Source organism: Bolinopsis microptera, chromosome 3 (assembly GCF_026151205.1).
Source record: "Bolinopsis microptera isolate Bmic1 chromosome 3, MBARI_Bmic_1.0, whole genome shotgun sequence".
NCBI lineage: Eukaryota > Metazoa > Ctenophora > Tentaculata > Lobata > Bolinopsidae > Bolinopsis > Bolinopsis microptera.
The window spans coordinates 3,233,576-3,459,457 of record NC_087074.1 but is presented as its reverse complement, the minus strand read 5'-3'; the positions used below and the strand labels follow the sequence as shown (position 1 = coordinate 3,459,457).

The 225,882-nt window shown below is 38.6% G+C and overlaps 24 protein-coding genes across 26 annotated transcripts; 10 read left to right on the top strand and 14 right to left on the bottom strand.

The window, feature by feature from the left end:
• The first annotated feature begins 5,965 nt into the window (after window positions 1–5,965).
• On the top strand, window positions 5,966–9,771 carry LOC134813116 (uncharacterized). Its single transcript, XM_063820802.1, has 8 exons — window positions 5,966–6,132; window positions 6,355–6,494; window positions 6,669–6,792; window positions 6,938–7,099; window positions 7,199–7,340; window positions 7,528–7,725; window positions 8,794–9,036; window positions 9,217–9,771. The coding sequence occupies exons 1-8, from the start codon at window positions 6,055–6,057 to the stop codon at window positions 9,555–9,557; spliced, it is 1,428 nt and encodes a 475-aa protein (XP_063676872.1). The 5' UTR covers window positions 5,966–6,054; the 3' UTR covers window positions 9,558–9,771.
• Window positions 9,772–15,969: 6,198 nt separating this feature from the next.
• Window positions 15,970–17,728, top strand: LOC134812529 (uncharacterized). The gene is made up of 5 exons (XM_063820002.1): window positions 15,970–16,323; window positions 16,495–16,615; window positions 16,828–16,989; window positions 17,201–17,366; window positions 17,484–17,728. The coding sequence occupies exons 1-5, from the start codon at window positions 16,082–16,084 to the stop codon at window positions 17,726–17,728; spliced, it is 936 nt and encodes a 311-aa protein (XP_063676072.1). The 5' UTR covers window positions 15,970–16,081.
• Window positions 17,729–25,253: 7,525 nt separating this feature from the next.
• On the top strand, window positions 25,254–81,690 carry LOC134813526 (putative histone-lysine N-methyltransferase PRDM6). The gene is made up of 11 exons (XM_063821344.1): window positions 25,254–25,374; window positions 31,015–31,185; window positions 31,533–31,615; window positions 45,420–45,565; window positions 46,027–46,127; window positions 65,263–65,455; window positions 66,099–66,317; window positions 67,538–67,659; window positions 73,997–74,095; window positions 74,833–74,918; window positions 80,831–81,690. Exons 1-11 carry the CDS (start codon window positions 25,266–25,268, stop codon window positions 81,041–81,043), a joined length of 1,542 nt encoding a protein of 513 aa, XP_063677414.1. The 5' UTR covers window positions 25,254–25,265; the 3' UTR covers window positions 81,044–81,690.
• Window positions 32,080–32,700, bottom strand: LOC134813534 (calerythrin-like). The gene has a single exon (XM_063821351.1). It carries the CDS (start codon window positions 32,698–32,700, stop codon window positions 32,080–32,082), a length of 621 nt encoding a protein of 206 aa, XP_063677421.1.
• LOC134813531 (calerythrin-like) lies at window positions 33,110–33,730 on the bottom strand. Its single transcript, XM_063821349.1, has one exon. The coding sequence runs from the start codon at window positions 33,728–33,730 to the stop codon at window positions 33,110–33,112; it is 621 nt and encodes a 206-aa protein (XP_063677419.1).
• On the bottom strand, window positions 34,140–34,760 carry LOC134813528 (calerythrin-like). The gene has a single exon (XM_063821346.1). The coding sequence runs from the start codon at window positions 34,758–34,760 to the stop codon at window positions 34,140–34,142; it is 621 nt and encodes a 206-aa protein (XP_063677416.1).
• Window positions 34,838–35,841, bottom strand: LOC134813530 (calerythrin-like). The gene has a single exon (XM_063821348.1). The coding sequence runs from the start codon at window positions 35,788–35,790 to the stop codon at window positions 35,170–35,172; it is 621 nt and encodes a 206-aa protein (XP_063677418.1). The 5' UTR covers window positions 35,791–35,841; the 3' UTR covers window positions 34,838–35,169.
• On the bottom strand, window positions 41,372–41,992 carry LOC134813533 (calerythrin-like). The gene has a single exon (XM_063821350.1). The coding sequence runs from the start codon at window positions 41,990–41,992 to the stop codon at window positions 41,372–41,374; it is 621 nt and encodes a 206-aa protein (XP_063677420.1).
• Window positions 42,070–43,073, bottom strand: LOC134813529 (calerythrin-like). The gene has a single exon (XM_063821347.1). It carries the CDS (start codon window positions 43,020–43,022, stop codon window positions 42,402–42,404), a length of 621 nt encoding a protein of 206 aa, XP_063677417.1. The 5' UTR covers window positions 43,023–43,073; the 3' UTR covers window positions 42,070–42,401.
• On the bottom strand, window positions 43,219–44,074 carry LOC134813535 (calerythrin-like). Its single transcript, XM_063821352.1, has one exon. The coding sequence runs from the start codon at window positions 44,050–44,052 to the stop codon at window positions 43,432–43,434; it is 621 nt and encodes a 206-aa protein (XP_063677422.1). The 5' UTR covers window positions 44,053–44,074; the 3' UTR covers window positions 43,219–43,431.
• Window positions 46,266–57,264, bottom strand: LOC134813527 (galanin receptor 2b-like). The gene is made up of 4 exons (XM_063821345.1): window positions 57,118–57,264; window positions 48,799–48,961; window positions 48,412–48,656; window positions 46,266–47,553 (listed from the first exon to the last, which is right to left on the bottom strand). The coding sequence occupies exons 1-4, from the start codon at window positions 57,178–57,180 to the stop codon at window positions 46,900–46,902; spliced, it is 1,125 nt and encodes a 374-aa protein (XP_063677415.1). The 5' UTR covers window positions 57,181–57,264; the 3' UTR covers window positions 46,266–46,899.
• A 13,101-nt stretch (window positions 81,691–94,791) lies between the features above and the next one.
• On the top strand, window positions 94,792–139,288 carry LOC134812158 (N-alpha-acetyltransferase 40-like). Its single transcript, XM_063819397.1, has 6 exons — window positions 94,792–94,795; window positions 137,463–137,609; window positions 137,786–137,903; window positions 138,068–138,234; window positions 138,499–138,653; window positions 138,788–139,288. Exons 2-6 carry the CDS (start codon window positions 137,472–137,474, stop codon window positions 138,897–138,899), a joined length of 690 nt encoding a protein of 229 aa, XP_063675467.1. The 5' UTR covers window positions 94,792–94,795; window positions 137,463–137,471; the 3' UTR covers window positions 138,900–139,288.
• LOC134812402 (F-box/WD repeat-containing protein 9-like) lies at window positions 94,986–98,731 on the top strand. Its single transcript, XM_063819801.1, has 2 exons — window positions 94,986–97,059; window positions 98,684–98,731. Exon 1 carries the CDS (start codon window positions 95,015–95,017, stop codon window positions 96,347–96,349), a length of 1,335 nt encoding a protein of 444 aa, XP_063675871.1. The 5' UTR covers window positions 94,986–95,014; the 3' UTR covers window positions 96,350–97,059; window positions 98,684–98,731.
• LOC134813114 (estradiol 17-beta-dehydrogenase 11-like) lies at window positions 104,081–105,085 on the top strand. The gene has a single exon (XM_063820800.1). It carries the CDS (start codon window positions 104,144–104,146, stop codon window positions 105,038–105,040), a length of 897 nt encoding a protein of 298 aa, XP_063676870.1. The 5' UTR covers window positions 104,081–104,143; the 3' UTR covers window positions 105,041–105,085.
• Window positions 109,721–114,747, top strand: LOC134812527 (non-POU domain-containing octamer-binding protein-like). The gene is made up of 9 exons (XM_063820001.1): window positions 109,721–109,885; window positions 110,044–110,201; window positions 110,374–110,619; window positions 110,777–110,940; window positions 111,059–111,156; window positions 111,318–111,416; window positions 111,556–111,663; window positions 112,072–112,425; window positions 114,562–114,747. Exons 1-9 carry the CDS (start codon window positions 109,721–109,723, stop codon window positions 114,646–114,648), a joined length of 1,479 nt encoding a protein of 492 aa, XP_063676071.1. The 3' UTR covers window positions 114,649–114,747.
• On the top strand, window positions 119,089–137,305 carry LOC134812159 (uncharacterized). Its single transcript, XM_063819398.1, has 4 exons — window positions 119,089–119,113; window positions 136,364–136,481; window positions 136,759–136,895; window positions 137,024–137,305. Exons 2-4 carry the CDS (start codon window positions 136,416–136,418, stop codon window positions 137,124–137,126), a joined length of 306 nt encoding a protein of 101 aa, XP_063675468.1. The 5' UTR covers window positions 119,089–119,113; window positions 136,364–136,415; the 3' UTR covers window positions 137,127–137,305.
• LOC134812154 (RNA-splicing ligase RtcB homolog) lies at window positions 127,635–136,218 on the top strand. 2 transcript variants are annotated; one of them, XM_063819394.1, is made up of 17 exons: window positions 127,638–127,727; window positions 127,982–128,060; window positions 128,387–128,554; window positions 128,734–128,853; window positions 129,018–129,200; window positions 129,466–129,630; window positions 129,805–129,920; window positions 130,075–130,221; window positions 130,487–130,601; window positions 132,281–132,488; window positions 133,068–133,157; window positions 133,277–133,529; window positions 133,627–133,735; window positions 134,455–134,585; window positions 134,741–134,888; window positions 135,005–135,739; window positions 135,862–136,218. In XM_063819394.1, the coding sequence occupies exons 1-16, from the start codon at window positions 127,722–127,724 to the stop codon at window positions 135,136–135,138; spliced, it is 2,172 nt and encodes a 723-aa protein (XP_063675464.1). In that variant the 5' UTR covers window positions 127,638–127,721; the 3' UTR covers window positions 135,139–135,739; window positions 135,862–136,218. The 2 variants fall into 2 exon arrangements, with proteins under 2 accessions (XP_063675465.1, XP_063675464.1); XM_063819395.1 differs by lacking the exons at window positions 133,068–133,157; window positions 133,277–133,529; window positions 133,627–133,735; ... (2 more) ...; window positions 135,005–135,739; window positions 135,862–136,218 and having other exon boundaries at window positions 127,635–127,727; window positions 129,466–129,626; window positions 129,801–129,920; window positions 132,281–132,698.
• A 305-nt stretch (window positions 139,289–139,593) lies between the features above and the next one.
• LOC134812155 (dynein axonemal assembly factor 3-like) lies at window positions 139,594–146,195 on the bottom strand. The gene is made up of 7 exons (XM_063819396.1): window positions 146,030–146,195; window positions 145,720–145,836; window positions 145,432–145,526; window positions 141,748–141,889; window positions 141,480–141,630; window positions 140,558–140,733; window positions 139,594–140,299 (listed from the first exon to the last, which is right to left on the bottom strand). Exons 1-7 carry the CDS (start codon window positions 146,177–146,179, stop codon window positions 139,685–139,687), a joined length of 1,446 nt encoding a protein of 481 aa, XP_063675466.1. The 5' UTR covers window positions 146,180–146,195; the 3' UTR covers window positions 139,594–139,684.
• A 138-nt stretch (window positions 146,196–146,333) lies between these two features.
• On the bottom strand, window positions 146,334–150,518 carry LOC134813351 (uncharacterized). Its single transcript, XM_063821053.1, has 8 exons — window positions 150,405–150,518; window positions 150,148–150,262; window positions 149,812–149,927; window positions 149,414–149,537; window positions 148,999–149,242; window positions 148,670–148,832; window positions 148,301–148,406; window positions 146,334–146,934 (listed from the first exon to the last, which is right to left on the bottom strand). Exons 1-8 carry the CDS (start codon window positions 150,507–150,509, stop codon window positions 146,747–146,749), a joined length of 1,161 nt encoding a protein of 386 aa, XP_063677123.1. The 5' UTR covers window positions 150,510–150,518; the 3' UTR covers window positions 146,334–146,746.
• A 5,651-nt stretch (window positions 150,519–156,169) lies between these two features.
• On the bottom strand, window positions 156,170–179,091 carry LOC134812526 (carboxypeptidase D-like). Its single transcript, XM_063820000.1, has 11 exons — window positions 179,015–179,091; window positions 177,750–178,755; window positions 173,266–173,440; window positions 171,335–171,432; window positions 170,504–170,729; window positions 169,824–170,270; window positions 169,354–169,682; window positions 169,003–169,061; window positions 168,418–168,898; window positions 166,948–167,431; window positions 156,170–157,007 (listed from the first exon to the last, which is right to left on the bottom strand). Exons 1-11 carry the CDS (start codon window positions 179,039–179,041, stop codon window positions 156,344–156,346), a joined length of 3,996 nt encoding a protein of 1,331 aa, XP_063676070.1. The 5' UTR covers window positions 179,042–179,091; the 3' UTR covers window positions 156,170–156,343.
• On the bottom strand, window positions 162,995–163,948 carry LOC134812340 (serine/threonine-protein kinase pim-3-like). The gene has a single exon (XM_063819729.1). The coding sequence runs from the start codon at window positions 163,946–163,948 to the stop codon at window positions 162,995–162,997; it is 954 nt and encodes a 317-aa protein (XP_063675799.1).
• Window positions 179,092–180,758: 1,667 nt separating the features above from the next.
• On the top strand, window positions 180,759–204,777 carry LOC134813425 (constitutive coactivator of PPAR-gamma-like protein 1 homolog). Of its 2 annotated transcripts, none has more exons than XM_063821199.1 (21): window positions 180,759–181,011; window positions 181,313–181,461; window positions 181,764–181,952; window positions 182,310–182,470; window positions 182,918–183,084; window positions 183,338–183,474; window positions 183,922–184,035; window positions 189,175–189,356; window positions 189,476–189,864; window positions 199,803–199,974; window positions 200,184–200,431; window positions 200,676–200,785; window positions 201,114–201,249; window positions 201,500–201,697; window positions 201,851–202,054; window positions 202,355–202,501; window positions 202,638–202,773; window positions 203,166–203,269; window positions 203,508–203,726; window positions 203,945–204,008; window positions 204,201–204,777. In XM_063821199.1, the coding sequence occupies exons 1-20, from the start codon at window positions 180,939–180,941 to the stop codon at window positions 204,004–204,006; spliced, it is 3,297 nt and encodes a 1,098-aa protein (XP_063677269.1). In that variant the 5' UTR covers window positions 180,759–180,938; the 3' UTR covers window positions 204,007–204,008; window positions 204,201–204,777. The 2 variants fall into 2 exon arrangements, with proteins under 2 accessions (XP_063677269.1, XP_063677268.1); XM_063821198.1 differs by having other exon boundaries at window positions 180,770–181,011; window positions 203,127–203,269.
• Window positions 183,651–188,582, bottom strand: LOC134813426 (monoacylglycerol lipase-like). Its single transcript, XM_063821201.1, has 7 exons — window positions 188,473–188,582; window positions 187,888–188,019; window positions 187,624–187,704; window positions 186,709–186,843; window positions 185,236–185,404; window positions 184,796–184,950; window positions 183,651–184,641 (listed from the first exon to the last, which is right to left on the bottom strand). Exons 1-7 carry the CDS (start codon window positions 188,545–188,547, stop codon window positions 184,576–184,578), a joined length of 813 nt encoding a protein of 270 aa, XP_063677271.1. The 5' UTR covers window positions 188,548–188,582; the 3' UTR covers window positions 183,651–184,575.
• Window positions 204,778–207,508: 2,731 nt separating the features above from the next.
• Window positions 207,509–217,226, bottom strand: LOC134812592 (serine palmitoyltransferase 2-like). The gene is made up of 11 exons (XM_063820079.1): window positions 216,871–217,226; window positions 216,579–216,733; window positions 216,263–216,411; window positions 211,145–211,269; window positions 210,549–210,642; window positions 209,744–209,907; window positions 209,382–209,543; window positions 209,077–209,240; window positions 208,824–208,922; window positions 208,193–208,322; window positions 207,509–207,998 (listed from the first exon to the last, which is right to left on the bottom strand). The coding sequence occupies exons 1-11, from the start codon at window positions 217,144–217,146 to the stop codon at window positions 207,927–207,929; spliced, it is 1,590 nt and encodes a 529-aa protein (XP_063676149.1). The 5' UTR covers window positions 217,147–217,226; the 3' UTR covers window positions 207,509–207,926.
• Window positions 217,227–225,882: the final 8,656 nt, after the last annotated feature.

Genomic DNA, 225,882 nt, shown 5'->3' with positions numbered 1-225,882 from the left:
TATACTAATAAGCTAATATAGTAATCGGCTACACACATATCTACGCATATATATTTATATAGGGACACACACACAAAAATTAATGGAAATAATTACCGAAATTTATTATTCACGGACCTTAAGGGGAGATACACCAAAACCGTTTTTGCTCCGAACATCGATTTTATTTTATATTATTTTTAAATAGACAAAAAGAATAAGATTGTACACCTTCAAAAATTTTTAAAAATATTCCCTCATCGAGAAAAAATATATTTTTCTTTTTCGAAAATTTTTAAAATTTGGAGAAGTCTGTCACTGTAATACCGATAGTTCGGCCATTTAAAAAGTTTTTTGGCTGATTTTTTTACTGAACATTACTTACACTCCGTACTAGAAGCTATTGAAAGAATTATATAATTGAAGAATAAATGACCAAGTTACAGACCGAACAAGGTGAAAAAAGAAAAATTGGGATTTTTGCCTACCACCAAAGTTGTACATTTTACCACTCGCCCAGGTCATCAGATATCGCTTTAAAAATTCTTGTGAGTGTAGTTGATGATCATGGAAAGCTTTTTGGAACCGGATTTTTCTCAATTTTGAGTTTTAAGCTATGAAATGTAGCCTAAACGACTTAGTAAAATTCATCGTAAAAAAGGGCCAAACATGGCAGATTTAAGGCTTAAAATGTCTATAACTCAAAAAGTATCAGTTTTTTTGAAATAATTTTTACAGGATCGTTATCAGCTTGGTAAGACAGATCTTTTAGTACCAAATTTATAATAGTTCAAGACACAAAATTTTTAAAAAAATGTGTACAATTTGTACAACCCTTGTGTTCGAGCTGGAAAATTATTTAAGACAATTTGTCTTCTAAAATCACCTATTTGGTACTAAAAGATTCGTCTTCTCAAGCTGATTACGATTCTGTAAAAATTATTTCAAAAAAAACTGATACTTTTTGAGTTATAGGCATTTTAAGCCTTAAATCTGCCATGTTTGGCCCTTTTTTACGATGAATTTTACTAAGTCGTTTAAGGCCACATTTCATACCTTAAAACTCAAAACTGAGCAAAATCCTGTTCCAAAAAGTTTGATATGATCATCAGCTACACTCACAAGAATTTTTGAAGCGATATCTGATGACCTGGGCGAGTGGTAAAATGTACACTTTGGTGGTAGGCAAAAATCCCAATTTTTCTTTTTTCTACTTGTTCGGTCTGTAACTTGGTCATTTATTGTTTAATTATATAATATTTTAAAGGGTTGTCTTGTACGGAGTGTAAGTAATGTTCAGTAAAAAAAAAACAGCCAAAAAACTTTTAAAATGGCTGAACTATCGGTATTACAGTGACAGACTTCTCCAAATTTTAAAAATTTTCGAAAAAGAAAAATATTTTTTTTCTCGATGAGGGAATATTTTTAGAAAATTTTGAAGGTGTGCAATCTTATTCTTTTTGTCTATTGAACCGTAATATAAAATAAAATCGATGTTCGGAGCAAAAACGTTTTTGGTGTATCTCCCCTTAATGCTACAGACATTATATTCACGGACATAATTATTCACGCTAAGGTATTCAGCGTGAAAATAATGTCCCTGATATAATTATGACCGATAAGGTAATGCTCATCAAAAATACAAATTTGAAATTCCCAGAAATTACCTTCGTTGTTTGAGCACAAAAAGAATCTGATCTCGAAACCATGATTTGAATTTGGTCGAAAGTTGGTTCATATCCAGTATCCACTCCGCAAGATTCCTCATGCAGTTTCCCTTGAAGTTGGAAGCTGGCAAGAAGAGTGGAGGAAACACAATGATCCCAAAAGTACGTTAAAGATTACAATAAGTGTGCCTGAGACTGTGTCCTGTAACAATACCAGTAAACTGTGTTAAATCAGAGAGAAGAGCTTTTAAATGAGAAGAGGATGAAGACAGTATGAGACTCTGCAATGATCTCCCTCACTGTGTTAAATCAGAGAGAAGAGCTTTTAAAAGAGAAGAGGATGAAGACAGTGAGACTCTCCCTCATTGTGTCAGAGAGAAGAGCTTTTAAATGAGAAGAGGATGAAGACAGTGAGACTCTCCCTCACTGTGTTCGATCAGAGAGAAGAGCTTTTAAATGAGAAGAGGATGAAGACAGTGAGACTCTCCCTCACTGAGTTAAATCAGAGAGAAGAGCTTTTAAATGAGAAGAGGATAAAGACAGTGAGACTCTCCCTCACTGAGTTAAATCAGAGAGAAGAGCTTTTAAATGAGAAGAGGATGAAGACAGTGAGACTCTCCCTCACTGTGTTCGATCAGAGAGAAGAGCTTTTAAATGAGAAGAGGATGAAGACAGACAGACTGCCCCTCACTGAGTTCGATCAGAGAGAAGAGCTTTTAAATGAGAAGCGGACGAAGACAGAGAGACTGCCCCTCACTGTGTCATACCACCAGCCAGCACGAGTTATGGCCCATTTCTATACCCAACTGAACCAGTGAGAAGGTAAGAGGTGATATAATTATCACCTTCTCGAAATGAGACATATAGAGATTATCAAAAAAATGTGGACAGAAAAAAATGTTTAAAATTTTCAGATCAGAAAAAAGAGCAATTTTCTCATTCCGAAAATCTCAATTACTTACAATGCCTAATTAATTACATCTATAAATATGATCATGTTTACTGTCAAAAATGGTGTCTCCCATGATAATGCCGCGTTGCCAGGGATCCAGGGATCTGGCTGACTGTAAACTGGCAGAAGAAATTCATATAATATACTGAAGTACTTACACACTGACACGAATTATGTCGGATAAATTTAAGCGCGCTCATTCTACCAGGGTTACAGTCCTGCTTCATACTCCCATAATTATCGAGTTTTCATTGTCTTACTAATACTTTCTTCGAAATCTCATCGAAACAATCTGTTTTCGGACTTCGGGTTGAGTTTCGTCAGAGGTTTTAAATAGGTCACGATTCTGGCTTTAATAAAAATCGCTGTGTTTGATAAATATTAATTAATCTAAGCTTTGTTAATTTGTGTGTGAAGATGCCCTTGCAGTTGCCGTGTGCACTGGGCAGTACCTAATACCTATCACCTAACCTAAAGTGCATATTGTGGTCCTTAATTTCGTCTTTTGTACTTTAAGAGTTTAAGGTTAAAAGCTATTAGGACTGAAAGACTTTTTTAAGTATAAAAATGAAATTTTTAATGGCGCCACACTAAACTGCAAATATATTTACATGCATGGTACCAGTAGTTTCCTTTTCTCATCGCCTGGTCCCCTTGAGCTCATTTTTATAAAGATAAGACGTGATTGTGTGTATTATTATTGTAGGACAGTGATCGCTCCACAGATGCGAAGATTCGTGTTTTTTCCGACTCCGTCTTAAATCTTAATCAGCATTATTACAGTCTTTTTCATTTTTGAGTTCTCTTCTTAAAAACTCGACGGTTCAAGAAGTTGCAAACCATTAGATATCAATTAATTAGATATTAATCTAATACTGCAATGGCACCGAATAGGGAAGGCTTTGGTTTACGGTTCGGCCTTACTCTTACTCTTAGGAATGGAATACAGATTTAAAGATTTTCGTGTTGACTCTTGTGGTCTTGTACACCGTCTTACCGAGTGGTGAGTTATTTACAAAATAATCCAAATTATTACTGTCCGTGATAATCATAGCCTAATATTTCAAGACATGTTCTCCATGCTGCAGTTGTCATAGAAGATGAATTGAAGAGTTAGAGGGTTTACAAGTTTACAGAGCATGATAACGTCATATTAATGTCTTAATATTGACATTATCATTTTAGCAAAGAGAATAATTTAATGGCAGCCATTAGCACCATCCACAGTGATGTAATTTTTATTGGTGCTGCTGGTAAGTAATGAATAATCATGCCATATGCGCTATGGAGTCATGGGGGTCCATTGGCGGCAATGGATCAATCAGTTTTCATTGGTAATCTTATTGGTGGTATCGACGCAGAGTATATTCATCATCTCCGCTCAAAGGTGCTAGTAAAACTCATCAACAATGCCAGGTTACCTATGAATGGTGTGATCGGACGATTGTTTATTAGCTCCATGTTATTGTGTCAAGGTTTCTTTGCGGTTCTTCTCGACTTGATAACTGACCACAAACAAAACAGTTTATTACGTATAATTGATTAAAAATTTATAATTTATTTTCCTGTTAGTACAGTTTTGTCGGAATCATCCTCAAATTATTAGTTTGTGCCTGCAACTACTTGATGATATGATAGTGGCTCACCGGACTACTGTTAGTACAGAATGGTACGAGGAACTGTAGGAGAAAAACCATGGTTTAACCGCTGGGAACTTAAACTGATAAATGTTTCGAACTTTCGAACATTGATTCGTGAATATAGGGCTTCTAAACACGTGGGCACGAAAGTTACAAATAAGGTCTCCGATATACTTTGAACTTTTGTATCTTTTGACAAATGAACTGTCATCTCTTAATCAAACCCCGTAAATGATATGAACTTTCTGATACCTATAATACTGATCTTCATTTCATTCAAATCTGATGAAATTTGAGATTATTGTTTAAAATTCCTGAACACGATTTTCTTAAGAAATCACTTACTGGTACATTTGGGCGTTCATTTTATTACAGAATACATAAAAATAGCCGCACAATCTTATCTTTTTTGTCGTGTGCCTTTGCAAATGGCAAATATTTAGGCACACTTGTCACCTTTACAGATAGCAATTTTCCGTGCTCGATTGTATGGGTTCACCGCTCATATCTCCATTATTTTGTTTTGAAAATTTGAAGTGAGCCCGAATTTGATAGCATTGTCAAAATGATCACTCCAGGCAATGATTCGATTTTCAGTAAATGATAGTAATTTCAGAGAATGTTAATTTCTGGCTCAAAAATAAGTGTCACTAACACCAAGTTGGAGCAGATCAAACTGATTTTTCATTGTTAAATTGCCATTGTACCTTATCATTAATAACTTTCCGTTACCATTAGAAACGCTATTTAGCCATGATTTTCAGTTCAGCAATTGCGTTACTAGAGCTTTTTATTGTGTTCTTAGTATTTCTCGTTCTAATAATATAAGAAAAAACGATAATTGCAATTTCAAGGCAAGGTTTTAATCTGTTTCAGATTTAGACACATTGCGAGCCAAATTTTGAATTTTCACAGTTTCCAATAAATTTCCAGTCAGTTTCCTTTGATTAATGACGGATATCTCATAAACCTAGCTCGTAGTGACGGCTGTCAGACAACTTGGCACATGGAGATTTAATTACATAGACAATTAGCAAGCAGACCATTCAGTGGATCACATCACTAATTATCAAATAATAATTAATCGTCACTGATTGAGTGACATGATTTGATCATCGGACATCGTGGGACCCCGGATCCCAGAGGGCCAAGTTGTCGGTCATAATGTCCTATACTAATTCAGAATTCACGTTGGAAATACCGTTCAGAACTCATATTTAGTTTTATCTGCGCCTCTCAGTTTAATTTTGGTCCACTACCAGGCCTACTCAACGAGTACTCATCAAATACTTACTGCGAAAATCGGCATTTATCTCTTCGTACCAGGCAAAGTGATGTACCTGTTAAAAGGTCAAGGTCCAATAAAATTATTAGACATATTTCACGTACCATTATATTTATTGGTCACGCGTAGGTACTTAAGCTTTGTCGGCATATTTGATATCTCATATTGTGCCAAGTTATGTTTGAAACTGGAACTTTCATATCTTTTCATTGATTTTCAAGTTACATCTTTCGGCGCCACGAAAGTCAGGTGCCTGGATCCGAATTCAATACAATGCGATAGAATTTTCACGGACGACTTGACTAAGATATTAGCGTTATTATCGAAAACATAGTCGCAGGGCATACAAGCATGGTGAGGGCATGATACTGATTATAGTGTCGTGGGATCTGAGTATAAGCGGCATATAGTGAATAGTAATGTTGTAAGTTGCACCAAATTAGCATCAATTATACATAAATACGAAGTGTTAAACTTTACACCTAATTATCATAGTTCGAACATGGGCCCCACAGACTTTCCTTGACGACCATGCGAGGAGAACAGTTCGATCTGCAATCTAAAAAGCTATTATACAACCTTCTTTTCCTGAGTAGTCTTATCAATCAGGTAATGTAATCTCTTGGGTAGTCTTATCTTTAATTCTTATATCATGGTTGCATATTATAATATTCTTTGATAATTTATAAATTATCATAGAATATTATAATATGCGACCATAATATAAGAATTAAATATGTGGCCTCTTGGACAAGTTTTCTGATACAGATCTATTTTTCAAATGATAAACCAGAATCACACGAATTTGAAAAATAAATCAAAATTACCCAGGGAACGTGTTTGGGACAAGTGGAGGCTGTTTTTCAAACTTTGTCTACTTCTGACAGTAAGCTATCTGGCGGTTTTACGTGCAGAGATGGGACTTGTCAAATAAAAATGAAAGTTATATTCAGGAAGCCTAATGTGAATTCGTGAGTCGGATCAAATTCAAATTTTAATCCTAAGAATAACCAAAATATAATCTTCCACCTCAATTTCGTAGTTTTGTTGCTTTATTGAATGCTGTTGCTGCAGACCATTCATTTTAATTTGAAGGAATGAATGTGTTATTGTAATTTCCGGGATATTGATTTGTATTATTTCAGATATAAAACCGACAAATTCGATCTGCAAGGTGCTCAAACGCTGCCTCAGACAGGAGCAGGAGCTCTAAATGATAGTCCTGGAACTGAGTTTGATAACCCAATCAACGTTACTGCTCCATCTCAAGTAAAATAATTTAATTAATGTATAGATAGTATACTCTAAGGAAATAGCAAATAACAACTAAAGAACGCAAAATAGAGGGCAATAAATTCTTAATCATAGCAAAATATAACCTATACTACTTGAAATAAATGCAAGTTCGTTGCAGGACAAAGTAACGCAGTTTAGTGTCGAGATACAACTTGATGACTACTCAAACTCCCGTAGAATAAACATGGCAACACTGGAGCTAACAGAAAATGTAACAACTGGTGTTATCTACAACAGAACATTAATGGAGGGTTCTGTAAATCTAACACTTAGTTTCAAGGTAAACTCTATTTCCACTGTTTTAAACTACCTCAAAGTTATCATTTCGACCTCGATCTAAATGACACGCAGAATTTTTAATTTTCCTGCTCCTTTCCAGGTGATATGTGAAGAGAACTATTACTTTGACTGCAGTGTATTCTGTGTAGAACAAGATGATAACTTGGGACACTTCACTTGTGATCCTGTCACTGGAGATCCAGTTTGTCTGGAGGGTTGGACCGGGGACGACTGTCTTACAAGTAATTAGTGGGGAAAACATAACTAGGGGGCCACATGCATTATAGGCATTATTAGGCCTGTATAATATAACTCACTCCTGCAATCTGCGACATAATGATAAAACTTCAAGACTGATACTTATAATTATGACAGGTTTTTGGTTCAGTTATTAATCACTCTGACGAGGTTTCAGTTCTAAACTCCCAGGAACATGCACGGCTAATCCTGATATCACGGGAGGGAAAGTCACCAGTACTCCGCAAGCAATCTACCAAGAGAACGATACGATTGAGATTGAGTGTGATGAGGATTACCAGCTAAATCCTCATCTACAAAGTAATGTGCTGACTTGCGAGGCAGACGGAAATTGGAGCTTCGTCGACTTTGCAAAGATATGCACCAAAAGTAGGTAAACTTTGAGCGGATAACAAGAGTTAAAACATATTGGCGAGTAACAGCCAAACGTTAAACATGTTTTTAACGGCTGAGAATAAGACCACACTCAGCCTGCTCCAGTGTTTTATTATTTTAGATTAAACCAAGCCCATTGTTAAAACTTTTTAGTTTTAAACGTCCTTTTACTAGTTTACCTTTTTAACATAAGGTTAGAGAATTCAAAGTCGGCAGACTCAGCACTCAGCAGGACAGTATCTCATGACCATGTGGACAATTGTTCTTAGTGATTGTTTTGCCTTCTCCGTTCCTAGATCAATGGATTTTGTGCCATCCTCAATCTTCCCATATCTAACGTAACATTATAATGACATTTCACCTAGCAACGTCATAATGAACAGATTGAACACCCATTCTCCAATCACACTGGCTGCTCTCAAGGTCACACAGAAGATTACCATAAGATTTAGGAGGGTTATCTGGATACCGCGTGTCCCTGTGTCTGATACTGTGAATTAAGGGCCCTTATTTCCTATCAGTTTCCTGAGTATACTTAATTTGAAGGGGTAATCAGATTAAGGAATGAATAAGTGGCAGAAAATATCAAGATCTAGTGGAGATCTTGGAGACTTACGTTCAATGATCAATATTTTGTTTGTGAGTTGATATTCTCAAATCTTCCTACTTATTTAAAACAATGAATGTGTATTATTAATATTTGGTAACGGACATTCGGGTGGATTTTAATAGATTAACAGTACTGAGGATAAAGGTGGGAAGGGGTCCTGCAGAATGCTTAAGTATATTCTTAAATTATATGTCGCCACGCAACTAACGACAAAAATTTGAAGTGTTAATTAAAATGTTAGCGATACTTCAGTACCGATAAGTGTGTGGGTGATGTCAATAATTTCATTTTAATCGCTGACGTCATCTACAATCTACATACTCATAATTTATCAGAGAGAAGAATTAGGACATAAAGGTTCTATTTTCACCCCCCCCCCCACTCTTCAGTCTCAGTACTTATAAAACTGAGCACTTAACACTTCTTTATGAAACTATTATAACACCCCTCAGGTGGGTGTGGAGGGTGCAGCCGACTAAGAGAACCAAAACACGGCAAACTAACCTACCTCTCCGTGAACCACTGCCTGAACGCTAACATCAACTCAACTGTCAGTGTTGCCTGTTACCCTCACTACACATCTCTGGTGAGGTATCAGGGACTAAAGTGTGGTCAGGACAAGGAATGGGTTAACTCAGCTGGTCAGCGTGTCGAGAAGAAGGGGGGTAAACTCCTCATCGACTGCATCCCCACAGGTGACATGTTACTCGTAGAGAGGTTCTCCTGTGATATTTTAAGTTATCTTGTTGAAACAATGTTCCGAAACATATTCAGCTAAATTACCAATATTGATCAGTGCTTGCTCCTTGGATGTTTCATGTTGACAATTATAATTGTAGTTGCATAATAGGTTGGTTTTACAAAATATATCGCAGGCGATTCTGACATCAACGTGAGTGAGGATGCGCTGAAAAAAAGATTAGCCAGAAGCACAATGATAATCGCCGCTATGACCTTGTTTAGTTTCTTCGGCATCATCTTCCTCTACTGTTTTCTGTATCGGAAGCGAGAAGAGAAGAGGAAAGTGTCTCCAAGAAGGAAGAGTTATGTGCCAGAGGATGCGATAAGACAAATGAGAACACTTACATCTACTGCAATTGGAAATGTACAGAGTACACAAAATTTCCCTGTCGTTAAGAATAACAACGGACTGATACCAACAGCTGCTTATGTCAATCACGGATTTACAGGCAATGGATTTGATTACGAATTTTAACCAATACTCTTATGAATTCCAGACTCCTAAACATCCAGACTTTTTTACATCAGATAGGATAGATTATTAAATTTATTCATTGTCATGCTTAGAATATTTTGACCAAAGATTTAGATTTAGATCATCCGACAATTAACAATAGCTTGATAAAATAGGTAATGATTCACTATGTTGAATTTTAATTAGTAAAATTAACATTTTACTTTTATTTCTCAAAATGGTGTGCCCTTACTTTTTCACTTGAGCAGAATCAAAAAGTAACACTTATGTTACAATTTAAATTAAAAAAACAGAACATGATAGTAACTATGGGTAACTATGGGTAACTATGGGTAACTATGGGTAACTATGGGTAACTATGGGTAATGACCCATTACTCTGATTGATCCACCACTGCACATTGGGATCAATAAAAGAAATTAAAATGAAGCTGCGATTATAAAATCAGATACAAAGTATGGAACTAAAAGCTGAACACGAAGAAACGGAGCCGAGTCCAAATTGAAGCCATCATGTTTCTTAAATGAATAATTTTATAATTGTTTATATATTCGACCACATTCGACTTCAGAAATGGATCTGATTTGTGGTTCATTGGTTTTAATACAACCATTTGTTTTTAACCTTCATATTAATAAACACCAGTATTTGTTTTGTGTCATGTGTAGTACGTGATTGGTGACATTCTAGGGCACTTAAAAAAGGAAACAGTGAAGTCCACAAATTTTGCATGCCGCACAATAGATTAAAGTGGAGCCGCAGCAAAGTCTGGTGGACTAGAAAGCTGAGTCTGACTGCCTCGGTAAACCTTTGGTGCCGCATTACCCCACTCACTTTCAATCCTTCCTTTATCGTTATGTTGACTGTACTTCTGTCGGCTAATTACAGTGTAGCCAGCTACCCATTCATTAAGTTGAATTCCAGAATATGAATGAGTTATTAATCATATTCTGAATATTTACCCAAAAAATTGGTATATCTGATGGCAGCATGAATCAGCAATAAAGAGGGTGAAATGTTTTTTATCGCATACTCTAAATTACGCATAACCACGTACCAGTCTGGTAAACTGGGTTATTTCTTATCTGAACTACATAAAAGTTTATATTCTCTCATTTTGTCCGGAACTAGTCTTCTAATTTCTAACTGGCTTATCCAAATCCACCACACTATTGCATCAACAGCACTAAATCATGATATCATAATCTCATTATTTGCCACACACACACAGACACAAAAAGTTAGGCACATTTTAATGGATGAATATTGGCTTCAGCCACTGATTCACTTACAAATTTCAGAAAAAATAGTTCCAATTTCCTGATTTGAACCGCCTCACTGATTTGGTTAATTTCGTTAAGCCTTAGTTACTCGTCGACTACAGCTATCTTGGAACTATCATTTCATTACCACGCTGACCCTTGACTTGAACTACGACACCAACATAAAACTTCATCGAGTTTTTTCAGTAGGGAGCTTTGTTGCTATCTTGAAATTAAGTTTTAACTGCCCTTTCTGATGGCCTACTACGTGGGAGCAAGAACTAAAACTGATTAAAACGGCAAAAATGCACTTTTTTCGAGTCGGTATTTAAATTTAAAGAGAAAAGTCTCGTGAACCAAGTTCAAAATATTACATCTCTCCACAATTCGAGTGTCTATTTTTACATCCATTATATGCTTTGAATTTTGATGAACTAAAGATCTTATTTGTGTTGTTTGTTTGCGAAGATGAGGGTAAGAGTGAGATATTAGCACTAGCTCAGATCTCGACATAACAGTTTTTAGCAGAAAACTTTGCTTGCCAATCTGACGCTGCTTAACACCCAGCATATCTTATTGACGATACAGAAACTTTTCCTCCCTTGTTTTCCTAATTAGGATCCCTTTTGGATATTAATTTCCAAGTAATTACAAATTGAAATGGCGTGCTTTAGAATTTTAGGAAATTTCATTACACAGTTTTACCATTCCCAATAAACATATCAGCTGTTACCAATATAAGAATTTGAATGAGACGTAGTTCTCACAAATTCTGAATGGGAACCGGGTGTTCCAGTTCCATGGTCTTATGGTCCAGCTGATATAAACACAACCAACCCAACCCATGTGCTATCGTGGTGCTATCGTGGTGCTATCGTGGTGCAGTCCACCGGCGCGTGGGTGCTTTCACCTAAGCTCTGAAACCAGGTGCCAGTACACTGGTCAGCGTTATTTCTGACAGCACTCAGGTCTCAACCCAGGCGTAAGTTTGAAGTACCGGGACCCCAGGTGACCAGATAACATTAATCAAATAATGAAGTTTGCCGGTCAATTGTCCCACTAGACACAGTACATGGTTATAAACTGATACGCCCCACCTGTTCTGTTTTGATGACGTTATCTTGAACTAGGCCCTTCGAATCTTAAGTTTCAGGGAAAAATGTTTTTTCATAATCTCCGTTTCAGTATGATTGTAGTGTTAAAAGATGCTTAACCCTGCCGCTGAGTTTTAAGACTTCTTGACGCTTTTGATCAATGACGTTATGATGCAGAAACGAGAGTCGAGAGTTCGATCCTTCAAGTTTTTCTATATATTCCTCATTCAATGTCTCATTTCTCAGGTAAAATAGATTCTACAATCCAAGACGGTAAATCAGAACATTCGCCGACGTTTTGTAATGCTTAAAGCAGCAAAGATCATTATATTTTTCTAATCTAATGGGTGATTGTGGAGAAAGTTCTAATCATAATTCCAACTAGATTGCAGGATTAGGCCAGGTAGAGGTCGTCTTCCAGACACTTTCAACCCCAGACAGTAAACTATCTGATGGATCTACTTGCAAGGACAGTCTCTGTGACATCAAAATAAAAGTTGAATTCCTAGAACCTGATTTGCACCGGTGAGTCTGTCTAGATTTTTTTAAATAATTTGATTAAGTTCCATATTTAGAAAAGCCATTTAACAAATTTTTTACTGGATTCTGTTACTGTATTAAACTTAAAAGCGATAGGATTCTGTAGATATTGAGTTTTATCGTTTCAGTTATAAAACAGACAATATCAAACTACAAGGTGATTTAACATTGGATCAAACTGGAGCTGGAGCTTTAAATGATAAACCTGGAACTGAGTTCAATAACCCAGTCAGCATTTCTGCTCCCTCCCAGGTTCCATAATTTTAGAAATTGATTTTCTCAGGACCATAAGACTATTGAGTGCAAACTAGGAAAAACATTAAGTTTGTAGTATAATATAACCTAAGCTACTTTAAATACACGTAAGTTTGTTTCAGAAAAAGTTGGTGCAGTTCAGTGTAAAAGTTGAAGTTGACGACTACTCACACAACCGTAAAATAAACATGGCAACACTGGAGCTAACAGAAGATGTCACAACTGGTGTTATCTACGACAAAACCTTGACAGATGGTTCTCTGACCATGACTTTGAGCTTTAAGGTGAGCGACTAAAATGTCCATCAACATATCAAGATTCCTTGAAAACTCACAGTTACATTTAAACTTCTTCCGGCCGTATCATCAATAAATTCGGCTTAGATGCATGAACATCATATACGGGGCATTGAAGTCTAAGGAGGCTATGGGCATTTTAACAATAACTTGACATTTAACAGGTGATATGTGAAGAGAACTATTACTTTGACTGCAGTGTATTCTGTGTAGAACAAGATGATAACTTGGGACACTTCACTTGTGATCCTGTCACTGGAGATCCAGTTTGTCTGGGGGGTTGGACCGGGGACGACTGTCTTACAAGTAAGTGTACGCAAAGTATAAATGTTCTAATTCTTCATCCTGGTAACACATGTCATACTGAAGAAAAAAAAAAACACTTTTTCTTACCTGATTTGGGACCTACAAAAGTTAGATAATGCATAACCGCAGGAACCTGCACGTCTGATCTGGACATGACGGGGGGAACAGTCACCAGTTCTCCGCAAGCAATCTACTCAGTGGGGGAGACGATTACAATAGAGTGTGATCCAGAGTATAAGCTCAACTCTCAACTGCAGAGCAACGTGTTAACTTGTGAGGGTACAGGACAATGGAGCTACCAGGATTTTACTAACGTCTGTACCAAAAGTAAGTGGCACTTGGACAACAGTTACTAATATTCAGATGATTACAAAACAGTTACTATATTCTTAGAGGAATGGTATTCGACGATCAGAGCAGTTTAAAATCAAGGATCTCGTGTTAATCTAACCTTGAACGTTATAGCTTTTCAAATGATTAAAGATCATTCGTTGATATCCAAATGGAATGATAATTGATAAAAGGATTCAACTTTCCAGAAGTAACATGTACGTCGGGACTAGTGATAACGGACGGTAGAGTGACCAGTACGCCACAAGTAACATATTACGAGGGAGACACCGTCACTGTCGAGTGTGACCCGGAGTATGAGCTGAACACGGAGGTGCTGGGTAACTCGCTGACATGTGGGGGTGACGGGGGGTGGAGTTTCAATAACTTCTCTAACATTTGCACTGAGATTAAGAGTAAGATCAAATACCTGACTCAATTTGCTATGTAAGATCTTATATTTAATTAAGGTGCTAGATTATGCGTTGTGTTCAAAGATTGCTTATGTTGCAAATGCTACATTTGAAACTTTAACTGGCCAAAGCTTAAGATTACAATTTATAATTTCAGGATGTCCAACAGTAAACTCCCTCCACCTCCTGTCCAGCAGCACAGAAGACAGTTCCCCTGGTGAAACCGTCAGACTGTCATGTGACTCAGGATTCAGTCTTTGGCAGGATGCCAGTTCTATTGGGGCGGGTTATCTGAATATCACTTGTCAGGAGGATGGGACCTGGGGCTGCAACCTTCCCACCTGCCGTAAGTTTTAGAATGCACCTTTAAACGTACACTGCTAATCTGATTTTAAGATACATATGCTAGTATGTCAGAAACATGATACTACTTTATATGTTAGCTTCTGACTTCTCTTGCTGATAGGCCATAAGTTTACACTGAGAGAATAGTTGAAGCAGCTCAGTTATCACTACACTAGAAACTGCTGTTAACAATCACACAAACCCTCGTTAAACCCCTCTAACAACAGGTGAAGATGCGTGTAAGAGCTGTGCTAAGTTAAAAGAACCAACACACGGATCACTAACATACAGCTCCCTGAACGCGTGTGCGGAGCCAGGTAACGGTTCAGCACCTACCCCGCACTGTGCCCCTCACTACGTACCTCTGGTTAGGTACCAGGGTCTGGAGTGTGATGAGGATGGGGTTTGGAGGGACTATTCTGGAGAGGCTGTTCGGGAGGGGGCCAGACGTTTCATAGATTGCATTGCAACGGGTAATTACCGGAAATTTAGAAATTATCAGACAAATATTTCTTTTCAAAAAGTAGTTGTGGAGAATTTTTTGGAGTTAAGGCTGCTTATGAAAATTCGGTTCAAATTTTCTATTATATTATAAGTATCCGTATATATGCGAACTAATATATACCCTTACTCTTAGGAGAAAATGAAACAGAAATAATTGAAGATAATCTGGAACGAAGACTCGGGAACAGTGCACTATTTGTGGCTGGGATAACACTTCTGGCATTCTTCACATTTATTACTGTCTACTGTTTTGCACACAAGAGACAGAAGGAGAAAATGAAGATTTCACCAAGTTCTAAAGAGAAACTTTATGGAAATGAGAAAAGAAGTACGACACAAAGTACAGGTATAGGACATGTAGATACTGAGTCCGATGTATCAGCGGTTAAAAATGATGGTTATTTCAATCAGGGGTTTGTGCACGACGAATTTGATTATGATTTTTAGATAATAATGTATTTAATTTGATACATCAATATTATAGCAAATGGAATTGATATAGGAGCAATAGATTTAGAAATAGCTATGAAGAACAGTAAATTGTATTTTCTTTAACTTATTATTGATATTATTTTGTAGACGTATTTGTATTCTTAGTAAGAATCTTATCCTATGTTAATTTATCATATTGTGATCGTGTAGATTTAGATAAATCATTTTTAGTCCTTTGACAGATGTTTTAGAAAACGTGACCATAATCTATAATACTAAAAGTGAACAATAGAATGAAAGTTATTTGTCTTATCGAGAATAGTATTTGAGTTATTCAGTTGTCTCACGAATAAAGTAATAGTATGGCATCATTAACTTATTACCTGTGTATAACTGTGTACCGATCTCCCTGAACAAATATCACTCCGGTAATATTCAGTTGAGGCCTACCCGTGTGGGGAGTAATCCAGGCCACCTCGAGAAACCCAGAGACACTTAATAACACCTAAATCTAATTTCGGGCGCTAAAAATACTATCGGAATGACCGGGAATCACGTCTCGCTCTTTAAGCTTAGCATTCATCTTTGTCTGAGCCGTTGGACTGTTCTACTTTCGTGACGAAGGATATGTCCTGTGGAGGAGTACTTTGCTTTTTTTAGTTTTGTGAGTCCATGAGAGGTCAGTTTGGATCTGTTACCGCGTACTCTTGGTCTAAATCGACTACTCTTCAGCCTATCTAAAGCTCAATGGAAATTCGTCAGCTTAGATGTTACCCCCGTTTAACCTCACTAAGCCAACTTCAACTCTATCTCTTAATAATAATGGCTATTTTCTCTGCGGCCAGAGGCCACACCCTCGTTACAGTGAAGTTAAATAAGTACACCAACGAAGACAACTCTAAAGCTCAAGACGACCAACTTTGCAACCCGGACGCGACCCCTTGTGACATGGAATTTGAGTTCAAACTTATCAAACCAATCAGTTTTACGTAAGCTAAGAAATTATTAATACAATTTACAAAAACTCAAAACTGTAGATATGGTTCAGCATGTAATAGCTACTGGGTTTAACGTGCTCTCACAACATTTTTAACTTCGTTGCCCAATCCAATTTTATTAAATGTGACTTATTTTGGTAAACGAAATACTGTATATCACAGCTTTGAGACGCCCCCAGTAAACGAGGACAACATAATTTTCACGGATACGATAACAATACAAGACGGTTCAACCATACCCAATCCTTTTCCTGGAACAGAGGTGGAACAAACGGTTACAAAGGTTAGTAAAACTGACTATAGCTATACAACTAAAGAACGTGGAGGTTATATCATTGAAAGAGTATTATTTTTGTGCATTTTATGATCTAAGGATCTAGTTGATAAGAAATTTACAATCTAATTTCTGAAAAGTAAAGGAAATTGTTGCAATTTTATTTTGCATCCAAATTCGAATGGTCTTAACTTTAAAGTCCAACTTTTGAATTCCGGTAGGGAATAAGCGAGCTACTACTCTTACTAGACGTTTGGCACAGGAGGACGAACGGAGACAGAGTAATGATGGCCCGGTTAATGTACAAGCGGACATTCGACACATGGGGTCCAGTAACTATTACTCTCACTGATGAGCACTCCTCTATTAACTTAACCACTTCTGTACGTACAAATCATGATCTTCAAAATTATCTAAGTTCCCTATAGAATATGTTGATGTCATAACATGTAAAGCATTCTGAAGATTACCATCACTAAAGATAGGTAAGCACAATACGGTCGTGCAAAGAAACAAATAAAGAAAAATAAAGTTTCATAAACCATTATCTATCATCTTCATTCTTCAACAGTGGTCTCAAAATAACATTTCCAGATTGAGTGTGCACCTGAATACTACAGAAAACCTCTAACACCTGACAATATGGACGAGGAAGTTTCAAACTGTTTCCACTGTGCGGAGACGGACAAGTACACATGTAACCAGGAGGACGGGAGCAAGGAGTGTAAACCTGGCTGGACAGGTGCGGAGTGCGATACAGGTATTTTTACAATTAAATGTTCAGTAAATGAGTCAAAATGTGGTAAAGCCTAACCAGGGGTAGTTGATGTTAAGCTGTGGATGAATTCATAATTTGAAATATTTTTACCCTTCCTAGAGGCTTCTCCAGAAAGTTGCCCCTCTGTCCAAGAAGCCAACTCCACGATAGTTCCGTCGACCTACAAAACAGACTCTTTGGAAGTGGGGTACACTCTCACTTTTAGTTGTCAGGGTCCCTACCTTTCCTATCTCTCCACATCTCCCCTCATGACCTGTTTAGATACTGGAAATTGGAACTCGACTGTCCCCTCTTGTATTCCAATAGTTGACAATATCGACAAGAAAATAGACCGTAAGTTTTGAGTACAGTTAGATAAAAGGTATAGAAACAAATCTACCGCAAAGGTCTGTAAGATTTATGGTATTTAACTGGTATTTAATGGGTTACCATTTAAATATTTTTAGGTCTAAGAAACATTGGACTATTTGTACTGGCCGGAGTCTTGGTAACGTTCAGTTCGGCGGTACTCACCATGAACTACATTGCGAGTTATTTCATCAGCTCTGAGTTTCATAGTCCAAGTTACGGAATATCATCAGAACACAAATCACAGTTTGTTGAGGAAGTGGGATTTGAGCCTGATTACACAGACAAGCCACATCTTGCTGGACAGTCAGGTCCCGGACAGGAAGCAAGCAGCCAGCAAATTAGAGTTAACCTTAAGCTCAACTCACAACTTGGAGTAGAGGACGTTGATTTTTAGAGTTTAGAGTATAGTAAAATAAGAAAGTTACGATAATTTCGTAAAGTTGCTGGCAATCCATTATTTGGGTGTTTTGATATCCCTTGATTGTGGTTGTCGATCACGTGTAATAAAAAGGTGTTTTTAGGTTATTTCAATCCTTAATTTTGTTTTAGTATAGTGAGTTATACTTATAGTGACTAGCTTCAAAGTAGTAAAATTTGTAAAGAACAGCCACCGTTTTGATAATGTATAATTATAATTTAATAATGTATATTTTTTGTAACATTTTATATTTCTTGTTCAGTTTTTACTTTTTACTTTTGGCACATATATCTTGGGCTACAGTAATACTAATAGAATAGTACTACATTACATTTTACATCCATTTAACTGCCACTACCAGCAGTATGCACTTCCACTTCACAGCTGTGCAGAGTCAAAATACATTCTTATCACAATTTTTCATAACTCTTATGAAATTTTCACCGCCCTTCCGCACTCAAATCTACAGGAATGAATGATACGAAGGCCATTAATTTCTTTAAAAATTTTGAGCCGGTCCCAGATTTTGGCTTTGTGTCACCAGGCTCGGTAAGTGTAACAATCCATAACGATACTGGAAACTTCTGGGGTTTACAAGCTATCATTATGCATCATTAATTATAACTTTATTTGCTCTTTGTTGGCAAAATAACTAGTTTATAAACATAGGTATGGTGATAAAGTAACATTATATTCTAATCGAGGTAATAATACAGGAAATTTAGAAACCCATGCTAATTTTGTATCGCATTGAATTTATACTGAAGTAATTGTTATATACCTCGATTACGACAAAGCGTTCGATAAGGTGGACCACAACATACTACTTGCAAAAGCAAAACGTTACGGAATTCATGGAAACATGCTACAGTGGTTAAGTGAATTCCTAACAAACCGCCTCCAGACAGTGGAAGTTGAAGGAACTAAGTCATCCTTCCAGCTGGTGATAAGTGGAGTGCCACATAGTACAGTGTTGGGACCGATTCTTTTCATTCTCTACATCGATGACCAATTGGACGCACTGCTTACCTCTCTTGGAAAGTTATTTACTGATGACACCAAACTCACCGGCAAGATATTGGACCTGGCCACCAAAGCATCGCTACAAGAAGACCTCTTCAATGTTATTGCTTGGGCTTGAAGAAACAATATGCAGCTCAATGAAGCTAAATTTGAGATCCTCAACTATACGCTCAATAATTTGCTTCTGCTACGAAATCTGCCATTTACAAATGATCTGCTCAGTTACAGTCTTACAACAGGTCAAATGATTGAGCCTGCAGCAGAAACTGTCAGGGACTTGGTGGTGATTTTATCAAACGACTGCTCTTGGACTCCCCACGTCCATAAAATGATCCAATCAGCAAGCACTATGTCATCCAGGGTTCTAAGCGTCTTCAAGGCCAGATCACCATTTTTAATGCTTACCCTCTTCACAGAGTCTATAGAAAACGTTCAACGACAATATACCCGACGCATTAACGGATGCAGTGGTTTAGACTACTGGGAACGTCTCACGAAACTCAATATCATATCATTGCAGAGGCGTCGAGAAAGCTACATCTTGATCCACACATAGAAAATTCTCAATGGCATGGCCCCAAATGATATTGGCATGCTGTTCAAAAACAACCCATGACATGGAATAAAAGCCACTGTACCGGCACTGAACAACAAATCACAACGCTCTGTGGCAACTCACTATGAAAACTCGTTTGGAGTGAAAGCGGCACAGCTGTGGAATCTTCTTCCCAAAGAAATAAATTCCATCTCTACTTTGGACCCGTTAAAATCATCACTGGCTAAATTCCTTAAAGAATTCCCCGACACGCCTCCGACTAAAGGATACACCGCTACTAACAACAACTCACTCTTGAAATGGTACTTACAAAAAGACCCCAGTGGAGTAATAGGAGGACGTACTCGATACTGTTGTCGGGCTTGTCCTGAAGCGATCCCAGCCAAACCTACTCAAAGAACTCAAAGTAAGTAATGTTAGGGCAGGAAAAGTGAATTTCGTCACATTTCGGTAACAAAGCAAAATTGTATTAGCTAATTTTTCAAAACAACATATTTTATGGCTAAGATCGGTAGAAGAACCATCAAATAATGAGTTAAAAGGTTTTTAGGACACCTCACAGTAAAAAAGAGGTATCGTATTCTGAGTGTGACGAAGTTTACGAAATATTGCTTTAAAACCGTTCGATCCCTGCCCTTTAACCAATGTTGTATTATAATTGTTAGATTGACCTAATCTACTATATTTTAGACCAAAGAATGCTAATTGGGTAGCTATGGTTAACCTGTTAACACAGTCACAAAAATGTGAAATTTCTTACATTATAGTGCCTGACAACAATAAATTTTATTTGGGAGAGTCGTGGTTTTGGGATCCTGAGAGAGTCTCGAGATTGGATAGTGCTGTCAGACATTGAGGGACAGCTTAAGTTTCCCAGTGAGATTGTGGAAACACGGCTGAGACCGGACCTTGTGATATTCTCAAGGTCGGCAAAGACGGTTATTTGGTGGGAACTAACGGTACCATCTGAAGAGCGGGTCGCTGAATCACATGAGTACAAACTCGACCGGTACAGCAGTCTTCAGACTAAGATTCAAACAAAAGGATGGTGCTGTTATAATGCTGCGGTTGAAGTTGGAGCAAGGGTGTGGTTGCTCAGAGTTTGGAGAGAGCTGAGCTGCGAGGAGAATTGCTTTTAAAGGAAGAGAGCTGAAGAAACAAGTACGGGATAGTGGGAAAGAAGCAGCTCACTGTTCCAGATGGATCTACTTGTTATCAACTTATCAAGGAAGAAGGAGTGGGAGTTCAGGAAGGTTGGAGCTTGAGAGTTCACTTAACATCTAGAGGTACCATAAACGTTATCTCGTCGGATCAGATGGTGGTCCAAGGGTGGACTGCTGGGGCGCCTGACAGGAAACTTTATTGCGATTAAAGCCCCGAAACGGTGGCAGGTTTGTAACTGATGATTCTGATATATTTTCCTGTGAGTTTGCTGCTGTATTTCAACTCGCTAAACTGAGACATCGCTGCATCTTGGGTGAATATGCGTACATCTTCATACTAAACCCAGGTGTGGCATGTGTCAGTGAATACGGGCGAGCGGATGTAATAGCGAAGGTGGTGTGGTAATGCCTACAAGACACAGTCAGGTTGTTGTCCGCTCGCTGACTGTAAGGGAGAAGGTATATCCGTGTTTCGCTGCTACTGATGCAGTCCTTGATCTGGCAATCAAGGCTTCCCTGTTTTTCGTCTAACTATGTACCGTTGGGCTTGTGGAACCCGTAGGGGGGACATACATAGGTTGGAATGGTTTTGTGCACCACGAAGAGTGAGGGAAGGAGGGTTTAAGAGAGAGAAATAGAGAGTTGTTAGGGTGGTTAGGATCAGTAGGTGGAGTGTATGGTTGGAACCTTCTGTTTTGTTGTATAGCATTTTATTCACTCCGCAGTTTATTAACTGTGTTTCAACTCTGGGAGTATGGGTCACGTGGCTAATGTTCAGAGCTTTTGAACATGCTAGATTAATAGATGCTAAAATTAAGCCACTATCGTCGAAAACGCTATTTAAAAAATTTACCAATGTCCTCAAACTTCAATGAACGTGTCCATTGCGCCTAATGTGAAATATGGGCGTGGCCCCCACAGGGTTGGGACTAGCGACACAACATGTGCCGTTCGGTGATTTGAGTTACCAATGACCTATTTAACCCGATTCAGTATAAAAAACTCTGTACAGTGAAGTGCAGCCTCAACCCCTACCTGCTACTAGAGTATATGAACTTCATCTATGATCTCTCGATAACTCTTGAGCTTGCAAATCTGCAACTGCAAAGTAAGTACCTTATTACTCAACCTTAGCGAATACATGACGAATTTTCTCAGAATATCAAGTGCCCGTTTTTGTTATTATTTCATTGAAAATTTATTTTGAATATGATTTTTATACATTTACTAAGATCTTTGTAAAAGGTCCCGTGGGCGTGATGCTCCCTACTAAACACCGCACTATAAATTTTAAAACTCATGTTCGGCCTTACGAGATCTATGTAACATCTTAATGCAAAATGGAACACTTTATTGTTAATTTTTCCGATTAAAGTACAAAACAGGCGTTAGATCGCACATGACTTTTCCAGTTTTCCGAAGAAACTTCATTCTCATCATTTTGTTCAGTAAATCTTCACATTTTAAATATAAGTAGTAGTAGTAGTAGTAGTAGTAGTAAACCCGCGATGGGGTGGCATGTGCCTCAATAAAAATATTACAATCATTTATTATTATATCAATTTATCGTTAAATATAAGGGTACTATTTGTAGTTCTTATAAACTTAATAAGTACCTCGGCCTTCAAATATAATGGCTTACCTACTGCTGTTTAACTTTAAGACCCTAGCTAGACGGTACGTAACGCATCTCGTAAAACCTTATATTTTACCATTTCCTCACTATACATGAGGTTGCTCTACCACTTTGACTCATGTCCCTTAAGCGCTTTTAAATACCGTTCACCGTACCTTGACTACAGCATTGTTAACAAGGTTTGGCCGGTAGAGGGTCCGCACTAGTAGTCCCATTACCTTAGCATTGCTGTACAACTACTACATCTCATAAGTGTTTAGGTCAGTAACTTTACTGAATAAAGTTTGTTGTCTCCATTTATTTAGAATATCGAAACTGGAAAAGTTGTTAATTGCCTGCTGTGTAAACAAATCTGGTGCTGTTACAGTAACTAGCTGCCTCCAGATCGGATAAACCTGTGCCTGAGAAAGTAAAGACTTTAGCACCTCTATAGCGAAGCTACAGACTATAACTCTATAAGAAGGTACTCCCGTCTCCCTACTAAACATTTGGCCGCTAAATTTCAAGCTTTTTACGTTATTCTATTTCAATTTCCAGCATTTAGCGACCAACTTATAGACTTGAATCAAGATACAAGTCTGTAATAAAATCATTAGCTTACTCGGTGCATTTGAGTGAATGCCGCGTTTCCTTAGGCAATCTCATGATCTATCTACTTTGACTAGTGGATTCTAGCCGACCTTTGAAGAGTTGAAGAAGAATCTTTTATTGTGATGCCTATAACATAACAATAAGAGTCAGTAAACAGATACGTACATAGCAGCACCTCCCACGCCGCCTGATAAGTACCCTGGGAGTATGGTTGTCGTAATCTGCCTATCGGACGTTTTTCCAATAACCATTAAAGCTTTAAAGGACATGTTATGTTGATACTTGGTAAGTCATTCGCCTAATATTATGTCGTGATATAGAAGCACCTCCCAAGGCCCGCCGCTGACTGTCAACTATATCTTTATAGGTATTGGCGGTTTATCATAATTAAGTTTACATTGTTTACAGCTGGCTCTAAACATAATATTTTGCATTTCATTTTTACCTAAATGTATTAAATTTGCTGTTATATGCAAAAGTAACCTCTCTATAATTGTATCATGGTATTGGAACTGCAATTTCGAATTTCCGAACTAAAATTTGAAACAGGTTTTCATCAGCAAATGCTATAACAGTCACAATAGTGGCTGTGCAAAACACATTAAAATAATGAAGTTTACTCTATAGACAAGTGGTGGGTATAAAGACTCTATGGAGTCTTAAAGAATGTGCATGTCACCTCCCTACCAATAGTAACGTTCTTGGTTCATAATAATAACAATAAAACTACGTTGTAGGGTCCACTTACCAACATCGATACGGCAGATTCAGCACAAATATTCAACCTTCGTAAGTGTTGATTCACAGTTACAGTAGCACGTACATCGCCGGCAGCGTTCTTGACCACGAATACAAAGAATCAATTTGCGAGTTTTATTAGAGATGGGAACAACAGAAAGCGAAGTTACAGGGCAGAGTAAGAGCGAGGGGGTTGATGACGCAACACATGGCACACGCTCGATTTACTCGACCATTGATCTCTCCAGCGTGTATCACGTGGTTACACGAGCGCGCGTGATTCCAGATCACGTGATCTTCAAAACACATGTTTGTAAGCGCAGCGCATTTATCATTGATTTCTTTCTCTAAGGCAGGTAGCGTTGTGTTGAATTGCCGCTCTCCGTTTATACCTCGTCCCACACGGAGACACAGCATATTTGCGGCTGATGCCTCATTATAATACCCCTCCAAAGAACTAATACATTATGAAGAACTGGTTGTCTCAATTGTAAGGCCGATCATCTGTTACAATTTGGTTTACCCTTAGAAAGTTACAGGCAGCAATTTGCATTCATCCATTGCGGCTATTATGTCCTCTCAGTCTTCATCGAGATTAAAAAGCCGCAAGTAAAATCCGCCGATCGTCTGGCCACCCACATCACACATAATGAATTTGCTCGACCGTACCAGTAATCAACCACTGTTAGACTTAACTTGGGCGGCGCTACCGCCACAATTCAGTATCAGAATTTGCTAGAAGCGATTATCACGTGCTGACGTTGATATTGATAAACACCTTGCAGTTTTTACCTAAGCCTTTAAACTACACTACACAAGCTTTTCCATTTGTAAGTTTGTAAATCGCGTTTGCCGACAGTTCGACAAAGGATTTACTTCTTAATTTCCTGTGACAGGGCTGGAATCATGGTCTAACCATGGTCGAAAATGAGCACGCTCTTGGTTAAGCTCCAGTTAATTCGTTCCACTTCTCGCCAAGTTTCTACTGCACACTGTGGGCGTGAGATCCGTCCAACTCAGCTCTAACACGTGAAATCGTCTAATTTTGATCGAGTGTCGTTAGTATTAGTTTCTCTTGTGGTCGAGAGTTTTATGCTGAACTTTGTTTTACAGAGAGAGAAATAGACGTGGCGTCCACAAGATCGTCAAGATTTATTCGTGTTTTACGTATAACTTGCGGTGTTGAGCACGTACTGTAACAGCAGTTTCTATGGCACCCATTATCAGAGAACGTCTACGATTTTATCGAAATCTAATTTTAGTTCTATTTTGTATGCCTTTGTTTACGTTTTGAAAACTGTTAAAGCAGGTGTCTAGCGAGTGATTTTGTTGTGATCTAAATGTGAGCCTTATTTTTATAACCAGGACCACAAACCTGACACCACTTTCAATCAGCAGATAAACCATGGAGTCCGGGAGGAAAGTTGAGGAAATCCTCAAGCTACTAATGTATGGCTTCTCGCCTGTACCTGTGCAGTCAACCTCTTCCAACGAGGGAAACTCTTCACCTTCTCGTGAGTAATTTCAACCATACTTCTTGTTATTTTCCAGATTTCATTACCCAATGTAAACTAGGGGCATCCGGGCAATCGCTGCATGCTAAACAAGCAGTTTCACTACTGCAAAAGTCAGTCCATTCAAGTTATATGGTTTGTTTTATGAGGCTGCATAGTAATCGATTCTAATTTCTCCGCAGCACATGCGGTACCTTGGCGAGGCAACTTCTTTGAGTCCATGTAAATTTATGAATCCGCAAATTTATGAGTCCGCAAATTTATGAGTCCGCAAGACAAAGTAACGTCCGAAATTATGTGGTCCGAACTTGTTCTTAGCTAACCAGCTACACTTTAACTCATAACTTCGATATAGGAACGTATGTGCAGTACCGTTTGGAAGAATATTAATTGTCCATTGTAAAAGTATATTTACCTTTTCTCCCTATCAGTGGTCAAGTAACAATTCATTGAGTTATACAAACCCTCAAACTTGTCCTCAATTTCTTATTTTTACTTATCACTCGAATTTACCTGAATAGTTTAAACATAAGTTGGGAACCAAATCTAGTCATATTGCCAACTCCACCCACGGATTCCTCCACGGATTCCTCCACGAAACCTCCAGCCCAATGCAGCTCGCCCATCATCTCGATTCAAGTATTCGTAAACCATGAAATAAAATTTCTGTCATCATTTCAAGGCAGTTGGCAATATGTATTTTTTACTTAATTGACCAATGATTTCATGAATTGTGTTTTTGTAAATACAGACGATTTGTACAGATGATTAAGAATATATTAGCCTCTGATAGAGCAGGGTGGAAAAAGCTATTATTATTTATGTATCCTACCTTTTTTTAGGCCACTTATCAAATCTTTAAGGTGTTCATTTATGTTCCATGTCTGATTTGAAAAAAAAAAGGTATTATAATAGTTATTCTTTCAAGTTTCAACCGTCTTATTTACCGATGTTTTGATCCTCTAATCATAGTCTTCGCCATTAAGTTCCCACGACGCATTCCTAACTCCAGCCATGGCCATTTCGACCTGGCTCAATGAACATAGTGTTATAGGTAGTGCATGTTAATGTACCGTTATAAACAACTATGTTAAACCTATGTTCTCATTGTCTGATTGAATTTTACTACAGTTGCACGTGAAACGTCAATATAAACTTAAAAAGTCGCTTATTTTCAATATTTACTCTCTCAGAGCTGATTAGCTGGATCAGCACAATTTATATGGGTCTGTGGTGGTTCTGATCTTTTAGAAAATGGGAATAATTAATAAACCTGTTTTTTCTGTTTATAGACATGGGATGCTTTGGATTTTAATTATTAATTAAAATTTATATAATGAACAGAAATTGTATAAAACATGAATGCTAACGTAGATAAATCTGAAATATTTAGGAAACATATTGTATATAATATTTGTAGAGTTCAAAATATCCCGTCTTAGCTTATTCACTTATCATGATTTGAATTTAAGAGCCGGTATTAACTATAACGGATTTGAACTGTTTGGTAGGTATTGAAAAACAATAAAATGTAAGCTATTAAAGTATTCCTTACAATTTAAATTCTAAATGTAAAGTTTTTCACCAAAGTTTGCCAACCTTTATATGAGAAAGACCATAAACCAGGGATTCCTTCGGGAGCATGTAAGATTATATCTAAAGTTTGTTCGCCAATGGGGTGTGTCTGGGTGTCAAAGATCTTCAAGATGGGTGCTTCTTGTGATGAACTCTAGAAGAATGGGATGGTAATACTCGGTCTGGCCGTCTGGAAGCCCATAGAATTCCAGTTCAGAAACCGAGTAAGGAGGTGCGGCTACTGATGAGAAGCCTCCTTAAAGTTTATTTGGGTTAGAAACGACATCTGGGTCCCTACCCTCGCACAAGATTATTTTCAATTTTCTTGTTGTGTTCCACAACAACAAAAAACGCGTTACGTAAGGCTTGTGAATCAGTACTGCTCTACGGATCAGAAACCTGGACACTGACAAAGGCTCAAGAGAAAAGTTTGGACGGGACATACACAAAGATGTTGCGTATGGTGCTGGGTATCTCATGGAAGGACAAGGTCAGCAATATAACTTTGTATGGTAGCCTCCCAAGGCTGTCAAACAAGTTACGAAGCAGGAGATTAAAAATGGCGGGACACTGCATCCGACATCCTGAGCTACTTGCCAGTGATTTAGTCTTATGGGAACCTACGCACGGTAGAGCACAGCAAGGCCGACCAAGACAAAGCTACTTGTCTATGTTACTGAAGGAAGTTGGGACAAACTCTAAAGAGGAACTGCGAACCCTGATGCGGGACAGGGATATATGGAGGGGGTTTTCTGGCGTAGATCGGACTTAGCTCCGACATAGTAGTAGTAGTGATGAAGATAATGCAATGTCTTAGAAAGTAAGATATCTGCTTTATTTTTGTAAGCTCAAGCTCCTGAGATTTATTGTTAGTAAATCTCAGCAGCTATCTCTAAACTCACAGAGCACGTATCATGGCTCCCTCGTGACTCTCTAATAACAAAGGCCTCTGATGATTTTACAGTTCTTCTCGCCCGACAATCACACGATTGACAAAGAGAAAGCACTTACAAAATAAATATGCATTTATTAAAATCCATATTGAACATTGATTTACTGCAAAGAACTTGAGAAGCTTTTTGCTTTTTTGCTATTTTACGGTCCAAAGCGGGGAGGTGTGATTTACTGTACGACATAAAGCTAAAGTGACAGCAATCTGTTACAGCAATGTGCTCGGTGTCGGGGTGTGTGCTTTCTCAATATCGCTCCGAATAAAGTTGAAGAAACAATATTCATTGTAAAACAAATTGCTCGACGGTCACGGCTCTAGTCTTTATTAGGATTTGCCGGATCGGGCTGATCAAAGGAAACTTCATTTTGTCTTCATTTTACTACGTTTGAATAAAATCTGCCAGTGTCGGCGCAAAACAAAACATTTCAGTCCCTTCTCCTCGTGATTAGCAAATAATCACAGACGTCGCTAGAAAAGTAGGCAAGTTGGCGCCATAAATGCAGAGGCAGCGGACGAATATCAATTTAACTATAGTAACGTCACTGTTGTTGAAATAGTAAAGACTTAAACGGAACCGAAAACTATACTTAAACTTTTTTAGCCTAATCCCGTAAAAGCAGATATCAGTATGGTAAGATTTGAACTGTAAAGCCGAACTTATTTTTCTAAATTTCGCAATGTATGTATGTAGTAGCACATTTTGCATTGATGTTTCGCAGAATTGGAGTATTCGATTGAGTATGCAGCGCATATCAGCTGAGTATCCCATCTAGTTATAATAGTGCTCATAACTTCATCTTTCTCATCAGTGAACAATTAAATGAGCATTAAGTCAGATCTTCCCACAAGATTGTTAAACTTTAGTGGGATCCCGGCAGGAGGGTAAAACCTACAGATCACTGATCATATGAGCTCTGATAGATTGAGCGTAACTACACTTGGCTTGTGACACGTGGTGTGACTTTTCTCACGGTTTTCAAGTTGTCAACTGACAGGCTTAATAAAACTTGGGGGTTCAATCAACTTTTTATCTTAGGATATCTATAAGATTGTTTATTCGCAAGCTAATATATAGGGATCTCAGTGGTTGAGCATGGCTGAACATGTGCGGGTTGAGGTGAAAGAGTTAAGCTTCGCTCGCTAGTATGGTAGCTGATTCATTTCCCCTAAATTCATGAAGAGCTTGTGAAATAGCACCGTTATTAGAGCTTTAATCTTTGAAAGTCACTGTATCTGACCTGAAAAGTCGGTATTGAACACTACGATTACAAAACCACATTTAAAATTGATTAGCTGGTGGATTTATGCAATCAAGCAAATGAATCTTGACCAGAGTTCCAGCATTTCACGGCAGATTTTACCGGCACTAGGTACAAATGTGCTTTCTATGATTCTCACCGTCCAATGAAACACAAAAGCTCGCCCACGTGACTCTGCCCACGTGACTGTCCTGATCACGTGATCATTGCACCGGGCAGTGGTTGACAAAGCACGTGCCGGCTCTCAACTGCGCTGAAACTGTAATGCAATCAACGCTCAGTCTAATGACTACTCAGTAAATCGCACGGGGGTGTCAAGAATCGTGGGCTGCTTCACCACAAATTTAATTTTAATCTCGAGATTATGAAACCTGAGGGGAAACAAAGACTGAGCGGCTATTGTCAGTAAAATATACTGATGTCCGATCACGAGACTGTGCTTGGGAGGATGATTATAATATAGCTCGGTCCTATTTCACGGTCAGACCTAACGTGAGAGCTCGTGATATTGAATTATTGGAAAGTTCGAACCGTTATCTAATCGTAATAATTATTTCTTGAAGCTGCGGATCAATCTAAGTATTACTATCAGCTCATGTCGACACTGATTAACCTTTTGTGAAATATTAAGTTTGTCACGAGGGTAGAAGCATGAGGTTACAGTCATATCGTGATTATTCATGTTATCAAAGGAGCTCGCAGCTGATTGGAGGACGGAGATCTGCGGAGAATAATTGTGAAATGCTAGAACGATCATCACCTTTAACAACGGGTACGGTGTGAAAGATTCTAACTGGAGTGGAAAATGTATCTCTTTTTATTCTTACTTTTATTAACTTGCAGCCACTCCTTAATTGAAACCAAACTCTGAGATAGTATAGGTTATTAGGAACGATTTTGTAACTTAAAACAAGGCTAACAGACCGTACTTAGGCTGTCGTCTGATCCAACCTTTTTGTTTATCCAATATTCACCCATGATATCTTCCTAAATACATGAAGGTAGCCTATCTCTAGAATTTAAATAATATCTCATATAATATTCCATAATAATTTACTTATAATTTTATATCTGACTAGCTAGAAGAGTCTCATTATATTTACGTCTCTATTTTACAAGAAATTTTAGAGCAGTAGTAAATATAAAGTATATTTCGTCTCTTCGTACTTTAACTCCTTTGTCCACCGCCTCTGAGAAAACAGTGGTCCAGGATGGCAAGCTCTGTCATTCGCGTAGCACATGTAGCTTTACGGGGCATACAAGCTGGTACGAGGCTGCACTTGTGTTACGATTCTCTGACATGAGAGTGCCAAATAGCTAGGACGGCTTTTAGCGTGCCTCTCCTGCACTGGTGGAGCACATCTCTTTCTTTGTTGGGCTCGATTGTAGAGCAGTAAATTTACCCAAACAAAAGCCTCTGCCACTGGGCTTTACAAGTAATCGACAAATTAACAGAGTCCTATGAATTTTCTTGAAGCCCAGCCCTATTATATGATTCGCTTCCCTTTCAGTAATCTGGCCATGTGATTTCTATAATGGGATCCTCGTCTGATTATGTTCGTGTATATAACGCCAGGAGTGCTTTCTAATTTGCATGTCTAGAACTTACAAAAAGCACTCTACGATAAAATGAATGAGCGCTATTGCCCGGTTGTGGTTGGTGAGTGGGGATTGATAGTGCGATTTGCATATATAGCAGACATAGCTACCTTATAAAGTTAATGCTGGATTGTGCCTTTGAATCCTTAATTTTGTGACGTCATGATTACCACATTTAGCAGTGTTATCACATTGTTACTGTCTGAGTCTGTATTGAAAAGAATACAGCAATGTTTAAAATGTAAAAACATACAGGTGGTCAGGAATTCCAACTGAAACGAAAAGATGAAGAAGAGAGCACGATAAAGAAGATGATGAGGAAGGTATCCAACGACAGGATAAAGTTTCCCGACGAAGTGGAGCCATGTCTCTCTAAGATTCCAAATTCCGGTATTGGTGTCCGCTGTAAAACCGCCATTAACGATGGTATGTTTGAGAATTTTCTGTAAATATTCTGTTGCTTTTTCTTCACTATATGACATTTCCTCCTAGATAAAAACGATCAATATTTCGTAGATGGTCAGCTGTCTGTATGTAATGGGGTAGATTTTATTTTTTAAAGAGCCAAAATACTATGAAGTGCTTAGTATTACTGTGTTACAAGTTAAACTTAAAAAGCATTTAAGCATTTACAACGGCCACAGATCCTATATCCGACAAGATATGATCTAAAATTCATATTGCAAGATTGTTTTCAGCTTTCTAAGAGAATGTATGCAGCCTCCCTGGCTCCCTGTTAGTAGTAGAGGTAAATTTATAGATGTAAATTCCAGGAATGTGGGTAGGACCTTACGAGGGCAAGGTGATAAGTCTGGAGGACATAAAGAAGATTAAAGATACCAGCCTCGTCTGGGAGGTATGTACTATTTTAAAGATGTATAGTGTATACTATTGTATATTGTATATCTTTATTGTCATTTAATATTGATGTTTCAGCTTGGATATTGATTATTAGCTCAAAAATGGATCAAACCCATTATTTATTAATTATGAGGCCACTTGTATTTCCCTGCAGAGAATATTTGGTTGACCGCGGAGAGTATAATTTTAACTCAGAAATGATAAACTCAAACTTTGTGAATAGGGAGAGACGATGTTAATAAACTTCAGCATTGGGATAAAATAATCTACATCTTTAATGCGCATAATCAGAAACTAATCAGATCATTAATAAAAACAGATACAATCATGATATGCAGGAGATTAAAATAAAAAATGCAATGGAAATTGCAGCGAAAATGAGATTTAAGGGATTCAAAGTGTGCACTATGTTAATTTAAGTTTCCATTTACAGATTCAGTCTGAAAGTTATTTCTTTGCTTAGTATTTGTAAGCGTAGACACCATCCCACTGGGGATCGTATGGCTCCATCCAGAACTTTCTGAAGAGATGGACCAGCTCAGGTCGCTCCAGCTTTCCGGTCCCGTCGGTATCACCCTTCTCGAAGAAGGTGTAGGCAGCCTCCTGGGGTACATCAAAGGCTTTCATCATTGTTTTGAGCTCTTCAACATTGACAGTACCATCACCATTATCATCCAGGACATCGTAGTAAGAGTTGGAGAGGAGGGCAATCAAAGATCCTTCTCCACGTCGTTCCCTTTCTCTCTCGGCTTCAGCGAAGACTCTGTTAGCTTCAACCCAGTCCTCTCGTGCGAGACCGGTGTCTCGGTTTACTCCTTTGTGGAAGAAGAAGGTGTCGCAGGCAGCTCTCATCTTCTCAATCTGTTCGTCAGAAGCGTTGACCAGCTGTCTCATTCTGTCGGGCCAGTACATAATCTCGTCCATGCTCATCTTGCCGTCAGTGTCGAGATCGAAAGTGTCGAACCTCTTGTACAGACGTTCCAACATCTTGGGGTGGAGGTCCTCGACGTTGTACTTCCAGGTGTTTCCGACACTTCTCAGGTATCTGTAGCTTTCGTTGTTGGTCTCGTCCAGAGGCATATTTGATATAGTTTCCTTGAGCTAAACTGGAGATAAATGTTGGTCAGCACGATTACAAAGTACTAAAGTATTCTGAAATATCGGATATATCATAATTTACGAGGGAGTATAATTTATGGTAGAACATTTTTCATTGAAAACGAGAATTCGAATTAGTAGTAATGGGAAAGCAATAACGCACGCAATGTTGATGTGAAACACTTCAAGATCTAGATAAAATAGTCATGATAATTGTAATTAGAAACTGTACTGATCATTAAACTGAAAACTCGAAATTGCGGAAGGAAGGCAGGAAACTGAAATTGCGATAGAAAATTGCAGCGAAAATGAGATTTAAGGGATTCAAAGTGTGCATGATGTTTAATTTAAGTTTCCATTTAAAGATTTAGTCTGAAAGTTATTTCTTTGCTTAGTATTTGTAAGCGTAGACACCATCCCACTGGGGATCGTATGGCTCCATCCAGAACTTTCTGAAGAGATGGACCAGCTCAGGTCGCTCCAGCTTTCCGGTCCCGTCGGTATCACCCTTCTCGAAGAAGGTGTAGGCAGCCTCCTGGGGTACATCAAAGGCTTTCATCATTGTTTTGAGCTCTTCAACATTGACAGTACCATCACCATTATCATCCAGGACATCGTAGTAAGAGTTGGAGAGGAGGGCAATCAAAGATCCTTCTCCACGTCGTTCCCTTTCTCTCTCGGCTTCAGCGAAGACTCTGTTAGCTTCAACCCAGTCCTCTCGTGCGAGACCGGTGTCTCGGTTTACTCCTTTGTGGAAGAAGAAGGTGTCGCAGGCAGCTCTCATCTTCTCAATCTGTTCGTCAGAAGCGTTGACCAGCTGTCTCATTCTGTCGGGCCAGTACATAATCTCGTCCATGCTCATCTTGCCGTCAGTGTCGAGATCGAAAGTGTCGAACCTCTTGTACAGACGTTCCAACATCTTGGGGTGGAGGTCCTCGACGTTGTACTTCCAGGTGTTTCCGACACTTCTCAGGTATCTGTAGCTTTCGTTGTTGGTCTCGTCCAGAGGCATATTTGATATAGTTTCCTTGAGCTAAACTGGAGATAAATGTTGGTCAGCACGATTACAAAGTACTAAAGTATTCTGAAATATCGGATATATCATAATTTACGAGGGAGTATAATTTATGGTAGAACATTTTTCATTGAAAACGAGAATTCGAATTAGTAGTAATGGGAAAGCAATAACGCACGCAATGTTGATGTGAAACACTTCAAGATCTAGATAAAATAGTCATGATAATTGTAATTAGAAACTGTACTGATCATTAAACTGAAAACTCGAAATTGCGGAAGGAAGGCAGGAAACTGAAATTGCGATAGAAAATTGCAGCGAAAATGAGATTTAAGGGATTCAAAGTGTGCATGATGTTTAATTTAAGTTTCCATTTAAAGATTTAGTCTGAAAGTTATTTCTTTGCTTAGTATTTGTAAGCGTAGACACCATCCCACTGGGGATCGTATGGCTCCATCCAGAACTTTCTGAAGAGATGGACCAGCTCAGGTCGCTCCAGCTTTCCGGTCCCGTCGGTATCACCCTTCTCGAAGAAGGTGTAGGCAGCCTCCTGGGGTACATCAAAGGCTTTCATCATTGTTTTGAGCTCTTCAACATTGACAGTACCATCACCATTATCATCCAGGACATCGTAGTAAGAGTTGGAGAGGAGGGCAATCAAAGATCCTTCTCCACGTCGTTCCCTTTCTCTCTCGGCTTCAGCGAAGACTCTGTTAGCTTCAACCCAGTCCTCTCGTGCGAGACCGGTGTCTCGGTTTACTCCTTTGTGGAAGAAGAAGGTGTCGCAGGCAGCTCTCATCTTCTCAATCTGTTCGTCAGAAGCGTTGACCAGCTGTCTCATTCTGTCGGGCCAGTACATAATCTCGTCCATGCTCATCTTGCCGTCAGTGTCGAGATCGAAAGTGTCGAACCTCTTGTACAGACGTTCCAACATCTTGGGGTGGAGGTCCTCGACGTTGTACTTCCAGGTGTTTCCGACACTTCTCAGGTATCTGTAGCTTTCGTTGTTGGTCTCGTCCAGAGGCATATTTGATATAGTTTCCTTGAGCTAAACTGGAGATAAATGTTGGTCAGCACGATTACAAAGTACTAAAGTATTCTGAAATATCGGATATATCATAATTTACGAGGGAGTATAATTTATGGTAGAACATTTTTCATTGAAAACGAGAATTCGAATTAGTAGTAATGGGAAAGCAATAACGCACGCAATGTTGATGTGAAACACTTCAAGATCTAGATAAAATAGTCATGATAATTGTAATTAGAAACTGTACTGATCATTAAACTGAAAACTCGAAATTGCGGAAGGAAGGCAGGAAACTGAAATTGCGATAGAAAATTGCAGCGAAAATGAGATTTAAGGGATTCAAAGTGTGCATGATGTTTAATTTAAGTTTCCATTTAAAGATTTAGTCTGAAAGTTATTTCTTTGCTTAGTATTTGTAAGCGTAGACACCATCCCACTGGGGATCGTATGGCTCCATCCAGAACTTTCTGAAGAGATGGACCAGCTCAGGTCGCTCCAGCTTTCCGGTCCCGTCGGTATCACCCTTCTCGAAGAAGGTGTAGGCAGCCTCCTGGGGTACATCAAAGGCTTTCATCATTGTTTTGAGCTCTTCAACATTGACAGTACCATCACCATTATCATCCAGGACATCGTAGTAAGAGTTGGAGAGGAGGGCAATCAAAGATCCTTCTCCACGTCGTTCCCTTTCTCTCTCGGCTTCAGCGAAGACTCTGTTAGCTTCAACCCAGTCCTCTCGTGCGAGACCGGTGTCTCGGTTTACTCCTTTGTGGAAGAAGAAGGTGTCGCAGGCAGCTCTCATCTTCTCAATCTGTTCGTCAGAAGCGTTGACCAGCTGTCTCATTCTGTCGGGCCAGTACATAATCTCGTCCATGCTCATCTTGCCGTCAGTGTCGAGATCGAAAGTGTCGAACCTCTTGTACAGACGTTCCAACATCTTGGGGTGGAGGTCCTCGACGTTGTACTTCCAGGTGTTTCCGACACTTCTCAGGTATCTGTAGCTTTCGTTGTTGGTCTCGTCCAGAGGCATATTTGATATAGTTTCCTTGAGCTAAACTGGAGATAAATGTTGGTCAGCACGATTACAAAGTACTAAAGTATTCTGAAATATCGGATATATCATAATTTACGAGGGAGTATAATTTATGGTAGAACATTTTTCATTGAAAACGAGAATTCGAATTAGTAGTAATGGGAAAGCAATAACGCACGCAATGTTGATGTGAAACACTTCAAGATCTAGATAAAATAGTCATGATAATTGTAATTAGAAACTGTACTGATCATTAAACTGAAAACTCGAAATTGCGGAAGGAAGGCAGGAAACTGAAATTGCGATAGAAAATTGCAGCGAAAATGAGATTTAAGGGATTCAAAGTGTGCATGATGTTTATAATGTCGAGTTTTTCTTAGTTGTGAATATCTATGTAGCCCACGGGATGGCGTCGAGTCGCGTCCTTGTCCGCGTCCCTCAAGGTTGGGTGACAAGCTCATTTTAGCTAATTGAAGTCATATATCTCCTGTGTTGGAAGAGCAACCTCCGTTCTCTCGTACTCTTTAAGTCGCAGCTCTCTTATCGTAGAAGAAGTCGGCAGTTATCTCCACTTCGGAAGTCTGTCGGTCAATGCTGTCTCTGTGATCACACTTACAGCTATTGGTGGTCGGTTTCTTCAGGGTTGATTCAGTCTGTATCGTTGTCTTAGATTTTTTGATATGAAAGGAGATAGATAAAGATTGATAATTTAGGAAATTGGTAATTTAAAGAATCGATGGAGGACTAGCAGAATGATGCATCGTGTTATAATTTATAATGATTATGCTATGAAGAAGACTGAATCAAGAATTGAGAAGTAGGTCAGTGCGGTTTATCAAGTTAGCGATTCTGCTTTTGTGTGACACTACTCTCCAATCTGATCTGTAGTTCGCTCGATCTCGGTTACGCCGGACAAGCTCATTTGGCTACTCCTATGAAGTAGAGTTGGCTCAACTTCAGTCTTCTCTGCTCGCACTGTTCACATTTCGACGTCCTTTCTTTGTAAGGTCACACTCTATGTGGTCCGTCCGGCAATATCCATGTATTGGCAGTCAGATAAGTAATTGATCACGGTTAGTTCATTTAAAATTTATTGAAGGTTAATTCTGTACTTAGTGATTGTAGGTACCTCCAACTGTGTGTATGTCCTTAGCTAAATGAGAGATGAATGTGGTCTAGCTATTACGATCACTTCAAGATGAAGCGGATATATGATATACGAAAGGATTAATATGTTAGAACATTTTGAACGAATCAATTAGTATAAATGGAAGAATTAGGGCAATTAAAGTTTATCCTTCTAGTTAGTTAGCGATGACTGTTTAGCTTCACCATATCTTGAGAGCTGCTGTATCTTGTGGAAGGAAGTCGTGACAGCTCTTCGATTGCATCTGTGTCAAAGGAATTGACAGTTTAGTCTTCAATTGCATAATCTCATTATCTTGCCATAAGTTTAGTTGAAAGTTCAACTTCTTGTATTTAACGTTCCAACTCTGGTGGGGTCTCGGTTGCTCCATTTCGACTTCTAAGTGCCTTGTTCGGTGTCCGTTTCCGTCGTGATATGAACTTCCTCAAAGTTGGGCTATGTTGGGACGATTCAAAGTTCTCATTTCGGATTAACATTACGGAGTATAATTTGAACATTTTATCGAGACGAATTCGAATTGTAGATGGGCAACAAAGACGCATTCGATGTAACTTCAGCTTTCTATTCGTATTGAATTGTTGCTTAACATTAACTAAACCTGGAAGCGGAGAGTTGACATTGGATAGAAAATTCCAGCAAGTTTATTCAATTGTATGATGTAAGGTTTACTAGAAATTTCTGAAGTATTCTTTGCTAGTATTGAAACTGCCATTCTGGTCAGTTGGCATCAAGATTTGAACTGTGCAGTACATCTGGTTTCGCGTCGATCATTACTCAGAGTGTGCGACCTGGGTAATGGCTGATCTTGTTTGTCGTTCAAAATTTGCAAGTCATGAGCTTAAGGAGTAAAGTTGGAGAGTTAAAGACTTCCATTCGACTTCTTATATTCGAATTGTAGTATAATCTTTGACATTTTGTTGAACACCATTGGGATAGTAATGGTCGAGCAAGCTATTCTAACGCAAGCAGTTGGTAACCTTAGTCTGATAGCAGTACTGATAATCTTTCTCAGAATGTAGATTAAGCGAACCTGCGTCAATCTGGAGGTGGCTGGACTGTACATTTGCGATCCTACTCGGCTGAGAATATTGAGAAATGAATTAAAGGATCAAGTTGGTGCGTTAATTATTTCATTTAGATTCGAAAGTTATTTTTGCTTATATTTGTAAGTACATCTTCTAACCGGATGGTTGTAGCTTCGAATAAGACGCTGTGATGGACACTCAGTCGAAAATGTCGTCGTCGATACTCTGAGAATACTGTAGCAGCATGCGGGGTAACATAAACTTCATGCAATTGAATAATTGGTTCAAATGTGACCTCACTTTATATCCATAACATTTAGTGAGTTGTTTGAGTTGGTAATAAACGATCCTACTGATCGTTCTCCACTTTTGCCGTCGGTTCGCCAAAGCTTCGTTACTTAACCCTTAGTCCTGCTCTGGGAATTAGGTTTCCTTTGTTGAGTAAAGTTACGACTACTCATCTTCCTATCGTCAGAAGGTTGACAGGGTACATTCTGTCGTTCCATACAAATCTCGTCCATCTCTTGCTCAGGTCGAGAATGCAAAGTCTCTGTGTCGTTAACTCCTTGTGGAGTAGATTGGTATTCAGTTTTCGAACTGCTCAACTAACTTTCGTTTGTCGGCCAGAGGCAATTGTATATTTCCTTAGCAAATGAGATAATTTGAACGATTCAAATCTAAGTTGAATTGATATTTATTCCATTTACGAGGGATTAGTTTGTGTTGATCTTTTTGCATTGATAATTGTAGAATCAAATTGTAGCATTACAATAATTCTGAAGAATAATCGTTATGTAAACTTCATTGATAACAATGAATGTAGTAATTAGAAAGACGCAATTGATTGAAACTTCAAATCGAAATAGTGAAATGAATAAATCATGAATTCGAAATGAGAATTGGGGAAGAGGACTGAATGCTAATATTCATTAGATTTAGGGTTAAAGTTTCTGTTTATTTAATCCTTTAAGATACGAGATTCTTGTGTATCTTTGGCACAACTTGGGAGATGGCCCATCGCACTTTCGAGTCCCTCGGTCACCACTTCCGACGTCGTACACCTTCTGATGGGTCATCATGGTTCACTTTGGCTCTCATTTAGTCTATCACATTATCATCAGCATCTATATTCAAGGAATCTAGTGTCACGGCTTCTGGAGCATCAGATCCTCCACTTTCAGCTTTTCACTCGTCTTGCTACTCCGTGTTACTGTCTCGTCAACCGGGGTTATTTGTGGAAGAAGAAGGTGTCGCAGGCAGCTTCATCTTCTCAATCTGTTCTCAGAAGTGACGTGTCATTTTGGCCAGTCAATTCGTCCATTCATTGCGCAGTAATCAAGTTGAACTCTTGAAGTCAATCGGAGGGCCCATTTATGTCAACGTTCACATCTGTGAGTATCTGAGTTTGTATTTGTCCGAGGCATATTAAGTATCTTAGCTAATTGTGGAATGTGAGGCAGATTAAATATATTCTGAAAATGAGATAATGTCAATTACAGAAGTATTTATGGAAAATATGTAAAATAATTCAATAGTATGGAAAATTATGACAATTTATTGAAAACTAATTGATAAAATGTATGAATGAATTACGACTTGATCTTAAACGAAACGAATCAGAAAGAGGTAATAATTCGATAAATGACCTAAATGAATTTAAGATTCGAAGGCAGGTTAATAAAGTTTCTTTAAATTTAGTAAATATTTTGATTAGTATCAAGGTGACACTATAGGGTTCATAAGTTTAGACTAAGTATTGCTAGTAGTTCCTGCTTCCGGTCTCGTTACCTTCTCGCACAGGAGCTCTGGAGTAACAGGCTTCACACTAGTTTCCTCCCAGTCGGTCATCACCTTTCTAGAGTGTAGAGAGTTGGGGTCGCAAGCTCAATCTTTCAGTCTTCCCTTTCTTTCGTCCAACTTTACTCAGCTCCTTCTGCGAGACGGTGCTTATCCTTTTGAGAGGTCGTCGCGCTTCATCTTCGAATCGTTCAGCGTTGACCATGTCTTGGTCGAGGCCCTATCGTGCTGTCATTTTCCGCATTTGGAGAAGTAATTTGGAGTTCCAACATTGGGTTGTGAGTGCTTTACTCAGTGTTCGTCAGTTCGTGGGCATATTGTCTCGTCGAGCATTTGCATAGTTCTGAGATAAATGGGAAATTTGTCAGACTTCAAAATGTATTGAAACGGTATTCATATTTCGTGATAATTTAGGTAGAACTTTTTCTTGGGAATTCGAATATATATAGTTCTGAAAATGAGAAATTTGTTGAAATTACAAATATATATTCTGAATATGAATTGTAATTAGAAGGATATAATTTATGTAACCGAAATTTGAGGAAGCAGAGATTTGAATTGATATGAATGCAGAAAGAGTTTAATGTTCAAAAATTTCAGATTAATTTAAATTCATTAATTTAATTGAAGTGTTATCTTTGAATGATGATAGCAGAACTCCATGGAAGTAGGCTCACGATTTGAGATGGACATCGGTGCTCCGCTTTCGTCGTAGGTATCCCTCTGGAAGTCAGCTCCTGTACAAAGGTTTCACATTTTTTAGTCTCAATTGACAGTACCATCACCATTATCATCCAGGACATCGTAGTAAGAGTTGGAGAGGAGGGCAATCAAAGATCCTTCTCCACGTCGTTCCCTTTCTCTCTCGGCTTCAGCGAAGACTCTGTTAGCTTCAACCCAGTCCTCTCGTGCGAGACCGGTGTCTCGGTTTACTCCTTTGTGGAAGAAGAAGGTGTCGCAGGCAGCTCTCATCTTCTCAATCTGTTCGTCAGAAGCGTTGACCAGCTGTCTCATTCTGTCGGGCCAGTACATAATCTCGTCCATGCTCATCTTGCCGTCAGTGTCGAGATCGAAAGTGTCGAACCTCTTGTACAGACGTTCCAACATCTTGGGGTGGAGGTCCTCGACGTTGTACTTCCAGGTGTTTCCGACACTTCTCAGGTATCTGTAGCTTTCGTTGTTGGTCTCGTCCAGAGGCATATTTGATATAGTTTCCTTGAGCTAAACTGGAGATAAATGTTGGTCAGCACGATTACAAAGTACTAAAGTATTCTGAAATATCGGATATATCATAATTTACGAGGGAGTATAATTTATGGTAGAACATTTTTCATTGAAAACGAGAATTCGAATTAGTAGTAATGGGAAAGCAATAACGCACGCAATGTTGATGTGAAACACTTCAAGATCTAGATAAAATAGTCATGATAATTGTAATTAGAAACTGTACTGATCATTAAACTGAAAACTCGAAATTGCGGAAGGAAGGCAGGAAACTGAAATTGCGATAGAAAATTGCAGCGAAAATGAGATTTAAGGGATTCAAAGTGTGCATGATGTTTAATTTAAGTTTCCATTTAAAGATTTAGTCTGAAAGTTATTTCTTTGCTTAGTATTTGTAAGCGTAGACACCATCCCACTGGGGATCGTATGGCTCCATCCAGAACTTTCTGAAGAGATGGACCAGCTCAGGTCGCTCCAGCTTTCCGGTCCCGTCGGTATCACCCTTCTCGAAGAAGGTGTAGGCAGCCTCCTGGGGTACATCAAAGGCTTTCATCATTGTTTTGAGCTCTTCAACATTGACAGTACCATCACCATTATCATCCAGGACATCGTAGTAAGAGTTGGAGAGGAGGGCAATCAAAGATCCTTCTCCACGTCGTTCCCTTTCTCTCTCGGCTTCAGCGAAGACTCTGTTAGCTTCAACCCAGTCCTCTCGTGCGAGACCGGTGTCTCGGTTTACTCCTTTGTGGAAGAAGAAGGTGTCGCAGGCAGCTCTCATCTTCTCAATCTGTTCGTCAGAAGCGTTGACCAGCTGTCTCATTCTGTCGGGCCAGTACATAATCTCGTCCATGCTCATCTTGCCGTCAGTGTCGAGATCGAAAGTGTCGAACCTCTTGTACAGACGTTCCAACATCTTGGGGTGGAGGTCCTCGACGTTGTACTTCCAGGTGTTTCCGACACTTCTCAGGTATCTGTAGCTTTCGTTGTTGGTCTCGTCCAGAGGCATATTTGATATAGTTTCCTTGAGCTAAACTGGAGATAAATGTTGGTCAGCACGATTACAAAGTACTAAAGTATTCTGAAATATCGGATATATCATAATTTACGAGGGAGTATAATTTATGGTAGAACATTTTTCATTGAAAACGAGAATTCGAATTAGTAGTAATGGGAAAGCAATAACGCACGCAATGTTGATGTGAAACACTTCAAGATCTAGATAAAATAGTCATGATAATTGTAATTAGAAACTGTACTGATCATTAAACTGAAAACTCGAAATTGCGGAAGGAAGGCAGGAAACTGAAATTGCGATAGAAAATTGCAGCGAAAATGAGATTTAAGGGATTCAAAGTGTGCATGATGTTTAATTTAAGTTTCCATTTAAAGATTTAGTCTGAAAGTTATTTCTTTGCTTAGTATTTGTAAGCGTAGACACCATCCCACTGGGGATCGTATGGCTCCATCCAGAACTTTCTGAAGAGATGGACCAGCTCAGGTCGCTCCAGCTTTCCGGTCCCGTCGGTATCACCCTTCTCGAAGAAGGTGTAGGCAGCCTCCTGGGGTACATCAAAGGCTTTCATCATTGTTTTGAGCTCTTCAACATTGACAGTACCATCACCATTATCATCCAGGACATCGTAGTAAGAGTTGGAGAGGAGGGCAATCAAAGATCCTTCTCCACGTCGTTCCCTTTCTCTCTCGGCTTCAGCGAAGACTCTGTTAGCTTCAACCCAGTCCTCTCGTGCGAGACCGGTGTCTCGGTTTACTCCTTTGTGGAAGAAGAAGGTGTCGCAGGCAGCTCTCATCTTCTCAATCTGTTCGTCAGAAGCGTTGACCAGCTGTCTCATTCTGTCGGGCCAGTACATAATCTCGTCCATGCTCATCTTGCCGTCAGTGTCGAGATCGAAAGTGTCGAACCTCTTGTACAGACGTTCCAACATCTTGGGGTGGAGGTCCTCGACGTTGTACTTCCAGGTGTTTCCGACACTTCTCAGGTATCTGTAGCTTTCGTTGTTGGTCTCGTCCAGAGGCATATTTGATATAGTTTCCTTGAGCTAAACTGGAGATAAATGTTGGTCAGCACGATTACAAAGTACTAAAGTATTCTGAAATATCGGATATATCATAATTTACGAGGGAGTATAATTTATGGTAGAACATTTTTCATTGAAAACGAGAATTCGAATTAGTAGTAATGGGAAAGCAATAACGCACGCAATGTTGATGTGAAACACTTCAAGATCTAGATAAAATAGTCATGATAATTGTAATTAGAAACTGTACTGATCATTAAACTGAAAACTCGAAATTGCGGAAGGAAGGCAGGAAACTGAAATTGCGATAGAAAATTGCAGCGAAAATGAGATTTAAGGGATTCAAAGTGTGCATGATGTTTAATTTAAGTTTCCATTTAAAGATTTAGTCTGAAAGTTATTTCTTTGCTTAGTATTTGTAAGCGTAGACACCATCCCACTGGGGATCGTATGGCTCCATCCAGAACTTTCTGAAGAGATGGACCAGCTCAGGTCGCTCCAGCTTTCCGGTCCCGTCGGTATCACCCTTCTCGAAGAAGGTGTAGGCAGCCTCCTGGGGTACATCAAAGGCTTTCATCATTGTTTTGAGCTCTTCAACATTGACAGTACCATCACCATTATCATCCAGGACATCGTAGTAAGAGTTGGAGAGGAGGGCAATCAAAGATCCTTCTCCACGTCGTTCCCTTTCTCTCTCGGCTTCAGCGAAGACTCTGTTAGCTTCAACCCAGTCCTCTCGTGCGAGACCGGTGTCTCGGTTTACTCCTTTGTGGAAGAAGAAGGTGTCGCAGGCAGCTCTCATCTTCTCAATCTGTTCGTCAGAAGCGTTGACCAGCTGTCTCATTCTGTCGGGCCAGTACATAATCTCGTCCATGCTCATCTTGCCGTCAGTGTCGAGATCGAAAGTGTCGAACCTCTTGTACAGACGTTCCAACATCTTGGGGTGGAGGTCCTCGACGTTGTACTTCCAGGTGTTTCCGACACTTCTCAGGTATCTGTAGCTTTCGTTGTTGGTCTCGTCCAGAGGCATATTTGATATAGTTTCCTTGAGCCAAACTATAGAAGGAAGAGATTAATTGCAAAATATTTATTTTAGTTATTCAAAAGTATCCTATAGTGAAAACTACAAGACAATGTTGAAAATAATGATTCGTTGAAATAAAATCTTTATTCAAAATGGAAAGATTTCAGAAAATAACTTAAAAAGCATTCAGCTCGATTGTTATTCAACAAACTGTAGAGGAAAAAGGTTTATGCTGAATGTCTGTTATCCTAGGCTTTTATACCCTTTCTTGATTAATTGCATCCTTATTGAATTATTGACACGATTAATATATTTCCTACTTACGATCTTCGTATATCAACATTTTTAATTGAGGTTTATTTTCCCCGGAATATCTTTATCAGTATCAGGGTTTAGTGATATCAAATTATAAGTAGATATCAATAATTCGTGACAGGAAGATATTTAATAAGAAGTGTAATACAATTACACTTATTAATCATTAGTTTCGAATATCTATATATAAATAACGTAACTTTAATCGGTGTAATTGGAGCTAGATTGGTTTTTTCCCTATTGATTTGAAAATTCCCTATCAACTTTAAACGAAGAGAGTACGATCTTTCATATGCATTGAACGGGTATCGCAGACTTTTGAAGTTTCGGTTCATAATCATATGCTAAACTGCATCTTTAAGTCAATAGAACATCCAATTTATCCTGTGATAAGCCTTAAACAGTGCGATAGATTATAGGAGGGCTTTGTTATAATACCGTTAAACATCAGGTCACATGTTAACAAAGTCCTAATCTTCCAAATATGGAGTAGAGCTAATTCGTGGAACCCCATTTGTAGAATGTAGGGTACTCAACCATTTGTAGAATGTAGGGTACTCAACCATTTGTAGAATGTAGGGAACCCCATTTGTAGAATGTAGGGTACCCCATTTGTAGAATGTAGGGTACTCTTCAACTATTCACTGACCTTATCAGGACTCTGATAATTAATCGCTCCTCATGCTAAGTGCGCTGTGGATCTGAGATCTTTTTAACGTTTTTCTAAGAGCATTTTAGGCCATTCTCTGTAGCATACCTAGTTCAGAACGTTGCACAGCAACCCGGAACTGACTTAGTCGGCTTATGATAATGACAATCAAGTCAAGTACCACGTGGTATCAATCACACTAAAAATGTTGATATTTTTCAAACATTTTGGTGGTCGGGGGACCAGGGTTTACGGCAAATAAGGGGTTTACAGCTGTAGGATGTAATTAAATTGTTCGTTTACGGTCATCAATTTTGGAAGTGGTTCTTCAGATCCATTTTCAATGTTAAGATCACTTTATAGACATGAATTTACTTCCAGACATGTTTCACATACGTTTATATCTCAGGTGTACGACACGAACGGTGAGATATCACATTTTGTGGACGGCAACGATTCCTCCCTAGCCAACTGGATGAGGTACATTAGCTGTGCCCGGTCAGAAGAAGAACAAAACATGGCAGCTTTCCAACATCTCGGACACATCTATTTTAGGTAAGTTATACTGAGTCGCTCACTTTTTATACAGGCGATCTGCTTAAATTACATCATATTTTAAATTCACTATAGTTTATATTACTATTACACATTATTCTGTAATAGGATGGAAGTGCTTTAACCAGGTGTAGCCAGTCCACACCTAGCTCCACGAAAAGCTCGAATATTATGCAGCCTGTAGGACCCTCCTGCTCAATCTGATTAATTTGTTTGATACTGTAGCTGTGGATTTCAAATGGTGTTGATGAAATACCAAATCAGAGCGATTTCTCAAGGTGTGACCACTCGACGAAAGTGGTGCCTTGCTGGACACATTCCCTCACGTGTCTAGTATTATAGTGCCGTTAATAATTCCTGTGAAACTAATTTGATCCTAGGTATCACGAACGGCCCTACTTTAATGCTCTCGTATTTAATAGAGTAATGGGTTTGTGGACTAATGTTTGTATATCCTTCAGAGCATGCAAGACTATCGAGCCGGGAGAGGAGTTACTAGTGTGGTATGGGGACGAGTATAAGTTGTATCTGGGCTTACCCCTTCTCATTGACCAGAGTAAAGGTACGTCAACCATTATTATTTTTTCGCAAGTTATTTTGAGTTGTGCTGAATAGAGTTTGATGTTCTGAATTGTACTTCAAATTAAACAATAATTTGAATTTGTATACACAGTAATAAATAAAAGTAAGTTTTTTTTTCGAATGAAATGAACAAATTTTTATAACATAAATACACCTTTACAGCCATGAATATTATACAAATAATTTATTTTATAAACATTGAATAAACATTGAACAAATTTAAACATTGAATAAACAAAACCAGGGAATTGAAACATTCCTTAACAAATATTATCAAATTTATTTCATCTCGCTTGTAGATGTTTCACGATGGACACAGTGTTGACTACAGGGCCGCCCATGTGGTCTAACCGAAGGTTGAAACATCTCGTCATTGCTGTGCCAATTTTTACCAAATCGCGAGCTTTTGATAATAAACACTCCGTTATACATACCACAGATATTGATTATTGATACACTTAATAACGACGAATTTACACAATAAAAACAGAAATAGGGTCACTACTGGTGCTTACTGATCCTAGGTTCCAGAGTTTCCAAACGTTAAGCACAAGTTTAGAATAAACTTGTCTCGTAATAAAATTGTTCTACATCATAACCAATACTATTGGCAATAGTATAAGCAGAATCTCTAAAGTTTACCACTGATTTAGTTTAGTCCTGTCGCTTACTACAGAAAGCGAATTCTGTTTGATACTAATTTATCACCCCTCAAATGTGGGCACGGCACGAAATTATTGAAATTTCATAGTTCAAGGAAAAGATTTCCTTGGGTCCTCCACCTGCATTTGATTTTGCTCCTCGTTATCCAGCTGAATCCTAGAACGAGGAATCTTATTCGGATTGTGATGATTCTCATGAAGGGCCGAGCTGACGTAGGCGGAGATGTGATTTTTGGCGGTTCCGAAGCCACTGATGAGAAACAGTTTCATCTGATTCATCGTGATAAGATAAATGATGGGGTTGAGACAGGCGTTGAGGGCCACGCAGTGGACCTCCTGGAAGTTGCTGAAGAAGTAAAACCTGTCCCAGTTCATGAGGTTTTCATCCACCAGCATGACAATAGCAGTGAGGCTTGGCGGCAGATTGAAAACCACGTACACCACGGTGATGGCGATGATGGTGACGGTGGCTTTTCTCTTGTGTTTCCCCCGGACGGTGTTGTTGCGAGAGGTGAGTGCGGCGGGGGATTTGACCGTCATGAACATGGCCCGTGTGGAGATGATGCAGGAGATCATGACGGGGAAGATGGGGAGGAGTATAGGGATCACCACCAGGAGCACGTGGAGGAGGTGAGAGATGGTCAGGCTGGGTGTCACGTCGAATATGTACCACGTGCATCTCACGTGGTACACCTCGTAGGAGTAAACCACGTGCGCCATGTAGGGAATTGCAGCTTGCACCATCTGGGGGATATTTTCTATTACATATTGAGCTTAATATAATTGGCATAATATGAATTTTGATCGAATACGATCACTTATTTTTTAGAGAGCTGTATCGATTTATGATCTTGACAGATTTAAATTTCTGAGAAAACTCTGCCGATCTGTGACTTCCGGTTGGAAGAAATGAGAAAAAGCGTCATTTGGTGTTGAGATTGAAAGATGCTCGAGGTTGAGTGCATATTTTAAATGTTTTGGTACAAGTATTACGTAACATTACATTATATTAACTTATAACAACAGTATTGCTTCAACAATTTGCTGTATGAAAGGGTGGTTCTATATGCATCCTTGACGTAAAAACCTTTTAGTCAGTAGTCTCAAAGTTAACAGTTTTGCTAAAGTCATTAAATTCTCGTCGTGTTTAAAAGCCCATTGTGTTTCGGCTATATAATAACCATTGCATTTACTTGAAAATATATCATAAATGCAAACTTAAGCCCAAATAAAAATGCAGAAATATCTTGACAAGCTGTCTCAGAGTACTCCCTCTATTTCTAAGATAAATGTCTACCAGTACCAAGCTCAAAGTTCATAATAATCTTAAAGTTCATAAAACACCATAAATTAGTATTTAACTGAAAAATATTACGCGAAAATGCTTCGACCGAGCAGAATGCCATTGCACCAATTGCATATTATTGAATTTAAAATGAATGAAAAATCAAAACTCTGAAATGTTGCGGATGAATATTATATAGTGAAGCTTTGAGATTTATGAAGTCGCTTCTACATGTCGCATCTGCGAGCAGTTGAATAAATTCGCTGTATAAAAAAACAAAATGAAGTGACTACAAGGAAAAAAGAGTAACAACGTACCTGTATAACACAGTAGACGACTATAGAGAGCAGTACAGCTCGTTTGTTCATCTTCTTGAAGGGCATGGTGAGGAAGGCAGTCCGGGTCAGACTCAGGATCATCACTAGGAAGATACTGAGCCGACTGGTGATGTTCCACAGGAAGCCGTGTATGTTGCAGAAGACAGAGTTGGAGTAGAGGAGAGGTTTCCGTTGTGAGAGACTGGAGGCGGCTATTGGCAGCATCATGATACTCGTTAGTAGGTCTGGGTGGGTAAATGTTTCTTAAGGTGGATTAAAAGTCATATAATTGATAGGATCCTCAAAAATTAAAACCTTTCTGATCTCGGTTATTTTGTTAAAAATGTGCATAAAAATGATAAATATGATTCGAATGTCATCACCTACCAACTGTGGCAATGTAGGTGTAGAGGATCTGAGTGATCCTGAACAGCTTTCCTTTACACTTCAGAAAGTAGACCAGGGACACCGCGTTCCCTAAACACCCGATCAGGAAGCAGAACATCGCCATCACCCCGAATATCGCGTCAAACACCGCAGGAACCATTGCCTGAAAAAATTGTGTTTTAGATTTGCACTGAACATGCTAAGAAAGGGAATTTGTGTGGTTAAATTATCGTATTAGATTGCGCTGAACATGTGACAGTTAATGAAAGTGCTAACAACTAAATTTGTTTTCTGTGTAATTTAAATGAAACTTTAATATGTTCAATCTGTGATTTAATGATTATTGAGATGATCATTAAATCACGACATATTTTTAATGTTTAGCGATTGCTCAAACATCACCTTCAATATTAATTTTATATTCTTTTCCTTGTTTGTATTCTTTTGAAAAATCGCCCATTACTTTAGAATACATTTAGAATCGTTAGCTGGGCTACTGATAATATATTGTCATGTTGCAATATTTTCAACGCCATCGTCACCAATTCACGACGTCGTAAGTTAAATAATTTTTATTTATAAGAATTGTGACTTTTAAGTCTATTTCACATTATGAAGAAGTGATTCTGAATTTTAATGGATTAATACGTACAATTATTTAGTGAGATTTTGAGATCGACTAGAAATTGTTCCTGGCTTGCTTCTTTATGAAGCAAAGCCAGAAACAGAATAAGGAGGTGCAGCTACTGATGAGAAGCCTCCTTAAAGTTTATTTGGGTTGGAAACGACATCTTGGTCCCTACCTTCGCACAAGATTATTCTCAATTTTCTTTTTGTGTTCCACAACTAATTTGTCATATTTTCTATAATATGTGAACCAAGATTTATTTTGTTTCTAACTTGTCTGCTTTTTATAGATACTACTGATATAAAACATTTATGTCTGGCACTATATTAATCTGGCATAAAACTACATTTTGCTGGAGTGATTTAAACTTCCTTATTAAGGTTAAATAGTAATACCGGTATATAATCTGAATTTAACAGCGCATCGTTCAATAATCGTAAATTTAAAGTAGCGGATGTAAATAAGAGCAATTACTTTATATACCGACTTTCCCATATAATATTAATTATTAAATGTCTGCTCTGTACATATTAGGATAGTGAATTGTGTTAGGTAATAGGATTGCATGATTATGATTAAGATGATATTGAACAGGACACAGGTGTCTTGATCGTGACCTTTCTAGGACCATTAGGGTCAGTTCATTCAACCATGCATTTAAGTGAACGCTGTGCAAAATATACTGGAATTTTACCATTGGTTGACAACTAGGCGAGGTAGCCGTCCATTGGTTGTAAGTCATGTGACCTAGGTCACATGACCATAGCAGGTGGACTAGGCCTCATTTAACCTCGGTCAGCTCGAGCACTAAACATTAGTGTGACGTCAGAATAGTTATTAAGATCGGCACGGCAGGTAATATAAATACAGATGTTTCGTGACGTAAAAGTTAGTTTTTAGTTTTATTTTAAACCACTTCTCCTAAACTGTTGTTTTCCGTTGTTCCCAAAAATACAAGAGAAGAACCCTGTTAACATTGGCGACGAGGATTACGACCGACGTTGGGACATCTCGCTGCTGAAGGCTACAACAATTACGCCTTACTGCAGAATAAATGATGGAGAAAAGGTAACAACGGACAACTGAGATCCTGGTTCCAGATAAAAGGCCTTGCTAGGAGGTAACCCAGATAAAGTCCTTGCTGGGAGGTAACCCAGATAAAGTCCTTGCTGGGAGGTAACCCAGATAAAGCCCTTGCTGGGAGGTAACCCAGATTTAGTCTTTACTGGGAGGTAACCCAGATATCAAGTCCTTGCTGGGAGGTAACCCAGATCTGATGTTTCCCCAAGATCCTGTAAACTTAAAATGGAACTCAATCCATGGTATCTATAATGGCGTCAACCTACGATAGGAACATAGTGACAGAGGGGTGTGGAGAACGGATAAGCTGACTACAAACGGTTGATTACTCGGACAATCTAGTCCTACTTTAATCTACTGGATACAAACATAAGAGTTGAGATGAAAAGAGGTATATTTTTTAACCTTTTAATTTTTAAAGCCTATTTGAGAAGAAATAATAAAAATTTTTATCAAAATCAACACGAGAGCAGAAAATTTTGGAGATTTCAAAAAATTGTCAATCTTAATTTTTGCTACGAAATCATGAATAGATTCATCTAAAATTTTAACAAAATTTTATGATAAGTTTACGAGTTTCATAATGTTCAACATTTTAATGAAACAATCTACTTAGTAAGTGAACAAAAACTAAGGTTATCACTTGAACATTTTTCGTATAACATGGCCCAGCCTCAAATTTTTGTCATTTTTTCAAGTATTATTATGCTATTTCAAGTTAATGATATGTTGATGCTTGACTTGGAGCTAAGTTAAAGTTAAAGTCATATAAACTAGAAACTAGAGTTGTTTAGCATTTTGAACTAGGCGTGTGATCGTTTGTTCCAGTGAGATTCCAGTATGACACAGTAGGTTTAAGTGAAATACACAGTAGGTGTCTGGTGTAAGTGAAATGAACAGTGAAATGCACGGTAAATTTGAGTGAAATGCACAGTGAATTTAAGTGAAGTACACAGTAAGTGTATGTGAAATGTGCAGTAAAAATATCGATAGGTGTTTCTCGAGTGACCGCATGCTGTGACGGTCTGATAGTGAGTGATAAGGTCCAACAATTGAGTTGGCTTGTTACAGCTTTAAAAAATTTATGAATAATACTAATATAGCCAGCTGTTAGTGTAAATCCCGAAAACGAATGGGTTCGAATTACTTGCGGGTCCTGCTATTTATGATAACAACTTGCTATTGACTTGTAGCCTACTATAAGAGTATAAGTTTACCTATAATATTGGCCTTGTAAACATGACGGCTAGAACTGCTTCACATGGTAACATCCATGGAAATTTGATATAACTCTGGAAACTATTGAAACATTAACCTGACAATATTTTGTGCAATGATGATTGTATGACATTAAATGACAAATAAGGATCGACCAATTGACTGACTCCCTCGACGAGAGGGCACTGACTTTCTTTTTGCACAAAGACCGAACCGACGACTTTAACTTTGAGTTATTTTATGGAGAGTTAGTAAGTTCTGCCGTTCATGGAATAGCGATATCGTATAATATATCATAATAGACAGAAAATTATTCAGTTGAGTAAGCCTTAGTTACTGATGCTAGTATTTCAGTAAGAGCATTGAAGTATTAAATCGTACCATTCAAAGTAAGGAATTGCACTTACACGCTGGTGAATTTGAATGCATTTTAGGTCGTAGCAGTAGTTCTCTTTTGAGAGTAATGTGATAATGTATGCGTCATAAATTAGACTGACGTTGATACGGTTAGATTTTAATGGAGGTTGACCTATTAGCAATGTTGAAATTGCTTTGTTTGAAGTTTATAGTTTATGTACAGATCATGATCATGAATATTTGCTTTGTCCTTGGTTGCGAAGCTAACAGCCAAGACAAGCGGAACTTGGCGCTTTTGTTGTGAGAATTGTGTAACGGCGTGTGGTTGTTAAGTTGACAACCGAGAATATGCTTGCAAGCTATTGTGGAGAGTTTTTTTTTGTTGCCGTCGAATGCCAAGTTTTGAGAACTTAAACTACTGACCGTGTAATAAATGCCAAATGTGAGTGAGAGATGTTTTGTGAGAAAGTGTAAGAATAAGTATAAGTGAATTTCGGGCAAGTATTTTCCGAGTGGCACGGGACATTTTAATGCAATTTAATTTATGTCTGAATAAATTAGTCTGCCCATCTAGAAAGTAGAAACAGAAATCTTGTCTCAGTTTGTTTGGTGAATCTTAGGGGTAAGACAGAATTTTGTCCATTATGTATTAGGACTAGCCGACTATGGTAAACTGCCAGTTGTATTTTATACAAAGTTGCAAAGTTATGATCATTATAACTGATCGCAGCTTGTGGTTGTTTAGTGATAAAGTGAACGACCTGAATTTAGGCTTAGGAGTTGCTGATGTTTTGTGTTGCAGTGTAATGCCAAGTTTTGAGAACTTCATACCTTTAAGTTTAGAGATTGAGAGTTTATTTTTAAATGTAACATCATAGAGTGTTGTAAGTTTTACCTCATGAACATGTGACTGTGCAAGTGAGTGTGAGTGTACCAGGATTAGAATACGTTATTGATATGATTCCGAGTTATCTATCAGAAATTAAGTTTTAAAAATTCATCAGAATATTTTCCTAATTCGAAATTAGGAATAGACGTGTATTAAACTCAATGTGAACGTAATTAAATGTAATATTAAGTTTAAGAGCAAGATATAACCAATTTTTTCCTCTAGTATCATTCAGAATATTTTGTTAACCTTTAACTAAGAATATATTTTTGGAAATGTGAAACTTATCGGTAGGTATTAACAGCAAGTTAGAGCAGAGCCGTTAAATCTGGAATTGCACTCGTAGGCCAAGGCCAAGGCTTCTGAGTAGTAAGGATTTATACAGTAGTGCATGCTCTACTTTACGACACGTTAGTCGTTAATACTGAACGTACAATTACAAAGAAGACATTATTATGTAATCGGTATAATTACCATTAAGCTTTTCAGGATTTTAATTATAATAATTCGTAATTATAATAATTTAATTATAATAAATCGTAAGCTTTAAAATTAAAATAAATATATAAAGATAGTAATAAACTTACAATTTAAAAAGTTCTTAATAAGAACTTGCAGAAGCCCGTTGGTGGCTCCAAGTCCCACTCTGAGCGGACACTTCTACGAATGTCTTGAATTACTTTATTAATCTCATGAGATGCTTTATTATCAAACAATACGTAATCAATCTTGTATGTTGAGTTTTAACTCAGTCTATACACATATCTGCGTTTATTGTGGGCTCTTTCTCCACTACCGCTCTATACATATCTGCTCTGTGGTATCTATTGTGCTCGTCTCTGAACACATATCCGCTTTATTGATGACAAGAATATCCCCAAAATTGGTAGTTATTGAAGACATCTTTGTCCCTCGCTGACATTTCTTCTTCTGTCCATTCTTGGCAGTTTCTTTTGGTTGTGTTCGTCCAGGAAAACACACGACTCATCTTTTCGAAACGGTAACGAGAGAACATGCTTTTCTCTTCTATTTCTGCCCGGGGGGCAATACTAGTACAACTTACCTTAATAAGGATAATTAAATTATAAATAATAATAATAATAAAGACTTTGTGATATACAATTGTTGCAGTTGTTTCTCTTATTTTTCTTCCCTTGCTCTGCAAGCCCTGATTCTTGAATAAACATTGTGTTTAGTATTTTGTATATTGTATTAATTGTGGTAAATTGTGGTTCAGATTTCGGTATTAGTAATTATAGGTGTTTGCTGAGTTACTGTATTATACACTCTGTTGCCAGCTCTTGTGTGTCCCATCTCTTGCCCTGCAAGCCCTGTTTCTTGTTTAATACGGCATATAATTATCGTGTATCGTATTGTAGAATGTAATAAACATTGGTAATAGAGTAAGATTATTGGAAATTCTTTTTGCTAGGTTTATAATATTTAATTGTATAATTTGCAATGGTTTCTCCCGCTTTTCTTCCCTTGCACAACAAGCCCTGTCTCTTATAAATACAACTCTTGGTAATACAACCTTGAAAGATTTGTAGATACACATAGTCTCTACACCTTTACCCTCTGGTCCCTAGGGTCAGCTGATCCCGGGCCAGAGGAAAACTACCGAATGCCAAGGTTTGACGCCTAGGCAGTAAAAATCTCTTATTAAGACCCTTTATAATACAAAGAATACGATATAAATGATGACTGTATTATAATTTTATAATAAGCACTTCTGACAGGTTCGGAGGCCTCAGACCTCTGTCGTTAAGCCTCTGACTTGCCCCCGACTGTCGTCGGCAACAGGCATTTGAAAATGTCTGATCGATATCAGAGTTCGTTTGATGTTTTTAAAAAAATTCTGAGTTGTCAGTGGAACTCGAATTTGAAAATTAGTTGACTCGAAACAGTGTGAGCATGTTTGACTTTGTCGATTGTCTTGCGTGGTTAAACTAGATGCAACGTTTAAAGTATGATTAGAAGGTGGCACAGGAGAACTTATATATTGTTATCAAAATATGGCATCGGCAAAAGCTGCCGATGAAAATAGCTAAAGCAGCCTGCCTAGATAGTGAGATAATGTCAGATTGTAAAATTTTACCAATTGAGCGTGCAGACAAAACGGTTGTGCTACAGACAGGTGTTTTAATCCATACCATGTTCGTTGAAACTGAGACACGGAGTAGTTATTTTCCGTGGTAAAAATTTTAGACAATCGAATTTCGATACGGTTTTGTATCAAATCCAGAAAATACGGAGTACACAGTTGAACTTGAAATTGAACCTACAATGCCGAACGTAAATTTTCCGCTTAAATCAGAAACGCACAAAACTTGATACGGCGCAGACTAGAAGACCCTAACAAAACCATAGCAGACACATCTACCAATTCAGACAGCGAATTAATCATTTTAGTAGATATATTATTGGTCAGATTACCCGTTTAGTGGTAGCTGTACCTAAAAGAAAAATTTCAAAATCAAGATTAATTTTAGATTTAATTTTATTGTTGAAATATGTGAAATTCTAATAGCAAATTTCGTTTAACGCTAAATAGCTTTAATCGTGAATGCAGTTATGATCAAAAGAAAACTAAGAAAATTAGAAAAAAGATTTTATATACAAAAATAATAAAAAATGTTAGCTAGACTGATATTATGTTAACTTACTCTCAGAATTAGTTCTTTGATTTAAATGATTGTTAATGTTTTGAGGAGGGAGGAGAATGATGGACAATTCATGGACAAAAAGAGACTGAGAGTAGAATTTTAGATGAGTTTTATTATTGTTGATATATTAATGTTGATATATTAATAGTTGATATATTTTTAAAATGGTTGACTGTACACATTTACCAATTTCCAGATTGTCAATAATAAAAGAAAGAAAAGTTCGAAAAGGAAGTACAGCCAATCATTTATGTTTACTAGAAATTTGAATTTAAAAATTATCTTTAAGTAAAAGCTCTAGAGATATGTTTTCATTAATGAAAAATGTTGTATTAAGACTAAATTTTTGTTGCATTGTAAAATACATGTTGTAAAGATTCATTTGATAATTTTATTCTTTAAGCACGAAACATCCAAAACATAAATAAAATTATCTTAAAAAAGGGAGGTATGTTAGGTAATAGGATTGCATGATTATGATTAAGATGATATTGAACAGGACACAGGTGTCTTGATCGTGACCTTTCTAGGACCATTAGGGTCAGTTCATTCAACCATGCATTTAAGTGAACGCTGTGCAAAATATACTGGAATTTTACCATTGGTTGACAACTAGGCGAGGTAGCCGTCCATTGGTTGTAAGTCATGTGACCTAGGTCACATGACCATAGCAGGTGGACTAGGCCTCATTTAACCTCGGTCAGCTCGAGCACTAAACATTAGTGTGACGTCAGAATAGTTATTAAGATCGGCACGGCAGGTAATATAAATAAAGATGTTTCGTGACGTAAAAGTTAGTTTTTAGTTTTATTTTAAACCACTTCTCCTAAACTGTTGTTTTCCGTTGTTCCCAAAAATACAAGAGAAGAACCCTGTTAACAATTGGATTCCCTCCAATCTTTTGCGTATCTCAAAAAATATCTCTATATTAAAGAGTTTAATTCGATCTGTTTTTAGCTCTGTTGTTCAACTCCATGTGAATGGAAAGTTTCAGCAAGTATATTTTGTGGGATGCGAGGTCAAATAGCGAGACTAGGGGAAAAAAGTTCGCCATTCTATGAATATTTTTACAAAAAATGGATGGTAAAACTAGAAAAGTTGTTCCTATTACTGAAACGTATAATATGGTAATTCTGTTCGAGAAATTAAACTATTGGAACTGACAGCCGAAAGGACTTCTCTCTCTCTCTTACCTGAGTTGCTCAAATAAAGGAACAAAGCTGTCGATACTACCGGTAAAATATGATCATATTATAGTGGACTAAACGAGCCTGCGTTATGCACTACATGGATACTTTATACTTTTATATCGCACAACTCTCTGTTGATAATACGATATAACAATACCTAACAAATCTCAGTAGATCATAATATCAAATATAGGTAACGAACAAGAATCTGGATCGAACAAAGGCCAGCCCGATATCATACATCCGGAACTGGGGCCAGGTGTGAGGTCATGACTTGCAGATAACCCGTACCATTTGCTCCTCATCAGAGTAAGTCAGTTGAGGAGGGTGCTGTTGCCTTATCTGCTCCAGCATTCCGACCAACACAGTTCGTCACCGCCTATATCAGCTAGATAAATCTACTGCAGATCGCAATCACAATGTAATATTTCAGCAACCACAAGATCCTAACACAGCACTATACTTTGGGAGAGGATTGAAAGCTGACAGAGATTGAACAACAAGAGATCGAGAACAGATAATGGAGTAGTTCTAGACTGTTCGGTCATGTGATAAAATGAAAGGCAGCTAGCTGGGCGTCGACTAGATACTATACAAAAAGAAAATTTGATTGTATGACAAGAATGACGAAAGTTTGGTCCTGTGTTGGATTAACAAAGGGCTCTAAAGTCTAAAGTGTACATGTGGCTACGGTGCCGACTGCAATTCAAGGGTGCGTGGCTCACCGCTAAAGTGCATTAGTGCTAGAGAATTGAGGCAAACTTAGGGTCTAATCTAAGTTTGTGGGAGCTTTTCCTTACAAAGTCTTTCATGCAGTATACTGGTCAACTTATACAAACATTGAGATTATATATAACGTGCATCATATTAACATATTAGAATTAGATTCGAGGTTGATCGATAGCCCAGTATACTGTGATCGGGTGTTTTTAATTTTCTTATTACTCAAAGCGATATCATGGTAACCATGGATACGGTAGAATGACTGTATTCAACTGTTATTAAGAACACCCTCCCATGATCATTGAACCCTTGCGATTAAGCGATTAGATTTCATGACATTTACTAATTTACACTTTACAGTTGCGTATATAATAAGCAATAAAAACTGAACAGTTGCATGATAAAACATTCAATAGCCCTTTCAGATCAAAGCAATACAAGGATCAAAAAGTGTCAAATAAGCTTTAAAAACAGAAAACGGACATTTTACAGCATTGAAAATCTGCATTTAATAGGGTGGTAAATACAAATTAAATAACGAACGATCGGGAGATAATGAGATATATCAAACCATGAGTAAAACATCCGGGTTTTTAATGGTGCTGTTACCGACATGTCTGAGTTTTTAAACTTAAAGATATTTAATACACCGCAGCGTTCACCTATTACTTTCTATTAATAAATTTTGTGACTTCATCTTGCAAATTGCAAGATGAAATTTAAATCAGGTGTAAAAATCATCAAAAACCTCATTAATATAAGTTGTCGTAACTAGTAACTTTACCTGATTTTGATTTGTTGGCAATCTGGTAGCTCACAAGTTTGTTTCCACTTTACCACATTATAACAACCTTTTTCTCCGGATCAAACCCGACGTCTATACATAATGTTTTGGCGTATTGGTTAGCTTATACGGTATTTACCATTATATAATAATAAACTGCTGGATGGTTACGTCGTGAAATTACAATAAAAAAGACATTATCGCAAAACTTCTGTACAGTTTACTATTCAAAGTGGTTCCAGTGTATCCACTGCCTCTGATATCTATCTTAGATTATAATTACTAAGATCGATATTACTTTTTAATCCCATTAAACCGCTAACAGTTTAATCTCTAGGTAGAGGGTGGTTTGACGTTTAGCAGATGTGAACTAATTAATTTCCTAATTGAATCATTGACAGAATTTAAAAAATTTAAATTATGAATTTAACGAATCAGATCAGAATTATCGTATCATAAAATTAAAATCGTGAGGGTTGCGAAACGGTCAAGGCCACTACATAATATTTAGATTACCTTTTAAGTTTCAAGACCATTCCTAATCGACCGAGTTTGAATGGCTATAATTTAAACAATACCAGGAGAGCATTGTTTTCTCTACCGTCGTGGTGATGGCGTGAGGTTTGGCAACTTTAATGGAGAGCTGGTCTAGACGACATCGAGTGGGTATGTGACGACAAAGTACGTCAAACAAGAATGTGTTCGGGAAAAATCTAAGCCCTTATTATATAGGCTTATATATTATAATTATATAAACCCTATAAATCTTTATAAAGTAATAAGTCTCCACTTTCTACCATTTTCAATTACGTACAACTATAGTTGGTGCTAGGTTCGGAGGCGATTTGATTCTGCGTCGACCGTAGTGGAAACTGCACTGGGAATAAGCTTGAAAAGCGAGGAAATGTAATCAGTTGATTGTTACCTTTGTTATCGACCAACACGTACGGTTAATCTGAACGGTCCGATTGTGGGTCGATTTGATTAGTGCAATGTCGTTTGAGCTCCGTTCCAAATTTAATACCATTTATAAACGACTCCTTGGTGAATTCTTAATTTTTCGATAAAATGCCGATAAAATTGTTCGCGTAAGAACTGCTATCTTACTATATATAAAGCGAGACGATATATATCCGAACCATTTTACTGACACCACGGGTCCACGGCATCAACTTTAACACGACTTTCCGCAAAAACTGTAAATGATATACAACTTAAACTTTGTTGACTGGTTCAAATGCTTTAATGGCCTTCAAATCAGCATGAAAAAATAAAAAATTGGCCAAAGAATAAGAATTTTAGTGCCAAAAAAAAACGGAAATTAAATAGATAATACTTATTTTAGACTCTTGAGTCTTGACAGCACTATAGGGTTAGACGGGTTCCTGCTATTATATTATAGTATTGCATAACCTTTACAGTAGCAGTTCTACGATGTAGATTAGACTGGAGATATACCGGTATTTACACGGTTGGTACCACAAAAACGAAATTTTGAGACTCTAATTCAAGCATAGCGTGAATTCATAAAATATTAATATTTAATAATCAGTAACTGTAATGTGCGCTGTGCCGAAACACTTCAAACCGAACATGTCTCAATGTCGAAAAAGTAACGAAACAATTGAGATATCTAGTCATCATAGAAAACCGAGTTTCAAGGGTTTAGTATCGGTCGGGTAGTGGTAACACGATCGCCTCCCAAGCAGAAGACCCGGGTTCAAATCCGGTCGGATGATAGTCGGTCAGTTACCAAGCTGTGATTTGGTACAGCTTCGGCTGGTGATACACACTCTCTGGCTCGTAGGACTAACCCCCCTACAGCTAGTATATTGCCTCGGCACAGAGTGGCTTAGGGTTACTGAAAAGGAGATAAGCACCTCAGGCCATCCCAACGTTCGGGAGAGACCTGCCCTTGTATCTTGCATTGTAGCATTATTATTTGAGATGTGGTCACGTAACACGAACGGCGGGTGTACCTAGTTTTATAACTGAAACAAGTTTAGTGACGGAGAAGAAATTATCAAATGGAAATAAATAAATAAGAAATACAAAAAGTTATAAGAAAGATGAACCTTTCTGTGCAAAACCGTATTCAACTCTAGTTATACAGACTCGCTCGAAGGAGTCTATAGATGGTCGCTCGGGCTAGCAAGCCAGCAGGCCGATTGATCTAAGACATGACAAATTAGGCTGTAAGCTCGAACACTTGTGAATCGATATCCTTGGGATAAGTTATCAAAAACGCAAACGGGAAGTCTCTAACCCAGAACCACAGGTCCCGAAAATATTTGATCAAAACAAAAATGTTCGTCTCACAGCAATTCGAAAATAATAGTTCAACTATCTTATAATCCCGAAATTAATTATCTAGCAAATTCACATTTCACAATCACTGTTACCAGACACTGGTTATAACAGTAACCAGACTGCAAATTTTAATTTGAGAAGGTTTTGGGAATCTAATTAGCTTGTAGTAGCCGATTTTAAATTTTAAGATTTAGATAAATGCGCATGGTTAGGGTGTATTACCATTTACATATTTGAGTCTTGGTAAAATCCTGGAGTTTTGTATTTTAAGTTTTAACTTTTGGTGGGTAGGAGCAAATGCAATTAACCGAGCATTTACAATGTTTTTAAAGAATTAGATTGGTCAAAATATTCAGAAAACCTATTGAGTGGAGATGTTGTAGAATGATATTTGGAGTTATATTTAAGGGATAGAAGCGACAGATCGCTCCTATCAAAAAACAGTGAAAAATGAAAAATGTAAAAAAATAAAAGTCCGAAAAGTTTAAAAGAAAAAGAAAAAACTTTTGGATGGAGATGTTGTAGTTGTAGAATGATATTTGGAGATATCTCTTAGTATATTCAAGTATTGAACAAATTCTCCCTCCTGTTCTACTATTACTTTTAGGGGACGAAAAATGTAGAATATTGAAATTGCCCTAGGTAAATGTTAAAAGTTTAAGGATCTGTATTTGAGAGATAATCAATTTGAGTGTAGTAGGTTGTATACTGTATAGTAGGTTGGCTGTCAGCTATAATACTTTCATTATTGGTCCGCTCTTTGCGCACCTGACTTACAGTAACATTCAGCGGCCTCTGATTGGTCCCCGCGACTACAGAGTCTCGAGCCTGTCACGTATAGTAGCGTGTCACGTGGTGCAGCATCGTCACGTATAGTAGCGTGTCACGTGGTGCAGCATCGTCACGTATAGTAGCCTGTCACGTGGTGCAGCATCGTCACGTATAGTAGCCTGTCACGTGGTGCAGCATCGTCACGTACAGTAGCGTGTCACGTGGTGCAGCATCGTCACGTATAGTAGCCTGTCACGTGGTGCAGCATCGTCACGTATAGTAGCCTGTCACGTGGTGCAGCATCGTCACGTATAGTAGCGTGTCACGTGGTGCAGCATCGTCACGTATAGTAGCCTGTCACGTGGTGCAGCATCGTCAAGTATAGTAGCGTGTCACGTGGTGCAGCATCGTCACGTATAGTAGCCTGTCGCGTGGTGCAGCATCGTCACGTATGGTAGCCTGTCACGTGGTGCAGCATCGTCACGTATAGTAGCCTGTCACGTGGTGCAGCATCGTCACGTATAGTAGCCTGTCACGTGGTGCAGCATCGTCACGTATAGTAGCGTGTCACGTGGTGCAGCATCGTCACGTATAGTAGCGTGTCACGTGGTGCAGCATCGTCACGTATAGTAGCCTGTCACGTGGTGCAGCATCGTCACGTATAGTAGCGTGTCACGTGGTGCAGCATCGTCACGTATAGTAGCCTGTCACGTGGTGCAGCATCGTCACGTATAGTAGCCTGTCACGTGGTGCAGCATCGTCACGTGGTGCAGCATCGTCACGTATAGTAGCGTGGTTGTGAGAATATAATATCTGAGATTAGACTCACTTCCTGTTGTCGCTCTCGATCACTAATCGCAAGGATACCGATTGACAAGCGTTGATTTTATAGCCTTATTTGTCTTAGTTCTAATCTAAGGCAATCCCTGCTAGCCCGAGCGATAATCTATAGACTCCTTCGAGTCTACCTTATCGGACCTTATTTGGACGGACATTACTTGAACGCTGGAGGCCCTAGCGTTCATCTTAATGTCCGTTCAAATAAAGTCCGTTCAATTAATGTCCGTCCAAGTTAAAGTCCGTTGAAATTTTTCCAAAAATTTTTCCATTTCGAACTTTTTGTCCAGAATATAACAACTTTGAGAACTTTATTGTGCCGTAAGTTAACGACGGAAAGGTTCTCCTTGGTCTGCCGGAGGCACAGAAAACTCTACTAGTATTATATGATGTTTTCAAGGGTCACTTGGCGGAAAAAAGTCAACGAAATTATGGCACTCAACAACATAGTTCATGAGCTAGTCCCCGCCAACATGACAAACTTGTTCCAGCCTCTAGATATTACGGTAAATCGTGTTGCCAAGGACATTGTCCGACGTTGTTATAGTTCATATTACTGAGGGGAGGTAATGAAACAGTTCTAGGAAAGCTCCACGTGATGTTAAGGTTAACCTAAAGTTGTCTAAGATAAAACCACTTCACGCCGAATGGCTTGTAAAAGTTAACAATGAAATGCAGGACCGGGGTAGTTTGATAAAAAAAAAGGTTTCCACAAAGCTAGAAATCACTGATGCTTGTTTAAGCATGGACTATTTCATGCACGAAAACCCATTTAATGAAGATGATATGTGATATTAGACACTGATCATGTACACATATTTTAACATTTTTACTGCTTAATGACTGATTTTCTTACTTACTGTATAAAAATGGATTAAAAAATCATTTGCTGAAATTAAAAAAACGTCAAAAAATTGAAAAAAATTCGGATTTTTGATGGTTTTGAATGCCTTCGAGCGTTCATATTAATGTCCGTTCACAATTATGTCCGTTCATGTAATGTCCGTCCAAATAAGGTCCGATAAGGTATATATTATTATATCCACCAGCGTGCGCTTTTTCGCATAGCGGGCTCTCACCAGCCCGCTGTCAAAGGGCCCGATATCTCTACAGCCCGCTCATGATATAGCCCGATAACAAGTGACATTTAATTTGACCATTAGCAATATAGCCCGGAGTTCTCTAAAATATTTTCAGTTTCTGTATCGTCTCCATGTGAAATTCCATAAGACAACAACTGACAAGTTTCTCAGAACTATAGTTGAAACCGGTTTAATTCATTAACGATGAATTCAATTGCAATAATCGTACAGTGAGCTAATTAGTGTAGTTTCTGTTTCTAAATTCCCACGGCAATATGCAGTGGATGTAAAGAATGTATCAACTGTAAACTCTGAGCTCACCCTCTATCGGACGCTATATTAGTTGTCACGCAGTTTGCCATGATTGGCTCATAATTAACACGTGACACTGACAAACTGTTACTATGATTACCAAATTCGTGGAGACGTTCAGACTAAAGTCTAAGCCGGTGATCTCTATTATAGTATCGATAATTGTTCTGTGTTTACCATTTCAGTTGTGTTTACCATTTTCATTTCACTAGTTCAGTCGATAAATCTTGAAATGTAGGCCGAAATTTTACGTGTTATTCTATTGTGTTCCCGAAAGATATTTTGCCCTGTTTTTGTTTTGAAACTGCCATTTAAATTGATGTTATGAATTTTATCTTTAACTTTCATATTAAATGTCCATGATCAGACTGTGATCTCGAGCTCTCTGGGTTACTACTTTTAAGTGTCCAGCCACTCAGTAGCTGCTACAGAAACTGTAGTAACTGGTTACCCGGGTAACCCTGGTTACCCAGGTAACTGACATGATAATGACAACTAACTTGGTAGTAGAGGGCTCTATGGCGACTGGTGGTGCTTGTTCTGGTTCCAGGGAGGGAGAGGGGAGAGAGGTAGAGAAGTATAGAGGAAGAGTAGGAGAGAAAGAGAGGGAGAGGAGGAGAGAGGGAGATAAAGAGAGAGGGATAGAGGGAGATAGGGACGTAAGGAGAGTGGGAGAAGGAGAAAAGAAGATAGGGAGAGAGTGAGAGAGGGATAGAGGGATAGAGGGAGAGAGGGAGAGAAGGAGAGAGGGAGAGGGCCTATATTTTGATCGTTTACATTAAAATATGTACCTGAAACAATGAGCTGAAACATTGTTTGATAGCAGCCGGTTTTTCGTTCTATAGTCAGTCATTTTGGCCTGTTTTACATCTTAAACCAAAAGCAACATGATTTTTTCGTAACTTTTCTGAAATCCTGTACATTAATTTGCTGTGATTGTTGCAAACTGAAGCTTCGTGATAAACGCCCGCTGGTGGATATCGGATATACACGATATCATTCCTCGCCTCAAGGGCGGAACTATCCTATAAGAAACATGTTGAAAGTAAAAGTGAAACTAAATTAAAAACGGATCTCTTGAAGAAACTAAAGTAAAAACTAATATCTGTAAGAAAAAGCTCACGCTGGTGGATATAATCCACATCACCTCGACCCGCGGGCGGAAAAATCGTATAGCACTCGGGCCCGATGGGCCCTCAGTGCTATACGAAAATATGTCCTCCTCGGGCTAGCGCCCTCGGGGACATATGAAATATTGCACGCGCGTGCGCGTGCAATATTTTGTTCCGCCCGCGAGTCTCCGGTGATATGTATATGTATTTCTTATTTCCGTTTTATAATTTCTTTTCCGTCACTAAACTTGCTTCAATTATAACATTAGGTACGCGCCCTGCCGTGACCAGATCTCAAATAACAAAACTAAACCCTTAAATAACAATACAACAAATACAATACTAAACCCTTAAAACTCGATTTTCTATACAATAATAGATAATAATATTGAAGGCCACGTCATCAAGAAGTAATAGTAATATTCAAGTATTAACTAGTCTGATTATTCATAAGCAGTCGTAATTCTCGATAAAACTAAAAGATGAATAACGAAAACGTATTCAGGTGGATGCGCATTCCGTTCACCACACCAAGCAGCTGGCGGACAGACGGATAAATCGGAAACAACTCTAAATCAGGTCCACTTGGGCTCCTCGCCTGGTCATGATATTTCTACAGCTGTTCATTTGAGTGAAGCTGAGGGTCATGTAAAATGTGAACCAGTTACGACTCCTTCGGACGATTCCTGGGCAGCTCGGTGAGTGCCGAAGCAAAATTTGTCGACTATTTAATATTTATGCTATATTCTATCGCTGTTATTGTATTGTGCTATATTCTATCGCAGATAAGTGATTGCTCAATTCGTTGCAGTCACAAAAACGTTGCAAAATTCGGGTTTCACGATACTTTATACATCAAAGTTTTGTAAATACCACTAAATACCCAATCCGTCTTTGTGAGACAAATTTTATGTAGGAGTAAGACCCTAGCTAGAAGGTACGTGGTGAATTTCAGTTAGGTAAATGAAACGAACGCGCTTGGTTCGCGAGAAATAAAGCGAAATATCGAGCCAGTGGGCATCAAATTGCGTCAAAATTTGGATCTAAATAAGATTGATGCTTCCAAATCATTCATCTCGTAATAAAACAGAAAAGTTGCGAGATCGCATTGTTTATAATGTCATACAACAGCGCCATATTTAAAAGCAGGACACTCGCCACATTAATAACAACGGTCGAAGCTTAAGTTGTCATGATTTGAGTGGCATAATTGACGGCTGTCTTTTTCCTTGTTTCAGCCTTACTGATGAATTTAAGGCATCAAAATTCAGGAGCAAATTGTAATGAACTCACATTTCGTTCGTTTTTTTGAAAGATACCTGATCTCATGCTCTCCCTCAGATTACAACTAAGTCCACTCACTATCAAGAGTCTACTCTCTGGTACGAAATCGAGACCCTCCCTGCTTCCTCTAACCCTCTCCAACTCTCTGTCTCTCCCTCACAGCCTCTCACTTCCCTCCAGCCTCTCTTTTCCCAGTCCCAACCTCAGCTCGGTATCAAGACCCAGATTCTCCTCCTTTGACACCACGACTCTTCTCAGCGGTGCTCTTCACTCACAGTAAGAATATATTTTGGGCGTTTTACTACCATCTAAATATTTATTATTTACACCATAGTATAGTGATAGCCACCTGGTACAGTTGTAAGATATGTCGTCAAATTATTTGTATTTTAATAGACTCATAGATTTTTGGTAAAGCCGTATTGTACTGTCGCGCCCATTTATTTCATGACGCACAATTTAACGCGGGCGACTATAATAAACTGCAGTTCAACGCGGGCGAGTCCGACTATAGTGCAGGTTCAAGGGAGCAAATTAAAAGTAAGATGGCGAGTCTTTAAAAGTTTATGATTAAACACTCCGGTATGGTTATGACATGTTGCCAGCAGTTTAAACTTTTAAACCGTGATGTCAATGCTATTTCTCTGTTATGGAGTGTGGACGCCGATTGATCGACGGTTTTTACTAAAACGATCAGCCATTGCAAAAACCAAGAAAAACTGGCAAATGAGGATCAGGCATCAAATGCATTATTGCGCAACAGATATGATGGAGTACTTGTCGACCTTGATGACTTTGATTTACGATTGGACTGCTCTGATGCTGAGATGAAATTGAGTGTACTATCACGCGGTTACTTAGCGATGTTTGCACAGATTAATCTCATGTCACGTGTAACTGAACAAAGGTGTCTCGCTAGAGAACTAAATTATTCTTGGCCGTGTGTATTGGATTTGTATTATAATATAACGAATTTTAAGCCATTATATTTATAAGAAACAATTCTTTGAATTTCTGGAGGTCGTAAAACCTTTTATGAAAATTTAAAAGTTTAGCTTAATGTGACAATATAATAACTGAGCCATTAGTACAATTGCTACCAGTGCAATTTGAAATCTTAATATAAAAAACAATTATCGCTACCACTTCAAGAATTTGATTCATACAATCGTCGATCATGGACTCGATGGAATTGAAATCATTCCAAATCCATTTAAGAAGTAGAAGCGCTGTTTAAAATCAAATTAACTTATATTTAAAAATTAAAACATACAAGCATACGCAATATTCTGTAATAAGACTGTATATCTGTAAAATAATATTAAATAAGTTAGCCGCAGTAAAGTAATATCTAGTCTGCCATCCCATAAAGCTATAGTTGGGATAATTATCTGCAGGATCGTTTATGTTACTTATAGAGCACTGACCCAAGATTATACTTATAGATCTCCACATATTTAACTATAATGGTTAACCTCTTTTTTACAAATCCCCAGTTCTGTCCTGGATATGCTACTGAAGTGTGATATTTGCGGAAAGAGCTTCAAATCAGCGTATGAGTTGCATCTCCACACGGCCAATCACTCGGCAGAGCGACCCTACGAATGTGGACATTGTGGTGAGTTAGGTTTTCTGACTTTTTCTTTTAAATCTCTGTCACATCAGGCCGGGCTAAATAGTTATTATAGTTCTATATTCTTCTATATTCCAAACTTGGTGAAATCACCGCGATTGAAATTCGTTATAAAATAGTGACGTGATTCTGTCCACAAGTTCAGTTCGCAAATGCAGCGTAATGGAGTCAGTACAAGAAAAGGAAGAAAAGTAACACCATAATTATAGATATAGAGTAATACAACTACAAGGTCAAAACGTTACCCGTTCCCTTTTTGTGCTACAATTATTGGCTTCGATATGTTTAACTTTAGCCATTGTTGTTTTAAAATTTTGATTTACGCTTACGATTTCTTATAATTGAGCATCTGACCAAATGAAATCAATATTCAATCGGTGTAACAAAAAAGCAACGAAAAATTTGATCAAAATGGTTAAAATCATGATATAACAGGGCTCCTTTAATAAAATTTTCATAAGCCTTCGATCGTCGCATTCAATCAATAAAATCAAGTTAGAAGGTTAAAGCACGCAGCCATATCGTTTTGCTGTTTATGCCTATACCATGCATATGTTATGGATGGTGCAATGCTGTTGATTATAAAGGCAAACGATAGCAGCTCGTGATGATTTCGAAATCACAGAAGTTATTACTATTTATAGCCGTAATTTAAAGTTCAACCTTCCCTTTTAGCGAGGATGCATTAGATTTCAGTTTCGCATGTAAACATCAATTTTATACAAGCTACTGCCGCCTTAATAATGCGTTCCGTAGTTACTGGTCACGTCGAGAAATGTTCGTAATACCCGAAGGAAATATATTCGCCTCGAAGTTTGACCAAAGTTATGCAGATACGGTAGCTCCTTACATTACTATCCTAACATTCTATTTCTAACATTAGCGTATATTTTCCGCTAAACTGCGACGGCTCGGAAACAGTTTCAAAGTGAAAACTGTAAAAGAAATTTCTAAGAGGTATATATATTATGATTATGATTCCCTTAATAGGGAATATATATAATATATTCCCTATTATGGTAATCATAATCATAATATATATACCTCTATTTATATATAGACAAACCCTTTAAGAAGGATTTCTAACAGTCTTGAATCGCCAGATATCCAAGATGCACCTAAAGCTTTCAAATGGAACTTATCAGAGAACCTCTCTGCAGACACAGCAACTAAGTTCCGGCTGGCACAGAATGATCAGTCATTCAAAGACAAAATGGACTGCCTCCTTGATCAACCAGTGAACACAGCAAACGACGCTGCTCAGCTTAATGAAGACGTGGTTGCAACATACCACAATCTTGCGAATTTTGTTACTACGACCAAAAGTGGCAAACGCACCAGTAAGAAAAAGTGGTTTGACCAAAGCTGTAGACATGCTAAAAGGGAGGCCAACAGAGCCGACAGAAATGCCAACAGTAACCCACACAGCAACTTCCTTCGTGACCAGCACTTCCTCAGAAAAAAGGAATACCGAGCTATTAAGAGGATGAAAAAGGGGAAATTCCTGTATGAGATGAACCAGAAGATAAACGAAAGTGGAGATGTAAACTGGGCAGCACTCAAACGGCTATCTGACCAGTACAAAGATGAAGAACCATTCGACATTTACGATCTCATCCTCTTCCACAAATTCTTTAATGATCTCTACAACCGGAAGTGTGGTAGGAACGATCACTCAAGGGACGATGTCACCTCTACTCCATTGTCCAACAATTCGCAGCTCACCAAGGAATTGGTCGATGAACTGAATCGCGACTTCACGTTACAGGAAATCAAAGATGCAACTAAAAAACTCAAAAACAATAAGAGTGTGTCCGATGATCTGATATCCAACGAAATGTTGAAAAACTCCAACGAGAAACTCCAACTCGTCGTGGTAAAACTCTTCAACTCCTGCCTCCAGCATGGAACTTACCCCTGGAACAACTCCATCACAACTCCCCTCCATAAGAAGGGTGACCGGCAAAACCCTGATAACTATCGGGCCATAACAATTGGGAGCTGTCTCGGTAAACTCTTTTCGAATCTACTCCTCAAACGGTTAATCGAATTCAGAGAAAGAGCCTGTCCTGACCGACCCTATCAACTTGGATTCAGGAGTGGAGCCCAATGTAATGACCACATACTCACCCTAAATACAATCATAGAGAAATACGCCAAGAAAGAGAAGAAGCGACTATTCGCATGCTTTGTTGACTATCGCAAGGCTTTCGATAGTGTATGTAGGGAAGCACTTCTGTTCAAGTTGAGCAACATGGGAATAGCAGGCAAATTCTTCGAATGCATCAGTCACATGTACAACAACTCTTCAACCCGAGTCAAGCTGATCCAAAAGCTCTCCGCAGCCATTGACGTCACGATCGGTACAGAACAAGGGCATCCAATGTCCCCTGAGCTCTTCAAACTTTATATCCACGAGCTCTCCATCAGGCTGGAACAAATTGAGGAATTGGATGTACCTCTTCTAAACGGTGTTAAAGTAAGCCACCTCCTTTGGGCAGATGACCTGGTCCTCTTAGCGCTGGATGCGGACAGCTTACAGAAACTGCTGAACTGCTTGCATGACTATGCCGTAAAGTGGGAGTTGTCTGTGAACATCAACAAAACCAGTGTGATGGTATTTAACACAAGCTCACGAATACTCAAATGTGCTTACGGATTTAAACTAGGAAACTTGGACATCGCACCAGTAAGAAAATACTGCTACCTTGGAATCCAATTCTCTCTGAACGGTTCCTTCAAACAAGCAATCGACGAGCTTAGGAAAAAAGCTCTACGCTCGTTCTTCTCTATGAGACGAATTATTGACACGAGAGCACTCTCCACTAGCACGATGCTAAAACTCATCGATAGCTTAGTCAAGCCAGCAGCTACATACGGATGCCCTGTTTGGCTGCCATCGACCAACATCGCGAAAGCCATTCTCTCAAAAAACCAAGAAGTGAGTCTCCCAAAAGCAGCAGCAAAAGATGCTCTCGAATCTACTCACCTAAAAATTCTTAAATGGATATTGGGTGTCCACAAAAAGGCAAATAACAACTTCTGTTACGGCGACACAGGAAGAACCCCCTGGACAGTGACCGTCCTCCCTCAATGTATTGCCTACTTCTATAGAGCATCACAGGCGGTAGTAGGTAACGTGAACACACTTCTGCACCATACATTTCAGGAGCAGAAACAACTGAACCTTACCTGGTATGACACTTGTACGCTGTTTAATATCCGTCCTGATTCGAGCATTTCTTTAAGTCCAAATAACACATTTTAATATGATCGTAAATTATTGTAAAGACCTTGAAACTTACAGCCCAATTACTACGGAACCTCCCACGGATTCTGTACCCTTACTTTAAGCTGTTTAGATTTAAGTTCTTGATATTCCGAGCATTCCAAGTGGTTAGTTTTGAATGGTCTTGACTGGTATTTTGATTGAGCCAGTCGGCTCATCTCCAGGTTTCACGATAAGGTGATAATTAACAAAGTTTTAGAATTATTTACAGGTTAATGATCCAAGCCTGCAGGAATTTAAATCAGACTTTCACGTGCGCTTATTTTAGAATTTTTAAAGTAATAAGATCGTGTGAAGAAATATGTTACTGTGGAGATTCGCACGGAGACAAGTTTATGCTGTTCGAGTTTTGTGTATTTGCAACGTGATTTATAAGACGAGTTTTCCCTTTGAAAGATAAGGAGGTTCCCTTTGAAAGAGAAGGACGTAAGAATGTTTTGCAATATTGTTGTAGCATATGATTTATAAGACGAGTTTTCCCTTTGAAAGATAAGGAGGTTATCTCTTTGAAAGAGAAGGACGTAAGAATGTTTTGCAATATTGTTTTAGTAGCAACGAGATTTACGAAGACAATTATAACACTTTTAAGAACGAGATCAGATAAATTGATTTGAATTTTGCACGGAATTCAGAGACATTGATAATGATATTGTTACGATTCAGACACGTGAATGACGTCATGAATGCGATAAGGAATTATTTATAAGGTCGTATTTTCATCCAATAAGCGGCTTCGGGCTATTGACTTTTAGGCTTCAGACCCTTAGGTCTTAGGGCTTGGTTCTAGGTTCTTGTCTTTTGAGCTCTGGGTTCTTGGTTCTTGGGCCTCGACTCTTAAGTCCCAATGTTTGACGTTTTTAAGTTTGTAAGTTCCAGTACTGAGGGTACAGAATCCTATACTGTGACTCATTTTGTGACAAGTAGTATTTATACTTTACTCCACTTCGCTTTACATTAGTTTACGAACTTGTCTCAATTGTCCCCCCTCTATCTCGAAAGTAAAGAAAAGCTAAAGACACCTCTGACCTCGCCTAAAACTCTCAACTTTAACTCCTTCTACCAAATTACCCCCTAAGCGCACACACTTGGTCCACTATCATCAAGATGAGCACCTCCGCTAAACCAAACCTACACCCCGCTCTTGCAGCACGTGAGCACATACACGAAACCTTTGTGAACCACTGGAAAAAGGATCTTCACAACCAGCCGAAGATGTCATTCTACACCGCGGTCAAACCTGAGTTTGGTGAAGAACAGTACTTACAGATTCCGTGCAGGCTTAAGAGAGCTAACATTGCTAAACTTCGCTCTAGCAGTCATGATCTGAGAGTAGAGAAAGGTCGATATACTAGTGATCGATACAACACAGCATTGAAAACGTGTCGTTTTTGCTGCTCTCCAGACACAGACGTCATTCGCTTTTTCGAAGAGCTACCTTTCTTTGAAACACCTATCCTAGAAACTGAGGATCATGTCATAACTGAATGCCCTGGATACCACTCCCTCCGCTCAAAGCTTTCTGATAACCTGAAAAGCCTTGTAATGCTAAAAGAGTATAGGACCATAGGTAATGAACTCTTGTCACACAAAAGAATTCGGGAAATACCTAACAGACTCTTCAAACCTTCGAAATCCTAAAAATAAGTCCTAATCCTCGTACTCGAACTTTATTTACTGTATTACCTTAAATTATTATAGACGATCTTCTTTTATTTTCGTGAAATTGTAAACGGTTAAATTTTAATAATTTTTAAATGTTTCAGTTTTAATAATTCTATTTATTGATTTATTTATTCATCCTTGTATAGCCAAGACGAGTCCGTTAGTGTTCTCTCTGGTAATTTCATGTTTAATCCTGTTTAATCCTGTTTAATCCTGTTTATATATAAAGTGACGGGTCGAAATAAAGTTTGAATGAAAGTGAAAACTTGAAAACTTGAAAGAAATTTCTAAGAGGTAAAATATATATAATATTATGATAGCTTAAAAGGGAATAACTTGAGCAAGAGCTATTGTCATTGACGTACATATGACTCATATATTATCGGTTATCTTTGGCTTTGCCAAAGCTATTATATATACCTATTAGTATTATGGAACTGGTAATAGGTTAAACTGTCGGCAGTTAAGCAATAAATGACAAAGCCTTATTATCAACTTTAAGTTTAACTTAACTTCATCTTAATGAGCGTGAGTCTGCGTTACGTACGATCTTAATTAAGTTAATGGCGTATTAAGTAATAAGTAAATAAATTGGACAATAACGCTAGTACTGCCACCTGCCACCTAAAACCCATTATTCATTGGCCAACTTTTTATATCTCCATACTGTTCATAAGGCCATCGAAGCATACGAGTACGACCCAGCCAACAAGGTTTCAATCTCATATCTTTTACGGTTTTCGTAGCGGAAGTTTGAGTTAAAATTAATGTCGTGCTATCAGTAAAATCAAAAATGGCAACAGATATAATATATCGTATGTAGTAACATATACTGACGATAGCAATTATGCTTGAGACAAATTCATGTCAGGGTTGGGGTAAAGCATTGTCTTACAAACTCTAAAATTACCCAAAACTCAATCGGTTAATTCGTTAAATTCCATGAAATGAACACGTAAAATGAGGTACCACCCGTATTTACACTCATTTCCTGATACGAGATTGGGTAAGGGTATTATAAACAAACGAACGAGTGGAATAAAGCAATTAATCATAAGGAAGCCGATTGTTAAGTCAAGCCGTCAGCTTACTATCGATGTTCCACTACCCAATACCACATAACATGAATGTCGCACTTTATAATAATGGTCCAACATCAGCAGACACGTCATGTTAAACTGTTTAAGCACACTTTAGATATGTCACATAATTTGTATTTATGAGGAAATGAAAATATTATTTTTGGGTATCGGCGGTTATATCTAACTATCCAATAGACTATGAACCATTCTGTGCCGTTTACAACCAATTCACACTCCTGCTGATATCCCTAAACTTTTTTTCACCAGCCTAATCGTAAACTTCTTCCAGGGAGGACGTTTCCGCAGTCCAGTAGCCTCAGGAGACACATAGTTACACACACTGGAGAGAGACCCTTTAAATGTGCTTTTTGTGGCAGGGCCTTTGCTGGTAAGCCATAGCCATATATATTATTATTATTATTATTATAAATTTGGATTATTTCCTATAAATACAGAAACCTAGGTAGTTATCCAAATTTGATAGTTAAGAGTATATAACGGGACCTCTACTAGAAGCAGTCAAGCAATACTGTTACCTAGCTTGCTAGTCTATTGCTCGTACAGGAAGCTTGAAAAGAGCGCCGCGCACAGGGACTGGTGTGTCAGGTAAAACAACTGAAGAATCATCTGCGGCAACTTGCTGAGACTTATATAAAAGGTTTCAGCAAGTTATACAGCTTCATCAAATCTTCCATCAAAAAGTATTCAGATTAACTCTTTAACTACCTAATCCTATAAATATAAATGTTCGCGAGCAGTGATCGCTGAAGATGATCCCTCGATCAAATCAACGTAACGAGATAACTCTAAAATATTCGCTTAAATCCACAGTCTTAAGAAGTTATTTAAGATTATCGACTCCATGGGGTTCGGCTCCTTGAGGATTGAGGAAGCAATGAAAACGTCAAAATTAACTAACGCTTCTATTTCATTTTTAATACTTTCAACACTACTATAATATGTAGTAGTGCTATTTGTTATATATAACAAATAATAAGAGATCATGAATACGTTGTTGTTACATTGAAACGTTGAGTAATTCCTTTCCTGATAAGAGCATTTTTCCTTGTCGCACCAAACTGGATCAATACAAATTTACACAAGAATACATTGCTTCTATTTCAGGTGCAACGACTCTTAACAACCACATACGAACCCACACGGGAGAGAAACCTCACAAGTGTAACGCCTGCTTTAAAGCATTCACCCAGGTAGATAACAATTGAGAGGGCAATCACGAAAGGCACAATTTAAACGATATTAACCAGGTAACTGAGAAACCGAAACAATTTTGGCGCTGATGTGAAATTTCGTTATCTTATAATATTGTGAAGCTTGAATTCGTGGAATTGTCGTAAAGTGTTAACATCATACCGCAAAATGAAAATATATGTTTACCTACCTAATTATTAATTCACATCTGGTTTACCAACTATTGGGATTAAGGATTTTGTTATAATGAACCGCGCTTTGAACCTATAGTTAGGCACAATAAGCATAAATATATAACACTTGGGAACTATAATTTCCCAAGCATTTCTGTGCAAGAATGTGTTCTCCCAGGAACCATCCCTAAACCGCATTATCGCCCGTAGCACTCAACAGCCAAGGTATTATTGTATTATATTGAAATGCGCTTTAGAAAGAGCATGCTTATTGTAGTTTACACCAGGCCGGCCCACGAAGAAAGATTTAACGTAGTGAAAAAAATCTGTTACAAAGCAGACCATCATAGTTTACGGGTTCTCTGGAAGGAAAGTCAATTAATTTGGGGAAAGAACATCGATTCGAAATTGAAGACCGGTTAATAATGAGTCACAATCACATACTGCCAGGCTTCTATTTGGGCAAAATAGGACTTCAATCTGGGATTTGATACGAACGGAGTGTTCGCCATTAAAATGTTGGTCAATTCATGTAATCTGCGTAACACATGAGAACGCGAACGCACTCGATCAGGTTCTATTAAGTGAGGCGGTCACTAGAATAAATGCATTTAGACCCTCTGTGACAAGTCTCTATTGTCCAAGATATAACCAAAGCACTGCTCGAGCAGCATATAATGACCGTTACTTAGAACATAACAAATAGATAGAGTTCATCACCAGATTACCACCAGGTAGGCGCGGTTACCACTAACTGTAAACAGCTCAGCAACAACCAAACCTACTACTAACACTGACTTAGAATTGACTTTTTGTATTTTATGCTGTATATTAAATGCGAACCTCAGACAGATTAACGAGTTAAAATCCCACATGTCACGATCTCGCGCGGTCCTTGAAATAATTTCATTTCATTTCGGGTTACTTTACAACGGTCCTGTTTAATCAGCCCCTATGTTTGTAATAACGTACCCTTCGCCTTCCCTTCTACTCATGCCTACAAATTTTGAATGTTTACGAGTAATTTTTTTTTAAATTGCCATATTTGGGAGTTAATTTTGAAATGAACATAGCACAGTTTCTTTCAAGAGCAATTTTATTAAGCAAAACATTCGACAACTTTACAATATAATTATAAAGAAGGGACTAGAGACTGACTCTGAGCATACGGCATACAGCGAGAGGAATTGCCAAGAAGTTGTTTTCATAGTGCATATTTGTCAATATTGGACCTTCCTTCATTGGCACTCCCTAAATTGATTCCCTGTATTAATGACATGTGTTACCGTTTATGTCAAGTAGCGAGAGTCGCGCCATCATTTCAATAATTGAATTAGAGATTATGTCACTGCAAACATTGGAAATTGTGGGATTGTGACTGTGCCTTGGATATTAGTTTTGCTGATTCGCCGGCCGAGTTATACGGATCAATGGCAATGGATTTACGCGTAGGTGTTGATCTAATAAATGAAATTACTCGCAGCAGGTTCAATATTGACCTCCAAAAGTGGACTAAATGAAAGATCCACTGTATGATTGGGTTGCAATATTGTTGGCCAATGTTCATTAATTTAAAATGCTACGTTAGCGTCAGCCAAATTTGTAATAACAATGATATTGCTACAACTAGAAGACTCATTACGTTTTATAGTATCACTGGGAAAGGTTAATATTATATGTGACTTTAATTGTTTACTATAACTGCTACTACCTGATACAAAGTAACCATGAAACATTGTGTATTTGCGATAATGTTTGTACACAAATGGGAGCATTTCTAGATCGGTGGTATTGCCGCTATGTAAAATTTTAATGCCGAAATATTTGTGTACTTGGTATCGGGGGAAATCAGTTGGGGGATAATTTTTCGAATAAATTTAGGATCAAGTGGCTGATAGCCTTGATCCCACACTGCTTCTCACTCTGTACGGTCAAGTGGCTAATAGCCTTCCCACACTGCTTCTCACTCTATTCTTGAATTTCAGTTCGTCTAGCCTCTTTTTCTCGAATCTCTCACTTCCCAGAATCCGGGCCTTCACTCTACATCTTCTTCCTCTACAGCTTCTCAGATTCCGGGCCTTCACTCTACATCTTCTTCCTCTACAGCTTCTCAGATTCCGGGACTGCACTCTACATCTTCTGCCTCTACAGCTTCTCAGATTCCGGGCCTTCACTCTACAGTCTACATCTTCTTCCTCTACAGCTTCTCAGATTCCGGGCCTTCACTCTACATCTTCTTCCTCTACAGCTTCTCATATTCCGGGCCTTCACTCTACAGTCTACATCTTCTTCCTCTACAGCTTCTCAGATTCCGGGCCTTCACTCTACATCTTCTTCCTCTACAGCTTCTCAGATTCCGGGCCTTCACTCTACATCTTCTTCCTCTACAGCTTCTCATATTCCGGGCCTTCACTCTACATCTTCTTCCTCTACAGCCTCTCAGATTCCGGGCATTCACTCTACATCTTCTTCCTCTACAGCCTCTCAGATTCCGGGCCTTCACTCTACATCTTCTTCCTCTACAGCTTCTTAGATTCCGGGCCTTCACTCTACATCTTCTTCCTCTACAGCTTCTCAGATTCCGGGCATTCACTCTACATTTTCTTCCTCTACAGCTTCTCATATTCCGGGCCTTCACTCTACATCTTCTTCCTCTACAGCTTCTCAGATTTCGGGCCTTTACTCTACATCTTCTTCCTCTAAAGCTTCTCAGATTCCGGGCCTTCACTCTACATCTTCTTCCTCTACAGCTTCTCGGATTCCGGGCCTTCACTCTACATCTTCTTCCTCTACAGCTTCTCAGATTCCGGGCCTTCACTCTACATCTTCTTCCTCTACAGCTTCTCAGATTCCGGGCCTTCACTCTACATCTTCTTCCTCTACAGCTTCTCAGATTCCGGGCCTTCACTCTACATCTTCTTCTCTCTCAATATCTGACCTCGGATCACTTCTCACGAACTCGCCCTATCCTCTCCTTAGATGTTTATTAATGACTGAACTTAACATTTTGCAAAATGATTGTGTAAACTTATTAAAATCATTGGGTGTTATAAACAGATTTGTAAAATAATAACGATAGTGTGTTACTAACCGTGGTGAGGTAGGCGGTGTAGCTTATTGACATCATTTTTTCCCGGTCCTTGGTAAGTCTCGTGTATTCTGCACCGCTCAACATGTAAAGAGTATGTTTTGAGACTTTAAATAGCTTATAACGCACGCTTAATTTGCTTTCCATCAAAAATTACGCATAGTTTTTTAATCAAAACTCTAAACTCAAGTGTTAAAATAACTTTCCTTGTCGCAACAAGCGGGAACACTACAAATTTTGCACCAGAATCGTTTAAGAAACCTCGTTAACTCAGATGTTAAAATAATGATTATTTGAGATATGAGGATCAATCTGGTATGATGCACATAAAACACTCCGTTCAATTGTGGATATATCTGTGAGCCTGAAGATTATCCTTTATGAACTCTTAAAGCGAGTATTAACTTTAAGGGAAAAAATGTTGCAATACATAATGGTGGTCAATCAAGGATCCTCTTTTCTGAGCACGCATAAAGAAATAATTATAAACTGTATCGTAATTTTTGAAACGCTAAATGAATTCAATTCGTCGCCTAGGAAAATATACTGCTGTGGAATAAATATCGTTTAAAAGCTGCCTAAGGAATCTACAATTTAAGAGGTACAGTTTAACACGATTTAAACAGCTGTTTAACTTCTTAACTTGTAAATCGTAACCCTTTAGTTCCACGGTCATGCTGAAGTTTACAATTTGTTCACCCAAATATTAATTTGCGTTGAAATAGGTTTCCAAATAAATATTTTCTCAGAGAAAAGTTGTCCGATTTATTTTTCTCGAAAATTGCCCTTGGAAGTGGAACTAAAGGGAACTAAAGGGTTAATATAGTGCCTACCATTTGTAGGTAACGCAATGATTAATGCATAATGCAATTCTTTACAATTGGATGAAGTTGTAATGTAATTGTATGGTTGAGACAAAATCTGCAGGGATTTCGACAGTTAATTCGGTTGGGTTGTGCAGCAATGAGTTCAAATCCTCGGAATTTTACATGACATTTTTATCACTCAGGCCTACGCTGCTCTAAATCGCGAAGGAATGAAAGAAAATCCGACTAAGATGCCTTTATTGATTTGGTGATAAATAAAGATAATAATTTGTAAACCTCATTTAACTGAATCTGCATTGATCTGAATACCAGTGGGAGATGACCTATATTTGTTTTAACACGTGATATCGATTCTGGGTTTTGATACGTCAATGCTGGAAGCTGATCGCGTCTGCAAGGGTGATAAGATCGCGCGGAGGTGATATTCACTGGTCAGCGTTCATGGAATTACAGATGTGAGCTGATAATGGCTACTATGTGTTCGCGTTAAGGCGGTAAGGTCACAATTTTGTTTCGCTCTATTTTCAAAGTTTAATCAACCAACAGCTTTTCGATCCAGCTACTCGCAAAAGTTTTTTTTTAAATCGAGCAAACTTTAGCAGCAAAAATCGAAAACCGATGCATTGGTTATTTGTTTTGATTTTGCCTTAAAGTTTAAATTTTAATAAGTATTGACCTGTAAATAAGATTAAAAGTGAATATGCATTTTATGGCTCCTTTCATTTAAAGTATCATTCAAATAAACGGATGTCTGAATATATTACCAAATTTGCTCAAACATGCCCAAATATTCACTACTTTTTTGCTCATAACGTGGCCATTTTTTCTCAAAAAAATCCGGACTGAATTGAGTTCAAGATAAGGGTTCGAGTATTTAAAAGTTTAAGTTGAAAGAGCAATTTAAAACTCAAAAGTGGAGAAATGATTACAGTTCCAACTGCGAGCGGTAAATAAAAATGGAGTATTTAATAGATACCGGCGTGACGATCTTTCAAGGGGAGTAACTGCAATAGTTTAAATTGCCTGACTGGTATCGTACTATTCAAGATAATGACCTTTAATGCTTTTAAACTACTAAACTTCTCGCCCATTTAAGGGATACAGCGGCTAATTTCCGCTCAACTTTAATACTATTGATTCGTCCAGAAATACGGAGATTGGAGATTAATTGAGTAAGTCGTTGTATTTAATTGTGACCACTTGCAATTTGTCTAGACCAATAATTATGAATATTAGTGTTTAAAAATCAGTCTAATGGTTCAAATTTTCAACTTGTAGTATAATATTGGTAGCTAAAAACAACTCTCGGGCTGTACTATACTTACTTTAAGTGTCTCTACGAGTGGACGGTAAAGCACTTCAAAGCACTTAAAAGCTGAAATCGTCTAGCAGTAGAATATCGCGTTTTCTATCATTATAAACGTGTCAATATCACAAAATGAATCAATTATATCGTTGTCTCTTGACACCACTTCAGGGTAACACTTACACGGGTTTCTGCTAGTAATTATAAACGTGTAAGCGACGCTAAAGTCAGGTGACCAAAACAGTGTTTTGCCCATATTCATAACCCCTCGGGGAAGCATTTTTACGATGCGTCATGGGTTGATTAGCAATTAGCGTTCAAAACTAAAATAAACGTATATGATTTAACTACTTTACTTTCATACCCTCCGGGCCTTTTGACAGGAATTTTTTAAATTTTGGGCGAGCGATTTTGTCGTTATGCATTAGTGCTTTAGTGGGAGCGAGATTCATGTGATTCATTTACCTCGTTTGTGGTTTGTATTCCGTAATCGGTAATTAACTCTTTGATATTTCAGGCTACGCAGCTCAATCGTCACATGAGGTGTTGTCCAGTTCGAGTGGCAGATAAAACGATCAATAGCAAACCCACAACTAATGGCCGTTCATCTGCGACTACTTTCGAGACTCTTGCGGAGGGTCCCGTTTCAGCTGTATCCATGGCAATGCGAGACGTTTTACCCACAACTCGCACAGAATCTTGCGATTTAAAGGTTCCTCTAGTGGTATGATTAATACCAAAACTAACGATCTTGCAGTCACAACATTTTGGGTTGTGAAGTGTTATTGTGTACTGCTTTATGCTATGCATCACATTTTGATTCATTATTATAGCCATATATTATAAAGATGATCCAAACTTTAAAAATATGTTGTTGTGATGTTGTACAGTCTCGCGTCAGCTCAATAGTCCACTTGATTGTTAATTAATTTAATTAATTAATTAATTAATTATTCAAGCTTTACAACTGCAGCTGACCAGGATCTGTATTCTGTATAGTTTATACCGAACAGTTACCTAAACAGTCAGACGCGCTAACATGTACAATGTAACAACTAACATGTAACAAATCGATAAACGTTTCATTCGTATAAATATTTTTTAATTTTAAACTTGATATTGAGGACTTGAAAGTCGAATACAGAATAGGATTTCATCTTTGATTTTGATAATCCATAATAATTGTCTTTAATTCCATGATTTTGAAACAAATATATTTAAATTTATGATTGAACAATAAACATTTAAGACTCAACGCTGGCATGCAAAGTGCAACTGCAAACATTTGATGTCTGGATTAGGATATACTTCAACTTTATTTTAATGTGTAAGACCTTAGCCCTTATATTAGGCCGTTATGTGCAATTATGGTTTGACACACGTTGCCTTTTGATCGTTTTCAAGCCGTCATAAAATTAAAATATAATAAGAAAATACAACTTGTTATTAAATGCAACTAGCTAGCCATGAGTCTACGCGTACTGCGTGACGCTACTGCAAGCGAAAGGGCTCTGGATAGAGCAAACGACAATGCACCAAGCGACGACGCAACCTTTACCTTGTAGGTTTACAACCTACCATGACGCGCGCCGAGTTGGACTCGTCGACGGTCCAATATATGGAACAGATATTTTACCCGTTAACCTTTACCAACCACACATGGGCCAGGCTTATATATTGGACATTGGTATAATATTGGTATCCAATGTTTGAACACATCATAATCGAATTAAAATATATGGCCGAGTGTCGATCGATCTGCGCTGCGGGGAGAAGCATAATCTCACATTTGATGAGTGGTGCGGCCCTTCACAATTTCACATAGCCATGTGTCTACGCGTACTGCGTGACGTGCTTGTTTCACAAGTTCCCGTGCCGCCTTCGGCAGTTCGGCAGTCGCGCGCTACAGCTCAACTCTCAAGCGATAGAGCTCTGGTTAGTCGGTTAGAGCGAGTGCAGCCCAATAATCATTATGCATTATTGTAGCGCGATGCGTTACTGGGCCGCCGGCCGCACCGCGCATCCGCCATCCAATAATGCTTCTCGCAACCAGTGCATTATATATACTAGCAGGAACCCGTCTAACCCTAAAGTGGTGTCAAGACTCGAGAAACTAAAATAATTATTACCTATTTAATTCGCGTTTTTGACACCACTTGAGAGTCCAAATTTTGGGCACTAAAATTATTATTCCTTGGCCAATTTTTATTTTTTCATGCTGATTTGAAGGCCATTAAAGCATTTGACCCAGTCAAAAAAGTTTCAGTTGTATATGTTTTACGGTCTTTGCGGAAAGTCGCGTTAAAGTTGATGCCGTGGTGTCAGTAAAATGGCACGGATATATACACATATATATATATTTCATGGCTGGACTTCTACACAATAAAAGAAAGCGGTTGTGATTAGATCTTCGAAAGTCTTTGCATCGTTTATTTACATCAATTCTGAGAAATTATATCATTAAAAGTAACTACAACAAATACGAATCATATACAATTGAGAATAAATACAAACTAAAAGCAGTGGGAAAATCTGATGAACTGAAATTTAAAAAAGAAACTGAAAGCCGTTAAAAATGTACTCTTATCTTATCTCTTATCTAAATACTGATAACTGATTCTCGGAAAATCACTTAAAATCACAACAAAAAACCTGTAAAATTTATACTTAAGTAAAAAATGTAATATGCACGTCTCTGGAATAATGGTATGTAACTAAATAAAATCTACAAAATATACTAAAACTAAAACTAAGCTCCGGCAGATTTAAAAAGTATATGGTTACTATCAAGGGTGTTCATACCCCCAAACCGTTCAAGGGTTTTCAATTGGGTCTGGTAGAACCCCTCTCTAGCTTCCATAGCCTTTTCTTTGTCTGCTTTACTAATATTAGGCTCAAATACTAAAGCGTCTACTATAATGACAGAAAGGTGCTTACTAAGTGAGGAATTATAGGAGGCTATGGTACTAAAATCTAAATCATGATCAATATCTAAAAAATGGTTAACTAATTTACAACTTCTTATACCTTTCTTTATGTGACTCTTATGGTTAGAGAATCTCTTAGGGAGATTTGAGGTAGTATAACCGACATACGACTGTTTACAAGTCTTACACTCCATTAAATAAATGAGGTTATAACTCTGACAAGATATATACTTCGTTATAGGGAAAACTTGTTTAGAATGGTGACTACTAAAGTTGGAACAGGGGGACAGGAAATTTTGCTTACAAACATAGCATTTACCACAAGCATGGCACCCTGGGTCGACAGCCCCGGGAACCGCCCTTAGACTTTCGGAGTCTGGTTCCTGGATCTGACTTGCAGTTGTTTCTCTCTCATTATCACAGTTTAAAGTTCCACTGGCACGATACTTATTGTGTACAAGCATGCCACCGATAGTTTGATTCTTTCGATGACTCACGAATACACTGTCCGCACGTACCAGCTTCTTCAGGGCCGGATCAAGGTTGAGAAGGTGCTTATACTTATGGATAATGCCCCCCATGTTGGGAAGTGCTGGATTTTGATCCATCACCATGGGTATTAAACAGGCAGTCGACTCATCCTTGTCTTTAAGGGTATACAAGTTTTTCCTATTAGCTATATCACTAAATTTGTTAAAGGCATCTTCTATAATACTGGAATGATAACCTCGGGCTAGAAGGTAACGTGTGTAGACCTCTCTCTGCTCCAAGAAGTTAGTGTCTTCACTGTTGTTCTGTCTCACCCGCCTCGCCACTCCAAAAGGTATGTTTTTTACAACATGGTTCCTATGGCATGACGTGGGGATAAGGTAGCAGTGGGTGTCACTAGGTTTAGAGTAGAGTTTGGTGTGGACAACATCACCAACAGCATAGACATGGGTGTCTAGAAACTCAACGCCGTCCCTAGAGTAGTCGTAAGTAAACAAAAGGTTTGGGTGGATACTATTGAGCCATTCCATGAATTGTAATAGTTCCTCAACAGTACCGGGCCAAGCCATATAAATGTCATCACGTAATCTACCCCAGAATGCTGGTCTATGAGGCGGGCCATATTCTAGATCTCCTTCGTTAACTAAAATATCGATCTTATCCATAGCACAATCAGCATACTCACATGAGTTCTTAGGACCCATCGCTGCTCCACGCTCCTGGCGGTATGTTATACCGTTAAATGAAGCAATGTTGTAATCAAGAGTAATTTCTAGTGCACTAATAATGCATTCTGTACTAAACAATTGATCACCACTACTCCTTTTATTCAGGTGCTTAGTGCATTGTTGGATCCCCATATCCCTAGGAATGTTGGTAAACATGTTAGATATATCGATGGCAACATGTATAACCTCCTTTCCCAACAATATGCTAGACTCGTTAAGGCTATCAATCTTCCTCAGAAAGTGAGGGGTATCAATAATTCTATAATTCAAAGTAGCCTTCTTCAATTCATACGCAGTCAAGGCAGAAAGGTTTTCAATGTATGAACCACAGCCGGTGGTAATCATCCTCCCAGGATACAAAGGTGGTTTGTGTGCCTTGGGATTCAGGTACATGTTTCCAGGCTGGTTAAGCTCAGTACATGGAATAACCCACTCCTTGACCTTCTTGGACATACCTAATTCATCTTTAAACTCAATTGTCCAATTCGAAATTTTATCAATCAATTCTACAACTAAATCATCTACATTATTTACAATACTATATACAGATCTATCATTTAAATGTACACCTATTCGTTGAATGTATATATCGTCTCGCTTTATATATAGTAAGATTACAGGGTGGCCCAAAAGTGACTACCCACACGCAACCTCTTAATAACTAACGTAATTCGTCTCCAAATTGCACCAAGATTTTAGAGATTATAGATATGGGTCCAACTTAGATTTCCTGAAAGTTTCGTAAGCCACGCCCAATTACAGTGGGCGTGGCGTGACACTCCCTCTTTTTCACTATTTTCTTCATAAAATGAGAACGCTTTGAGTTTAAGCTAAGAACTCCAAATTTTTTGCACACATTTGGCTTGATAATTTAAAACCTTTCCCAAAGTTTCAAGTTCATTGTTCAAAATTTGGCTGAGTTATGACCATTTCAAAATTCATCGGATACGTGATCCGAGCACTCAGTCAGTGATCTCTGCACTCAATCAGTGATCTCGTCACCCAATCTGATCAAGAGTAAGGCGTTAGCGTGTATTAATGAGGTTCATTAGGCTTTACCAAACATACTGAGGAGATGACGACCTGATCATGATTGATTGGATACCGATAATGACTTTGCTAGACAGGAAAACACCAAATTCTTCGTAAAAGTAAGGTCCTAGGATTCCACGAGAACTGATGGCGCACCAGATCGTGACCTTTTCAGGAAAATCAGGAATCACGGTCTAAAATTTGGTGTTTCTTTGTAATCCGATATAGGCCCGGTTAGAAAGATCTCGCTTTAGGATTCGTTGAAGGGATGTTCTGCTGAGGTCTAAGGCAGGAGCTCGTTTTCGGGTGCCAATTTTAAGTGTATCCATCACGTCACAAACAACCTTGGTGATGTTTTCTTCGGCCCTCGCAATTCGTCTTTTGCAGAAAAAGTGAACTTGATCTTGTGATGCATATCAAAGCAGCTTTTCCGGCAAGGGGATGATCGGTTGAATTTCATTTGAAATTGTCGTCTAAGCTGAGGGCAGAACTCCCCATTCTCTTTGTTCAGGTAGACAAACAATCGTTGTTCCGCAGTATAGGGAGGATAGTGAACCATTTTCGATGATTCAATGGATAGTTCATTCCTTTTTATCGATTGTAAGGAACGAACCTGTGACTAGTAGGGCTAACAAGCCCTGCAACCAATCAAGCGGTGCATGTGAGCCAAACAGGCCATTAACCAAGTGCAGAGATCACGTATCTGAGTGCTCGGATCACGTATCCGATGAATTTTGAAATGGTCATAACTCAGCCAAATTTTAAACAATGAACTTGAAACTTTAGGAAAGGTTTTAAATTATCAAATTATTTGGAGTTCTTAGCTTAATGCTTAAAGCGTTCTTATTTTATGAAGACAATAGTGAAAAAGAGGGAGTGTCACGCCACGCCCACTGTAATTGGGCGTGGCTTACAAAACTTTCAGGAAATCTAAATTGGACCCATATCTATAATTTCTGAAATTTTGGTGCAATTTGAAGACGAATTACGTGAGTTATTAAAAGGTTGCGTGTGGGTAGTCACTTTTGGGCCACCCTGTACATGATACAATCAACAATATAATTTATTTTATAGTATACAATGAATTTGGTTGACGATGTCAACCCATCGAGATCGTTGCTCTGCGAAGCAGAGCAACGATCGACGATGCGAAGCAAAAATGCTAGCAAGAAGCAAGAATGCTAGATCGATGCGAAGCAAGAATGCTAGTTCGCGCGGCGCGTCGAAGCGGCGAAGTCCTCCAAACAATGAATTTATTTAGGTTGCTCTAACCAGAGTACTGAAACTTCCATTAGCGCACGCTACTAATTTCAACTTTCTTTTATATCTGTGAAACAAGCACGCCTGCAGTTAAGTGGAACGGAAGCACATGGTTAGGTGGAATCATCATGGGGTCAAAAAAACTAGAACTTTCAGATTAAGAAATTGTACCATTGCCATACGTACATAGGTACGTACGCATACAATGTACTTTTTATGGTGATTTCGAATAAAACCTATTACTTAGCATATGCATAAAAATCATTTCTTGACGAGTTATGAGCAAAATGCAAATAACCATTTAAAAAAAATACTTTCAACACAACTATATAACAAATAATTTAAATAGGTTCTCTCAACTCTAAAGATGATATTTTATTTGAAAAAATCAAAAGCCTAAACTGTGTATGATTCGCCTTTAATTGACGATGTCAATTCATTACCTGAGGACCCCAGGCTATTATGTTCATTAACATAATAGATTTGGCGGAATGACAGGCTGAGCGCGGCTCAGTAATCAATTCATGGCAGCTCGGCGCGGCACAGTAGCGCATCTCGCCGATCTAGCTGTGAGAAGCCTTATTAAGTGCGCGGCGCGGCACAGTAACGCATCGCTCTACAAGATTCGCCTCTCCAAACAAATCTGAAATAACCATTTTTGTCAGACGCGCGCACGTGACAGGCTGCGCTTTTAAACAATATTTCAACTGTTTATGCTTTAGGATTCGAGTTAGTTTTGGTTTTAAACGTTAAAGTAATTGTGAAGATAGTATAAAGATTTAAATTAGTACAGATTTGTGCACTTAAACTTTAAATACTTACTGGGAATTGCTCTATCCAGAGCCCTTGCGCTTGCGGTAGCGCGCGCCTGCCTCACGGCGATAAAAAGGACTTTTTCTTGACTTGTGAAACAAGCGCGCCCGCAGCGGCGCGATAGCACATAATTAGGTGAATACTGGGAGGATTTCCCCGCTTCGACGCGCCGCGCAAACTAGCATTATTGCTTCGCATCGATCCTGACTAGATCGTTGCGCTCGTTAATTCGCTGAGCAACGATCTGGAAGTTGCTCTAACCAGAGCCCTCTCGCTTGCAGTAGCGCGTGAAACAAGCGCGTCACGCAGTACGCGTAGACACATGGCTATGTGAAATCTGGAAGGGTTGACATCGTTAATCAAAAACCTCCATCACCAATCACAACAGTTATTAAAAAATAGGTAATTTAATTAAATCAAAGTTGGTTCGTTTTAACAGTAAATTCATTTTTGTGTACAAATATCAACTAGATAAAGGTAATGTTAGTGCGTCTTGGTTGCGATTAGATTTCGACCGTTCTGTGTAACGTACATTTGTAAATGCTGATTTTGATTTGAATGGTATAGTACTTATTAAAGTTAAATTGCACAAATTTGCACTTCAAATCTTTATATTATCTTCACAATTACTTTAAAACCAAAATTAACTCCAAATCCTAATAAAAAGCAGAAACAGTTCACAGTTGAAATATCGTTTTACAAGCTTTTCACTTACTGGGCGGCGCTCAGCCTGTCATTCCGCCAAATCTTTATTTTGTTATTCTGTTATTTATTTTTATGAACATAATAGCCTCAAGCCTGTGATCCCCAGGTTAGGTAAGCTTTTCACGTGCGTGCGTCTGAAAAAACAAATCCTTCGGCTTTCTGTAATTGGCTGGTTGCACTTGTGTAACACTATGGCTGTTGGAATACTCCGAAGTAAAATAAGTGTCTAGATAAAAAAATGCTGCATGATATGTCTTATTCGAAATCAGCGTAAAAAAACATCGGTATATAATAACTTACTTTCACAATCGGCCCACAGCTTACTCATATAACAAAAACGTATAAGCATGTATACAGAACGGTCGAAATCTAATCGAGACCGTGAGTCTTGCTTGGGGCAGTGTTGATTGACGATGCCAACCCATCAAGATTGTTGCTCTATTCGCAGCGGCGAAGTCCTCCAAGGGGCAGTGCAGAACCTTGACATGTTGATGTAATGGGTTTTTTCTTGTACTTGTGTCACTGAGCCATGTAGTGTTACAACCTATCTATACACTGAAATTAGGGATAATAATAAACAAAATAAAACGCGGTATTATAATAAATAAATCTGAAATAGAATGTGTTATTAAGGGGGCCGGGGAGGGTCTTCATCAAAATTATCTCGAAATTGATTTTATAGTTGTTTCTGATAGAGGGGAGTGATATCTATCAGCTGCTTTTGGTCCCATGGAAAAATATTGTTCCTAGCCACAATTATCGCCAGTCAAAGGTCAGCGCTTATGTGTAATTGTATTGCGCGAGCGATTTTCAATCGCGCGCCCTGAAAAACGAGTCTAAAAATCTATCCTCTCCTACATTTTTTGAGCAATCACCCTGAAACTTTCAGGATATGTTCTATGGATCATTTAGAAGATATCTGTCGAGCCGAATTTTGAGATAGGCCTAAGAAGATTTTTTATTCAATTTTGAAAATCTTGGACCTCATTTTTTGACGATTTTTCTAGGTCCAAGATTTTCAAAATTGAATAAAAAATTTTCTAAGGCCTATCTCAAAATTCGGCTCGACAGATATCTTTTAAATGATCCCTAGAACATATTCTGGAAGTTTCAGGGTGATTGCTCAAAAAATGTAGGAGAAGATAGATTTTTAGACTCGTTTTTCAGGGCGCGCGATTGAAAATCGCTTGCGCAATACAATTACACATAAGCGCTGACCTTTGACTGGCGATAATTGTGGCTAGGAACAATATTTTTCCATGGGACCAAAAGCAGCTGATAGATATCACTCCCCTCTATCAGAAACAACTATAAAATCAATTTCGAGATAATTTTGATGAAGACCCCCCCCCCCGGCCCCCTTAAAATAACACTGTATTATACCACTCACTGACTCTCACTAGTCACTAACCTCCCTAACACTTACCTCCCGTAACCCACTAAATCACTAAATACTAAATAACTACGAACTAACTACTAACTAAAATATCACTAAATATTTCCCGAACTAAAAGTCTTTACTCCTAAAATACATTACTAACTAAAACTATGTATATACAAATACACTTCCTTGGTTCTTCTACTTCTAGTTTACTCTTCTTATCTTCGTGACACTTACAGCTTACAACTTCTAACTACTTCTTCTCTCCTTCACACACTCAACTACAATACTAAAAAACACCTGAAATATGATTCATAAGTAATACAATCTAAGTAAACTATAGGTAAAAATATAATATTAATCATAAGCTAAAATGCACTAATCTTTGTATTCTAAATGGGGAAAAAGAAGAAACATTGTCAGTCAGTCGAGAAAATTGTCAGTCAGGCTATATGGCAGCTTTGTAGATGTTGTGACTATGCTAGTAGTGGTCCCAGGCTTGCGACTGGAATTGCGGTGTTAAATCGATTTAATGGTACCAACGATCCACCTCCCACTTGTTGTTTGGTACTTAGCATTAATAGTGTTAGCTGTAGCCATTTATAGCAAGAATCTTAAAACTAAAGGGGATGACAAGGAAAAGAGGAAGGAAAAAGAATAACGGGACAAACAATTAATTAAAGTATTTATAGGAGCATTAGATATTGTAATTACAACCTTCAATAATAAATCACTGACTAAAACTTCTAATTAAAATGACACTTGGTACGCTCGCCCATTTTCACTGGTCAGTCTGAACTTCGGTTTAGCACGTTGTACACTTATTCACCTAAGTTTCAGAATTTGTTCAGTTTAGCAGAGTTAGTACCCGTGTTTCAATAAATCAAAAGATATCAGGGGAGTTCTTTAATAATGTTACGGTCATCTAGAATACCGAACTTCCTGAAAACGTTATCATATTTCCTCAGACAACGTTTAATGCCTTTAATCAGTCTATCACGGCTATATCCTCTATCAATTAGAATTTTGAATATTTTGTGAAGATGGGAGGTAAAGATATCCAATCTAGTGCAAACATTACCATATCTAAGAACTTGACTTGAAAAAACGTTGTAGCCAACCTCGGTTGGGATGTTACTGTGAGGAAATGTAAGGGATACAACATGAAAATTAAAATCATCAGTTTTGTTATACACTGATATTTCTAGTCCTTCTGTGGAAATATTAATATTTAAATCAAGGTAGTTAATGATTTTATTATTGGAACCAGCTCGCTCCATCTCCAATGAATTAGGATAAATATCTTTAATCAATTTATGAAAGTAAAGGTAGTTAATAATAGATAAATCGTCAACATATCGTTTATTATTGGATAATATCTTTGCTAATCCCATTTTCTTTTCCTGAAGTAAACGTTTCATATAATTAAATTCCTTTTTGCCAACAGTGAGATCAGTGCAGCTATAGGGGAACTTGAATTTTCACCCATAGGAATACCCTTGGTTTGTATGAATACAATCCCACCGAAGACGACATAAGTGTTATAAATAATAAATTTAACAGCCTCTTTTAGGTCATCTTGACTAAAGCAGGCATGACAATCATAGGTTTTATTGGAAAAGAAACATGTATTACTGTCTCTTTTAGAAATACAAATATATCTATTACGGTCTGAAAATATTAAATCAACAACTTCATTAATCATATTCTCTACTTCAATCAAGTCTAATCTGGTATAAAGAGTAGTAAAATCATATACTTGTATATTATAAACATCGCTATTTTTGATAGCTTCAAGGAATTCACTTGAGGAATCTATGCTCCAAAACATGTTTATACCGCTGTTGTTGTAGATTGCCTCGCAGTATTTCTTGAAGTATTTCCTCAAAAGTTTCAGACAACAGTTAACTTGGACGTTAAGTTGTTTCGTAACGCAAAAACGGGCACCTGCAATGAACCTCGCCTTGTAAGGGTTCTTATGAAGCTTAGGGTTCCAGAAGATGCGTGCTAGTCGCAAGTTTTTATCTTCAACTTGTACATTAAATCTCTCCTTTAGACTCTCAGATATTTTATTGACATAATGAGTCTCGTCTTCGCTACAGGGTTTATATGTATCATTACCTATACATTCTAGAGTATTAGGATCAAAACCCATTTCATTGACAAGAGTTTTTACATAAAACTTTTTACAAATAAATGAAAAATTACCAGAAGCTTTGTCGATACTACAAATAATGTATTTACTTTTCAGCAATTTAAGACTTCTTTTAACATCATCTTTTTCCAGTGTGTTTTCTTTTATTTCAAATGTTTCAGGAAAGTTTTTCTTGTAATATTCAATACGATTGGAAACTATTGATAACACTTTTTCCTTCCAATCGCTGAACTTTACTTCTTTTTGACAGTACTTTCTACTTTTTGATTTTATAAATTTATCAACAGCTTCGGTAACTGACATATATATCTCATCTGGAGATTTAAATGTGGGAATTCTGTATTTACAACCGTAGGAAAGTACTTCCCTAAGTTCAACATTATCAACAATATCTAAATTACCAGTAACTACATGTCCATGAGGAGGATAATTGAAAGGGGAGGAGTGACAATCGCATGGACTACCTAAAATAGATTTAATATCAGAAATAGAAAGTTTCTTTAAGAATGAAGCATAGTTACAAATAGAAAGACTTATAATAGGATCATTATACTCATAATAAATCTGTAATGGTGTAAAAGACTGAATCAAAATGGGAAGCAAATCAATGACTGAAGTGTCAGAGAAAATAGATTTTAGGTTAAGATTATCAATGAATTTGCAATTAAATGGAACAATTATAAATTCTCTATTACTGGATTCAGATTTGTTCTGATGGTATTTGGGGGAAAATGTTGAACAGAAAGAGGAACATACGTTGTAAATCAATCCTGAATTATTTTGACTCAAAGAGTAGAGAGTGTCTAAATCTGATAAGCTATAACATTTTAATGTTTTGTATATGGAATGTTCTGAAGAGATGTTATCTTTCAGCCTGTTAATATCAGACTCTATGGTATCCAGAGACTTCTTAGGCTGAACTTTCTTCTTTCCATTCCCTCTGCCACGTTTGTATCGAGCAATCTGTCCACTAAAATAATTCATAACCCGATCTTGGGAGATGTTGCCCGTTCCTTTCTTCTTGTCATTAAGACCAAGAGGGAATGCTGTCCCAAGCTTCTCTATCCAGTAATCCTCCAGGAGAAGTAAATCATTTTTGACATCGGTGGACATGTCAGAATCAACATAATCTACAATCTGTATGGAAGCATCTGAGAAGACGTGACCAGGAATATTAAAATGTTCATATAAAAATGTGGATGATTTGGCTTTGACACAATTTCTGTGGCCATTGACTCTTTTATGAAGTGGTTGAGTTGTTTCTCCAACATATTGTTTTTTACAGGTAGAACAGGTAATAACATAAATAACATTATTAGTTTTACAATTAAATATAAAATTTGTATGTCCAAAGATAAAATCATTATTAAAAGTACTGCTCCTAAATGTATTAACAGGAATAAAACTGTTGCAAGTGAGACAACCTCTACCATTGCAACATCTAAAAGTGCTAGAAAAGACATTACTAGGGGTTACCCATTTATTCAAGGATTTTGAGAAAAATTTACTATTACGTTTAAGTCAAGAAGGTAACATCATCCCTTTCGGCGTTTCCGCCTAGACCCAACGACTCGAGATAGGCCAAGGACAACGGGTCGGACATCAACCTATTGTCATGGGGCTGCCATGATTGGGCGGGCGTTAGATGTCATGAACCTAAATAGTTCTCCCACCGACGCAGTGTAGCCTGGCGAGATTCTTCGCGACCATAAAAATCTCTTAGAACCGGATCTTGCACTGCCGCTGTTTCTCGTACCGTAGCATGGCGGACAGCTCACGCCGGAAAATGAAATAAACAGGTAAATACAGGATAAATCAGGAGATGTATGTACAACAACAAGACTTCAAGGAGGGCGCCCAAGAAAACAAAGATCAACCAAATCTCGGAACCAATGGCCGGGAGAGATATAAATGTAATTATAGAGCAATATCAAGAAAAGCTATCAATTATGTATCCAACGGGGCGGAAGAACCGACCACCAGTACTTGATACCATGATACGGACGTAATCTAAGTAAACTATAGGTAAAAATATAATATTAATCATAAGCTAAAATGCACTAATCTTTGTATTCTAAATGGGGAAAAAGAAGAAACATTGTCAGTCAGTCGAGAAAATTGTCAGTCAGGCTATATGGCAGCTTTGTAGATGTTGTGACTATGCTAGTAGTGGTCCCAGGCTTGCGACTGGAATTGCGGTGTTAAATCGATTTAATGGTACCAACGATCCAACTCCCACTTGTTGTTTGGTACTTAGCATTAATAGTGTTAGCTGTAGCCATTTATAGCAAGAATCTTAAAACTAAAGGGGATGACAAGGAAAAGAGGAAGGAAAAAGAAAAAATATGAATCATTTACAACAAAGAAATATATAAACCTACAACTAACAATGAAACTACAAAAGATAAACCTAGACCTAGAACTAACCGGTGTTCTCCTGAACTATCACCAAATGACTTCACAGGCTGGTACAGCTACTACTCAGACCTGCTACTCAAACACACCTTCTGTTGCTCCTTCCTCCTTGTGATCTCTTGTTCCTCTTCTTCTTCTTCCCTTATTACATCAGCTATAATATATATATATAACAATTAAACATCTTCTAACACATATATTATAACCTATAGTGCATAGTTGTATTATTGATGCAATATGGCTATCTAAGTTATATATCTAAGTTATTTCTCTCCGGAGAGACAGAGGGGCGAGAAAGAACTTTGTCAATATAATATACAGTTTAGATTTGAACTTGGAGCCGCAAGGCCAAGGGTGATTTTCAAAATATTGAGTTTTTGAAGGGTTATTTTTACATAGGGTCATGTGACATTTGTTACTGTTTGAAACATTTTATATAAAAAATAATTAATCTAAGTTATATCTAATCGTGATTGCTGTATTGTAAATTAATATTTGTGACAGTTTCAAATCAAATCAATCAAATTAAAAACACTCGCCGCGCCTGGATTATATCGCTGCAAACAGAAATAATTTGGTTAATTTGGTATGCAAGAATGAAGAAACTAGATATTTTGGCAGGCCAGTGTCCCTTTACCTCTCGTTTGACTATTATTAATCACATTTCCCGAACATACAGCCAAGTGAGCTTAATCCTTAGTAAGCTCAGTGCCCACCCTAGAGTGCAGTGAATGATATTCACTTGCAGAAGTCTGGTACGTAGTTGATTAAACACACAATTGTGTGATCAATTTTGATGAATTTCATTTGTCTAGGTATGGATGTTGCTTACTCTAAAGATGATGAAATGGAATTTTCAAGTGATGAGAGCGATTTGGAACAGGAAGACGATACAGGTTTTGAAGGAGTTTCTCGTAAAGCTAGTCAATGGTCACAGTCTAGCATCAATAGATCCCTCAACTCGACAGGAATCCATAATTTACCACCAGAGCTTATATTCGAAATTCTGGGCTACATTAATGTTAAAACTTTGATGTCTGTTGTAAGGTTTGTCTCTAGATACTTTAGTGATCTTTTAAATTCACCCGAGTTTTGGGAAATGAGATTAGCTGGATGTCTTACCTGCCCAGATGACTTAGATGGTTTAAAAGTAAGCGACAGTGAGCTGCAACAGATGCATCTTGTTGGTCTACCCCAAGCAGTTTATGAAATGGAGTCAGCAAAATCACTTCAACACAACTCCAGTGTTAAAAAGTACACTATGTCCACTAACCACTATGGTGATGTCCACTGCGTTAAGATCCTGTCCAATCCTGCCAAACAAATAGCTGTTTCCGGCTCACGAGACAAAACTATCTGTGTCTACGATTTGGATTGTATTGACTCTCAAGAAAAATGCATCATTAATACAAACACTGATCATAACGGTTGGATCTGGACCCTTGACCAAGAAGATGGTCAAAGCTCTAAGATTGCTTCAGGCTCATGGGACAGTTACATCCACTTTTATGATATTGGTAGAGGAGGGTTAGAGAAAATCTCTGATTTGTCTGTACATTCTGCAATACTTTGTACGCGTTTCGAGAAAAACTGTTTACTATATGGTACATATTCAAAATTTGTTGCTGGATATGATACCAGGAGTGGAAATGTAGCTTTTAAGTTAAAGAATCACACTAAACCTGTGTTAAGTGTTGCTGCATCTCCAAACTATATCTGGAGCTCTGGGGAGGACAATGCCCTTGTCTGTCATGATAGACGAATGAATAAACTCTTTAAACGAATGAGAATGGAGAGAATTTCGTCTTCTATAAAGTTTATTGAGCCCTATCTATGGGTAGCTGGTTACGATGGCTTCATTAAATGTTTCAATCAAGACATGAAAACCCTGAAGAAATATGATACAGGCCACAGACAGCCTATCATGGACATGTCTCACAACATGGGAGCTACAGTCACTGCTTGTAAAGATGGGGTAGTTAAACTGTTCTCTCCTAATATAAGCCCAGTTCTTTGGAATTCCTTCACATTGGATAACTCAGCCTCGTGTGTAGATTATAAGGATGGTACACTCATGGTTGGTTGCTGTGCCAGCTCGGTTTTATTTTGGAAGAACGTAAATTTAGAATGATGTTAACATTACACATGCAGGAAAATTAGTGTGTGACAATTATGAAGATTTCTGTACTGTACATAGTTTTGTATGCAAATTGAGTTAGTTGAGGCCGATGGTTTTCCTATTTCAAAAAGATTAATTATAAGTTACTATTTACTGTATAGAGTTCTATGTTCGTTGCTCGTGAAATGTGTGTTTATATCAAAATGTTTACTGTTTCTAATTGTAGTATTGTGTTTATTTAAAATTTACTGATCATCAGTGTGGGTATTTTGTCAACAAACTCCCCTCATAAAGTAACAGATATAAGAATTGTGAACAGCTGCTGTGTAATTTAAACATGCTATTTGAATGATGGAACTTGTCTAATTGTAGGCTTACCTGCTTCCTGGTCTATATTACCACTAAAATGCTCCAATGTGACAGGTAGCAATGTGACAGGTAGCAATTTTATAAATGGATGATCTTCACATCTGTCACAACCATTCGAGTTCTTTTAAATGTGACTCGTACAAAGATCAAAGAACTGGAGTATATTTCAATTCAAAGATGTGATTGAACCCTAGCGGCACTCTCTGTGCTAAAATTCCCATTCTTAAGATTTGTTTAAATCGGAAATTACAGTGCTCCTCTGTAATAGAATCAACTATTATTCCTAGAATTAAAAGGTTTCAATTGCACTTTTTGAGTTTTCAGTATATTTTTCTGTTTACACATTATACAGGGTGGCCCATAAGTGACTACCCACACGCAACCTCTTAATAACTCACGTAATTCGTCTCCAAATTGCACCAAAATTTCAGAGATTATAGATATGGGTCAAACTTAGATTTCCTGAAAGTTTCGTAAGCCACGCCCAATTACAGTGGGCGTGGCGTGACACTCCCTCTTTTTCACTATTGTCTTCATAAAATGAGAACGCTTTAAGCTAAGAACTCAAAATTTTTTGCACACATTTGGCTTGATAATTGAAAACCTTTCCCAAAGTTTCAAGTTCATTGGTTAAAATATGGCTAAGTTATGACCATTTCAAAACTCATCGGATACGTGATCCGAGCACTCAGTCAGTGATCTCGTCACTTGGTTAATGGCCTGTTTGGCTCACATGCACCGCTTGATTGGTTGCAGCCTGCTTATGGGCCGGCCTATACAGCTGACTGCACCTAAAACGCTATCACACGAATTTATGGTGGTGTCACCATTTCAGGGCTTGTTAGCCCTGCTAGTCACAGGTTCCTTACAATCAATAAAAAGGAATGATCCATCCATTGAATCATCGAAAATGGTTCACTATCCTCCCTTTACTGCAGAACAACGATTGTTCGTCTACCTGAAGAAAGAAAATGGGGAGTTCTACCCTCAGATTAAACGACAATTTCAGATGAAATTCAACCGACCACCCCCTTGCCGGAAAAGCTGCTTGGACATTCATCACAAGATCAAGTTTACGTTTTCTGCACACGATCGGCGAAGAGTCGGCAGAAGACGAACTGCGAGGACTGTAGAAAACATCACGATGGTTGTTGGTGACGTGATGGACACACCTAAGATTGGCACCCGGAAACGAGCTCCTGCCTTAGACATCAGCAGAACCCTTCAGCGAATCCTAAAGCAAGACCTTTCTAACCAGGCCTACCGAATCACAAAGAAACACAAACTTCGAGGATAGATTTCGCCAACACATTCCTGTCCAAGCAGAATGTGGATCCCTACTTTGAGGACGAAATCTGGTACAGCGACAAGGCCATATAAACGGATATGTCAACTCCCAGAATGCAATTCACTGGGGCTCTACTAGACCGGATGAAGTGGTGGAGAGAACGGCTTTTCCTGAAAAGGTCACGATCTGGTTTTTATCCTAAAAATTTGTGTTTCCCTTTCTAGCAAAGTCATCATCGGTATCCAATCAAAGCCTAATGAACCTCATTAATACACGCTAACGCCTTACTCTTGATCAGATTGGGTGACGAGATCACTAATTGAGTGCAAATATCACTGACTGAGTGCTCGGATCACATATCCGATGGATTTTAAAATGGTCATAACTCAGCCATATTTAAACCAATGAACTTGAAACTTTTGGAAAAGTTTTCAATTATCAAGCCAAATGTGTGCAAAAAATTTTGAGTTCTTAGCTTAAAGCGTTCTCATTTTATGAAGACAATAGTGAAAAAGAGGGAGTGTCACGCCACGCCCACTGTAATTGGGCGTGGCTTACGAAACTTTCAGGAAATCTAAGTTTGACCCATATCTATAATCACTGAAATTTTGGTGCAATTTGGAGACGAATTACGTGAGTTATTAAGAGGTTGCGTGTGGGTAGTCACTTATGGGCCACCCTGTAATAAGGGTTTTCAAAATTTAAGATATCTTATAAACTATACTTTTATTCAATATAAATTTAGTATAGTATTTATTTAGTATAGTATTTATAGAATTAACTATAATTCCTGTTCAAAAAGTTTCTTGAACTTTTTGAGTATTCGGTATATTATTCTGTTTACATTATGTTATGAGGGTTTTCAAAAGAGATATCTTACTAAACTATTCTATTCAATATAGGTGGAGATGTCATTTGTTTTGGCTTTGGTAAAGCTCCCATTTGTCTTGCTTCTAGAAATCGTATACTTTATCTTTAGATGCAGGCCCAAGAAAGAAATACAAAATCAGCACATTCTGATCACTGGAGCTGGACAAGGGATTGGAGCAGAGTTTGCCCGACAGTTTGCTGCTATGGGGAACACTATTCACTGTGTTGATATTGATGAGAAATTAGTAGAGAATGTAGTGGATGATTTAAAAGGAAATGGTCACCAAGCTCATTCATACACCTGCGGTCTAACCAAGCATGATCAGGTACAGAGGTTACATGATGATATACTAGGGGCTGGGTTTGTTATCAATATTCTTGTCAACAATGCCGGGGTTGCTTTTATGGCAGGTATACTGGATATGTCACTCACCCAAATACAACACTCAATGATGGTAAACATAGTTTCTAATTTGTGGCTCATCAAGCTCTTTATGCCGAAGATGCTTGAGCTCAATGAGGGTCACATCGTGAATATAGCCTCTGGTGCAGGATTTTTTCCAATGATAAATAAAACAGATTACTGTTCAGCAAAGGCAGGTTCAATTCATGCTTTGAATCAACTTCGAATGGATCACATGAAAACAAAGTTGAAGTTTACTGCTGTCTGTCCTTTTTTTGTGAATACCAAAATGATTGCCGGTCTGGATACCTCAATTGCTATGTCTGCAGAGCACTTGGTAACAAAAGCAATTCGAGGAATCAGAGAAGACAAAGAAGTGATTTTGGTGCCTGACACATTAAGAGTGATAAAGATAATCCAGGACTTTGCCCCTCCATACCTCATGAGAGCTTTATACGCAACAAAGACAGAAAAAAGGGCAAAATTGTCAAAAAATATCTATGGACAAAGAATGGATGAAAAAATCGAATAAAACTCTATGAGAATTGGACTTGACATATTTTATTGGTCACTGAACATATTAAACACTGAATGTCATTAAACTTATTCAATGTAATGCAATCATACTTGACAATCAAAGATTCAAGTAATGATGGGGCAGCGCAATGCGCTGAGCCCATGTTGACCTATAAATTATGTTTAGTTTTTAACAGTAGTTAGATTTTTAGATATAATGATAGTTTATACAATGAACTAAATATTTACCAGATTTAATTATTTTTTAGTGTAATTATTGATAGTTTATACAATTAAGTTAAATGTTTGGCAGATTTAATTAGTTTCATTGATAGTGTATACAATCTTACTACTGTATATATGGGCGATTTCACGTAAAGTAAATTACACTTTGCACAAAAATTTGGCCTCATTCTGACTCTCAAGCATTACACAAACATAGGGGGGCCCCCCCCCCCCCCAAACATAACGGAATCATGATAAATTGCATGAAACATCTCCTATGTACTCCACACACAGCTATATTAAGATTTTTACTCCAACTGCTATGGCTTTTGAGTGAGGCACGTTTGAAAATGTAAAGTAAATTACAGGGCACAAATTGACATTCCTGACCAACGTGTATTGAAATCTCATTTCGTGCCCAGGTGTGAGAGTAAACATTTAAATATTTTTCATGCACACTGGCAAATGTCTTGCTTTCAGTTCAGTAATAGCACATTCACATTTGCTGCTGATTTGTTGCTCTCTTATCGCAAGGCTTATCTCTACTGTTATCACGACACCGCTCAGCCTGTCGCTCGTCTTGTATTGTGTAACTTTAACTGTAATCATGGAAAAGATGGACTTGGAAAGTATTAACTACAGGTGGGATGAGATTTATTCTTGGAGCAAAGAGCAGTTGCGGAACTTTGGCAAACCGTACGGAAAGATGACGGACATAGCAGATCCGAAGTTTGCGAAATCAGTGAATAAGCCAGAACTTGTTGGCATTTGTAGTCGGTCTTATGAGTACATTGGCTATTTAATGGAAACTGTGGAGTCGTACCGAAACTGCTGCACAACTCTTCAGGCAAAGTTGATTCAGAACCAGGAAACTCTCATCAGCGTTCAACAGGAGCTCTCTCAGTGTCAGTCCGAGAAACTGGAATCTATGAAGAAAATCGTGGAAACCTCAGTCGCTGATTCAGTTAAAGAGGAGATTAAGACTTACAGCGCAATTGTCAGCAATTCACAGACGGTAACTGCCCCAGTTATCTGCCCAGAAGCCCTAAAAAATGTTGTGAAGACCGTAGTCGCAGAAGAGGACCGTAGTCGAAATCTTCTTGTTTTCGGTTTGCCGGAGGAGGAGCAGGAAGAGTTAGAGGTAAGAATCGGCGAGGTTTTAGAGGAAATAGGGCAGAAACCGAAGGTGGAAGTAGAGCGACTCGGCAAAAAGAAAACTTCTACCTGTACTCGCCCAGTGAAAGTCTGCCTGACCAGCTCCTTGATCGTACATCAAATCTTAGCAAACGCTCGGAAATTGCGACAATCAGCCAAGTTTAAGACTGTGTTTTTGAGCCCTGACAGATCACTGGAGCAGCGGGAAGCCCGAAAGGAGCTGATTGCCAGCATGAGAGCTAAAGCTTTAGCGGAGCCGGACAAAAAGTTTTACATTAAGGAGGGACAGATATTCAGCTGTAGTCGCAATTGAGTGTATTTATCAGTACATGTGTGATAATGCTTGTTTTTCAGTGTGAGTGAAGTTTTAGTTAGTGCTAAGCGGGTGCCTACTAGGCTTTTAACTTTCTATACAGGACTGGATAGTCTTCCGACTGTTTTAAAGCTGATTTTTAGTGCAAGAGTTGGTTGCTAGGCATTGCATTTATCTAAGCAGCGCATGTATTCAATAATTAATGAAATCTTATTAGCGGATTTAGGTATATAATTATTGTATATATTATTGTATGTATAAATTCTTGAGTAAACATTAACCAGTAAACAAAGCTGGTTCCCAATCAAAAAAAAAATGTACTGGAAATGGGTTGTTTTGGTAAATGGTTAATAGCTGTGTTCTGTAGAAGCCTTTGTTCCTTGTAAAGTAAGTTACTCTTTTGTGTCAAGTAGTTTACACTGTTACACAATCCTTTGATTTTAACTGTTTAAAGCTGCCCCTTTGTCTTTAATTCGTTTGCTAAGTGTATGAACTATGTAATATATGATTAATAATGATATATCAGTTTATCATTAGCCAATTAAGGGGGCCGGGGGGGCCTTCATCAAAATTTTCTCGAAATTGACTTTATAGTTGTTTCTAATAGAGGGGAGTGATATCTATCAGATGCTTTTGGTCCCATGGAAAAATATTGTTCCTAGACGAAATTATTATCGGTCAAATGTCAGCGCTTATGTGTAATTGTATTGCGCGAGCGATTTTCAATTTTTGAAAATCTTGGACCACAAAAAACGAGATCCAAGATTTTCAAAATCGAATAAAATATGTTTAAAGGCCTATCTCAAAATTCTGTCTGGCTCATCTCTTTTAAATTATCTCTAGAACATATCCTGAAAGTTTCAGGGTGATAGCTCAAAAAATGTAGGAGAAGATAGATTTTTAGACTCGATTTTCAGGACACGTGATTGAAAATCGCTCGCGCAATACAATTACACATAAGTGCTGACCTTTGACCGACAATAATTTCGGCTAGGAATAATATTTTTCCATGGGACCAAAAGCATCTGATAGATATCACTCCCTTCTAGATCAGAAACAACTAAAAAGTCAATTTCGAGGGAATTTTGATGAAGACCCCCCCGGCCCCCTTAATTGGTTGATTGATTCACTGATTGGGTCCACAGTTAGCCCAGTTATACAGAGTAGGTAGGTGGGCGTAAATGTACGAATGTTTCCCAGCTCAAAAATTTGTGTTCGAAAGCAGGCCACTGGATTTTCTGTAAAGTAAAGTATTATTTTCGAAAAGTCAATTTTTAACCATTTTTATAGATTTCTTTACTGAAATTCTGACCAGAACCAATCTATTATCACTTTTAAATAACTTTTATTCTGTTTGACAATCGTTACTTGTTGTGTTTTACTACTATTACTGAATAAAAAGCATATGTGTAAATTACTTGACACGTAAATTACTTGACATGTAACTTACTTGACGCTGGTATTGACATGATCTGATATCTATGGATCTAAATAAAAAAGTACATTATGTCTTGACATCAGAGTTAGCTTGTTTTAGCAAGATTTCAGCAAGAAATAACATGAAATGTGGCCAGCAGAAAACTTTTTTGTTTTTTATGTATAGTAATTTACACTAAAAACAGGAGAAAGTAGAATAGCATTGCTCCGAATCTGCTTAAATTTTGAGTCCCAAATTTTGCATACAGCTTCAATGAAGTGGTATGCACCTTTACAGATCAAGAATTAATGAATATTACAACAATCTCTTTTTAGTGTGCCCGAGGTGTGCTTTGTGCCCCAGGTGTGCCCGAGGTGTGCCCCAGGCTAGGTGTGCCCGAGTTTGTGCCCCAGGTGTGCCCCAGGTGTGCCCCAGATGTGCATCGGCAGATTACCGAGTTACCTAGTAAACAGCTTTTATTATAGAGTAGTTTTAGCCTGTAAAACATGACAATTTATGGGTATTTTGAAAACGCGATAACACAGAAACGAAGTGAGATATTTATAAGCGGTTTTTTGTGTCTTACAGTTTATGATCTTCTCTTTCAGACTCCAATCAAAGCTAGTTTCATAACTGAAATTTATTTTTTGTTCATGTTTCATGAAATTGCCCATATATAAAGCGAGACGATTATATATATAATAATATATCTGTTACCATTTTACTGACACCACGGCATCTACTTTAACCGTAAAGATATACACCTAAACTTTTTTGACTGGTTCAATGCTTTAATGGCCTTGAAATCAGCATGAGAAAATAAAAAATTGGCCAAGGAATAAGAATTTTAGTGCCCAAAAGTTGGACCTCCAAGTGGTGTCAAAAACGCGAATTAAATAGGTAATAATTATTTTAGTCTCTTGAGTCTTGACACCATTTTAGGGTTAGACGGGTTCCTGCTAGTGAACCTAAATGGTTGGCAGATTTATGCAGTTTAGTGTAATGAGTAATACATACATACATGCTTTTGATTTTTACCTAGAACTTCCTATTTCTCATCTAATTTGCACGTGGGCGGTCGTACATACAGACATACATAGTACATACAGACAGAAATAATCTTTCGAATTATAATATTGATAGATAGATATATTATGTTAGTTGAAGTGAGAACTTATTGTTTTAAAACACGGATTTAGTTTAAAACACTTTACTAACCTATTTTTTATTCAAATATTAGTGCAGTGGAGATGTCATTTCTATTGGCTTTGGTAAAGCTCCCATTTGTCTTGCTTCTAGAAATCGTCTACTTTATCTTTAGATGCAGGCCCAAGAAAGAAATAAAAAATCAGCACATTCTGATCACTGGAGCTGGACAAGGGATTGGAGCAGAGTTTGCCCGACAGTTTGCTGCTATGGGAAACACTATTCACTGTGTTGATATTGATGAGAAATTAGTAGAGAATATAGTGGATGATTTAAAAGGAAATGGTCACCAAGCTTATTCATACACCTGCGATCTAACCAAGCATGATCAGGTACAGAGGTTACATGATGATATACTAGGGGCTGGGTTTGTGATCAATATTCTTGTCAACAATGCCGGGGTTGCTTTTATGGCAGGTATACTGGATATGTCACTCACCCAAATACAACACTCAATGATGGTAAACATAGTTTCTAATTTGTGGCTCATCAAGCTCTTTATGCCGAAGATGCTTGAGCTCAATGAGGGTCACATCGTGAATATAGCCTCTGGTGCAGGATTTTTTCCAATGATAAATAAAACAGATTACTGTTCAGCAAAGGCAGGTTCAATTCATGCTTTGAATCAACTTCGAATGGATCACATGAAAACAAAGTTGAAGTTTACTGCTGTCTGTCCTTTTTTTGTGAATACCAAAATGATTGCCGGTCTGGATACCTCAATTGCTATGTCTGCAGAGCACTTGGTAACAAAAGCAATTCGAGGAATCAGAGAAGACAAAGAAGTGATTTTGGTGCCTGACACATTAAGAGTGATAAAGATAATCCAGGACTTTGCCCCTCCATACCTCATGAGAGCTTTATACGCAACAAAGACAGAAAAAAGGGCAAAATTGTCAAAAAATATCTATGGACAAAGAATGGATGAAAAAATCGAATAAAACTCTATGAGAATTGGACTTGACATATTTTATTGGTCACTGAACATATTAAACACTGAATGTCATTAAACTTATTCAATGTAATGCAATCATACTTGACAATCAAAGATTCAAGTAATGATGGGGCAGCGCAATGCGCTGAGCCCATGTTGACCTATAAATTATGTTTAGTTTTTAACAGTAGTTAGATTTTTAGATATAATGATAGTTTATACAATGAACTAAATATTTACCAGATTTAATTAGTCTTTAGTGTAATTATTGATAGTTTATATTACAATTAAGTTAAATGTTTGGCAGATTTAATTAGTTTCATTGATAGTGTATACAATCTTACTACTGTATATATGGGCGATTTCACGTAAAGTAAATTAAACTTTGCACAAAAATTTGGCCTCATTCTGACTCTCAAGCATTACACAAACATAGCAGAATCATGATAAATTGCATGAAACATCTCCTATGTACTCCACACACAGCTATATTAAGATTTTTACTCCAACTGCTATGGCTTTTGAGTGAGGCACGTTTGAAAATGTAAAGTAAATTACAGGGCACAAATTGACATTCCTGACCAACGTGTATTGAAATCTCATTTCGTGCCCAGGTGTGAGAGTAAACATTTAAATATTTTTCATGCACACTGGCAAATGTCTTGCCTGTACTGGAAAGGGGTTGTTTTGGTAAATGGTTAATAGCTGTGTTCTGTAGAAGCCTTTGTTCCTTGTAAAGTAAGTCACTCTTTTGTGTCAAGTAGTTTACACTGTTACACAATCCTTTGATTTTAACTGTTTAAAGCTGCCCCTTTGTCTTTAATTCGTTTGCTAAGTGTATGAACTATGTAATATATGATTAATAATGATATATCAGTTTATCATTAGCCAATTAAGGGGGCCGGGGGGGCCTTCATCAAAATTTTCTCGAAATTGACTTTATAGTTGTTTCTAATAGAGGGGAGTGATATCTATCAGATGCTTTTGGTCCCATGGAAAAATATTGTTCCTAGACGAAATTATTATCGGTCAAATGTCAGCGCTTATGTGTAATTGTATTGCGCGAGCGATTTTCAATTTTTGAAAATCTTGGACCACAAAAAACGAGATCCAAGATTTTCAAAATCGAATAAAATATGTTTAAAGGCCTATCTCAAAATTCTGTCTGGCTCATCTCTTTTAAATTATCTCTAGAACATATCCTGAAAGTTTCAGGGTGATAGCTCAAAAAATGTAGGAGAAGATAGATTTTTAGACTCGATTTTCAGGACATGTGATTGAAAATCGCTCGCGCAATACAATTACACATAAGTGCTGACCTTTGACCGACAATAATTTCGGCTAGGAATAATATTTTTCCATGGGACCAAAAGCATCTGATAGATATCACTCCCTTCTAGATCAGAAACAACTAAAAAGTCAATTTCGAGGGAATTTTGATGAAGACCCCCCGGCCCCCTTAATTGGTTGATTGATTCACTGATTGGGTCCACAGTTAGCCCAGTTATACAGAGTAGGTAGGTGGGCGTAAATGTACGAATGTTTCCCAGCTCAAAAATTTGTGTTCAAGCAGGCCACTGGATTTTCTGTAAAGTAAAGTATTATTTTCGAAAAGTCAATTTTTAACCATTTTTATAGATTTCTTTAATGAAATTCTGACCAGAACCAATCTATTATCACTTTTAAATAACTTTTATTCTGTTTGACAATCGTTACTTGTTGTGTTTTACTACTATTACTGAATAAAAAGCATTATATGTGTAAATTACTTGACACGTAAATTACTTGACATGTAACTTACTTGACGCTGGTATTGACATGATCTGATATCTATGGATCTAAATAAAAAAGTACATTATGTCTTGACATCAGAGTTAGCTTGTTTTAGCAAGATTTCAGCAAGAAATAACATGAAATGTGGCCAGCAGAAAACTTTTTTGTTTTTTATGTATAGTAATTTACACTAAAAACAGGAGAAAGTAGAATAGCATTGCTCCGAATCTGCTTAAATTTTGAGTCCCAAATTTTGCATACAGCTTCAATGAAGTGGTATGCACCTTTACAGATCAAGAATTAATGAATATTACAACAATCTCTTTTTAGTGTGCCCGAGGTGTGCTTTGTGCCCCAGGTGTGCCCGAGGTGTGCCCCAGGCTAGGTGTGCCCGAGTTTGTGCCCCAGGTGTGCCCCAGGTGTGCCCCAGATATGCATCGGCAGATTACCGAGTTACCTAGTAAACAGCTTTTATTATAGAGTAGTTTTAGCCTGTAAAACATGACAATTTATGGGTATTTTGAAAACGCGATAACACAGAAACGAAGTGAGATATTTATAAGCGGTTTTTTGTGTCTTACAGTTTATGATCTTCTCTTTCAGACTCCAATCAAAGCTAGTTTCATTACTGAAATTTATTTTTTGTTCATGTTTCATGAAATTGCCCATATATAAAGCGAGACGATTATATATATATAATAATATATCTGTTACCATTTTACTGACACCACGGCATCTACTTTAACCGTAAAGATATACACCTAAACTTTTTTGACTGGTTCAATGCTTTAATGGCCTTGAAATCAGCATGAAAAATAAAAAATTGGCCAAGGAATAAGAATTTAGTGCCCAAAAGTTGGACCTCCAAGTGGTGTCAAAAACGCGAATTAAATAGGTAATAATTATTTTAGTCTCTTGAGTCTTGACACCATTTTAGGGTTAGACGGGTTCCTGCTAGTGAACCTAAATGGTTGGCAGATTTATGCAGTTTAGTGTAATGAGTAATACATACATACATGCTTTTGATTTTTACCTAGAACTTCCTATTTCTCATCTAATTTGCACGTGGGCGGTCGTACATACAGACATACATAGTACATACAGACAGAAATAATCTTTCGAATTATAATATTGATAGATAGATATATTATGTTAGTTGAAGTGAGAACTTATTGTTTTAAAACACGGATTTAGTTTAAAACACTTTACTAACCTATTTTTTATTCAAATATTAGTGCAGTGGAGATGTCATTTCTATTGGCTTTGGTAAAGCTCCCATTTGTCTTGCTTCTAGAAATCGTATACTTTATCTTTAGATGCAGGCCCAAGAAAGAAATAAAAAATCAGCACATTCTGATCACTGGAGCTGGACAAGGGATTGGAGCAGAGTTTGCCCGACAGTTTGCTGCTATGGGGAACACTATTCACTGTGTTGATATTGATGAGAAATTAGTAGAGAATGTAGTGGACGATTTAAAAGGAAATGGTCACCAAGCTTATTCATACACCTGCGATCTCACCAAGCATGATCAGGTACAGAGGTTACATGATGATATACTAGGGGCTGGGTTTGTTATCAATATTCTTGTCAACAATGCCGGGGTTGCTTTTATGGGAAGTATGCTTAATATGTCACTCACCCAAATACAACACTCAATGATGGTAAACATAGTTTCTAATTTGTGGCTCATCAAGCTCTTTATGCCGAAGATGCTTGAGCTCAATGAGGGTCACATCGTGAATATAGCTTCTGCTGCAGGATTTTTTCCAATGATAAATAAAACGGATTACTGTTCAGCAAAGGCAGGTTCAATTCATGCTTTGAATCAACTTCGAATGGATCACATGAAGACAAAGTTGAAGTTTACAGCTGTCTGTCCTTTCTTTGTGAATACCAAAATGATTGCGGGTACAGATACCTCAATTGCTTTGTCGGTAAAGTACTTTGTAACAAAAGCAATTCGAGGAATCAGAGAAAACAAAGAAGTGATTTTGGTGCCTGACAAATTAAGAGTGTTCAAAATAATCCAGGACCTTTTCCCTCCATACCTAATGGAAGCTTTCAGATCAAGCATGGCTGGTCCCGAAGCCAATTCAAGGATTGATTCACTTATCGGACACAGAATGAATGAAAAGGTCAAATAACGCTCTGTGTCTCTCCGCAAATAGGCAAAATTTTAAACAAAATAGAACAATTCCAAACAACAGATCCTAAAATGATGTGAAATTTGTTAAACATTACTGACAGGTTTTATACTGACAGGTTATACTGACAGGTTTTATACATGTTTAATATTTCACTGCGCTTTGACGTAGGTAATCTGATTAATCAAGAATCAATACTTCCTGCAATCAAACAACGAATTAGTGTTCAACTTCCAATATAATTTCCTTCTATAATTACATTGGCAGAATATTTTCTTCCATCATCAATGACAATACCTAATAAGTATATGATTAGTACTCCAATAAATCAAAATTGATGAATCATTTGAAATAAAAACGAACAACCTGATTTATTCCATTCTATTCTATTCTATTCTATTCTATTTTATTCTATTCTATTCTATTCTATTCTATTCTATTCTATTCTATTCTATTCTATTCTATATTGCCGTTCGCGTTGGTTTGTCACATTTTTAGAAAATATTTCATTAGTTGTTTAGCTAAATTTAAAGAAAACACACCTGACAAGTGAATGATCAACTATGGCGTATAATTCGACTTTCACAATCGACATCATATAACCCAAAATAGCAGTTTGTAACAATTTTAGGTACATCTGCATCTGTGGAATTTAAATTTCTTTGAATTTTTTTTTTAGCTTGTGTGACATTGCATGAGATATAAGACAGAACGTTTACTTTTAATACAGTAATAGCAGTACGATAACTTAAACCTCATAAACTAGGAAATGGGACACAGAAAAGAGAAAAGGTTCAACATCCGGGCCAGGTTGTTCATAGGGTCTCTGCCAAATGAAGTGGACGAAGAATGGCTAAGAGAGTTGTTCAAACCTCACAGTGATGTTAGTGAGGTGTTCTTGCACAAGGAGAAAGGTTTCGGATTCGTCAGATGTGTGAGTATTTCCTGCCTTTTAATGTTATAATAGTTACTGTGTTTGAAGTTTCTTGCTATTTAGTATTTTCACAACATTTGGTACGTACTGCATGACACCTATTTTTGCAAAGAATAACTAGCGGGTTCTATCCTATTGATTCACCTTCAAATGTTCAGGAAACAAGAGCGTCAGCTTTAAAAGCAAAGACAGAGCTCGACCATAGCCTACAGAAAGGCAAGAATATCAGAGTAAAGTTTTCAACGGTTCAATCCTATGTAAAGATTACAAATCTTCCACCTTTTGTTAGTGTGGAACTCCTGGAGAGTGCTTTTAGGTGCGGTAAAAATTTATCCTTAGCAAATGTTCATGTATCTTATTCTATAAAATCTGGTTTAGGTTTAAATGTCCCAAGAAGGAGTCTTATCTTATGTAACTACCAGATTAATGTTTTGTTTTTAACACTTGCAAACGGTTGAAATTTAGGAAATTAACTTCTTTTTTTTCAGTCAATTTGGCGAGATTGAGATGTGCCATGTTGTTTGTGATGAGAAAGGCTCTCCGAAAGGCTACGGATTTGTGTTGTTTGCAAAGCGCAAAGCTGCAGATGACTGTGTTAGTGCTTGCACCCAAGGCGCTTTTCTCCTCACCAGACTCCCAATGTCCGTCAATGTGCAGCTTTCTCCAACTGAGGATGATTTTGATGATGTCTACGAGGAGGCTCTAAAGAAGACGAAGGAGTACTATCGTGACAGGTTTTGGGAATTACATTGGATTCAAATCTACTGCTTGTCATATCCAGTCTATATTGAATTGACCATCATGAATGTTTTACCATCATTGATCATACCCAATTTTATCTAAGTCATAGTAATTGAAGAGTTTTAGATTGTTAATTTGTCTTAACTTCAGAGAGGTGCCACCAAGATTCGCTATTCCACAAACCTTTGATCATGAATTAGCGCTACGCTGGAAAGCGTTGGATGAGATCGAACGTAAGCAAAAGGAGGAACTGGAAAATGAAATGCGTGCTGCAAGGAGGAAACTTATGGATGAAATGATGAGAGCTTTGGAAGGTACGTTAACTCAACCTGGCCTGGGTTTTCATTAACATTGGAATTTAATTAAATTAATAAAATGATTTAACTGGATTTTGTTTTAGTCGTGAAATACATTTAAAATGAATCGTTTCAGAGCAAGAAGAGATGCTAAGGAAGACGGAAGTGATGAGAAAGGAGGAAGAGTGGAGGAAGAATGATGAGCTTTACAAGTTACAGGAACTCAGGAAAGCGGTACGAGCTTAGAGCAGCAGAATTTGTTCTAAATACTGAGATTATGTTGCCATGTTCTGGTCCGCAAATGTTATTTAATCAAATTGAAACGCTCAAAGACTTCTTGACTGAAGGTCAGGATTTGTAACGTAAGATAAGATCAACAGTTGCAATCTTATTAGGAGGAAATGAGAAGACAAGAGGAACACCGAAAATTGGAAGAATTGGCCAAACAAGAGGAGATGAAACGTAGACAAATCGACTGGGAGATCGCTCAAAGGGTAGGCCTCAATTGTATTATATAGTTATATATATGCAATAAGTGCAGTTTTCTTAGATTATCATGATTATTAGGCTATTATTTAAATCATAAAATACTGAACCAGGTCGCTATCAGTCCCTAACACATTCCGATATCAGGAGAAGGAGATAAGAGAAGGTAGAATGTCAGTGGGACCCTTAGCTCCACCGCCTCCCCACGGACCGGGAGGCCCTCCTGGTCCTCCTCCTCCCCAGCATGTTCAACCCTGATCAGAAGGTTTGATCCCTCCCCGTGAGGATTTTAAATTTATTCACGATCTCAATCCTTTGCAGCTCGGCGCGACCCAGTAGTGCATCACGCTACAAAATTTCAAATTGCTCTTCCGCCACGTACACAAGATTCGACAGCTCTTACATCAGATAATTAATCGAAACATTACAAGATGCACTATACGCTATGTAACAGGAAAACTGTAACCTGTCAAATTATAACTCTGTGCACGAGACCAGTGTAATGTGTAAATTAATCAAAATACCCTGATCGAAATTTCAGAAATCTAAAACATTCATATAAATTGATTTATTTCATGACACTTTTTTCATGACACTTTCCGATATTATACGAAAAGTGGTTATCAAAATTCCCATATTCAATTATTGATATACATATCCCAGGGACCAGGTTTCCCTGATGGTGACGGCCCCCCAATGATGCAAAATGGTCCTCCTAACCATCCTCCACCAAACATGCCTCCTGGTGGAATGCACCACGGACACGGAGGAATGCCGCCCCACGGAATGTCGCCACACGGACCTGGTGGGCCTCCTCACCACGGTGGACCAGGTGTAGGTCCTCACGGCGGCCCTGGATTACCTCCTCCTCACATGCACCCCCACGGCATGCACGGTCCCGGAGGGATGCCTCCACATGGGATGCCGCCTCCTGGGCCAGGGGGGATGCCGCCACACCCCGGTATGCCACCACACCCAGGGATGAGACATCCTGGAGACATGGACCGCCGCGAACAGGTTAGATTTGATTTCTTGCAGGGTATCATTTCATCACTTCTCTGAAATTCGTTTTATCATGATCCCACTTCTTTTTTTTTCAAGAAATTTTTGTAGATTTAATTCATGGATTCACCTTATTATTTTCTGAGACTTGTTTTTCTCCCCGTGAAATACCACTTCAATAAACATTGCATACCTTTCACAGTCAAAATGTCGTTTCGTCTTTTTATTTGATAATACTACAAGCTTTTTCATGTTAGGTATTTTTGTGAAAATATGTATTTAACTCCATCAGTAAAAGTCTTCGACCTACGATAGGAGGTCTTGTTGAGGTGGTCATATTTATTGTTTTTAAAAGATTCAGCTATTCTCAGTAAGAAGGCTGCTCCTGTGACTAGTCTAGTTAATAAGGTAATTCTGTCTTAGAACCATATCCTTACCACTTAAAGTTGCTTACGATCTTGTCAATGAAATATTTTAAAACATCATTAACTTGTTGCTGAGTGACATTTGAATCTGATTCAAAATATTTACTATATTGTAAACAGCGATCGTATACACCCATTTTTTGAATTATGATGATCAATTATGAATCTATGAATCACCATGACTCAATTTAGTATCTGAGATTCATCGATTTAAAAGATCGCAACAATTCACATTGAATCTAATGAATTATATAAGTTTTAGATAATAGTTTCTTCAATAGCTGTCATCTTTGAAATCTCTTGGATCTATAGACCTGCTTTTAAAATCCCATGGTGGGGCTATTTGCTGATTTAAAGGTACTCTGCAGTGATATTACAACGGAATCCAACAATTACTCCGAGCTAGCCACTGAATTGCGATTAAAATATGACAGTCGACAGCCATCATATTCTATGTTTTAAAGTGGAGAGTCCATCCATCCTTTCGCCTCAATCAATAAGGCCCGTGAGCCGTACAGTTTGATCATATTCTGATAAGCTATAAAAGATTCGGATTTTGTTATAATATGGATAGAACGACAAACAAACTATAAGCAAAATCAGATCACCCGATTGAAATTACCTATGCGGCATGCCATGCAATTGATTTGTTCTTTCACGCAGCGATTCATTGAAGGATCAGCGAAGTTTCAATCATGTCGATATAGAGGGTAAGATTGTATCGCTCGTTTTGAGACTTCGAAACATCACATTTGTGTTAGGTTACCTTAGTTAAATGTTTTAATATTTGTCTAAACAAGTTACAATTATACGATGATAATTACGTACGGAGCTGAGGAGCATAAGCGCCGTCACTGAGGGTTACCATGACTCATATCAGGTCACATGACTCATACCAAGTCACATGTGTTATTGAAGGTTTTTGTTTTAGCCTGCTAAGATTATGACCGGATTAACGTATGGAATATTTTAATTGCGACATTGCATTGGGAGACCTTATTTAATCCCAACTATAGCTTTTATTTTTCAAGTACACATTTTCTCCACTGGTTAAATAGTTTAGTGATATCAAATGCGGCGCAATAATTTTGTTGAACATTAAAAATTATCGGAATCACAATCCCATTCTCCATACAACATGTACTAGATTGATGCCGATTTGATGCTACGACTTTCATTCAACTGCCAAACAAAACATGCATTCGAAAACATGCATTTGCTAATTCCCATATTGCACAAATTATGCCGTTCTCAATAATTATTGATATTTTTCTTATTTGAATTATTTTTTGCTATGTAAAAATTCATGCTTAAAATAATTTTTCATTATTTCTATAATTTGAATCTACTGAGGTGCTTTCAACCCGTTTCACTCTTAGAATCGTGAATCAATTATTTTATGGTGCTACACTTAGAAACACTTATGTTTAATTATTACTTAAAAGTTTGCTTTATTCTTGACTCCAGTTGAATACTTTAGATATAGGTATCAACAAATTAATAAAATGTTCTGGAATTGAAATTAACTAGGTGTTTAAGCCGTTATCTGTCTATTTGCCTTAATTACAATAACCAATTTCCATACTCATATTATTAATATAGTAGAAGCTATTATCATTGATTGAAAGTTTAACTTAAAAAGTCTCCAATGACGAAGGATCGGAGGATGTAAAATTTAACCATACTAATTTAGGATCAGAGGATGTAAATAACCATACACTTTCAGTTTGGGCCCATAAGGCCAGGCGGCGACGTGAGAAGAGGTCCTCCCAAATTCATGGACCGCGATAATGACAAACGTAGACGACATTAGAACCACGTGATTTATCATCGGTCACGTGACCTATCATGTGACATATCAACTGTCCTTGTTTTTATTTTATTGCTGGAGTGTATAGTGCCAACCATCGCAATATTTTGTTGTGTGCAGTGTGCACTTTGTCCTTGTCTTAGATTTAGAAATGACATTGGTTTAGATCACGAATTAAAATCATTTAATCAACTATATTTTATATTATATTATTATGCTAACTGCTTTACTTTTAATTGTGGAGAACACTTTGACTGGCGCTCAAAAGACTTTTTTAAGCATATTTTAGTATTAAAAATGATTGAAAATTTGTCTATAATGAAGATGAGCCACGAAGCCAATAACCACCGAGGTGTCGAATCAATTTGTTTAAACAATAGTTAGATACTGATCTCATACCTTCTAGATAACTTAAATGATAATACAGTTTAGCTCATTTAAAGAATTTCCAAGAAGCTCAACAGATACTGGTCCTGTAAAGCTGTAATATATTTGCCGATTTTGAAGTTTTTGCTTTGTAATATAGGATATTTATGGAATCAGCTTCGCGTCGCACCCTTCCTCGGCTTCTGTCACACATCATTTTGCTGCTACCTTATTATATAGGCTATTGTAAATCACAGGTGGCATCCATCGGATCAAATAGCTAGTAATTTCAGCGCGATGATTTTAATTTATAGCGCTAAACAGATGTGATACATATTTAAATAGGAGTGATTCATAATCCAAAATCACTAGTGTTCCTTGATTAACATGAGAAGAGATAGAAACGTATCATTTGCCTTGATACATGTATTTCATGTCTTTGATGAGATCCCGTTACAGCTGCTTTAGTCACCAGTTACAACCTTTAATTTACATTTTTAGCCTGAAAATGTCCTTGCAGGATTGATTGACTGACTAAAACCATTTAAAACATATCCTTGCCAACTGTGATAAAAGTGGTATGATTCCCGCGCACTTTGCCGCATGAAAATCTTTTTCCTTTGTAAGTATGACTTAATTTACGAAAGTGCTACAACTTATATTCGGTCATGAATTTGCCGTGCATCATTTTAGCATGTATAACTAAACTGACTTTTGTTGTTCTGCACGATTCGTTGGACTCGCTGAAAACACTACCTGGTTTTAGTATATACCAGGTGGACCAGAAGTAAGACAAAGTAACTTGTAACTACTCGCACAGATATGGTTTTCTCACGTTTAATATACCCTGTAATGTGCTGAACTAAGCACAAGCCACACCCAGCCATTTAAAAAGTCAGCCTGGACCCTGGTTTAACATTGCGTGTTAGGATAAGAAAGTCACACATCTTTTATATAATACCCTAGTTGCGTTTACCAGAGTCCTCTATACTCATATAAACCATGCTAGTCCGAGAAAAGTTTCAATGATCAAAATAAAGTGCTCAACAATTGCATTAATTCCACTTGCACTCTGTGTTCGCGTATGGTATGTGATAATATTATGTTTTCTAACAGTTGTAGAAGTTGATTTATAACCTGATCTATCAGAATATCCCATGACATACTTTGCTGACTATTTCTGCTTTTAACTGTCTTCACTAAGCAAATTTCGCTTAAAACAAAAATGGATGTGTATTAATTGGGGATAGTAGATTCATATTTTTTTATATAATGTCAGTTCGCGACCCAAAGCCAGCGTAGGCATTAACTATCGTAGTCATTCGTTGAGATTTTAGGCCATTTTCTTGTAATATTCGTGTTTGCCTGGTCATTCTCCCGAAATGTTAATCGATAATTATTATTTTATGGTACTTCAGTAGCATAAGAACCTCAAAAGAAGCTATATAATTTTAATCAAATCCGTGTCCCTTCGCTCCGTTACCTAAACAATATGCCTAGCTACTGTCACGTGATCGTGGATAACAAGAATTTGTTTTCGCCTACCTAGTACCTTGTTGAATGTCAACGTTAAGATCTTACCTACGACATACCTACGACATTACCTAACATTGAATATTCGTTATTCATACGCTGATTCATAAATATGGCATCATCTATTCGCGGTTGTTTCTGTACAATTTCTACATCGTTTATTTTCCAAAAATCTTAACTGAGTTCTATAAGTAAAGCCATTAATTAGATATCATAGACCATAATAAGATAATATAACTGTTGCTGTGTGTTTTAAATGTCGCCACGCTGGAAGATTCGATTATCTTGACTAAAAATTTCTATAATATGGCAATTTAACTGGATAAATATGATGTATTTAAATTCAAGAGCTGATAGTATGCCCTTATTTGAAATTTCATTTAAAGTATTGTCACCATATGGTTGATGTTGAATATTATATTTTAAATCTATTTTATTATAATAATATGGCGTGTTTTCTTATTCTATTAACTCTCCAACTCATTCGAAATATGAGGTATAAATTGACAATAATATCTACAGCACTAATAGGCTAATATTGCTTTATGTGCCAAAATAAAACATTTTTGATAATAAGAACGTCTCCTTTTTGAATGAAGGACGCATCTTTGCCTAAAGTTGACATTGGCTATTTACAAAGTTTTGCAGGATTTTAAGAACCACTACCCTCAAAATGCTAGGTGAGTAGTGATTTCAAATATTGAATTCTTCAACTGTTTGAACTTCGATAGTATTACTATTTAAATATGTATATAAACGACTTGTAAGTTCAATCAGGCAACTCAATTTCTCAGAGTTAGGTACTATGAATAATAGTTGGGATACCTTATCGGACCTTATTTGAACGGACATTAATTGAACGCTGGAGGTCCTAGCGTTCATCTTAATGTCCGTTCCAATAAAGTCCGTCCGTTTAAGGTCCGTCCAAGTTAAAGTCCGTTGAGATTTTTTCCAAAATTATTCCACTGCAAACTCATGTTTAGGATATGACAACTTTTTAATTTCAGTCAATTGTAATTTCTATCATCGGATTCGGACTAAACTATATCATTGGATCAATGAAAAACGAGTTATTATACAATTTATCATGCCATAAGTATCACATGGCATGATCACTTTCTTGATCTTCGGCTTCCTCGTTCACTTCTTGGGAGTTATTATTTACCTCCACATCTTGTAAAAGTTTACACTGAAATGCAGGACCGAGGTGGTCGAATAAAAAATGTTTTCAAAAAGCAGGTATTACTGATATGATGCTTAAAGCATGGAATATTTAATGCACGATATAACCCATTTGAGGAAGATGACCTGTGATATTATTATCATCAAATCTGGCCATATTTCGTATCTGTTGTTTTTACACAACTTTCATAATCAAATCATAGACACTGATCTATAGATATTTTGACATTTTTACTACTTAACGACTGCCTGTCTTGCTCATTGTTTGAAAAATTAATTTACAAATTATCTGCTAAAGTTTTAAAAATGCCAAAAAAAAGATGGACAAATTTGGATTTTTGATGGTTTTGAATGCCTTCGAGCGTTCATTTTAATGTCCGTTCATAATTATGTCCGTTCATTTAAGTTCCGGTCAAATAAGGTCCGATAAGGTATAACTTGATTGAAATGGAGCCAGTCAGTTTGGTGTTTGCTTTGCACTGGAGACTTCGTGTTTCTTTTTAACTGAAATACTCGCATTCTTAAAATCTTACTTACTGAAATAATAATAACAATTATAATAACTAGAAATTTATACATCGCTTTATAGCCATAAATAACTCAAAATTCAAAGATTCAGTTCAAGCCATCTAAAGCGACTCATTAATATGTACATAAGAACTTCGAATTTTATGAAGTATGGGTTTTATGAGAAACCCAGGATGCACTACATGAAGAATTCGTTGTGACTTTGTTTGAAAAGCATTAATATGATACTTATATGAATACTGTTTCAAAGAGATGAGTTTTTAGTCTTTTTTTAAACAAGACAACATCGGTCAATGTTCTCAATTGATAAGGAAGCTGCTTCCAAACGGAGGGTCCGCAGTAACTAAAACTTCTCTCAGTTTTACTATAATTTGAAACAGGTGGAACATTTAGGAGGAAATAGTCTTGTTCAGTTCGTAGTACACGTACGTCGTACAGGTTGACTCTTGATGTCGATGCATTTGGTGATATAGTCTGGAGCCATGCTGTTGACGCATTTGAACAAATATTCGCAGTATTAAAATCTTACTTAACGTTAATATTCTGTAAGCCATTAATCTATATATTAATTTTTAAATGGTCAGCGACAGAGTTCTACCAAACGTGACGTCAACACACAACATATAAAAATATAATACCTGTCTGGCTTCTTTCTTCATAATCTAAGCCAGGCGTTTAAATTCTTTATTGTTTTCGTCGGAAACTATTAATTCTTGCGTAAATGAATGTCTTATTTTATATTCTTCAGTGAAATCCGTTGCAATAATTGAATTCGATTATACAAATTTTCCAATTGATGTAAGAGTTCTATAATATCATAAACTAATTACAACACTACAAATCTATTACATTTATTGAGAATTATGTAATGTAACGTGATGGAAATATTTTAAACGGGCATATCCTGTCCAAACCCAGGATGCACTACATGAAACTTTGTTTGAAAAGCATTAATAGGCTTTAGATGACCCAATTCAACTTATCTGGTTTGCTTCGCGTATAAATTTCTTAATTTCACTTCTTTGTAATAGATGAGCTTCACTGCTTAAAGAGTAACAGTCATGTCTTACAGATTAATATTTGTGTTTAACTCATGACAGTTTCTTAAGGTGTTTTTCAAAGACAAAGATCATGAATCTTATCTTCCTAACATTCTACCGGCCCCGTAGAAATTACCAGGCCACAACTACAGGTAAAGTAAAGTTACAGCCTGGATGTTTGCTGATCGGTTTAATATGTGATAGAAAATGAGAACTAAGTTTTAACTTTCAACCTTATTTCGACCGGACAGCTGCTAAATTGCGGTGGGGTTGCCAATCCGTTAGTTGCTTAGATGTTTTATATCAGATAATAGACTTCTTAAACCAGACCGGACCAGCGTCCCACAAAAACAAGTTGGTATCATTGTTTTCAAATTTGGGCTTTCATAAATCTCGTATTTTTTTGATGTCCCAACCAAAATTACCACCTTCGATGGGATCAGTTTTACTAATATTCACTATTGAAGTTTCAGCCTTACCCTAAACTAAAACTATCTTAGATTCACTATGATGTTTTATGTATCCAGAATTACATGATTCAAACCCTTTGTTCCAAGTGTATCCACCGTCGTGTAGATGTACTTTTGTTCTACATTTTTCGTTAAAAAGACCTAGAATTCGAAAAAAAAAGAAAAAAAGCATCCCCAGATGCCAGCAGTGTTTTTTTAACAAGAGCTAAAGGGTTTATTTGAATTGGCGATTTATGCTGGTTCCTAGAACCGTCGCCTGAGACCATGTTTCCACAATGTCTGTTCCTTACTTGTTCCGAAAATAAAAAAATGTTCCACATTTGTAAATACTCTGCCGATAGGTCTGAGATTAAACTGTAGCCGTTCATTGACTGGTTTTTTACATTTTTACACTTGCTAATTTGCGATTTGAAATTGAGTTAGGCTTTGATGGTTTTAGGGGATGACTCGAAACGCCGAGGAAGTATTTTCTTAAGCCCTAATTAGCTCTTTTGAAGCCGTTTTTGGTCTTGATTTGTGCTGCTCTAAAACATCCCTGTGTAAATTATCGGGAAGCATGGCCTAACACCTATATTACTAGCATGGTATCGATTGTGTGATAGGGTTCTCTGCGCGTGCGCGCCTATTATAATGACGCGCGCAGCATGTAGACTCTATTTTGCACCGTGATATTGGCATCAATTTCGAATTTCGCAAGAATAACTAGCCCAAAACCGCATCTCTTTGGAATAGAGTGGCTAATTTAGACATCGGTTTCGACCGGTTGCCGCCAGTTGGGACCATGGGTGTCGGTAACTTGGAATCAAGCTTCCAAGAAAGATATCACAACTCAAATTGAAGGATTAAACACGAAGAGCTGGATTTTATGATTGGGCGACATCTGTCCTACTCAGAAAATAGGTTATTCGGACAATAGTTCACGTCGGATCCTACCGTACGATTTTCTTGAAACTTCGTACGGTAGGAAAATTTGAGATTTCACTTCAAACACAAGAAAATAGTGCTGTCGGACAGATGTCGTGTTACCGGATTTTAATAGTACATGACGATTGACTTGTAGCAACTGCCTATTCTCTGGCAAGGGGTAGGTCACAGATAGTGAGTCTCTGAGATTGGTATAGTGTGCCACCACGTCTCTGGTCACACATTATGCTTAGAAGTAAGAAAAAGGATGGCAACTTCTGGGTCAGGTCAGAAGTGTAGTAATACCTTATTGATACCTCAAATTTTGAGTAGTTTTCCTAGACTTTCGATCCAACTGATAATATAGGCCCAATTATTCCTGGCTAGTGACGGTGACCATTTTACAATTCATTTTAGTTTAATCAATACTATTACAATCAAGTGCGGCCACGTTTCCTCGTAGATGCCAATAGCCGGAAATTAAAATTGATCCTGACATTATATTTATTCTATTAGTAATTAGTGTCCTTCCTTTCCCCATGACGGAATCTACACAATACGTCACAAGTACAACTATTATGGACTTTTAATATCACTCTCCAAAATCCCCCAAGTTGGACTAAAATTGAATTGATTGTTGAAACAATAATGTGTCATATTATCGTATAGTAATATTAAAACTATGGTTTTACTGGAGGATGTTCCGAACATATGTAATTAACATTACAGGTTGATATTTTAGAAGCATGATACAACTTCTTTTAATTAATCATCTGAATAGATTTGGATTTGAACATGTCAGATCTCCTTAAACTCCGTTATAAAGTTATAACGGTTTTTTTTCGCCGGGTTCCACAAACGTACCCATATTATTAGTACAGCTTGAAGATCGGATATTTGAATACAACCCATTATATCGGGTTAGCACAACTTACTAGTTAATGGTGAATGAGGTAACAATATTTTTAATTTGCTTACTTTTTTATCCAAAAATTTATCCCTATTTGAAATTCGGTTTCATATTGTGTAAGATTAATCCCTTTCAATCAGTATTTAATGGTCAAGTAATTACTAATTATAGGTTTCTTAAATACTAGAATCTTATTTTTTCATTCTGTAGTTGTTCCGAATTTGCTTTTCTACCTTTCATAGAAGAAAACGTTACATTATTACCCCTAAATGATGATCTATAATGTGACCAAACTTCCTAGATCAAGACATTTTGAAGAAGACCGAGGAACCCCAGAGTAAACATACTCAATACGAAGATATACATTTGCAACTCTTTACTAATTTCAATGATAAGGTAAAGTCTCGTGATCAGAATCAGTCACTCTCACAATTCCTGATACACTTGAACAGCTTCTTATACCGTATACGTTGTGAGACTACCTTATTTAGCGTCAGTCGACTTAGATATAGCCTAGTATTGCTTTCTGTTATATCAATTTATACGATGAACGACCTTTAAAAACTATAAACAAGTCCATCGATAAACGGCTATGCCTTTAAAATTTTAATTCACAGGGGCGTTCTATAAGAAGCCATTCCAGGTCTGTACCGTCCATAATTTCAATCTCATTACAGGTATGATAGGACAAGAATCACAGTTCTTGTTTCCAGTTGATGAGGCAGATGTTCCTTAACATATAAGGACGAAGAGGAGACCAAGCTCCTGAGTTATAAACTCAGAGTCGAGTACGGGCTCTACTGACACTATTATGAGGGATATACCTGCTGAGGTATCTAATATCTAGTTCTAATGACGTTTTTACTTTTTATAGCCGGAATTTGGTGCGGCTCTTAGTTTATCGGTATCAAGTACTTTTCCACGATTTTATTTTCCTAATTCTCACTTTTTTCTCTCAATACACTATTTTTTTTCTCACAATACACTATTTATAATTTTATTAATACAGAAAATTGGGCCGATAGTGAGAACTTGGTAGTTGAGATCTTATATTTCAGGGGGAAGATTTATTACGGACGTTGGACGAATGATAATAGTTGTTGGTGTCTATTTGCCAATCTGCTACAAAATCAGCGACCAGCCTGCCTGACCAAATTCCCTGATTGAACAACATGCGCACCATTCATTCTATGGATACCAACTATGGGAATGATACTACAGCAATCTTGAGTAGGGAAAACTGTACTATGGATAGTAAGGATTATATGCATCTAGATTAGCTTGTTTCTTACATTAAGAAATTTTCATTCAAAAAGAAACTGATCTATTAAATTTCTAAAGGATTATTCTTGTTTTTATCTTCCTTGCTACTGGCAACATTTTTGTGGAACGCTGTAGTTTTTCTATATATTTCGAAGTTTATGGGAGTGGTGTAATTGGTGTGGTGTTTTTTATTTTAAATATTAGCTAGCTTCCCTACTTACATATTTTGAAGTGCAGAGAAAGCACATTAGAAGTTGCCTTTAAAATATATGCATAAAATTCCTATTATATGTTCGAATACTTTATTTTTAAATTGTGTTTGTAAACTAATTTATCTTAAGGCGTTAGAGCCGATCCGGTCAGGATTAATTGAAAAACAGTTTATTAATTTAAACAGAATGTTAGTACAGCCATAATTTGAAGTAAATTGAACGTGGAATGACAGTCACAATCGATTTAGTGTCAATTTAAAATACTCGCACCACACGAATGCAATCTGGTAATGATGAAATACTAATAAATAAATATTACAATAATAGATACCCTGAACATGAAAAACAACATCAACCCTTATTATGATAATCCATATATTCAGCATTGTTATAATATAACCACTAACCAGACCATACCAATCCATATTACAACTCCATAATATATTCATGGAGATGGGCGATGCGACAAAAATAAATATCAAAATCACACAATTATCATAAATATAAACTTTTTATTAATTCTTGCAATTGTTCTAATAACATTTTTTCAATTCATCTTACAAATTGTCATTTCATGAGGAAAGAACTTGGATCTCCTTGCCGCAATTTACCCGTCAGTTTTGGTTCGACCAAGGATTTTATTGCTAATTTAGCTGACCTTGATGGAGTTTCTCTTTTCTTAGAATATGCTGCTTTCCTATTGGTGATTTGCGGTGTTTCAAGTAAAATATCAACAGGTGGAGAAGCTTGAGGCTCATAAGCTTCCTCCTTAAACGTAACCTCGGGGTGTTTACGTTTCTGGCGTCGTTTTACAGTTTGAACAGGAATATCAGTAACTGCAGCCTTCGGTATTCTAGGCGTATCGATATTCTCCTGATTGTCGTTCCACTCTTTTTTGGGGGTTGTCGTTAAAGTAACTTCGGCGTCCGGAGTGAATTCTGGTAAAAACAGCTGTTTTGTAGCTAAAGGTGCACTCTCGACCAGTGCTTTACGATGTTCAGAGGAGGAATCTAAGCTAGATGAGTTCATTCCAGAATCGAAAGAACTGACAAGTGATTGAGGGGAGAACATAACAGCAGAATCGGGGGCGACAAATCCCTCCAAGGTAACATTAAGGTTATCAAAACTTCTGTTGAGTTGCTGAATGGAATTTTTGTGACCTTTCAGTTGTTTCTGAACCTTTAGAAATTCATTTTCCCGCTCCGCTAAACGTATACGGAGCTTTTTGTTCTCATCCTTCAGTAGGGTTATAGTTTCCATATACTTAAGGTTCTGAGAAACATACAGAAATTTCTCCTTGTGTGTCTTGGAGAGTTCGACACGAGTTCTGGCCAGAGCATCCGCAAGTTGATAGTTGTTGGTCTCATCTACGTTTGGCAAGTTTCTACGAGCTGAGTTCAGTACGCTTCTTCGGTTTTTCTTCTTGGCGAAATTACTTTTTGAATCCATCCTGGTGTGAATACGTGGTTAGAAGAACCCATGGGCTATCGATAAAAATAAGAGGAAATATGAACCCAAAACCTACAACTACCCAACCCATAGGATTTCTTAGCACACTAACAAAAGAAACAAAGGTTTGTTATGCTCGGGACTGCATTATTAAGCTTGATACCAACACATTGACGTTAATGACTGAAATAATGTTATGCCTATTTTAAATGGCGATCCAATCATTCATCAAACAGCATTATGACTAACATATTACACAGCCTTCAAGCCTCGCCAGACAAATGGGTTTCAGAAACAAGTATTTAAGCGGGTGACTATGTTTGGTGTTCAAGTACCAAGTATCTATGAATTCAAGTAGAGATCAATCAAGTAGCTGACTGTCGACTGATCACTGAGTACTGAAGTTAAACTAGCGCCATTTCGAAGGAAAATGCTGTTCCAATCAGTAAATAATCATGTTGTGATAAATCTGATCCAACGCGAAAATTGTATATTTGGTCCGCTCGATGAAAGGAGAATAAAACAGCTGTGACGCGCGGCTCTACAATTTATAGCCAAAATAACTTTTAATTTTACTATCAGAGTAAAAATAAATTTCATCAAAATTGGTTTTAATTTCATACATTTTTAATATACATAAAATTTTAAACATTTTAATTTTAATCTTACTGAATCCATAAAACATGTGAATTCTACTTCTCCTCCAATTATAAATACGTCGGATAGATAGTACGCCGCGCAACCTATGCACTACGGTCAAATCGGTTGCGTGTGATTAAGAATCGAGCGCTCTCTTGGAACAGGTTGTCTCTTGACGTAAAGTCTGAGAAGAGTTTATATTCTTACACAATGTTGATGTGACTCATAAGTGGAATGTTGACAGAGGTAGTTCAGCGATTCTTTACTACGAAGATGCCCGAAATTTTAAATCAAGCCACTTGAATGTCTTTATCGACTTCTACACTGAACATTTTTTGCTACTTTTTGTTTTATACTTATATCTTGAAATGGTTCTATTCGTGTGCATGTAACATAAACTACTATGTGACGCCTTACAACGGAATTTCTCAATCTCATGATAAATCTTAAACAACGGCCATGATCTAATTTACTAGAGTCTAATTAGTGTCTCAATTACGGTATCGAAAAGAGTCTAGCAATAATCAATATACTGATACAAGAACGAGACTTCGCTTTGCTTGGGAGCCGGAGGTGTCAGGGAAAAGCAGTTAATGAAGATCATGTCGGGTTTATCCCTTTTAACCATATTCCATCTTGCGGATCATATGATTTTTTGACACAATTCTTGGTGCAACACGTACACCTACATTAATATATGTTTTGGAAGATGTAAAAATTTCGACCAATGTTGGTAGAAATGACCATTGCTACAAAAATTAAAGGATTACCAGAAAACAACTACCCACTGCAAGCTGTGCATAGAGCACAATTTTTAATAGATTAATTTTCACTATGGCAAGGTTTAATGAATATTTTCAAACAGTTCATTAGTAGTGTGACTCACTGAGGCTCAGAATTTTGACTGGAAAATGCTGTGTTGCACGTATAAATAGCGCATTTGCACATGCCAATGTGTTTTCTGGTCAACCAGTGGCGTAACGTAGCCTGTTGGCGCCCCCGCTGAAAATGCGCCCCCTGTTGGCACCCCCTCCCCTTTTGGTCCCCCTCCCTAAAATTGATAAAATTAGGTGATTTTAGAGGATACGCCAGTAAAATCTCTAAAAAACGTATGTTTCTAGATCAAAACCTGCAGTTTTGTTAAGTTTTTCAAAATTGTCCCACATTCAAACGACAATTTTGCGCACCCCTAAGATGGCGCCTCCCGCACAGCGGGGTCAGCGGGGCCCTTCGTTACGCCACTGGTGTTAACATGCACTGGGAAGGTTGTGCTCTTCACTCAAGCATTTTTCCAATCCATTGATATAAAATTTACCATAAACGCGAAAAGCGCACTAAAATCCTATGAACAGCTTTCTGTGGGTAAAAGACCTCTAGTAGATTGATCAAAGGATTAATAGGAATTCTATCATCTTATTCCTGTTTTGAAAACAGCATTTTCCATTCCCTTATCGCCCATGGCTGCTGATTACATGCCCAGAACTTTTTCTTTTTTTCTTTTTTGTTGCGGCACCCACTGACTACCGTCACAAGGTATGAGGTAGCGACCCTCCATGCGGAGTATCTTACTGGGGTCCACCTGGTTAGCATTTATACCCCATTCCCCTGGGCTTCCAGATGATAATGTCTTGATAGACAACAGCCAAGTCGGGGTTGCCGCTCCTTTGATCACTATAAGATGATAGCAATCAGGCAAGCGACTAACATAGTCCCTAAGGATGATTGGATTAAATTGTCTGGTCTCTCACCACCATTTAGAAGGGTGCTGACGCCTCAGGTGAGAAAATGCTGACTCTAGGTGTGTGTTACATTGGGTGGTGTGCAGGCGGTTTGTGGTTGGGCTGTGTTGTTCCATTTTCTACATCAAAATTGAGGTCCAAAGAGGGGACCACAATCACAAAGCGATTGTGCAGGACAAACTGAGTGTGTTAGACAAAGCAACTGTTAGCTACATGGATGTTGGATGTAGGCGCTGATAAGCGTTGCCTGTTCCGTGACGTCACACCACTTAGTTCCTTGCGCGCTCAATGCGCGTTCCCGCGCTGGACTTCGATAGATGCTTTACTTACTTGCGTGTCGTTTGGAGTGAGTTCTTTTCACAAGATTGTGTCGGATTGCGTGTGTGTGACGTCCCAATTGGGGTTTGGTCCGAGTTTCACGGACACTGATGCCATTTATGGCGTGCGTGATACCACTATTAGTGGGTTTTCGTCCGTGTGAGTAGTGTGAGCCCACGGTGGCTCAAACAGACTAATTGTCGCATGGGGTTTTTTTGTTGACACTAATGCTGACTCACCGCACCATACGAACAAGCACGGGGTACAGACATGAGCCCTGGGCTACAGAACCCTAAAAACCTGACAAGGATTCTCACCCTGCCAAACTGCCAAACTTTATCTGAATTTGAAATAAGTTCAAGTTGACCACCTTTGAGATAGGTTGCTTCATGATTAACCTGTAACCAACTGTATTACTGATTTTTAAATTGTATAGGATGCCTCGAACATATCAAGAAGAGCTCCAGTTCATTGAGAGAATCGATGACTATTCTTTCAGAATTAAAAAGGAATTCCAGCCCAATATGTTGGTAAGGTAATTGTATAATTTGCTATTTACAGCGTGCCAACCTCATCTTGCCCAACCCCCAATTTATTAGATTGTATTAGCATTGTAAAGTGTTTTCTAATATCACTAAAACATTGAGGTCAAGTTCTCCATAAATATTTTTAGACAATTACTATGCACTCACTAGACATAAGGGTAATAATTTTTTAACAGCTGGTTATGCAATTGTTTCTTTTGGGCTTTCATATTTTCCAATACATAACAAACTAATTTCAGGTTGAAGGAGAATTCTTTGCAAACAGTAGGCTTCAATATCTCATGTTCGATGAACTTAAAAATCATTGCAGAAATGTTGGTAAGTCAGAGAAGTGAATGATTCGAAATTTCCATATTTTACCTTTTCTGATCATTTTAATGAAGATAATTGGGCGATTCGGTAATCTGTCGATGGTCACTTAATGCACGGTTACTTAAGGAACAGCGTTAACTGTGCCTTAACCGTGCGTTAAGTATGCGTTAACCGTGCCTTAACCGTGCATTAAGTGACCATCGACAGATTACCGAATTGCCGAGACTTGAAAACAACCCCCTAGATGCCAAACATTTCTGCTATTACATTTCCCCGCACTATTTTTTCCATACAATTTTACAGTTTTATTATCAAACGATTTTTCTAATCAGGCCAAGGAGGATTCCTTCCAGCAATGAAGCAGATAGCAAACGTTGCTGCACTTCCAGGAATCGTGAAACGTTCCATTGCTCTCCCAGATGTGCACTCAGGATATGGCTTCGCTATTGGCAACATGGCAGCTTTTGATATGGATAATCCTGAAGCCATCGTCTCGCCAGGCTAGTTGACACTTTTCACAGCAAAATAAAATTATTAGTGTTACACTTCAAAAGATGTTTCTTTATACATATAATTATGTGGTTTACAAATTTTTCGATAGTTCTAAAACTGATTAATCAGTTTGAGTACTATAAAAATTATGTAAACCACATAATTAACATTGTCTACATTATTTCAGGAGGTGTTGGGTTTGATATAAACTGTGGAGTTAGGCTACTGCGAACAAATCTTTTCGAGAAGGACATCCAGCCGGTCAAGGAACAGTTAACTCAGACTTTATTCAATCACATTCCCGTAGGTGTGTAACTTAATAGGCTGTTTAATTTTTACTTTTCAACTTCAATTTGATATAAACATTAAACAGTTTATATTTTCAAATACATTTAATTCAAAAATACGAAATGAAATATATGTTAAATTTCAAGTTTGATATTTTTAAGGACTAATCTCCATTATGTACAGGAGTTGGATCTAAGGGTATGATTCCTATGACTGCTAGAGATTTAGAAGAAGCGTTAGAAATGGGAATGGATTGGTCACTGAGGGAGGGGTACATATGGGCAGAAGATAAGGAACATTGTGAAGAGTATGGCAGAATGCTACAGGCTGATCCCACCAAAGTATCTGCTAGAGCTAAAAAGAGGGGTAAATAATCTTTGTCGCTGTTATGATATGAAGTATTAGCATTAGCCTTACTAATATGCCTTTAAATTGATTAGTCATTAAATGGTGCTTTTCAAACACTAAACAATGCTTTAATTTCAACTAATAAAGTCCCTTCTCTTCCTATCTGTAATGTACCCAGGTCTACCTCAATCTTCCTATCTGTAATGTACCCAGGTGTACCTCAATCTTCCTATCTGTAATATACCCTGGTCTACCTCAATCTTCCTATCTGTAATTTACCCAGGTTTACCCCAACTGGGGACGTTAGGAGCCGGTAACCACTACGCTGAGATCCAGGTGGTGGAAGAGATCTTTAACAAGCAGGCCGCTAAAAGAATGGGTATTGACGAGGAAGGGCAAGTTTGTGTCATGATACACTGTGGCAGTCGGGGTCTTGGTCATCAGGTTGGTGCCCGATACAATAAAAAGTTTGAGTAGATCTTGAAACATTTTGGTCATTGTTATATCATGTTTTGTCATATTATATATATTATATATATTGTCTTGAAGTTTTATCACCAAGTTACGTAATGTCGTGAAAACAGAACAATTTAATTGCTAATAGATATGTTGGTGTAGGTAGCAACAGATGCTTTAACAGAAATGGAGAGAGCAATGAAGCGTGACAATATCGTGGTTAATGACAGACAACTTGCTTGTGCTAGGATCAATTCAGAAGAGGGACAAAACTATTTAAAGGTGATCTATTGAGTTAATCAAGATTACCTTTCGTATTAAAACATATTGATATCATTAAAAATAAAATAAGAAATTACATATTATATTTTCTAAATAAACGTATACAAATAAGGATAATATGTACGATCGGCACGACATAACATCCAACTATCAGGCAATGGCAGCAGCTGCAAACTATGCGTGGGTTAACAGAAGTTCCATGACATTCCTTTGCAGACAAGCGTTTGCCAAGATATTTAACTCGACCCCTGATGATCTTGATATGCATATGATATATGATGTTTCTCATAATATCGCTAAGGTTTGTTGACACTTGACATGTACTACTAATTAACGCTAATTTTAATATATCTAGACGTTGTTATTTCTAGACTTATTACGCTATTATAATTCAGTCTCTTGTTATTCATAAACTGCTTATATAAGTAACGGCCGGCGTATAAACATTAAACAATCGTACATTTTATGAGATGTCCTTCGTCGATCCGACGACTTTCTCGTTACTATCTCACAATATTATTAATTTTATTATACTTATTTATATTACCATTACATTTGACTGTCAGGTGGAGCAGCATATGTTAGATGGCAAGTTAAAGACACTGATGATGCACAGGAAGGGTGCTACACGGGCATTTCCACCTAACCACCCTCTTATACCTGTAGACTACCAACTAACAGGTACTAACTAGTAACTAACAGGTACTAATTAGTAACTAACTAACAGGTACTAACTAGTAACTAACAGGTACTAACTAGTAACTAACAGGTACTAACTAGTAACTAACTAACAGGTACTAACTAGTAACTAACAGGTACTAACTAGTAACTAACAGGTACTAACTAGTAACTAACAGGTACTAACTAGTAACTACCTAACAGGTACTAACTAGTAACTAACAGGTACTAACTAGTAACTAACAGGTACTAACTAGTAACTAACAGGTTCTAACTAGTAACTAACAGGTACTAACTAGTAACTAACAGGTACTAACTAGTAACTAACAGGTACTAACTAGTAACTAACAGGTACTAACTAGTAACTAGCAGGTACTAACTAGTAACTAACAGGTACTAACTAGTAACTAACTAACAGGTACTAACTAGTAACTAACAGGTACTAACTAGTAACTAACAGGTACTAACTAGTAACTAACAGGTACTAACTAGTAACTAACAGGTACTAACTAGTAACTAACAGGTACTAACTAGTAACTAACAGGTACTAACTAGTAACTAACAGGTACTAACTAGTAACTAACAGGTACTAACTAGTACTAACTAACAGGTACTAACTAGTAACTAACAGGTACTAACTAGTAACTAACAGGTACTAACTAGTAACTAGCAGGTACTAACTAGTAACTAACAGGTACTAACTAGTATCTAACAGGTACTAACTAGTAACTAACAGGTACTAACTAGTAACTAGCAGGTACTAACTAGTATCTAACAGGTACTAACTAGTAACTAACAGGTACTAACTAGTAACTAGCAGGTACTAACTAGTAACTAACAGGTACTAACTAGTAACTAACAGGTACTAACTAGTAACTAACAGGTACTAACTAGTAACTAACAGGTACTAACTAGTAACTAACAGGTACTAACTAGTAACTAACAGGTACTAACTAGTAACTAACAGGTACTAACTAGTAACTAACAGGTACTAACTAGTAACTAACAGGTACTAACTAGTAACTAACAGGTACTAACTACCAACTAACAGGTACTAACTAGTAACTAACAGGTACTAACTAGTAACTAACAGGTACTAACTAGTAACTAGCAGGTACTAACTAGTTACTAACAGGTACTAACTAGTAACTAACAGGTACTAACTAGTAACTAACAGGTACTAACTAATAACTAACAGGTACTAACTAATAACTAACAGGTACTAACTAGTAACTAACAGGTACTATCTAGTAACTAGCAGGTACTATCTAGCAACTAACAGGTGCTAATTAGTAACTAACAGGTACTAACTAATAACTAACAGGTACTAACTAGTAACTAACAGGTACTAACTAGTAACTAACAGGTACTAACTAGTTACTAACAGGTACTAACTAGTAACTAACAGGTACTAACTAGTAACTAACAGGTACTAACTAGTGACTAACAGGTACTAACTAGTAACTAACAGGTACTAACTAATAACTAACAGGTACTAACTAGTTACTAACAGGTGCTACCTAGTAACTACTACAGTTGCTAATTTCTTAACCTGGTCATGTGTTTACTTGTGTAGACTGTAGGTTGACAGTAAAAACACCTCTACTTGATAAAGCTGTAAAAATCCAGGTATTCACTTTACATTGTTAGTGCTCATGTTTTATTTCTTAATTCAAATTCAGGACAACCAGTACTAATCGGGGGAACAATGGGAACCTGCAGCTACGTGTTAACGGGAACAGAGAAGGGAATGGAACGAACACTGGGGACCACGTGCCATGGTGCTGGGAGAGCTTACTCTCGGGCTAAATCACGGAGAAACTTGGACTATATGACCGTTTTAGAAAACCTTAAAGAGAAAGGAATTTCAATCAGAGTAGCCTCCCCCAAGTTAGTGATGGAGGAAGCACCAGAATCGTATAAAAATGTGACTGATGTGGTTGACACGTGTCACGGGGCTGGTATCAGTGATAAGTGTATCAAACTGCGACCCATTGCTGTCATCAAAGGTTAGATTTGGTACCCGCCTGTGACGCCTCAAAGTTTGATGTTTTTGGTTTTCAATGTAATGTTTGACAATATTTGTGATTGTTAGATATCGTATTTGGTTTTTTTGAAGACCTTCTAAGTACGACTTTTTATTTCTTGAGTTTCTCGGTTACTTTCGTTTGTTTTTAGTTTGTTGTTATTTTAACTTTCAAATATGCGTCCTGAGGGCTGAATCATGGCCCACCTTATTAGTTGTGTTTGGATCGTTTACTGAGCGCGAGGCGCTTACTTGAATTTTATGTGTTGTTTTTTAGCACTTCTTCACGTATGAATTGACGTACGCGCGCACGTTCTTTTATTTCCTCGTCTTTCACTGTTTATGAACAATTTTCCGTCAACTTGTTATTATTACTGTAGATGATCTCAAAAACATGTGAATGTATACACCTATCATTACAGCTGTAAAATATCTTCCATTAGGATGTCCCGAAGTGTCCGATTGGAGACTAGAAGTCGAGCTAGAGATGAGCTCCGAAGAGCCATGAAGGCTGTTGACAAGGTCAAGAAATGGTGAGCAGATATATTTCGAATCTATTTTTAAAACTAAATTAGTTTCGTCATGTTGTACTACTTTTTCAATCCAAATAGACTTCTTAGTGTACCTTCTAAATAACATAACTTATCACCAGGGAAAAGAAATGGGTTCCTGCAGGATCAGGAGGAGGAACTTCTTCCACAACTTCTTCTAAATTAAAAGTGTACAAATGGGTTCCAAAAGCTACAGAAGAGAATGTGGAGGATGGAAAGGATGCTGAAAAAGGAGATTTAAATGAGACTGAAGATAAAGTCTCTACAGATCAGAACACCGGAGAAGTGAAGACAGGGGACAAACCAGAATCTAAAGAAAACTTCCCAGCATCACAGTTCCTGCAGACTGACCAGGTTATTTTACATCATTTCCAAAGTTTCATTTTTAAGGTTTATTGAAAAAATTACTTGAAGTTATGAACGAGGACAATCACTTTTTGTTCGCCTTTAGACTGGAAACGAAGATTCTCGAGACAGTTTCACTGCATCGACTGCAGAGCTGATGAAGTACTGTCCAGATCCAGACTCTCAAGACAGCATTACTGAGAGTGATTACACTGGTAAAATTATATTATCTTGTTTCTGATATACTAGCCATGTTCGACTTTTTCAAGAAGGACTGCCCTGTCTCTAAAAATCTAAAGTCGGGACTTTTTATTGCTCTGTATTTATTGAAACAAGATCTATGATATCCAGTCTATCGACGCCAGTTCACTAGGTCACGGATTCTAGGGCTCAAAGACACCGACTATTTGAATAGACTGAAGGAACTGAAACTTACATCCCTGCAAAGACGCCGAGAACGCTACACCATCATACATCTGTGGAAAGTTCTCCAGGGTATATGTCCAAATGACCTTGATGTGCAGTTCTGAGAGAATGCCAGACTTGGAGTTAAAGTTATACTCCCTTCTCTCACAAAAAAAAGCATCAGCCGCTGCAAGTTCCACCTACGACCACTCATTCGTAGTGAGAGCTGGAAGACTCTGGAATGTTCTCCCCAAAATTGTCAATACTCAAAAGACTTTGGCAAGCTTCAAGACATCTCTTGGAAACTTCCTAGACACCCTTCCAGACAAGCCCTCTACTCCTGAATACAGTGCAGAAAACTCTAACTCAATAATAGACTGGTGCAGTCAAGGAGTTGGTCTGCAGATTGCGTGATGGCCGTGAAGATGCCCACTTCTAAACCTCTCAATAGGTAGGTAGGAAATTATGGTATTTTTTTATACATTTTAAGACTATTTGGTCTGGTATGAACTACACTTTTCTTTTTCAGCGACCATGTCAGATCAGTTAGAAGACAGCACAAACACAAAACCGTTATCTGAAACTAATTCTACCCCGGTTCCAAACGATACCTCCAAAAGCAGTACCCCTCAACCAGATCCTAAGATTACTGTTTCGGACGTAAGAAATACTTTAGTGGTGGGGGGTTGTAATCATTACAAATTAGTTTCTTACGTAAAGTTATACTGACAAATTATTAAACTAGGTTCCATTTTTATAGTTCAGGTTTGAATGATAACCATGTTGTCAAATTTCAATCGTGTTCTTTTTTGCAGGCGTTTAAAGACAACGAAGAACCGACAGCTCCCACAATGCCCGAAAAGAAACAAGAAAAAGAAGAAGAGAAGAGTGAAGAGAAAGAAGAGCTTCAGACCCAAAAACCTGAGGAGGAGAAAATGGAAACTGAAGATACTTCGACTCAAAGTTAGTGTGCATCACAAAGTTTTAAAAATATATTCATATTATCTTTTTTCAATAAACTTTCAGATAATGCAATTAAGAGCCGCCACAAACTATTTATAACTTCAATAATGGTTTAGATACTGAAGAACAGAAGAGTGAAGAGAAAGCTATCGAAGAACCCGCTACATCAGATCCAGTTAAAGAAGAGCACAAGACTGAGGAACAGAGCAGTGAAGATGCTCCACCAACCAAAAAACTGAAAGAGGGTTAAAACTTTAAAATATAGTGTTAGACTTAAATTGATGTATTTATTTTACTGACAACAGAATTGTTTCATACACGTTTGATAAAGTGGTTTCACGGAGTGTTCAAGCATTTAAAACTATAAAATACGATCTTAAACTTTCCAACTTCGTGGAAGGATGTATTAATGGATAGCAGATGTATTACCGGATATAATCTATATTTTTTATTGTTATTCAATTGTACAATTTATTTTAACTTAATATATTTGTTTAAAACTGCCATGTTATTGGTGATTCTGCGTGGTTTCTAGTTTTTTCAATGACAATCTTTCTATGCTACTGGTTCTGTTATCCGTTGCGGTCGTAAAAATCTCTTCGACACCGTGTTTTGACGGTATTATAGCTGTTTCATGATATTGATGTAAAACTATTCAAAACCATTAACATAGGATGAGACGAGCGATATTATCCTGTACAAGACATATTCTTCCTCCACGGAATCTAACTCCGGGAATGAGCAGTCTCAACCTTACTCTTGTCAGAAATAAGACTGAGTTAGCTGCCCCTCATGGCAAAATTCCTCGCCCAGAAAAAGTCAATTTAAGTACAGCATGGAAATTTAAAGGAGTAAGTCCAAGTTTTTTGTTTTTCAGTTATTGGATAGCATTATAATATTATTAGTGGCTTTTAGTTTATTGAAGTTATCGTTTAGTTAGACGTTTAACTTAATTTTCTTAACCTATTTACAGGAGGCGATCGGTTTTACAGTTCTCGCTATTGGAATATATTTCGTGATGTGGAAGATGATGTTAGACTGTAAAAACAAGGATACTCAAGACAAAGCTCGGAGAAAAAGGCTCGGCCTCGACACCCAGGAGCCAGCAACCTGAACAAATCACTAGCGCCATGATAACTTGGCGTAACCCGTGACCAAAGATTGAATGATAACTGAGGAATAAACGATTGGAAATTTACCAGAGGTCTAATGTGAACTTTGCCCGAAATTTTTGTGTTGAAAGTTTGAAGTTTAAGTTATTGAATTAAAAGTTCTATATGTATAATTATAATATGTGACTTCTTTTTTGCTACAATTTATATACGATTAACTGAATATTGTGTCTTGTGCTATTTTAAAAATCAATGTCTTCATCAACATTGACTACGCAAATTTAATCAATTTGATTCATCTTAGTAATTATGATTCGCTGATATTGCCTTATATCGTTTTCACGATTTTCAATCTATTTATAGCAAGTGTTAACTTAATTGACTGAGTAGAGCTAACAAACAATTGCTGGATCAGATGCAGAACGCAGTAAAGATACCGCGACCCAAGACTTTAAAAGTCACCAACAAAGCACTTAGATATGTAAGTCTGTTTTTAGTGACTCAACAATAACTACTTCTTCTGTTTTTAGTGACTCAATAACTACTTCTTCTGTTTTTAGTGACTCAATGACTACTTCTTCGCTTTACCAGTGCACCGTTAAAAAGCATATTAACTGTTCGCACAGAATTTTTTATGAGTGTATATTGTATATGGCAAACTAAACTCATGGCCGCCTTAATCTATTTAATTAATTAAGTGATTAATTAATCTAATTAATTAATTAATCTATTTAATTCGGTATATTCTTATCTTTCAGACGTTACTCTATTTCGGTGTGTTCGGAGGTTTTGGTCTATGGTTCAAACAGTGGCATGCTAGTTACCTAAGATGTGGCCTACCCAAGGAGGAGTGGCAGAACTATGATGAAGCATTCAAGAACAAGGAGGACAAAAGGTAGGTTTTTACATAAAGTTCAATCTACAAATATTATCAGCTCATGAGTTATCATTAATCTCTGAAAGATGCTGTGAATTATTCTTGGTAACTGTAAAGTGTAGCTCAAAATATTATCTTACTTGCAGGTGGAATATCGACAGAAAGGAAATACAGCCCGATTACTACAAAGACGTCAGTGCAGTTCAGAACGTTAAAAAGTTTTGGAAATCATTAACTGGTGCCGAATGAGATGGAATATCTGAATTTTGTTCTCTGGTATGATGATATGTTGAAGTGAAATTTGGTGGTATCCCGAGATTGTGACCCAAAGCAGATGAATAAGTGCACAAATTTGCCGTGACCAGACAATGAAAAGTTTATCGTTTGATGTTAATTTATTTATAGTGCGTGATATCTAATTGCTTTTTTATTCTCGTATATTTTTTTGCGTTTCTATTCCTTTTCACTTGATCACAGTTTTGAATTGGAAGACAAAATTAAATCCTGATTCATGTATCCACTATCCGGAAATCACAATAGCTGTACGATATTAAGTTTAAATATTTCACTGTCTCACTTCTATCTAGCTGCATTATGGTGTCAAAAGGCAAGGCTAAGGAGAAGAAGCAGCAACGGAAGGAGATGTTAGCTAGGATGGGAGCGGCACAACAACTCCTCAGTAAAGCGAATGTTTCTGACAAAGATCACATGGACACTTTAATCCCTTTCAAAGTATGTGTTGTTTGATTGATTTTATTCACATGAATTTATAACGAATTGCAGTATATTCAATGTAAATGCATGAAATTGAATTGTCTTTTCTGTTGTGGTCAAGTGACGGCTTATAAAAATGTACTACATATACAAATTACAATGTACAACAGTGCTTGACTCGAATTTTCCGGCAGAAATACAACAGAAACAATGTTGATTTGAGTATAGAGTGTGTACATTACGAGCAAGTCAAAGATGACGGAGATACCTTCGAGACTATCTACCAAATCTTGGAGGGAAATATGAAAGCAGGTAGAGTAATTTTCATCTCCGAACTTATTTTTGACCTTTTAGTCACGTGACTGACGATTTGGGGCCGAAACTACAGCATTTAATTTCCATTTACCTGTACATTTCTGCACAAATCCGTCTCTTTTACTCCTCTGTTTTAATGGTTTTACGATTGATTACTACAGAGTACGATGCATGTTATTGGGGCTGGAACGAAAAAGACAAAAGAGACGAACTCAAAGAGAAGAATCCTTGGTTCCTTGTTGCTAAAAACAGTGAGGGTCAAACTGTTGCATTTTCTCACTTCAAATTCGATTTTGACGAGGAAATCGCTGTTTTGTACTGCTACGAGGTTTGAAATTTGAATGGTTTTTAAGGTTCGATTTTGCTACTTTAGCGAAGTATGACTGAAGTAACATTTAATTGCATACTAAGTGTTCCTCTATTTACCCAAACAATCGCAATTAAAGTGGATAACAAAAATGGCGTTGGCCGTTGATATCCAAAAGATATATAAATAAAGAATTAACAATTAGTTGTTGCTTAGTTTTAAGTATAGTAACTATTATTTGAACATGTTTATTTTACTCGGAATTTAAAAGTACGAACTTCTCAGGTGCAGGTGACGGAAGAAATGAGAGGTAAAGGTGTCGGTAAATTTCTAATGCAGATATTGGAGCTGATCGGATCCAAAGCCGAAATGCAGAAGATAATGATAACAGTTTTCAAGCACAACCCACGAGCAATACACTTCTTTGCTGATATTCTGAAGTAAGTTGGCAGTTTCATGCTTGAAGTACACCTCATCTAATAATGTGTTCTGAAATCTGAATTCAGATTTCAGTGTTTATAAACTTTCAATTTTGACTTTCTCAAAAGTAGAAATCACACTCACATTTTTTCAGATACGCAGATGACGAAACGTCACCAAAGTTCATGGATCCAATGGATGAGAAAGATTACTGTTACGAGATCATGAGCAAGACTCTGAAAGTAAAGAAAGCCTCAGGGTCGTAGTGGACTCAATTTTACGCCAGTGTTTTTATTTACGCTTTTTAAACTTTTCAAAATTTTTACTGAGATTTGGGTCAATCGGCTTTGATATGGAGTTATGGAAGGTATGCTAAGACAATTTTGACCAAACCTTTGGTTTGCAATTTGAAACCTTTTTAAGGCCTAGGTGCCTATTTTGACCAATGCAGCTTTAAAATGATCAAATAATATTAGCCTAGGGGAGTCAAATATTCGTTGCATGCGCCCATTTCTCTACCGTTCATTCATCCATAAGAACTGTTTTTACAACTAGTCAACATAAAATTTCTGACTGCTCGACTGCTAATTCTTGTTTCATTCAGCCATCTGTTAAAATATTTATGTATTTATTGAAATTCAATTTTACTTTATCAGTTCTGCTTATAATTTGTTGAAATCCTGAATTATAACTTGCACTTCTCGTTGAACATCCTTAAAACATTACAGTTACATCGATTTGGGAACTTAGATAAGATAACTTGAATTCCAACGCGCGCGCAATAAGCTACACAAGATGTGGGCGCTTTCAATTTCTTCATATTAATGTTGAGATGCGCCGTCCATATAATAATATCGTGGACTGTAACAGCCAGTGGCAAAAAACGTCCAAGAACTACGTTCTTAGAGACGGTAGATATAAGACGCCGAACTTAAACCGAATTAAACATTTGTATTACGACAATGTGTTAGAAACCTATAATAACAAACCAGACAATGACAAATAACTGAACTTTCATATTATATAAATAAATGTAAATTGTTAAGGTTGTTTAATCAACGCGATGAAAAGACAAATGAAAGTTATTATTCTTATCGTCGTTCGATCCTAAAAGTTCGCATTTAGCTGCGGTTGCCATCTCCTTCAATTTTGGCAAAAACGCTCCTTCTTGTGCCGTCGTCAATGGAGGTATATACTTTATATTTTCTATCAGTAAGTTTGAATCGTCCTTCAGTATTGCGGTCAGTTCAGGTGTGAAATAACTGAGTTGAGACGTTGAAAGGTAAATCAAATCAAATGATTTCAACAAGTTTTGCTTCTTTGAAAGCTGTTCCATAGTACCGAGGGGTAGAAACTTCACAGTTATGCTTGATTTTGGCTTATCCAACTCCATTAAGGCTGACTTTTTGTTTCTATTTCCCCCAACGGTCAATTTCTCCACCTTTTCTGCCACTTCAACAGTTTGATCCTCCTCATTCTCCTCCTCTTCAGTGACCTCCTCAAGGGTGGCTTTGTCTGATTCCTCTTTGGTGTTGCCAGCAAAAGAGAATCTATCTGGCTTTGGAGGTTTGGTGTACTTTTTACCGGTGTTAATTTGGTATATGAGACACATTAGATTGTGCTCGGCTATTTCACTGGATGTTCTTACATTAATCCTGTTCCGTACCTGGTGAAGATATATTAATTATCATCTTATTTTTACTTATCATCAATTCTAACCCGAAAGTTTGTCAAATTAATCATTCATTACTGAACGGGATCTTTCACATATATTGAAAAAATTCTTATATCTAAACAATAGTTATTACTGTATTAGCTATGCGTAAAGTTGCTTACACAAGGAGTGTCTATAATTGCAGAAATTTAGCTGACGATCCCCAATAATAAATCAAGCAGAAGGAGACTACTACTCTGCAGTTCATACCTCATACATGGATTTGAGAGGGCTGAATATACCGTGTGAGAGATAAGGAGAGCACACAATATCACCCCAGTAACCACGAGCTAATCGTTTAGCTCCTCCGATCATTTTTATAATGCCGGAACAGAGGGTCCGGTTTGGGGAATCGTAAACTCCGTCTCTCACTTCAAACCCAACACCTAACATAATATAATAAATTGAGGTTCAATAACACTATGAAAATGAAATGTATATTCAGCAGTGTTTAATCTTAACATCCCAGAAATGTACTTGTATGCTAGGTCCAGAATACAGGGAAACATTTTGGAAGATTTTTGAAGAGAAGCTTTTCTGCCGTCCCCTTGACCGAAATTTCGACTGAAATTTTTACCGGTAGGTAAAAATTTCAGCTTTCAGCGACCCAAATTTTACTGTTTTGACTAAATGTTTCTTGAATAACTATCTTACAAGGTCACTGTGGAGTGTGGATGGCACAAGACACGATTGCAATTGGGGACTGAAAGTTAGATTATACCCAAGAAAGCTTTGATAAACGGGAATTCGTCAGAAATCTGGACACTTATGCTTGAAAAGATATCGATAATAATAACACCAATTTCGTCAATTAAATAGCTTGTAATTTATAAAGTTTCTCAAATTCGCGAAGGGACAGATTAAATAGGAAAGTTTTTAGAAGAGATTCCAGAGATTAAGCTGATGAGATGGTAACAGAAAGAAGATTTTACATCTTAGGAGCAACTACAGAAATGCTACACTCACCAAACTTAGACAATGTTAGATATTTAGCAACACAAATGTATCGTATATATTAGAAATATATTATGGAGGTTTATTAGTTCTGTGGACTTGTAATGTATTATAAAAGATTTCAAATGCAATCTTTTAAGCTGAAATTCCGAAAAATAATTGAAATTTTAAGAATCACCTGTTTTCCTCCAGGTAGCATATTCTTTGGAATCTAGTAAGGTAGCTCGCTCTTTTAGCTTCATGCTAAAGTCCATATCAAATATATTCTTCCCTGCATCGTATCTAGACCCCAGATAGGATCTAACTCTATTGTCCCAGTACTGATCTACCTGCAATAATTATGTCTTAATCTCACTTAACTTATTTATGAAATATACATAAAAGCTTGTATTTCATTTCGATAACATGTGCTTTTTCTCAATTAAATTAACACAGAATCAACTTACAGGGAAAGCTGCTTTACTCTGAGCATCAGTAGCGCCCCAAAACTTGAAGATTCCTTCCATGAAGTCTCGCTCTTTGAACTTTAAAAGTGACATGTCCAACATTGGGAGAACTTCTTTCAGGTAATCCTCGTCTGTCACCATCCTGAGGATTTGTTTTTAAAGCCGTCATTCATTGATGACTAAGAAAAGAATATTATATACGCTAATCTAACTGCGTATAATGCGATTACACTACTTCATCAGTAGTTACACCACTACACAAAAAAGGTGATATCTATGATCCAAACAACTACAGAGCCATCGCTGTAGCGAGCAATCTCGGAAAGCTCTTTGCAAGCATATTGCTGAAAAGATTGATATCATTCCGTGATCAATGTGATCCTGATACAGCCAACCAACTAGGTTTCTGTAAAGACGCACAGACAGCAGACCACATTTTCACATTTTCAACCTGCGTGGAAAAGTATGTCACAAAGAAACGCCAAAGGCTATACACATGCTTTGTCGATTATGCCAAAGCGTTTGATTCCATCTGTCGTGAGGCACTCCTATACAAGTTGTGGAAAATGGGTATTCAAGGGAGATTCTTTGAGTGCATTAAGTTCATGTACTCAAACTCCTCAGCCAAAGTGAAGCTACTAGACAAGCTGTCACAGAAGATCGACATAATATGTGGTACCGAGCAAGGACACCCCATGTCCCCTGAACTGTTTAAATGCTTTGTCCACCAGCTTTCACATGATCTCAACAACATCGAAGGAGTGAAAGTCCCTGTCCTAAATGATACAGATATAACTCATCTGCTATGGGCAGACGACCTTGTCCTTCTAGCCCTCAACAAACACAGTCTTCAACAAATGCTTGATGTCCTAAACAATTACTGCTCAGAATGGGGCCTGACAGTAAACGTTGGAAAAACTTCAGTCCTTGTGTTTAACCCAACAGGAAGGCATCTGAAGGAAAGTCATGAGTTCAAACTGGGAGAACAACAGATCCCCTCCGGGAGAGAGTACTGTTACCTTGGCATTACATTTACTCTGAGCGGATCACTTAAGCTAACACAACAAAAGCTGAGGCAAAAAGCATTAAGAAGTTATTTCTCTTTGAAAAGCTACATTGATACCCGCCACATCAGGAAATATATACTGTTCAAGCTATATGATACACTTATTGTACCTGTGGTGTCGTATGGTTGCCAAGTGTGGCTGCCAAGCACAGCTCTGTTCCGCAACTTCCCCACAAACACGAGCACCACACCAGAAACAGGAAACGTGTGTACACTCATTGCCAGGGACCCTCTAGAGAACTTTCATCTGTCTCTTTTGAAATGGACCTTAGGGGTGAGGAAGTCAACATCCAATGCTGCGATATGGGGTGACACAGGCAGGCATCCACTAGGCATCACGCTATCAAAGCAAGTGTTCAACTACAAAGAAAGACTTGAACAAATGGTTGTAGACGGTCGTGACTGCTTTGCTAGACACGCTTTCGAAGAGCAGGCGACCCTAAACCTGAGCTGGTTCTCCACTCTCGAGCAGATGCAAGAAACCATCGAGGCATCAGAGAGAAAACAAGGATTAAGACCAAGCCAGATTAGAAAGAGTTTGCAAAAGTGGTTTATAAACTCATGGGAAACAGAAAGGACATCTAACAGAAAACTATTATTCTACAACTTAGTGAAGAGAAAGTTTGCTCAAGAGACGTACCTAGCCCTTGATCTTAAACCTAACTGCTCAAAGAAGATCGCGCAATTCAGAAGCAGCTCCCACCGCTTTAACGTTGAAACTGGTCGCTACGGCAAAAAGCGGTTTAACATAAAACATCGGGCCTGCAGACATTGCTGCTCAAGTGACGATGACTTGTTAGATCTTCTCTATGAGCTACCAGGGGCCTATCCAGTGATAGTAGATGAGCATCACATCCTCTACGAATGCCCCCTATACGAAGACCTACGCAAAAACCTGCATCAACGAACGAGGGACCTGTTAGTAATGAGAAAAGAACCGGGAGAAATCTTCGACGACTCAACAACAATTAGAGACATTGGACGTTTTTTAAATAAGGTCGATGAACGGAGGTTCCCGAAGAAAAATACTGAATGAATGTCGTGTTTTGTATATTTTGATAAGTGTGTGGACATTTTATGATACTTTCTTTGTCATTGTTGAGTGCTCTTGGCTGAGTTTTTCCTGCATACGACTGTGCTATCTGTGCTAATTCTTTTACATGGCTATCTACTTTTACCACCTTGTTTGGTTATTCGTTACATTGGGGTAGTTTTGAATATTAAAACTTCTATTCCTATATTGGTCAGACACGGCATCTGCCGTTTGACCCAATTTTGTTTAATTCCTGTTTAATTCCTGTTTAATTCCTATTAATTGCACGAGGCGCAGCCGAGTGGAAATTGATACAATAATCGCACGAGGCGAAGCCGAGTTCGATTATTGCAGTTATTTCACGAGGCGCAGCCGAGTGCAATAACTGGTGTAATCGTATTATACATGCAGTTAGATTCGCGTATAACTCCACGCCTCTGATGTTATAACCAGTGTAATTAGTTTATAATCGCACCGACTTTGTTGTTATACAGGGTGGGCCTCAAAAGTCTACCCATCCTTATCTCTTAAAATTGTAACAGCTCGCTGAGATCTCACTAATTATTTTATTTCAGAATGGAAAAGCGCCATAACTTACGTTCTGATTAACATTTTTGATTCAAATTTTTAGAGAATGTTAATCATAATTAGACACAACTTCGTGCTAAGTTTTGTGTGAGTCTGAGCTTGTCTGACAAAGTTAGCTCCTGAGTGTGCTAGCATGGATCCATCGCACATTCCATTCTCTCTATATTTTAACTGATAAGGACTATCACAGATGATCCTTCCTGCTTGTTATATCGTTCTTCTTACATGGAATGTGCGATGTATCATGGTGAATAGAATTGGTAAAACATAAATAAATCGGTGGTTTTTTAATTTTTTTACCCAGGATTTTTTTACCCACTGTTTTTTAACCAATGTAAACAGTTCTGGGTGAGAAATTCAAGCTAGCTCGCTCAGGGGCTAAATTGGTCAAATAAGCTCAGTGAAGCTCACAATCACACAAAACTTGCCACAAAGGTTTAGATACTTGTTATTAACATTCTGTGAAATTTAGAAGCAAAAATATTTATCAGAACATAAGTTATGCCACTTTTTGTTTTACAAATAATTAGTGAGATCTCAGCCTCATATCATACTGTGTTGTGTTAATGCAATGTAAGGATTGACTTATTCCAAACACAAGGAAAGATGTTGTCCTAAACTATAGATTTAAATTTATGCCCATAAACTTATTTAGGGCGACCATTGCAATAACAGTCGCCAAACTACCTCAGGTAGTTGATTCAAGTCAATACTTGAATCAGCACCTACTAGTAATCGTACCTAATAAAATTTCGGTCACTCTCAAAACAGTGCAATTAGTTTTGTAATCGCACCCCCTGGAACAAAAACCGGTGCAATTATGGAATTAATAAATGGCCGCCAAATAGGTCATAAGTGGAGTTATACAATGTAACTGAATTTTTAGGAAATACTACATATTTTACTTCATATTTTACTATATATTTTACTACATATTTTAGTACGTATTTTACTTTCTACCCCTAACTAATAATTTCTGTTCAAATAGTTGTCTCACCTGATGAAGCTAGTTACAGAATTCTCGACAAACTTCGAAGTGGCATTTCTCACCAAACTGTTGCCGTACAAATCTAGATACAACTCTGTTTTCTCCTGCACATTGTTATTGTTTTTTAGATTATGTGCAGTTGTTATTAAAATTATTTTAATCTTGGAAAATCAAAAGCAGTATTAATTAAAGTAAAAGCTTTTTATGAATAATGGATTTTTTAAACTCATGATACTGCTGCCAAACAGAACGATCAAGGCCAAGGGAAGCAATAAAAACAAGTAATTCCTAGTAAACCTGTAGACCCATAGTTGTAGAACGCTGAAGAAGAACAGATAAGAGAAGGAGGTGTCTGCAGTAGAGTTCCAGGTTAGTTTCCATCATGAACACTTCCACTTCTCTACCACTACACATCTGATGGAATGTCGGGATAATTCCTAGGTACTTTGTGTTTTGAGTATTGTTTTTCTTACTGCAAGGTAGAATGGTGAAGGATATAACGTATCACTTATAAAATTATTCAAAGTAACTTTAGGAATTAGGATGGATTAAAAAAACCAGAAATAGTTGAACTAGTTGAAATAGTTGAAATAGTTGAAATACCTACCATCTCGAGGACATGCCTAAGATCGTTAGCACCCACACAGAGTACCCGGAGGGGTGCCGCACCCTTGTTGTGGGTACAGTAGGTAGTGAGGTCCTGTGAGGGGCTCAACCCCCACCACCCCACGTGTCCCACTCCGTCTAGTAGAGACATCAGCTACAATTTATTTAATTTAATTCAATATATATATAATGCTATAGAAAATAGGTTGTTTCGAGGAATGAGGAGAGATTGGTCAGAATGTTGAATATCTTGATTTTATTATGAGACATGCAACTAGTAACATGGCAATAATAAACATGATAGCCATCGTTAAAATATCAAATATCAAACTTTAAATAATTAAACATTTTTTACAAAAACTTCTATTCGGACATAATAAACTAATACAGCTATATAAGTATATAACACAGTCAATCTGGTCATATAAAGTCAACTCAAAGAACTGATAATATGACATTTTTCCGAACGCGACTGTTTCGGAAAAGATACGCCCAATCCATAGAACGTAAAGGTAACGTAACTTTACATTGTGCCACCCTCGCAGTTTCATACATAAAAATAATTCTGCCCAGTGATCTTGGCAGCTTACCACTGTCCAATTTAATTTCATTAAATTAAATCGACCAAATAGCAAGGGCCGAGGGCGTCAAGAATAAAATGATAAAGTTCACATAAGTAGAACAAATCTTACAAATTAAAATCTAAAACAGAATTAATCTACTTCACTTTGGAGTGGAGTTTAAAAGCAGGTTTCTCAGTTCTTGATGCCTCTAAAGATTTAATAGTGTTTCTGATAGATGTGGTTACACTGTTCGGTTTGGTTTGTATTACGTTTAGAATTGACAGGCAGGATTTGAAAACTCTCAGAGCGTCTTTGGTTCGGTTTTGGATCAGGTACAATGAACCTGAAACGATAATTAATCAACCAATTAATTAATTAGCCATTAATCACACCCCATCAGTTCATATTTACACAATTATTCATACTCTTGAGACACTAAGACACTTGATATGATATCTATTGCAGCTCAAGAATAAGATCAGGGAAGTCGATTTATACCAGAGGCACATATTAGGTGCGATGGGTGCGGGATCGCACAATTTACCGTTTTCCGCACATTTCCGCATAATTTATTGTTTTCCGCACACTTCCGCACATTTTGTAATTTTCTGCATATTTCCGCATAATCTAGCATTTTCCGCGTAATTTCGCATAATTTAGAAATTTTCGCGTTTAGATTTTCGAGTGTAAAAACCAAAATATGTTAAAAGTCGGGCCCTTTTAGGACCGTGACTCAGGCCCTTTTGGGACCGTGACCCAGGCCCTTTTAGGACCGTGACCCAGGCCCTTTTGGAACTTATACCTAGGCCACGTGACTCAGTTACCACGTGACCCAGGCCCTTTCGGGACCCTGACCCAGGCCCTTTCGGGACCCTGACCCAGGCCCTTTCGGGACCGTGACCCAGGCCCTTTTGAAACTCATACCTAGGCCACGTGACCCAGTTACCACGTGACCAGGCCCTTTCGGGACCCTGACCCAGGCCCTTTCGGGACCGTGACCCAGGCCCTTTTGGAACTCATGCCTAGGCCACGTGACCCGGTTACCACGTGACCCAGGCCCTTTCGGGACCATGACCCAGGCCCTTTCGGGACCGTGACCCAGGCCCTTTCGGGACCGTGACCCAGGTCGTTATGGAACCCTCCTCGTTACCGTACTTCGATCATACCTGCAGCCCTTTTTATCGGGTAATGAGCTCTATTCGTTGTAGCGTTGGCTTTATAGTGGGCTTAATGGATCTTGGATCAAATGGTTTACAAGTACTGACGACCAATACCAACAAGCGTGTCACATATTTGCGATCACGCATGGGATCTGATCGACTCTATCAAGAGGCGTCTTCAAATAACTGTCTCCTGATCTCTACCAGATCAAATTACACTGTTCTCAGATAACTGAATCTCAATATAGGTTCAATCATGGTCTTAGTAAAGAACTACACCCTCAGTAACACATAAACAGACCTATTTTTGATAAGAGCGGCGGTTATACGTTTAGAATTTCCAAAGTCCTTCAGAAAATGCAAAAGAAAACCGCAAAATTCCCGCACAAATTTCGAAAAAATCGTCGCACATTTGCCGCATAATTGGTAAAAATTTACCGCACCTTACCGCACATTTTACCTTTATAGTCGGGTGCGGTTCCGCATAATTTCGATTTTTTTACCGCACCTAATATGTGCCTCTGATTTATACAACCAATAATTAATTACCTAGTTGTTTGTAAAAGTCTGCCATTTGCTTGCTGTATTCTCCAAACTTTAAAATTTTAGCTTCTTTGATTGCTTTCAGTTCCTCCAGTGCCTCGTCATACATTTCCTAATCAGAATTGTTAAATTCTGTTTATAATTATAGGACTCCTAACATGACACAGAAGTAAATGTAACCAGCTGACGATTAAAACGTCATGTTATCGAAAGCTTTTAAGACAAACTGTTGTATCATTTTTATGTTTCCAGAAATCTGTCCAAATCTAAGCTGCACGATAAAAATCATGATCTAAAAAACAAAAAGTAAGCTACATCATGATATGTATAAGCAGCTTCAAATAGTTTCTCATCTCAATATGTAATATCTAGAACCTGTTTGAGCAGAGCATTGATGAGCAAGTCATTGGTAGACAAAGTGGAAGTATCCAGCCCACTGAAGTGGGTGGTATAGAGTGCTATCGTCTTGCGTAGGAGAAGTAGCCCTTCATCCACACATCCGTGTCCAGGAGACTCCATGTAGCATTCCGCGAGGTACCTGTGTTTAGGGTTCAAGTACAGTCTTGTGAATGAGGAAACATTGAGTTTATTTGAATAGGTAACCCTCATGTTAGAACTGAACGAAATTTGCGAAAAGATTATCCATTTTTCATGAAATCAGGAAAATGAGTGGCCAGGAAATTACAGTATCAATAACATCTCACCTAGACGCATCTGCTTGCATAGCTATATCTTCAAATTGATTAGCAGCCTCTAAGCCCTGTTTTGCTGACTTCAGTGCATCACTTATGTTTTTGTTGTCTCTGTAATACTGGGCAATCATAAGATGAATGTATGCGTTCTTATCTGGAGGACCGACACATTCCAGGGATTCCAGGAAAAGTTGCAGTCGAGAGGGCGAACACCAGGCAGCGAGAACAGCCACCTTGTATTCTAGATTTGGGTTGCCTGATAATAAAATGCTGAATTATTTTCAAAAATATTTTTTGTTCCGAGATTCGTATACCAAAGTTGTTTAAATAGTTTGATGGTATGGAGTAGTAAGTATCGTTTTCACAATTCACACCAAATGTTTGACGTTAACAATATCTTTTATACCCTTTATATAAAAATACTGACTTGGTTTATTATTGAGGAATCCAAGCTCTTCTATACAGTTTCTTGCAGCAGTTGCTGCCTCTAAAGCTTCGCCAGTCTTTCCCAGTTTTAATCGGCAATATCCCATCACATAATAACTTTCTATCTGCGAAAATTAGATTTGAAAAAAAGCGGAAAATAAAATGATCATCAGTTTAAATGAGAATTCATGTGTCCATGTCTTTAAACGATGGGCGCAGCGGACACTATATCTCCATCCAAATTTGTGGAATGTTAGTGGCACAAATGGATGCAACAAAAACATATTATGATTGATACAATTATGAACATTCTCTGATGAATTTCAAAGAATTCTTCTGATGACAACATTATTCAGTACAATATGCACAAACTGTGTACATAACACACAACTTGCTCACCAGTGTATTTATCTGCTCCTTGCTTGTGAGCATGTTTTCGGCGTGAACAATGGCTTCTGATGCATGATGCTCCCCCTGTTTCCAGTAGCTCTTTTTTACTATGTAAACTAAACCCACTGTGATAAATTAAGAGTTTAAAATAATAAAACGAAAATCCAGAAAATTATAAATACAACAGTGAAGTTTATTGCTTATTTCAATTACGATCAGATGAAATAAAAAGAGGCCATGATTGAAAGTTGTTTTTGATATAAGATTCCGTTTCTTCACACTATTATCTCTTGAAAATAAACAGACGTGATAATAAAACTAATAATCTAGAAATGTTAATATTACGTGCAAGATGAGCAACAGCAAGTGGCAAAGGGTCATCACGGCTAAATATTTTAGCATATGCTACGAGTTTCATCAGTGATTGTAGGTACAATTCTGTGTCATCTTCATAAATTTCCTGAAATGATAAATGATTTTTTAAACTGCAAATAACTTGCCATCTACTATTTCCTTGGACCCAGTTAAGTTCTACACTATCTGTTTATAATCGAGAATGACTATGACAAAAACTCAAGTGGTTTGAAAATTGATCATCAAACCTGTGGAAAAGCTTCCAGTACATTGCGCAATAGCTTTAACTTGTCATTCAAATGAATCTCAGGCTCAAATAAATTAAACTTATTGCTTGTGTGATGTATATTCATATTTGGAATCTGAATGTGAGATGTTAAAATATCATATTTCCATGTATATATAGACAATATAGACAATGTATAAAGACAATTTTTGTAACATTACAACATACAACTTAACATTTTGTGCAAACAAAAACTGCATCCCCTCCTGGCTAGATACGAATATTTGGCCTATTTTAGCAATTTTGTCGTTGTGACCAATTTGACCATGACAATTGACTTCTAATCACTAGAGACCACATTTAATGAAACGAAAAGTTTTTCAATGAAACGAAAAGTTTTATTTTACATTCCTTTAATCATAAATAGAATAAGATTATTATTAAATCTAAAATAGCTAATAATTTAATAAATTATTAACAGGCCCCTTAACGTGGGCAATAAGAGCTTAAACCACTAATTAGTTAGCTAGACGTAAACTTGAGGAAATATTCTTTATTTAAAAAACTTTATTTGGTTGTTAGCATTTTTATTATGGTAAGTGGTTGAATTTAGGGGAATTTAGTGAGACAGGGTCAGTTTCTCTTTTGTCTTAGAAAAATTTCTACTTTACAGTAGGCAATGCTGAGTGGCAGGAATGAAGGACCAAAACGCTTGGGGCTAACAATGGCCCATTTACAAACCACGTTAATTTAATCGATTCAACGGTCAACAATTAGTCTAATAGATGAATTTTATGATTCTAATGTATCAAGCAGATAATCCCTGTAGGCCTTATTTTAACAGTAAATTTCGATCAATTTATATTTATTCGGTCTCCAATTATTGAACTGCGGAAGCTGGTTGCCTCAACAATGTTGACTATGCATGGCATGACTGAATTATTGTCAACACGTGATAATTAAACGAAAAATAAATGATGAACATGATTTAAAAACTGTAAACCACCAACTGAATTATCGCTTAAATTTAAATAAGTATCTAAACAAAAACCATCATGTGCCGTTAAGCAGCAGGGTGCGGCTCATCTGGGCCACAGCAAATCGGCGAAAATGGGTTCGAAAAAGCCACTATTGGCACTCGAGTCCTTGATCTTTCCGATGGTTCACTGGGCCTTTTGAGCTGCCGTCCTTCAGCTTCTGTCAACTGAAATTACTACTAATCCAAGTTGAGGCAACCAGCTGACGCGCGGCTTTTATGGTTATATATGATATGTTTAATCTGTAATAAAGATCAAAATTCAAATTTGTTTCTCTAAAATTTGTTTCTCTAACTAGATCTCTCCAGTATTGCGATGGAAGATTACTGCAAAAAATGGCTGAAAGTGTATCACTGTAGCTTTATCAATGATCTAACATTACATGGCCATTATAGAGAAACAATTTTTTTTTTTTTTAGAGAAACAAATTTGAATTTTGATCTTTATTACAGATTAAACATATCATATATAACCATAAAAGCTGCGCGTCGGCTGATTGCCTCAACTTGGATTGGTAGTAATTTCAGTTTACAGAAGCTGAAGGACGGCAGCTCAAAAGCCCCAGTGAACCATCGGAAAGATCAAGGACTCGAGTGCCAATAGTGGCTTTTTCGAACCCATTTTCGCCGATTTGCTGTGGCCCAGATGAGCCGCGCCCTGCTGCTTAACGGCACATGATGGTTTTTGTTTAAATACTTATTTAAATTTAAGCGATAATTCATTTGGTGGTTTACAGTTTTTGAATCATGTTCATCATTTATTTTTCGTTCAATTATCACGTGTTTACAATTCAGTCATACCATGCATAGTCAACATTGTTGAGGCAACCAGCTTCCGCAGTTCAATAATTGGAGACCGAAAAATATAAATTGATCGAAATTTACAATTCATCGTTATCAAATATAGTCAATAATATTCTTGATTCCATTTAGTACATAATAAGTTGGTTTTATTCTCTTGTAACACTACTGCACAACAAAAACTGCGCCTGTCCACCAGCAACAGCGCAGTCATAGGTGTGCAGCCAAAGCTAGGCCACACACCCATGGCCGCGCCGCGGTTAAACAACTCTATGTTCCACTGTATTGATATATATCATTTCAATACAGTGGAACATTGGTGTCGAAGAACTTTATACCCAGAAAAATCGAAACCCTATTTGGAAATTTGTACATGAGCATGTGCAATGTGCATGTTTGTGTTCAGGTTAGTAAATTTATTCATATATTACGGTTTCCAACCCTTCTTATATATAGGTTTATAACCTTTCAAGGCGTGCACCGAGTTTGACTTGTCGACAGTTTTGTATTTAGTGAAGTCAATCCCTATCAAAATATTCAATCCCAGAATTCGGGAATCCCGACAAAAATCCCGGGGTTCCCGAAAATCGGGGATTTCTCGAAAATCGGGATTTCCGAAAACAAATGGTGTTCATCTTTAGGTCTCATTTTGTCAATAACATTATGTTTATGCCATGACCCAACTTTTAATTTGATTTGTTAAATTATATATTGCAGTCAATTCATCGAATATTGTAAAATTTGCAACAATAACCGTTTTGGTATAGTAGATTATAAACTTACAAAAAATCCAATCCCGGGTATCGGGATCGGATTCGATATTCGGGAATCCGCCGCGAAGCAGATCACAGGACACAAATGTTGAAATTGACTTCGCTACTTGTATTTGGAACAAATGTTTACAAGTACGTATCACCCGTTAAAACCTTGGTTACTGGTTAGGACTTATATTATATACAATATATTAATTGGCGCGCCGCGCGAATTATCATTCTTGCTTCGCCATTCGCATCGAAGTATTTTGACTTCGCCTGATACTGACGCCTCGCTTTGCTTGACCAGATCATTGCTCTGCTTCGCAAAACAACGATCTGGAAGGCTCGACATCGTCAATCAAGTTAACACTTAAAACCTTCCCAAATCGTTGCTTTGCAATTTACATAGTACGTGGTTGCAACGATCGCGATTTTGCACCATAAGGTGCAGATCACTAAATGCTTGCTTCGAAACAAGCATAGCAGTGCCGATTCGGGTGGCACGCGAAGCGGCGACGTTTTCTAAATTTATTGTAAATTATTGTATCACGTTTGACGTTGCGACACCCACGGTCGTTTTACTATGGTCCTGACGATACAGGGGGAGCCGCTGCGGGTCATACTTGTATCACGTGGTGACCCCCACGGTCGTTTCACTGTAGCGTCTTCGACGCTACAGGGCACAGGGGGGGCTGAAACCAGGATTTCGATCAAATGCTGCCATTTGTAGTCAAACGTCGCCAACAGTTGCTCTCGTCCAATGAAATCGCTGCATTTTGCAAGTCAGTATGCATAATTGAATTACATATATTCATATGCGGAGCTTGCCTTGCAAAATGCAGCGATTTCATTGGACGAGAGCAACTTTTGGCGACGTTTGACTACACATGGCAGCGTTTGATCGAAAACCTGGTTTCAGCTCCCCCTGTGAGGGGGAGCCGCGCACTTCGTGCGCGGCGGGTCATACAACGTATGACAAGGTCATACAACATATGACAAGTAAATTACAGAAGCTCGTAATTTCAGTTTTCGTGACCAAAGTCCAAACATGATGTACAAATTAAATATTAATTTTTTACTTGATTCACAATGTCAATCCTTCGCATTTTGCCGATCTGCATCCGGTTGCGAGAAAATGCGCGGCGCGGCCCAGTAGTGCATAGCGTACAAATTTTTTTATTAGCTGGGGACCTCAAGCTATCATGTTCATAAACATAAAATATGAAATTAGGAATATAAATAGAGATTCGGCGGAATGACAGCAGACACAAGACAGGCTGAGCGCGGCCAAATAAATTTTTAACAGTCTGTCAATAGACTAAGAATACAAACATAATTTTGTTTATTATCCGCAAAGGAAAGATTATTTTCCATTTTCTGAACTGAACTTATTTGGCTCAAAATTAAATACTCTAAAATATTTGATCAGCTGCAAGACTTGAGCTCAAAAAACGAATTATCCATTTTTATTGGTCAGGGGTCGCCACACGTAATTGACTTCTGGCAATTTTGTTCCCTGGCCTTCCCTTGATTGACGATGTCAACCCATCGAGATCGTTGCTCTGCGAAGCAGTCCTCCAAGGCCTTCCCATGCCACTATATGCTTTGTAGGTTTACAACCTACCAGGACGCGCGCCGAGTTGGCAGTTGGACGGTCCAATATTGAATATACGGAACAGATATTTTACGAGTATCACCCGTTAACTATATGCTATGACATTGACATGGAAATATATGTGAAATGGCATCTTTGCGATCACAGAGCAACGATTTTGATGGATTGAAATCGTCAATCAAATAATTAATAATATAATTAGCTAATGATTATATGCGCGCACGTCAATTTTATTCCTATATACGTACGTACGTAATTTAATTAATTAAACTGCGCGGTGTTATGATATCACATTTTTGTCTTGGCGCGTTACTGTAAAATTTGAGCTACGTACACTGTTATTTTTTTTGCACTATAAGTAATCAGCACCCTGATAGTACAATAATTGTTACCTGTTCATTAAATGTTACCTTTCGATCGATATGTGTAATCATTTGATTTCAGCTGTTATATCAGGTTTGCAGGACACACGTATTAATTTATCAAAACAAATATTTCCCGATTAATAAGTTTGTTACCATTTGACATGTCTCTGTGTGAACTAGGCCTTCTACAGATAGTCTCTGTTCACAAAACAAGGCCTTCTTCGGACAGTCTTCTCCTAACAATATAACGCACCTAACTTTTTCGCTATTTTTGATCCGATTTGGGGGACACCATTTACAATTTTGGGGGACATTTGGGGGACATTTTTACAATTTCGCTTAAAATTTTTCTAGAATACCTCCTCTACACGAAAGTAGCATTTTCGTTTTTATTCTTTAAATAAACGTCTATAATTATCAGATTTATATTCTTATCCATATTCTTCGTGGGACAATAACATAATGTTGAGCAGGATTCTGGTAAAATTAGAAATGAGAGAACCTTTTAAAATGATTTGCTTAAAGTTTTATTTTCGACAGCAAACAGGAATCATTCAAATTTCAACAAAATACAGCTTCCAGGGTACTGTGATTGGCATAATATTTCAGCTTCAAACACAAATCATATTATAATTTCTTAAGAGTTTTAACACAATACACACCATATTACACGTCGATGAAATGATAACAATAACAAAAACACAGGCTGCTCCGTGTAAATTTTCCTACACTAGTATACACGAAAGATTTGCCCTTAGCCATACATCATTGCACTGAAAAAATAATACATTTACATAGAAGGACTGTACTTTTTTACACAATTGAATTACTTGTACTGGTCAAGCTAGCGCTCAAATTCAGCAATTTTACAGGATATGCTCTATCCTCATTATATAATACTTGTTTTTCCGCTCTCTTGAAAAGCTTGCATTGTATTCTATGAAATACCTTGTTACATGCTTGGCATGTTAAACGATCATTTTTATCAAGGACCGACATAAATCAAAGATACAAATAGCATAAAATCGTTAACTTCAAACTTTGATGATCAATCATCTATCTCAAAATCGATAATTATTAAATCTGAACCATTTCTAAAATATACAGAAATCAAAATCGTTTAAATTCAACCCGAGTACCATTAAAAGTAAATAGCATATTTCAATTAAATAGAATCTGATCTGAAAAACTTGAGCCAATATTTCAACTCTGCACTGTACATGGTGAATCTGTCATATCTGTTTAGTATATACATTATAGGTGTCATTTTAATGTGTCAAATAACCTGAGCAAGTATTATGGAGCATGAGAATTGGAGTTCAAAAATCAAGAATCTAAAATCTTGATTTGGGTGATTGATTGTTAACTTAAAAATTACAAAATCTAAACTCACTCACTATCAGAACCCTCTTCAATCAGTCCCCTGTACTCAATATCCTTCCTCTTCTTCTCCTCCTCCCTCTTCTTCTTCCTGCGCCACAGTCCCAACAACATGCACCCAGCCAACACCACCACAAGAACAGCTCCAACAACAAGATACCGCCGTGTCAACATCTCCGTTCTGGACTCTAGATCTAGCGTGTCCACATGATTGGTCACCTCGTCATTTGTCATCAACAACATCACATTCAAGGGATCAGGCAGAGCCGCCCAGTTAACTGGATCTACTTTCACGTGATGTACATGTGACTGGTATCCGTTAGCAGAGAACGTTACCTCGTAGTTCCCGGGAGCTGCTACACGCCAGTATTGTCCGTCCGCTCGAGCAGTTATATTTATACCAATATCAGGAGCTACCAAAACTACATTGTTTACTACAGATCCGGAGGAATCTGTTACTTTACCCCAGAATCCTTGTCGAGAGTTCTTGACATGCTCAATCAGTGGAATGTAATGGTTGTAGTACTTTTGTAAAAGTTCGTTCTCCATGGGATACTTGTTGCATCCCATTTCTATAGTGATCTCCATGGTTTGGCATTGGAGGTAGTTCCAGTCCTGCATTCCGCCGTTAAGGGAGTACCAGTGTGCTCCGTTACTTATACCACCAACAAACCTGCGGTTAATAAATTGTTATGTCTTTAAACTAGACTAATCGTTGGACTTGGGACCATTTATATTATGATCATAATGTTGTGTGGATTGTAGATTGATCTTAATTCATAGCACTTATCTTTTGCGTAATTTATGTCAATTATCTAGGTGTCTTATTTTATATCAAATTTAATTTTGGTTACGTTGCCTCCCATCTTCACAAGATATTCAAAAGATATTCAAAATTCTAATTGATGGGGGGGGGGGGGGGGGGGGTCCAACCCGATCCAATCCGATCATTCCGATCCCGATTTTGGCCTCATCAACCCTCATATCGGAAAAATCGGGAAAATTTAAATCTTCCCTCTGAGGTTTCTAGGCGATATAGGTAGCTATTTCTGTACTTAAATATGACAAGAAATCGATTGGTGGTGGTCCCAGAACCCCAAAATAGTTTCTTGTTCCTAACAAGAATCGTTTCGTCCGAAAAAAAAACACACTGTCGTATCAACTCTTGTTTGACAGAAACATCCACCCCGGTCCACAATTGAAAGAGGTACGGTTGGTAATAACAATCGTAACAAATAGCGAACGCTTTAGTAACGGGGGGGGGGGGGGAACCAACGGGCATTAATGGGCATTAATGGGCATTAATGGGCATTAATGGCAGTGGCAGTCTGTGCAAAATTTTAAAATACTGCCATTAATGCCCATACTTTTTTATTCGCTTTTGAAACTTTCAGGTCACGTCTATTTCATACCTACAATAAATATCCTGTCTACAGACCTTATTAAAGGTTCATGACGCCCAAAAATAACCCACCCTTATATTTTAATATATTGTTGTTATGTAACATATAACTAAGATTAGTCAAAACCGGACCTTTTTATCTGCTTCCTATCCCGAGATATTGGGAGATCTAATTATGCTCCCTACCGAGCTTGTGATGTCACACCTGCTGATCCCCACCTTGCTTGGTTAAAATAACACTGCTCCTACAGCTATAATAAGGTTGTTTCTGTTGTTTCTGACATAAATTAGGTTGCCCCCTCTCCAGGTGACCAAGAGCTTAGGGTACCGCGACAATTGACCCCCCGACAATTGACCCCTTATGTAATTACACTGGGGTCAATTGTCGCGAAATCTAGGGTTTAGTACGACAATTGACCCCCCGACAATTGACCCCCTATGTAATTACACTGGGGTCAATTGTCGCGAAATCTAGGGCTTAGTACGACAATTGACCCCCCGACAATTGACCCCCCGACAATTGACCCCCGACAATTGACCCCCCATGTAATTACACTGGGGTCAATTGATCGAGTTAGGGTCAGGGTCCTAGGTCAGGGTCCTAGGTCAGGGTCCTAGGTCAGGGTCCTAGGTCAGGGTCCTAGGTCAGGATCCTAGGTCAGGGTCCTGGGTCAGGGTCCTGGGTACGGTCAGGGTCCTGGGTTAGGGTCAGGGTCAGGGTCAGGGTCAGGGTCAAGGTCAGGGTTAGGGTTAGGGTTAGGGTTAGGGTTAGGGTTAGGGTTAGGGTTAGGGTTAGGGTTAGGGTCCTGGGTCAGGGTCAGGGTCAGGGTCAGGGTCAGGATAAAGGTCAGGGTCAGGGTCAGGGTCAGGGTCAGGGTCAGGGTCCTGGGTCAGGGTCAGGGTCCTGGGTCAGGGTACGGTCAGGGTCCTGGGTCAAGGTCCTGGGTCCTAGGGTCAGGGTCCTGGGTCAGGGTTAGGGTTAGGGTCAGGGTTAGGGTTAGGGTAAGGGTCAGGGTCCTAGGTTAGGGTTAGGGTCAGGGTCAGGGTCAGGGTCAGGGTCAGGGTCAGGGTCAGGGTCATGGTCAGGGTCAGGGTCAGGGTCAGGGTCAGGGTCAGGGTCAGGGTCAGGGTCAGGGTCAGGGTCCTAGGCCAGGGTCCTAGTTCAGGATCCTAGGTCAGGGTCCTGGGTACAGTCAGGGTCCTGGGCTAGGGTTAGGGTTAGGGTTAGGGTTAGGGTTAGGGTTAGGGTTAGGGTTAGGGTTAGGGTTAGGGTTAGGGTTAGGGTCAGGGTCAGGATAAAGGTCAGGGTCAGGGTTAGGGTTAGGGTCAGGGGCAGGATAAAGGTCAGGGTCAGGGTCAGGGTCAGGGTCAGGGTCAGGGTCAGGGTCAGGGTCAGGGTCAGGGTCAGGGTCCTGGGTCAGGGTCAGGGTCAGGGTCCTGGGTCAGGGTCAGGGTCAGGGTCCTGGGTACGGTCAGGGTCCTGGGTACGGTCAGGGTCAGGGTCAGGGTCAGGGTCAGGGTCAGGGTCCTTGGTCAGGGTCCTGGGTCAGGGTACGGTCAGGGTCCTGGGTCAGGGTCCTGGGTCCTAGGGTCAGGGTCCTGGGTTAGGGTCCTGGGTCCTGGGTCCTGGGTTAGGGTTAGGGTCAGGGTTAGGCTTAGGGTAAGGGTTAGGGTCAGGGTCAGGGTCAGGGTCCTAGGTCAGGGTCCTAGTTCAGGATCCTAGGTCAGGGTCCTGGGTACGGTCAGGGTCCTGGGTTAAGGTCAGGGTCAGGGTTAGGGTTAGGGTTAGGGTTAGGGTTAGGGTTAGGGTTAGGGTTAGGGTTAGGGTCAGGGTCAGGATAGAGGTCAGGGTCAGGGTCAGGGTCAGGGTCAGGGTCAGGGTCAGGGTCAGGGTCAGGGTCAGGGTCAGGGTCAGGGTCAGGGTCAGGGTCAGGGTCAGGGTCAGGGTCCTGGGTCAGGGTCAGGGTCAGGGTCAGGGTCCTGGGTCAGGGTACGGTCAGGGTCCTGGGTCAGGGTCCTGGGTCCTAGGGTAAGGGTCCTGGGTTAGGGTCCTGGGTCCTGGGTTAGGGTTAGGGTTAGGGTTAGGGTTAGGGTTAGGGTTAGGGTTAGGGTTAGGGTTAGGACTTAGGGTTAGGGTTAGGGTTAGGGTCAGGGTTAGGGTCAATTGTCGGGGGGTCAATTGTCGCCCACCCGAGCTTAGCCAGCAAGGCTATGGATCATGCGATACTGATACAGACGAAGAAGGATCATACATCCCGGAAGGATCTCGCCTCAGTGCTCTAGTACCGATTGAAAGCTGGTGCTCATGTGGTCTGTGTATTAGACTGCCATCTGAGATAGAGAACTACTACTGTCGAGAAAGCACGTTTCTCATGGTTTCGATTTTTCTATTAAATATGGGCATTAATGTGCATTAATGGGCATTAATGGGCATTAATGGGCATTAATGGCAGTGGCAGTCTGAGCAAAATTTTAAAATACTGCCATTAATGCCCGTTGGTTCCCCCCCTTAGTAACTTTTGATTTAAATTGTCTCCACAATTTGTAACAGGCTATCTGCAGAAATGGGTAGCACAGTTATCTCTTAGATACAAAGAATAGTTTACACAATTTTTAATAACATTAAAAGGGATGAAAATCACTTTATTTATCAAAATCTTTATTTATCATGTAACAACTTTTCCATAGTACTGGAGAGTAAAACTATGTTAAACAAAAAAATTCTACAGCACATTTTGAGTCAGTAACAGTAACATGTCAATATGTTACAGACTCACATGCGTTTAAAAACATTTTAGTAACAATAAATTGTGTAAACTGATGAGGAGGAGGATGAGGACTGAAGAAGAGGAGGACTGAGGAGGAGGAGGAGAAGGAGGAAAACTGAAGAGGAGGAGGACTGGGGAGGACTGACGAGGACGAGAAGGACCGAGAAGGACTGAGGAGGAGGAGGAGGACTGACGAGGAGGAGAAGGACTGAGGAGGAGGAGGAGGATGAGGAGGACTGACGAGTAGGAAGAGGACTGGGGACTGAGGAGGACTAAGGAGGAGGAGGAGGAGGAGGAGGCTGAGGAGGACTGACGAGTAGGAAGAGGACTGGGGACTGAGGAGGACTAAGGAGGAGGATGAGGAGGATGAGGCTGAGGAGGAGGAGGACTGATGAGGAGAAGGAGGAGGAAGACTGAGGAGGAAGACTGAGGAGGATGAGGACGAGGACTAAGGATGAGGACTAGGAGGATGATAACGAGGGCTAAGGAAGAGGACTGATTAAGATGAGAAGGAAGAGGAGAAGGAGGAGGAGGACTGCGGAGGAGGAGGATAAGGAGGAGAATGAGGAGGAGGAGGAGGAGGAGGAGGATGACTCAGGAGGAGGATTCAGGAGGAGGAGGAGGACTCAGGAGGAGAACTCAGGAGGAGAACTGAGGAAGAGGAGGAGGACTGATGATGAGGAGGAGAAAGAGGACTCCAAAGGAGGACTCAGGAGGAGGAAGAGGAGGAGGACTCAGGAGGAGGAAGAGGAGGAGGAGGAGGACTAATGACGAGGACGAGGACGACTAGTGGAGGACTGAGGATGAGGACTGATGAGGAGGAGAAGGAGGAGGACTTAGGATTAGGATGATGAGGAGGAGGACTGAGGAGGACTGAGGAGGAGGATGAGGAGGAGGAGACTGAGGAGGCGGAGGATGATGAGGAGGAGGACTGAGGAGGACTGAGGAGGAAGACTGACGAGGACGAGGACTAAGGACGAGGAGGACGACGACTGAGCAGGAGGACTGATTAGGAGGAGAAGAAAGAGGAGAAGGAGGAGGAGTCAGGAGGAGGAGGACGACTATGAGTAGGACTCAGAGGGGACTGAGGAGGAGGGTGAGAAAGAGGATGAGGACGAGGACGATTATGAGGAGGACAGAAGATGAGGACTGATGAGGAGGAGAAAGAGGAGGAGGACTAAGGAAGAAGAGGAGGATGACTGAGGAGGAGGAGTCAGGAGGAGGAGGACGACTATGAGGAGGACTGAGGAGGGCTGATGGGGAGGAGAACGAGGAGGATGAGGAGGAGAAAGGAGGAGGTGGAGGAGGAGGAGGAGGAGGAGGAGAAGGAGAAGGAGGAGGACTGGGAGTAGGACTGAGGAGGAGGAGGGGACTGAGGAGGAGGGTGAGGAGGAGGAGGAGGACGAGGAGTCATGAAGAGGACTGAAGAGGACTCAGGAGGAGAAGGACTCAGGAGGAGGAGGAAGACTTAGGAGGAGGAGGAGGACTGATGAGAAGGAGGAGGAAGACTAGGGAGGAGGAGGAGGACATCTAAATGTTTTGTCTGTTTTTGTCTGTTTTTGTCTGTTTTTGTCCGCCCTACTTTTTGTCCGTTTTTAACATATAGGGTACCGAACGGACACAAAACATGATCCCCCAGCCAAGCATGTGTTACGATACAAATGTACTTGACTATACATTTAAGGTGCAGTGTACTAGTGATATTATGGTATGTTTAAAGACGGGACCACAAAATGACAAAATATAACCCGGTACCTAGTGTTGTACTAATACATAATAACAAGTAACAGGGATAAAATTAATGAGCAGAAACAATCGATCTCACGTCAAGAGGCCAAAGCACCTGGGTCTGGGAGTACATGACAACTTCAACTAGTAGTGAGCATACTAGCCCCTGCAGTGGAAAAACACATAAAACATACTATTGGAATGTCCAATTGGTTCGTTTTCTCATAACAATATAGCATATGTAGGGGTTCTGGTTGAATTATATCACTTCTGAGAGGTTTTAGAGATCGATTCTGTAAATTTCTCAATTTTCCAATTTTTCCGATTTTTCCGATTTTTCCGATTCCGATTTTGGCCTCATCAACCCTCATATCGGACATCGGGTTGGACCCCCCCCAATTGATAGAGGATATAGCCTTCTAATTGATAGAGGATACTAACTCTGCTAAACTGAAAATATTCTAAAAGTGAATAAGTGTACAACGTGCTAAACTTAAGTTCAGACTGACCAGTGAAAATGGGCGAGCGTACCAAATGTCATTTTAATTCGATGTTTTAGTCAGAGTGCACCCAAATTGAGTGCTTGAAATATGCTGATATGATTGAGACTGTTAATGATCTAACTTGTAACTGATGACTTATAAAATTGTTGTTGTTTATAAAATAGTAATTATATTATGTTTTGATTCGCAGATAGACTAACATGTAATGTGTAAAAAATGTATCAAATATATTTAAATAATTCACAAAGCATAAACAATATTAAATCAAACTCAGGGGCAGCTCTGAATCACAGTTAATGTTCTCGTAGAGTGTGTAAGCTGAACATTTAGAGTAGGTAGAGTCGTCCAGGATACGTTCATTCTCTCCACAATCTCCAGAAACAGTGATAAAGGGATGATTCAGTGCCTCCTCAAAGCAGATCCTATCATTTTCATCTCTCTTCAGCATCTTCCTGATGAGATCTCTACCAGAGTGGGAGACCAGATCAGGGAAGAAGAGAGTAGCTCTCATGACATGTTCCTCGTCGTAGAAAGGGAGAGTAGCAGTGAGGATCTCGAACAGGACCACTCCACAGGACCAGACAGTAGTAGGCTCAGGTTTATAACCGGAGTCTGATATCCACTCAGGCGGAGAGAAGGCGGGAGTTCCGAAGTTTCCGTAGTAAATATCCTGGTTAGCGTATGTGGCAGATCCGAAGTCTATCAGCTTGATGTTGTAGTCGTAGGCGTTGACGAGGATATTCTCTGATTTGATGTCGCGGTGGAAGATTAGGTTGTTGTCCAAGTATTGGCACACTGAGAGGAGCTGATGTTCAATGTAGGAAGCTACTGAATCATTCTGTGGTCCGTACTTCTCGATAAAGTCATGGATATCGAGGGAAGCAAGAGGTCTCTCCATGATTAAAGCGAACTTGTTGGGGAACTCGTACAGGTCTATCAAGGAGATGATGTTGCGGTGATCCAGGGAGCTCAGGAAGACAGCTTCAGCTGGAAGATTCTGCTTCTGCATCTTCAACATGCTCTCAACGTTCTTCTTCTTGAGGTATTTTACTGCAACAGTACGGAAGGTGGAGGTCTGAGTAGCTTCTATGATCTGTCCGTAGGATCCAGAGCCGATACACTTACCGAGCTGGTACTTGGACTTGAACTCACGCTTCTCAGAGGAGGAGAATGCGCAGAGGAGGTTGGTAGGTTTCAAGATTGAGTTTCCCATGATAGTTGTAGAAGAGATTGTTGAAGTAGAAGAGATGATTGGTAAACGATTTGATGTTTGGATCAGTGTGCGGACAATATTTATTCTATTGAGAACTTCTCTCAGATCTCGTTAAAACGGTAGGTGGTGTCAAGGAACCGAGCGAGGGAGAGATGTTCTCCGCTGGTCTTGGAGCTCACAGGGTGTTTCATAGCGTGGTGTCAAAGATAGGGGGTCATGGAAAGTGGTGTCAGTGTGGTTGTGCTGGAGTACAATTTTGGGAATGTTCACAAAGATTATTACTATTATTATCAATATGAGGTATAAGATAAAACTTTACAAGAGTTACGAATGCAATGTGAATTAAAGCTTTACAAGGGTTACAAAGATGAGCGACGAACTACAGAGTTACGTGATCAAATTGTTAATTAACAACGCTAAAACATTGCCAACAGTAATTATTGAAATGCAGTGTCCTTTTCATGTTATTTGTTACACTAATCATGTGTTTGAAGAATGAATGTAGAAAACATAGAGATCTTATGAGTACTTCAATTAAAGTGCTGTTTTTAAACTTACATTTATAATCATTATATCATTAAAAAAACAAAACAAAAAAATCATGGGTCGTTGATGATGCTTTAAATCTCAGCTTAACAAAAAATGAAATAGCGCAATCAGATTCTGGATTACTTAAACTCATCCAAGCAAATAAAACCAGCGGTGAAAAGTCTGCAAGACAATCCAGAAAAAGCCTTGTCTAGTATTTTAGTTCTGTACAGAAGTTCACCGTGTATGGGACATTGAAGAACCAGACTCGATGTGATATCTTGACAATACGTTCCTTTCTTTCTGTAGTTCAAGATACCCCTTTTATCATCCAGATCAATCGCAGTCCGTTCATCAAGTCGGAATAGTTTTCTCTAAATCGGTAGTGCACTCAGAGATCCAATCTCGAGTCCACTGTTATATTCCTCACCTGCCTTCCTTCTACCTCCCCAATTTGTTCATTTTCCGTCTTTTTCAGCTGCATCCTTGTCTTCAACAACATCACCAGTAGCATCACCGCAATTATTGTGCTGACAATCCCCACTGTTAGGAACAAATGACAGTACAAATCCTCTTTTCCGTTTTCTTTGTTTCTGACTCGAACTGACTTCGTTGAGATTATCCGTGAGCAGGGTCGAGGTTTCGCGTCCTCGGAACAAACTAAAGTTTGCATTGATGTGTAATTACGGTTTTTCACTCCGTAACCCTGGTCGCAATGTATCTCTACTTGGTATCCTGGAAGAACGAAGGGGACCTTTTCTTTGTTTCTTATAACTCCGTGTGGGGTAGAGAACTGGGACAGAGGACAGGATGACTGTCCTTCCTGTTGGTAGAAAGAGGGCTCTCTAAACGATAATCCGTAAAGTGATTTGGCTAAAGTGTTTGCGTCTCTTCCGGTGTAAATTGTGTCTGAACTATACTTACCTCCAAACTTGGAGAATATCGAGTACAAGTCCTTTTCTGGTATTGACCGTTCAGATCTCACGAAAATTAACTGCGGATCTTCTTCTTTGTCTAAAATGTTTCGACATGTTGATAAAATTGCCATCCTTATTCCGTCCTGAAGAACATCTAGACAAAGGTCCAACTCGTCTGCTGGAGAGAGCTGGTAAAGATCGTCTCCCTCCACCTTAAACTCTCGACGTTTTACATCTTTGAGAACCCATTTGCTTCCCTCCGTGCAAGGTACCCACATCAAACGGTAGCTAATAATACCATCTTCTGGCCTAGTTTTTAGGGATTTGCCCTTGGTCAGACAAGTTATCTGAGACGTTGCTTGTTCAATCAGAAACCCTACCCTGGATTGGCTGAGACGTATTATGTCTTGTATACTAGCTCCCAAAGATTCCATCTTCGAAAATTCCATGCAGTACCTATAAATTATGACAGAAAAGCCTTTCTTAACTTCGCTCATGGTATCGTCGTTGAATAAGGAACAAGTGCTAGTCACAATTTCAAACGAAAGACTTTGGCATTTGAAGGTGTATTTGCAATACAGCCAGCATTGCAGTGCCCCTGACGTACTGAAGGAGTTTAGAAGACCTTTAGTGGGATGTTTCACGTGATCAGTCCTAAAGCATTCACTTACATCCGGCTCTTCATTATTGGGTGGCTGAGAAGGATTAGGGATTGGCGGGGAAGGAATTGGCGGGGACAAATACGGCTTGAGAGAAACTCCTGAAGGAGTGTTTCTCCAATCTTGCGCTGCAATCACTTTCAAGAGGAATATGGCTAAAAGTGCGGTTGACATGTCTGCAAAGAATTAAGAATAATAGACTTAAATAAATATTATTTTTGATACAAAATTTTATTGAATGAAATTACCGACGACGAAATTATTTTCTGCAAAACCCAACTTTGCCAGCCCAGAGAACAACAGGAAATATAACAGTATGATTCAAAATAGAAATCTCCCCACTTGCACTATTACTATATTATAGCGATACTTTTATAGCCTTTTGTGAACACCTGATTATGCAGTGGTGTAACAATGGGCCCTGCTGACCCGGCGCAGAGGGCATCAACATACAAAGATACAACGTTACGCTACTAACCACGTGACTACTGACCAGCATGCGAACAGCAGAAGAATATATTAATAGCAATATTAATAAGAATATATTAATAGCACCTTTGACTTAATGCAATATTCTGTAAAATATGGCGAATACTGTGTTTTTTACTAAATTTCGCGTATTTTATGCAATTTTCTTAAAAATTTCCATATAGATATTTCTTATTTCTGTCATCTTTAACATTGAATGAGAATAGTTTGAACTGAAAATAAACCTGCTGACCGACTTCTGAAGAGTCTTATAAAAATAAAAAAAATTAAGTGTAAGGGCTGTCATTAAAAATGCATAACAGCTAACGATGATAAAACTGAAGATTTCAAAACTGTAACCCTGTGTTATTACATTGATTCCCCTAAATCCAAGCTAAGTTCAAGTTTTAAAATATAAGACACTGACCTGTCATCATCGCAGATTCTCTCTCCTTTGTACATGGTAGGATGAGCTTTAGCGTACGAAGAAGCTAAGTAGACAAACGTGTTGTCATCAGGAGACCCAGCATAGACTCTAGCTCCGGTGTCAGAGTTGTCGTAAGGGTAACAGGCCACCAGGGACCCACCATGCAGGGAAATACTTGTGGTGAATTTCTTTTCTCTGGACCATTTCATAATTGCTGAAGTTTCGGGTTGTAACGGGTATTTTCTGTCGGCGATTCTATCAGGGAAATTTCGGTTGAGGTCGAAGTCTTGAGCGTTTGCGCGGCCTTTAGTCCACTGATCGTGTTCTGCCTGGGCAAAACCGTCAGGGTTCATGGCGGGTAGAATGTGAATGTCCAAGGTGTCGAGGAGCTTGGTTATGAGGTCGTCGTGTCCGTATGCTGCACAGAAATACTGTACCAGGTTTATCAGACATTCCCGTCCTACAGCCTCGTTACCGTGTATACCTGGAAATTAGAAAACTGTTATTCCCAGGAGAGTTAAGCACTGTAATTAACGTATTACACGCGCTTTTCCGCTGTTCGTGAAAAGAAGCCAGGATAAAGCTAAACAAGCATGTCGGATCTTACAAAAAGTTAGAAATTTTGTTCGATTTGCAAGCTAATACGGATTATATTCGTTATAATTATATATATATATATAATGTAATATATCTATATATACATTATACATAATATTATCAACTTAATAACACCAGAATGTGTGTGTGTGTGTCTGATCGTTCGTGTGTAATTTCCGAACGGTTATACAAAGAAAATGGTAAGAGTTACGGGACTGGTTTTTTCGGTATAGTGTCGACAAAACTCTGACGAAGCCCATATACAATTTTTTTTTAAATCGGCCAGCGGTAAGTGGCTTAATTGATGGTTTTGTACTATTAATGCAACATTATGGAGTGAGCCACTAAAATGGCTCACTTTCTCTTCCTATTCGCTCTCTTTTCTATTACTGCACTGTAGATTGTAGCTTTGGTAATTAGGTTAGCTCCGCAAGTGATATTAGGAGAATAGGGCACTGATTGCGGTCTGTTTAAACTGTACAGACAGTTCATACTTTCATACGACAATGTTTATGCGTGTAATACTATCAGCTTATTAGGAGGGGGGGGGGGGGGCCACTCATTGCGGTCTGTTTGTTTACTTTCATACGACAATGTAATGCATGTTTTCAAATATAAGGCGGGTGTGGTGCGGAGTTAATAAGGGTTAATTTCTAAAACGATTTGAATCGGTTTAAGACGGGAGTGATGAGGTGTAATAGTCGTGGTACAGATACTATTGGATACGTGAGGGAACTCCAAATAGAATTGCTCGCCTAATGCGGGCTTTGACTCAGCGGGTAATTACTCCTACCCTTTTTAACTGCGGCAGTGAAATCCCGGCCGAAGGCCGGGTTACACTAGTAATATTATATAATATTATAACTTATCTACCTCCCACCAGCTTAATCCTCTGTTTGCCACTGTTAACATTCCCAGTTGTAGTATCTCCAGCACTCATTCTCAGCACTTGTAGCTCCCTCTTTTCGTGGGACATCCCGATATTGTACACCGAGGACATTTTAGGGCAGTCTGTCTGAACGTTCTGGAAAACCTCGAGCATTTCCAGCTGTGAGTGGTAGCCAAGAGAGGTTGGCAGCGGAAACAGGGTGACTTTTACAGACATTTCTGAATCGTCGAGATACTTGGTTGCTCGGTAGTAGCTGGCACCATGAAACTCGATTGTGGACAGTTCTTTGATGGGCAGAGCAACAGTATTACCCTCCGATTGTAAGATCAATTCTCCGTTGATGAAGCAGGTGATAGTCTCCCCAATGCTGGTCTCTTCCGGTGCTCCGTTCTTAACAAAAGTTATTTTAACACCGTCCTTCCTGTCAGTTTCAGAGACTATCACTATCTTCTCATGCACCCTCACCTGGGATATTATAAGTTAAGTTAACATGGGCCAAAATACCACCTATAATATTCTCTGTAATTACTCAAAATGTAATATCTATTATAACTTCAAGTCGATTATACTGCTTTTGGTTTGTGAGCTACGAAATATATTCTGTAATTGTATAGGCGGTACCGGGTACCTATAAAAAAAATCTATTGAAATATTATATATCTTTTACATTTACGGCCAGGACATTGCGGATGGCACAGTATTTTGGACATCAATTCAACAAAATAAAGGTATATTTACCAGTAAAATGAAGGTATATTTACAAATAAAATGAAGGTATATTTACAAATAAAATGAAGGTATATTTACCAGTAAAATGAAGGTATGTTTACAAATAAAATGAAGGTATATTTACCAGTAAAATGAAGGTATATTTACCAGTAAAATGAAGGTATATTTACCGGAATCTCAACTGCAGCAACATCCCTGCCTCTCCGGTGGCTCATAAACATAATGCTCCGTCTCATTCCACTGAGCCTCTTCACCGTACAGAGTAAAGTTATAAACCACCTGATACATCTCCGACACTGTCACCTCCACTGTCTTACTCCGCAAACCATCCTTCTCAGCCCACATCTCGTGTACCCCAGGCACCAGTAACCTCCAGTAATCACCGTCAGGACCGGATTTTATAGTTTTAGAGTTCTCTCTAACGTGGATCACAGCGTCAGGGACTAGGGCTCCGTCGGGTGTTTTAACAAAACCAGCTACACTGTCGTGGACTGCGTCTATATATTCCAGTAAGGAAACTCTGGTGATTTTAATGGTGAGTTATGTGTTGTTGGCATGGAACCCTTATTTGAGTAGTTTGATTAAAGTCTTAGACCAGTTCTGATTTTATAATAAATAAGCTAATACTATAACTTCAGCGGCTGACTCTGAAGACGCTCACCTATTATCACTCCAGAAGTCAGGGAGGAACTGTCCATCAGGGTACTTAGAGCAGCCCAGCTCCAACGTGATCTCCAAACAATCATGAAACACATAGTTGTAATCCTGCATACCACCCGTTACCGGATACCACGCATTCCCGTTGGTTATCCCACCCGGAAACTGTACAGTCCCGTCCAGATTGCACGCTTCTCCCTTGTGCATTGTGGCGTGATTGTCCGCGTATACTTTGCTGACGTGCTTGAAGAAGGTGTCGTCCGGACACTGAGAGTACACTCCGTTGGAGACCCCCGAGACAGTGTCGTCGAATGGATAGTTAGCCACCAGGGAGCCACCGTGCAGGTTGGCAGAGAGCACGAAGCGGTGATCTGTCAGCCATTTCATGACAGCTATTGTTTCCGGTTCTCGAACTTTCTCTTCAGATTGGTGGAACTGATCCGGGAAGTTCCTGTGGACGTTTCAGGGCTCAAAAATCTAATAAAAACTCTACAGTATCTATCAATATCTATTATAATGTCGATGATAATTCTGCTTGTCACATTGCAAAAGTTTATAATTGAAAATATTTAGTGTTGAACACATTTTGTTGATGTTATGTGCACATTCTTCAAGGAGATCCATATTATATATAAACCATAAAAAAAGCCTGATAAATATTCTAAAAATAGATAAGCTTGGTACCTGTTGAGATCCTCAAAGTGAGCGTTAGCTCTCCCGTTGGTATTGTAACTATCTCTGACCGGCACAGCAGCCTCGAACCCATCAGGGTTCATGGAGGGCAGGATGTGGATCCTAGTGGTAGAGAGGAGGCGTGTTATACGAGGGTCTGTGTTGTAGTTCTTACAGAGGAGTTTGGAGAGGGAGATGAGGAGAGAGCGTCCTACTACCTCGTTACCGTGCATGTTACCTGGACACAGTAGGTTTTAACATTTGTTGATCATCAGTTTTATAACGCTTCATTTATTAAAATTGTCCTGTTTGGGTTAACTAGAAATTTCTGTTGGTGCCTAACTTTTGAGATCAGCCCTGATCGATTAAATTAAAGCCACAGGCGGCTTAGAATTACTAAAAATAACTCTCTTATCTATTTTATCTATTTCGTGAATGTTAATCTGTAGTCTGTACACCAGTCGTTATTACACAATCTCCAAGGCTTTTACAACACTATATATTACAGAGATTATACCCTGAGAGCCCACTCCTTCAGACTAATATATTCTAATAACGTATGGCGACGGTTACATAATTGTTTATTGGTGGCGCAAGTTTTAATGATGAACTCTGCAAAAGGATGTTTTCTGAGTCAATAAGGTCATATTGCATTGTTCAATTTGCAAGGAATGACAGCCTTGATAGATTTGCCCATGTAATGATGCTTCGTTATGTTGTAAGAATGTAACAGTAAATAGATTTCTCAGCGAACAGACATATTTATCCTAATTTTACCCAAATTTATGAAAATCATAACATGTCTAATTAATGTCCACGTCACGTGACAGATAAATGACTCACCAACATATTTGAAATCTGGTATCCCCGGAACGTGTTTATCAGGGTATTTCCCTATCACCAGTACCAACAGATCTCTACCCTCCACACTCTTTCCGATACTGAAATATTGAAATATTAAATTATCAAGATATTAAAATATTCCCGACATTATAGGTTGTCATCAGCGAAGTACAGTGTACTTCTCATCCTTTATACGGATCATACAGTGTAAGTTCGATTGGTTCAGTTCCGCATTTGGTCGTTTCATTGTATCACCAATTTTGATGAAATGTTAAGCAGATCATGCAGTGATCCGTATAAAAGAACAACAAAAACCACATAATGTGTTCTTTCATTCGAACATGAATCTTAGGACAAAGAGTTTGACCTAAACTGTTCGATCACAAACGTCTACACTGTTCGATCACAAACCTCTACACTGTTCGATCACAAACCTCTTAACTCTCCAGGAGACATTACCTCACTATCTACCTCGCTCTAAATCTATAATTATTATTTAAAGATGGAATGATTTGCAGCACAGAAAGTTCTAGTTGTGACTTTATATAACATGATATATATATGATGAGGTGTACTATAATTGTTGACTCAGACAAGTCAACCGCTAGCTAACTGAATATCTGATACGTGGCTATTTGTTCATTCATAAGCGGTGCAATGTCATTACAAAGTCACGTCTATACAAATTATCACATATATAATGTAAATTGTACAGGTGAGTGAGTGTAGTGTTATTTGTAAGATTATGCAAATCACTAAAATTCCTACGATCAGACACTCACTAGTCACTACACAGTGTTTAGTAATTACTGTAAATTTGAATACCAGTTAAATATTTCAGAATATGTGGAGCTGCATGTAATAACCCAGAATCCTACACAGTACACACACCGTTTACCTGATGTAACCAATGCTAATGATTTTGGTAAACCTTATACCGTAAGCTATGAACAACATGTACTTTACTATGGTATAGGATGGGTGCTGGGTAGTGTAACTAGGGTAATTATACAGGTAAAGTTGTTGGAACTGGAGTACACGGAGCTCATCAGATAGCGGCAGTTGTGTTAATTAGGTCTAATGTAGATATTTAAATGTTAGTAGCGTTAATGAGTAGTGAGGTATTAGAAGAGTGTAAGTAATCTGCAAATCTGATATAATATTAGATAATATGTGAGGGGCCTGCACTGGGGCACTCTGAATTAAATTGCGGTCTGCTTGGACTGAGTGACGCACCGGTTTAACTACGAAAATGTAATGCATGTTTTCGAATTATAATAGGCGGGTTTATACTTTTGCATTTCAACTGCGAAAGTAAAGTCCCGGCCGTAGGCACGGGTTACACTAGTATACAAATAATTTGAGGACAACATGACACTTTGAACATAACACGAGGAAATATGGACAGAACTGAACAAGAACAAAAACCACATTGAAAGACTGAGGAATCAGGAGAACTCTGCAACCCAGGAATCAACTATTTAGTTATCATCGCTCAATAATCCGTTTTGTATCACGTTACATACCTTGTTTCTCCGACTTTGAAGCTTTTTCTTTTCAAACATTCCAGTACATAGTGCAGAAAGTTTGATATTTAAATTTGAGTGCAAGTACCACTATTTTGATATCGATCCAAATTATTAAACCCACTTTTTCAACTACTACCCGACTACTGTTTTCAATATTTGCCACACAGTTTAACTCATACCTCAAATAGCTATAGTATATAGGTAAAGTGAAGATCTATTACATTATATTGAAATGTCTCGATAAATTCCTTTAAAAATTAAATTACATTTCATGAAACATACTGGACACTGGACACTGGAGTGAAGTTGACAAGACTACACGAAAACAAAAAAGACAGACACAGTAAAATATACACAGAAACCCCTGTAAAATGTGGCCCCTGTAAAATCTGTGACACATACCTGTAAAGGCTGGTAATAGCAGGATACTGTTTATGTAAACTGTGAAGAGTCGCGTTCATCTGCACGAAGTTCTCGTGTTCAGTAGCTACGGGAGAGAGATCTCCCATGACAGTGTCAGGTAGTTGGGTACGCTCCTCTACTGCCAGTGTGGGTACTTGTACTTCCGGGTATGAGCCTGGTGGGGAGTATTCACATATTTCGAATATTTCACATATTTTTTACTATATAATCTCTAGCTATGGAAAGAATTTACAAGCACGTGTGTCAGGTACGATTCCTTAGCTTTGTAGAATATTACTGAATGTGTGATTATCTCTGGGTGTATTGATACAATGAGTCCTGATAATGTTACAATGGCTGATATAATATAATGCATTATATTATGTGTATCACGTGCCTATTTGGCTGACAGTCAGGTGAGGTCCCGTTATCTGATTGTGCGAAGTGTGGACCAATAAGAAACCTGATAATATCTAACTGATACCAGGGCAGATATCATATCATAGAACACTCGTGACGTAAACAACAGACAATAATCTATAGATAGTCTTCAGTGATGATGTGTGTACAGCAGGATTTGATACAAGGCTTCTCATATTCATACTCTCCACTCGTATATTATACCATTCTCTACAACTGATTGAAATCTGTAGTGCAGTTAAAAGTTACACAAGTGACACAGCGATTTAATGAGGAGCAATAATGTAGATATATCTACATTCTACATTATTCATTACATTGTTCCTTCTAATTCCTTCGTATCACACATTCCTACTGATAAGCTGCTAGATATTATAAACAAAATGTCATCTTATTCAGATAGCCAGATATTCCATGGGGATAATAAATAATTACCCAACTCTTTTACTTTGCAACTCAGTAGCTTTATTTATCCTTATTCCTTATAATACGTATACCATTAAAAGCCAATATCATAAAATATCCATCATTTAAATTTGACAATGAATCGTATAAACTAACCTTAATTGACCTTACCAATCTTATACACGAGTTTCAAGCTAGCGAATTTCAACTATTATGATAGAGCTGTTTTAGGTGCAGGCAGTATGATATGCAATATCTTGCAACCATTCTCAGTAGGTACTTTGTTTCCCAAACAATATGATAGCAGAGAACGGTAATTACATAGTTAACTAATCACGTTGATGTGAGTGCTGACTCACAATGACTGGGTTTCTGTGCCTCATTTATCTCACCCATCCCTCCTTGAGATCAAACAATAGCTGGTAAGGACTGGAGTTAACAATCATGAAATTGGATTGCTTGAAACAATATTATATAACACCACTACAATCCACCCTCCACATTTAGCATTTGAATTCTGAAGAGCTGAGTCTTGCTAAACAGTCAGACCCAATCAACTGACTGAGATAAAACCCTCCTAATGATGTCACGTGATGTCACGTGCAGCAGCCCGATATCACGTGACGATAACCAATAGTATTACAACTGCTACACGTATAATACGCAGCACCTGCTTATATTGCACAACAGGGGGCGGGCTGTTATGTATTTAGTTGAAAGTAGACCCAGGTAAATTATTAAACACTCCTCCCTGTAAGAGCAGGTGCGACGGTGAGTGAGCTTATGTGGCATGTAATCGTCGCATCGGTTCACGATAGGTGGCAAATAACGTGTGATGCAACAATATCATAGTCAAGATTATTTGCAGCATTAGTTCTGACAGTACGAAAAATATAAAATTGGGTGCGTCAAAAATCGTCAAAAATAATAGCTCAGGTGCTAATGACTATTGAATGGTAGTGTAATGAGTAGCTAATGAGTAGCTGGCTGGTCTGACAGAATTGGCTGAGTAAAATGACATGCCTTGTAAAAATGGTAAAATGATAATAATTTCTATTTCTATTTGTCAATAAATCAAGCAAGGATTTTATGAGGTCACCAGGTTCTGAAAATGTATACATATTATATTTTTAAGGAGGGTCAGTAATCGTCCTGCACTGCATATTATATAGGGGGGGGTGTCATGTCCGTCTATGTCCGTCTATGTCCTGTCCTTTTTGGATTCTATGAGACAACGGACGTGTTTTTTGGGACATTGGCGGACACGGACGGACATTGGCGGACTCGGACGGACATTGGCGGACTCGGACGGACATTGGCGGACTCGGACGGACATTGGCGGACCCGGACGGACATTGGCGGACTTGGATGGACATTGGTGGACATTAGCGGACATTGGTGGACATTAGCGGCAAAAATTTTGAGGACTGAAGAGTACTGACGAGTACTGAAGAGTACTGAGGAGGATCAGGATGGCTGAGAAGGATGGCTGAGGAGGATGGCTGAGGAGGATGACTGAGGAGGATGACTGAGGAGGATGACTGAGAGGGAGGAGAAGGATCAGGAAGACCCAGGAGGAGGAGGACCCAAAAGGAGGACCTAGGAGGAGGAGGAGGAGAACTGAGGAGGATGACTGAGGAGGAGGAGGACTCAGGAGGAGGACTGAGGAGGACTGAGGAGGACTGAGAAGGAGGAGGACTGAGGAGGATGGCTGAGGAGGATGGCTGAGGAGGATGACTGAGAGGGAGGAGGAGGAGGAAGAGGAGGAAGAGGACTGAGGAGGAGGAGGAGAAGGACTGAGGAGGAGAAGGAGGACCCAGGAGGAGGACCCAGGAGGAGGAGGACCCAGGAGGAGGACCCAGGAAAATGCCCCAGGAGGAGGAGGAGGACTGGGGAGGAGGAGAACTGTTGAGGACTGATGAGGAGGACTGAGGACGAGGAGGAGGAGTAGGAGGAGGACTGAGGAGGGGAGGAGGAAGAGGACTGGGGAGGATCAGGAAGACCCAGGAGGACCCAGGAGGAGGAGGAGGATGACCCAGGAGGAGGAGGATGACTGAGGAGGACTGAGGAGGAGGACTGACGATGACTGAGAAGGAGGAGGACTGAGGAGTACTGAGGAGGATGGCTGAGGAGGATGGCTGGGGAGGATGGCTGAGGAGGATTACTTTGGTTACTTTGGTTGTGTTTATCCTCGTAGCAGGAAGGGTCATCAGATTTCTGACCACCTCGATGGCGAGTAGTCTACCAGGGAATTAGACCAGCTGCAGCTATAACCGGAAGTCGGAGGGTTGTCCGGTATCAAAGCAATAAACTTGGACAAACTAACTTTAAACGACTCAAACGTAGCTTCAGCTTTAATATTATCAGGCACTTTGTTCCACAGTTTTGGTCCTCTTACAGCAAATGAGCTGTCATAGAGTGTCTGGTTGCTCGAGGAACTCAACCTAGACAGGGAAGGGATGACTGAGGAGGATGACTGAGAGGGAGGAGGAGAAGGACTCAGGAGGAGGACTCAGAAGGAAGAGGAGGAGGACTCAGGAGGAGGACTCAGGAGGAGGACTTAGGAGAAATGAGAAGGAGGACTGAGGAGAACTGAGGAGGAGGAGGAAGAGGAGGACTGAATAGGAGGAGGACAAGGAGGGGGACTGGGAGAGGACTGGGGAGGAGGAGGACTGATGAGAAGGATGAGGAGGAGGACCCAGGAGGAGGAGGACTGAGGACCGAGGAGGAAGAGGAGGAGGATGAAGAGGAGGAGGAGGACCCAGGAGGAGGAGGACTGAGGAGGAGGACTGAGGAGGACTGAGGAGGATGGCTGAGGAGGATGACTGAGAGGGAAGAGGAGGAGGAGGAGGAGGAGGACTCAGGAGGAGGAGGAGGACTGAGGAGGACTGAGAAGGAGGAGGAGGAGGAGGAGGACTGAATAGGAGGAGGAGGAGGGGGACTGGGGGAGGACTGAGGAAGAAGATGGAGGACTGAGGAGAAGGATGAGGAGGAGGATTGAGGAGGACTGAGGACTGAGGAGGAAGAGGAGGAGGATTAAGAGGAGGAGGAGGACCCACGAGGAGGACCCAGGAGGAGGACTCAGGAGGAGGAGGAGGACTGGGGAGGAGAAGGACTGTTGAGGACTGATGAGGAGGACTGTGGACGAGGAGGAGGAGTAGGAGGAGGACTGAGGAGGGGAGAAGGAAGAGGACTGAGGAAGATCAGGAAGACCCAAGGGGAGGAGGAGGAAGAGTAGGAGGAGGAAGCATCTAAATGTTATTTCCATTTTTGTCCGTTTTTGTCCATTTTTGTCCGTTTATGTCCGCTCTATTTTTGTCCGTTTTGAAAATATAGGGTACCGAACGGACAAAAAACATGATCCCCCTATAACAGCAAAAATTGAACATTTTATTTAGCAATTTAGGTGTCCATTAATGTCCGCCTATGTCCTTCTATGTCCGCCTATGTCCTTCTATGTCCGCCTATGTCCTTCTATGTCCGTCTATGTCCGCCTATGTCCGCCTATGTCCGCCTATGTCCTGTCCTTTTTGGATTCTATGAGACAAGCGGACATAGACGGACGTGACACCCCCCCCTATATATAATGTATGACGTGTATAATGTACTCAGTACTGTTACCATTTAAAAGGAAGAGTTATCATTGGTTAATAACTAACCGTAAGAAATCTTTATATCGTAAGTCCCAGCAACAAGTGGGCTCCAGAAGTAACCTCCATCTCCAGAGAAAACCACGTGACCATTAGCGGTAACCATTGCACCTTTCAGTCCAGTACCATCAGGAGCAACAACTCTGCCATGTAACCCCCGATCAGCCGAGTTGATCAACTCTCTAAAAACTCCTTTATTCTCATCAAACACATCATCGTCAGCGTTCAGCGAGCAAGATACACAAAGGTGGAAAGTCAATGATCCGTGTTTTAGGTAAATGTAATCTTCCAGTGTTCCAGCTGCATGTTCAAACTCTGCAGCTGTCTGGCGTGCCACGGAACTATGCATACCATAGTCACGTGATCGACCTTCTCCTACTCCCATACTGCATCCTGATGATGCCAGGTTGGGGTTCTGAGCGTATGCCTTTTTGGCAATCTCCCGATGAATTGCATCATCAATAATCCCCTCGTGATCATCCTCAGTATAATAGAGCGGGAACGTGACACCAGTTGCTGAAGCACCCACCACAACCACTGCCTGGAAGTACTCTTCCTCCAGGAAATTAATCACTGATTTCACTTCAGGAGGTACATTAGCACTGTCAACTGCGACATTGTCCCGTAAATTTGGAAATGCACTTGTCAGATCTATGCCATCCCCATTAGTTGTCCCTTTATTAATGTCAATAAATGCTTTCTGTGAACCATCTACGTTCAAATTAGGGATTATATGTAAATTATATTTGCTGAGCAATGGCGCTAATTCAGAGTCTTTTTGATTTAAAAGTGCATCTATAAAGCTCATGCAAACATTAACTGACGATAGTCTGTTTCCAGCTACATTGCATATGATACCCACACTGGGTTTAGATAACCCATTATCTGATATTGTCACGTGGGGGATATCAAGCCCACCAGCTGATTTGCCAACTGAAGTTGCATTGAAGGATTTCATAGAATTCTGGAACTGTTCCAGGGTGCTTAGCTGCAGTGACAGTAGTCCAGCAATAAACTGAAATAGAAATTGTAATAATGTCAGAATTAGGATACGTCAGAATAATTATTTTGCTTTAGAGCTGTCAAAAGCAAAACAAATACTTTTCTTATCCTCATAAAATTATTGAAGTCTATTATATCGGATGAGGAAAAGTCTTTGTTGTCGAATTTCTATTGTATATGATATACATATAGGAGAGAAATATTCACACAATGAAAGATTAATATCGGTTATAGCTTACATAATATATAATATGTACTTTATATTACTATACCTGGGCAAGGACCCAGATTCGTAGCATGGCTATAGATGAAATCTTCTGATCCTCATAACTTTTGAACTCTCATTGCTGATGGTTTAACCGATAATAACAAGAATATTCCATTTTATATAATACGTTAACAAGACATTTACCTATTCATAGCTATCAAACTTATCTATGGCAATTCAATCAAGAAAACAACACATTTCAAGAAAAAAATTCAAGAAAACAACAAATCAAAGTTTAGCAGCTATATTGTAGCAATCACGCAAAGTTATCCATTATCACACTTAATTCACAGCTGTCTGCCAAACTCCTTAGATGAGGCATTTAATGTGAAGTGCACAAGATAGTATAGGGGGCTGGTATGTAGCATCAGATTTAACGGTTCATAAAAGCAATAAGTGCGGACAGGATGCACTTTTACAATGGAAGCAGTCTTACTAGCTAGCCTCACAGCTAACATTCACAAGAAACTTGAAAATATAGATCTTATGAATATATCTTGTATGTGCAATCTTTTCTTACGTAACAAGAAAACAACAAAAACATGAACTTATATAAAAACAATGGCAACGGGGAATGTTTAAGCTGGAAAGTGCTCAGACTAGTTAGGGCAGGCATGAATAAACAAGATTTGACTGTTTAAGGAACCATTATAAGTCCACTATCGTGAACTGTAATAATTGTTTACAAAGCAATTATAAATTGAAAAGGTAAATAAATCATGAAAACATTCTCAGCTTTGCTTGAAATCAGGGCCAGGGTTAGCCTTAAGACCTTAATTATGAATAATTCGCGAGGTTCTCACCAAATTGATAGTCCATGTTAGAACATGTGTTTTGGACTCTTACTCAGGCCCCCATGAAAAATTGGTACAAAATTAAAATGTGTTGTTTCCTTGAAATTAAATCATCTTGTTTTCAGTTTTTGTGCCAAATCGTAGCCAAAAATGCTTATATAATAATTATGTAAATAAAATGCTGAATAAGTCATGTCATAAATTTCTCGGTGTATTATACACAGAATTTGTTGTTAAAATAACCGAAAACGGTAAATCGTTTCGGGATACAAATCGTTGTGGTACTATGTCTAATGTCTATAAAGAATACAGAAAAATTGTAATAAATTAAGTTGCTTTTAACTTGGCAAAGATAACTAAAGGTCGCAAAAGTTCATCATTAGTAAAACGAAGAAGGAAAATACCGTACGGCTAGGATCAGCGCAAACGAATACTGAGAGCTTCATTAAAATATAATTCAATATATATTACAGCGCTCGATTGATAGAATTGAAAAAAAAAACGTTTTGTTGTTTTGAGAAATTGTGCTTCGCGCGGCGTTACCAAAATTAAATGATCTATTGCTATATATATTTACATATATAAAACTTTAAATATAGAATTTAAATTGAATGCAAAATTAATCAAAGTTTTTAAAAATTTAAAAATTAAACTTTATGACATTTTTAAACAAGCAATATAATACTAAAATTAGTTTTATAAGCTTTATATTATATATTATAGCTATTGTGATATTAAATATGTTTTGGTATAATTTTATAAAACTGTTGTTATATGTGTAAAACTTTTGGGAGGATATCAAATTTGTTGCCATAAAATTAGAAATTAAATCATTGAATTTAAACAATGAAATAAAATTGAAGTGATAATATAAAATAATATCATAATTTATTATTACTTCATATTATATACTAAGACTGACTTACCAAACGTTAAAGTCGACGCCGCGCACTTCAATCTTGTGTACCATAAAATATTAACATTGGATCGAGCGCTCCAAAAATAGCGGTTTGTTTTGCCCAGGCGATCCTAGTTTAGGAGATGTACTCATATTGTAGTCTGCCATGATCGGTTAATTTTCTAGTTTAAAATTTAGTCTCAATATCATATTATATTTTATCTTTTTCTTCAAAAATGGGCGTCCGTGGTCTTCAAAGTTATATTCTTGCTAAATGCCCAGATAGTCTCATACCTGTCGAACTCACAGGTCAGTTTTCGACCCCAATATGTGGACTGGGTTCTACATTGTGGAATCGATATTTAGATGTATGATTGTGCTTTTAATAATAGTGAGTTTCATTGTGCGTCTTACCGTTTTGAGTGACTGTGATCGTGATGAATTAGTGCATGAATTACAGAGCATATTTCCTGTGAACGGCGTGTGTGGTGCCTGGCCAAACTTTTCCCGGTTAACATGTTTCTATCATACCTAACAACTTTCGTTTAATGCTTTGAATTACTGTTACCGTGTGCATTATATCGCTTTTGACTCTTCCTGTTTTCTTCAGCGAATACCGATAAGAAGAAAAGGCTTATTGTCGTTGAAGGATGGAGTTGTTTACGTTCGGTGTACGGTCCTCACATGGACTTCATCTGTGGAGGACAGTGGCAAGAATTCAGGGCTTCAATCCGTCGCTTTGTCAATACCTTCCAACAGGTTTGTCTCATTTATAACTGATTGCTCAGCTGCATTCAGCATGAAGTTACCAACAGCGGCATTACGCTGAATGTGGCAAAGTATTACATAAAAATTGGCTTGATTTAATTAAAATAGTCTTGCAAGGAGCAGAAAAATTAAAAAACAGGACAACCTCATTCCTGCTTTATGTTGCCGGAATTGGCAGCGGCCGACTGCAAATTGCCCCGGATAGTGCTAATGTCTACAAGACCAATACTCGTTATTAAACTTGATCATCCATAATTAACTAGAACTATAGCTAATTGACTTTTCCTATTCAGGCAAACTGTGAACTTGCTGTGTTCTTCACTGGAGGGATAGAGGATGACATGAGGGCAGAGTGGGCCCGCAAGAAGTCACAGAACAGAGACACTGTTAACATGGTCATGCAGGGGCTTCGACAGCGAGGCTACGCTCCCGACCGTAAACATTTCCTCCCAAACGAGACTCATCCACAAGTTTTCAGACAGGTAGGTCGGTGTACAGTTTGCGATGTACAATGTTATGTTTCTATACGAATCAGGTGTGGCATCGGCCGTCTCGTCCACAATCAATCTCATTGTTCACAAACTTAGAGTTGTGTTCGTTTCTCTAATTATGAAAGGGGTGCTTAGCCAAAATAGCCACGAGTAACTACAGAGAATACCTATATGGTATGTAAACTATCTTAACCTTAGTTTCCATGTATGAGGACAATATACTCTAACGTTATTCCAAGGACTACATTGTTCCTGATTCTAGTCCAAGCAGTACATCTCCCCTCTGTACTACTCCTCTCTGTACTACTATACAGTATGGAAAAGATCTAAGGTTATCCTAACACCCAGGTTTTATTGAACTGCCACGTGAAAGTCATCTCGACTCCATTTTCTACGGACAAAGCCATGGTAGAATATGCTCATAAGCACAACGCATACGGTATCCTGGCCAACGATTCAGACTTTATAATGATGAACGCTCCCCGATACCTCTCTCTTCACCATCTCAGGTCAGAGCAAATAAAGGACCTGGACATAATTAAATCTTGTATGTGATACTCTTACACTATAACGTTAAATATATGCTCATATGTTGCATATTTATTTACTCTAATGAATATATGCATACGATTGGTTTTGTTATTTTAAATATTTTTAAGTAGAACGTTCTGGATTATACGTTAATCTAAGCGGAGTGAAAACTTTTTCACTCAAGATCCCTGATCTTGTATACATACATTAAGTGTAAGAAGGTACATTATTATGAAAAGTTAATTTGTTTCATCGCACAGAACTCATGTTACATCTTCTGATGAGCATCAAGTTATACACCATATAAAATTTAATAAACTTTGCTACGTGTATAACTCATTTTGTATAACTGAAGTCGCGTATTCAGTTTCAGTAACGGCTCTCTAGAACTGCGTATTAAGACACTTAACCCTTACATTTGTCAGGATTTCTGGGAACACCATATCCACGGTAATCATTGACCGTGAGAAAATATCTGATTGTCTAAGTTTACCGCTGACTCTGTTTCCGCTGCTGTCGTGTCTTTTGGGTAACGATGTTATCAACTACGAAATGCTGGAAGAGTTCCACCGACGACTGCTTAAAGATTCAGGTACGGATATTGAAGTTTACAGTAGCGGGGGGGGGGGGGGGGGGGTTTAGACATGAAGACATCAGTACAGCTTTGAAGTATACTTGATGATGTCATGGTCAAAATTGTATACACTGTTCGCACTTAAGAAACATAACGCTAAGTTACTAAGTTGTTGTGCATAATACATCATGTTGTTTTTACCATAATATATTGTAAGTGTATCATGTAAATTGTAAGATGTAAATTGTAAATTACTGGTGCGTGTATTCAGAAGAAGAAGAAGGAGAGAGAAAGAAAGATGAAAAAGAAGGAATACAACTGGTGTCCGCAGTAATTGATTTCGTAAAGGAGCTCGATCCTGAGATTAGGACAGACATCTCCTGTAATGTCTCCACCATTATCAAACAGGTTCGATACTTTTATCTTAAAACACTCTTACTATTTATTGTTTTATCCTCTGTCTGGACCCGTTTTGAAATATCATTATCAAGCATTTTGATCCGAAACATACATAATTCAACCCGTAATTCTCGTACTTGATATGTTATGAGGATAACCCTGATATTTCGAATGAAAATAAATCATTGGTAATTATATTTATCATATCCATAATAATATAATAATAAGTACATAATCTTCAATCTTTATATAATTACCATTTTAAGTCTCGCTTGAATGACTTAAATGTACATCTTCGTGGGGCATATTTTAATGCTGAAGCGTGTAATAAATGTTGGAATTTATTTATTTATGTATAACAGATTATCTATATATCGCTGTATTATAAATGTTTTCTAAAATTGAATCGATTGACAACTTGATACTCGACACACGTTCTTTAACTAAATTTATCAGGTATTGCCAGAAAGTGAGAACACTGAAGAGATTGAAGCTCTATTCCTCTCTGGCTTGGAGCAGTATAAAGAATCACAGCCTATTCCTGATGAAACTGAACCTGTACCATCCACTGTAAGTTTTACAATTCTAGCTGCTAATTTTATAGATTTTATGTTTCTTAATAGAAATGTCATGTGAGGCCTTCTCGACCACTTTAGTTGTCAGTAATGCGGTTTTGAATAATACACATATAATATTTGTGAACCGCAACTATGATTTTAGTTAAATATCTGAACTGTAATAGATATATTATCTCTTTAAAAAGTTCATGCTAATTCACTCTAATTTTATACAATAAAATCATTTCACACATATATTGAAGCAATCAAATGTTAAAAACGTCGCACGCATAATAGTAGTAATCTGAATATCTGATGCATCAACTCTTAACAATAGTCGCTTTAATATGCTAAACAAACATTATTATAATAGTACACGGAACTGAATTAACTGTTAAAAATGCCTCATGATAAGTATTAGTATAATATGTTTAAAAGTACAGTTCTAGCTATGTAATCTGTCCACAGAAATTCAATTCTTAACAACAATTGTTAAGGCAAGATATCTTATTAAGTAAAATGTGTTTTTATAATCAATGTTGTTGAACTTTCTTTACATCTCATTAGGATTGAATGTCTGTAGAAATAGTGCTATCCTATCGTACATTTGACCTAAAACCTGCAATGAAAACACTGTTATATTCTAGTATTAATACCATGCTGGTCGCTGGACATTGGAGATTTAAATTAGAAATTGAATGACCAATGTATATGGAAGTGGTAAATAATTACTGTTTAGCTATTTATAAGTTAAATAATAACAGGTTATTTACCGGCTGGCCCTCGTCCAGGAGATCGTGTGCGGTACCCGGGTACGTCTCTATTTCTGTAAACTCTGAAGTATGTTCGGTGAAGTCTATCGAAGAGCTGCATTCACAAACTTTATCATCTGTTCCGTGCAAGATCAGGAGCTTTTTCCTCAAACAATCTGGCGAATATGATTCGGGTATTAGTGCCACTATTTGAGGATCTACCGAGAATATTCGATTACCAATGACATGTTATGAAGCCGATGTAACTTCATAACTCAGCAGTAATTGTGGCCTGCTACTCTGACTAAAGTTGGAACATGACCAATAGTTTTGGGCACATGGCCAATAGTTTTGGGCACATGTTTGATGTTTTGCCCAGGTCTTTCTGGCAATCTTCCAGCCCCGATATCTTAAGCCACGTTTAGACACATTAAGTTTTAAAACTTCTTCAACCATATTACCTCTCCTCTCGTGAGCAAGGAAGGTTTCATTCCGTGTTGTCACAGCGACTGCAGCCCAGGCACCACGTGACAGAATGTGTGGGTCCGACACGAACTGTTCAGTCTGTTTGGTGACGTCAGAAGGGATGAGCGCATCAAAGGGACTGTAGAACCACGTAAACCCTAGATACTGTGATGGGGTGTTAAGAGCCGAGGAGTGTCAGTACTATAGGGTAATATTATGGTGGAGTGTTACTGTTAGAAATAGTGGCGTTATAGAGCCAGAGGGTATAAGTTAGAACCATTTAAGATCAATGGGATCTATAAATTTACCCGATTATATAATAATTGCTCGTGTGTGTGTGGTAGTGATGACTATATTGTGTCCTTTAAGTTATCTGTTAAAGGTCTCAGATACTCGTTCTAGGGGATTCTATAGAACTACTTACATGCTTGAGATGTTCTGAATTTGATTGCCGTGTAGAGCACTAAGAGTGTACTGAGTAAATGTCAGACATCACGAACATACTGCTAATAATCCTAATGGGCACGTGTTTGGTTTTGGCTCAATCTAGATCAAGCTAAATAACTGCCATGGCCTAGCTTACTACAAATTACAATGGTCTTATTGAATGCTAAGTATACTGCCAAAAGACTCAAGTTAAATTATTGAATACAGATTTCAGTTACTGTAATACTGTACTTAATAGTAAATAATTCTCATACAATTTGTACGGTAAAATCAAACCACGCAAATATTCACTATTCGTTGTTTCATGATATTAAGTTTGAGTAGGGATATATACGGGAGCATTATTCCGTTATGCAGTAACATTAAGTTATACAGTTAGGACAAATACACGATACTAAGTTACACCAGGGATATAAATACGGAACCGAGTATGTACATACTATACGGGACCGGAGACTAGAAAGTCACACCCTCCATTGTTACTTCTGATGAGAGTGTAATTACCGCAAATACTGTGTTAATCAGAACAAACAGTTTTTTTTTACAACATATTCAAAGACAAATTTAAACAAATAGCACACGACCCTGCTGTTCAGTAGATATTATGTACTTGGACAGAGTGTAAAACGTGTGTACATCACTATTTTCAATGTAATGTACAATACCATTTGATGTAACCTGTATTCAGTGTGTGTAATTTTAATTTAGCATTTTAACTAGTATAGAAGCATTTATTATATACTAACATTTATAACAATTTTAGCCTGAAGATGGCGTTGACGCCGAAAATTTGCCCTTACTCCTAACTTCCTTGTTTCACTTGTCCTTGTCGCTTCCAACCGGATAATATCCAGATATCAGTAGGACAAACAGTGTACGTGTTAACTTGACCCTTGCAGGTACCACCCGTATTCAAACTAAGTATTAATTCGGGTCATTTTCCAATACGGATTGGGGACAGGTTCTGTAGAAAAAAAAAAACTAAAATGTGGCTGAAATCACGTACATCTGTAAAAGCTTACGTCAATCATAAGATAAGCAAGAGCCCTCTTTACTGGAGTGTCATACTTGGCTCCCAGAGCTAGACAAGGTGCTATTACCACTGCTCCTGACACTACCCCCTCCAGTTCCTGGGGTAACTCTTCTAGCAACCTGATCTGAAATACGTACATATTTGTTAAATCTCTTTTGCAAACTAATCTTGATCCATTGTGCAGGGAAGAGGCAGGGTTTGCTTACGCTTTAGGGGATAGACTGCCCACTTTAGGGGCTAGACTCCCCACTCGTAGCTCGTAGGTTAAGGTCCACGAGTATGGACTACTTTATCTAGGGCGCTAAATTGGAGGGGACTTTAAATTGGAGGGCAGATGTTTGTCTGTACTAAGATCTTGGTACATATAATTAAGCCTTAAGGTTGTTATGATTGACTTGTTGGTAGCTCCTAATTGTTCATTTAGCACCTACAACTTCAGTGCAATGGGGGCAGCTATACACTCTTACCAACCAATGTTATTAGACCTAGATTCGAGACAACATGGTCTTAGTGTGTTTATAATCGTACTGTGTGTGTCTTTGACTCAGTGGAACAAAACCAACAGATCGTATCACAATTATATAATGCACAATATCTATTATCATTGTCTACCGTCTAGACAATCTCTCTCCAGACATTAGGTGACAGTTGCTGTTTAGTAACGATTCAGAATATTAGGTAGAATTCAGATGTTATCTGTCTGCTGAACAAACCCATTATATCTTAGAACTGAGTGGAGTTGGGTTAAAAACATATAAGAGATACGATGATTTAACTTGTAGAAGCTTTCAATAAACATGTGTTAATCGTCGTCAGCTGAATGTGATGTGGTGGACAATGCTTAAATATGTGATTGAGTGGTGTCAAAACACTGTGACAATGTATAAGAATACTCAGTACTCACAGTTATTAGACCTCCTAGAGACTTTCCAACAATAATCACTCTGATATCTTCCTCTCCAAACTCCTCCTTGATGTCCATCACCTGACGAGACAGCATTAAAGTATTAAAGTATACCTAACATGGTATATATTATATCAACTATAAGTAATATTACTTAAGTATAGTGTTGTCAGATTTAGTTGGCTCTGATATGGCGGGAAATTACCTAGACTTCATGAGCTTTTCGTGTAATGAATTGTAAGAATCTGCACAACTATTCTGTACCTGATTTCCAAGATCCCGGATCAGGGTACTGAAATTATCGAAGTAGTAGGAATGTGAGTTGTCCCCCGGGTCACCTGACCAATGGTCCTGGATCACATGTCTCCGTACCTCCCATCCTAGATCCGTCAGGTACTGGGAGGGTGGGCTGTTACATTATTTTCTGGGTTTCAGAGCAGCGATTTCTTTTGCCCCGGATTTTTGATTTAGGCCTTCTAAAAAAATTTGGCAGCCAGAAAAAAGATTTTTGCGCCAAAACTTTTGTCAGAATCAAGTTTCACGAAAATTTCAGGCTGAATCCTCCCTTAAGAGACTAGGTGGTTACACGATATAAAATAATGTAAGAAGACTATTCATGTTTAGTCACATAATTATTTTGGTGAGTTGGCTTCACACCGAGAGTTGAATCTTTATGTAAAATTCTTTCTGTTAGGTTCAATTTAAAACTTGCACACATTTGGAGTGATCACGCGGATATTATATTTTTAATTACGTGTATTAAAGTCACGTGATTATTATAAATTATGTCTATTAAAGTCACGTGATTATTATAAATTCCGTGTATTAAAGTCACGTGATCAAAGTCACCTGTGTAAGTTTTTGGTACTGAGTTCTAAAAACGTGCTCTCCATAACCATGAATCAGAACCACGATATTTCTCATTTTATCTTGCCACCACGTATATCATGCATCACCGATCACCTTTGGGATAATTAAAACATTTAACTTGACATGACGTCAAGAATCTAGGTAACATTAGTATCTAGACATATTCGAAGTTTTATCTGACCCGATCATCTGACGGTTCCAGTTTTAATAGAATCTGTAAGTTGACCCCTGAGTTACACTTATGCTACCTGTCCAGTCATATTAAAACCACAATTAGAACTGATTGTAAAGCAGCAGAATGTCTTGCGTGTAATATAATATGTAATAAAAATATTATGCATTGCATGCATAAAGTTTACATTTTTCAACATATAAATTTAACGGTTATTTCGGCAAGTAAAACCTTTAAAACTGTTAACTACCCTACGTAGTGGATATTCTGATAATAACGCTACAACTCCACTTTAGCCATACCAGAGGAATACCATTCAATTTGATCATTTAATCGCAATTCGACGTTTATCCCGCGGATATAAGATATTTTGGACTTTCCTCATTCTCACCATTTATCCCAGAAATCTCTAAAAATTTGAATTCGAAAATAAATCAATGTAATGATAAGTACATAATATATAATGTTGAAATGTTAAAAAGAAAATTCATACCGTATTTATTCAACAGGTGGTGACAGTATCTGTAGTAGAGAAAGAGAAAGTAAAAACGAAACCGAAAGAGAAAGGAGCAACTGATGAAGTATCGGAAGAAGTTGACGAAGCAGAAGACAACGAGGAGGAGGAGGAAGAAGAAAAAGAGGAGATTAACGCTGTTGATGAGATTACTGAAATGATCGGAGAAGCTAAAATGTATGAGTTTAAAAACTTTTTTGAACAATCGCTTACTTTTGTCTGATATTGTAGGTTTTCAATTTAATTACCATACTATTACATGTTAACATTCGCATAGTGATTTATAAATACCTCAGCGTTGATGATGGAGTTACCGAAAAAACTGAAGCAGTAGTGCTGGAAGGGGAGATCAAAATAGAAGATATCAAAGTAGATGAGGTCAAAGTAGATGAGGTCAAAGAAGAAGATATCAAAGTAGAAGAGAACAAAGAAGAGGATATCAAAGAAGCAGAGATCAAAGAAGAGGTGAAGGAAGAGGTGGTCAAGGAAGAGGTCAAGGAAGAGGTCAAGGAAGACGATGTCAAAGAAGAAGAGATCAAGGAAGAAGCGATACAAGAAGAGAATACTGCCGAAGAAGACGAAGTTAAAGAAGAATTTAGCGAAGAAACTAGCGAAGACAACGAAGGAAACGAAGAAATGTCGAATGAAGATAGTACTAAGGATGACGAGCTACCTCAAAAACTCAGTAAGTCTGAATCTTTTACTGAAGTTTATTTTATATAAATTATTTGATATTTAATTTCGGAATAAGAAAGTCGGTTTAAGGTATCTTGCCGTAAAAAAAAGGCTGCAGATAATGATCATTCGATTCGTTGATAACCACAGCAGCAAATGGAACGAATTTGTGGAGCATCAAAACGTTCTCCTTTATAAATCCATTAAGTATCAAAGTAAAACTAGTGTCTTATCATGTGTCCGGACTCCGGAGAAATCAATATTTAATAAAATCTGAACGCATAAAGTTTTTAAAAGCGCAATCACTTAAACTTAGCATAGTGACAAGAATGATCAACCAAAGCAAGTACGATAACAGCTTGGAATAACCTCCTATCCATGTGAAGAATGGTCAATGGGGAATGTGATAATGTATCGTCGTGGTTTTTTAAAAGGGCGAATGTCAAATTTCAGTATGGCTTAAAAAATAGGTCTTATAACATCCCGAAAAGCTCTATCGTGCTTAGTTTAGATTTTCAAACTTTCAAAGGGCGAATGTTATTTTCGAGAATTCAAAAAAGCCGAATGTTATACAATATGTTATACATACTATGTCACACATTCGCCCTAAAACGTTTCAAAAAATGGGTTACATAAAAGGGCCAATTTTATCCTTTAGGGGCCATTATCTCGAAACTTCTTAAACATTCGCCCTTTTAAAAAAACCACGACGATATGTAATCTTGTTCCTAGGAGAATTCTGATCTGTTTACGTGAACAGATTTTAATATGGGACTTGTCAAGTCGCCAAGTCATGTAAGATGCGCACATGCATTATGCATAGTAGTGTACGTACAATTTAAACGTTAGAAGTGGTCTTAGAATTTAAAAATAAAGATAAAAGATACCAAATATTCGTAGAACTGATCGACACCTAAGTAACTGAGGACCCTTTGTTCGAAACCTGCTACCAATTAAAAGCTGTGATATTCTGTTATTCAAAAGGAAACTTAAGACACATGTATTCGAAAATGTTTCCAATAGTAATAGTATTGCACAGTGTCAGTAAATGACTTCATGTTTAACTTTTTCATGCAAATTAATAGTTCATTGAATCTTTTAGGTCAGCCTATGGGAAAAATTAAGCAATTGCTGGATTAAGTAAAACAAGGGCTGGAAGATCAAAATCGTTAAGCTGCCAGCGGCCGTAAAGCTTTATTTTTAGGAGTGGGTATTTCCAAAGTCAAGCGAATTTCAAAGAAATAAAATAAACGGGCTTTTAACAAATGTTTCAAGTTTCCATGATTGCATGAAGGAACTAACGTCGCGTGAAATATTTATGTTTTAAACTTTCTTATCAAAATTTCCATGACTTGAACCTAAATTGAATTGCTACTTGAACCTAAATTGAGTTGTTACACCAAACTACACGACATCAAAAAACTGATATTGATTACTCTAGCAGTGAACAGATATGTAAGTATCTTACTCGACTCTGTATGTATCCAGTGCACAAAACAATTATATAATCTAAAATGAAACGATGCTGCATTTGAGCATTTTTTGTTTATGTAATCTGATGATATTGGCTGCTATCTGCTTTTGATAAGGTAACACAATCACCATTACCGCACTTGTACCACGCTGATAAAAGTTAAAGATGTGGTGCTAATAAAATACTGGCTATACGAGCAGTGTCAAACTGTCAAAGTGTAGTTACCACCAATATTCAATATTCTGCCACAATATTATATTTAAACTGTCTGCACTAAAATTTAAAAGCACTAAAATCGTCCAAGATTTATAACGTAAATCGTCTGCTAGCAAATAGGATTTATCACATACGTATTTGTAATTGTAGAAAAGAGCAAAGATCAACGTCTCCACCAGGTTGGATGTGGGCTTATCAAAACACGGAAGCTAAATGTTCAATACTTTGGCAAAACTGCAGCAGTTAAGGTTAACTGCGTCAGAGCATTCCTCTGTTTTAAATCCGAATAGTTGACCACAAAACTGAAGCAATTATTCTATTTTCTGGTCTGCACTGAGTGATGGGGCTAAAACAGGCCCGGACAGATAGGGCTGCTAAAACAGGCCCGGACAGATGGGGCTGCTAAAACAGACTCGGACAGATGGGGCTGTTAAACCAGGCCCGGACAGATGGGGCTGCTAAAACAGGCCCGGACACTCGGACAGATGGGGCTGCTAAAACAGACTCGGACAGATAGGGCTGCTAAAACAGACTCGGACAGATGGGGCTGCTAAAACAGGCCCGGACACTCGGAAGCTCGGACAGATGGGGCTGCTAAACCAGGCCCGGACAGATAGGGCTGCTAAAACAGACTCGGACAGATGGGGCTGCTAAAACAGGCCCGGACAGATGGGGCTGCTAAAACAGGCCCGGACAGATGGGGCTGCTAAACCAGGCCCGGACAGATGGGGCTGCTAAAACAGGCCCGGACACTCGGACAGATGGGGCTGCTAAACCAGGCCCGGACAGATGGGGCTGCTAAACCAGGCCCGGACAGATAGGGCTGCTAAAACAGGCCCGGACAGATCGGGCTGCTAAACCAGGCCCGGACAGATAGGGCTGCTAAAACAGGCCCGGACAGATGGGGCTGCTAAAACAGGCCCGGACAGATGGGGCTGCTAAAACAGGCCCGGACAGATAGGGCTGCTAAAACAGGCCCGGACAGATCGGGCTGCTAAAACAGGCCCGGACAGATCGGGCTGCTAAAACAGACTCGGACAGATGGGACTGCTAAAACAGGCCCGGACAGATGGGGCTGCTAAAACAGGCCCGGACAGATGGGGCTGCTAAAACAGGCCCGGACAGATAGGGCTGCTAAAACAGGCCCGGACAGATAGGGCTGCTAAAACAGACTCGGACAGATGGGGCTGCTAAAACAGGCCCGGACAGATGGGGCTGCTAAAACAGGCCCGGACACTCGGACAGATGGGGCTGCTAAACCAGGCCCGGACAGATGGGGCTGCTAAAACAGGCCCGGACACTCGGACAGATGGGGCTGCTAAAACAGGCCCGGACACTCGGACAGATGGGGCTGCTAAAACAGACTCGGACAGATGGGGCTGCTAAAACAGGCCCGGACAGATGGGGCTGCTAAAACAGGCCCGGACACTCGGACAGATGGGGCTGCTAAACCAGGCCCGGACAGATGGGGCTGCTAAAACAGGCCCGGACACTCGGACAGATGGGGCTGCTAAAACAGGCCCGGACACTCGGACAGATGGGGCTGCTAAACCAGGCCCGGACAGATGGGGCTGCTAAAACAGGCCCGGACACTCGGACAGATGGGGCTGCTAAAACAGGCCCGGACAGATGGGGCTGCTAAAACAGGCCCGGACAGATAGGGCTGCTAAAACAGGCCCGGACAGATAGGGCTGCTAAAACAGGCCCGGACAGATGGGGCTGCTAAAACAGACTCGGACAGATGGGGCTGCTAAAACAGACTCGGACAGATGGGGCTGCTAAAACAGGCCCGAACAGATGGGGCTGCTAAACCAGGCCCGGACAGATGGGGCTGCTAAAACAGGCCCGGACAGATGGGGCTGCTAAAACAGGCCCGGACAGATGGGGCTGCTAAAACAGGCCCGGACAGATGGGGCTGCTAAAACAGGCCCGGACAGATCGGGCTGCTAAAACAGGCCTGGACAGATCGGGCTGCTAAAACAGGCCCGGACAGATAAACGATGTGCACCAAAATAGCATCATAGCATTGATGAATTGAAATATCAGCTTTGAGAAATTGTTTAATCGTCCGCTGGATTAAATTATCAGACTATAAAATTGAGCTCCGTGGATTATGATCCTGTGGTTCTGGGGAAGGATAACCCTCCTCAAGTCCCTATTGTTGTCCAGCCCGCCATTTCCGTTCATCGGCAGCGTTTGCACATAATTATAACCCAGCGGAATGTCCATGTATTACAATTTCTACAATGTAAGATTTTTTGATATTAGCAGCATTTTCATAATTGGCATAGTAATTTATTTAAGCTATCGTTATCTCTTCTAAATTCCAGAAACTTTAGTTTAGAGAGTAAAGAATGTTGTTAAGAGATTAGGCCATGGAAAGGAATAAGTGGTGAGCTATGGAAAATTATTGGTTTTACAAACGTGAGTAGAAGTTATAAAACACCTGACCCAACTAGTGCCGAAGGTACGAATTTTGTCAGGAGTTCTAAAATATACTTATAGTACGGCACAAGAAAACAGTCTTGGGAACATTTTCCGACAAAAAAATTGAAATTTGGTGAATTTTACCTGTGTCAAATCGGCAAAACAATGTAATTACTTCTGTCACGAAGTGTTCATTGTCCAATGACTAATGAGCGTCCTGCAATGCTGCTACCATCGTGATACCCTCGTGGTTAGTCATGTGGTAACCACTGGTTACCACATGACAGCTAACCAAACTGCGAATGGGCCTGGGTAACGCAATTTTGTAACGTGGCGATACACGTGGATAAATTTATATATTATTTCAGTATTGCATTTGATGACTTGATGAGTGTTCATATCAAAGAAGACGCTTGCCAGCCGCTCACTCCGACTAATTTAAAAAACACTTTTTAAAGAACTAAGACTGGGTCCCCAGGTAAATCAAATCGAGCCCTTCTCGCTGGCTAAAAATGGTCACGTTATCTATCAACTAACTTTACCTCGTGACTACGACCCACGTACCATAAAAATGAATATTATATTTCCTTGATGTAAGCGTTGAGGTGAGTAAGTTGGCCACTGTTATCATTTGCAGCTCATTATTTGTGACCTTAATTGTAGTTTAAGATCTAGAATCTAAACCAAAATAACACGTGCTCTAACGGCCTCTCCTTGTGAATGCGGGCATAAAACAATCATAGCTCTCACATCCCACCCTCTTCCAATGTGGACACCTCTAACATGCTGCTTGAATGTCTTCATTTCATTACTCGACACACGTCTTTTTAAAAAAACCCCGTTTTATTTAGGAATTAAACCGACAAATAAGCAAAATTCAACCCACATCATTTACAAATAGTTTTTATCATTTACTTACTTGTATGTTAGTATTAAATTATGAAAATCATTTACAAGGCAGCGACTATAATATGATAACAATAGGTATAAGATATTAGAAAAAAAGATATGGCTACCACAACAAGAGAAATATAATATCTTCAAGGACAGCTAGTAAGTAGTAATACAACTAATATATGCAACAATATAAGCTCAGCAAGCAAACGTGCCGGCATACATCTCACAACAACTCTAGAACATTAGGAAGCAGTGGGGTCTGAAGTGTTTTAGAAGCGTGGAATTTAAAGCTCGTGAGGACTGAGGAGGAAGCAAGTTATGTCATTACTTCAGCTTCGTTCACTGTGACTTGTAAAACGTATAACATGTAATTATGAGACGGTTTGAAACTGAATCGAATTTGTTGATAAATAATAAATGTATCAATATAAAAATATGATTATAATGCTTTTGGACACGAAGGGAAACACACAACGTAAAAAATATGATTGTTAGATTTAAAATTGGTCGATTACTAAGTGACAATGCAATGTTTCTTGGGCAATATTTTAAGTGTTCCCGTTTATTGTGACAATAAACGGGAACACTGCAAATTTTGCCCAAAAAACGTTACAACAATGCGACTTAAAAATAATGTTCCGATCCGGAGACCGGATATTACACTAAGTTATAAAATGCAAAAATATGCATGGAAACCAAAGCAACCAGCTATGACGCTTTACAAAACATTAAAATCAACCTGCCGGCCCTCATCGGACGTTTACTAATCTCAGCGTTCACTCTACAAGCTAACAGTATAACCAATGTTATTCACCAGTATGTTCAACAACATCAGAGTGAAAATATAAACAAAGTGGTTCAGCCGAGATATGATTTGATTGTAACATGTGAAACGTCAATAACGTAATGTTAAGATATCAGGTACAAATATCTGACGAAAAATAAAGAAAACGTTCGTTATAAATTAATAATATTATAATTAAATAAGCTAACAGGGAATGATCACTGGCCCAGATGTATACTAGGCACTTGGACTAAGGAACTTGGACTGTCACGGACTGTCACATACACGTTTAATAACGAATCAGAATCGTACCTCACCGGTCTCTGGGGAGGCAAACATCCCGGGTCCGGTTACTTGAGGTATTCGGTAAATATCAATAAGATTTACATTAATTAATACTTAAAACTAGTGCTTGGGGAAGACAAACAGACACAGATAATCGGGAGAGTCCGGGTTAGCGGAGACACAGTAATCGACGTTAGGCTGTATTTCAATGATCGTTTAATCACTATTATGATCACAAATGTTTTCCCGATCCATGGCTTTTGAGGCTTAAACTTGAACAAGTTCAGAAGCACAGTTTTTTAGATAAAACCCAGGGTAACGGTTTGGTTAATTAAGTTAATTAAATTTTAAAGAAGCCAGAAAACGGGTCACAATGGGTATTTAATGAGCTAAACTGATAACAGCTCATGCTCAGGACTGCCCTGTACCCATCATCCATTATTCACTTGTACCCGGTCATTGAAATTAATTTAACGTCACCCATCACGTCCCATATTATTGGTTTAAGTTATTACATAATTATTCATAAGTACTCTGGTCATTGTTCAGGAGGTCAGAGCATTACTCGACACTTTAAAATTAGAACAGCTAATATTATACTTACGTTATAGGTAATTTTTCTAAATTAGGTTTAGTAACCTGCATTATTCAAAATTCCGTATTAAATTAATCAGATACTTAGCAATAAGTATCACGATTGTAAAGATGGTTATTCTAATTTAAAGGATTGGATTGTGGAGATATTTTACAGTGCTTCAGTTGGTGAACACTATGTTTCCGGTTAAGTTCCAAGGATGGAAATAGATATACGGCTTTTGGCACCTTGACAGAACACAAATACTCTGCTTAAAATTGTGAGATTTGGACTGATTGAGTCAGAAACAAGTACTCAGAAGAAACAACTTTGAAAATTAGAATTGGACGTTTTCCAATAAATGATAAAATGTATGTATACAGTCGTGTACTAGTTTTGTTGCTGTTAGAAACGTTAAATTGATCAGAACAAAACCGGGAGCACAATAATAACATAGAATGAATGAACTGAAACTCTGTCTTATTTTTCATGAGGTTTAGTACTAGTATTATAACGATAGTAGGAGTGTATTATTACACAAATTATACCCCTGACCCTATCGTGTTATAGATAAATTGGCAAGATTTAATAGTAACAACTGGGGGTGGGGGGGACTGGAGCTGAGGGGGACTGGAGTGGGTGCCGGGGGGACTGGAACTGAGGGGGACTGGAGCTGAGGGGGACTGGAGCTGAGGGGAACTGGAGTGGGTGCCGGGGGGACTGGAGCTGAGGGGGACTGGAGTGGGGGCCGGAGGGACTGGAGCTGAGGGGGACTGGAGCTGAGGGGGACTGGAGTGAGGAGGACTGGAGTGGGGGCCGGGGGGACTGGAGCTGAGGGGGACTGGAGCTGAGGGGGACTGGAGCTGAGGGGGACTGGAGTGGGTGCCGGGGGGACTGGAGCTGAGGGGGACTGGAGTGGGGGCCGGGGGGACTGGAGCTGAGGGGGACTGAAGCTGAGGGGGACTGGAGTGGGGGCCGGGGGGACTGGAGCTGAGGGGGACTGGAGTGGGTGCCGGGGGGACTGGAGCTGAGGGGGACTGGAGTGGGGGCCGGGGGGACTGGAGCTGAGGGGGACTGAAGCTGAGGGGGACTGGAGTGGGGGCCGGGGGGACTGGAGCTGAGGGGGACTGGAGTGGGGGCCGGGGGGACTGGAGCTGAGGGGGACTGAAGCTGAGGGGGACTGGAGTGGGGGCCGGGGGGACTGGAGCTGAGGGGGACTGGAGTGGGGGCCGGGGGACTGGAGCTGAGGGGGACTGAAGCTGAGGGGGACTGGAGTGGGGGCCGGGGGGACTGGAGCTGAGGGGGACTGGAGCTGAGGGGGACTGGAGTGGGGGCCGGGGGGACTGGAGCTGAGGGGGACTGGAGTGGGGGCCGGGGGGACTGGAGCTGAGGGGGACTGAAGCTGAGGGGGACTGGAGTGGGGGCCGGGGGGACTGGAGCTGAGGGGGACTGGAGCTGAGGGGGACTGGAGTGGGGGCCGGGGGGACTGGAGCTGAGGGGGACTGGAGTGGGGGCCGGGGGGACTGGTGCTGAGGGGGACTGGAGTGGGGGCCGGGGGGACTGGAGCTGTGGGGGCCGGGGGACTGGAGCTGTGGGGGCCGGGGGGACTGGAGCTGAGGGGGACTGGAGTGGGGGCCGGGGGGACTGGAGCTGAGGGGGACTGGAGTGAGGAGGACTGGAGTGGGGGCCGGGGGGACTGAAGCTGAGGGGGACTGGAGTGGGGGCCGGGGGGACTGGTGCTGAGGGGGACTGGAGTGGGGGCCGGGGGGACTGGAGCTGTGGGGGCCGGGGGGACTGGAGCTGAGGGGGACTGGAGTGGGGGCCGGGGGGACTGGAGCTGAGGGGGACTGGAACTAAGGGGGACTGGAGTGGGGGCCGGGGGGACTGGAGCTGAGGGGGACTGGAACTAAGGGGGACTGGAGTGGGGGCCGGGGGGACTGGAGCTGAGGGGGACTGGAGTGGGGGCCGGGGGACTGGAGCTGAGGGGGACTGAAGCTGAGGGGGACTGGAGTGGGGGCCGGGGGGACTGGAGCTGTGGGGGCCGGGGGGACTGGAGCTGAGGGGGACTGGAGTGGGGGCCGGGGGGACTGGAGCTGAGGGGGACTGGAACTAAGGGGGACTGGAGTGGGGGCCGGGGGGACTGGAGCTGAGGGGGACTGGAGTGGGGGCCGGGGGACTGGAGCTGTGGGGGCCGGGGGGACTGGAGCTGAGGGGGACTGGAGTGGGGGCCGGGGGGACTGGAGCTGAGGGGGACTGGAACTAAGGGGGACTGGAGTGGGGGCCGGGGGGACTGGAGCTGAGGGGGACTGGAGCTGAGGGGGACTGGAGTGGGGGCCGGGGGGACTGGAGCTGAGGGGGACTGGAGCTGAGGGGGACTGGAGCTGAGGGGGACTGGAGCTGAGGGGGACTGGAGTGGGGCCGGGGGGACTGGAGCTGACGGGGACTGGAACTAAGCCCTGGGACTGGAGTGGAGAGGAGACCAGTAGTGAGAGAGTTAGACCAGTTAGTAAATCATCAGATATTCACTAATTATAAATCCTGCGATGTTAGCGCAGACAAACTGGTGAGTTATTATCAACGTACTAAAAACAGTAGATAATAGGAATACTTGCATCATGTTATGTAGTGATATGTTTGCATGTGAGACTGACGAAGAGCGGCAAGATCAGTGAGCTACTACCGTTTTGAAACTGAGGTTTGACTCTAAGTACTTGTTCCTGAGTACAGAACATCACGGATCAGGGTGCAAGGATTAAAGTAATGTAATCCTTCGAGCACGGTTTTCCTTGACTAATCACAAAAATTAATCAATATATCATGTTCTGAGGCTGCAAACTGGGGAATCAAAAAATAAAAACACATTCGCGAGTGACATTCGCAAAGATAGAGGAAAATACTAGGAAGCTGTTATAATTATATTGTATTTTACATTCTACATCCGGTACGGTTATGCGGACTAGATATATCTCTCTGAAATGATGCACTTCTTAAACTTAAATAAAAAATTATAACTTTAAACTAAAACTCAACTGAGCTCTGGTGAAACTCCGATGAAGCAATGAGCTCATTTAAATATCTGTACGATGTACAATTGTAAAACCGATCTTAAAGTACACGGTGCTCTCACTACATAAACAGAATCTACTGAATCGTTCCAGTACTGACATAATTATACAAATTTCATTGTACTGGTTAGTTTAGATCGTACAATCGACAAGTCAGCCAGATGCTACCTCAACTTGTGGAATAAGAAGTCAAATCATTGCCATTAATAATCAATTTCTCTTCCAGTAACTGTACCAGCTATAACGAGCAAGGTCCTGAGCAGCGCTGCGGCAGCGCACGCGAGCGGTACGCTCAACACTCATCTGTACCCTCTTATGTGCACTGGCACCCTGTCTTTAGGGCCACTTTTTGAGGATAACAAGGATAAGGATACGGTCTCGTCAGCTCTTTTGTACAGGTTAGCTTGATTACAGGGCAAATTTCCTTGTGTTGACCACAAGTTCTTCTGTGTAGACCAGAATTTAAAATTTGTTTAAATACGCTAATTTTCATTGAATATCCTAAATTTGGGAAATATGCTCATTCATAGGAAAGATAAAGAATTAAAGCTTTTGTCCAATGTCCATGTTATTTTAAAACCTAGATTTACCGCGTGTGTATTTTCAGGACCGCAAGACAGAGAATCTACGGTCTTGTCTTCGGAGTTGGTCGCGGATGGGTAAAATCTGACGCTAAACGGCAGCGCAGCACCAAGATAGATACACAACGTCAAGTGATCGTCAAGGAGTTTATAGTTAACGGTTCTAAGAGGAATCTGGTGGATGGGGAAGAGGTTCCAGCAATGCCGGTTCACGCTCCCAATGCAAAACAACCCGCTAGAAAACCTACCCCCCACATCGACCGACTGTGGATCGGTACGTTAAAAATCACAAAGTCACTTTTTTAATCTATTTTGAGTTTTAATCCTTTTAATACTGTCGATGCTGTGGCATACAAAACCTGAAATTGTTATTCATATGTCTACTTTAAAGTATTGTCATAAGTCTAATATTATCGGCTCCTATTTTAGATAATCAAGCCACATTTAAGTACAATACTCATTCAATCCGTAATCTCGTTTCTTCTCATTTAACGCATATATCTCACTTTCTCCTTCAGGAATGAGTGCTAAAATACAAGAGCTGAGACGCAGTACCCTGCTCGCCATCATGAACAGCAACATTCCTTCATTCTTTAGTCCTAACATTATTGCTAATGAATACTTGCTGGTATGTTTATCCGGAGCGTTCAATTTCAATCATTAGTTTTAACACCAGTGTCTGCGTGCTTGTTATCAGAGCTGAGGGAACAATTTTATGAGCTATCATCTGGTCTCATAATTCTAGCTCCATCTTAATATTATTTTCAATTAAATCCGTCTCGTCATTGTCGTTGGATATATGCATTTTTCCATCTCTTCCGTTTATGAGTATCTTTCACATTCTAAATTCTTATTAAATTATATAAGGTCAAGATTCTCATTCAAATGTACCCTATAATAATAATAAATCATCAAATTATCACCTCACCACCAAATTATCGCTCTGATCATCCCAGGTATGTATAGTTCTGCGGTACATCCTTACTACTGGCAACAAGGTATTGCGGGAGTACGAACTGGACGCCTTCCTGGCAACCGCCTTGTCTCCTCAACTTCACTTTGGACCTAGCCACTTGTACAAAATTACTCCAGGTAATTTACTACTTAATTTAGCAATAATTAGGTTAATTGGTGGATAATTAACAGGTCACAGGTCACTCAGTCCTAAGTGTGTGTACACGCCGATAATTAATGTCATTTCTATCTAGGGTAATGACGACATTCTAAAATTTGATGATGATTCATGATTGTTACAGTAACTGATTTTGGAAGAGTAAAATTTAATGAAATACCATTAAAATATACATATATTTTAGTTCTCCTGATAATATCTTCTAACCAGGCCGTCTAACATCACGTGGGTGCACGCTGGCGCACATCTTCGTGCGCGGAGTTGAGACTCTCCTTCTGGCTAACGACGCTTGTAACTACCCCATCAACCGACGCTTCTGCTTCATTGGCAACTTCTTTGACGGGAAGCTCTTCCAGCTGAAACTTGGACAGTGCAGAGCTGGCCTCTCACTCCTCGACATTTGCGATGGTAAATTAGTTTATATCAAATAGATAAATGTATTATTTTGATTTATCGAGGTTTATCAAATTTATTTAATAACTTAATTTGAAGTTTATGGAATTGCACGATGTACGATCATGTCCACATTCAAGTTTTAACCAACATTTCCAATTCCCCTAGGTGATCTTGGAGCCGTAGATTATTTCCGACATTTGCGCTGTGTGGTTGCAGAAGAACTGCCCCGCTCAGTGTTTGCATCTCCACCACTTGGACCAATGGGACCTCCTCGAGGGGTTCCTGGTAGGGGGCCACCACCCATTAGACCACCTCATGATGGAGGGAGAATGAGGTCCAGTGAACCCAGGCCTCCTTATAACAATCATGGTAATTTGAAACTTTCTTACTATGTAGGATTTTAAATATTTTGATAATTGTAGACGAGATAATGTACATGAATGACTTCCAATGATTGTTGTACAAATAATTCTCAAACACCCAAATTATAACTAACAAATTATCTGTAATTTCAGAGTTTAGAAGAATAAACATTTTGTGATATCTAATTTCAGTACGTGGCTAATAATATCAAACAGTGTTGAAATAAAAACACCTCAAGTGTAAGCTGTCTTTAGCTACACCCTGTCTAGTATAGGCTGTCTTTAGCTACACCCTGTCTTCCTCCAGGAGGTAACCGTGGAATGTACAGACCTTATGGCCCACCTGTTAACAACTCCCGGCCCCAGTACCGACCACCGTACGGACCTCCCCCTCCTGGACCTTACTCTCAACCTCCTTCTCCAGCTGGCCCTTATAACCAGCATCCTGGAAATGGTTAGTTAGCACATGTGATTATAATAGCTAATTCGGAGGAATTCGAATGTGCAACAAGTTAAGGTATTGAGGTGTAACGTCTACCAGATAATTACTTGATAATTAATTAATTACTTGATAATTAATTAATGACCAGGTCCTTACAACCAGCCACCTGGACACTACAACCAGGGGGGGTCCCAGCCCTCTCGTCCCCAACACTTCAACAACCAACAACCTCAACCGCACAAGCAGTACAACAACAGACGATACCCTTCTAACAACTACGAGCAGTGAGTTATTACAATCCTGAGAATGATTTATGAGTTTTTAAAACCGATAAAACTCGGAATGAATAATGCCTTGCTTGTGTTGTTGTTCTGTACGTATTGATTCAGTTTTAAGTGTAGAGCCTTCTAATTTAGGGAAACTATGGTATGCTGTTGACCACCCTGAACAAGCCGGTGCATTTGCCAGCTATATTCTCAGATCCCGATACCCGAGTGTGAAATTTTAACACCATCTTTTTATTTTAATTGTTCATCAAGCAGGACTAGCGATGTAGTTGTTTTCACCACGAAGTATTCATCCTGATGTTCCCGTTGTGTATCCCAACAAATTCACTTTATTTCGCTTCACAATTCAGGAACGATAACTATCACGACAACAACTACAACAATTACAGCAACGGTAACAGCTACAATAACAACAGCAATAACAATAACAGCAACAACTACCAATCCGGAGGAGGCTACAATAGAAACCAGGATTCCTACTCTAACATGAACGGTTCGCTTGGTTTTTTAATTTGCTTATACACTTTATATCAAACACAGTAGTTAGAGTCGTCAAAGACGTAGAAATCTATTTTTAGACATGCTTGAACCGTTAGAAGTTTTGAAGATGAGCTATGTGCTTTAAGCTACTCAAAAACAACTTTCAGACCTATGAAAAGTTTTCGATCTCATGAACCGCTACTCCAATATGGAGATATTCTTAAGAAATTGTAACAACATTCTTTGCACAGGTAATAACTACTCATACAAACAAGGAGGAGGAGGCGGAGGAGGAGGAGGAGGAGGAGGTGGCGGAGATGGACCACCACAGAACGGTTACTACAGGGGTGGGGACCAACAGCACTACTCACGGGGAGGCGACAACCCCCCTCAACAGCGCGGCTTCAATAACCAGATGTTCGGGGGCAACAAGATACCCGGGGGAGGGTTCAAAGATAACGATCCTTATGGTAGGTTCTTTGGGAATGAAGTTAGCGGAGTTTTGCGGGTGTCACCGTCTGTGCGGCTGATAATTTGGCCAAAGTGGGACACGCTGGTGTCGACATTTGTGTCATCAGCTTGTAAACGCCATCCTGTCTCGATCGAGTATTGTTTAATTTGATTATGCTTAAATACCTACTTATACTCCTGATGCTGTGTCTCTGTATTAAGATAATTATGTTTCCAGGCAAGAGAAATGTGCCTGACAGATCTGATACGAAACAATGGATAAACTTCCTAGGAAATTAATTGTGAGTATTATATAAAGAGCTTACTGTTGATTTTAAACTTGTTTGAATTAATGGTAGTTCTGAAAAACAACAAATTGTCAACTTCGAAAGCCCAAGGGCTCTCTCCACAAAATATGTCAGTGATTCATTTTGTTGATAATACACCTATAATTATGATTATGAGATGTATGATATGAATTTGTTTTCTTTCAGGCTTCGACAACGAAGGAACATAAATCTCAAGATCTGAACAATCTTTATCTCATGAATATTTGATATTCTGAAATTTTATTTTCAAAAAACTGATTTATAACAAGTACGATACATATTTAACTTTTTTCTCGCAATGATAACATATAATTAATAAATTTAACTATCCGCTATATTTACATGTAAGCATTTTCAAAAGACCTGTAATTTAGTTACCAAGTATCCTCTACATGGCACTGTCACATGACTTGCTTGGCGCAAGTTTTTACCTCGTATATCGTGGGTTCCGCTGAATATGTTTTACCACGTGGGAACCACGTGGTGCGAGGTTACGTCTCCTTTTGCTAGAAGTTGTCCCGATCCAACTTCGGAGCGGAAGTCGAGAGAAAGTGACAGATCTCCACCTTATCCATTTACTGCGTTCTCCGTTTTTAGGGAACTTAAAACTTTTAGCATTTTGATTTTCTCATGATAGAGGCGCCGTTGATGGGCAGTGTTTCATAATTATTGTATTTCCAAGATTCAATAATTTCTGTCATGTAGAGAGTTGTACCAATGTTTAATATTACTACCTGGTCAATCAATGTGTTTTATTTTATTATGAGCCGACACGGAGAGGGAAATAAATGGACTGTTTATAACACCGACCGTCTGTACGTTACCGCAACCTGAAAACGGTACTTTGCTTTGTACGGTTTAGCGTTTATGGCTATCAAAAGTACCATATTGCCATCATTTACGATGTGCGCGTGGGAGCGCGCAGCTAGTATGCGCGTGATATAAAATGATTTTCCAAGAAATTGAGACCACCCCTGAGCCCCTCGATCATGAACGGATATGGCTAAGTGAAACCAGAGAATAACAAATTGTACCTTATCGGACCTTATTTGGACGGACATTACATGAACGGCCATAATTATGAACGGACATTAATGTGAACGCTCGAAGGCATTCAAAACCATCAAAAATCCGAATTTTTTTTGACGTTTTTTAAATTTCAGCAAATGATTTTCAAATCCATTTTTATACAGTTAGTAAGAAAAGCAGTCATTAAGCAGTAAAAATGTTTAAAAATGTGTACTTGATCAGTGTCTAATATCACATATCATCTTCATCAAATGGGTTTTCGTGCATGAAATAGTCCATGCTTAAAGCATCAGTGATTTCTAGCTTCATGGAAACCTTTTTTTTATCAAACTACCCCGGTCCTGCATTTCAGTGTTAACTTTTACAAGCCATTCGGCGTGGAGTGGTTTTATCTTAGACAACTTAAGGTTAACCTTAACATCACGTGGAGCTTTCCTAGCACTGTTTCATTACCGCCCCCGAGTAATATGAACTATAACAACGTCGGACAATGTCCTTGGCAACACGATTTACCCATAATATCTAGAGGCTGGAACAAGTTTGTCATGTTGGCGGGGACTAGTTCATGAACTATGTTGTTGAGTGCCATAATTTCGTTGACTTTTTCCGTCAAGTGACCCTTGAAAACATCATATACTAGTAGTAGTAGTAGTAGAGTTTTCTGTGCCTCCGGCAGACCAAGGAGAACCTTTTCGTCGTTAACTTACGGCACAACAAAGTTCTCAAAGTTGTCATATTCTGGACAAAAAGTTCGAAATGGAAAAATTTTTGAAAAAATTTCAACGGACTTTAACTTGGACGGACATTAATTGAACGGACTTTATTTGAACGGACATTAAGATGAACGCTAGGGCCTCCAGCGTTCAAGTAATGTCCGTCCAAATAAGGTCCGATAAGGTAATTTGAATGGCTGTCGGATTTAGCGTACGAGCTCGGATTCTTCTACACTAGTGACTAGCGCCTACTTGAAGGGACTTTTACCATGAGTTTCAGTAAAACTTAAGCTTTTTTAAAGTTAAAACTCATCAAGATTATTATTAACATCATCATTACATAGGTATATTGCACACTTTCACATCCATGCCATAACTACAGAAGCTCAAATTTACAAATCAAAAAAAAACAAAATAGAGTATTAAGCCCGTATTAACCTAAAAACTACAAAATTGGTTTTAGCTTTAAAGTATGGTGTAGTTTATATCTCCGCCAAAATGCAAAAGCAATGCTAAAATGTGATGCTTTTGGCGGAGATATAAACTGCACCTTAAAGTATTGAGTATGCATAAAGCAAATTCCGAGTAAAAATATTTCATCAGCAATCTAATAGGATTGCTCTAGTGATAAAATTCGTGCCACTCCACCGAGTGACTAATGACTATAATTATAAAACTTTCAATCCTAACATTAACAAGTACATAGAGATAACAGTTTCACTTAATATACTTATAGCTTCATATTTGCGATCGCGCTCTATAAGATATAACACGTAAAAGCGCAATCCTCCTGTTTAAGGGGGGGGGGGGGGGGGGTTCACCCTGATTTTTTTGTGAAACTTGGTTTCGAGATAGCAGTTGACCAACAAACTAGGACCAGTGACCAAACTTTTGATGGGGTCCCGGACCCCAACCGCCAAACGGTGCCCGTGGGGCAGCCACGCCCATATTTGGTCCAAATTAGGCCCAATTTAGCCAAATACCCTGAACATGCCCAAAATCCAGATTTTAGGTGCTCTACTTGTAGCTAGTGGTCCCCTGAACTCGTATATGAATTTTCATCAAGATTGGACAAAAAATGACTGAGTTATGAGCAAAAACCATATGACCATATTTGGGCATACGCACCAAATTTGATCGATTTTGGCCCATAAATTGGTCAAATATCAATATTTTTGAATGAAACCAACTTTATATGGAAGGTAAGCCTATTCTACCATTATCTATGATTATCAGCTCAGTATCTACCTAACTGTGGATTCTGTGGTCAAATAATCGCAAAAAATGAACAAAATTGCCCATATCTCAGTTCGCGATATTTGCAAAACTGACTTCGCTCAAAACAATAGAACTCAATAGGGTTTCAATATTTTTACATGAAATTTTCAGAATCAACGTAGAATCGCATTTCGACCTTAAGTTTTGTATTGGAATTTTGAGTTAGGCCTTTAAAAAAATTTGGCGGCCAAATTCTGAATTTTGCATTGCAAATTTTGGAATTTGGCCGCCAAATTTTTGCACCTAAAATCTGGATTTTGGGTATGTTCAGGGTATTTGGCTAAATTGGGCCTAATTTGGACCAATGTGTGTGGCTGCCCCGCGGGCACCGTTTGGCGGTTGGGGTCCGGGACCCCCTCAAAAGTTTGGTCACTGGTCCTAGTTTGTTGGTCAACTGCTATCTCGAAACCAAGTTTCACAAAAAATCAGGGTGAACCCCCCCCCCCCCCCCTTAAGTAATAATACAATTTGTATATCAGGTTAAAAGCTAAATAATTAGACCGTAAAACTAAACCTAGAAAGATTAAAAATTGAGTAAAGCATTGTATAATACTCAGGTATGTTTACGATCTGCTATCAAAGGTATTCATCTTTGATATAACGTTTATTGGTTCAATTTACACTTGAACTACGTTACTATTGTCAATTGATAGACAAACATGGGGTGAGGGTTACTGGATAAATTGCAGCCATTTAAGTAAAAAGATAAAAACTCCTTCATGTTCGTGGCTGTGATTCAAGATTGGTTTATAATTATATGGTTTGAATACCAACAACCAACATTATAGCTATTAGTATTATCAGTTCCGAGATACTGCGAAAGTTTTCTGAAATATGGATCCTTTGTCATGACCGTATTCCGATATGTTTTCTATAAGCTTCTGTCTCTCCTGGATAGTTTAAGACCAAGTTCTGGTTCAAATTTTTCGATGAGGTCGATCATCTGAAATGATGTTATTAAAAAAAGTCCCCGTATATGTTCATTATTATTTAGTTTTAAAAGTTAAGATCCAATTTAAGATTAAAATAAACATCATACAACTGCATACTCCCAGTATAGCGTAATCATTTGGAAACCCCCTCCCCCTTACCTCGGCTGATTAGTACGTAATATGTGAAAGACCCCTATTTACTCACCCATCGAAGTTGTTCGGTAGTGTGGGAGGCTGACAAACAGAAGCGAGCTCTAGCACCAAGCATTGGAGTAGCCGGGAACCCAACCACTACTGGAGCTAGCCCGTTATTCAGGGAGGTCTTTGCAAAAGCACTGTGAAGATCATTGTTAGAATTATTTAATTACTAGACTACCAGTACCTAAAGTTTCAAAGTTGTCAGTGCGATCATCTGAAATTTTCGTTGGAAAAAGAAGGGCATTGGGCAATATCGTGCTGAAAGCCCGTATAATTATAGTAATAGTAATTATACCAATTACCAATACGAACGAACGCGCATTGAGTACAGAACTTGATTACAATTACAATTAGCTTCTCTAAGTAAAAACAGCTTTTCTCTTTTTATTCCCCGCGAGCTGAGCGAGGTTGTAGCTAATACATGGACAGCAGCAGTGTTTGGTTTCTCGAACTAAATTGGAATATGATCATATCAGGCAAATATCATAGGTTAATGATCATAACACACAAGTACAAGTTGTACAAGTTATACAAAGCTACATCGTCTAAAGCAAAGCTTTTTTCTGTCAAAGATTTGATTTCTGGAAAAAATAGTGTTATGGCAGGGCATTGTAGGAAAAAATTATTGATAAATATACCATAGTTTGGCGATAGAACAGATAAGGAGAGGAACGACAGGGGAGTCCAATTCCCCAAACAAGATGTAACCCCTTTTTTGTAGTTCTGTTCGGAAGAATCTGAGAATATTTGTATGACGTATGTAGCTGCGAGGAATTTAATAATAAACACTGACAATGCGAATGGTAACTTCAAATATAAAAACAGCTCTAAAATCTAAAGGGGAAGGTTGGATAGTAATAGAAGCGAGTGAAGTCAGGACTATGAACTGACCTTGTGTTTATTTTGAGCTGTCTGATCCTGCGCTGTCCCTCGTTAGTCCCATCAATACCCATGATAGCTTGAGTGGAGGCCAGGACTTGTCTCGCTACTGGGGGTGACATGGCACTGCTGTAGTTTTGGGCGTGGGATTCTTTCTTGAGATACGCAACAAGGTCCTGAGCAAATTCTTAATCAGGAGTGACCACTTATGTTATAAAAACTAGTGGCCAGAAAATATGTCACAATGCTGGTTACTGGTTTACAGTTTTATTACAGAAGCTGAGTGGAAGTAACACTATTTGAGATTGAGAACTCACCCTGTCACCAGCGATGTATCCACCAGAAGCACCAAAGCTTTTGCTGAAAGTACCCATAAGAATGTCAATGTCTGAGGGTTTTACACCGTAGTGCTCGCAGATACCCCTGCCAGTGTTACCCATAGCTCCTATGCTATGTGCTTCGTCCACGTAGAGGAACGCCTGTGAATGTCAGTCTTGATAAGTATTTGTACCCCACGACGTACTGTCACTAACTGATAAAAATAATTCAATTCGAATTTCCTTGGCCATATTCGTAGATCTAATTTGGGCGAAGGCTATTTTTAGCATATCAACGTGGCGATCTAGCAAATTCCCCTAAAAACAAGTGAATATTTCAATAAAATCCAACCAAAACTAACCTTGTATTTGTTCTTAAGTTTGACAATTTCAGGGAGATTGCAAGATGTGCCCTCCATAGAGTAAATTCCTTCGACCACTATCAGTATCTTTTTCCAGGGCCTCCTAGTTCTAGGCTGCCCCATAACGATCGAAGTTTTTAGAATTTTCTCCAATTGCAACATGTCTGAAAATTGTCTAGTCACGATTGGTAGAGATACGATTTTATCGTTGTTGGTCACTGGTCAAGGAGGTTTTCGCGATAAAAAATGAAATTTGCGTCAGAGCGGTGAAAATGACTGCTTCGTCTGAAAAAATACCATGAAGAGCAACATCAAACATGAACTTTAATTTACCCTGAATCCTGATGTCTGCATTACTACTGATAATATATGTTAATATGTATTACGTAATCAGTATTATGAAAATATATGAATTATCAGTTGTATTTCATGGAATATTGTCGAAACTAAATTGGGTTATTTCATATCTTCAAAAAGCTTTAAAGTATAAAACGTGTACGTGTCCATGATTTCCCCTTAAATTCAATAAGTGTGGCTGATTTCATCACTACTGATAACAGAACGTAATCAGTGCTATGAATTACCGGTAGCATTCCCCGTCAAAGGCTGTTGAAATCGGACATTTGGAACTGGTCCAAGTTTACGAAATCATTCAAATATCAGACCACCTTGTGGAGTTTGCTTAACATGTGGACGCGCGTTTTTTAATTGGTTAAGCTTTCCTTTTTTCTTATATTTAACTTAGTTCGGCGACCGCGCGCAACGTTTAACAAATCATAGAATATTGTAATGCCGTCGGACTTACTGTTGTGTCTGAAAACTTTGATCTTAGCACCTGACAGCCTTGCCCCTAGAATCAGAGATGCGTGATTCAGCTCGTCACTAATAAGTAGACAACCCTGATAATATGAGAGATTTAAAATTAAGCAATATGAATCTTTAGTGACAACTTAATTTGCCAAATTTTAGAATTGTCCATCGAGACCACTTGTACGATCTAACCATTTGTTGGATCGTAGGTCTCTAATCACTAGCTGCTAATGCTTAGATACTCTGCCATGTAAAATATCCGTGGTATTATTTAAAAAAGCTGCAAATCTATTTAAAGACACGCTTTGCCTTGCAAATTGGGATAATGTACGTGATGCTAAAAAACTGTGTTAATTTAAGCGGTAATTTGTGTTGTTGTCAAGTAATAGATTAAAATTGTTACAATGAGGTGCAGTCATCCACGTAATCTATTTATAATGTTACAATGGGACAAAGCGAGCGATTAGCCTCAACACATTACGCCATCACAAATCACAATCATTGAGATATAATATGTAAAATATGTAAAATATGTAAAATATGAAAAATATGTAAAGTATGTAAATACCATCATAACCATATTATAACTACCTCATCAACAAGAGTTGCTATATTCTGGGAATTAGTTCCAAAACCCATACCGAATACCAATGCAGCTTCTTTGCCAACAAACTCGGCTACTAGACTTTCTAGCTGTTCGTGAACTCTCAGTGTCCCTGAACCAGTTAAAAGTATAATATTGAGTATTGATAATCGCAAGTAATAATCCTGAAATCTGCGTGTGTCTGTTCGTCCGTTTGTAAATTACAAACCCTACATACCACTTAATCAACGAAAAGAGTTATGGGATTGGCTTTTTTTCGATAAAGTGTCGACAAAACGATGATAAAGCAAAGAAAATTAATTTAAAAAATAGGCATATGGTAAGTGGGTCAATTGGTGGCCTGCTGCTTTTTGTTATAGTGCAGTTCGATCTGAAATATAGACGAGGTCTAATTCGATCACGACACTAGCTTCTCGTTGCAATCTGATGGGGGGTTTTCGACTGAGCGGGTTTATATTTTTGAGCGGGTTTATACTTTTTCACCGTTTTTACTGCGACAGTGAAATGCTGGGTTACACTAGTAATATAAAATATTAATTATTATATATTATATATATAAGCAATAGATATGAAAATATATAAATGTAATGAAAATATGATAAATGCATACACAATGAATGAATGATAAGTACACATTATATAAACAATAGAATAATAAGATACTATAAACAATGTCAAAGATTACACTGTGATATCCACTATCCAGCCTGCAGTATGAATCAAAGTTTCTGCAATATCGCAAATTTGATTTTGAATTAGCAAGATGTACAACTTCCAAGAATCAAGATGCAGCCCTCCTTCCATCTCCTGAAACACGTTGCAAGCATGTTAATAATTTCAGTTCTCTTCATACAATCTTCACATTTAATTCTGTTCATGCAGTAACGTTGATACGGCGCCATACAAGGAAGTGAAACAATTGTGTTACTATGGAATGTAGACAATCTAAAGAATGTACTATAAATGTTGTTGATATCATTACAAGGGCCGTGTGGCGTGTAATACAATTTAGTAGACAGCAGCCCAATATTGAGAATAGTACAATGTACATTAGTGTGTAAGCCTTCAACCAATTACAGGCACATGCAGCTGCAGTTTATAGTTAATTTCATGAAGGGTTATGAAGATGTAAATTTTTCAAAAATTTGGTAACCACCCGAAATATCATTAACTCCCACAATTTTTGGGGTATAGATCCTATACGATCATAAGTGCATTCCATTCTTTGAAATTCCTATAAATACGATCAGGATTGTTCTAGAAATCGGAACACCTACTAAATGGAACATTCCATCAAAATTCACATCTTTCCCATTTTTATCAAAAATCAGAGCGTAATTCAATCAGCTTCTTCCAATGTTAGGATAACAAATAGAAAGGAAGTTCAACCTCTAGTCGATGGCATATTGCCATGACATCGTCATGGTGATAATGGTGCTAATTCAGGAAGGAGCAAGAAGTTCAACTACCGGACTGTGAGAGTCTAGTGTATTAATGATAAGTGGTTGGTTCCTGTGGAGTCTAGGGCAGTGTTCCTGCCTGGTCGTGAGGGCACGCTTTTTGGGTCATCAGGAATCAGGATTCAGGATATCTTTCTGGGCTTTTAAGTGTCAGCGAAGCAAACTTTCATTCACGCAAAATCACAATTTGAGGAGATGGTCCAAGGATTTTTTTGGTTTCGAGCCAACAATCGGTAAAATATACGACGGAGAAAACAATGTCGACCCTTATTTATTGACCCCTTTAATCTTATTTCTTATGTATAAACTTACATCCCTGCAAAGACGCCTGTGGAAAGTTCTCTTCGGCTTCCTGTAATTGGCTGGTTACACACTTGTGTAACAATGTGGCTGTTGGAATGTCCGAAGTAAAATAAGTGTTGAGATAAAAAAGTATATGTCCAATTTACATAGATGTACAGTTCAGAGAGAATGCCAGAGTCCAGACTGGGAGTTAAAGTTATACTCCCTTCTCTCTCAAAAAAGCATCAGCCGCTGCAAGTTCCACCTACGACCACTCATTCGCAGTGAGAGCTGGAAGACTCTGGAATGTTCTCCCCAAAATTGTCAATACTCAAAAGACTTTGGCAAGCTTCAAGACATCTCTTGAAAACTTCCTAGACACCCTTCCAGACAAGCCCCTTACTCCTGGATACAGTGCAGAAAACTCTAACTCGATAATAGACTGGTGCAGTCAAGGAGGTGGTCCGCAGATTGCGTGATGGCCGTTCTAAACCTCTCAATAGGTTCAATAGGTAGGTTTATAGAATTAGTCCCTAAGATTTAAGCAAGATCTAATCAAGGAACATCGTTAATTTTTATATTTTTATCTACTGACGGTGTGAGTGAGATATAAATACCTCGATATCTTGTTTCATATCAAGTTTCTATCAAAACACGGCCCGGGCCCCGGGGCCCTGGTTACAAAGACTAATGACACGAACAATTCCGTAGATACATTCTGAAAAACATCGCAATTCTTAACTTTCACAAAGTTTCGGAACTGAGTATTTGCAGACTATTGTTCTAGAATTTAGTGACATAACAACTTCTATAGTACTATTTTGTGAGAGGGATTTGTGTTGAGGAATGTAAAACTAAAGTATTGTTTATTGTTTATAAATACACATTTTGTTTATAAATACACATTCCACTCAGTACTGACACGTTGCAGTTATAAGGTTATAGCAGTAGTGGATGGTTACACTTGGTTACGGAGAGACAAACAATCATTAGTCAATTAGCTAACAAGCAAATAGCTGCTGACGTTGCTGGGCGACTCAAAATGTTGTTAAGTCATTTTTAAGCATTTTGAATTTTTCGATTATGAACAATCCTACTCCTCCGTTATCAATAATGATATTCGTATAATGATACCATACGAATACTGTACGAAGTATGTGATTATCTGGAATGTTTTCTTTAAATATAATAGGTATTTATAGATAAGGAAGTATCACTGTTATTTCACTAAAGCCCCGGGAAAGTATTCACACTTTACGGCGACACATTATAACATTTCATACATTCTGTTATCATTTAACAGCTTTTCAGCCCGTGTGCAAGCACAGCATGTAATGGTAGCAGTACCGCTTACTAATATGCCACACGATGAATAATAGGATGTGGGGGTGATGTTTAGTTATCAGTACTACTACACTAGACAGTCAGCTCCAGTAGCAACTAATACTCTCACGTGTCAACTGGAATGTTCTGTCTACCATTTATTGTCAATTTTTGATTATAATATTATGCGTAATAAAAATGTAATTCTAATTGTTATTAGCCAACTTAAATTTTGGTAGAGCAATGAGCATTCATATGAACTTTAAAGTTTTGGCAAGTAATAGTATTGTTAATATGACGTCACATGGAGACTATCATACTTATCTTCCACTGCATCTATTAATGCATCCCAATATACTCAAAATGTCTCCCACTAGTAACATAACACCTTCAACATGGTTTAAGTTTCTGTATGATAGAGTTATGGACAAGTTTTAAAGTTGGAATATATTAGCTTAAAATTTTAAGTAAAGTCAATACAAAGGAAAAATCTTTAAAAACTAGAGAAATCTTTAAAAATGTTAAGTGAACATCAGAGTGATAAGAAAAATCAAATTTGCAAAATGTGCAAAACATTTCTTGTTCAAATTGTGATGACCAAATTCTTTGTGACCAAATGTACTACTGTAATCCAAATTTTGGAACGTAAAGGACTTAATTTCCTACCTTCTTTCAATGGAAATTTGACATAATAAAGTTAATTCTAAGGAAAGATTGTCCCAATACTATCAAATTCAGCCTTTTCATCCCTGAGAACATTTGATTTCAGAATATCTTCTAGTGTAAGAAAAGATGCGACTCTACCAAGCCATGTAACATGTAACAATTATAGCAAGCAAGACACAGATTTCCAGCGCACCGGGGCCTTTCCGCAAGTAAATGTGTATACTTGTTACTAGTCTATGGTAACAAGTATGCACATTTACTTGTGGAAAGGCAAGTAAATGGTAACCATAGAGCAATCTCTAAAACAAAAATAAGATCATGCGAAACTATGAAATTATGATGAACGAATAAGTAAATATTATCGTACATAGTGACATAGTCGGACATTTGGGAAGCTCTTATTGAACATTCAATAAGTCATAAGGCCATATTTGGAGAATGTACAGGGTGTCGAAGTGACTTTTGTTTATAACTCGCCTCAGATTAAACTTTACAACTTGAAAAGTTGAAACGTCTCAAGTCATGTGGTGTTTCAAATTATAGGCCAAAACTCTATCAGTTCATTTGGCCCATTCATTTTTCACCAAAATGGGCACTGATCGGATTTATTATTGAACAAAATTGCAAGGCTCTAACTCATTTAAGAGCTGCTTTACTTACACAACCGTATTGTGGAGAATGTTGAACCGTATTGTGGAGAATGTTGAACCGTATTGTGGAAAATGTTGAACCGTATTGTGGAGAATGTTGAACCGTATTGTGGAGAATGTTGAACCGTATTGTGGAGAATGTTGAACCGTATTGTTGAGAATGTTGAATTGAATGACGGAATGGTGACAGAGATGATGGCGGAGAATTGACTGTTTATCAATATCCCAGGACAAACCGAGTTTATGGAAGTGAAAGAAAGTGTAGGAGTTGTATAGTGATCACTGATCAATACTAATTAAAATTCTAGCTTTCCTATGCTGCGTACAAGTGGGATTGATTAGGTCACGAAATAGATGAAACTTGATCCACCATGTTCCAGTTGTTGTTAGAAACGGAGGAAGGCTTGAATTTCTATCCAAGGTTCTAGAAATATGGTCCTCGAAGACGGATGGCAAAATGTTCATGAAATTACACCTCACATTTCCCCGATAAGTGTACCTTACGGGAACTAAAACACTGTGCTATTGTCGCTATGACAATATGGTCTTTAGGTCTTTAGGTGGAGCGTTTTTGAATATGATGAATTATATTACGTCAGAGTTGTTGGCACTAAATGTGCTTATTTATTTTAAGCTGACGCCTAATTCTTGATAAGTTTCATCATTTTAATATCATTATACCACTTTGAACAAACCCTCGGAAATTATCAAAACAAGTATTCACCTAATTCAGATCGAGAACTAGCGGTAGCTGTGCCGAGCCTGTGCCTTATCTCTTGTACCGTCTCATCTGCACATCGCCCTTTGTTTTCTGCAAATCCCAAGTAGTTGTAACTCCCTATATTCAGGTAATGTCTCTTGGTCTCTTGAAGTCTGGATAAGTTGACATTAATGAATACAGTTATTATCCAGGATATCTAATAAAAGTAGAAATTTCTTTTTATGTTTATATTGAATAGTGTTGTCAATTTGTAAAGTCCGACATTTCTTTGTTCGTAATATTAATAAATGCATGATCACTTAGAATCCTTGATTAGTACCTGATATTTTCGTTGAAGGATCCGAATTTTCTGTCCCAAACCTCTATTTGAGCGCCAGGTACCCCTGCTAGCGGATGACACCAGTAGTGAAGCACTCTCTGCCATACATTCCGAGTGTAAAATGCTTCAAAGTCGTTAAAAAGTGGAACAAATCCCTGAAACGATAATATATTATATGTTTTATGTAAAATTAAATCGTATTAATACTTGAAAAATCATGATTCATTCTTATTTTTGCAGTTAGGTGTTAGAATAACTGCAAATATGTTTGTTTTATTAGCAACTTCCTCACCTCATTCCCAAATTCCGACGCATCCATAGTTTTATCGAATCCCCATTTTCTCAACAAGTCTCTAATATGGCCGAATATTACCAACAAGAAAAGACAAAGATAAGCAGACATGATGGATAGGAAGGGTGGGTTCTCAAAAGATTCATCGTAATCTACTTCGGGCAGAGGATCTTTCTCAACGCTTGGTTTAAGTTCGATGGGCTCATCATTAGCAAAAACTCCCTCCGTTTCATCGAATGCCTCACTAAGTCTCTCTTCAGGTGGCATTGGTGGCATTTTTACCCGCTAAATGAGAATAAAATTAATTTAACACACTATAAATGTTACCAAAAATAGGTTGTGTTATCATTTGTAAATTGTAACCATATTATTTGTACAAGGGCCAAACACAATCTATTACATTTTGACTTGATCCAATCATTCAAAATGTCTAACATCTGCAAAAATAAATGTTCATTTGAAAAAATGATATTCCTCGAATGAGCGATAATAGCAAGACATGCCAAAAAGGATAATTTCAATGGGGCACTCAGTGACTGAAAACTAGGCCCTAACGTACGTGTACTGACTTTTGGCCACCTGTATATACTATCTTTTTAACGACATTAAACCATAATCAAGCAGCTAAACAACAAAAAAAGACCGGCAAAATAATGAAATTTGTTGGAAGAAGAACTCTCAACAGGTCAAAATACAGTGAAACATGACCTGGGATAGATAACAATACGTTGCGGTTGAGATACAACTATACTGAAATCTTTCGGTAATGACATTAGGTAATGACATTAGTCCTACAAAAGATTGGGCAAGGTGTGACAATTTAAGATTTACATGCTTTAATGGTTAAAATACCTAGGGTGCCACTTCTATTTCAACTTATGGCCCAAATTTTGCTTGGCCTTTATGGCTTATCAGTAGTATCTACCTAATAATTTGATATAGCAAAAAATTAGGACTCTTATGAACTTATCACTTATGTCGCCAATCTGGTTAAGCGTGATATATTCGAGGTGCCACTTCTATTTCCATTTTTATAGAAACCAATCCCTGAATATGCTCTTACCATGGGCTACTGTCTTTAATTTCGTCACAAAATTGCAGGGGAAAGATTAACTGAGTGTAAACTGAAAAGTATTATAATTTCAATAGCAAGTATACATAGTAAAGACGTGAGCGTCCGAGTTTGGCTGCTTGGGAAGCAGATATGGCCCAGTCTAAATCGATTGGCTGGTCTCCTGCAGGTCAGAATCTGGAATTTTAACGATTAAAACATAACGATTAAAACATAACAAATTCAAAACGAAGATAATAAAAGCTATTATCTATGCAAACACACAAATCGAGCAAGATAATCTCACTTCACTTAAGGCAGGAATTTCTTGTAATAGGGCAGGAATTTCTTGTAATCTTGCTTGATGGATAATTAAGATCATAACTTAATAAGTCGCAATCTGCTTTAGTATGTAAGCATTGAGAATTATTTCTTTACAAAATAAAGCACAGAAAATGAGTAGTTCAGTGTTGATATACTTTATACTGAGATAATATAAATTATAAAAGTCACTCAAATATAAAGGTCACTCAAATATAACAAGAATAGCAATCTGGAGCAGTTTCAGGGAAAGAATTAGAACAATCAAAAGCTGTATAATGGGGTGACCTACTTATATGTGACCTATGTTGAGTTTCGTCAAGACTTGACGGGCCATCACATCTTCTGACCACCTCATAGCGAAGTAAAGTCTCGCTTGTTGCGACAGCACAGCAGAGAGTTCGTATTTGGAGGAGTATATCCCCTGAACGGCGGTTTATCAGGGAGAGACAACATGAACTTTGTGAGCTTATCTTTGAAGTGCTCGAGATTTGAAATTGCATTCCACAATTTAGGTCCCTGAACTGCAAATGAATTGTCAAACAAGGTGAGGTTTGCTGTTGAACTGGTTCTACGTTTTGATGAAATTACTGAAGGTTTCCAAGCCGTTCAGATCATTGCTGGTCTTTCCGTGGAGGACTTTCCACCTGTGGAGAATGATGAATCGCTCCCACCTTCGTTAATACTTCATAATATCATCGAAAAACTGGTTCATACCCAACTGGTTCATACCCAATCACCATTGAAACTTTGAAACTGAGCGTTAAATTTTTCAAAAGAATTATGAGCCTCCCCTCTAGACAAACTAGTCAACGCTGAAATGACTGAGCAGGCTAACCTCAAGTTATCATGGTTTGTAGGTATTGAATCAAAAATTGAGTGCTTCAACCAGGGGCGTAGGAATGATTTTCTTCATGAGGAGCCCAAAATCATAAAGTTTTAAAAATGTAACGCGGTGTGCGCCTGAATGTCAAAACAGCAACATTTAGTATCAACCATGCATGTAAAAAACTTTAAAGTTTATGGCAGGATCATTGCCGAAGGCTGCATCCTGTTTAAATTCTGTTAGCAGATGGGTATTAATGACGAACATTTCGCAGTAGAACATTTTTTTAAAGGTCTAGCTGAGCACGTTGGCACTAGAGATCATTTTTAAACACAGTTTCAAGAACGATTCAAATAATACGATTTTAAATACATTATATAAGAGCCTACTAGCAGCTCTTGCTAAATAAGTTTGATTCGAAAAAGGGATGCATATATTGTGTTAGTTCAGGTATCAGGAGATGAAAAAGAAGAATAACAACCACCCCCTAATGGAAACACTAATGTGCAATATGTTGTGAGAGACCCTGGCACACGAGCAGCTCGCCTAACAGCCCCGCCACAATGGAGAACATCAATGAGCTATGAAGAATGAAGACTACAAGTAGAGATGTGGGATAAGTTATGTGAGGTAAAGAATATCGACCCAGCGGAAAATGGGTATGGTTTATATAACCAAATAGCCCAACACTCGGATCAGAATGTAGTTTCAAAGATTAACTCAGCAGTGAAGAGTAAAGTTATTGACATTCTTTATTATTGAAAGTGTATGAACGAACAGAGTCTTTCAGAGCGCCATTGTTTGTATTTCCTATTTCCCCATTGTGTTGATTTTATTTATGATTTGATTTATTATTATGATTGATTTATTATTATGATTGTTTTATATCACTGACTGATAATCTCTTAGAGATTGGTGGGGCTGTGATTGATCATATTAGGTGTTTCATTCCTCAGACCAATTAAAATATTGTATTCTTTGAAAGAATTTTAGAAAGTTTGCTTTCAGGATTGAAATCTAGTAATGTGAAATGATAAATCCAGTAAGATTTTGGCTTTGCTGTGCCAATTTAGGGGTCAAAGGATAAAGTCCTACAAATTTTGAAAATATACTTACAGTAATAACCAATAAGTCTCTAAAAGGGTGCAAAGAAGGAGAATCTGGAAAAATGTTGGAAAATTTGCTTTCAGGAATGAATTATAGCAATGAGGAATGTAAATTTGGACTACACTTAAGCAGTAAGACAATTTAGATAATGCAATGACGGATAGGCTAAATGAGGCTGATAAAAGTTGGCCCCTTTCCGCCCCTTGCCAAGATTTTCCTATACCCCTGGCTTCAACAGTATCAATCCGAACCTTCTCCAGAGCAACTCATTATCACTGCTTAACGCAATTCTCCTCGCAAACTCTTGCAGCCCTTAAGTAATAATTGAAAACTTGCAAAATCAATTCCTTAATTCCTGGGGATCTCACGTAAAAGATTCTAGAAAGCAATTATTCTATTATCCTTGCGATAGGGTAGCGGTACGAACGTGAAATCAAGATTGAAGCAACCATTACCGACATTGTAACTAGTGGTATTTTATCATATCTCTAAATCTAAGATGATGCGAAATGTACCGAATCTGACTGGTTACTCTTCTGTCCTGGAATAACCTAGCATGGATAAGATGGGGCTCCCATGCAAATTCTTTTTTGACCTCACTATGGAATGATTACAGGTGATATCCGTACAATTTGAAATAACTTTGTCGATAAGTTGCGATCACTGTTTTCATCAGATCAGTGACAGTTGTCTACATGTACGTTAAACTTGAGCCTAATTGGGTAAACAAACAAACCACCTTGTTATATCAGGATTGTCACTCGTAACAGCCCCAGTAATCCCAAATCAGATCCTCAACTAGCTGATCAATTTCATGGTGAGCTTCTTGAGGCTATTGTGTTCCTGCTCACTGTATATGTTAGGTGGCTTCACTACCAAGTTAGATACTATTTAATTCTATCACAGCAGCAGGCTTATAATCACACGCACAAATAAAACAAAAGTTAAATAAATCCACTGGATGGATGAAAGACAGCACAAAGACATAAAGACAGCACAAATATAGCACAAAATGGTAACGGCCTAAGCCTTGGAAACAAATTAATTGTTGGTGGCTGTGATGGGCTCCTCGTGCAGAAATGCATGAATATCTTTGCTGACACTTGTGTGAGCTTGGAGAAGCTTACCTGGGGACCTCAGGCTATCATGTTCATAAACATACGAATAGAGATCAGGCAGAATGACAGGCTGAGCGCGGCCCAGTAAGGAGAAGCATCATGAGCGGCGTTGCCAGATATCTGGCTATCTCGTGAATGGAAGCTTGTATTTTTTAAAGTAAAAGATAAAAGACTGATCTACCAAAAATATCACCATATTTTTCAAAAATCGATGACGTACTCTTTGTCATACGTTGTATGACCCGCCTGTATCGTAGAAAATCTACACTCTTCACTATAGTGTATAGTGTAACGACGATGGGGGTCACGACGTGATACAACGTACTCTTAATTGTTTGTAAACACTCACACGTGAAGACAGGTATAAATTGAACGCCGTTTAGTATAATTCACCGTGAAACAATTTTAATATTCACATAGCCATGTGTATACGAGTACTGCGTGACCACCTTCAATTCAATTCTTCGCAGCTCGGCGATCAGGCACACTCAGCCCAGTAGTTCACATAGCCATGTGCCTACGCGTACTGCGTGACGCAGGCGAGAGGGCTCTGGTTAGAGCAAGGAGATATCGATTTCACGGGCTATTGTGTTCATATTGAAAATATTTAATATAATAACAGAATGAAAAATTAAGCGCCACTGCACAACCCAGTATGCATGAATAAATCCCAATGTGCGCCGCTCTTTCTTTCCTCTCTTCCCCCGTCGTCTGGAGTGTGTGATTTTTGTCGATGTCCGAGCTCTTATATTTATCTTTAGTTTATGATCAACTTTCTGTGATTGGACTCGGTATTTTCGTCCCGGCCGAGTGGGACGATGCTTGCTCGCCAGTTAAGCTATACTGTAGATATAACACTATAATTACTACAAACTGTAGAATATTATCTTATATTTGATCCTTCGAACAGCTGTTGAGCAATGAAACGCAAACATAATCTTAGCAAAATGAATATATTTCTTTTATCTTCAGCATTTAATCAGTCACATAATCTGAGAATATCAATGGTTAGTTTGAAAATGTCAAAAATTCTCATCAAAAATGTAGTAAAGTCTCAAAAAATTAATTTAGCATCTCGTAAAAATGGAATAGTTTAAAATCGGAACAAAATTAATCGCATATACTATAATAATGTGGAGTCTGCAGTAGTTCATTAAATCAAAAAGACGCAATTCAAAAATTGATAGACTGCATATATAAACAAAAAATGGACGATTTAAAAATAAAATTCGGGACACCATGAAAAATTAGCTTCCAGAAACGGAATTCACATTGTTCAGGCCAAACGGATAAAGTGTCTTCAATTTGTTAATATAAAACTGTTCTGACTTTCTAATATTATCTGGGGATGTAGAACACAAAATATCAAAATGGAAACTTTCATTGAAAACAGATCTCTCCCTCAAATTATGAACTGAAAAAAGATGTGCCCCTAAAACATTCTCGTCATCAAAAACTCTATGGCTCTCAACATTCCCCTTACTACTCGCCTCTAAAATCTCATAATATTTACTGCGATGACCATTCACACGTTGGCTGAGGCTGGTGACTGTTTTTCCCACGTATACGTTATTAACAGTACAAAGTTTGCATGTCGCGCCGTACACAATGTTGCGTGTCTTACAGTTACCACCTTGAGTTCTGACTGAGTGTCCATTATTGGAGACCATGGAATTGCCACTAACAAGGTGACAAGTTTGGCAGGGTCTGCCTTTCTTCTTCTCGCCAGGTTTGGTGCATGGGTCAGTTGTTCTTGACTCTGAACCTAAGGCAAGCTTCTTTCTCTTGAATAAAGTGTCCTTTAACCCATTAGGGACGATAGGGTCGTTTACGACCCACCTTTTCTAGAGGCTATAGAGGACAAACCATAATACTAAACGCAACGAATCTTTCGCACATATGCTCAAAATTTATTGGGCTACATTATTGACTTTCCAGTCGAGACCCAATTAATTACTAACAACTAAATAATTAGGCTAATTAGTCGTCATAGTTGGAAAATATTTCACTTTACTTCTTGCCTTGATTGGGACATTAAAACTTTATGTAGGCTTATTTTGTTGAGGACAAAATAGTTGCGGGCAACGATTTCCTTGAGACATATGAAAAGCCCGTGATAATCAGATGTTCACAAACAGAGCTAGACGCTGTTTACTAACTGCGGTCGCATACGACCCACTCGTCCGGGTCGCAAACGACCCATCACGGTTTTTCGGCTTTAACTTCTGAAACAAAGACGTTAGGATAAAATAAAAACTGTAGCATAAGTTAAAAACATATGGTCAATACTGTGTAACTCTAACCTTTTAAAAATAAAGAATTTGGGTCATTAACGACCCACTCGGCTCACTTGCTTATTACTACATATGTCCATGTAACTTCTTGAATTCAGCCTAAAGCATGACATCATAAGTTCAAAATCGCCTCTCAGCAAGTGATAATCATCATAAACTGCGAAAAATCGGTTAAATGGGTCATTAGCGACCCACTAGGACCACAAAATTGATTAATTAAATATAATGTTGTCAAACTTTTACAAATATTAGTATAAAAACATGTTATATCTTGGTCATTACTCCTGTACGTTGATTTAAATTTTAAAATCGATCAACTGGGTCAATAACGACCCACTCGGAAGTTGAACCACGACATTAATTATCAGTATCATGTTGTTCTACCATCAAGAAAGACACTCGTAGGTCTTAATTCCACGCAAACCACGGGTGGCTGACTACTAGCCCTTCTGAGATCCAGGGCCAACTGAAGGGCCGTCATCACTTATCAAAGAGCTGCGAGAATAACACTACTGCATATGCCTGGAGTTGCGTCCTGATTATAATACTATGGTGCGTGGAAATCTGTACCGAAAGGACCGTGGCCGTGCCGCAAAAGAAAAGGAATCGGCCCTCGTTCCTAACTTGCTAGGTAATAGCCATGCTGTTGTTGTTGCTTATTAGATTCTGTTACCTTTTTCGTCAATTTCGAATCTTGGTAAACGACCTGCTTCAACCCACCGCTTGAGACCCAGGGTCCCACGGTGATCAGATCATGTCACTCAAGAAAAATCCCCTGAACGAAGTATACGAGATATCATGTAACCTTGGGTAAATACTGAAAGACGAGTGGTCAAATTGCATATTCTAATCCAACATGCCAATATGTTTTTTTCATTCCTAGAAAGTACGAGAATAACTAAACAACTGCTGCATTCAGATGGCTACATCTACAGCTCTGTGAAGAAGGACAAGGAAAAAGCCCCCCCCCCCCCCCCCCCCCATTTGGCTGGCGGTGCTGCAACCTGCAATCTCTCAGACAACTACCTCGTTTTGGGTAACAAACCCCGCAACAACGAGGCAGCTTTCAAAACGAAAACAAGTATTACGTAATCGGCCGAGAGGGAGGGGAGTTTCCAAATGATTAAGCTTGTGTAATTTTGACATAATAGCTATGTGGTGGGGGGGGGGGGGGGCGTAAAAATTGTCCAATAAGTGATTACGTAATATATGAACGGCCCCTTATAAGAAGTAAAGAAAGGGAGCTGCGAAGAGAGTAGATGCAGCCATCTGAAATCTGAATCCAGCAGTTGTATAGTTCTTCTTGGACGTTCTAGGAATCGGGAAAAAATAGGCATGTTGTTTGCTGTCTCACGACATTACGGTCGTGTACTAACAGCTGATAAACTCACCTACCTATCAATCAGGGACAAAAGGATTTCGCGGCATGTACGAAATCGCGAAATTTCCCATTCTCCGCGACAAATTTTATGTATAGTTTAATGTATAGCCTGTTAAATTTCGCGGTACCGCGATTTTTGGCCAAAATAATCGCGAAATCCTTTTGTCCCTGCTATCAATCCAATTCTGCCCATTATTCGTCAGTCATTGGGTGACGTGATCTGCAGATTACCGTGAGACTCCAGATCTCAGAAGGGCTAGTAGTCAGCCACCCGTGGTTTGCGTGGAATTAAGACCTACGAGTGTCTTTCTTGATGGTAGAACAACATGATACTGATAATTAATGTCGTGGTTCAACTTCCGAGTGGGTCGTTATTGACCCAGTTGATCGATTTAAAAATTTAAATCAACGTACAGGAGTAATGACCAAGATATAACATGTTTTTATACTAATATTTGTAAAAGTTTGACAACATTATATTTAATTAATCAATTTTGTGGTCTTAGTGGGTCGCTAATGACCCATTTAACCGATTTTTCGCAGTTTATGATGATTATCACTTGCTGAGAGGCGATTTTGAACTTATGATGTCATGCTTTAGGCTGAATTCAAGAAGTTACATGGACATATGTAGTAATAAGCAAGTGAGCCGAGTGGGTCGTTAATGACCCAAATTCTTTATTTAAAAAAAGTTAGAGTCACACAGTATTGACCATATGTTTTTAACTTATGCTTTTTATTTTATTTTATCCTAACGTCTTTGTTTCAGAAGTTAAAGCCGAAAAACCGTGATGGGTCGTTTGCGACCCGGACGAGTGGGTCGTATGCGACCGTAGCTGTATCTTTTAAAGTAAACGAGATACAGATTAGCTTTTTTGGATATCTCATTTTTGCTGTAAAGTGACCTAGTGTGT

What these genes read in the sequence shown, in the direction of transcription:
- LOC134812154 (XM_063819394.1), top strand. An exon ending in TGTAGACTACCAACTAACAG is followed by an intron (nt 130,602 to 132,280) that starts GTACTAACTAGT and finishes ATTCAAATTCAG; the next exon opens with GACAACCAGTACTAATCGGG. An exon ending in GTTGACAAGGTCAAGAAATG is followed by an intron (nt 133,158 to 133,276) that starts GTGAGCAGATAT and finishes ACTTATCACCAG; the next exon opens with GGAAAAGAAATGGGTTCCTG.
- LOC134813116 (XM_063820802.1), top strand. Translation starts at nt 6,055, where the DNA reads ATGCGAGGAGAACAGTTCGATCTGCAATCTAAAAAGCTATTATACAAC. An exon ending in CGGGGACGACTGTCTTACAA is followed by an intron (nt 7,341 to 7,527) that starts GTAATTAGTGGG and finishes CTAAACTCCCAG; the next exon opens with GAACATGCACGGCTAATCCT. An exon ending in TGCAAAGATATGCACCAAAA is followed by an intron (nt 7,726 to 8,793) that starts GTAGGTAAACTT and finishes AACACCCCTCAG; the next exon opens with GTGGGTGTGGAGGGTGCAGC.
- LOC134813426 (XM_063821201.1), bottom strand. Translation starts at nt 188,547, where the DNA reads ATGAGAAATATCGTGGTTCTGATTCATGGTTATGGAGAGCACGTTTTT. An exon ending in TCCGGGATCTTGGAAATCAG is followed by an intron (nt 187,705 to 187,887) that starts GTACAGAATAGT and finishes CTGTCTCGTCAG; the next exon opens with GTGATGGACATCAAGGAGGA. An exon ending in CCTTGCTCACGAGAGGAGAG is followed by an intron (nt 184,951 to 185,235) that starts GTAATATGGTTG and finishes CATATTCGCCAG; the next exon opens with ATTGTTTGAGGAAAAAGCTC.
- LOC134813114 (XM_063820800.1), top strand. Translation starts at nt 104,144, where the DNA reads ATGTCATTTCTATTGGCTTTGGTAAAGCTCCCATTTGTCTTGCTTCTA.
- LOC134812159 (XM_063819398.1), top strand. Translation starts at nt 136,416, where the DNA reads ATGCAGAACGCAGTAAAGATACCGCGACCCAAGACTTTAAAAGTCACC. An exon ending in CCAACAAAGCACTTAGATAT is followed by an intron (nt 136,482 to 136,758) that starts GTAAGTCTGTTT and finishes CTTATCTTTCAG; the next exon opens with ACGTTACTCTATTTCGGTGT. An exon ending in AAGAACAAGGAGGACAAAAG is followed by an intron (nt 136,896 to 137,023) that starts GTAGGTTTTTAC and finishes TCTTACTTGCAG; the next exon opens with GTGGAATATCGACAGAAAGG.
- LOC134813425 (XM_063821198.1), top strand. Translation starts at nt 180,939, where the DNA reads ATGGGCGTCCGTGGTCTTCAAAGTTATATTCTTGCTAAATGCCCAGAT. An exon ending in CTCTCTCTTCACCATCTCAG is followed by an intron (nt 182,471 to 182,917) that starts GTCAGAGCAAAT and finishes TACATTTGTCAG; the next exon opens with GATTTCTGGGAACACCATAT. An exon ending in CTTGTACAAAATTACTCCAG is followed by an intron (nt 201,250 to 201,499) that starts GTAATTTACTAC and finishes TCTTCTAACCAG; the next exon opens with GCCGTCTAACATCACGTGGG.
- LOC134812340 (XM_063819729.1), bottom strand. Translation starts at nt 163,948, where the DNA reads ATGGGAAACTCAATCTTGAAACCTACCAACCTCCTCTGCGCATTCTCC.
- LOC134812592 (XM_063820079.1), bottom strand. Translation starts at nt 217,146, where the DNA reads ATGCCACCAATGCCACCTGAAGAGAGACTTAGTGAGGCATTCGATGAA. An exon ending in CAGCTCAAAATAAACACAAG is followed by an intron (nt 208,923 to 209,076) that starts GTCAGTTCATAG and finishes AAATATTCTCAG; the next exon opens with ATTCTTCCGAACAGAACTAC. An exon ending in CTACCGAACAACTTCGATGG is followed by an intron (nt 207,999 to 208,192) that starts GTGAGTAAATAG and finishes ACATCATTTCAG; the next exon opens with ATGATCGACCTCATCGAAAA.
- LOC134813534 (XM_063821351.1), bottom strand. Translation starts at nt 32,700, where the DNA reads ATGCCTCTGGACGAGACCAACAACGAAAGCTACAGATACCTGAGAAGT.
- LOC134812527 (XM_063820001.1), top strand. Translation starts at nt 109,721, where the DNA reads ATGGGACACAGAAAAGAGAAAAGGTTCAACATCCGGGCCAGGTTGTTC. An exon ending in ACTGGGAGATCGCTCAAAGG is followed by an intron (nt 111,417 to 111,555) that starts GTAGGCCTCAAT and finishes TTCCGATATCAG; the next exon opens with GAGAAGGAGATAAGAGAAGG. An exon ending in CTCCCCAGCATGTTCAACCC is followed by an intron (nt 111,664 to 112,071) that starts TGATCAGAAGGT and finishes TACATATCCCAG; the next exon opens with GGACCAGGTTTCCCTGATGG.
- LOC134813527 (XM_063821345.1), bottom strand. Translation starts at nt 57,180, where the DNA reads ATGCTGGAGCAGATAAGGCAACAGCACCCTCCTCAACTGACTTACTCT. An exon ending in ACTCTGATGAGGAGCAAATG is followed by an intron (nt 48,962 to 57,117) that starts GTACGGGTTATC and finishes CAATTTTTTCAG; the next exon opens with GCAATGGTTCCTGCGGTGTT. An exon ending in CACCTACATTGCCACAGTTG is followed by an intron (nt 48,657 to 48,798) that starts GTAGGTGATGAC and finishes TTACCCACCCAG; the next exon opens with ACCTACTAACGAGTATCATG.
- LOC134812158 (XM_063819397.1), top strand. Translation starts at nt 137,472, where the DNA reads ATGGTGTCAAAAGGCAAGGCTAAGGAGAAGAAGCAGCAACGGAAGGAG. An exon ending in GGAGGGAAATATGAAAGCAG is followed by an intron (nt 137,904 to 138,067) that starts GTAGAGTAATTT and finishes TGATTACTACAG; the next exon opens with AGTACGATGCATGTTATTGG. An exon ending in CTGTTTTGTACTGCTACGAG is followed by an intron (nt 138,235 to 138,498) that starts GTTTGAAATTTG and finishes CGAACTTCTCAG; the next exon opens with GTGCAGGTGACGGAAGAAAT.
- LOC134813528 (XM_063821346.1), bottom strand. Translation starts at nt 34,760, where the DNA reads ATGCCTCTGGACGAGACCAACAACGAAAGCTACAGATACCTGAGAAGT.
- LOC134813529 (XM_063821347.1), bottom strand. Translation starts at nt 43,022, where the DNA reads ATGCCTCTGGACGAGACCAACAACGAAAGCTACAGATACCTGAGAAGT.
- LOC134812402 (XM_063819801.1), top strand. Translation starts at nt 95,015, where the DNA reads ATGAATTTCATTTGTCTAGGTATGGATGTTGCTTACTCTAAAGATGAT.
- LOC134813531 (XM_063821349.1), bottom strand. Translation starts at nt 33,730, where the DNA reads ATGCCTCTGGACGAGACCAACAACGAAAGCTACAGATACCTGAGAAGT.
- LOC134813526 (XM_063821344.1), top strand. Translation starts at nt 25,266, where the DNA reads ATGGAGTCCGGGAGGAAAGTTGAGGAAATCCTCAAGCTACTAATGTAT. An exon ending in GGGAAACTCTTCACCTTCTC is followed by an intron (nt 25,375 to 31,014) that starts GTGAGTAATTTC and finishes AAAAACATACAG; the next exon opens with GTGGTCAGGAATTCCAACTG. An exon ending in GACGATTCCTGGGCAGCTCG is followed by an intron (nt 65,456 to 66,098) that starts GTGAGTGCCGAA and finishes GCTCTCCCTCAG; the next exon opens with ATTACAACTAAGTCCACTCA.
- LOC134813535 (XM_063821352.1), bottom strand. Translation starts at nt 44,052, where the DNA reads ATGCCTCTGGACGAGACCAACAACGAAAGCTACAGATACCTGAGAAGT.
- LOC134813533 (XM_063821350.1), bottom strand. Translation starts at nt 41,992, where the DNA reads ATGCCTCTGGACGAGACCAACAACGAAAGCTACAGATACCTGAGAAGT.
- LOC134812155 (XM_063819396.1), bottom strand. Translation starts at nt 146,179, where the DNA reads ATGTCTCTACTAGACGGAGTGGGACACGTGGGGTGGTGGGGGTTGAGC. An exon ending in CTACAACTATGGGTCTACAG is followed by an intron (nt 145,527 to 145,719) that starts GTTTACTAGGAA and finishes AACAATGTGCAG; the next exon opens with GAGAAAACAGAGTTGTATCT. An exon ending in AGAGTAAAGCAGCTTTCCCT is followed by an intron (nt 141,631 to 141,747) that starts GTAAGTTGATTC and finishes TAATTATTGCAG; the next exon opens with GTAGATCAGTACTGGGACAA.
- LOC134813530 (XM_063821348.1), bottom strand. Translation starts at nt 35,790, where the DNA reads ATGCCTCTGGACGAGACCAACAACGAAAGCTACAGATACCTGAGAAGT.
- LOC134812529 (XM_063820002.1), top strand. Translation starts at nt 16,082, where the DNA reads ATGGAAATTCGTCAGCTTAGATGTTACCCCCGTTTAACCTCACTAAGC. An exon ending in TGGAACAAACGGTTACAAAG is followed by an intron (nt 16,616 to 16,827) that starts GTTAGTAAAACT and finishes GAATTCCGGTAG; the next exon opens with GGAATAAGCGAGCTACTACT. An exon ending in CTATTAACTTAACCACTTCT is followed by an intron (nt 16,990 to 17,200) that starts GTACGTACAAAT and finishes TAACATTTCCAG; the next exon opens with ATTGAGTGTGCACCTGAATA.
- LOC134813351 (XM_063821053.1), bottom strand. Translation starts at nt 150,509, where the DNA reads ATGAATATACATCACACAAGCAATAAGTTTAATTTATTTGAGCCTGAG. An exon ending in TACTGGAAGCTTTTCCACAG is followed by an intron (nt 150,263 to 150,404) that starts GTTTGATGATCA and finishes TTATCATTTCAG; the next exon opens with GAAATTTATGAAGATGACAC. An exon ending in ATGCAAGCAGATGCGTCTAG is followed by an intron (nt 148,833 to 148,998) that starts GTGAGATGTTAT and finishes CCCTAAACACAG; the next exon opens with GTACCTCGCGGAATGCTACA.
- LOC134812526 (XM_063820000.1), bottom strand. Translation starts at nt 179,041, where the DNA reads ATGCTACGAATCTGGGTCCTTGCCCAG. An exon ending in GCTATTACCAGCCTTTACAG is followed by an intron (nt 171,433 to 173,265) that starts GTATGTGTCACA and finishes TCAATATTTCAG; the next exon opens with TATCGGAAAGAGTGTGGAGG. An exon ending in CACTTTGAGGATCTCAACAG is followed by an intron (nt 170,271 to 170,503) that starts GTACCAAGCTTA and finishes AAACGTCCACAG; the next exon opens with GAACTTCCCGGATCAGTTCC.